The 288,358-nt window shown below is 45.0% G+C and overlaps 3 protein-coding genes, 1 long non-coding RNA gene and 1 other non-coding gene across 9 annotated transcripts; 2 read left to right on the forward strand and 3 right to left on the reverse strand.

Annotated features, from left to right (window-relative positions):
- The first annotated feature begins 9,228 nt into the window (after window positions 1-9,228).
- MEAK7 (MTOR associated protein, eak-7 homolog) lies at window positions 9,229-35,040 on the forward strand. Of its 2 annotated transcripts, none has more exons than XM_001509541.5 (8): window positions 9,229-9,246; window positions 14,346-14,536; window positions 16,954-17,184; window positions 20,801-20,945; window positions 22,217-22,645; window positions 29,545-29,663; window positions 31,306-31,485; window positions 34,442-35,040. In XM_001509541.5, exons 2-8 carry the CDS (start codon window positions 14,369-14,371, stop codon window positions 34,562-34,564), a joined length of 1,395 nt encoding a protein of 464 aa, XP_001509591.2. In that variant the 5' UTR covers window positions 9,229-9,246; window positions 14,346-14,368; the 3' UTR covers window positions 34,565-35,040. The 2 variants fall into 2 exon arrangements, with proteins under 2 accessions (XP_001509591.2, XP_016083734.2); XM_016228248.3 differs by lacking the exon at window positions 9,229-9,246 and adding an exon at window positions 11,439-11,461.
- Window positions 35,041-40,333: 5,293 nt separating this feature from the next.
- ATP2C2 (ATPase secretory pathway Ca2+ transporting 2) lies at window positions 40,334-126,735 on the reverse strand. 4 transcript variants are annotated; one of them, XM_029075149.2, is made up of 27 exons: window positions 126,609-126,735; window positions 82,717-82,827; window positions 81,794-81,910; window positions 76,999-77,088; window positions 75,395-75,430; window positions 75,237-75,298; window positions 69,676-69,784; window positions 64,613-64,762; window positions 64,459-64,527; window positions 63,919-63,994; window positions 62,948-63,014; window positions 59,297-59,421; window positions 58,584-58,681; window positions 56,866-56,967; window positions 56,495-56,584; window positions 53,667-53,768; window positions 52,788-52,944; window positions 49,866-50,036; window positions 47,511-47,608; window positions 47,368-47,418; window positions 46,990-47,156; window positions 46,784-46,852; window positions 46,572-46,688; window positions 43,856-44,003; window positions 43,247-43,345; window positions 42,850-42,918; window positions 40,334-40,837 (listed from the first exon to the last, which is right to left on the reverse strand). In XM_029075149.2, the coding sequence occupies exons 1-26, from the start codon at window positions 126,705-126,707 to the stop codon at window positions 42,850-42,852; spliced, it is 2,649 nt and encodes an 882-aa protein (XP_028930982.1). In that variant the 5' UTR covers window positions 126,708-126,735; the 3' UTR covers window positions 40,334-40,837. The 4 variants fall into 4 exon arrangements, 2 of the variants coding, with proteins under 2 accessions (XP_028930982.1, XP_007669837.1); XM_007671647.2 differs by having other exon boundaries at window positions 42,850-42,991; XR_005660545.1 differs by lacking the exon at window positions 43,856-44,003 and having other exon boundaries at window positions 40,742-40,837; window positions 42,850-42,991.
- Window positions 126,736-143,565: 16,830 nt separating this feature from the next.
- On the reverse strand, window positions 143,566-175,727 carry WFDC1 (WAP four-disulfide core domain 1). Its single transcript, XM_029074519.1, has 5 exons — window positions 175,579-175,727; window positions 159,429-159,624; window positions 156,645-156,728; window positions 154,857-154,997; window positions 143,566-144,243 (listed from the first exon to the last, which is right to left on the reverse strand). The coding sequence occupies exons 1-5, from the start codon at window positions 175,711-175,713 to the stop codon at window positions 144,221-144,223; spliced, it is 579 nt and encodes a 192-aa protein (XP_028930352.1). The 5' UTR covers window positions 175,714-175,727; the 3' UTR covers window positions 143,566-144,220.
- On the forward strand, window positions 174,650-176,335 carry LOC114814975. The gene is made up of 2 exons (XR_003762765.1): window positions 174,650-174,963; window positions 175,597-176,335. It is a non-coding gene; the product is annotated as an uncharacterized LOC114814975 (long non-coding RNA).
- An 11,789-nt stretch (window positions 176,336-188,124) lies between these two features.
- On the reverse strand, window positions 188,125-188,262 carry LOC114815302. The gene has a single exon (XR_003763066.1). It is a non-coding gene; the product is annotated as a small nucleolar RNA SNORA7 (small nucleolar RNA).
- Window positions 188,263-288,358: the final 100,096 nt, after the last annotated feature.

Here is a 288,358-nt window from a genome sequence, read left to right on the forward strand (position 1 = left end):
CTATCACCCAATTTCTGTGAATCATTTAGCTGTGAGTTATCCAATTACCAAAGAGTATTGTTTTCATATTCACTGTGAGATGGGGGAGAGGGGGCTCCAATTGCGTTTTAGCGGGCCATAAAAAAGCAGTGAGCTTAAATCTCTTTAGTCTGGAAGACATAAAAGTGACTATCTGTGGGGCTGCAGGAACCAACATTATCAAGCTCACAAATAGTCAAGTTCTCCATCATCTATTTGAAGCCCATTATAGCTACACTGTCCCAACTGTTTCTCGATCCCACAAACCCACCACAGGAACTTCACAGAATAAAATGAAACATTTGGGCAATTGTTTACTTAACTGGATCAAATATAGCCTGCCTAACTGAGGAATTCAAGCCCCGAAGTGGATTTAAAAAAAAAACTTGAATATTCTAATTTGGCTGTCTACATGGACACATGAATTAATCACTATACTTAGACCTATAGAGACACAGTCTGAGACTAATCTGTTCTTTAAAATAAGAGGATTCGAGTCTTATACCAATTGAATAAAGTAGGATATTTTGAAGTACTGTATTTGTGGCCCAGCATAGAAAACGGAATTTGTATTTATAGAACTATTATTACCGAATTCTACCTCATTGCTGCATTATTCCTGAGACTGGTAACTGCAAGTCCAAAAGGGCACCACTCTCCCCACTTTTAATGCCCTACCATAATTATGTCTCCTCCAAGCGACCTCCCCTGATTAGCCCCTCATTTCCTCTATTTCTCCTCCCATCTGTTACTATAATAATAATTGTGCTATTTGTTAAGTGCTTACTGAGTGCCAGGCACTGGGGTGGATTCAAACAAATCGGGTTGGACACAGTCCCTGCCCCTCGTGGGGCTCACAGTCTCAATCCCCATTTTACAGATGAGGTAACTGAGGCCCAGAGAAGTAAAGCGATTTGCCCAAGGTCACACAGCAGACAAGTGGGTCATTTAGGTATGCGCTGGGATGCCTTAATATAGTCACCCTACCCTCAGCACTTTTTTCCCTTCCTTATACTCTGCTATTTCCCTTATCCATAATCTATTTTTACATCTGTTTCCCTCTCTAGTATGTAAAGCTCCTTGAGAGAAGAATCAGGTCTATCAGTTCCATTGTATTGTACGCTCTCAAGAGTTTAGTACAGTGTTCTGCCCAAAGGGAACACTCAATAAGTACCATTGATTGACTGTAATCTGTCTCTAAAATGAGTAGTCGGCTTTATTATGATGACTTTGATATTTGTTTAGCACCCAAGCACTGTTCTAAGCACTGGAGTAGATACAAGTTAATCAGTTTGGACACAGTCCCTGTCCGACATGAGGGCACAATTTAAGTAGGAGGGAGTCTGCCTTGTTTCTGTTTGTCTCTCTCTTTTTATGCCCTTTATAAATAGGAAAGTAGGTTGGGTTGAAATAAATTTTTTTGATAATTTGATCAGATCTGCAGTTTAAATGGAGGCTTCCAGTCCCATTCTTTGTTCTTTGCGGTCATGTGAACGCATCAAATGATGAGCATTATTTTCAGAAATCCTCAGTCTCAGTTTGTTTTGGCTATCGAAGACTCAGTAGCCATGTTTGAAGTGGAATCCAGATTTCTGATTTCCAACCTATTATTCTTTTTATTGCCAACTGGCTCAGTCTTGATTTAAATCTCAGTAAGAGATTTAAAAACAACAAAAAAAATTGGTTTGGCAGCATATTTACACTTTTCTAACCCATGCTGAGATGGGAGTACACACCTATAGTCTGAAGAAGGTCATTAATTAGGGCTACAGGAGACTCTGATTTCAAACTTTGTTCCTTTTCCCATTGCAAGAACTTCTGGACTTGCACTGAAAATGACGGAATAGGAGAGGGAGTGAGAGAGAGAAAGCAAGAGGGAAAGAAAAGAAAGAGAAAATGTATGTATGTAGGCACGTACTCTCTGGTTACCCTTCTGTGATGCTCTTTCATATTTATCGCCAAAAAAATTTAGATGCCTCCCTTTAGGCCTCTGTTAATTGTTCAGGCTGAATTATGCCACTCTGGCTCTTACTCTTTGTTGAAAGATTGTTCTTGATTTAAAATTACGCACCCTTTAGCGCTTAATAGCTTTCAGGATTTTCTATGATTTGTTAATAATAATAGCATTTGTTAAGTACTTCCTATGTGTCAAGCACTGTACTAAGAGCTGGGGATAATCAGGTCTGACAGAGTTACTAGAAAAATCTAATTTCAGTGATATTCATTTCAGTTTTATTCACTTAAATGGAGAAATCAATTTTTTTCTGGTACTAGATTAGTGCTAATCAACCTTCCTTCCTACTTAGTGTTAAAAAAAGGGTGACAGATGTTTTTCATAAAGGAAAATGATCTATGAGGTCATTATTTTGTGTGAAGTGTCAAGGCAGATGACAAATTCCTTCTTTAATCCCCAATTCTTGGGTTTGGGCCAAAGCGGACTTCAGAGGAAATCCTTTACCTGGGTTTTATGGCAGAAGCTCAGAATTGCAAGTTAATATTTAATTTAGAATAGGGTGGAAACAAAGCAGGGGGTCTATCTGTTCCAGTGAAAAGGTACTAGAAGTCTTTGGATAACCAAGAAAAACCAACTCAAAGAAAATGATTTCTAGAGCTTCTGATCATACTATAAATTGTGACAAGAGTTCTGGTGAAATGTCACTCAGTGAGCAGTCTGACAAGGTGATTGAGTCTTTTTTTTTTATGGTATCTTTAAAGTGCTTACTATGTGCCAGGTACTGTACTAAGCCCAGAGTATCTACTAAATTGATAAAATATAATCAGGTTAGAATGTCCCATATGGAGCTCACAGCCTTAATCACTATTTTCCACTGAGGTAACTGAGACACAGAGAAGCTAAGTGACTTGCCTAAGGTCACACTGCAGTCATATGGCAGAGCTGGGAATAGAACCCAGGTCCTTCTGATTCCCAAGCCCAAGCTCTTTTTTTCCACTAGGCCATGCTGCTTCTCAGGAAAGTGCAAGGCAGTAGAGTTCATAATCATCAGTGGTATTTATTGAGCACTAATTGTGTGCAGAGCACTGTACTAAGCACTTGAAAGAATATAATGCAGCATTGTTGGTTGACTCTTTTTCCCTGCCCACAAGGACCTTGCAAACTCAAAGGGGAGACAGACATTAAAATACAGCTAAGGGAAATGGAGGAATATAAGGCTATGTACTTATCTCCCCCCCTTCTAGACTGTAAACCCAGGGTAGGCAGGGATTGTCTCTCTTTATTGGTAAATTGTACTTTCCAAGCGCTTAGTTCAGTGCTGTGCACACAGTAAGCGCTCAATAAATACGACTGAATGAATGAATGAATGAATGAATGAATGAATGAAAGCAGATTGTAAACTCATTTCTAGACTGTAAGTCCATCCCTAGATTGTAAGCTCATTATGGGCAGGGAATTGGTCTTTATTGTTATATTGTACTTTCCCAAGTGCTTAGTATCCCAGCTCTGCCACTTGTCAGTTTTGTGTCTGTGGGCAAGTCACTTAACTTCTCTGGGCCTCAGTTACCTCATCTGTAAAATGGGGATTAAAACTGTGAGCCCCAAGTGGGACAACCTGATCAGCCTGTATCTCCCCGAGCGCTTAGAACAGTGCTCTGCACATAGTAAGCGCTTAACAAATACCAACATTATTAGAGAAGCAGCGTGGCTCGGTGGAAAGAGCCCGGGCTTGGGAGTCAGAGGTCATGAGTTCGAATCCCGGCTCTGCCACTTGTCAGCTGTGTGACTGTGGGCAAGTCACTTCACTTCTCTGTGCCTCAGTTACCTCATCTGTAAAATGGGGATTAACCGTGAGCCTCACGTGGGACAACCTGACTACCCTGTATCTACCCCAGCACTTAGAACAGTGCTCTGCACATAGTCAGCGCTTAACAAATACCAACATTATTATTATTATTATTAGTTTTTTGCATACAGTAAGCACTCCATAAATATGACTGAATGAGTGATTGAATAAGTGCTGGGAGCTGGGATGGGATGAATACCAAGTGCTTAAGGGCTACAGATCCAGGTGCACAGATAATGCAAAAGGGAGAGTGAATAGGGGAAATGGGGAGTTATCCAGAGAAGGCTTCCTGGGCTTTAAAAGTGGGGAGAGTCGTGGTTTGTCTGATAAGAAGGGTGAGTTCCAGGCCAGAGGGAAGACGTGGGCAAAGGATCAGTGGTGAAAGATGAGATCGGGGTAGAGTAGGTTGTCTTAGAAGAGTGAACTTTGAAGCAACCCTGAAACAACTGCACTTCAGTTGACTCATTTCTCCTTACCCCAAATCGATCAATGATACTTAGTGCTCACTGTGCTCAGGGCACTGAACAAACTCTTTGGAAGAGTACACGACAACTGAGTAGATAGATATGTTCCCTGCTCACAGTTTAGAGGGGGAGATGAACCTTAATACAAATAAATCACTTACAGATATCTACATACTAAAGGCGTATGAAAAATGAACAACTAGAATGTGTAAATGGATAAAAGATGATGGAGTATCCCAACAGGAATGACACAATCCTGCGACTTCAGAACAAGAACCTGCACAGACAAATCGATCCTAGTGCTAGTGGTTTGCAACCAGCAAGTAGGTAGGCAGGGCTGCAGCATAATTCATTTATTCATTCAATCATATTTATTGAGTGCTTACTGTGGTACTACATGCTTGGGAGAGTACAATACGACAATAACAGATACATTCCCTGCCCACAACGAGCTTACAGTCTAGAGGTGGGGAGACAGACCCTAATATAAATAAATAAATTTCAGATTTGTACATAAGAGTTGTGGGGCTGGAACGGGGGGAAGAACAAAGGGAGCAAGTCAGGGTGATGCAGAAGGGAGTGAAAGAAGAGGAAAGAAGAACTTAGTCAGGGAAATGGAAAGTTCACGATCGATCTACACCCACATTAGCCCGATGCAGGCAGAAGTGAGACCGGAGCCCAGGTCTTCTGTTTCTCAGACGAACAGGCCTAATTTGATATAGTAGCGCTGGGTGCTAAAAATAGTTTTTGGAATGACACAGAGGTGATGAAACTAGTTGGGAAATGCCCCCTGGATGAAGTGGCTTGTCAGGAGAGCTTTGAAAAAGGAAAATACTAGTTCCAGGCAGGGGAAGAGGAGAAGAAATAGTAGATAGAAGTGAAAAGAACAAGCCGAGTGGGACCAGTTCAGAATAGATCGGTAAGAAAGAGCTGATGGAGGGCGATTCTGAGGTTTTTAATGTTTTTTGTTAAACTACATCTTGGTACCTCAGAATGATTCAATACGTATCTCAGAATGGCTTAATCAATGAAAGTGTCCACATTAGGTGGTAGAATCAGGTTATGCCGCATTCTAAACCTGGCATTCTCATTATCCTACTGTAGCATGCCACAGAGGATAATGTTATTTCAAGAAAGCCAAGATTAAAAAGTACCCATTTGATATAGAGAACCGTTTGGGAAATATTGCTAGAATGTAGTTCTCAAACTAATTCTGGGAAGAAACATATGTCAGCAAAACTAGATAAGGCAGTCAGCAGCTCCTCAGAGGAGAAAATAGTCTGCGTGCACCCATGATGACTTTGAAACTAGTCAACTCCAGCAGTCACAGACTTACAAATAATTAGCTACTTCACCTTCCTGCTTCAGAAAGCAAATACAGTGGTTTTTTTTACAGTATTTGTTAAACATATACTGTGTGCCAGGCCCTGTACTAAGCCCCAGGGTAAATATAAGCTAATCAAGTTGAACACAGTCCATGTCCTATATGGGTTCACATTTCAATCTTCATTTTACACATGAGGTCACCGAAGCACAGAGAATTTAAGTGACTTGCCCAAGGTCACACAGCAGCCTTATTCATTCAGTAGTGTTTACTGAGCACTTACTATATGCAGAGCACTGTACTAAGCGTTTGGAATGTACAATTCGGTAACGGATAGAGGCAATCCCTGCCCACTGATGGGCTTACAGTGTAATCGGGGGAGACAGACTTAGCAGCAGAGCCGGGATTAGAACCCAGGTCCTCTAACTCCCAGGCCACTGCTCTTTCCACTAAAACATGCTGCTTCCCAGTTCCCAGTTAAAGTGATTCAAATTCTAGGTACACCTTTAAATTCAGATGTCCTGCCCATAGTCTTTGCTTTCTGAATTTCCTAAAGTGTGAGAAGTTCGAAATATATCTTGGCCGAAGAAGCAAAATAAATGATGTTGTTATGATTCCGCTTGGAAATCTGAAAAGGGAAGGGGAAAAGCCTTCCCAAACTCTAGATTTGGATAATTCAGGCATACCATGCTGCTCAAGCAGATGCTTTCATTTATTTTTGGAAGAATATTGATCTCTCACTTCACCATGGACTGTGACCCAGTATCTACCTGGGCCTGACACCAGGCTAGATAGCCAAAATAGACAAAGGAAGGCACTTTTCCATCCCCAGACAGCAAGCCGGAGGTTGGCGTCATGCCAGATTTATCCTGCCTGACAAACAGGAATCTGGGATGGTGGAGGCCTCCGCTTCTCTGCAATGGCCCCGCACTGCTGCTTGCTGGCTCTATGCTACTTCGGCATCTTGCCGCCGGTGTCGGGAGCATGAGGGGCAGGTTGCAGCTGCGGTCCCAATTACACGTGCATGCAGCCACCACTGCATCTTATCACCTTCTCAAGTTTGGCAGTGGTATTATTGTATGGATGCATATTAAAACGTGTTTTGCCTGCCATTTTGTCCCACTTAGCCCCGTGGGATGCCTTTGGTTGGTTGGGTTCTGTCCTCCAAAAATAACCTGAAAGTGTCAGAGTGAAGATCGGCAATTCCGATCACAGGGTTCGATTACCCCAGGTGGTGATATAAGATAGAAAGACTCGGAGACGGGAGTCGGGATAGTGCAGAAAGGAGGAAAGTGGCTACACGTCCGTTCATCCCGGTGGGATACGAGTGGCGTGAAGCCCCGAGCCTCCCTCAGAGCATTGCCTTTATTGAAGCATACAGCCAATTAGCGAGGAAGGGAGGAATGAGGGAGTTGGCTATCAGTTCCTGGGTACAGTTTTTATTTTCCAGAGATAAGCAGATGTGCAGTCGACAACTAGCAGCTGCAGTCAGGGGTTAACGACATGAAGTGATCTCGCATTCTTGACACGGGAGTCAAAAGAATGCTGTGGTTATCTTTCTTGTCTGGGGGTCGACAATTTTACAAACTGGAGGGGATCATAAAACAAACTGGAGGGGATCATAAAATGGAGGGAAGTCCTGGACTCGCTAAAATGGAGTCACTCTTGTCCTCTCAGTTCTGCTGCATAGGCCTGGCTGCCAGCAGGTCGGTTCTTGTGGACAACAGTTCCGTTATTGAAAGTAAGCATTTAAGGTCTTTTGTTCTTTATTTTTAAATTATTACTCGCTATAGAGGAGGAGGGTGTTGGCGCATTAGACTGAAAGCCTCCGGCTGATGGGGACTGGGAGTTGGTCCTACCGTATCCCGCGTCTGTTGTAATGTTATACTGTCCTCTCCCCAGCACTTAGAACAGTGCTCTGCACACAGTTAGTGCTCAATAAATACGGCCGACTGACTTGTTCCCCACAGAAGCTGTGGTCTCCGGGCACCCTGGGGGTCAAAGTTCAGAGGCCAAACGCGCTCGACCCCCATATCACCCCCGCCGGTGACCTCCAAGTCAGTTTTTCTATCAAAAACGAAGATTGGCCGATGGCAAACTCGTAAAATCGGAGCCCAGGGTCTCCAGAGGGGAAGGAGAGGAAGGTCCGAGCTTGAGAAGCAGCGTGGCTCAGTGGAAAGGGCCCGGGCTTGGGAGTCAGAGGTCACGGGTTCTAATTCCGGCTCCGCCACCTGTCAGCTGTGTGACTTGGGGCAAGTCACTTCACCTCTCTGGGTCTCAGTTACCCGATCTGTAAAATGGAGATGAATAATAATAATAAAGAATGTTGGTATTTGTTAAGCGCTTACTATGTGCAGAGCACTGTTCTCAGCACTGGGGTAGATACAGGGTAATCAGGTTGTCCCACGTGAGGCTCACAGTTTTAATCCCCATTTTACAGATGAGGGAACTGAGGCCCAGAAAAGTGAAGTGATTTGCCCACAGTCATACAGCTGACAAGTGGCGGAGCCGGGATTCATTCATTCATTCAATAGCATTTATTGAGCGCTTTCAATGTGCAGAGCGCTGTACTAAGCGCTTGGAATGGACAATTTGGCAACAGATAGAGACAATCCCTGCCCATTGATGGGCTCACAGTCTAATCGAACCATGCCCTCTGACTCCCAAGCCCGGGCTCTTTCCGCTGAGCCTCGCTGCTTCTCCTAAGACTGTGAGCCCCACGTGGGACCACCTGATGACCTTGTATCCCCCCCAGTGCTTAGAACAGTGCTTTGCACATAGGAAGTGCTTCACAAATGCCATCATCATTATTCTTACTCTGGCGCTTAGAACAGTGGACCACCTGATGACCTTGCATGCTCCCCAGTGCTTAGAACAGTGCTTTGCACATAGGAAGAGCTTCACAAAGGCCACTATCATTATTATTACCCCAGCGCTTAGCACAGTGGACCACCTGATGTCCTTGCATGCTCCCCAGTGCTTAGAACAGTGCTTTGCTCATAGGAAGCGCTTCACAAAGGCCATCATCATTATTACCCCAGCGCTTAGCACAGTGGACCACCTGATGTCCTTGCATGCTCCCCAGTGCTTAGAACAGTGCTTTGCACATAGGAAGCGCTTCACAAAGGCCATCATCATTATTATTTACCCCAGCGCTTAGCACAGTGGACCACCTGATGACCTTGCATGCTCCCCAGTGCTTAGAACAGTGCTTTGCACATAGGAAGCGCTTCACAAATGCTATTATTATTATTGCTCCAGCGCTTAGCACAGTGCTCGGTACATAGTAAACTTTTAACAAATATTATTATTATGATTATAATGATTATGATCATTATTATTATTATTATTTCAGAAGCGGATAGAGCCCAGCTCCGGGTAGGAGACAGAGCCTCCGACCCGGCTCCTCCTCCCCCTGCCCAGCTCGGGCCTCGCCCCGCCCCTCCGAGCGCCGATTGGCTGACGCCTCGTTAGGCCCCGCCCCTCCCGTTTTCCTTGCTTCCGATTGGTCGGGGCGGCCGCCCATCAGCGGCGTCTCCCGGCAACGGGAGGCCGGCGGAGGGGGAAAGGGTGGAACCGGCACCGCGGGGGTCGGGGCGGCCGAGGGGGTCGGGGACCGGGGACCGGGGAAGCCGAGGAGGTAGGGGCTGCTGCAGGGCGGGGCTGCTGCAGGGCGGGCGGTCGGTCCCCGGGGCCATGCTAATGAACCTTATGATTATTCATGAGCCGACCCCCCCCCCCCTCCGGGGGTGGGGGCTCAGCGCCGGGATTGTTTCCCCCCCCCCGGCCCTTATGGCCGTCTCTGGACCTTATTTATTTATATCAACGTCTGCCTCCCCCTCTAATAATCATCATAATAATGCCGGTATTTGTTAAGCGCTTACTCTGTGCCCTTTCCCTCCTCCCCTCCCCTCTCCCTCCCTCTGCTCTACCCCCTTACCCTCCCCACGGCACTTGTCTATATTTCTGTATGTTATTTGGAACGTATTTACATTAACGTCTGCCTCCCCCTCTAATAATCATAATAATAATGACGATGGTATTTGTTAAGCGCTCACTCTGTGCCCTTTCCCTCCTCCCCTCCCCACTCCCTCCCTCTGCTCTACCCCCTTCCCCTCCCCAAGGCACTTGTCTGTATTTCTAGAGGTTATTTATTTCTCTATCTGATTAGTGATCCGTATATATCTATGATTCTATTTATCTATTTTGATCCTCCTCTTCTAGTAATAGTAATAATAATGCTGGTATTTGTTAAGCCCTTACTAGGCGCTCTTTCCCTCCTCCCCTCCCCACTCCCTCCCTCTGCTCTACCCCCTTCCCCTCCACATGGCACTTGCCTGTATTTCTATAGGTTATTTATTTCTCTATTTTATTAGTGATCCGTATATATCTATGATTCTATTTATCTATTTTGATCCTCCTCTTCTAATAATTGTAATAATAATGCTGGTATTTGTTAAGTGCTTACTAGGTGCCCTTTCCCTCCTCCCCTCCCCCTCCCTCCCTCTGCCCTACCCCCTTCCCCTCCCCACAGCACTTGCTTATATTTCTATATGCTATTTACTTCTCTATTTTATTAATGATGTGTATAATCTATGATCCTATTTATCTATTTTGATCCTCCCCCTCTAATAATAACAGCAATAATAATGCTGGTATTTGTTAAGCGCTTACTAGGTGCCCTTTTCCTCCTCCCTTCCCCATTGCCCCTACTCCCTCTCTCTGCTCTACCCCCTTCCCTGACCCACAGCACTTGTTTATATTTCTATATGTTATTGGTTACTCTATATAGGCATCATTAATAAAAAAGAGAAATAAATAACAAAGATATATATAGGCATCATTAATAAAATATATCTATGATTCTCTTTATCTATTTTGATCCTCCCCCTCTAATAATGATAATGATGGTGGTATTTGTTAAGCGCTTACTATGTGCCCTTTCCCTCCACCCCTCCCCATTCCCTCCACCCCTCCCCATTCCCCCCACTCCCTCCCTCTGCTCTACCCCCTTCCCCTCCCCACAGCACTTGTCTGTATTTCTATATGTTATTTATTTCTCTATTTTATTAATGATGCATGCATATCTATGATTCTGTTTATCTATTTTGATGGTATTGATGCCTGACTACTTGTTTTGCTGTCTGTCTGCTTACCGTGATGGTTTCAAAAGTGTGAAGCAGTCTGGCCTAGCAGAAAGAGCACAGACAGGCCCGAGTGTCAGAGGATCTCGGTTCTAATCCTGACACCCCCATTTACCGGTTGGGTGACCATGGGCAAGTCACAGCTTCTCTGGTCCTCAGTTTCCTCCTCTTGTAATATGGGGATGAAATACCTGTTCTCCCTCTCTCTCTGACTGTGAACCTCATGTGGGACTGGGATTGGGTTTGATCTGATGTACTTTCCAAGCGCTTAGTACAATGCTCTGCACACTGTAAGTGCTCAATAAATCCGATCATATGAATGAATCTGATTATCTTGTATCTACCCCAACACTCGACACAGAGTAAGCACTCCACAAGAATCATTATTAATAATAACTGCAGAAACTTCTATGGAATGAAATCCATACAGATATTTTTTATGGTATTTGTTAAGCATTTAATTCTTGCCAGGCACTGAACTAAGCATTGAGGTAGATGCAAACTAATCAGGTTGGACCGTGTCTCACATGGGGCTCACAATCTTAATCTTCATTTTACAGATAAGGTAACTGAAACCCAGAGAAGTTAAGTGACTCGCCCAAGGTCACACAACAGACAAGTGGTGGAGGCAGGATTAGAACCCGGGTCCTTCTGACTCCTAGGCCCTTGCTGTCTCTACTAGGCCACCTTGCTTCTCGCTTTGCCCCAGCCGTAAGTACCAGAGGACGGATTCTGACTTCATCTTTCTGTACTTTTGCTGTTCCGTAGCTCTGTTGTACTTTCCAGATTGCTTAGTACGGTGGCCTGCCCACAGTAGTCATGCACTAAATAATATTGGTTAATTGCTTAGATAACTTTTCCGTGCCTTAGTTTATCTTTAAAATGGGAATTCAGTACTTGTTCTCCCTCCTATTTAGACTGTGGACACCCTGTGGGACAGGGACTATGTCCGACCTTGTATCTACCTCAGCACTTAGAGCGGTGCTTGGCACATAATGAGCAGTGAATCCAACAACTAGTACACCAGCAAACTGCTGCTTCTTATCCTCTCCATTGACGTGTCAGGACAGCCATCTTGTTCTCCTGTCTTCTGTCAGAGGTTTCACTATGCTCCATGAAGTTCAAAGAAGTTCCAGGAATGAATGAAAAATAGTGTGTTAATATAAGCAGTTGTCCTGATTTGGAGTGTTATTATCTGAGAATTCCTGGCGTATTCTGATAAATTCATTTGCATGCTAATAAGAAAGGGATTCCTGGAATGATGGAATGTTATGTTGCAATTTCATTTTTCGTTTTTGGTAACAATTGCATGAGTTTCTAAATGTCACTTGCCCAATGTTAATATGAAAAAACCTTAGTCAGTTTTCTTGACTAGTCTTCTAATTCTGTTTTAATAATCAACTCTCTCAGCCTAAGTGCTTGCTCTTGGGCAGTATGCTGTGTCCACTACCCTATTAAAAAATTAGCTCCTTAGGGCTAGAATCATGTCTCTTTTTTAATACTAGCACACGCTATAGTCCTACAGATAACATGGCACGGAACGAGGCCACCAGTTCTGTCGTACTGTACTCTTCCAAACACTTAGCACAGTGCTCTGCACATAGTAAAAGCTCAATAAATACCATTGATTGATGTTCTTGACGGGAATGGAAGTGCACTAGATCAGGTTTCTGCAAACTTCCATCCAGTAACCATAACCCTCCACAGTTGCTAATTCAATTGGGAAATTGCGGAACAGCCGTGCTTGGCCAAATTCACAAACTTGAGTGTCGAGCACAGTAGAAGTCACTGGTCTTTCTGGTTTTTTGACATTCTTTGCACACTACTGTATATTAAGAGTAGTGTGGCTTACTGGAAAGAGCCCAGTTCTGGGAATCAGGAGGCCTGCTTTCTAATCCCCAGCTCTGCCACTTGCCTGCTGTGCAACCTTAAACAAGTCCCTCAACTTTCCTGTATCTCAGTTTCCTCATCTGTTTGAAAAAAAGAAATCTGTTCTCCCTCCCCCTTAGTTTGTTAGCCCCAGGTGGGACAGGGACCATGTTTGATCTGATTGTACTGTATTTATCCCAGAAAGTACTAGTATTTGGCAATTGGCATTATTTCTATAATATTGCTATCATTATTACTATTATTGTCCTCAAAATACTTCCACTTCACCCCCATCTCTCAGGTTCTCGGTCTTGCAGCCTCAGGACTAAGGCTTACTTTTTGTTTCCGAGGGGAAATTTCATCCCCAAGTTTCCCTAATGCTTCACAAAATAGGCCTTAAGTAATCATTTTGTTTTTTGTTTGTTGGCATTATTTGAGTAGAAAATCAGGCCTTTTAAGAGCTATTCCTTATTTTCCATTAAGCGTGTAAACATTTAGATGGTTGCTTACTGACCTTTTTTTTCATAGTCCCATCAGAGAAACTGCCCTCTCTGCCATGATTAGGTAAAATACTGATATATTCATATAGACAGTTATTTATGTTCAAGAAAATTCTGTCATTAAATCTTATTGATTTTTTTCCATTAAAAAACAAACAGCCCCCCAAAACTCAAACCTAGGATGGGGATTTTTATTGGTAATAATAATGTTGGTTTTGTTAAGCGCTTACTATGTGCCGAGCACTGTTCTAAGCGCTGGGGTTGATACAGGGTAATCAGGTTGTCCCACGTGAGGCTTACAGTCTGAATCCCCATTTTACAGATGAGGTAACTGAGGCACAGAGAAGTGAAGTGACTTGCCCACAGTCACACAGCTGACAAGTAGCAGATGCAGAATTCGAGCCCGTGACCTCTGACTCCCAAGCCCGGGCTCTTTCCACTGAGCCACGCTGCTCCTCTATATTCTTGGTAGAATATATAATCCATTTTCCAACCAACTGTGAGCCCTGTGTGGGACAGGGATTGGGTCCAATCTGCAAATGCAGCATCTATCCAACCACTTAACATAGTGCTTAGAGTAAAATAAACCTTAACAAATATTATTAATAATATTAATATTTTAATTTATTTTCATTATCACTCTCTTTTCAGTGTATTTATACAATGCACTAATGCATCCTTAAGGTATATACAGTCCTCTAGATTATAAACTTAGAGAAGCAGTGTGGCTCACTGGAAAGAACCCGGGCCTGGGAGTCAGAGGTCGTGGGTACTAATCCTGGCTCCACCACTTGCCAGCTGTGTGACTCTGGGCAAGTCACTTAACTTCTCTGTGCCTCAGTTACCTCATCTGTAAAATGGGGATTAAAACCGAGCCCCACGTGGGACAACTTGATCACCTTGTATCACCCAGTGCTTAGAAGAGTGCTTTGCACATAGTAAGCGCTTAACAAATACCACCATTTTATTTTTATTTGAACTTGTTATGGGCAGGGAAAGTGTCAGCTAATTCTCTTGTATTCTACTCTCCCTAGGGCTTAATACAGTACTGGGCACATAGTAAGCACTCAGCAAATACCACTGATTATATGTTGTGTTACTTTGATTTTTCTTTGTGTTCACAAAGGTTGGGCTTGTGAATGCTGGTTGTTGTATTCTACAATATTTCTCTTTTACTTCGTTTCTAACTTTGTGTCATTTCCTTTTTTTTTTCATTTTCCTCCCAGAATTCCTTCATCCTTTGGAAAAGATGGGGAATGTTGAAAGCAGCTCGTATAAGAACTATCGTTCACGGTTTCTTCCTGAAGAGCAAACCGAGATTGATGGAATGTTTGATGCAATATCAGGTTTGGATGGATCATCTGGTATAAAGGATGGAAAGACTCCCCAAAAATCTATATCCCTGGAAATGCTGGAGGCAAGAATAATGATCACATCTTAGTATTTATGAATTAATGTTGCCATTTTAATATCAAGAACAATTTATTTTTCTTTACTTATGGGGGATTCTCTCACTGGTGAAAAGGAAACTATCTCACTCGTATTTGAAACTGGGGTAGAGATAAGAACAAAAGTAGAAATAATTTCTTCATGAGCATTTAGAGCAGAGCTGCACTGTGGCGTATGCTGTTTCTGTGGTAAATTGTCACGTGAGCAACCCAGTGGAGTTTATCAATTTTCATCCACTTCAGAATCGCTCATCTTTTGATTTGTATCTCTTGATAAACTACTTTCGTCTATCGTTAAGACAAAGCTAGGTGACTTGCCACAGCAAATTTATAATTTATTCTTTCAATAATAATAATTATGGTATTAGTAAAGCACTTACTATGTGCCAGGCACTGTAGTAAGCGCTGGGGTGGATACAACCAAATCAGGTTGAGCACAATCCCCGTCCCTCGTGAGGCTCACAGCCTCAATCCCAATTTTCCAGATCAGGGAACTGAGGCCCAGAGAAGTGAAGTGACTTGTGCAAGATCACACAGCAGTCAAGGGGTGGAGCTGGGATTAGAACTCATGACCTTCTGACTCCCAGGCCGGTGCTCTATCCACTACACCGAGCAGCGTGGTTCAGTGGAAAGAGTGCGGGCCTGGGAGTCAGAGGCCACGGGTTCTAATCCCAGCTCCGCCACTAGTCAGCTATGTGACCTTGGGCAAGTCGCTTAACTTCTCTGTGCCTCAGTTACCTCATCTGTCAAATGGGGATTAAAACTGTGAGCCCCACATGGGACAACCTGATCACCTTGTATCCCCCAGCGCTTAGAACAGTGCTTTGCACATAGCGCTTAACAAATACCACAATTTATTTTTTAAAAAAATTTTTATTAAAGTTTTTGTCTCTTGACAAAACCAACTGTGTGACAGTCGGTGACAAATTGGAATGGAGGCAAAGGACAAAATTTAAATACTTGTGTTAATTTCAAAGTACAAAGATCAGTTAGAAGGCCATAACAAAGACTGACACAATTTGGTTTAAGAACTGAATATTTACCAGCTGGTCTTTTCATTATTATTTTCCCACTCCCTTAGCCTCACGGCCCTTAACGTACATATCCAAAATTTATTTATATTAATGCCCATCTCCCCTTCTGGACTGTGAGCATGTTATGGGCAGGGAATGTGTGTACTCGTAATGTGCTCTCCCAAGCACTTAATACAGTGCTCTGCACACAGTAAACACTCAAATACTACCGATTGTTCTTATATTTTAGCACTTATATGTCAAGCACAGTTGTAAGCACTGGGGTAGATACTAGTTAATCAAGTCAGACACAGTCCCCGCCCTACATGGGGCTCGCAGTCAAAGTAGGAGGTAGAATAGGCTAATTGAATCTTCATTTTAAAGCTGAGGAAACTGAGGCACAGGGAAGTTATGTGACTTGCCCTAAGTCATACAGCGGACACCTGGCAGAGCCAGAATTAGAACCCAGGTCCTTTGACTCCTAGTCCTGTGCTCTTCCACTATTTGCATTGCTTCTTGGAAGCCGGAGACTATTTTAGGTACCTAACCTTACCTTTCCTGTGGAGCAGCATCAATGCGACACAGTCTGCTGCTAAAGCTTTTGCTATTTCATCTGTCACTTCCCATTGTCTCCCAACATTATGCATTGTCTGGAGAACATTTTGGTAGTTATTGCTCTTTACTAGAAGCTGGAAGTGCATTCCCAAATTCACCCTTTCTTCAACGGGTACTTATCACCAACCACGTGTTGGATTTCCTTAATTCCTAATTCATCCTAAGGGAATGAAACTTCACTTGGAAAGAGTAGAGCACAGTTAGAAGGTATAATAATAGAATTTCCTTCCCTAAGTAGGCTGAAGAAGGTAAAATGCACTTTTTTGAATTCAGTGAACATGTAAAACTTACCTTTTTTTTTTTAACCGAGGGAGCACTTATGTGCAAATCTGTAATTTATTTCTTTGTCTTAATGTCTGTGTCTGTCTCCCCCTCTAGACTGTAAGCTTGCTGTCGGCAGGGAAGATGTCTATTTATTTTTAAATTGAACTCTCCCAAGCGCTTAGTAAGCTCTAAATAAATATGATTGACTGACAGACTTTTTTTTTTGCATGTTTTTGGGATGTTTCAGTAGGAATTTAGATAATATAAAGAGCACTTACTGTGTGCATAGCACAGTGTATTAAGTGCTTGGGAGAGAACAGTACAGTGGAGTTGACATACATGATCCCTTTCCTCAAGGAGTTTAGAATTTAGCATTTCATAATGTATGAAATACCTCGAGGCAAAGTACAGCTATTTGTCTGTGTCTGTGCAGAGCTTCTTTTAAAGTTGTGCCCTAATAAGTTTCCATTTTACCCTCCTCCCTCTAATAATAGGCTTATGTAGGTGAAGCCTTACCCAAGCTAATGATTGCGAGACTCTACAATGGCATGAGGAATGTTGATTTAATGGGAAAATCATCTGGACCGAGTGAACATATTATTAAGGAACAGAGTGTCGTTTTCATGTCAGACCTTTTAAAAGGAAATGCAGAAGAGAAGAGTGTCATGATCATGAAAATGTTATCCGCAGTTGAAGGACCTGTGAAAGGAAAGCACGTTCAAGAGGTAAAGAAATGGTGAAGCAAAATTCAGAGAAATCTATGGTTGTATGTTTAAATGATTAAAGCAGAACCCCAAATCCTGCTACTATTTTTGATTCTTCAGGGTTTCGCAAAACAGGGATTGAAGTTCCCTCGGAATTCCTCAGAGCCAGAAAATGCTGTTGGGGATGAGGGAGGATGAACTGGGAAGTGGGGTTGAAGGGTGAGGTAGGATATCTTGGGTTCGAATCCCGCTCTGCCACCTGTCAGCTGTGTGACTGTGGGCAAGTCACTTTACTTCTCTGTGCCTCAGTTCCCTCATCTGTAAAACGGAGATGAAGACTGAGCCTCATGTGGGACAACCTGATTATCCTGTATCTAACCCAGCGCTTAGAACAGTGCTCTGCATATAGTAAGCGTTTAACAAATACCAACATTATGATATCTGTAATATATCTAGGAAAAAGGCAGTGGTAGAAAATGGGGATAGCAGACAAGAGGAAGTACTGAAATAATAATATCAACAATGGCTCTTGACTGAAAAATTCTCAAATTTTAGTCCCCCTACTGCTGAGTCTTCCTTTTCCCGCTAAATTCCACTTATAGCGCTGTTACTTCCTTTCCTCTTCATATTATGGCAGATACTCATCTTCCTGAATCCACCCCTTGCTCTTCATCCAAACTGCTCTTTCGCTGATCCAACCACTCTTCCACCTTGATTTCTGTACTGGCTTCCTCGCTGACTTCCCTGCCTCCTGTCTCTCCCTCTCCAGCTCATACTTCACTCTGCTGCCTAGATCACTTTTCTGAAAAAAACATTCAGTCCCCATCTCCCCGCTCCTCAAAAATCTCCAATAATTGCTCCACCATTTCTACATCAAACAGAAACTCCTTACCATCACCTCTAAGACACTAGTCATCTTACCTCCTCCTGCCTTACCTTGTTAATCTACTACAATTTAATCCACACACTTTGCTTCTTTAACTTCAGTTTTCTCAGTCACACTGCCGACACTGTGCCCACATTTTCTCTCTGGTTTGGGATTCCCTCCCCTTCGTGTCTGACAAACCACCACTCTCTCCATGCTACTAAAATCATATCCCCTCCAAGAGGCCTTTCCTGACTAACCCCTGATTTCCCCATCCTGTATGCCTTCCCCTATGAGTTACCTGTGCTATTGGGTGTGTACCCCTAAGCACATTGATAATAATAATGGTATTTAAGCATTACTATATGCTAGGCACCGTTCTAAGCGCGGGGGGGGGGGGGGGGGGGGGTAAAAGCAAATAGGATTGGACACAGCCTCTGTCCCACGTGGGGCTCCCAGTCTCAATTCCCATCTTTCAGATGAGGTAACTGAGGCACAGAGAAGTGAAGTGACTTGCCCAAGGTCACACAGCAGACAGGTGGCGGAGCTGGGATTAGAATCCATGACCTTCCGACTCCCAGGCCCATGCTCTGTCCACCACACCACGCTGCTTCTCCGATACGCACCCCACCTACAACGCTTATGTAGAGATCTTTATACTCTGCCATTTCCACTATTTTATTTTCAATTTTGTCTCCTCAAGACTGTAAGCTCCTTGCAGGGATTGTGTCTACCAGCTCTGTTAAATTGTACACTCCCAAGTGCTTAGTACAAATGCTCTGCACAGAGTTGGCACTCAATAAATACCGTTGAGGTTTATGAAACCAAGCTCCTGCTTTCTATATTCAGCTCAATTTTTTTTCTCTCCATTCCCTTTCCTTCCAATTGTCCAATTATTTTTGGCTATTTTATCGAATCTGGATTAGTCTTCAGGCTGCTAAATTTTAAAATCCCTCTTTTGCCTCTGTATCTCTTGTAAAATCCCATCCGGCCAATGAAGTTTATCCACAGTAATATTTTACTCGGTGAGTTGCATTTGTCCTTGACTTTATCTTGTAAAATCCTTAGGCGTGAAGTACACTTGAGGTTTGTTTTTTCTTTCTCCCTTTCGAAGTGTGTTTGTCTAACAGTTTACTCTTTGAGGAGACAATAATGGTTGCTCATCCTGTCTTTGAGGCTTGGGGATGATGTTGTTCCCTTGTTAGTTTTAGTTGGACTCGCTCCCATCCACAGTGACTGCCAGCTCTACCACCAGGTGTTTACAGATTCATCTTTTAAACTGAGCGAGCGTGGTCACCTTGACCCGTAATGATTTTGGAAGGAATTTCATGTAAGCTACTGGGACCTCTTGCTTGTAGGAATCCCTATCAGGGAATGACCCATTCCCAAACCAGAATGGAAGATGGAGGATATCTGTCCTTTGTCTTCCTCTAGCTTAATGGTGCCTGATGTGGAAATGGCTCCTTAGACTGGGGCCCGATGTGAAACTTGGATTGTGACCGAGCTCTTATCTCGTATCTACCCCAGCAGCGTGGCTCAGTGGAAAGAGCCTGGGCTTCGGAGTCAGAGGTCATGGGTTCGACTCCCGGCTCTGCCACTTGTCAGCTGTGTGACTGTGGGCGAGTCACTTGACTTCTCTGTGCCTCAGTTACCTCATCTGTAAAATGAGGATTATCTGTGAGCCTCACGTGGGACAACCTGATTACCCTGTATCTACCCCAGCGCTTAGAACGGTGCTCTGCACATAGTAAGCGCTTAAATACCAACGTTATTATTATTACACTGCTTTGAACATAGAAAGCACTTAACAAACACCACAATTCTGACTCTAATCATTATCTCCCCCTCTCCTGTTGATCCAGATGGGATAGATCAGCTTCTGCTGTAGGTTCTGGTAGACCTGAGGTGTGACTGCTTCCAGGAAGAGCTCCTGAAGTGAAACCCTTAGCCTTTGATCTAGATATGGTGACTGGGCCGAGAAGCAGTGTGGTCCAGTGGAAAGAGCACGGGCCTGGGAGTCAGAGGACCTGAGTTTCGGTCTGCCACTAGTCTGCTCTGCGACCTTGGGCAAGTCGCTTAATTTCTCTATGCCTCATTTACCCCATCTGGAAAATGGGGATTAATTCAATAGTATTTATTGAGCACTTTCTATGTGAAGAGCAGTGTACTAAGCGCTGGAAATGTACAATTGGGCAACAGATAGAGACCATCCGTGCCTATTGACGGGCTTACAGTCTAATCGGGAGAGACGGACAGACAAAAACAACAGCAATAAGTAGATTCAAGGGGATGTACACCCCATTAACAAAATAAATAGGTTAATAAAAATATATACAAATAAGCACAATGCTGAGGGGAGGGGAAGGGAGAGGGGGAGGAGCAGAGGGAAAGGGAAAGAAGATGAAGATTGTGAGCCGTATGTGGGACAGAGATTGTGTCCAGCCCGATTATCTTGTATCTACCCCAGTGCTTAGTACAGTGCCTGGCACACAGTAAGTGCTTAAACCATTAAAAAAAAAATCCACTGTAAGTGTGTGCTATTCAGGAACAGTTCTTCAGTAACACTTCAGTATTTGAACTGCATCTCAAGCTTATTTTTTAACCCCTTTGAAGCACTGATTTCCAAGTCCACATTTAATCAGTGCCACCCTCCACCCCAGTTGACACTAGCAGGATTTGGCAATCCCCCTTCCCATTCGCTAGATTGAAATAAAACATTTACCTTCAGCCTGCAGCTAAAGTGGTTTTAATGGTGAAATTATCACTTTAAAGTTTACAGAGGACCTGATTACGTCTGTAGTACATGTGCTGAACTACAGAAATGAGCTGAAAGGTTGGAGTCTGGAAACGATGCGAGATTCCGCTTCAGGAGTAAAGACTTTGGCCGCCCAGCTGTTCTCAGAACTGAAGTTTCAAGGTGAGTGACCTGGGCCACTTGAGTGTTTCAGGACAGAACTACCTTAAACAGAAGGACAGACAGCAGAAAACAGTGTGGATCAGAATTGGATGGGAAGCAGCATGGTCTAGTGCATAAAGCTTGGGCCTGGGAGCCAGAGGACCTAATCCCAGCCCTACCACTTGGGCGAGTCTCTTAACTTCTCTGGGCCTCAGTTTCCTCAACTGAAAAATGGGGATTGAATTTTTGTTCTCCTTCCTACTTAGACTGGGGGCCCCTGGGGCGGGGATTGTATCCAGTCTGATTAACTTGTATCTACCCCAGCGCTTAGAACAGTGCCTGACATATAAGCGCTTAACAAATGCCTTAAAAAAATTCAGATGAAGCCAAATCTTTTCCTCTGCTTATAATAATAATTTGGTATTTGGTAAGCGCTTACTGTGTGCCAAGCACTCATCTAAGCGCTGGGTAGATACAGGGTAATTAGGTTGCTCCTTCGTGGGGCTCACAGTCTTCATCCTCATTTTACAGATGAGGTCACTGAGGCACAGAGAAGTTGTGACTTGCCCACAGTCACACAGCTGATAAGTGGCAGAGGCGGGATTAGAACACACGACCTCTGCCTCCCAAACCTGGGCTCTTTCCATTGAGCCACGCTGCTTCTCAATAATAATGTTGGTATTCGTTAAGCGCTTAGTCTGTGCAGAGCACTGTTCTAAGTGCTGGGGTAGATACAGGGTAATCGGGTTGTCCCACGTGAGGCTCACGGTCTTCACCCCCATTTTCCAGATGAGGTCACTGAGGCACAGAGAAGTGAAGCGACTTGCCCACAGTCACACAGCTGACAAGTGGCAGAGCTGGGACTCGAACCCGTGACCTCTGACGCCCAAGCCCGGGCTCTTTCCACTGAGCCACGTGCTTATGCATATGGAGAGTCAACTATCCCTGAAGGACTAGCTGGGTGGTGATGAACACTGTGAATTTTATTAGAGGAATAGACTCTGTATGGGTTGTACAGAAAATGTTTTCTTGCACGTATGCTGTACGTTCTCCGTGAATGACAGTGCCACTGCTGGGGCTGGGATGTCGAGGGCATGATGCGTTAACCAAGGTGGAAATGTCCTGCGCCGCAGCAACCGATATTTTCTGGGCTCGGTGCCCTCCCACTGCCCCCCTCCTTCTGCAGTTCAGTAGTGGCTCAGAGCACCCCTTAGGGGAAGTATCAAGGAGGCTTTTGAGTTTTGAAGCAGACTCCCGGGAAGTTAACCTCTCTGCGTTGTGCCTCATTTCAGATGGAGAAAAGCCCGAGGGGCCCGCGATGCTTGATGCCAGTTGTGACAGAAAGGTCCTTGAAGACTGGGTATTCCGCGTTCCTCAGATAGGTCTCTTTCTCAGTGTGGTCATCAGACATGGATTTCATATTTTACATCCTCACCCAGAGGTTGTCAACTTAATTCCGAAGTGCAAAGGTGGTCAAGGAAAGGGCTTTGTCAGTGTCCTCGACCTTCCGTCCATTACATACGTCAATTCTCACCTCCCCACGGAAGTGCAGCATAAGTGGAAGCTGCTGTTTTCTTCTCAGGTGCATGGAGAAAGCTTTTCGCAGCTTTGTGGACACATTACACACAGAGGTCCCTGTGTGATGGTTTTAAAGGACTCCGGTGGTTACATATTTGGAGGTTTTGCGTCTGTCTCCTGGGAAGTTAAGCCCCAATTTCAAGGTAAGAGTTCCTTTAGATTGGAAAATTAAAATTTGAAGTTCAGTGTGATAGATCTGTCGCTCTTGTTGGCGAGAAACAGCGTGGTCTAGTGGAAAGAGCATGGGCCTGGGAGTCAGAGGACCTGGATTCTGATCCTGGCTCGGCCACTTGTCTGCTGAGTGACCTTGGGCAAGTCACTTTGCTTCTCTTTGCCTCAGTTACCAAATTTGTAAAGTAGAGATTAAAGCTGTGAGCCCCATGTGGGACATGGACTGTGTGTTTAAAACTCATGAAGTAATTTTCATTATTAGCTCCCAAATATGCTTTTCCGAGCTTCTGGCTTCACAGTAGCCCTTGGTGCTCAAGTAATCATAATAATAATAAAAATAATGTTGGTATTTAAGCGCTTACTATGTGCAGAGCACTGTTCTAAGTGCTGGGGGAGATACAGGGTAATTGGGATGTCCCACGTGAGGATCACAGTCGTAATCTCCATTTTACAGACGAGGTAACTGAGGCACAGAGAAGTTAAGTGACTTGCCCAGTCACACAGCTGACAAGTGGCAGACCTGGGATTCGAACCCATGACCTCTGACTCCCAAGCCTGGGCTCTTTCCACTGAGCCATGAGTAGATGGTAATATTCTGAGGATTTTACTAGTTGAAAGGTTTACAACTTTAATCATTTTGCTATAACATAAACTAGATGAAATTTTAAGAACTATCCAGTGCTCAGTGGAAAGGGCACGGGCTGTGGAGTCAGAGGTCATGGGTTCTAATCCCGGCTCTGCCTCTTGTCAGCTGTGTGACTGTGGGCAAGCCACTTAACTCTCTGTGCCCCAGTTACCTCATCTGTAAAGTGGGGATTAAGACTGTGAGCCCCACGTGGGACAAACTGATCACCTTGTATCTCCCCCCAGCACTTAGAACAGTGCTTTGCACATCGTAAGCGCTCAACAAATGCCATCATTATTATTATAACCATTTCAGAAACTGCATTGGAAAAATATCTTAAGTTTTGGTGTAAGTGTAACTTGAATTTGGTGTGTATGCAGTATTTACTGAGTTTTCTTTAATCCCCTTAGGTATTCTCACTCTTCACTTCTCAACTTTCGAATTTATGTTGCACAAAAAATATAATTTTTTCGAATCCCAGGGGAATCATTTAAATGAAAAGGAAATCTCTCTCTCTCTCTTGTTTATTGCCTCGCCACCTTCCCCTGAAACAACACAGGCATCTTATTCTCCAGAATCTTAACTCCATAAATCATGTCCCTTAACACATCCACCCAACCCTCTACCTTCCCAAATAATGCAAATCAATCATATTTACTGAGCACTTTCTCAACCTCTAATAAAAATGGTACTTTAATACCGTTTTAAAATGTCCTCAAGTCAAAAATTTTTCTTTATACTGACTTTATATAACTATATAAATCGGTCGAAAATTAGGAATTTTCTTAGAATGACTTCTAATTTCTCATGCTTTCAGGACGGCAGTCAGACAATTACTGTCAAATTCTAAGAATGAAAATGCTCCTTGTGGGCAGGGATTGTGTCTGCCAACCCTTTTAGATTGTATTCATTCAATAGTATTTATTGAGCGCTTACTATGTGCAGAGCACTGTACTAAGCGCTTGGGATGAACAAGTCGGCAACAGATAGAGACAGTCCCTGCCGTTTGACGGGCTTACGGTCTAATCGGGGGAGACGGACAGACAAGAACAATGGCACTAAACAGCGTCAAGGGGAAGAACATCTCGTAAAAACAATGGCAACTAAATAGAATCAAGGCGATGTACAATTCATTAACAAAATAAATAGGGTAACGAAAATATATACAGTCGAGCGGACGAGTACAGTGCTGTGGGGATGGGAAGGGAGAGGTGGAGGAGCAGAGGGAAAAGGGGAAAATGAGGCTTTAGCTGCGGAGAGGTAAAGGGGGGATGGCAGAGGGAGTAGAGGGGGAAGAGGAGCTCAGTCTGGGAAGGCCTCTTGGAGGAGGTGATTTTTAAGTAAGGTTTTGAAGAGGGAAAGAGAATCAGTTTGGCGGAGGTGAGGAGGGAGGGCGTTCCGGGACCGCGGGAGGACGTGACCCAGGGGTCGACGGCGGGATGGGCGAGACCGAGGGACGGCGAGGAGGTGGGCGGCAGAGGAGCGGAGCGGGCGGGGTGGGCGGTAGAAAGAGAGAAGGGAGGAGAGGTAGGAAGGGGCGAGGTGACGGAGAGCCTCGAAGCCTAGAGTGAGGAGTTTTTGTTTGGAGCGGAGATCGATAGGCAACCACTGGAGTTGTTTAAGAAGGGGAGTGACATGCCCAGATCGTTTCTGCGGGAAGATGAGCCGGGCAGCGGAGTGAAGAATAGACCGGAGCGGGGCGAGAGAGGAGGAAGGGAGGTCAGAGAGAAGGCTGACACAGTAGTCTAGCCGGGATATAACGAGAGCCCGTAATAGTAAGGTAGCCGTTTGGGTGGAGAGGAAAGGGCGGATCTTGGCGATATCGTAGAGGTGAAACCGGCAGGTCTCGGTAACGGATAGGATGCGTGGGGTGAACGAGAGGGACGAGTCAAGGATGACACCGAGATTGCGGGCCTGCGGGACGGGAAGGATGGTCGTGCCATCCACGGTGATAGAGAAGTCTGGGACTAAACACTGAGTACAGTGCTCTGCACCCAGTAAGAACTCAATGAATGCATTCCAAGCGCTTAGTACGAGAAGCACTGTATGAGGAGCAGCGAGGCTGAGTGACGAGAGCCCGGGCTTGGGAGTCAGAGGTCATGGGTTCGAATGCCGGCTCTGCCACTTAATAATAATAATGTTGGTATTTGTTAAGCGCTTACTATGTGCCGAGCACTGTTCTAAGCGCTGGGGTAGACATAGGGGAATCAGATTGTCCCACGTGGGGCTCACAGTCTTAATCCCCATTTTACAGATGAGGGAACTGAGGCACAGAGAAGTTCAGTGACTTGCCCACAGTCACACAGCCGACAAGTGGCAGAGCTGGGATTCGAACTCATGAGCCCTGACTCCAAAGCCCATGCTCTTTCCACTGAGCCACGCTGCCACTTGTCAGCTGGGCGACTGTGGGCAAGTCACTTCACTTCCCTGGGCCTCAGCGACCTCCTCTGTAAAATGGGGATTACCTGTGAGCCTCATGTGGGACAACCTGATGACCCTGTATCTAGCCCAGCGCTTAGAACAGTGCTCTGCACATAGTAAGCGCTTAACAAATACCAACATTATTATTGTTATGATTAGTCAGCGCTCCATAAATACTATTGAAAGAATGAGTGAAATACAATAGAAAAAAATGGTGTAACTGGTCAAATTCCTTAAGGCTTTATTGTTGATATATTAATTTTCTTTACATTTGTCTCAGCAGTCCAATAGATGGCACTGATGCACCACCGCATTGCCCTGACTTAATTGAAAAACCCGCTACTTGAGCATCCTCCTTTGCTTGATTTTCAAATATTCCTGGGCATTTGTGCTGATCCCCAAACTTCATTTTAAAAATCAACATTTTGCCAGCGATTTCCTGTATATTTTAATTCCTCCGGGAGGACTGAAGTTTCTAAGAACTGAATGTTTTTGCCCTTCAAAGGATTCGCAGAACTTCTGATAAGAAAAAAACACACCACGCAGATGTCTTAGGATTTTGTCAGATAATCTAGAGAAGCAGCTTGGCCTAGAGGAGAGAGCTCAGGCCTAGGAGTCTGAAGGACCTGAGTTCTAATCCCACACCGCCTCCTGTCTGTTGGGTGACCTTGACTTCTCGGTGCCTCAGTTACCTCATCGGTCAAATGGGGATTAAGACTGTGAGCCCCATGGGGGACAGGGACTGTGTCCAACTTTCATTCAAGCGCTTAACCTTGTGCAGAGCACTGTACTAAGCGCTTGGGAAAGTACCATACGGCAATAAAGAGAGGCAATCCCTGCTCACAAGGAGCTCACGGTCTAGAGAGATTATCCTCTTATCTCCACCTTGTATTATCCTGTATCTACCCGGGCACTTAGAACAGTGCTTGACACAAAGTAATTGCTTAACAAATACCGTCGTTATTCTTAGTTGATGTACAAGCCAAATGTCTAAGCATTTCCACGGGATCTGCAAGTTTACTCTGAGTGAGGGGTCGTGGGAGTGATTTCAACCTCTTTTTGGGCATGTTTTCATTGAACCTGCAGTAGGTAATTGGGGTGGGGGCACAAACAGTTTGGAAATTCTCCTATTCGCGAGGATGCTTGTACATTGCCTGAAAGCAGATTCTAAATTACGTGGCAATGTGCAAAATTGAAGTTACATCAGGGGCAATCCAGGACTAAACTGTAAATATTTTTGTAAAGCTCCAGTGGGAAACTTGCAGGGTGCCCTTGGACAAAAGCAATGTTTAAAGCTATGCAAATTAAAACCCAACTTATGTGGGTAGGGCTGGGGGAAATGTGCAGAGACCAGTGGGGTTGTGGCTCTGGGCTTCTCGCCGCGCAGGGCTGCGGGTGGCCAGGAAAACTGTGGCAGCATGAAAGTCTCCCAGCCCAGAATAGAACTGCCATCCGTCCTGACCAGAATGAGTCCGCTTGGATTAGGGTCTCCCTGACTGGCCCTATTCCCTACCCCCAGAGCAGTGTCTCATGTGTCATTCACATCTGGGTTGGAATGAAGTCTTGAGCAGCGTGGGAGCAAAGAAGACCGGGGCTCAGTTTATGGTGCAGTGAGCGCACTGGCAATAAAGGAGCCGAGGGCGCGTGCTAGGTTGTAGTAGGAAATCAGTGAGGTAAGGCAGGAGAGGGAGAGCTAATTGAGTGCTTTAAATCCAATGGTAAGGAGTTTGGTGGATGGGCAGCCAGTGGAGGGTCCTGAGGAGAGAGGAAATGTGGACTGGATGGATTTTAGGAAACCGATCGGGGCAGCAGAGTGAAGAGACGACTGGAATGGGAAGAAACAGGAGGCAGGGAGGTCAATGAGAAGGCTGATGCAGTAGTCAAGGTGGGATTTGAAAAGCAGCATTACATAATAGCTAGAGCACAGGCCTCCGAGTCAGAAGGTCATGGGTTCTAATCCTGGCTCCAAGACCTGTCTGCTATGTGGCCTTGGGCAAGTGACTTAACTTTTCTGTGCCTGTTACCTCATCTGCAAATGGGGTTAGAGACTGTGAACCCACGTGGTTTGTATCCACCCCAGCGCTTAGTACACCCAGTGCCTGGTACAGTGCCTGGCACAAAGTAAGTGCTTAACAAATACCATAATTATTTTGTCATAAACGGGTAGGCATGGAAGTAGTTTGGGTAGAGAGGGAAGGGTGAGTTTTAGCAATGTTGTGAAGGTAGGAACGACCAGGTTTGGTGACAGATTGAATATATGCGCTGATTAAGAGAGACGAGTCAAGAATAATGCCAAGATTATGGGCTTGTGAGATGAGAGTGGTGTTGTCTACACTGATGGGAAAGACAAGGGGAGGACAGGGTTTGAGTGGGGAGATGAGGAGTTCTGTTTTAAACATGTTAAATTTGAGGTGTTGGTGAGACATCCAGATAGAGATGTCTTGAAGGAAGGAGAGAGTTCAGGTCTGGAGAGGTAAATTGGGTAGTTGAAATTGTCAGAGCAAATTAAATCTTCAAGGGAGTGAGTGTAGTTGGAGAATAGAAAGGGACACAGAACTGAGACTAAAAGAGACTCCCACAGTTAGCGGGTGGGAGGCAGAGGAGCCTTACCAAAGAGACAGAGGAGTGGCCAGTGAAATACAAGAACCAGGAGAGGACAGTGTCAGTGAAGCTAAGGTCAAATAGGTCTCTAGGAGAAGGGGGTGGTCCACAGTGTCGAAGGCATCTGAGAGGTTGAGGATTTGGGGTAATATAATAATTGTGACTGTAAGCGTTTACTCTGTATCGAGCATTATACTATTGTACTAAGTGCTGGGGTAGATAAAAAAAAATAATCTGGTCCTACCTGGGGCTCCCAGACTGTATAAAAGGGAAAACAGAATGGAATAGAGACCAGTTGGATTTGGTAAGAAAGAAAGGGCAGTTTCCATGGAGAGAAGAGCACAGAGGCCAAATTGGAGGGGATCAAGGAAAGAATTGGAAGAGAGGAATGAACGCAGTGAGTGTAGACAACTCACTCAAGGAGTTTGGGGAGGAGTGGGAGGAGGGAGCTGAGATGATAACCAGAGAGAACCTTGGGGTCAAACAAGGGTCTTTTAAGGATACGGGATCCGTGAGCGTGTTTGAAGGCCGAGGGGAACGGTAGAAGATAATGAATATGTAAGATGGGATGAGTTAGTGAGGCTGAATGTGCGGAATTTCTGCTGAGGGACATTGCAAGCCAGTGGAGGGTTTCGAGGATTGGAGAGGTGTGCGTCAAATGGCGCTACACAAAGGTAGGTATTTTGTGCACAATAGATTGGAGAGAGGAGAGGCCGGAGGCCAGTGAGGAGCCCGATGCAGTAGACTAGCCGTGATATGACTAGAGCTTAGGGGCACAGCTGTGCAGGTGGAAGGCAAGGAGTGGATCCAGGAGCAATTACAGAAGATGTAGTTTTGCTTTCGGTTTGACTTGCTTGTTTCCTACATTTAATGTTGCACTTTTTTTTAAATGGTATTTAAGCGCATACTATGTGCCAGGCACTGTTCTAAGTGCTGGAGTAGATGCCAGCTCATCAATTTGGACACAGTCCATGTCCCACATGAGGCTCACAGTCTTAATCACCATTTTACACGTGAAGTAACAGGAACAGAGAAGTCAAGTGACGTTCCCAAGGTCACACAAAAGACAAGTGGAGGATCTGAGTTTAGAACCCAGCTCTTTCTGACTCCCGGGGCCGTGCTTTATCCGCTAAGCCACGCTGCTTCTTCTTTTACTTCCTCGGTCTCCACTCAACGCTGAATGAGGAAAGTGACCTATGTGTCGATCTCTTGGAATGTTTCCAGGTGACAGCAAATGCTTCTTGTTTTCCATCTACCCCCGGATTGAGGTGTATCCGTGCACGGGCTACAATGAGCATTTCATGTATTTGAATCATGGACAGCAGACCATGCCCAACGGCCTGGTAAGTCTTGGAGAATTTTTCATACCTCACCTTTCCAGTAGTTCAGCATCGAGGCACTTACAGGCGACGTTTGAGTCAGTCAGATGCTTCACTATTTGTCATCCTTTCCTCTCTAAATCAAAGGAAAGTTGTGAGGGCTGACTGTGTGGATACACATTTCTGAATCAGCCCTTTGTCAGCTCTTTTGCTTCTGGGAAATGGATGAATTGATAGCTAGACAAGTTCTTTTCTGTACAAGTTTATGCATAATTGCCTTTGACGGTTTGATTCCTTCCCACTCCAGGCAAAATCCTGGTGAAATGTACGGCTTGCACAGTACCTTGAATTTCAGATCATGTGGGATCCACAAGGGACCAGTCTTCTAGAATCAACTGAGCAGCGTGGCTCAGTGGAAAGAGCCTGGGCTTCGGAGTCAGAGGTCATGGGTTCGATTTCCGGCTCTGCCACTTGTCAGCTGTGTGACTGTGGGCAAGTCACTTAACTTCTCTGTGCCTCGGTTACCTCATCTGTAAAATGGGGATTAACTGTGAGCCTCACGTGGGACAACCTGATTACCCTGTATCTCCCCCAGCGCTTAGAACAGTGCTCTGCACATAGTAAGCGCTTAACAAATACCAACATTATTATTATTATTATTATATTGAGAACTTTTTTTCCTTCAACGTCTTTAGGATCGGCAGCCGGCCCGATCTAGTCTTATTGCTGCAGAGATTATTCAGATCATTTAGGGAACAATCTGTGGAGTTGCTCTCTTACTTTCTCCTTCCCTTGCAGAGGGGATGGAACACTCTGCCATATTTTCAAAGCTCCCAAAGTGTTCACTGACCCTTACAAAATTTCACCGAGTGTCGTGTCAGTGTTGTTACTGGAAGAAAAACAGTATCGGTGCTGGGGGTCGTATTTGTGATTTCTTTTTTTAAAAAACCTGCCCGGGTAATGGCCACTCCAAGTCAGTGCTATGCAAGTGCTTGTTGCTCCCAGTACCAGAGGTCACTGGAAACGGAGTCAGGAGATCTGAGTTTCAATTCTGGTTCTGCTCAGTCAGTTGCTCTGTGACTGTTAGTAACTCCCACAGTGTCACTGTACCACCATTTCTTCTCGATGGAGAACCAGTCCATAATTTTGTGTGTGTGGCATTTGTTAGTCACTAACTATGTGCCAGGCACTGAGCTAAGCACAGGAATAGAGACAAGCCAACCAGGTTGGACAAAGTCCATTTCCCACATGGGGCTCATAGTCTTAATCCCCATTTTACGGATGAGGTAACCGAGGCACAGAGAAGCGAAGTGAATTGCCTGAGGTCACACGACAGTCAAGGGGCAGAGCTAGGATTAGAACCATAGTCCATCTGACTCCCCGGCCCGTGCTCTTTCCACTCGGCCATGTTGCTTCTCAATCGATTTTAGCACTTCGAAGCTGTTTAGAATGAAAGACCCACGAAAAGTAGGATCAGGGTAGACTGAGCTCGTTGTGGGCAGGCCATGTCACTGTTTATTGTTGTATTTACCTTCCCAAGTGCTTAGTCCAGTGTACACAGGAAGCGCTCAATAAATACGGTTGAGTGAATGAATGTGCATTACTGCCGGGGAGTTAACACTGATTTATAAACCATTAAAATCTCCTATGCTTGTTGACTCTGTAGGGGATGGGAGGCCAGCACGATTACTTTGGGCTCTGGATTGACAGTGACTTTGGAAAAGGACACAGCAGAGCCAAACCTCGATGTACCACCTATAACAGCCCTCAGCTGTCTGCCAATGAAAACTTCAAGATAGATGCCCTGGAAGTGTGGGCAGTTGGCGATCTGCCTGAAAGTGAGGTGGTGAGTAAATCATCCTTCCTGCTGCAGTTGGGTGAATGAAAGCGTGTTTGGGGTGGATTGTTCGGGCCCCCCCGCTTCTCTACTTTGCTCATTGTTTGCAACCTCACACCCCGGCGTTTGCTCTGGGGAAATGAAGTTCAGGCCTGTTAGGTTTCGTGTTACTGAATTAAAAGTGGGGACGGGAGGACAAGTAATGGGCACTTATTGAGCACGTTCTGTGTGCAGAGCATTGTACTAAACGCTTGGGAGAGTACAATACAACAGAGTAGGAGCTTACAGCCTAGAGTAGGAGAAAGACGTTAAAATAAATGACAGATGTAGCATAAGTGCTCTAGGGGTAGGGTCAAAATCAAGGTGCTTAAAGGCCTGGCCTGGGACTCGCTTCCTCTCTATATACAATAGACCACCACTCTCTCCCCCTTCAAAGCCTTATTAAAATCACATCTCCTCCAGGAGGCCTTCCTCAGTTAAGCCCTCTACTCCCTTTCCCTTCTGTTTCATCTATGCACTTTGATCTGTAATAATAATAATTGTGGTACTTGTTAAGCGCACACTATGTGCCAAATATTCTTGAAAGCGCTGGGCTAGATACAAGTTGATCAGGTTGGACACATTCTCTATCCCACTCGGGGCTCACACTCTTAATCCCCATTTTACCGACGGGATAACAGGCAAAGAGAAGTTAAGGGATTTGCCCAAGGTCACGCAGCAGACAAGTGGAAGAGTCAGGATTAGAGCCCAGGTCTTCTGACTCATTCATTCATTCAGTAGTATTTATTGAGCACTTACTATGTGCAGAGCACTGTACTAAGTCCTTGGAATGGACAAATTGGTAACAGATACAGTCCCTGCCCTTTGACGGGCTTACAGTCTAATCGGGGGAGATAGACAAAAACAATAGCAATAAATAGGATCAAGGGGATGGATGAACATCTCATTAAAACAATAGCAAATAAATAGAATCAAGGTGATGTACATCTTATTAACAAAATAAATAGGGTATTAAAATATATACAGTTAGGCGGACGAGTACAGTGCTGAGGGGAGGGGAAGGGAGAGAGGGAGGAGCAGAGGGAAAGGGAGGAAAAGAGGGCTTAGCTGAGGAGAGGTGAAGCGGGGGTAGAGAGGGAGCAGAGGGAAAGGGGAGCTCAGTCTGGGAAGGCCTAGCCCCATGCTCTTTCCCCTGAGCCATGGCTCTGCACCCCATCCTTCTAACTCTACCCACATCCCCTAAAGCCAGGTCTCCTTTTCCCACTGTTGGGAATGGTGGAGAACTAGCCAGTGACCTGTGGAATGGCATCACCTCAAACTCAACCTCATTTCCAGGTGGCAGATCTTATCAGGCCGTCTTTATTAAACACTGGGCTTGCCCAGATAAGGACCATCTTAAATAATGAAAAGTGTCTAAGTGATATGGTCCTTCCTGGCCAACTCCTGAAGGCTATATGACTTCCCGCAAACCCCATGGAATTTGACTTTTAGTAAGGTTGAAATTTTCAAGATTTGAGTGGTGTTTGCTCCTCTGTCTTAAGCAACCTCAGACCTTGCTGCTTCTACGAGTGGCAGATTTCACTTGGAATTGTAGGGTGTTCTGCTCCTTTTTGTTGGGCAAAAGGGGGAAGTATCTTTCCTTCCTCTTCTGCTTTCTCCTTTCCTCTTGAGTATGGCAGTGTCCCAGGGGCAAGACCTCTTGGGGGATGAGTGGGGAGAAGGGTGTCACCACAGCTCCAAGGGTTCGCCCCCACCCAGTCCCACAATCACCCGACGCGGCCCCGGTTACAAACCCCACATTTTCTACTTGAAAATGCCTCTTTCTTAAATGATCCCACCTGACTTTTTAAAACCCAGTCCACCCTTCCTTTTCACCTCCCTGTTAATTTAATTGCTCTGTCTCTCTGGGTTTTGAAGTTCCCCACATCTCCGTCCTCTCCCTGGTCCCCAACAGCAACAAAGTCTCTGGCAAAGAGGTGACCTCCAGGATTACTGGACTGATATATTTTCCTGGCTTCTTCCTCCTTCCCCATCCCTTCCCCCGACCCCAGCCCTCAGAAGCAGGGACCCTACTTCCTCTTGGCCCTGGTTCTTTCTCACACCCGCCTTTCTCATCTTCGGGACCCAGCTGAAGTCTAGGTCAGGAAGCCTCTCCCTCCTCACAGCTGTCTGTGGGTGGGGGGAAGGGGAAGAGAGAGGAACGAGGGGGAGAACAGCCAGCTGGTAGCTAAAAAGGAGAGCCCAGCCCAGGTGCTGAGTGCAAGACAGAGTCCTAGGCTGTAAGATAAAATAAATAAATGATGGTATTTGTTAAGCGTGTATTATATGCCAAGAACCGTTCTAAGTGTTGTGGTAGATACAAGGCAATCAGGTTGTCCCAGGTGGGGCTCATAGTCATAATCCCCATATTACAGATGAGGTAACTGAGACACAGAGAAGTTAAGTGACTTACCCCAAAGCCACACAGCTGACAAATGGCCGAGTTGGGATTAGAACCCAAGACCTCTGACTCCCAATCCCGTGCTCTTTCCATTGAGCCATGCTGCTTCTCATTCATTCGTTCATACAGTTATATTTATTGAGCGCTTACCTTGTGCGGAGCACTGTACTGTTAGCTCACTGTGTGTTGTTACATTGTACTCTCCCTAGCGCTTAGTACAGAGCTTTGCACACAGTAAGCGCTCAGTAAATATAACTGAATGAATATGGGCAGGGAACAGCTCTATTATATTGTGCTCTCTCAAGCGCTTAGTACAATATTCTACATATAGTAAGCACTCAATAAATATAATTGATTGGATGTACATTACTCTGAAACCAAAGACCAAGGAGTCCTGAGGCAACCGCCGACTTTTCTTACTCCAAGATCCATGGGGTTTTAGCCTCAGTTTTCATTAAAGCAGAACTAACAGGAATTGTTTTTTCCTCATTCTTGACTGTTACATATTCTTTGATTTTGCTCCAGAACAAAGGTAAGAAGAGCATCCTGGACGCAGACCCCGAGGCCCAGGCCTTGTTAGAGATGACCGGAAAGAGTCGCCAGAGCGAAGGGCTGCGGGAAGTAGCTGAAGACGATGACGAGAAATAAGGGTCTCTGTGTCGCACTGAGAATCCTGGAAGCTGGCAGAGATGTTTCCCGGATGAAGTATTTTCCTGAACGTCCTTCTCCTCCCTTCTCTTTATACTTTTCGTAAGCAAATGAAAAGCTATTACTAATGCAGAGTTTTGCTCTAGAAGGTGATAGGCTGCATTTTATCGCCATCCTGCCCAAAGCCAGGCCGAAAGCTGCAGAGTGCCACAGATGAAGTTATTGCTGGTCACCAGAATAGAGTAATAAAAATATTTTCACTCAACTGTACGTTCACAATTAGGTCGGATAAGTTCGATGTTGCCAAATGAGCCTCAGATAGCTCATCTGGAAATAACCTGGTACTTCCCAAAATCCAGTGTTTAAAGTAAAAGTACTCTGACTATGCAATGCGATGTCTATCTATTGTATTGCACTCTCCCAAGTGCTTAGTACAGTGTTCTAAACTCAGTAAGTGCTCAATAAATGTCATTGATTGATTTATCTAGTGTAGCTATTAGACTTCTCTGTAGACTGTAAGCTTATTGAAGGCAGGGAATGAGTCTACCGACTCTATTATATGGTACCCTCCCAAGCGCTTAGTCCAGGGCTCCGCATACAGTAAGCGCTCAGTAAGTACGATTGAACTTTCCTCCAAAGATACTAAATCAGCTGCAACATTGAACGTCGTAGGGCTACACAAGAGAAGTGATTGTCGCCTGCCAGCTTTGGGATGAGCTGGCTTCGAGATGGCGACTAGCTAGGGCCCCGGACCTTCCTCTTCCTCTCTGAAATGCACCTCCTTCCCCGCTGCCTCCCTGGGACCAACTCCTGGGGGGAGTTGGGCATCATCCTCTTCCTGTGGCCCTCTGATGCCGTTTCAGGCTCACGTCTCACAGGAGCGGGACTGGGCTGCCAGCAGTCGCCGCTTTTGGTCTTGGTGGCCATCTTGGAGACAGCAAAAACAACAAGGGGAAGAGCGGGTAAGTCTGCTGCTCTCCATCTACATTTCTCAACTCCTCAGGGCTGTGTGCCCTCTGTCCCTCCCCTCCCTTGGTCCTTGCCGGCCTCTCCCCGTTTCCTTCTGGCTTCCCTTTTCCCTTTCTCTTTGTCTCTGTTCTTTCTTCTTTCGGCTCCTCTCCCCCATCCCTCTGTACCTTCAGCAGTCCCTGTGCTTCATTCCTGCTCCTCCTCCTCTCACTCCAGGAGCCGCGTCATCCCCGAGCAAGTCACAGCCATTCAAAGCACAGGTGTTTTGGTAGAATAGACAATCCGGTACTGTCTCTGACAGGGGGGTCGCACTAAGTGATTGCTTGCCTACTTCAATTTTACAGCTGGGAGACAAGCTATTTCAAGGGAGATTATGTTTCTGGAATAATTTGTAGTGAATGAGGTATCGATCAATCAATTGCAGCCATTACCTGCCCAAAGTAAAATAGATGGTTAGCGGCATTTTTTAAAGTTGCTATTAGGAATGCATGTCACAGTTAAATTAGTAGGATTAATGCAATAGGAGAAATTCAGGATTAATAGCCCATAGTTTTTAGAAATTTTTGGATTCTAGAACCCCTGGATGCGTTTGCGATCAGTGCCTATATATAGCTATGCAATCTTCTGTAAAGATATACACTGACGATCCCGGTTTCTCTCATTGTGGAAAACACTACGTGGATGGATTGAATGTATTTCCTAGGTGGCTCTCTTAAAAGGGCAGATGCACAGCAGACTGAATTTTCTCCAGGGCAATTCTAAGGATTCTGTCGTTTCCTGGAAACAACTTGGGGCTGAGGATGGACAGCGGATTACAGGTAGACTGACCCAGTACCCACTTCCCGCTCAGCCGTTTAGAACCGCATCTTCCGCTGGCGTAGCCTGAGTGCTTTCACCTAGAAATACAATCACCTCTGAAGTAGGTTTGCGCAGGCTGCTCCAGCTGTTGACTTCAGGTATTCAAGTGAATTCACTCCTCTTTAGGTGCGGCGGAAACGTCAATTCTAACTTGCCTCTTCTGCAGGGTCCTTAGGATGTGCAACCAGAAGGCCACCCGTTGGCATGTCTGTACTGTATTCTTCAAATAGGGCTTTTTTGGTGATAGAAGGCTAAAGAAACATATTTAGAAAGCACAAGAACCTGAGGTGTGATTATAAAGGAAGACCCAGAGCCCCTAGCCTTGGTCCGTAAGAAAGAATAGGATGGAAGTGGCCCTTCTGGCAAACAGTATAGGTGGACTAGGCTGCATCCTGCACAATGTAAAGACAGACGTTACAGGGTTGAGAGGCGCTGCTTGAGTCGGACCTCGGGAGAGGCTGAAGTTATGGGGCTTGCCCTTCTCTGACCTAAGCTGTCCAACTTGGACATACTTCTGGGGTGCTTAGAGGGCCACACGTTCGCCCTGGGAGTCGTCGAAACTTGTAGTCCACTGGGTTGATGATAATTTCTGCAGTTATTTCTCTGCAACTGTATGCCCAAGGTCGCGGTTGTCTACGTCGCCCGGCCCTGTGTTACTGCTAATTGTTTACAGTACAATTATTAGGGGTTTAATAATTTAATAATAGTAATTATTAGGGGCTTAAAACCTGATTGTTCCAATGCAAGTAGTGAGAGGAGATTTAGATTTTCCTCTTGCATTTACCCTGGAGAATACATCTGAATTAGGCAAGGGACTAGAGTGTCTTGAGCTTTTATAAGGCCCAAACTCTGTGGGTATTTTGTGCTAAATGGCTACTCGCCTTGTATGGAATTGGAGCTAAAATTGTGAATTTAAGGAAAGAAATTGCCTGGAGGAGATTTGTTTCTGGAGAGCGTTACGGTCATTCTTAAAGGGAATGCTGGGGAATCTTAAGCCAAATTGTTACTTTATAAAGCCAAAGGACCCGGGGCCTGAGGCTTCAATCTATGTTTTGCTGTTAAATAATGCCTTTTATATTCAGTATGATTGTCTAATACTTTTGGTTATGGGATTTAATCATGTAGTGAAAGGGTAAATATATCCTGTAGCTCTTACTTTTTAACCCTGTCTTTAAATAAAACAAACTACACTTTTTCCTCACATTATGCAAAATGCTTCTCTCATTTTTTCCTCATGGTTCAGAATGTAGAGTTAACCTCTCCGTTTCCAAAATGGAGACTCTTCCCAAGGATTCAGGTATGACTAGTAAACTGGCCGGTCTACTCCGTTAAATCCCACATCAGTGCTGGCTTTGGGAACCTCTCAATGGCCTCTCAACTATCAGCATTGTGAAAGTGGAGAAACAACCTGTCATAAGAATGACAGGTGTACAGTTTTTCCTTGCAGGAGAAGCTGCGTCAGATGGGGCAATTCAAACGTTTGCATCATGACCCTGAGGAAAGAAGCTCTTTTGAATGGCTGGTGAGTTTTTTTTTTCCTCATCACCGTTCACGCAGCTGTCCGTTATGAAGACGACGCTACTGTTGACAGAATCCTATCCCTGGGTGTGAATGTGGCTGAGATGCGTGAATGACACAGCCTGCCCTGTTGGGTGTATTGCTGTGCTGCATTGTGGATTTATCGCATTCAGGGCCTGCCACTTGGTGCTCCAGTAGTGAGGTTTTAGAGTCTACAACGTTTTACTCCGTTCCTTCCCCTACAAATCCACCAGACTAAAACTCTCCTCTTCATCAAAGCCGTTCTGAAATCACATCGCTTATTAGTGTGGTATTTGCTAAGTACTGTGGAAGATACCAGATAATCAGATTGGACACAGTCACTGTCCCATATGGGACTCACAGTCTAAATGGGTGGGAGAACAGGTATTAAGTCCACATTTGGCAAATGGCAAGTGAGAATTAGAACTCAGGTCTTCCCTGATGCCTTTCCCAACTCATTTCTTTCCCCATTTTAGATCTCCCCAATTATCACCAGCATTAATGTATTCAACCAACCACACCACTTCTGTACCTACTGACTTGGCTATTCTGCTATTAAAGCATGCATTTATCTATCAAGCCATTTCTTCCTCCTCCTCCTCCTATCTAAAGGATTTCAGTGTATCTCCTCCACTGAAATACAGGATTCCATCTACTAATTCTTATACTCTTCTGAGTGCTTACTATAGTGTTATGGACCCAGGAAGTTCTTAATCTGGTATTTATTGAGGACTTGCTGTATACAGAGCACCATACTAAGTACTTGGGAGAGTGTAATACAAAAGAGTTGGTAGACATGTTCTCTGCCTTGAAGGAGCTTAAGGTAGAGGAAGACTAATATTAGTGAATGAATACTATTGACTAGATGCCAATCAGTATATTTGCAAGCCTAAAAACGATAAAATAATTTTACAAGTAGGGGAAGAAAAAAGTTCCACCTCTCACTTCTAAGAACACTTTCGGGAATCAAATAGGGAAAATGAAGGTCTCATTGCAACTGTAAAAGCCTACTTTTTGAGTGTTCTGACCACCTTTTTCAGCACAACTGATTTTAACCTAGAACACAGCTTTCGAATTGCTCGGGCTTCTAACTGTATTCGCAAGGTAGCCATCTCTAAGTTGAAGCCTTACTTACCCTAAACTCCATAATCAAGTTCCCACAAGAATTAGAAGATATTAAAATGGACCTAAAGTGTTGTTGAGCAACGGGAAGCTGTTCTAACTTTTTTTTTAATGGTACTTAAGTGCTTACTATGTACCAGGCACTGTACTAAGTGCTAATCGAGTTGGACACAATCCATGTCCCACATGGGACTCTGTCTTAATCCCCATTTTACAGACGAGGTAACTGAGGAACAAAAACGTTAAGTAAGGTGCCCAAGGTCACACAGTAGACAAGTGGCAGAACTGGGATTAGAAAACGGGTCCTGCTGACTCCAAAGCCCTTGCTGTATCCACTAGGCCATGATGCTGCTTTTCCCAAATAATCACAGCCCCACGTTGGAGATAATAATAATAATAATAATGTTGGTATTTGTTAAGCGCTTACTATGTGCCGAGCACTGTTCTAAGCACTGGGGTAGACATAGGGGAATCAGGTTGTCCCACGTGGGGCTCACAGTCTTCATCCCCATTTTACAGATGAGGGAACTGAGGCCCAGAGAAGTTAAGTGACTTGCCCACAGTCACACAGCCGACAAGTGGCAGAGATACTAAGCCTTGAATATCGCTTTTTAGATGGCACAAGCAAAAATGACATACGGGAATTTGTAAGAACAAATTCAACTCTAAGGAAAAAAACTTTTGAACAACAACAAAAATAATCATCCTACGTGGCAGACGGTGCCGTTTTAATTTTCTATTCTATTAGTCCATTTCCCCTTGTTAATAACCTTTCAGCCAGCCTGCAGTGAGAGCACGGACATTATCCTAGCTGCACTTTTGGCTAATGCAAAGGCCATGACGTACTGCAATCCAGTCCTTCATTCAACTAAAAGACACGCTTAAGTCTGGCGGAAGCCTTTTAATGCGGAAAGACCGAAAGCTCAGTTCCTGTGCGACTCCATGGTAGGTAGTAGCAAAGGAAGTTTAACAGCCTCTCTCCTAACCTTAGAAGATGAGTATGTTTATGAGAGTTTCTCAGGAGTTTCTAGTTAAGGTTCAGGCTCTCACAATGGGCTCATTTAAGAAGTACGGGCCTAGAGGATTAGTGGAGTGTTTGTCCTCTTTGTCTACCTAGTGTTTAGAAGGAGCTCAGTTTCCCAGCCAGGACCAGAGCTTGTCCTCTTCCAAAATTAAAAAAACAAAACAAATGCAGCCCTCCCTTTTCTTAGATCAGCCCTCCGCTGAGGCCTCGAGGAAATTCCCGAGAGTAAAGGCAAAAAGAATAAAAGCGAGATGGCCTCATTTTCACTCTTAGTTTAAAATATCTTAATAAATTTTATTAATAAAAATCATGGCAATTTAATAAATAGACTGAGTTTTCTGTACAGGTGCATCTGTTTCCCAGAAGGATAGCCCTTTAACGAGTAGTGGAGAGAGACCGAAGCATTGGGAGTGTACAACAGATGACTGGATGAAGTCAGAATTGTTTGCTGAAAGTTGACCTGGCTGTGGAAGAATCTGAGAGAAAAATAATCAAGTGTTGAGAGTGAATGGGCTGTTTACGTAGACAAGTGTTTCCTAAAAATCTTTCTGTTGAAGAAAGGGGCACATTTGAAGAATTAGGCAACAGTCACAGTGTCAGTAGAAAATATATATTATGAAAATGTATATTGGTTTGAGCCTATTATACGTCTTCATGATGAATCTTTATTTTCTTTGTTCGGCAGCAATACTTTTCACAGAGTTTGATGAGTTCTGACAGGACAAACACTGACGAGGATAGTCCAGTTAAAAACAATAGATCTGTCGGGAAGGGAAAAGAGGGAAAATACAAGTCAAGTCGTTTGCTGGGTTTTTTTTTCCTTCAACAGTCTTTACCTACCATTCTGCACAACTCCTGCCACCTGAAGTCCAACCCTGACAACAACTTTCAAGAAATCTCCATTTAATGGGGATGTTTAACTTCCAGCTTAAAGCTTAACTCTCTTACTCTACCCTTCCGTCTGATACTGTTATAGAAAACAAATCAGGGCGATCATTTGTGTAGACGGGGAACATGTCTGTTATATTGTTACGTTGTACTCTCCAAAGCGCTTACTACAGTGGTCTGCACAATGTAGATGCTCAAATACTATTGATTAAGTGATTGAACCCTCACTCTTCATTTTATTTACAGTCCTGCAAACAGATTTTGGAGATTACGTTTTTGAGCATGCTTCAAATTCAGCTGTGAGCAGGGAGGAACTGTGCAAGGAGATGGAAAACCTTATGTGAGTTTGGTCAAGCCCCTTCCCATTTGCCTTCCACGGTCACCTCCTTTGAAAGCTGTAACTTGTACTATCCTAGCGTTTAAAACGCTACTTGGCCCATAGTAAGCTCTCAACAACTCCCATAATTATTCTTCCCAATCAGTAATTCGCTTTTTTAAACGGTACTTGCTAAGTAATCATGATGGGCCAGGCATTACGCTAAGCACTGGGATAGATACAAAACAATCAGGTTGGAATTAGTCCCTGGCCTCCATGGGACTCAGTCCAAATCAGAGGGAGGAAGATTTAATCCTTATTTTACAGGTGACATAACTGAGGCATAGAGAAGTTATGTTAGAGAAGTTATGTGACAAGCTCAAAGTCCTAACAGCAGACAAATGACAGAGCTGGGATTAAGAGCCAGGTCCTCGGAGTCCCAGGGCCCGTGCTTCTTCCACTGAGCCACACTGTTCTCTGAGCTTAGACTCTTTCCTAATGAGGGACCCTCCAACTTACTCCCAGCAGCCCTCGTAATAATGATAGTCATAATAATATTAATGACACTGGTATTTAAGTGCTAAGCGCAGTACTAAGAACTGGGGGAGATACGGGATAATCAGGTCCCACATAGGGGAGGCTAAGAAGGTGGGAGAACAGGAATTGAACTCCATTTGGCAGCTGAGGGAACTGAGGCACAGAAAAGGCAAGTGGCAAAGAATGGATTAGAACCCAGATCCTTTGACTCCCAAGCCCCTGCTTTTTCCACTAGGCCATGCTGCTTCTGCTCATAGAGCATTCTGGTTACCGCACAACTATGCCCCTTGGGCAAAGCTCCCTTGGGAACTAGTCTAATCCCTACCTGTGTCACACTGTATCTACGTAGAAGTATTTCTTGGAAACTCATTAAGTGCAGAGTACTAGACTAGGTGCTTGGGAAAATACAATAAAAAGTCAAAAAAGAGACAGTCCCTGCTTCGTAACAGCCCCTCCTCCCCTCTGGGTGGTGGGGAAGTCAGGGTGAAGAAATGTTAAAAGCTTCTTCCCATCTCTAGAATCATGTACGTGGAACAGATGATGAGACAAAACAATTAATCTTAGTCTCTTCCAGCACACTCAATTCCCGCATTAGGGTGTAACGTCTTTGTGGGCATGGTAATTTCCAATGTGCTTAGTACAACATGTTGTTCCCTCCATCCCCAGAGGTGTTGAATAAATAGCCATTATTGTTGTTATAATTAATAATGCCACAAGAGTGGAATGATGCGTCTCTAGCCTGGGACTGTTTCAAAGCACTAGGTACGGCAAGATGGGCATTTCACCGGGTAAGTGAAAATGCTAGGACATAAAGGGTGGGACTCTGTAAAAAGTCCATTCATCATCAGCAATGGTATTTATTGAGCACTTACTGGGTGCAGAGCACTGTATTAAGCGCTTGGGAGAGTACAATACAAGAGAGTTGGTAGACAGGTTCCCTGTCCACAGTGAGTTTACGGCCTAGCTGGGGAGGGAGTCCAAAGTGTGATGAAGTTATTAAACTCTTCCTGGATTTTGGCCGGTGTAACTTACCTAATGCTCCCAAATTTTCAGTCTGAAAGATCTTCTGTAAAGGTGGAATGTAGATAACAGCCATCTGCCCTAAAATAGACCCAAGCGCTGAGTACAGGAACATGCGATTCCTGAAAAACCCAATCTCAAATATCAGCTTGGTCTGAAAGAGATCAGAAAGCGACATTTTCCATTTGTGTCGTAGGCATGAGTGAGCATTTTTAATAGCCATCCGCCATCACCCTAATCAATTCAGTCGTGGTTAAATGTATGACTGTAACTAGGCCTATGGCTTTTCCTTGTCCTCTGGGGAGTCCGTATTTACTCATTCATCAACTATTCAACTTATAATAAATGTAGACGCTATTTTTATTTCTAAACTTATTAGTTGGCTGTTGGCACGGCCAGTGAGCCTCACCTGAGAACGGCATGTCAAGGCATTGAAGAGGTCAAAAAACACAAAGCAAGTGAATGTCATTGTGGTCGTTCTGGGTGTGATCTCCTTGCCCTCAGGAATCTGAATACACACAGGCAAAATAGAATTACATAAAAGGAGAAAAATTAATGAGTCTTAAAAAAATTCACTTCCTAAACAGCCCAGTGTCATATCCCTCTGTTTTAATGAAGGCAATCAATTTTTATGAAAACCATCCAAACTTTTAATCTCACTTTTATGGCATTTCTCAAACTGTATTGCAATTCAAATCCCGACTACCCTCACTGTTAGAGGAACAACAGAATTTGAAAGCATTTTTAACTAAAATTAAACCTGGGAACACTGTAGTAGCTTTTTCTACAGACTCATCGTACTCTAGCCTAGGGCAGATAGTTGTCCCGATAAAATTAATAATGGGATAATTATTAAGCAAAACCAGCTTCAAAACAATTTACGGGCAGTTAAACACAGCATTCAGGAGCCAAAGTGTTTAATCCTGTGGCAAAACTGAACAATAATATCAGAAGCCTCTAAATGGAATCGGCATTTTTCTAGGTGCCAGTGAAAAACGTGGGAGAAAGTTTTTCTCACCTCTTTCCAAAAGATAAAAAGAGTGCCACTGATGATGATGATAGCAGATAGTAAAATTTTCAAGATCAGTGCTTTGCTGAGAATGGTATCTTTAACACTCCTGGGAGGCTGCTTAATGGCATCTTTATCAACTGGTTCCACTCCCAAACTATTCAAAACAAAAGTGCAATGGATTGAGCTTAAAAATAAAAAAAGAACTTGGAAATTTTTTCTTTTAAAAAATGTTTTTCTACCATTCATTAGGTAGATGGGCTTTATGGGAGAGCAGAATAATCTTTTCATTAAGGCAACCACCTTGGGTTTTCAGTTCCAGGAGGTGAGGGGAAAATGTACAATGTAATTATTTAAAATTTTTTTTAATTGCTAAGAACAGACCAAAGGGTAATACCAAGATCACTTAAGACTGTTTAAGCTGTTCAATCCAGGCTCTATTTAAAAAAAAATCATAATTGTTTAGCGCTAACTACGTTCCAGGGACCATTCTAAGCGCTGGGGTAGGTACACAGTAATCAGCTTGGACACAGTCCATGTCCCACATGGGGCTCGCAGTCTTAAGCCCCATTTCATAGATCTTCTGCAGATTTAAAGACAGCGAGTGATGCCAATTCTGCATCAAAATTTAGCCCAAATCAGGATTTGGGAAATGATAGTGTCCAGTTGCCTTTATGACTGAATGTTCTGGACCTTTCCCAAACTGAATATTTTACTTCTGGAGCAGTTCAGCCAACACCACCTACATTTAATTCTTAACAGCTCGTTACGGGCAGGGAACGAGTCTGCTAATTCTGCTGTATTGTACTCTCCCAACCGCTCACAGAGCTCTGCACGTATTAAGTGCTCAGTAAATACCATTAACTAACTGATTAACATCGAGTGGTTATGACTGATTCACAGAACTTGAGATCCTAAAACACAGTCAGACCAGCACTGAGACAGTGTTCATCCATCACGCCTTTGTTGGGCAAGGATGGTGAGGAGAATCAACACCAGAAATGCATTAAAGACACCATGGAACAAAAGTGCAAACAATATGACCCAGAGATGATCAGTTTCAATCACTTTTGCAAGCCCCGTTGCCCCAGTTTTATGTTGGTTTTGCATTAAAACCTAGGCCTCCTGGAAGAAAAGGTTTTAAGTATCTCCTTCAAAAGAGCTGGCCTTCTACAAAGATACTAACAACTGCTCCCATCAAATGAGTAAAATTTTACTTTCCCTTTGAAGTGAATCTTTTTAAAAAGGGCACATTCCAGTAACTTCAAAGTAATCTTTTGGGAAAGGGGGAATCTTTTTGAGATTTCATGCCTAAAGTCTTCCTCGCCCTAGCGTCCAAAAGAACCAGGAAACGTGCTTGCTCCTTGTGGGCAGGGATCGTGTCTACCAACCCTACAGTACCGAACTCTCCCAAGTGCTTAGTGCAGCATTTTGCACACAGTAAGTGCTCAATAAATACCGCCGATTGACTGTGTGCTGGGCCTAAAGACCGGCAGGAGTAGTATGCCCTGCTGTGGAAGGGGCCCGAGTCTGGGTGTTCTGTCCTGGGTTGGGTTTCCAGGGTGGCACAGATTCAGGCTTGATGGGCTGTCAAAGTGGAGCCCTCAACTCTAAAAACAGAAGAGGCTTCTGGGAGGTAAAATGGTGAGCACCCAAGGGAAATTGGAAATTGTTGGTAGCCTGTGGGCAAGTTACTTAACTTCTCTATGCCTCAGTTACCTCATTTGTAAAATGGGGACTGAGACTGTAAACCCCATGAGGGACAGGGATGACTATGTCCAGCTTGATTTCCTTGTATCTACCCCAGCGCTTAGTTCAGTTCCTGGCCACACAGTTAGCACTTAAATAGTCATTCATTCAATAGTACTTATTGAGTGCTTACTATGTGCAGAGCACTGTACTAAGCGCTTGGAATGTACAAATCGGTATCAGATAGAGACAGTCCCTGCCCTTTGACGGGTTTACAGTCTAATCGGGGGAGACGGACAGACAAGAACAATAGCAGTAAATAGAATCAAGGGGAAGAACATCTCATTAAAACAATAGCAAATAAATAGAATCAAGGTGATGTACATCTCATTAACAAAATAAATAGGGTAATGAAGATATAGACAGTTGAGCGGATGAGTACAGTGCTGAGGGGAGGGGAAGGGAGAGGGGGAGGAGCAGAGGGAAAGGGGGGAGAAGAGGGTTTAGCTGCAGAGAGGGGAAGAGGTGGGGGGGGGGGGGTAGAGGGAGCAGAGGGAAAAGGGGAAATATCATTTAAATAAATACTTTTTAAAAAGATGGGGGCTTGGCCTGTGACCTTTGACAAGTACCAGCACTCCCAACTTCAGCTTATTCTGGGACAGCTGGTCTCTTGGAGCCCAAGAGCACCTAGGTGAGCAGTGACAGAGATCCTGGCTGGGGTTTGCAAAGACCAGCTGAGAGGAAATAAAGATGTGGACGGTTAATCCTGAGACAGGACTAAAAGGCCAAGTATCTCTCAAGGCTAAATTTGAGGAAACAGAGCAGAATCCCTCAGTGAGGATCTGGAATGCAACCATAGAGGGTGACAAAGATCCATCAGAAAAAATGGGATACTAGCACTGGGGAAAGCTGAAATCCTTTGGAAAATAAAGAGATTTTTGGTAAAAAAAACCCAAACAAACTCCACTGTCCTGGACATCCACACCGCTCAGATAATGTCCCTTAGGTAAATACTCCGATTCATCGACTTAATTACCTTTGAGCTGGGGGTCCATCCATAATAATGTTGATCCACAGAATTTGCATAGCGTTGAGTGGATTTGGCAAATTGAATACTGTGGAGAGAGTAATTAAGCTCAAAGCCGAAATACTCCTGTAAAGTAAAAACAGGCACAGGGCACTGTGAATCTCAGATTTCCAGAGTGGATCTGGTTAATGAGAAACTTCCTCTGAGGAGTCGCTACTTACGTGCTAAGCTGAAACCGGACAAAGTTTTTTATGTTGTAAAAAATTCCCTTGCCTTCCTCAACCGCGTTCCTGGAAGACAACCGGACATAGTTTTTAAACTAATGAGTACTTGTGGAATCTTCCACCACCCAGCATTAAGCCAAATAAACGTTAAGAAGTACTCGGGACATTACTCCTGCCCAGCACGTATCTGAAATGTAGCTTACATTATAGTGGAGAAATCATCATCCACCAATATCATATTGGCAGCTTCTTTGCTGACATCAGTCCCCGTCTGTCCCATGGCAATCCCAATATCGGCAGATTTCAGGGCCACTGCGTCATTCACACCATCCCCTGTCATTCCTACAATAGCGCCAGACTCCTGCAAAGCCTGCGGAAAAACCCAGAATGTTCGTGTCGACGGCATCGTGATCGTTTATGATGAAAATGACCCGTTGAGAAAAATACATTCTTCCATTCTCATTTTGGAAAATCGAATTCCAATAATTACTTGAAATGCAAATATGATGCAATCAACACTTGACTTTTTCCACTTTTGGCAATTTGAATGGCTTAAATGCAGTTTCAGGGACCGGACATACCTTGATTATTTTGAGTTTGTGCTTTGGACTTGTTCTGAAGAATACTGACACCTGTAAGGTAAAAGCGGATCTAAATCAGATTACGGTATGAGCTGAAGACAGACCTACACGGTCTTCAAACGGCTCATCTTCCAACGGCTTACCTTTCTAACTTTGGCAGACAGCTCTGGCTTAGCCGTGTTTTCCACCTCTTCTCCCGACATAGCCTTTAGCTTTCCGTTGCCCAGACCGATGTTCCTGCCTTCAAATGAGAGCTGGGGTCAGTGCTTCCTGCTGCACAGCTTCCAGTACTGGTACAGGTAGTAAAAATTGAGAGGGAGGAGGAGAATGCAGAAGGAAGGCTCCAGAAATAGATGAGCCTCGTTTGGTTGCCCCTTTCACCATCAAGTTACTTAGCCTGTGAGCCCCATGCGGGGCAGCGACTGTGTCCGATCTAATTAACTCATGCCTACTCCAGCACTTAGAATAGTGTTCGACACACAGTAAGTGCTTAACATAGAGAAGCAGCGTGGCTCAGTGGAAAGAGCACGGGCTTTGGAATCAGAGGTCATGGGTTCGAATCCCGGCTCTGCCACTCATCAGCTGTGTGACTGTGGGCAAGTCACTTAACTTCTCTGTGCCTCAGTTCCCTCATCTGTAAAATGGGGATGAAGACTGTGAGCCCCACGTGGGACAACCTGATTCCCTTGTGTCTACCCCAGCGCTTAGAACAGTGCTCTGCACATAGTAAGCGCTTAACAAATACCAACATTATTACATATACCATAAAAAGAAGAAAAAGTTTGCCAGTGGGTTGTAGCTCCAATCTCCATGACCCCACCCGTTGGAGAATTGCTGGAAGGAGTCTCCTCATTTCAGCTCCTAAGGATTTCTAGTGGCCTTCATCATTTCCCCCACACTTCTTCAAGAAGAAGGACTTTCCCTTTCCAATGTCTGGCATTAGGGCCACTGAGTGGGTGAGGAGCCAAAAAAGACTGAGAATCCTCAAGGGAACAGAAATAAAATTTCTTCTGGAATTTCAACTGAGAATACACTTCCCAGTCTGGGTGAGTCTATGTAAATGACCTCCAAAGCACTCTCAGATTCACTGGAGCCCTCAGGTACATTTCATATACTTTATACCCTTTGCCGTCCCTTGGCGTTAACAGCAGAGGAGAGTGAAGCAGCGTGGCACAGGGGAAAGAGCCTGAGCTTTGGAGTCAGAGGTCATGGGTTCGACTCCCAGCTCTGCCACTTGTCAGCTGTGTGACTGTGGGCAAGTCACAACTTCTCTGGGCCTCAGTGACCTCATCTGTAATATGGGGATTAACTGTGAGCCTCACATGGGACAACCTGATTACCCTGTATCTACCCCAGCACTTAGAACAGTGCTCTGCACATTGTAAGCGCTTAACAAATACCAACGTTATTATTATTATTACCAGGGAAGGCAAAGCACACGGGATTCCTAGTACAGTTCTAATCAACTCTAAGAACTTGGGTGAGGACTTCAGTTTCCTGATGGTCAAAGGAAAAGAACTTTACCTTATCTCCTTGTTGAGGCCATTGTGGGGACTGACGAGACAATGATCCTGACTTTCTGGCTAAAGAGAGTTCACTGTTTGCTTCTGGAGCTAAAATAACTGGTTGGGAGAAGGACAATCCTTATTGGAAGAGATAAGATCAAGCCCTGGGTTTCCCCAAAGCTGTGAGCTCTTTGGTAAATGCAATCCTCATTCCATCTTCAAACACCACATGCATACAAAATGCACCCTGGATCTGAGTCTCTGAATCGGTCGATCATATTTATAGAGCAGAGCACTGTACTAACTGCTTGGGAGAATACAATATAACAATGAACAGACACATTTCCTGCCCACATCGAGTTTCCAGTCTAGAGACTATTCTGTACTCTGAGGACCCAGAGTAAAATTTCTCTGCGTGTCCAGGCCCTCAAATAAGTTAAATTGGCCCTGTCAGCGCTAGAGGAGACCTGATGAGGACAAACAGCCAGAGAGTAGTGCCCTGTAGGGTGAGATTTCTATCGGGTAAGGACGACTTCCTGCCTGGTACATAGAATCAGGTTTGCCTTTGGGGTCAGCATAAGAGTGGGGGGGCTGGTGTGTGGAGATAGGGAATGGCCAATCCTGAGAGAACAGACTGTAAGCTCTTTGAGGTCAGGGATTATGTTGGCTAATTACTGTACTCTTCTAAGCTTTAGGTGCAGACAGACCACTCTACTCCACAGGTGCTCAAGAAAAATGATCGTTGCCAGCCAGCTCGGCTCGGTGGTTCACGGGTTGACGAGGCAGACTCAAAAGTGCGGATTAGAGATACCCAACTCCCAAAGAGTTCAGTGTTTCTGCGTAACCCAGTGGAGCACTCAGTAGAGACTTGCTGAGGCAACGTGTCTAACAATGCAATTTCTCCTGAAAAATCGAGTCAGCAAAACCTGGCTTCTTGTTCTCCCTGAAACCTTCCCCATTTCCATCCCCTCCCTCTCCCTTCTTGTTTGTTACCTATAGCCAGAGCAGTTTCCAAGGCATCTCCCGTTATCATTTTCACAGATACGCCGGACTCGGAGAGAATCTGAACCGCTTCTTTCACTCCAGCCCTTGGGGGATCAATTATACCAACGAGGCCTAAAAATGTAAGTCTGCCCAGCTCTGGACCTGAAGCAAGAGCTAAAACTAATAAGAGACAGAGATGTAGTTCATATGAGTTTCACAACCAAACTATAAAACATTCCACAAAACAGATTCTAATTTCCCTGTGGGTGGGTGGGGTTCTGAACCTCGAATTTGCTACGTGCACGGAAGATAAATATTTGTCACTCCATTATTGAATGGGCCAATTGAATGTCACTCCCAATGACTTGGGAGATTTAGCCAAAGAGATGCACCTGAAAAGAATGACAGCCAATCAATCTTCAATCGATTAATCGTATGTAGCGATCACCTACTGTGTGCAGAACACTGTACTAAGCGATTGGGAGGGTAAAATATAACAGTATGAGAGAGTTGGCGGACACTTTCCCTGCTGGCAATGAGCTTACAGTCTAAAGGGAAAATCCACATGGTGTTTATTCTTCAAGGCAAGACTGACTTAATACCTTAGTTTACGAAAGGTGCCGAGAGACTCGTGCCTTGGTCGCACAGTGGGGTGGGTGGCTGGAACGCGCAGTTGGGCAGGCGGGAGGTCTGTCCCCTCGCCCCCTGCTAACTCACTTCCCTGCTCTCCTCCTCCAACCCAGCTCGCACACTTGGCTCCTTTGATACCAACCTTCTCACTGTGCCTCCAATTTACCCTGGCCCACGTCCTAACTCTGGCCTAGAATGCCCTCCCTCCTCAAATCTGACAGGCAATTTCCCTCCTCCCCCTCAAAGCCTTAAGTGCTTGGCACATAGTAAGCCCTTAACAAGTACCATAATTATTATTATTATTCCTGAAGGCCCATCTCCTCCAAGACGCCTTCCCAGACTAAGCCCCACTTTTCCTCATCTCCCACTCCTTTCTGCATCACCCTGACTTGCTTTCTTTTCTCTCCCCGCCGTCCCACAGCACTTATGTATATACCTGTCATTTTATTTATTTATATTAATGTGCCCATCTTCCCCACCTCTAGACTGTGAGCTCGTTGTGGGCAGGGATTGTCTCTTTATTGCTGTATTGTACTTTCCCAAGCGCTTAGTACAGTGCTCTGCACACAGTAAGTGCTTGATAAATATGATTGAAAGAATGAATGAACAAACTCAACGCTGGTGGCCTTCCTCACTCTGCCAGTAGCTCAAATTCATCACATTCTTCTTCCGGTACTGAATTCAGCTTAGTTGGTGTTAAACTCCTGCTTTCCACTCCAGAACATGGGATTTATTAGAGCTAGTGAAATCTGTTAAATGTTTTCTGTTTTTAACAGGAGCAGCATGGCCCAGTGGAAAGAGCATGGGTTTGGGAGTCAGAGGACTTGGCTTCTAATTTTGGCTATGCAGTTGCCTACTATGTGTCCTGGGGCAAGTACCTTAAATTCTCTGTCCCTCAGTTTCCTCATCTGTAAAATGGGATTAAATCCTACTTCCTCTTACTTAGACTGTGAGGCCTTTGAGGAAAAGGGGCTGTGTCCAACTGATCATCTTGTATCTACCCCAGCATTTAGTACAGTGCTTGGCACATAGTAAGGGCTTAACAACTATCATTAATATTATTATGTTTTACAGCAAATGTATGACAAGAGGTGAAAATTTGTAAATTGGTGCTCTTTCCACAAATATATTAATATAGTATTCTAAAATTCTTAGTTGGTTAAATATGGGTACTTATCGGATAATATTTTTCTTTACCCTTTGGCAGAAAAAAATAGGGCTTATGAATAAGAGTGGTTTTCTTTTTAAAGGAATTCAACTTTTTTTTCTTTAGAGGTGGTTTCTTGGCCACAAGGGGAATTTACAGAAGCAATCAACCATGCCTTAAAAGGTGGGGAAAAGAAAGGCCTCAGTCTCCTGTATTTTACAAACTCTTTTGCATTTCATGACAGTACCAGAATAATTCACAATAACAATGAACAATTGTGACAGTGTTACTCAAATGGGACAAATTCCTTTGCTCGTCATTGGAAAAGTCAGCCTGCTTAAAACCTGATCTTCAAATGCAACCATAGGTTGACAGTTTGTGGTTTCTTCCACTGCAAAAATGCATGTAGTTTTCATAGAACAAATGTGTGGGAAGAGTGGAACTTTGAAAATTAGCATTCTTTTGGAAAGAATGATTTCCTTATAGTTCAATCTTTTAAGCTTGTTGAAGGCAAATACAGTGTTCTGCACACAATAGGTGCTCAATTAATACTACCGACTTACTGATGGATTGATTTATGCTAAAGAATAGTGAAAACAGTTGACAGTTGTGCAGTTGGATTCTTATTTAGCTACTGGAGAGATTGATTGAATGGTATTTCTTCTTATCCACCTCTTTTATGTTGTTTTTCTGTTTCATCCTTTAAGTGTCTGTTGCCAACCCTCCGTCTTATTCTGAGATTGACAAGCAGCATGACCTAGTGGATAGAGCACAGGCCTGGGAGTCAGAAGGCCTTGATCACTTATCTGCTGTGCTGCCTTGGGTAAGTCAATTCACTTCTATGTGCCTCGGTTACCACATCTGTAAAATGGGGATTAAGACTGTGAGCCCTAAGTGGGACAGCGATTGTGACCAACCCGATTAACTCGTATCTCCCCAAGCACTTAGTACAGTGTCTGACACATAGTAAGCACTTAACAAATACTATACAGAAGCAGCAGAAGCAGAAGAGCCCCTTGAGGGCTCATCTTTGTCCTTTTCCTTAGTGCTGACAAGTGGTTTGCACACAGTAGGCATTTAATAAAAACTACTGCTACTGCGAAAGAGTCAATTATAGACTTAAAATATGATTAGAGTGAAAACCAGTGACTCACCTCGCAAACCCAGGGCTCCCATTCTCTTTTCTTCCTGCAGGCAGAAGGATTTCTGCTGTGGAGTGAGAGGCAGAGGTATTCCACCATTATTGTACATAGTACAGTAACGAATCACTTCCTCAAAAGCACCCTTCATGAAGTAAACTTCTTCCTGCTCCTGAATCAAATGAAAAACCAGGTCACTAAACATCACAGTACCTTAGAGTAACGCTTCATAGCCACTTGACCCATTTCTACCTCTCTCCCATCCTCTTGAACTGCTCCCTTTTTCCTCCTCCTTCTGCGGCAAACCTCTCAACTTGATCCATGAAGGCAAGAGTCTCATCATCAGGACAGCCCGTGGGATAGACAGCCCTCATCTCACAAGAGCCCCAAAAGCTCCTTGGGGTGCAGTAGAACCTTCTCAAGAGCAGTGAAGGGAAAAACACCTTCCTTCTGACTCCTCTCATCCCTCTCTACTTGAAGCCTGTATCAAATGGAAAAGTGCTGCCCTCTTTGCAACCTCCCCCAGGTGCTTTAGAAATCCGTCGGAAGGGAAGCGGGGTGGCATGCTGATGGAATAATTACCATTGCTGCTCTTCCCCCTTCCACATACCAAAATGACAGAGCTCTGACTTTGTGACATCACTCTGCTGAGAGGGCCCAAGTACAAAAGCAGCTATGTAGAGCAGTTTATACACAGTGAACTTAATTTGAACCCCACCTGTACCTTTTGTTCTTACTGCCTCAAACTGTCTCTCAAATGGAAGATTTGGGTTCACTGGGCTGGGATTTACAATGTGGAAGGAGAACAGAGACAATTTAACTCCAAGGAGCTCATTGGAAAATAGCATTTTCTGCAAAGGGGCTACTTTCTAAGGATGTGACCGCAAACTTTACCTCGTTTTTCAAAGTGCACTTTACTGCCATCCACTTCTGTTCTGAGCTGAATGGGATTTCCTTTTTCCTTAGGTACATATCTTTTATATCACTTAATTCCATCTAAAATAATGAAACAAGTTGGGTTGTGAGGGTGGAAGTGGACTGTCAAAAATGAATACATGCAAAAACTCAGCAAATGAAGATATAATCCAGTACCATCTGACATGGATGAGAAGTCAAAGATGCAAAAAATAATTAAAGGCCATTTTCCATCAAGTGAATTAACATATAAATTACTTAGTGTCCAACTAGAAAGGGTGATTAGACAATTGAATCAGAAAGTGGTAGACCCAAAAGCTGTTATTTTTCACTGCTATCATCAATTACTGTGGGCAGAGCACTGAACTAAGCACTTGGGAGAATACAGTGTAACAGATTGGTAGGCATGTTTCCTGCCCACAATGAGCTTACAAGTCTATCATTCCCAAGATTTCATAGTCTTGTCCTTATCCAGGAACTTCTGGCTTTATAGCTTTATGTGAATAACAGCATGCAAAATGTAGCTTTATTTTCAAATATAATGAAGTTTGCTTTTATTTTTTTTTCCCCTTTAGGGGCATAGAAAAAAAGAGGCAGAAAATAGATACCAAGAGGGAAATAGTTTGAGCTTCAGGCTAGAAGTCTGACCAGTGTTAACAGTGAAATGAGTTCATTATTTTGGGAAGCACTTTAGAACACAGCAGCCTCAGCGACTTTCCCAAAGGAAGAATGAGAAATTGGTCATAGATTCTCTTTTGAAATCTTGAGCTTGAAAAAAAGCCTCCGAAAGAATACTTTTCCACCTATTGAAACTGAAAAAAGTGAAAATCGTATCACGGAAACATACTCTAGGGTGGAACTTGAGGTGCTTAAGAAAACTTGTTTCCAAAATGGTCACGTCTGTGTGGAGCAATGTGGTTTTGTGGGAAGAGGATTCAACTGGGGGAGGTCAGCTGACCTGGGAACTAATTGGGTATTTGTTAAGCGCTTACTATGTGCAGAGCACTGTTCTAAGCACTGGGGTAAATACAGGGTAATCAGGTTGTCCCACGTGAGGCTCACAGTTAATCCCAATTTTACAGATGAAGTAACTAAGGCACAGAGAAGTTAAGTGACTTGCCCACAGTCACACAGCTGACAAGTGACAGAGCCGGGAGTCGAACCCATGACCTCTGACTCCGAAGCCCAGGCTCCTTCCACTGAGCCACACTGCTTCCCTTTGCTCTACCCCCCTCTCCCCACCCCACAGCACTTACGTAAATATGTATATATCTACAATTCAATTTATATTGATGCCTGTTTACTTGTTTTGATGTCTGTCTCCCCTCTTCTAGACTGCAAGTCCGGTAAGGGCAGGAACTGTCTCTCTTTATTGCTGAATGGTACTTTAATAATAATAATAATAATAATAATGTTGGTATTTGTTAAGCGCTTACTATGTGCCGAGCACTGTTCTAAGCGCTGGACTTCCAAGTGCTTAGACAGTGCTCTACACATAGTAAGCATTCAACAAATATGATTGAATGAATGAGTGAAAGGTATCTCTTAGAAGAGTTCATTGGTCAGAAAGAAATCATTTTGAATTATTTCAACCCTGCTAAGCAGTCCTCAGATCTTGGAGACCTAGGATTCTCACTCTAATAATTTGTATGATCTTGGGCAAAGCACTTGATCTTTCTGGGCCTTCAACTGAGGCTTTGAGCACCTTGAAAGGTCCTTAATAAGTGTAAACTAGTAGTCAGCATTTTGGGGAAGTGACGATGAGGTTCCACCTTAAAATTTCTGGGGGTTTGGGCTTCTTGCTCTTCTCTTTTTGAAAGCTCTGCTCGAGACCATGGTTAATTCTTGAATTTCCCTATTCCTCTGAGCTCTTAACAAATACAGAGAAAAGTATGAATGAATGAAATAAAAATAGAGTGAAAGAAAACTGTCTCATGAAGTGGGTTACATTATTTTAACATGAACGCCCTCTAATGAACATGGTTAAAAAGTCCCAGTCAAGACTCGCTCAAACGATTTCCTCTTGGTATCTATTTTCTGCCTCTTTTTTCTATGCCCCTCAAGGGGAAAAAAATATTAGCAAGCTTCATTGTATTTGAAAATGAGCTACATTTTGCATGCTGTTATTCGCATATACAGGAAGAAACTTAGTGCAACCTCAGTTTTCCTGAACATATGGTGGATTTCTACAGAGATCCCTAAACAGGCCAGATAAAAGACAGCTGAGAGAAAAAGGACTCAAAGACCTCGTTCTCCAGGTCACTGCTTCTTACTTACACTATCAGTTCTCCTTCAGCAACTTAATAGCTGCAGGATGAAGGCAAAGAGGGTGAGTTTAATCCCGAGGGGACTTATTAGAAGGGTAACTAAACAAAGCTGTTTCTGCAATTGGGTAATGAAGGCTTGAGAGCTGATGTGAACATGAGGTGAACAGAGAAACACACAAAGACCATTACAAAATGGCGAAGGGAATGAACAGGATATCTCCAAGTCAATCTGCTTCAGAGGCCATTACAAAGTACAGGTGAAACTTAAAAGTAATAAGCATGACCTTTAGAGAGACTCTCGTTATAGAGAGGAAAACAAAGACACGGTTGTAATAACTTGGACAAGTGATTACTTTTGGATCTACAGAGCGTTCATTATAACCACTAGCTTACATTATATTGATTTTACCTGAATTGTGTTAGTCTGACATCATTTTATATCATATTTTACAGGTTCCTCTTTTTGTGCAGAGGGACTAAATTGTGCTAAATTAGCTCAATCATGAACAAAAGTTAACAAAAAACCCCATGATTTCCTACCTTCATTGCCAGGGCTATTAAGGCTCCTTCGGTTGGTTGACCCATCACTGTATTTTTTCTGATTATAGCATTGTTCGCCACACAGCCAGCCTAAATGCGAGAAATAACTGTATGAATTTCAGTCACCTATTCCAAAGACTAAGTTTCAGTCAAACTTTCCAGAAGGCAGCATTTTCAATAAATATATCAAGGAATAAAAGCTACTCAGAAATTTCTCTCATTTCAGATTTTTGTAAATTGCTCGGGTTAGTTTGCTGACCTGAAATTGGGGTAAATTTCCCTATTGTATAGCCAAGCTTCTATGTATCATCACAGAGAAAGAGAATATCTATTAAATGCAATATAAAGCTTATTACAAACGTTATGCTTACCTCCACTAATTTTCCCACTGAGATACTGGAAAATTCCTTAATGACTTCATTTGAGGGCAACAGACACACACTTCCCTTTCCATTGTATCCAACCCCACTGACCTGGGATGGAAAAAAACAAATTACTCTTAGCAATGGCACAGAGATTTGAGAATCAATGCTTTCTATCAAATATATTCAGCTTAAAGTGGCACTATTAGAGTTGAGATCTGATCATAAGGAATGTTTCAAGCAGTAATGCCTATTCCATTCTGGATGCTATATGCAATCATTTAGATCCAGCATCCGCCCCAAGGAATATAGGATTTCTAGGCAAAGAGCAAAAACTGGAAGGATCAGTGCTTGTGTGTTTTCTAGTCTCTGAGACGAGCACTCTTAACGTCAGGCCTTATATTGGCCAGGCTCTCCCAGAATCCTTTTTAGCTAGCTGCTTTTAGCAAGTCAGGTTTATTTCTACGAATATATATTAAGCGCTAATTAAATGCCAATCAGTGAAGTGGACCTAAGTCCCACATAGGGCTCACCATCTAAGAGAAAAGAAAAACAGGTATTTTATTCTTTTTTACACACGATAAAACTGAAGCATAGAGAAGTCCTAGATTACACGGTAGGCAAGCGATAGAGCTGGGACTAGCACCCAGGTCTCCTGATTTCCAGTCAACTCTTTCCACTAGGCCAAGGCATGGAACTTAATAGTATAAATACTAATAACTATTATTACAATTAAGTGTGGCACGGAACTTGATTAATCACAAAGTATTATTATTAAGCCCAAAGATTGAGAGGAAAATCAGATAGGGCCCAGTTCCACATGGGGTTCAGGATGTAAGAAGTAGAGAGAGCAGTTATCTTGTTGCCATTCAATAGATGGAGAACCGGAGATTCAGCCCAGCAGTAGCAGAGATGGGATTAAATCCCAAGTCTCCTGTCTCCCAGGCCTCTGCTCTTTCCACTGACCATTCTGTCTCTTATTAAGCCTTCAGACTTTATCATAAAACCCTGTTTATTTCCTCTCATGAATGTGCACACTGACGATGTTCACATGATGTGAAATATACCAGTTGTAGAGGCTAGATATAATTTCTGCTGCCGAACACTTGTAGGTCAAGGTAAACATTAAGGTGGCCGGGGTGGAGTGTGTGTGTGTTTGCGTGTGTAAGCGAGAGAGAGAGAGAATTTATTTGGCCTGAAATAATACAAGCAGATGTATTGTAAGCTCCTTGAGGGCAGGGATCGAGGAGCAGTGTGGCCAAGTGGAAAGAGCACATGTCTGAAAATCAGAAGACCCAGGTTCTAACTCCAAACTCTGCCACATGCCTGATGCGTGACCTCGGGCAAATTACTCAACTTCTCTGGGCCCATTTCCTCATCTGTTGAATTGGGATTCAATACCTCTTCTCCCTCCCCTTTAGACTGTAAGCCCCATGAGGGACTGTGTCCGATCTGATTAACTTGTATCTACCCCAGTGCAAAGAAAAGCATTCGACACATGTAGTAATAAAAATAATAATGATAATAATAATACCTACTCTATTGTACTCTTCCAAGTATTTAGAACAGTGTTCTGCACAGAGTAAGCACTCAGTAAATACAATTAACTGATTGACTGCACAACCCCCAGAAGGAAGTAGTAATTTGATTTCTGGTACACAGATTAGTGAAAGAGGTTTTGATCAGGCACATTAATGTTTGGATCTTAGAGTTACTGGCAGACTCACCTCTGCACGGAGACCATCGGAAGTTACAAGCTGAGTAACTGTCATTTCATTGGCTGTCAGAGTACCTGTCTTATCTGAGCAGATAACATTGCAGCACCCTAAAAAAATTGATCAGAAGTCAGAGAAAAATTAATTCAGCAATTACATTTGAGGCCAAATGAGCCATCAGATGTTTCTCTAACGTTGACAGGTTAAAAAAAGGATAAGAAGACACAGCTCTATCTACAATTGGATACATTTTCTGATGTAAAATGGTAAATCATATTTAAAATATGTTTGGGTGTGTTGGGAGCCCAGTAGTCAGATGCCCTTTACTACCAAGTGTAAAATACCGTTAACTTAGCCAATATCATTGACTCAGCATTGATTAGTACAGTGCTCTAAACGCTTCGTACAGTGCTCTGCCCAAAGTAAGAGTTCAATAAATGCAACTGCCTGCAAGAAGGGGATGCTCGATGTAGGCAGGGAATGTGTCTGTTTACTTTTATATTGTACTCTCACAGATGCTTAGTACAGTGCTCTGCACACGGTAAGTTCTCAAATACGATTGAATGAATGAATGAAAAATGATCTTGGAAGAACAAGGGATTCTTCTTCATGAACTGTTCCAAAGTGGCTGTCTGAATCTGACATCACATTGGGGCCATTGTGAAGGCAATAAACTGGATATGCAGGGGATTGGATTTCTAACTCAAGTTCTGCCACTAACTTACCTAAAGTCTCAACTATCGGCAGCTTCTTCACGATCACTCGTTTTTTTGCCATCCTCAAAACTCCCAGCACCAGAGTAACGGTCACAACAATGGGGAGTCCCTCTGGTATTGCCGCCACTGCCAAGCTGGATATGGGGATTAAGATATGATAGACTTTTAATGATGAGGCATATAGTTATAATATAGTTCTGACCAGGAGCTCCATCTTCCTATTTCCCACCACCTAATTCCATCCTCTTCCTAAAAAGAAAATAAAACAACAACCTCAATCTGCATCTCTTAAACCTTCTCGAATTGTGTGAATTTTGTATTTTATGAGGAGTAAAATGCTACTTGACAGTAGTATTTTTACAGCTTGTAGATTTGCCCTTCAGTTCAAAGATGAGATGCTTACAGTGAGACTGCATTCCTGGGAGTGAGAGTTATTCTGAGAATCCCTTACATACCTTGTCCATTAAAATGCAGTTGGGCACCTTTTCTGGCCCCTTGTGATTTGGGGTGAACATCCCTCAGGCACCAATGGTTGAGAAGGGAAATGTCACCAGTTTCTAATAAGTTAACACATTCTGATTCTTAGTGTTAAACTGCTCAGACAAAGCTATTCAGGCATCTAATTTAGCTTAGGATATTATCCTTGTGGCAAAAGTAACCAGAGATTTCAAGATCCCATTTACGAGAAAAGAAAACCAGACAGAAATGCCACAGTTTAGGAAATTAGCATCTCACCATGGATAATTTGCCTCAAATGGGGCAGATTTAAACTGTAAAAAAAATAAAATGAGAAAGAAAAAACTGGCTAAATATTGTTGCTGAATATTTTGCCCCAGCCATTACATTGACACACACACAATCACGGGTTGAAATTGCAGGTAGAGTTTTTGATTAACTGTAAGGAAGAACTTAGTTCTCGGTGATCGTAATTGCTTGGATGTGGAATCTCCTCTTAGAACATCTTTTAAAATGAGATACTTGGCTGCCTGTGATGTTTTGATCACCTGACGGGGAGAGGGACGATTTATTTGGTTAGGGGCATATCAAGAGCACGATGAGAGGGTCTGGGGGCACCTCCCTCCCCAACTTACTTAGAGATGTCCATAAGAGCAGAGGAGAGTGTGCGTCTAGCCTCCTTGCCCAGTATGATGGCGAAGTCCCAAGCTGAGGTACCCCTCTTGGGTTTTGTCATCCATGCCTGGGGGTGCTCTTGAATTGGAGGGGAGGATTGAAAATGGGAGCACTCCAAAATGGTCCACACCTTAGGAGTCACAAAACCCTATCCTTGAACCGCTAATTAGATGATCGCTCCTAATCCCTTCCAACTCTTCACCTTGATTCCATACAAAGTTAGCACATGGAGTGCTACATAGGGATCTTTTACAGAGTGGAAAACTTAATATCATCTAAATGAGTGCTTTGTTGGATTTGATCAAGGGGTGGTAGAGGAATTTCTAAGTGATGCCTTCTTGAGTTTATAGCCACGGCAGATAAGACCGACAACGTTAATGTTTGTAGAGGGATGTCAAATTGTTTTAGCTCAGGTGGTGGTTCGCTTGAAATTTTATACTTGTCCAGTGGCCTATTCATCATCTCCAAAGTTAAAGAAGATAATGCATTAGGACAAATCAGATTTTATGAAATAATTCACTTTTGTTCGCTTGAGTGCCCCCGAGTGTGTAGACAATTATTGAAGTTGGTCTTCTGCAGCAAGTTAAGCTCTGTGGGATTGTAAAGGATACCAAACACAAATCACCGATATGTTCTTCACGATACCGGCAACCCACACAACCCCATGTTCCTTTAGACTCTAAGCTAACTGTGGGCATGGAACGTGTCTAAACTCTGTTATACTGAACTCTCCCAAGTACTTAGCACATAACCGTGCACACAGTAAGCACTCAATAAATACCTTTGATTGATTGATACCTAAGCCCGCACCCTCTTCAAAATAACGAATTATGCTTCATCTAAACTTTTAGTGACTGAAATTTTTAAGATCGAAGAAACGTGCCCATGTCTAAAATTGTAAAAAAAAAAATGAGTAACTTGATTAATAAAATAAAATTGGTCCTCCTCTATCACTGAGGCTTGCCCTACTGTGCCTCAACAAAACCATGCCATTATATTAAAAAACCCTGCAGGGAATTATCGCCCATGGTACTGAGACTTTATCTTCATAATTTTGAGGAGCTGGTATTTAAGTAAATTAAGGTTTTTTTATGTCTGTTAACAGCTAATGTATATTGTTACTGAACTTTTTAATATTCTTTGAACAGTAAGGACTTTCGATCTAAAATATCCTTTTAGAAGTCAGAGAATTTTTTAAAAACACCAATATATTAATTCCACTTAATAGGATATAAGCAACCTTACAAATAAGCACAGAAAGCTCAGTCCAAAAATCAGTCCAAAAAGTATCTTTGTAGGCACAGATAAGGTCTGGGGTCTTTAATCGGCTCATATAAGAAATAGCCTGTTTCTCTTGTTTGGAGAACCAATCATGTGATCTCAAACCAGAAGCAATGTGTCCTAGTGCATAGACCGAGGGCCTGGGAGCCTGAAGGACCTGGCTTCTAATCCTGGCTCTGCTACTTGTCTGTTATGTGGCCTTGGGTGAGTTACTTCACTTCCGTAATAACGTTGGTATTTGTTAAGCGCTTACTATGTGCAGAGCACTGTTCTAAGCGCTGGGGGAGATACAGGGTAATCAGGTTGTCCCACGTGAGGCTCACAGTTAATCCCCATTTTACAGATGAGGTAACTGAGGCACAGAGAAGTTAAGTGATTTGCCCACAGTCACACAGCTGACAAGTGGCAGAGCCGGGAATCGAACCCATGACCTCTGACTCCGAAGCCCAGGCTCTTTCCACTGAGCCACGCTGCTTCTCATGCCTCAGTTACCTCATCTGTAAAATGGGAATTAAGACTGAGCCCCATGTGGGATACGAACTGTGTCCAATGTGATTAGCTTATCTACCCCAGTACTTAGTATAGTGCCTGGCACATAGTAAACACTTAACAAATACCATTAAAATCAAATTACTGTCCTCATCTGCCAATAGATAACCTTCCAGCTCTTCTACAACTGGCCTTCTACTTTGCTAATTCTTTGGTGTTACCAGCTTCTAGAATCTCCCTCAGTGTTCTTCTCATGGATTGACCCCTTCAGCCCAGAATTGGAAAACCCGCAAGACGACAGCCAGTGAGAGCAACCAAACTCAAAACCCCAAAATGGGAGGGGGGCCAAGAGGCTGCACTGAAAAAAGATTACTCTTTAAAGCATGGGTGGGGCTAGGTTTATCTCTGTACCATTCACTCATTCATTCATCCATCCATTCAATCATATTTATTGAGCACTTACTGTGTGCAGAACACTGTACTAAGTACTTGAGAGAGCACAATACAACAAGAAACAGACAGCACTCCATGAGTTTCCAAGCAATTCCTCTCCTTAGATACAACTTGGTTCCAGACTTCATCAGTCAGTGGTATTTATTGAGCACTTATTATGTGCAGAACACTATACTAAGCACTTGGGAGAGTACAGCACCTTAGAATTAGCACGTAAGTTCCCTGCCCATAACAAACTTATAGTGATGCCAATAAATTGACATAAACAAATGATAAAATAATCCACGGGCATGATTATGGTCTTACCTAACTCCAATGGTGAACATACTAAGAAGTTGCTTGCCTTGCAGCCAGGCAATCAGCATTATTAAACCTGGAGAAGAAACAAATGGAAAGAAATGTATGTTTTTCCAGTTCTGTGAAAGGTTTTCCAAACTCACTTCCTTAAAGCAACACAGTGGTATAGGCTGCAAAAAGAAACAAAAGTTAGAAATAGGTATTTTAGAAAATGCAGGCCATTTCCAGGTGATTCCTGCAGTTGCCTTCATCGTAAATGGTACTGATTGAGCGCTTACCGTAAAGCACTGTACCGAGTGCTTGGGAAAGTAAAATACAACAGAGTTGATAGAAACGTTTCCTGCCCACAACAAGTTTACAGTCTAGAGGGGAAGGCTGACATTAATATAATAATAATAATAATGGTGGTATTTGTTAAGTGCTTACTACGTGCAAAGCACTGTTCTAAGCGCTGGGGGGATATAAGGTGAACAGGTTGTCCCAAGTGGGGCTCACAGTTTTTAATCCCCATTTTACAGATGAGGTAACTGAGGCACGGAGAAGTTAAGTGACTTGCCCAAAGTCACACAGCTGGCAGGCGGGATCGGCATTCGAACCCATGACCTCTGGCTCCCAAGCCAGGGCTCTTTCCACTGAGCCACGCTGCTTCTCTATAAAGTATATAATTTACAGATATGTATATAAGCGCTAGGGGATTGATGGTTGGGCGGAAGTCAAATGTCCAAAGGTCACAGATCCAAGTATGCAGACGACACAGAAGGGAGAGGGAGCTGGGCAAATGTTGCATTGAAGAAATCACAAATTTTCTAATATTCCCATTATAACAGTGACAGGATCTGCTGTCGCTGCTGTCACCATTCTCAGAACAGCCATTCTTCTCATGATATTTTGAAATATCCCCAAGGGAACTCGTACGCCTGGCTGAAAAACCTCTGTGGGTAAAACATTCAAGTCGCGAAGGGGATTAGAAACTCACTCACCAATTATGCCAAAGGAAAAAAGAGTCAGTTGCTTTCCCAGCTTATCCATACTTTTTTGTAAAGGAGTTTTTGGAGTCTGAAATTAAAAGGAAAAGAAAACGAGTTGTATTTCAAAATCAGCCAAAGAATGATAACGACTGTGGCATTGCCAAGTGCTTACTATGTGCCAAGCAAAGTGCTAAATGCAGGAAGAGATAAATCAGCCACAGTCCCTGTCTCACATATAGTTTACACTCTAAGGGAAGAGAGAGAAAAGGTGTTTTATCCCCATTTCTGGATGAGGAAACTGAGGCTCAGAAAAGTTAAGTAATATGCCCATGGTCACACAGCATATGGGTGGTGCATCCAGGATTAGAACTGAGATCCCTGACTACCAGTACCATGTCTTTTCCACTAGGCCATAAAAAGCTTCTAGAAATAGCTGTGGGTTTTAGTTAGGCCTTTTCCAAAGAAAAAGTAAAAAAAAAAAATAAAAATGTAAAAGCAAAACCCACCACTTTGATTCAGACACGTTCCTGGAATGAAATCGCTCTTCCTTACCTCTTCTGCTTGCATCATTTTAAACACCTCTCCAAACTGTGACTTTTCCCCAGTTCCAATAACCACTCCCTGGATGATGAAAAAAGCAAGAACCATGACATGTTTACATAAATAAATATACAAAACATTTTCGGGGAAATTTTGCAGAATTTACCTTTCCTTTTCCATATTGAACCAGCGTTCCCATGAAAACAACATTGCTGAGGGTGGCCAGGTCTCCCCCTGCTAACAAAGGCCCATCCGTCTTCACACAAGGCTCGGCTTCTCCTGTAAAGCTGGACTCATCCACCAAGAGATCCGTCACCTAATTAAAGCCAAAGCATAATTCATTATAACATCCGGACTCTGGCCTTTTAAGTAAAAATCATACAAACCAAGAAAATGTGGAAATGAGCAGCTAGTCGCACATTTAGTGTATCGATAGGTTATATTTTTTGAGCAATTATTACAGAGCACTTTACCAAACAGGAGAGTAGGATAGATTCAGTTGGCATGATTCCTGCCCTCGAGGGGCTTACAATCTAGCAAGGAAGACATATATTAAATTAATTACAAGTAGGGGAAGCGATAGAGCTTCAGGGTAGGTATATAGGTACTACAGGGGTTTGAGGAGGGTACCCAAGTGCTTAGGTGATGATGAAGTGGCAATAGGGTGGGAAATAGGACAAGATGATGAGAGATTAGTCAGGAAAGGGGGAGATGAATTTTTAGAAGGGTTTTGAGAAGGGGAGAAAAGTGGCTTAATGGATAGGAAGCTGGAGGGAGTTCTAGATTTTACGCTCTTTGTGGGCAGGGAACTGGTCAACCAACTCTTGGGTATTGTATTCTTCCAAATGATTAGTACAGTGTTCTGCCCACAGTGAGCACTCAATAAATACAAGTGATTGATTGAATTGATTCTAAGCTGGGGGGAGGACAAGAGCAAGAAGTCAGTGGCCAGAGATGAGAACCAGGCACAATGAGTAGGTTGACTTGAGAGAAATAATCCATCAATCCGAGTTACTGAACACTTATTGTTTGCAGAGCACTGTATTAAGCACTTGGGAGAGTATAATATGAGTTGGTAGACATGTTTCCTGCCCACAACAAGCTTATAGTCTAAAGCCCAGCATGGGAGCTGGGGTGCAATGGGAGAGGAGCGAGGATTGGTGGGGAAGAGAGCTGACTAACTTGAAGCCAATGGTCAGGATTTTCTGCTTGATGCAGTGTGAAATGGAAGACTATAAGTACGTACACTTGTATATATCCAAGAAATAACACATCAGGTAAGAAATTGAAACCAAAGACACAGACAGCCTGGGAAAGGCTACTATAATCTATCCCCCAATTAATTTAACCTTGAAAGCTTTTTTTTCCAATTCTTTTACCTGAAATATTTCCTGCCTTAGAAAACTGATTACCCATATATATTAGGTTTCTATTCTTGGATATTGCATCGTTTAAGCTCATAAAAACTACATACCTCTATAAAAACAATCTGAGTTGTCAGAGAGGGAAAGGAATTCTAAATTTTCCTTCAAGGAGAGCAGCAATCTGGGGCTTCGAATTTGTAGATTTAAGGCCCTTATTTAATTCAGAGAACGGTTAATTTATAGAAAAGGAAGAAAGATCCTGAAGGGATTCCACTGTTCCTATGTGTCTAAGGACTGAAGTTATGCTACTTGGAAAACTTTAGTAACATTGCCAAGTCAACTAGATACAAGTTTGTACATTGCTTTTCTCTTTTTTTTTTTAATGAAATTTAAGCACTTGTAATGTTTTCAACACTGTTCTAAGCACTGGGATAGATACAAGTTTATCAGACTGGACACAGTTTCTGTCTCACAGAGGTCTCACAATCAAAGTAGGAGGGAATAGGCTTTAATCCTTATTATACAGTTGAGGAAACTGAGGCACGAGAAGTTAAATGACTTGCCCAAGGCCACACGGCAAGCAATAGGCAGAGCTGGGATCAGAACCCAGGTCTTCTGACTCCTTAGCACATGCTTTTTCCACTAGGCCATGCTGCTCCTAGTTGAACTAAAAGTTCACATTTCCAAGAAAACTGGGAAAATTATCAGTTCAAGAGAAATCTAAACATCTTCTGCTACAGAAAAAGGAAATGAAGAACTTCACAGCAGTTGAAGATAGAGTCTACTTCAGGAGAAGTCAGTTTCATTAATGAATACTGGGTCATTGATCTGTCTTCCTTTATATGATTAATACCTATGATGAGCTTCATTTGTTTCTTTGTGCTATAAATGATATAATCCTCTTATTTCCTTCTGACTTACCCAATTCAAATTATTCATAGTTTATGACCTATGTGTCTAATCACAATGCGACTACTCCTCTTCTTTTAAATATATTCAGTAATGGTCTTTTTGAGGCTTGGCATTTTCAGGGCTTACAATGCTACAGATGTGATCTACTTTATCTTGGGAATTCTGCTTTAACCCCTTTCAGCCTTCAACCAGCTGGTTCTTTATATCTGTATTTGCCTAATTTTAAAACTTTTAAACTTAAGCTTTTAAAGTTTAAATTTTTAAACTTTTAAACACATTTAAAACTTAAGGGGCAGATGTTGATATGGGGTCGGAACAATGGTAAATGTCCAGGGTAGGCGGTTTGAATACCCCTAGCATAGCAGAGTGTATATTTGGCATATTGCAAGTACAGTGACTTGCACACAGTAAGGGCTCAATAAATACGATTGAATGAATGAATGAAAAACCCATCTACTTCATAAAATTATTTATAAAGAAATTTGGTTTAAGATGAAACAAGTTCCACAGTGATAAAAATGGCCCTTAAACCTGTTACACGTATGGTGTAATGAGAGTGCAAAACAATACTGTGATCTATGTGAGGTCTTTTCTTTATTCCTAGTATAGGACATTACTAACCTTAATAAAGCGACCAAACACCTCTTCAAAGCTGATTAGATAAATGTCTCTAATTCTCCCATTTCCTCACTTATAAAATAGGGCTTTAATGTCGTCACAAGGACCCAAGGCCAAGACCCTGAATGAGCAAGGTTTGAAATGGAATTCCTGATTCCAGGGTCTGTGTTCTCACTGCACATTAGTGGTGTAACTGGATGAAGTAATGGCGAACTGATACACATTCAGTCCAATTTACCCATGAGGGCAATGAAGCAAATGCAAATAAATAAACTGTAGGTCCGCCTTTTCCAAACATCAAGTTCTTAAACTGCATATACAAAGACAGGAGTTTATCACTTGCGAAACAACAAAGTTGTATGTAGAACAAGCTTGAGCTGTGAAAAGGCAAGGGCAACACACAACAAGCTCTGATTAAGGCCATTTGGAAAATGCGTTCAAAAGGTCATTTTCCCCTCAAGTCCAATACAAAGAAGCTTAAGTTTGTTTTGTCACACCCAGGCTCTCAAATACAGTTATTTCACCTTCAAGACAAAGCGTTACTTGGAGTTCTGACAAATCCAATTCAATTCACCTTTATTTTAGAAATGGCAAGGGAGAAGAAAGAGCGCTGACCCAGTCTTACTGGTTGTACCAGGACAATCCATACTAATAAGGTCTCTGTCCTTTGTTTTAGCACAGAAGATAACGTTTTGTTACCCAATATTCTGCAAAAGAAAGCTACTGTTTTCGGGACTTTTATTTAGCATGTTGCTTCCTGCTTAAGATGAATCAGGGTCCAAAGAGATTCTGGAAGCATAAAGGAGCAAAAGGCCATTTATAATATGCCTGCATTTTTAATAGTTTAACGATTAGTGGAAGTCCAATCCAATTGCAAATTCCCCCATATCACATTGCCCCATTAACTATCGTAAGCCACCTTTCTAGTGAAATGGGTCGATCATGGTTAGAAGCAGCTTGGCTCAGTGGAAAGAACACGAGCTTGGGAGTCAGAGGTCATGGGTTCGACTCCCGGCTCTGCCACTTGTCAGCTGTGTGACTGTGGGCAAGTCACTTCACTTCTCTGGGCCTCACTTAACTCATCTGTAAAATGGGGATGAAGACTGTGAGCCTCAAGTGGGACAACCTGATTACCCTGTATCTACCCCAGCGTTTAAAACAGTGCTCTTCACATAGTAAGTGCTTAACAAATACCAACATTAATTAATGAATTAAAGAAGCAGTTTGGACTAGTGAATAGAGCCCTGGCCTGGGAGTCAGAAGGACCTGGATTCTAATCCCGGGTCCACCACTTGTTTTTTCTGTGACCTTGGGCGAGTCACTTCATTTCTCTGTGCCTCAGTTACCTCAGCTGTAAAATAGCGTTCAAGTGTGAGCCCATGTGGGACAGGCACTGTGTTCAACTTGAATCGCTTGTATCCATCGCAGTGCTTAGTACAGTCCCCGGCATAACGTAAGCCCTTAACAAATACCACAGTTATTATTATTGCAATTTTGCAAATTATTTTCAAAAATCATTAAGGAAACAAAAATTCTATTCATATGTGCTCCACCCCTGTTCCACCCCTCTTCCTCCTAGCAATCTGCATCTCTTCTTACAGTTCTCCATATCAGTCTGCCAAGGGTCCCATCCAACTTCCCAGAATATATTTACTTTGGCTGCCCTCCCTCCCTCCCTCTCTCTCCCCGCCCCACCCTCACCCCCAAACCTCCACTAAATCCAAACAAAAAGGAATAGAAAGCAGAGCTGGAGGATATTCAATTTTTTATGAGCTTTGCTACTAATTTTTACAACACAAGCCCATATGTCCATGTTTGTCTTTGGGTACATGGGCTAGTTATTAGTTTTAATGGCTAATGTATTGTTTCTGTTACACAACAGGTTGGGTAAAATGTGCAAGAAAATTTTCCTCATCACCCCCACCTCCAAACTTGGGTTGGCATTCCATTTACCATATGCAATGAAAGCTGCAAAATGGCCTAATGTGATAATAATGATAACGATGGTACTTGTTAAGCACTTACTGTGCACCAAGCACTGTTCTAAGCACTGGGGTAGTTACATGTTAATCAGGTTGGATACAATCCCTGTCCCACATCGGCCTCACACTCTTAATCCCCATTTTACAGATGAGGTGACTGGGGCCCAGAGAAGTTAAGTGATCGGTTCAAGGTCACCCAATAGACATGTGGCAGAACCGGGATTAGAACCCAGATCCTTCTGACTCCCAGGCCCGTGCTCTATCCACTAAGTCATGCCGCATGACGACCCGTCTCTGTAAGTAAACACCATACACATTTCTAAGATTAATGATTACAGGCTGGCTTAGCTTACCTCAGTAAGTCGGATGTCAGCAGGGACCCGGTCTCCAATGGAGAGACACACAATATCTCCCGGGACTAACTCTCGCGCAAACAGATGCTGGAGTTTTCCTTCTCTTACGCTGAATTTCGGTTTGATAAAAAGCAAGAACGTACTTGATTAATGCAATGTCTTCTAACTTTATAATAACTGTGCACAAAGCTATCTACCTGAAATCGCCCAACTGCAGATAACTACACTACAGATACCTTAACCTGAAAACACTGTAACATGGGCGTTCCTTTTAGTTCAAGGAATCAAAAGAATTCTTGTTTATTTTCACAGTGACAGCAGATAGGTTACCAGGTAAATCTGCTGCAGATCAGATTGAGGGTCAAAATGTGAAATCAAATCTTCTGTCAAGGTAATGACAAACCCATAAACCTTAAACTTGCAGAGAACCCGAGATCCAGAGGCGACATTAGAGGTCATCCGATCCAGTCCCGTTTCAGGCAGGTGAGTGTCCAAACCACCCAGGACAGACTGCTGTTCGCTCGTTCCTTAGAGTTTTCCAGGGATGGACTCTCTACGAGCTTCCTTTGTAGTCTGCTTCATGGCTTTCATCGCCCTATCAGAAAAGTATCTATGCCCCCTCAAAATGTCTCTTGATTTTATTTTTAAGCCTTCTTGTTTGGTTTTTCATGTATTCATAAACAGTTATTAAATCATCCCTTTGCCTTCTCTTCTCCAGGATAAATAGCACCAATTTCTTTAGCCTGTTCTTACAGGACCTATTTTCCATCCCCTCTGGTCATTTTGTCACATTCAGCTTTTAATTGGCTATGCTCAGGTCTTTTTCAGCTACACTTGTCCCTAACCACGCCTTAATCATCCTGTGTTTGGGTAGTCTGCTTTCCGTTTCTAAGACTACTATTTTGTGCTTTGACCTAGTGAATTTCAAGCTGATTTTTACCATTTTTCCAATTTATTAGTCACTTTGGATTTAAGCCCTGCCACCCAAAATATTAATAGTATTTCATCCATTCAATAGTATTTATTGAGTGCTTACTACGTACAGAGCACCGTACTAAGCGCTTGGAATGTACAAATCGGTAACAGATAGAGACAGTTCCTGCCCTTTGACGGTCTTACAGTCTAATCGGGGGAGACGGACAGACAAGAACAATGGCAATAAATAGAATCAAGGGGACCAGGCACTATACTAAGCACTGGGGTGGATGCAAGCAATTTGGGTTGGATGCAAGCAATTTGGGTTGGACACAGTCCCTGTCCCACATAGTGCTCAGTCTCAATCCTCATTTTACAGACGAGGTAAGTGAGGTACAGAGAAGTGAAGTGACTTGCCCAAGGTCTCACAGCAGACAAGTGGAGGAGTCAGAATTAGAATCCATGACCTTCTGACTCCCAAGCCCATCTCTATCCACTAGTCAATCCACTAGTTGATTAGATTGTAAGCCCGTCAATGGGCAGGGACTGTATCTGTTGACGATCTGTACATTCCAAGGGCTTCGTACAGTGCGCACAATAAATACTATTGAATGAATGAATATCCACTACGCCGGGCTGCTTCTCTGCCCGATTTACTATTACCAGGAACGGTGATGAAACTAATCTTTGTTCCTTATCCCAGTGCAAGGCACAGTATTAAGTGCTGAGAAAGCATACACGAGTGACAATCAGATATGATCCCTGGCCCTCCAGGTACTCACAATCTAAGTATAAAGGAGGAACAGAGACTGGAGACAGACATATTCAATAAAACCATTAAGTTCACAAAAATAATACAAATGATATGGACAGAGATGCATACAGAAATAAAGTCAATAAGGCCACTGAATTAAACCAGGCCTCTGAACTGATCCAACTCCACTGGGCCAGACCTCCTCAGGGGACATCAATTCATCAAAAATGATTACTCTTCTGATGCGATCCATGAAGTCAACTCGGCACAGACCTCACAGAAACATGGTCAGGACCCTACTCTCCTACTTTATGGAGGAGAATGTCAGGAAGGATAGAATCAACAGCCTCAGTGAAGTCTAGATTTCATTTATTGCTTTCTTCATGCCCTTATGTCTGGTCACAATCATGAAGGAAATTCCATTGGTCTGGAAGGCTCTTCTCTTCACAAAGCAATGAAGATGGCTTCCTCCTACTGTCTGTTCTCTTAGCTAGTTTCAAACTGATTGTTCAATAGCCTTCAACTAGGCAGCCTTATTGGTATCAATGTCACACTCCCCTAGTTTCTTCCTTTTTGCTATTTTCTAAAAGGTCTTCCCTTTTTTTCTATTTTAATTAAAGATAAGCACCACATTGACCATTTCCAATCGTCGAGGATTTTTTTGGCCTCCTAGAAATATGAAAAATTAAGGCAATTTTAAATTTTGATAGTCAACTAATGGAATAACTGAGTTTCCAGAGGGCTCTCCTTTTTAGCGAACCAAAATAAGTTAAGTTCATGCAGCAAGGAGTAGCTTGCCCAAGATACTTCCTAGCAAGGAGCATGGAGATCCACTATGCGCCTGAATCTTTGGAACCAGTTTTCTCCCCCTACAATGATAGAGTCCAGAATCAGAGAAGACAATGGAGCTTTATTTTGCAAGCGTTTCTGAAAAGGATCTAGCCTTTATCTGGAAAAATACGTAAGTGAAAAAACAAGACTCTCATTTGAGATCCTTACCCACCTTTGTGTCCATAATAATGTTGATGTTTGTTAAGCGCTTACTATGTGCAGAGCACTGTTCTAAGCGCTGGGGTAGATACAGGGTAATCAGGTTGTCCCACGTGAGGCTCACAGTTAATCCCCATTTTACAGATGAGGTAACTGAGGCCCAGAGAAGTGAAGTGACTTGCCCACGGTCACACAGCTGACAAGTGGCAGAGCCGGGAGTCGAACCCATGACCTCTGACTCCGAAGCCCAGGCTCTTTCCACTGAGCCACACTGCTTCCATTGAAAATGGGTCCCACTCCAAAGGTGCCAAATTTTCTGTTTGTGTGCGGGGGCAACAAGAGGTTGAGGATTTTATGAGGTGGGGGAGAGAGAGAGAGAGAGCACAGTGGCAACTCCTCACTATTGGCTTCAAAGCTCTCCATCACCTTGTCCCTTCTTACCTCACCTCCCTGCTCTCCTTCTACCTCCCAGCCCGCACACTCCGTTCCTCTGGTGCCGCTAACCTTCTCAATTATGCCTCGTTCTCACCTGTCCTGCTATCGACCCCCGGCCCATGTTCTACTTCTGGCTTGGAACGCCCTCCCTTCTCAAATCCACCAATCACTCTTCCCCCCTTCAAGGCTCTACTGAAGGCTCACCTCCTCCAAGAGGCCTTCCCAAACTAAGCCCCCTTTTCCTCAGCTTCCCTCCCCTCTGCGTCGCCTCGACTCACTCCCTTCGCTCTACCCCCCTCTCCCCACCCCACAGCACTTACATAAATATGTAAATATCTACAATTCAATTTATTTATATTGATGCCTGTTTACTTGTTTTGATGTCTGTCCCGCCCCCCCCCCCCCCCCTTCTAGACTGCAAGTCCGGTAAGGGCAGGGACTGTCTCTATTGCTGAATGGTACTTTCCAAGTGCTTAGACAGTGCCCTGCACATAGTAAGCGCTCAACAAATACGACTGAATGAATGAATGAGTGAAAGGTAACTCTTAGAAGAGTTCACAGGTCAGAAGGAAATTATTGTGAATTATTTCAACCCTGCTCAGAAGTCCTCAGATCTGGGAGACCTAGGATAAGGGAGTCTGCAAGTCCTGCCCTCAAAGCTGTTTGAGCTGGTCTTGTCACCCCACCCAGCTGGAGACCCATGGACCAATTGCCCCCTTCATTCCCAGGGAGCCAGCACCTATGAGACTCCTCAAAGTCGATTACACATTTTCATGATCCTTTTATAATTGGGTTTGACATGGTGAAAATATTGATATTTTAAGAGGTGAAGTCCCACTTTTTATAAAAGTATCCAGAACAGACATATTCCTTTTCAGGTTTAATGATCAATTAATTGCATTTACTGTACTAAGCGCTTGGGAGAGTACAATATAACAGAGTTGGTAGATATGTTCTCTACCCACAGTGAGTTTACAGTCTGGATGCAGGGAATCTTCTCAACTCAACAGGCCAGAAATGTGTTCAACCCATTCTATGAACCATACACATCTTCCTACTCCTATGAGGTGTTTTTTTTTAAAAATGAAAAAAAAATATTTCTATTTCTGTCTTGATCTTTAATCTAGTGGGGTCCAGTTGGGAGTTAAGAGGATGTGGGAGATGAGGGCAGGTGGAAGGGAGAATAAACCAAAGAGTTAGCACAGAATTGTTCAAAGACCAAATGAAAACATTTTATTGACCCTCTACCTAACCCAACCAGGGCCCAGCCCATTAACAGCCTAACTCATGGGTCACCGCCTTCCATTGTAAGTCCTGGTTCAGATTCACAGTATGGATGAAATGCCCTGATGGCAATTCCAGTCACTGTGCAAAGTTTGTGTTTGCATTCTACTTCTGAAGAAGGAAGCATACCCAGAAGGATTTATGCATGTTGAATTTGGGCCAGATTTCAGGGTTTAACTTCAGTAGATCGAATTCACTTTTCAGTCCCTTCAAAGCTATTAAATTCAATTTAAGAACATGGCTGGTAAAGACTGGAACATTCCCAAGTGAATTTCAGGGCAATAAGGTAAAAAGGGCACATTGCTGAATAAGAAGATTAAGAGTTAGAGTCTTTTCCCCTTCCTGGAAAAATGCCAATGAGGCTTAATTCAACAATAATTAAAATTCAACAATAATCTCCTTGATAATTAAAATTCTGACCTCTTTCCTTCTACATCAAGGGCTTAAAATCCTGGATTTACTCCAAAATTATAAATGAGATAAAGCACATTCTCCAAGTAACTAACTACCCTCCACATAATGCAAACTAAGGTAAACCTACAAAGATGAACTCCCAACTACCTTTGAGGTTTGTGTATGTTAGCTGTTGTTATCTTCACCCAACAGGTGAAGAAAAGGAATACCTAGTGTTTAGGATGGATCAAAGAGCAAGTGTTTGCTCTCCGCCTAGAAATAAGAAGTGTTTGCTCTCCGCCTAGAAATAGGAACTCCAGGATCTTACTTTGTTGCTTACTCCTATAAATTTCACTTTCTCAGTCAAATGAGAGGTCTTGATTATAGCGATGCTTAGAATCAGATCTACATATTCTCTTTAACCACATATAGTAAGTAGTGTGCTCCAGTTTCCCACAGCAAAGCCTCCAAACACATCTTCCTAACAAACCCCAGTGAGGTTCTTATAGTAAATTTGGTCTTCACTGATCACCTATAAACCCATGCAATGCCCACTGTAGAGAAGCTAACTGAATAATGGAAATCTCTATAAAAATCGACTGGATTTTTCAAAACACCTCTGATTGGGGACCATCCCAGAGATCAGACTAAAGCGACCTGAATTCCCCTCAGTCCTATGAATCTTTCACTGTGCTCTATTACACTGCCAATGCCTGACTTAGTTCTTTAACTCACTGGTCCGTTAAGCCTCCTTCTGGCTCAAGAGGATGTGGGGGTTGATTTAACTTACCAGTTACACTCTGGAGGAACAAGCTTGCTGAGTTCTTCCAGGGACTTTTCAGATCGGTACTCCTGATGAAAAGCACGTTAGAAACCAAGTTCCACAAAAACAAGGACAATTACACACTTGCTTGGCAACCAGTTAAAGTGGGGTGCTGGAAGACATACCTGAATGAAGGCCACTGTGACCACAATCAACACAGCCTGAAAAAACAAAATATGGGGAAGAGAATAATAGTGATTAAAGTACAGTGACATTTGTTTTAAGGGGAAAGACCTGAAACCTGACCTCCAAAAATTTCCTGGATTATGCTTCTGGGACATTTGGACAACTAAAGTCAACCAGGGAAGACCAGTGGGGAAACATCAGGTCAGGAACGAAAACATTTACTTCTCCTCCTCCGTTCTATAATTTGATGTGAAATGTATTCATGAATAATGGAGGGAAAACACCTAATTTTCAGAGTGATTAGCCTTTCCAATTTCAGAATAGGTAACGTTAGAACCGCCAACTCCCACACACCCCCACAGTCCTTCCAATAGTAAGCGGTTCATGTTCCCATTAGACTGTAAACTCCTTATTAATAATGATAATAATAATGATGTTGGTATTTAAGTGCTTACTATGTGCAGAGCACTGTTCTAGGCGCTGGGGTGTACAGGGTAATCAGGTGGTCCCACATGAGTCTCACAGTCTTAATCCCCATTTTACAGATGAGGTAACTGAGGCACAGAAAAGTGAAGTGACTTGCCCACAATCACACAGCTGACAAGTGACAGAGCCGGGATTCGAACCCATGACCTCTGACTCCCAAGCCCGTGCTTTTTCCACTGAGCCACGCTGCTTCTGTTCCTTGTGGGCAGGGAACTTACCTACTGACTCTGCTATATTGGATTCTCCCAAGCACCTAATACAGTGCTCTGCACATAATAAGCATTCAATAAATACAACTGACAATTATGTTGCCTATATATACAGAGGGAAAAGTACTTTAGAGTGTGCTCAGAAAGCATCAAGGTAAATCCAAATCATATATATGATGATAATTATAGCTTCTTATTAAAAAACTGCAATATTGCTCACCATCTCCCACGTGAAAGATCTCCCACCCCATGTATGAGATGAAATTTCAACAGTCAATATACATAACATACAGAGTCAGTTTCTATAGCCTAATATTTTTAGGAGAAGAAATCATCCTATGGGTTTCTAGTTGGAAGGAACCAAGACACAGCCAAGTTAATTCAGGGCAAAACTGGGACGATCTTTTTCTTTCGGAAACATAGGCTTTCTGCTACCTGCATTTTATTTTAGTGTCCTTCTCCCTTGCAAGATTTAAAGTGGGGATCAGTTACACTGTCAGTATTGCTTATACGGTGTTCTGCACGCCGCAAGTGCCCAATAAATACTATTGATTGATCTTAAAAACATCTCAGCAGAGGTGTGGCACAAGAAACAATCATTTTAATTCATGGGGCAAAATAAAAAGTTCCAGTGGGGAGATGCAGACAGTTTATCAGCTCTTGACAGCATCGCTTTGTGGTTGGAGGGCCGTGGGGGTGTTTAAGGAGTGAAACCACTACAGAAGCAGGTATTTTCACGTTTTAAGCCTCCCTCTCTACTTCTCCTCCTCCTTCCCTCCCCCATTCAGCCCAGAGCTGTAATATTCCTGCTTGTCCAGGCCTGTTGATTTCTCCTCCCTCTCAACCTTATGCCACAGTGTCCTCTCCGAGTGCCCTGCCCCAGAGCTGACAAAGTAGTAGATACTTACCATGGTGATACTGACAGCATCTTCATACTCCTTAGTGACAACGCTGACTAAAGCAGATCCCAACAGCAGCAGGATGAGTGGATTCTTAAACTAAAACCAACAAAAGACTTTTCAGCGATTTTCCACCAAACTTTTGCCTAGTTTTTTCTTTATGGAAAAAACAGCTAAATGGCACATTTTTCCAATATTAGTATTCCTGAAAACATGAGAAAAGTGGAAATAGTCAAATATACTTGACTATAAGAGGAAACACATAAATACATAAATATATATTTTCAAATAATTTTAAATATAATATAAGAGGGAGCATAGCCAAATTTGGGACTGTCTATGCAAATATGAATGCAAAAGTTTGGGGCAGACTTTCTAAAAGATTATATTGTACATTCAAGCATTTGTGATCTTATATTTAAACATTTCAATTTACTTTTACTTCATATATTTTATTTTATGGTATTACATATAAACGTTCAGTAGATGTTCTGTCCTCCAATATATATGTATGTATACATATATATATATGTCATATTTGTTAAGCGCTATGTTCCAAGTACTGCACTAAGCACTGGAATTACAGAAGATAATCAGGTGGGACGCAGTCCCTGATCCACATGGGGCTCATAGATTTCATTTTTAAATCCTTCAGGTGTCGATTACTGTTACTCTATACCCTCTGTTTTGCTTCGTAAAACCTAATTTTAGCTACTGCATAATACTATCTCTTCAAGGATTGTTTCACATTACTTTGAGAATACTTGCACTGTGCTGCCTACGGCAGAATTTGTGGCCCTCTAAAATCTTCTCTCAAGAATAATTTTAGTTCATGCTATACAACTGTACAAAGCAAACAATACTCAGGAAGGAGAACCGGTATCGAATCCCCATTTTTTAGATGAGAAAACTGCGGCCCAGAGAAGTTAAGTGACTTGCCCAACGTCACCGATCGGGCAAATGCCAGAAACGGGTTAGAACACAGGTCGTCTTGACTCCTAGGTTTGTGTTCTTTCCACGAGGCCAAAACATACCAAATACTAGATGTGCTGTTTATAAAGAAAAGGGGGACGAAAATTAAGGACAAATATTGTATCCCATGCTTATCACAACAGGATAGACTTATCTCAGATTAGAAAACAGTAATGCTTGGAATTGTTTCTTCAAGGTTTAATAATAATAATAATGTTGGTATTTGTTAAGCGCTTACTATGTGCCGAGCACTGTTCTAAGCGCTGGGGTAGACACAGGGGAATCAGGTTGTCCCACGTGGGGCTCACAGTCTTAATCCCCATTTTACAGATGAGGGAACTGAGGCACAGAGAAGTTAAGTGACTTGCCCAAAGTCACACAGCTGACAAGTGGTAGAGCCGGGGTTCGAACCCATGACCTCTGACTCCAAAGCCCGTGCTCTTTCCAGTGAGCCACGCTGCTTCTCTCAGGTTTCTCAGATGACTTCATTCATTCATTCAGTCATATTTATTGAGCACTTCCTGTGTGCAGACCTATGTACTAAGCGCTTGGAAAATACAATTCAGCAACAGAGACAATCCCTACCCAACAATGGGCTCACAGTCTAGAAGGGGGGAGACAGACAACAAAACAAGTACGAGTAAAGAGGCATTAATAGCGTCAATATAAATAAGTAGAATTTTAGATAAATACGCATCATTAATAAAATAAGTACCATAATAAATATGTACTTATATACACAAGGGCTGTGGGGCGGGGAGGGGGTAGAGCAGAGCGAGGGAGTCGGGACGATGGGGAGGGGAGGAGGAGCAGAGGAAACGGGGGGCTTAGTCTGGGAAGGCCTCCTGGAGAAGGTGAGCTTTCAGTAGGGTTTTGAAGGGGGGAAGTGAGCTAGTTTGGCGGATATAAGGAGGAAGGGCATTCCAGGCCAGAGGTAGGACGTGGGCCAGGGGTCGACGGCGGGACAGGTGAGAACGAGGCACAGCGAGGAGGTTAGCGGCAGAGGAGTAGAGTGTGCGGCTGGGCTGTGGAAGGAGAGAAGGGAGGTGAGGTAGGAGAGGGCGAGGTGATGGAGAGCTTTGATGCCAACAGTGAGGAGCTTTGGCTTGATATAAAGGTTGATAGGCAGCCACTGGAAATTTTTGAGGAGGAGGGTGACATGCCCAGAACATTTCTGTAGAAGGCTCTTGCATTGCAATGATTTGATAATATACTCTGTTGACTACACAGAATTTTAGATGTTTACGTAGATGTAACATTCCTTGTAAAATTTTCAGAAATTAATATGATTATGAAATAGTATAACCACAGATATTTTTGCATCAGCTCACTGACCTTGAATTTTTTTTAAACACATTTCCCACAATCCTTTCTTTCTATAATTTAGATAAAGTATCTCTGCAAATATTCTCAATTTTCTGCTCCAGTCAACAGATTTCTTTTTAAATCCCTCGGTTGTTGATTAATGTCCCTCTGTACCTCTGTTTTGCTGCATAATACTTAATTTAAAATTATTGCATAATACTTACTATCTCTTCAAGGATTGTTTTACATTATCTTGAGAATACTGGTATTGTACTGCCCGTGGGAGAATCTGTGGCCCCATAAAAGATAATCTTCTTTCAAGAAGAATTGTAATTGGTGTGCGAAATACACAATACTCAACTGACAATTAACTTTTCATAGATTTTATGATCAGTATTTGAACTCATCACCCTGTAAATCCACATGCCCTATAATTTTGCCTTTGGGAGGCCCTTTCATCAACCAGCATGGCCTAGTGGGAAAGAGTACAAGCCTGGGAGTTAGAGAATGTGAGTTCTTATCCTAGCTCCACCACTTGTCTGTTGTGTACCTTGGGTAAGTCATTCCACTTCTCTGGGCTTCAGGTTCCTCATCTGTAAAATGGGGATTCAATATCTGTTCTCCTTCCTACTTAGTCTGGGAGTCCCATGTGGGACAGGGACTGTGTTTGATCTGCGTGGCTCAGTGGAAAGAGCACGGGTTTTGGAGTCAGGGCTCATGAGTTCGAATCCCAGCTCTGCCACTTGTCGGCTGTGTGACTGTGGGCAAGTCACTTAACTTCTCTGGGCCTCAGTTCCCTCATCTGTAAAATGGGGATTAAGACTGTGAGCCCCACGTGGGACAACCTGATTCCCCTATGTCTACCCCAGCGCTTAGAACAGTGCTTGGCACATAGTAAGCGCTTAACAAATACCAACATTATTATTATTATTATCTGACTACCTTATATCTATCTCTGGGCTTAATACAGTGCTTGGCACATATTAAGTGCTTAACAAAAATAAATACTTTATGGATATTATTAAACCCTAGATTGTAAGCTCCTTCAGGACAGGGATGGTGTCTATACGCTCTATTGTATTGTGCTCTCCAAAGCACAGTGCCCTGCAAACAGTAAGTGCAAAATAAATGTCACTGATTAACTGAACTAATCACTTGCATTACAGTGGTAAAGCAAATAGTTCCTGCCCATGATGAGCTTATGATCTAGGCGGGGAGATAGATGTACAAATTGTTTAAAAATAGTGGGAGCAGGAAGAAGAACAGTGATAAAATATATAATCGAGTAAATATGCCAAGATGGATGATCAGACTAAATCACACTAATTGAATATCCAATGGAAGATGTACAATGCTGAGGATAGGTGCATGTTAGATTAATTCCCAACACCCTAAATTTAACTAACTGGGGAAGACTTCCTGGATGAAGGGGGATTTTAGGAGGGCTTTAAAGATGGCGTGAATTTTGGGTGAGGGGCAGTGAAGGAATTCCAAGTTTCAGGAAAAGTGTGAGCTAAGGATTGGAGGGCAGAGAGACAAGGGCAAGTACAGTAAGAAAGTGGGCTTGGGAGGAGTGAAGAGTGTGATCTAGAGAGACAGCTGACGACAGCTGATGTGAAAGATGGAGCAAGCTGGGGGGAAGACTTAAAGTCAATGATCAGGAGTTTCTCATTAATGTGGGGGGAGACAGAGATTTTTGGAGGAGCGGAGAGACTTCTGAGTGATATTTTAGGAAATGATTTGATTTGATGGATCAAATACTCCTAAAGCACTGTTGGAAACTTGACAAATCTTTCACATCACCAGGGAACTACTTGTTTACCATGTTGCCTCTTTGGTGTACTAAATAGTACTCTAATGGCCTGAAAGTTACCAGAGGGACTGAGCACTCTGGCTAAATAACTGAGGTTCCCTCACATTTTTTTTCCAACAGCTTATAAGATGTAGCTCAATAAGCTTTTCTAAGTTATCTTTTACAGGAATGGAATTATGCATACAGATCTGCCCAAACTCTATTCATCTGAAAACCTTTCATTGAGCTATAATACTACCTTGAATTTGCACCATTCTTTTTTTTTCCCCCAAGGTGATCACATTTACTAAATCTGTCCCTATCTCACAGATAAAGCCAATCCTACCCACAGCTTACAGTTTCAGCTAAACTTTTCTTTCCCAGCTGAATAGATGGAGTAGGAAGCTCCTAATAAAAATGAATTTAGCCAAAGAGTGCCAATTAGCTTCGGTGCCCACATCATGATTCTCATTTTGGGAAGGGATAGCTTATTTGCTGCCTGTTTTCTACAGTTAATGCAAATTTTTCCTTTAGACTTTTAACAATGCTGTTTATCTGCATGCAATTACATGATGCAAGAAATGGTCAAGGGGAGGCAGACATTAAGATAAATTATAAATAGGGGAAATAATTACAGATAGGGTTCAGTTCTGGGTCTTACTTGGTCAAGGTATTTCTTCCATACTTTATAAATAGGGGAAATAATTACAGATAGGGTTCAGTTCTGGGTCTTACTTGGTCAAGGTATTTCTTCCATACCGGTTCAGTGTTATCAACTACAAATTCATTCCAGCCATGAACCAGCCTTCTTTGGGTCACTGAAAATTCAGACAATCCACTTTGTAAGTCAACCTGGAAGGAGAATGCACATCCCCATGATATTGCTAAAGAGAACATGACTCCGGTAACAATGAAAGGGGTCTATTCTACACATGAATACAATGAAATCAAATTAAGGCATTAGCTCATTTTCATTGTTTTAAAAAAGTAGGTCTGTCCAAGGGGGTTGAAATACCAATGATATTAAAGACAAAAGCTTATGCTTGCCTTATGGAATTGAGGACTATTTACTTCAGAATCAAGTGAGAACAATTTTAGAGGCTTATACCCACACACATTATCTACATAGCTGAGACTTTTTTAGTCAATATATTTTAGAGATAATATCCAAATAACTCAGGCCCAAGTGTGGTTCTTACGTCTCAACTATCCAGATAATTTAGATGTGTAGATCTGTGTGTAGTGGTATCTAGCAAAGATGTGTAAGTTTATAAGCCCAACAGAAGACAAAATTAATGTTATGATGAGGGAAACATTCCTCTTCTTCCTCCCCATGACTACCACCTAGTAGAGAAATTAATTTTCCCCCAACTATTAAATGCGAAGAAAATCCACAAAATAGTTATCTTGCTCTCTCACTTCTTGTGAAGTCTGTGCATCTCTGAGCATCAAGAATATGCATAGGTAGGAACATGCTAGGAGAACGGTTTCAAGATAAATTAATCCATACCACTCAATTCAAAATAAATACCACCGTATTATTGTGTAATCTCGAATTATCTTTTGAGAACTTTTCTTCAACAGTTTTGACTACGGTATGCAGCATTTTTCAATATGAAAGTCTCAAAATCACTATCGTATGCTAAGTGAATTCTTACATGTAAATCTTTTGCCAAGTCTTCTTTGTGGCATTTGCAAGCTTCTTTGGGTGGCAAAGCTACTACTGCCTTCTCTCTCTCAATAGCTTTCAACTCGCATTGTTCTTCAGCCTGTGAACACATAAGCACTGATTAATAACTTATATTTGTACTGCAGTAATCAAGTTAATTCCCACAGATGGGTTTGGTGTTTCTTCTGTCCAGATTTCCTGTTATTATTAGCAGTAGTAGTAATGCTAATAATAAAGATAATAATTAAGATAGCTGTTAAATGCTTACTATGTCCCAAGCTTTGTAGTAAGCACTAGAGTGGATTCCAGATAATTAGGACAGACGCATTCCCCATCCCACAGAGGCTCACAGTGTAGTGGGGAGAGAGAACGTACATTGTGCATGAGAAGCAGCATGGCTCAGTGGAAAAAGCCTGGGTTTGGGAGTCAGAGGTCATGGGTTCTAATCCCGACTCTGCCACTGGTCAGATGTGTGACTTTGGGCCAGTTACTTCACTTCTCTGGGCCTCAATGACCTCATCTGGAAAACGGGGATTGAGACTGTGAGCCCACGTGGGACAGGGACTGTGTCCAACCCATGCCTGGCAGAGAGCTAAGGGCTTAACAAATATCATAATAATTATTTATTACTATTGTATTACCCCCCCCACTTTACAAATGAGGAAGCTGAGGCTCAAAACAGTTAAAATGAATTGGCCATGGTCACAGAGCCAGGATTAGAACCGATTTCCTCTGAATCCCAGGCCCCTGCTCTTGCCATTAGGCTGAGATTCCCACCACCCCTTCCCACTCCTCCACCCCCCCCCCCACCTCCCCCACTCCCTCCCCTCCCCCAGCAGTTGAGATCCAGTCCACTTGATAAAGCTATTCTATTGTCCGGCTTCTTGGGATTGGTGGTCTTCTCCAAGACTTGGGGTCAAGACTAGGTCAGCATAGATGTCCATTGGCTCCCCCAATTTCCCACCCTCAGAAAAGGAAAAACAATGTACCTTATTCCAAAGGTAACTGGGCCATTGTCTAAATGTTCTGTAAGAATGTCCAAGGACAAGCAGGAGTCCTTTGAAAGGATCTATTTTTTTTTTTTTACCTCCTATATTTTTCTAGTTTCCTGGTCTCTGATCTTATAAGTGACATATGGAATGAGACTCCGATATCAGAGTTCCAGGATATAAAAAAACCCAACAACTGTATTTGTCACCTATTCTCGCCCTTCAGCATTTAATATATTCCCCTTGCCTCCCTTTCCCCCACCTCAACTCCCCAAGTCCACAAGGCAGGTCATTTAGATTGGTAAACCTGCTATATTAACTAAAAAAAAAATCCAGACATGACTTACACAATCAGCTTTACATCACATTCTAAAGAGTAATGGGGGAAAAACAGTTTGCCTCTAGCTAGGAAGCAGGTGTAAATGGGGGAAAGGAGGGCATGGGCACAGCAATTCTGGCAACTGGGGGCTGCCACTCTCTGGGAGGGGTACGTTCTTTGCCCACCCAAGGACCGGCTCTGCTCATCATCCAAAATCCCTTCCCCCAAAAGAACTCTCTGCATTTGTCGAATGGAAAATGACTAAAACGGTGACTCCGGAGTGGAGTGCTGAGACATAAGTTGGCTGACCAAAACCACTAGGTTTAAGTTACAGTGCACATTATCTGAATCTACCCTGTGCTGAAATATTGTAGTTTTAAGGCATTATGAGAACCGAGTCAACGGGTCTTCCACCGACTCACCGAACCTTTAGAACTCCTTCTTGCTCCTCCTCCTTCAAAAACCCAGACAGCTGGGCTCCCCCCTTCTCAGTTCTGAAGGAGAAACCGGTCTCCCAAATGTCTAAAATGTTCTACTAATCCTTAACAAAATAGCCTATTAGGAGAGGTCATAAGGGCAGCATGGTCTCCAGCTCACTTGCCATCTGCACTCCCAGCAGCCCCATCTCCGGGAGGGCAGAGGGAGGACAAAACAGCAGAAATCTTGAATAACTGTGGTTTCTGTTAAGCACCTACTGGGTGCCGAGCGTCATACTAAACACTGGGGTAGACGGGATAATCAGGTTGGACACAGTCCCTTTCCCATATGGGACTCACAGTTTAAGTAGGAAGGAGAACAGGTTTGAAACCCCATTTTACAGATGAGGAAACAGGAACTGAGGAAACTCTGCTCTGCTCACTACACTACCTTATTCTTCCTGCTGTCTTTCATGTGGTTTTTGTTCTTTTGTCACTTCACCTTTCCTTCTGTACTCACCCACCCTGCTCCCCAGATTTATTCTTAGACTGAGTTCCTTGGGGGCTGGACCCCCTAGGTCTCACCCTTGAATTTTGTCCCAGAATTTAGTACGGTTCTTTGCAAACAAGAGACCCTTAGTAAATACTATTAAAAATAATTATGGTATTTGTTAAGCACTTAATACGTGCCAGGGACTGTACTAAGCGCTAGAGTGGATACGAGCTAGTCGGGTTGGACATAGTCCCTGTCCCGCAGAGGGCTTACCGTCTTAATCCCCATTTCACAGACGAGGTAACTGAGGCACAGAGAAGTCAAGTGACTTGCCAAAGGCCACCCAGCAGACAAGTGGAGGAGCCACTATTAGAACACATTACCTTCTGACTCCTGGACCCGTGCTGTATCCACTATGCCGTACTGCTACTGTTACTATTACTTTGGGAAAAGAAGGAATCGGGAACCAGGAAACGGAGTTTGTGATCCCAGCTCGGCCACTACCCTGCTGTTTTACCTTGGGGAGGTCATTTGGCTGCTCTGTGCCTCAGTTTCCTCATCTCTAAAATGGGGATATTTATTCCTCTGATTAGACTGAGAGCACTGTGTGGGGCCAGAAGTGTGTCCAGTTTGATTAGTTTGCCTCTGCTCCAGGACTTTGACCCATAAACATAGTATTGAAGTGCTTCCAATGTGCCATGCACTGTACTAAGCACTGAGGTAGATATAATACAATCAGGCTGGATACAATCCTTGTCTGACATCGAGAACGGGCATTTTACCCCCATTTTACATAAGATGTAACAGGCAGAAAGAAGTCAACTGATTTTTCCAGTCACAAAGGCAAGCGGCAGAGTCAGAATTAGAACCCAGGACTTCTGACTCCCAGGCCCGTGCTCTTTCCACTCCGCCACCCTGCTCTTCTAAATGCTTAATTGTGAGCTCCCTGTGGGCAGGGGTCATATCTATCAACTCTGATGTATTGTACTTTCCCAAGCACTTAGGACAGTGCTCTGCACCCAGTAAGCGCTAAATAAATACCACTGACTGACTGATGGCTACATTAAAAAGACAGTCTGTCACTTAAAGCAACAAAATCCCTCAAAAACCTGCAGAGAAAACTTTCATGTACTGAGTTGAGTCTAAGGACTCTGAAAAGAAAACCCATTTTCAGCTTGAGGTGGTTTTTTTTTATGGTATTTGTTAAGCCCTTATTATGTGCCAGGCACGGTACTAAATGCTGGGGTAGCTACAAGCTAATCAGATTGGACAAAGTCCATGTCCCACGTTGTGGCTCACAGTTTTAATTCCCAATCTACAGATGAGGTCACTAAGGCATACAGGAGTTAAGCCTAAGGCCACACAGCAGACACGTGATAGAGCTGGGATTGCAACCAAGGTCCTTAATAATAAAAATAAGAGTAATAATAATACTTGTTAAGCTTTTACTTTGTGCCAGGCACTGTACTAAGCACCGGGGTAGATACAAGTAAATCAGTTAGACATAGTCCCTGTTCCACAAGGGACTCACAGCTTTAATCCCCACTTTACCGATGTGGTGACTGAGGCCCAGAGAAATTAAGTGACTAGCCCAAAGTCACACAGCAGACAAGTGGCGGAGCCAAGATTAGAACCTGGGTCTTTCTGATGCAGATGCAGAAGGGAGAGAGAGTAGGGGAAATAAGGGCTTAGTTGGAGAAGGCTCTTGGAGGAGATTCGATTTTAATATGGCTTTGAGGGTGGGGAGAGTCTTTCAGATATGAAGGGGGACGGAGTTCCAGGCCAGAGGCAGGATGCGGGCGAGGGGTGGGCAGTGAGATAGATGAGATCGAGGTAAAGTTGGGTTTAGAGGACATTCTCGGTCTCCTTTGCTGGAGCCTCTTCCCCCTCCCATCCTTTAACTGTTGGAGTTCCTCAAGGGTCAGTTCTCGGCCCTCTTCTGTTCTCCATTTACACTCACTCCCTCGGTGAACTCATTCGCTCTCACGGCTTCGACTACCATCTCCACGCAGATGACACGCAGATCTACATCTCCGCCCCTGTCCTCTCCCCCTCCCTTCGGGCTCGCATCTCCTCCCGCCTCCGGGACGTCTCCACCTGGATGTCGGCCCGCCACCTAAAACTCAACATGAGCGAGACTGAGCTCCTCATCTTCCCTCCTGAACCCGGTCCTCTCCCAGACTTCTCTATCACCGTCGATGGCACGACCGTCCTTCCCGCCTCTTGGGCCCGCGATCTCGGTGTCATCCTTGACTCGTCTCTCTGGTTCACCCCACGCATCCTATCTGTTACCGAGACCTGCCGGTTTCACCTCTACAGTATCGCCAAGATCCGCCCTTTCCTCTCCACCCAAACGGCTACCTTACCGTTACGGGCTCTCGTTATATCCCGGCTAGACTACCGTGTCAGCCTTCTCTCTGACCTCCCTTCCTCCTCTCTCGCCCCGCTCCGGTCTATTCTTCATTCCGCCGCCCGGCTCATCTTCCCGTAGAAACGATCTGGGCATGTCACTCCCCTTCTTAAACAACTCCAGTGGTTGCCTATCAACCTCCGCTCCAAACAAAAACTCCTCACTCTAGGTTTCGAGGGTCTCCGTCACCTTGCCCCTTCCTACCTCTCCTCCCTTCTCTCTTTCCACCGCCCACCCCGCACGCTCCGCTCCTCCGCCACCCACCTCCTCGCCGTCCCTCGGTCTCGCCCATCCCGCCGTCGACCCCCGGGCCACGTCCTCCCGCGGTCCCGGAACGCCCTCCCTCCTCACCTCCGCCAAACTGATTCTCTTCCCCTCTTCAAAACCCTACTTCAAACTCACCTCCTCCGAGAGGCCTTCCCAGACTGAGCTCCCTTCTCCCTCTACTCCCTCTACCACCCCCCCTTCACCTCTCCGCAGCTAAACCCTCTTTTCCCCCTTTCCCTCCGCTCCTCCCCCTCTCCCTTCCCCTCCCCACAGCACTGTACTCGTCCGCTCAACTGTACATATTTCCATTACCCTATCTATTTTGTTAATGAATTGTACATCGCCTCGATTCTATTTAGTCGCCATCGTTTTTACGAGATGTTCTTCCCCTCGACTCTATTTATCGCCATCGTTCTCGTCTGTCCGTCTCCCCCGATTAGACCGTGAGCCCGTCAAATGGCAGGGACTGTCTCTATCTGTTGCCGACCTGTTCATCCCAAGCGCTTAGTCCAGTGCTCTGCACATAGTAAGCGCTCAATAAATACTATTGAATGAATGAATGAACAAAGTGACAAGTGTAGTAAGAAATCAGAGAGGCAAGGTAGGAGGGAGCAAGGTGATTGAGTGCTTTAAAGCTGAGTTTTGGTTTGATGTGGAGGTGGATGGGCAACCACTGGAAATAGGGGGAAACATGGACTGGACAGTTTGGTACAAAAATGATCCAGGTAGCAGAGTGAAGTATGGACGGGAGAGGGGAGAGACAGGAGGCAGGGAGATCAGCTAGGAGGCTGATAAGCAGCGTGGCTCAATGGAAAGAGCACGGGCTTTGGAGTCAGAGGTCATGAGCTCGAATCCCAGCTCTGCCACTTGTCGGCTGTGTGACTGTGGGCAAGTCACTTAACTTCTCTGGGCCTCAGTTACCGCATCTGTAAAATGGGGATTAAGACTGTGAGCCCCATGTGGGACAACCTGATTCCCCTGTGTCTCCCCCAGCGCTTAGAACAGTGCTCTGCACATAGTAAGCGCTTAACAAATACCAACATTATTATTATAAAGTAGTCAAGGTGGGAGAGGATAACTGACTGGATCACGATAGTAGCAGCTTGGAAGCTTTTACCATTAGCAGACTGCATTCTGGAAATACTAATTGCAAATAAAGTGGAGCCCCATTTTGAAGGATTTCAACTTTTCTGGCTCTTTTTTTTTTTTTACTTATTTCCCTTCATTTCATTAACTCCTTATGATCATTCAATCGTATTTATGGAGCGCTTACTGTGGGCAGAGCACTGTGCTAAGTGCACAGTGCTCTGCCCACAGTAAGCACTCAATAAATGATGTGTTAATGATCACGCCCTCACCCACTCCCAATTCATTAGATTGTTAGCCCCTGAAGGACCAGGGACCATGTCTAATTTTCAACTGTGCTCTGCACTGAATAGGTGCTCAGTATAATTCTGTTGTTACTCTCGCTACTACTGAGAACCATATTATTATTGGCAGAACTCTGAGTGAGAGAAGGGAAAGACTTATTGATCCCATCTGTGGCTACCAGTGCATGTTGAAACACCACTGATTTTTTTTTTTAATTTATAAAAACTTCCTTTTTGCATATGCTAGATCAATTCACCAATACCCCAAATGCAAACTTTACTTTCATTAGACATGAACTATAAGAATTTTGATCTATTCGTGTTTGCAGCTGCTGCCTTTCGTGTTTCACAAAAGATATCAACACGAAAGGCCCAACTTAAATTTCTTCAACCAAAAGACTCTCAAGAGCAGCAGCTGCATCCAGGTATACTTGGCAGTGAAGCCCACTGGCTAAATTAAGTTTTCCAAGTAGAGTGACTTGCTCAAGGCATTACACAGAATCACAAATGGCTGTATTCATGCTAACAAACTGCACTTACGGAGATTGCTTTACTTGGATGCCTGTTAAAACCTAATGGGTTTAGAACTGTATCTCTATTATTATATCAAATGGTGACTCTACGCCAAGGGTAGTCAGAATGGCCAAGAATCTTGCTGCCCGAAGTCACACACTCCACTTCTGGCTCCGGGGCTTTGGAGGACGGACGGGTCTTGGCAACGGTACCGTTGCCAGTTCTGCCTCGGTGATCTCACCCAGAAGGTGGCTTTGGCAGTCCAGCCCTCTTCCTTTTCCCCCTCCCACAACTTATCAATCGATCATTGGTATTCCGTCTCCCCCGATTAGACCGTAAGCCCGTCAAACGGCAGGGACTGTCTCTATCTGTTGCCGACTTGTTCATTCCAAGCGCTTAGTACGGTGCTCTGCACATAGTAAGCGCTCAATAAATAATATTGAATGAATGAATGAATATCGAGCACTTACTGTGTGCAAAGCACCGTACTAAGCACTTGGGGGAAAACGATACAACAGAGTTGGTAGACATGTTCCCTGCCCACTCCAAGCTTACACATGCACGCTGTGAGCGGGCATTATCTCTCTTTATTGCTTTATTGTACTCTCCAAGTGCGTAGTACAGTCCTCGGCACACAGTAAGCGCTCAATAAATACCACTGAATGAATGGATATGCAACCCAGGGATGGATATCACTTTGTGCTGACTTGCCTGTGCATCTGCAAGAACCACCACCGACATTACATTCGATCACTGCAGGCAAGCCAATCCCTTCCCCGCTCTCCCCTGTTCCCAGGGGCTTCCTTGTCTCACACGGACACTCTGAACCCACCCTCCCCATAATGATAATATTTGTTTAGAGCTTACTACGTGCCAAGCACCGTACTATCCGCTGGGGTAGACACTAGCTAATCAGGTTGGACACAGTCCCTGTCCCACATGGGGCTCACGGTCTTAATCCATATTTTGCAGATGAGGTAACTGAGGCACAGAGAAGTGAAGTGATTTACCCAAGGTCCCACAGCAGACAGGTGGTGGAGCCGGGATTAGAACCCACGTCCTCTGACCCCCAAGCCGGTGCTCTCGCCACTAGGCCATGCTGCTTCTTTATCTCTCGTCTCCTCCCACAGTGCTCCGGTAGTTTGCTTTGAACACAGAAGCAGCGTGGCTCAGTGGAAAGAGCCCGGGCTTCAGAGTCAGAGGTCATGGGTTGTCAGCTGTGTGACTGTGGGCAAGTCATTTAACTTCTCTGTGCCTCAGTTACCTCATCTGGAAAAAGGGGATGAAGACTGTGAGCCTCACGTGGGACAATCTGATTACCCTATATCTACCCCAGCGCTTAGAACAGTGCTCTGCACATAGTAAGTGCTTAACAAATGCCAACATCATCACTATTATTATTAACACTAACAACGCCAGCAGTCGCTGCCACAAACTCCGAGCCTGGCACAGGGTTGGCACCCTCTCCTTTCCCGCTGGTGGCCTCATCCAGGGAGAAGAGGACGGACTGGGTAGGATGACAGCCACGGCTTCAGCTGAGAGGGCCACTTCTTCCGCTGTAGTAATAATAATGATGTTGGTATTTGTTAAGCGCTTACTATGTGCAGAGCACTGTTCTAAGCGCTGGGGTAGACACAGGGGAATCAGGTTGTTCCACGTGGGGCTCACAGTCTTAATCCCCATTTTACAGATGAGGTAACTTGAGGCACAGAGAAGTTGAGTGACTCGCCCACAGTCACACAGCTGACAAGAGGCAGAGCCGGGATTCGGACCCATGACCTCTGACTCCAAAGCCCGTGCTCTTTCCACTGAGCCCCGCTGCCATGCCCTGCCCCCCTCCCCTTTCTGTCCCAGCCCCCAGCCGGGGTCAGAGAGCTAAGGAACCCAGGGGCGGGATGGTACTGATCGTCGCTGCATTGCCAGGTGCTGCGACAATTTTGTTCTTTGAACGTAAACGTATTGGAGCTCGGTGACAGCGGAAGAAGCTAGGTACAAGATACGGGGAGTAGGAGGAGGGAAATTGCTAGAAACAGATGGGGGAGAAGGGACAGAGGGACTAGGATTTTGAACCAAGGGGATTTACGATGTAATTTTTATCTCCCTGTAGGATTTAGCCATTATGTCGGGGCTGGTCCGGAATCTGGTGAATGGCATGTAAGTCTAGGGGAAAACAAACCCAGTGATAGAGCTTGGGAGATTACAATGGTGTTGATCGACACAATTCCGGCTCTCACCGAGTTCACGTTCTAAGCGAGGTCTGTGGATACCTGAGATGAGCATGAGTCAAGGAGGGGGCCGGGATGAGACGGGAGACAACGAAAACATGGGATGGGTGGCAGGCCGGTGGTGCTGAGAAACCAGGAGTCCTACCTAACCGGCTAATGCTGCACAACTTTGCTGTCGAACTAGAAGAGTTCTAGAAGGCAGGAAAACACAGGGCTACTTGGAAACTACCTGGGGCTCAATAGATTACCTCATGCTTCCAAAGTGGAAGCCGTTTCAGAAGGGTAAGAGTGGGAAGTAGCTCTTCTGCTAGATTATTCATTCACTCGATCGGATTTATTGAGCACTTACTGTGTCCCGAGCACTGTACTCCGAGCACTTGGGAGAGTAGGTCACTGAGGGACAGGATCATATTTACCAATTTTATCGTATTCTCAGGGCTCAGGACAGTGCTCTGCACAGAATACATGCTCAGTCCATGCGATGGATTGGGAATTGGGCTCATTTGGAGAAAGGGTCTCTGAGATGGACAGTGGGAAGTAAAGAACGTAGATAAGGATCGTATTCGGTTGATATACATTGATGCCATCCTCTCCCTTAGCACAGGGTCCGGAGTGACTGCCTCCCACCGTATATATTTACAAAGATTCTGAGTGTTCCCCCACTAGTGAAATAGATAATGCAAAAAATAAGCAGTTGAGCATGCAGAAAGGGGGTTGTGAGGGTGGGGAGGCAATTCAACATCCACAACCACGATGTTTGTGAACATCCACGGACACTCTACTCCAATCAATTGGCCAAAAATGGCTGCAGGGAGTCCTTTCCTGGCTCCTGTCCTTTCCGAATAACAGCAATACTCCCAGTGACAATACCCAAAAATCCCCTAGACGGCACGGAGAAGGCAAGGAAGAAATGTTCACCTTGGTTGCAAGTCCTGCCGTGACACCCAAAAGAGATAAATTAAAAAACCTAATTGGAGATTCAACTAGTTCCACATGTATGTTTGTACATTTGCCACCAGTCAGGCTTGGGGGAAGGTGGGGAGGAGAGACAGTGAAATCCAAACTACTATGGGTTTCCCAAAGTACAAATGTCTCATTCAAAGCCGTGCTCTCTCTCTTCCCGGGGATGCTGAGCTTCCTGGTTTGGTAGAGAGGGAACCAGAAGACACAATCAACCGGAGACCATGTCCAGAGCCCAGGGGGAAGAGGAAGCCTCTGGCTACCAAGTGGTAAAATGAACTAGATTAGTTTCACTCTTACAGTTCTCCTGGAAAAGAACTGGACATTCCTAATTCACTTCCTGAGAAAGCGGAGCCCCAGGCACTTCTGTGGCTGAGTAAAGCTTCTTTCAAGCAGATTCCAAGAGAAGCAGCATGGTCCAGTGGATAGAACATGGGCCTGGAAGTTGGGAGTCAGAAGGACCTGGGTTCGAATTCTGCCTCTGCCACTCATCTGCTGTGTTACCTTGGGATAGTCACTTTAACTTCTCCGTGCCTCAGTTATCTCATCTGGGGATTAAGACTGTGAGCGGCGTGGCTCAGTGGAAAGAGCCTGGGCTTCGGAGTCAGAGGTCATGGGTTCGACTCCCGTCTCTGCCACTTCTCAGTTGTGTGACTGTGGGCAAGTCGCTTCACTTCTCTGTGCCTCAGTTACCGCAGCTGTAAAATGGGGTTAACTGTGAGCCTCACGTGGGACAACCTGATGACCCTGTATCTACCCCAGCGCTTAGAACAGTGCTCTGCACAGAGAGAAGCAGCGTGGCTCAGTGGAAAGAGCACGGGCTTGGGAGTCAGAGGTCACGGGTTCTAATCCCGGCTCCGCCACCTGTCAGCTGTGCGACTTTGGGCAAGTCACTTAACTTCTCTGGGCCTCAGTTACCTCATCTGTAAAATGGGGATGAAGACTGTGAGCCCCATGAGGGACAACCTGATCACTTTGTATCCCCCCAGCGCCTAGAACAGTGCTTTGCACATAGTAAGCGCTTAACAAATACCAACATTATTATTATTATTATTATTATCTGGGAAATGGACTGTGCCCAACCTGATTTGCTTGTATCCACTCCAGTACTTCGTACACTGCCTGGCACATAGTAAGCACTTAACAAATGGCACAATTATCATCATTATCTTGAAAGAAAGTGTGAAAACATTACACTCCTCTTATGATCTCCCTTCTTTCCCCTCAGAGGTAAACACAAGAATACAGGCCGGGCTCTGCGTTTTCTTTCAAGAAATGAAACGATGCAATTATGAAATTACATAATTAGATCATAGAGTCACTTAAAATGGGAAGCAGCATGGCCTACTGGAAAGAGCATGGGCCTGGGAGTCAGAGGACCTGGGTTCTCATGCCGGCTCTGTCACTTGCCCACTGTGGGACCTTGGACAAGTCACTTGACTGTGCTATGCCTCAGTTCCTTCACCTGTAAAATGAGGATTAAACATCTGTTCTCCCTCCTAGACTGTAAGCCCCATGTAAGAAGGACAGGGACTGTGTCCAACATAGTTATCTTGTTTCTGCCCCAGTGCTTGTACAGTGCTTGGCACAGAGCAAGCAGCCAACAAATACCGTGATTCTTATTATGAAAATAGTTTAAATTCACACTGGGATCAGTCCTCTGCCAAGTTTATAGGTTCCACTAACCTTACAAGTCACAACGGTTCCCTGGATATATTAGCTTCCTCTTCTCCCTCCCCCAGAACCGTATTAGGCTGAAAAAGCATGGACACCTCAAAAAATGTTAGAGTTCAATCCGGCAATTTACTTTTGTTCTTTACTAGCAACATCTACTCTGACTTACATGAAATTTTAAATCACTGGTGAAAGCTAGATTTGAGGCAAGGACTCTCCTCAAGCAAGAAAGTTGATTATCCCTCCCTTCCACTAGATCGTAAGCTCCTTGAAGGCAGGCATCATGTCTACCAACTCCATTGTATTTACTCTCCCAAGTGTTTAGTACAGTGCTCTGCATGCAGGAAGCACTTAGTAATTACCATTGATTGATTCCAGCTCTAGAGGATGACAAGGCACCCACTGACTCTCCACCAACAAGAAAACTATCCTTGAGGTTTCCTCCTGGATTCGATCCATCAATTATATTTATTGAGTGTTTACTGTGTGCTGGGCACTATATTAATAATAATAATAATGTGGGTATTCATTCAGCGCTTACTATGTGCAGAGCACTGTTCTGAGCGCTGGGATAGACAGAGGGTAATGAGATTGCCCCACGTGAGGCTCACAGTCTTAATCCCCATTTCACAGATGAGGGAACTGAGGCACAGAGAAGTGAAGTGACTTGCCCACAGTCACACAGCTGACAAGTGGGCAGAGCTGGGATTCGAACCCATGACCTCTGACTCCCAAGCCCATGCTCTTTCCACTGAGCCACGCTGCTTCTCGTTTTCGGAAGAGTACGAAACAATAGAGTTGGTTGACACAAGCCCGGCCCACAAGGCGAAGGGGGAGACAGACTTTAAAATAAATTACAGAGAGGGGAAATGACAGAGTAAAAGTGTATGTACATAAGTGCTGAGGGTGGGGTGAATACCAACTGCTTATGGGGTATATTTTCAAGTGCACCGGCAACGCGGAGGGGAGAATGAACAGGGGAAAGGAGGGCTTAGTCAGGGAAGACCTTTCGGAAGAAATGTGATTTGAAGAGAGCTATGAAGCTGGAGAAAAACTGCCTTATGAACCGAGCCCAGGCTAAGGACAAGATGAGAGTCAATCCAGTGTCTGTATTTTCTTCAGATTCTCTGGACCGCAAGCTCGTCAAGGGCAGGGAAAGTGTCTACCATCTCTGTTGTATGGTACACTCTCTCTCTCGTGCACTTAGCACAGTGCTCTACACACAGTAAGCCCTCAATAAATACGTGCGTTTTTTAAAAAAACGGTATTTGTTAAGCACTTATTATTTGCCAGGCGCTGTACTAAGCACTGGAGTAGATACACGGAAATCAGATCGGACACAGTCCGTGTCCCACATGGGGCTCACAGTCTTAATCCCCATTTGGCAGATGAGGTAACTGAGCCACAGAGAAGTTAAGTGACTTGCCCGAGGTTACACAGCAAAGGGCGGTCCTTCTTACTCCTAGGCCCATGTCCCATCCACTGGGCCACACTGCTCTACCACACAGATTGATGAGTGCCCAGAGCCACTTACAAGGCAGCCAAGAAACACTGTTCTGTAACCCTACGATAACTGTGTGGCCTCTCCTCACCACTGTATGAAGAATCAAACCTGTTGTGACAGGTTGCTAGCTTGCTAATATATATATACCTTCATGACAAATGCTTTCGGAAGGCTCAAAACACAAACCCGAGTATAATCTGCAATATTGGTTTTCCTGTGTTGGGGAATAGAAGGGAAGGGGAGAGGTGAGTAGTTTTTATTATGTAATCACACCTGGAATTACACAGGACTTTTCTTTCAAATAGATCAAAGAATGAATTGCTTTGTAGCATCCAAGAGTTTCTCCTAGAGCTGCCAAGGTTAATTAGGAGAAACTTCTATGGCTAAAGCTGCAAAACAAACTTTTTTTTCCTGCCTCTACTGGAGACCTGCAGCAGCCCCTTAGGCATCACGGCAGCTACTATGACTATAAAAATAGTAAGGACATTTATTAAGCAATTACAATGTATTATGCCTGGGGTAGAAACAAGATAAATCAGATTAGAAACGTTTCACGTGGAGATCACTGACTGGGGCAGAGCAGGTATCTTAAACCCATTTTACAGTTGAGGGAACTGAGGCCCAGGGAGGTTAAGTAACTTACCCAATATTACACAATAGGCCAGCAGCAAAGTTCATTTCACTCTGCCCTGCATATCAGAACCGTGTTTTTACATAACCTCTTCCTTCATAGATCATTGAGCATTTTTCTCCAGTGGTAAATAGTATCTTTCCTTTAATTTACTGATGGAGGAAATGAGGCCCAAAGAGATAAAATGAATCAATATTAAGGTCCTAGGGTCCAGGATCCTGTCTAATAGCTCAGAGGAGTACACTAGAAGCAAAATCTAAAATCCCCATCCTATAATGTACGGAGACAGGCAGACACTTCATTTAAAAATAGAAGGAGCAGGAAGAAGACCAAAAAGATAGGGCAATTCTGAAAGAAAACGAGGGAGTTCATACTTGCGCTCTAAACTGACAACTCTGGAAGATGTAGTGCTAAGTATGATCCCGAGTTTGTGATGGCAACCTCATCTACTATAAAGACCCTGAATAAATGCCTGGAGATTTACCTACTTTAGCTACATCTGGTTACCTCACCGCCAATTTGTTCCCAACCTGTAACTCTCCTCAGAGGACTCATGCCTGGGTTAGATGAGGGTGAGGCTGAATTTCATTTCCCACGTTATCGAATGCAGCGAAAACCTGTAACAAGTCCCAGCCCCAGAAACTGCACAAAGGTCTTTCTTTAACGTCAGACACCGACTAACCCTCTGTCAGGCCGTTGCCATTCCCTCCGAGCCCAATATAGGAAGGGCAGTGCTGGTGGGGTGTGAAGAAAAGATAGCTTGTGCAACTGGTTGTGTTTGCTGAATGTGGAGAGATGAGAGGGGAAGGGGGAGGAGAGAAGGGGAAAAGAGAGGGGGGAGACAGAGAGGACGGGGAGAGACAGAGTGAGAAGGGGAGACAGGAAGAGACGGGGGGAGACAAGCGGGGGGGGGGGCGGGGCGGGGAGACATACAGACAGGGCAGGCAGGCCGCAATGTAATCAAGAAATGAGATCCACAGATTCGTCCCAGTGTTTATTACAGCTTTAGGGCTTAATCAATCAATAGACTTTGTGTGACTACAGCATGCCGTGCCCCATCCTTGGGACGGTACGATAAAAAATCAAGAGACACGATCTATGCCCTCCCATTAAGTGTTATTGCTTGATTGATGGAGATGGTGCAAGAGATTGATCGCAAGTTGATCTTTCCCTTTTTCCCAGGTATCGACCTGAAAAGAGTTCTTCTGTTGAATCACAGGCATCTGGGGAACTAGGCATGGTGTACGCCAGCCTCGCAAAGGGAGTGTTGGTGCAGCTGCTGCTGCTCCCACCACGGCACCACGGCACCACGGTCATGCTTCTGGAAGCCCTCGCCGCCATCACTGCAAACCCAGGCTCCCTGTGGGATCCCGCCTGCAGTGGCATAGAAGGGACGGTCAAGTTGGCAGCCCGGGCCTCGGGCATAGAAATCCTGCTGCCATCCTGAGAGGGGGCATCTCTGCCCCTGGTCGGGGTCAACTTGCCAGCCGCAATGGTTTAGCGTCCCAGTCTCAGGGAATTACCAGTGGTTCATCATCATCAATGGTACTCTACTAAGTACTTGGGAGCGTACAATACGAGTTGGTAGATGCATTCCCTGCCCACAGTGAGCTTACAGTCTATCAGGCTGAAGTGGGCTGAGTGGAACGTAGGGTGACCAGTCATCTAGTTTACCCTGGGCAGCCTGGTTTTCAGCTGGTCAGTCCCCTTTCCAATATGGTTATGAGGCCCAATGTACTTTTCCTCTTAGTATCTTCCTTTTCAGCACCTAAGCTTCCCTCCACCTTGGCTCCTGACGCTGAGTTCCTCAGCCTGGAAGTGGCCCCCGTGTGCTCACCGGGATCTGGAAGCCCCTGAAATACGTAGGAGTGAGCAGGACTCCCTTGGAGAAATGTTCAGAGGCCTCAGGCATACATCCTCAAAACGATGCATGTGACATCGTGATGCTACGCTGTGTGTCCGAAGGAACACGTACAACGCCACGTTTCTGGAATAGGGAATTTAAACCTGCCTCTGGATTTTGTGACCATGGAAACACACTGCCCAAAGATGAACACTTAGATTGGGCGATAAATCTTTTGGCTTTTTTGCTGACTGCTAAACTCGGAGGTGAAATGAGGGCATCAAACTCCAAGCTGAAGGGCGCCGTCAGTACCACCTCCGAACCACAAACATCATCTAATCGCAGGCCGGGATCACCATCATGAGGTCCTGGAAGGAAGTCAGCTTATTAGCGCTGACGCAACGCAGATAGCGAAACGGTTCCGCGAGGTAGGATGTGTGAGAAGAATGGGTGACAGCAGGACACCTTAGCAACTGCTGCATGGGGAGTTCAAAGTGGGCACTCAATTGAAGATTCTAAGCTAGACTATAAGGTCCTTGAGGGCAGAGATTATGTCTACTCACTCTATTGGACTCTCCCGAGCACTCAGTACAGTGCTAGGCACACCTGGTAAGTGCTCAGTAAATCAATCAATCATATTAATAATAATGCTGGGATTTGTTAAGCGCTTACTACATGCGGAGCGCTGTTCTAAGCGCTGGGGGAGATACAGGGTCATCAGGTTGTCCCACGTGGGGCTCACAGTCTTCATCCCCATTTTACAGTTGAGGGGACTGAGGCACAGAGAAGTGAAGTGACTTGCCCAAGGTCACACAGCTGACAAGTGGCAGAGCCGGGATTCGAACCCATGACCTCTGACTCCCAAGCCCGGGCTCTTTCCACTGAGCCACGCTCGAACACTTACTGTGGGGAGAGTCCAATGTGACAATATAACAGAGTTGTTAGGCACATTCCCTGCACACAACCATCTTACCGTCTAGAGATCTAAATGCCCCACCCCCCAGAGGACCATTCTATAGAATGGAAAACTGGGTCTAGCATGATAAACTTTTATCTACTCGAGCGCTTAGAACAGTCCTTGCCACATAGTAAGTGCTCAACAAATAAGATAAACATAAAACCAAAACCTGGAGGTGGTGGTGGAGAGAGCGGGGAGCAGTTCTGGATAAGGAAGTGGGCATCACTGTCTGTGTGGCTTGTGGCCTAGTGGAAAAGGCCACCTGGGAATCAGGACATCTGCCCCTAGCCTGTTGGATGACCTTGGATAGCTCATTTAACCTCTCTGTGTCTCAGTTTTCTCATCTATAAAATGGGGATAAGCTCTTTGCTCTCGTTTGCGTATCCTGTGCGGGAAAAGCACAGAGTCGGGTCTGATGACCTTGTCACTATCCCATCGCTCAGCACAGTGCTTGGCACCTAGCAAGCAACAAATGCTACCATTATATCTAGGTTCCTTGTTAGAGCAGAAGGCTTCAAATAAGATGCAGCCAGCGTGTGACTGCCTCAGAAGAGTTGGGCACATGAGGAGGCTCAAGCTTGACCGAACACACAGAGGGTGTAACGATGATAATAAAAATAATATAGAGTATTTTAAGTGCTAACTATGTGCCCAGCACGGTCCTGAACACTGAGCTAGGTGCATGGTAATCAGGTTGGACACAATCCATGTACCACATGAGGCTCACAGGCTAAGTAGGAGGGAGACTAGGTATTGAAATCCCATTTTACAGATGAGGAAACTGAGGCCCAGGGAAGTTAAGTGACCTGTCCAAGGTTACCCTGCAGGCAAGTGGAGGATTCAGGATTAGAAACTCTTCTGCCCCCTTTCCCTCTGCTCCTCCCCCCTCCCTTCCCATCCCCTCAGCACTGTACTCGTCCGCTCAACTGTATATATCTTCATCACCCTATTTATTTTGTTAACGAGATGTACATCACCTTGATTCTATTTATTTGCTATTGTTTTAATGAGATGTTCATCCCCTTGATTCTACTTATTGCCATTGTTCTGGTCTGTCTCCCCCGATTAGACCGTAAGCCCGTCAAAGGGCAGGGACTGTCTCGATCTGTTACCCATTTGTACATTCCAAGAGCTTAGTACACATGAGCTCTGCACATAGTAAGCGCTCAACAAATACTATGGAATGGATGAATGAACTTAAGGCCTCTGACTCCCAAGTCTGTGCAGTGTCGACTAGGTCATGCTGCTTCTCCTGTGCAGAGGCTGCCAGGTGCCAAAAGACCAGCCTGAGTCTGCAGTTGCGGTAGCTCATCACACATCCAGTTTGCAAGTGCGGTGGCCGGGAAAGCCCTCACCACTGCTCCTTTGAGGCACGGGCTCCCACTCCAAGCAGACCTCGCAGAGACGCAATCCCACTCCTTCCACTCTCCACATTCCGCCTGCCCTTCTGATAATCTCGGTCACGAAAAGAAATCTTCCATAAACCCTTCAGGGCTCTGCATTCTCGATCTTTGTGAAGGAATCTGGCAAACCCGAATTTTTAGGGCAGAGGTGGTGTGGCAGGGAAGGAAAAACAAACAGTAACAAACAGAAGATGGGGAAAGATGGTTTTGTCCAAACAGGCCATAAAAATACCCAGGGGTCAGAGTGCACAACGAGCTAGTGAGGGAGCTGTAGGGGCCTGAACCAGCCTCCCAGAACTCCTTGTGGGAATATCAGGAATGGGTCTGAGTTCTGCCAAGTGCTTATTCAGTGCTCTGCAACACGCTAAGTGCTCAATAAATATCAAAAGATTGATTCAGCCCTACAACTGGAGAAGGACAACCCCAGTCCAAAGAGGATTCCAAGAGGCACAACGGGCAATCTCCCCGACCCCTCATTCCCTACGGGGCACGGCAGGATGGATGCTGATTGATCAGAAATCCCTGTCATCTGTGCGAGTTTCTGCTAACACACCTTGCTGCATTAATAAACACAGTTCACAGAAATCAAATCTTCTATCCAGCTGCCCGCACGAACCACTTTCATATGCCTCTTATATTAGCAATCTGTTAGAGGTCAAATCCCAGATAAGAGACAAAGTATCGAATTCCAATACTACAGTTTGCCACAGTCATCACTCCTTGCTGCAGTTTATTTTAAAAGTTGCTGAACTTAAGGAGAGGGAGTTGTGCTGCAGTGCCCTGTGTCTCTAATATTAGGGTTCCAACTAAAGAAGAAATATTGAAGACCTCTAGGAATTAACAACGGAGGTAAAAGATTTCCTAAGGCTCAGCATGTACCGGGTGCTCAACAAATAGTGTTGATTAGATTTGTGGATTTTTGCTTAGATAAAAAAGAAATTAGAGTTTGACCTCTCAAATTTAAATTCCGATTAAAAGACCATAAAGTACATTTTGTGACCGGGTCAGTAACAGTGTTTAAGTCCGTCGCTGTTTCATTTGTGTCTACGGAATCTACTTCAAATTTTTCAAGAAAAATGTTAGATGGGATAGCCTCACTTCCAAGGACCATAATTGCCAGTGGCTGACTAATAACAATTATTGTGGCATTTGTTTAGGGCTTATTCTGTGCCAAGCACTGTTCTAAGCACTAGGGTAGATTCAATACAATCAGGCCAGACACAGTCCTTGTTCCACACGAGGATCTCAGCCTAAAGGGGAACGAGAACTGGTACTGAATCCCTATTTTACAGGTGAGGAAACTGATGTACACGGAAGTTAAGTGATTTGTCCAAGGTCACACAGGAGGCAAGGAGGCAGGTAGAGGTGAGATAAAGACATTACAGATCACTTTTAAACAGTAAGAAATTACAAACCAGATTTGTTTGAAGTGATAAAGGGGTCACAGAATGAAAGCCTATCGGTTTGTAGGGGGAAAAAGAAATCAGGGGCACCTTGTTCTGCAAATATTACTCAAACACAGGTCTGGAGCTTCCTATATATTGGACCACGGCTTTTCCTTTCCATCTTTATTTGCTCCCCGCTCCCCCGTCGACTATTGTTTACTTTAGAAAAACAGATCTTTCACTAATGTGTCAAGAGTTCTGAATGATCAATGGTTCTTTTCATAAGCAAGCATCTCCAACCAGGAAAGGGCTGTGCATAACGCCTTTCTCCATTATTCGCCAAGCCTGATGACAGCTGAAGTATTTAAACAATCAACCTTTTTTGGTTCCCCAAGTGAAATGCAAAAAGAAAAGTATGTCACTGGCCAGAATATTAATTGGCTAGAGGAGATAAGCAATGGGTCACCATCTTGGAGCTTGGACGGTTTGGTAATAACTCATCCCTCTGCACACCCTAGGAGTGTGGCCTGGTGGAAAGACCACGGGCGTGGGAGCCAGGGGACCTGGGTTCTGATCCCGCCTCTGCCATACTGTGTGACCTTGGGCAAGTCACTTCACTTCTCTGTGCCTCAGTTACCTCATCTGTAAAATGAGGATTGAGACTGTGAGTCCCATGTGGGACAGGGACTCTGTCCGACCTGATTACCTTGTATCTACCCCCAAGCTTAGAACAGTGGTTGGTACAGAGTAAGCCCTTAAATATCACAATTATCATTATTATTGTTAATCGCCAGATAGGCCAGTAGCGGGCTGGGGGTGAGGGGAACGCGCCCAAGGCCCCCAGCCCCTGTTGGCAGCAGCTGACGAGGGGGTAGACTCTCTGGTCAATCAGGAGACATACACGACCTTATGTGACCTCAGCCTGCAGTTCATCCACAATGAACTGCAACCAAAAGTATTAGCAGCTAAATGGCAAGCAAGATTTCATAAGGACTATGGGATAAAATGTAGATTCTACAAATCTCCAAACTACTGGTTTGGCCCATGTATCTTTCCATTGACACTACAATGCCTCCTAATTTCCTCAAAGAATCTGCAGCTTCTTAGTTGGAGCACCCTCTTTGGCACAGGAACCTTATCTAATTCTCACCCATGTATTATCATTATGATATTTGTTGAGCACTTTCCATGTGCCAAGCACTGTTCTGAGCACTGGGATAGATAGAGAAGCAGCGTGGCTCAGTGGAAAGAGCTCAGTCTTGGGAGTCAAAGGTCATGGGTTCGAATCCCGCCTCTACTTGTCAGCTGTGTGATTGTGGGCAAGTCACTTAACTTCTCTGTGCCTCAGTTACCTCATCTGTAAAATGGGGATTCAGACTGTGAGCCTCACGAGGGACAACCTGATGATCCTCTATCTACCCCAGCGCTTAGAACAGTGCTCTGCACATAGTAAGCACTTAACAAATACCAACATTATCTTCCTGCAGAAACGATCTGGGCATGTCACTCCCCTTCTTAAACAACTCCAGTGGTTGCCTATCGACCTCCGCTCCAAACAAAAACTCCTCACTCTAGGCTTCGAGGCTCTCCGTCACCTTGCCCCTTCCTACCTCTCCTCCCTTCTCTCTTTCCACCGCCCACCCCGCACGCTCCGCTCCTCCGCCGCCCACCTCCTCGCCGTCCCCCGGTCTCGCCCATCCCGCCGTCGACCCCCGGGCCGCGTCCTCCCGCGGTCCCGGAACGCCCTCCCTCCTCACCTCCGCCAAACTCATTCTCTTCCCCTCTTCGAAACCCTACTTCAAACTCACCTCCTCCGAGAGGCCTTCCCAGACTGAGCTCCCCTTTTCTCTCTACTCCCTCTACCACCCCCCCCTTCCCCTCTCCGCAGCTTAACCCTCTTTTCCCCCCATTTCCCTCTGCTCCTCCTCCTCTCCCTTCCCATCCCCTCAGTACTGTACTCGTCTGCTCAACTGTATATATTTACTACCCTATCTATTTTGTTAATGAAATGTACATCGCCTCGATTCTATTTAGTCGCCATCGGTTTTTACGAGATGTTCTTCCCCTCGACTCTATTTATCGCCATCGTTCTCGTCTGTCCGTCTCCCCCGATTAGACCGTGAGCCCGTCAAACGGCAGGGACTGTCTCTATCTGTTGCCGACTTGTTCATTCCAAGTGCTTAGTCCAGTGCTCTGCACATAGTAAGCGCTCAATAAATACTATTGAATGAATGAATTATTATTATTGTTACCCTGTATCTACCCCAGCGCTTACAACAGTGCTCTGCACATAGTAAGCGCTTAACAGATACCAACATTATTATTATTATTACAATGTAACAGAGTTGGTAGACATGTTGCCTGCCCACAAGGAGCTTAGTCTCGACTGTTTAATTCCTTTTGGCTGGGTTTCATTTCAAGTAGTACTTTTGTTCTGTTTTCTGTGGTTAGTCTTCTGCCAATTTAATCGTCTACCACATTCCTTTGGCCTTCTATCTGAAAAACTGCATTACCCAAACTCACTAGCAATATAGCTATTACTCTCCCCACCCCAACCTACTGCCAAGGACAAATTCATCAGCCCTACTGCTGAGACGCTAGAATCTGAATCTGAAGTTGTTCACTTGGAAAGATCTGATTACCTGAAGCTGACCTTAAGGTAATTGGCCATTTGATATTTCCGGTACTCTTAACCCAAATCGCCTTCCGTCCGTAAATTTTGTCGCAGTCCCGTTTCTGTTCCTGATGGATAAGCAGCACCATCGAAAGACCAGACAATTCCATTCCACTGACCGAGACCCAAATATTTCTTGATGAACCCAGGGAAGGCCAGAGCTACCCCAGGCTATTGAATTAAGAAATCAAATTTCCTAAGAGATTGAACGGCACAGACTATTGTGGGCAAGTACTGAATAAAATTATCTCGTGGAATTATAGTTTATTGTTAATTTGTAACTTCAGATTTGATAATCCCAAATATATTGGGAGGCAGCATGGCCTAGTGAAAAGAGCATGGACCTGGGAGCCAGAAGGCCTAGGTTCTAATCACAGCTCTGATATTTTCCTGCTGTGTGAGCTTGAGCAAGCCACCTAACTTCTCTGTACCTCAGTTTCCTCATCTTTAATAGGAGGATTGAATACCTGTTCTCCCTCCTCAGACTATGAACCTTATGTGGGGCCAAGGACAGTGTCTGACCTGATTATCTTGTTTCTACTCGAGGACATAGTACAGTACAGAGCACACAGGAAGTGCTTAACCAATACCACAGTTTGTCTTGTAGAAGACAAAAAAAAATATATTGAAATCCTAAAAGGTTGTAAAGAGAAATTGTAATCTGAGGATCCTGGTGGCCTTTTTATCCAGGAGAAGTTCAGGATTAAGGTGGTATCGCAAGGTCTCAGAATGGCATACCTGCGCTGTGCACGAACCTGGATGGAGGAGACTGTGAAGAAGCCAAGAGCTGAATGGATTGATGACGGAAGAGACCACAAAAACACTGCTAGACCGCGCCGTGAGCAGGCCTGTGGATCTCTTGGCAAGTCGCAAAGCTGAATGCCAAGCAAAATCAGCCTAGTGCAAATAGGGTTTGGTTCTTGCCACGACCAGGCTCCATGTATCTTTCCTGCTGCTGAATTCAGAGTCCCAAGAAGGGAGCGGAGACACGGGAGGGAGGCATAAGTCTTGGTGCCGATAGCAACCCAAATCAATTTCTCTTGTTCTCTGTGGCTCTGCAGCTGTCAACTGCAAAACACTTGAACACAGAAGAGATCAAGAAGCAGCAAAACCTGCAGACCATAAGGCCTGAAAGGACCCTACATATATGCAGAACTAATGGTGAGAAATGACTCTGACACTGGCTAAGCTAAGCCAAAGCCCAAACCACAGAAGCATAGTCTCCGGGCGAGTCTGTCGGGAGGAATTTGGGGTGACTTTCGCTGTGAATTCTCAGAGGGCACCAGAGGGGTGTGGAAAGCTGCTTTCAGAGTTAGTTCCTTAATCCGCCATTTAAAACTGAAATAGACACTAACAAGGCTGTGTCTCAGAGGCTGGCTAATTCCTCAACTTGCAGTTCACGCTACCCCACAAAGAGCAAGTTCAAGGTTGTTCATGCCATCAGCACAGGACGGGAGGAATCAGGTCAGAATCCAACAGAGCAGTCAAAACCTGGGGACTTTGGTGGACCCACAAGGTTGAATTTGAGTTCCCAATGCGGTGTGGATGTGAGAAGAGACAACACAACACTGAGATGCATTAGTGGGTTGTCAGCTGTTGACTGTGGGCAAGTCACTTCACTTCTCTGTGCCTCAGTTACCTCATCCGTAAAATGGGGATTAACTGTGAGCCTCACGTGGGACAACCTGATTACCCTGGATCTACCCCAGTGCTTAGAACAGTGCTCTGCACATAGTAAGCGCTTAACAAATACCAACATTATTATTATGATCTGTACCACCTGGGAAATAATCCCTGCAGGGATGGTCCTCATTTCTCAGCCTCCTTTTCAGTCCGAGCACTTTAAGAGGGATGGGGAGAAATTGGAGAGAGTCCAGAAGAGAACAACAGAAATGACTCAAGAGATGAAAAGAAATCCTTGAAGGACAGGCTAAAGTGTGAAGTTTAGCTTTGATTAGAAACAGCTAAAGGATGACAAGGGCTGTAAGCTTATAGTAGTAAGAATAGCATTTCAATAGTATTTATTGAGTGCTTTCTATGTGCAGAGCTCTGTACTAAGCGCTTGGAATGAACAAGTCGGCAACAGATAGAGACAGTCCCTGCCGTTTGACGGGCTTACGGTCTGATCGGGGGAGACGGGCAGACGAGAACGATGGCGATAAATAGAGTCGAGGGGAAGAACATCTCGTGAAAACGATGGCAACTAAATAGAATCGAGGCGATGTACATTTCGTTAACAAAATAGATAGGGTAATGTAAATATATACAGTTGAGCGGACGAGTACAGTGCCGAGGGGATGGGAAGGGAGAGGGGGAGGAGCAGAGGGAGATGGGGGGAAAAGAGGGTTAAGCTGAGGAGAGGTGAAGGGGGGGCGGTGGAGGGAGTAGAGGGAGAAGGGGAGCTCGGTCTGGGAAGGCCTCTTGGAGGAGGTGAGCTTTAAGTAGGGATTTGAAGAGGGGAAGAGAATTAGATTGACGGAGGTGAGGAGGGAGGGCGTTCCGGGACCGCGGGAGGACGTGGCCCGGGGGCCGACGGCGGGATAGGCGAGACGGAGGGACGGTGAGGAGGTGGGCGGCAGAGGAGCGGAGCGTGCGGGGTGGGCAGTGGAAAGACAGAAGGGAGGAGAGGTAGGAAGGGACAAGGTGATGTACAGCCTTGAAGCCTAGAGTGAGCTTAATAGCATTTATTAAGCACTTACTGTGTGCAGAACACTGTCATAAATTCTGAGAGAATGCACAAGTGAGAATTAGGGATGGTCCCTTTCCCTTGTGAGGGGCACACATATAAAGTGTCTTTTTTTGGGGTGGAATTTGTAAAGCTCTTACTATGTGCCAAGCACTGTTCTAAGCAGTAGGATAGATAGAAGGTGTAAATCAGGTTGGACACAGTCCCTGTCCCTCATGGAGCTCACAGTCTCGATAGGAGGGAGAAGGATTTAATCCCCATTTTACAGATGAGGCTCAGAGAAGTTAAGCAACTTGCCTAAGGTCACACAGCAGACAAGTGCAAGAGCTGGGATTAGAACTCAGGTCTTCTGACTCCCAGGTCCATGCTCTTTCCGGTAGGCTGCACCGCTTCTCAAGTATGAAGTAGAGGCGGCTGTCCAAGTTTTCTCTTTTTCCACGAGGACCAAGAGGAAACCGGCTTAAATTCCAGCGAGTGGGGTAGACTCTAGGGACTGCTGAGGAGGACCAGATAGTGGAATGGGCCACCAGAGAAAGCTAAGACATCTCCATTCCTAGAATCTGTAAATACACAGACAAGCCCTCTGTGCCGGATGAATTAGGCATTCGCCTACCTGGGTGGCAAATGGGACGATACACCCACTGAGGTCACTTTCAGTTCTAAAACTCTTTGACATCTTGCTGTTGCACATAAGACAGTAATAATAATGACTGTGGCATGCGTTAAGCACTTTTTATGTGCCAAGCCCTAGGGTAGGTACAATATGATCAGATCGGAAAGTCTCACGGGGTTCACAGTCAGAAGGGAAGGAGAATGGGCATTTAATCCCCATTTTACAGATGAGGAAGCTGAGGTGCACAGAGAAGTGAGGCAACTTGATTGAACTTCATGATGTTTTTTATGACCACTTCTACAACCGCAGACAAGCACTCTGAATATGATCCTCTCTGCTAAGGTTCTTGGGGGTCACCTGCCCAGCCCAGTTAACGAGCACACTCTCACTCTCCATTTGATTGTCCAGGTCACTGAAGGCATGAAACATTGGATCACACAGCGGACAGTGACGGAGCCAAGATGAAAACCCAAGTCTCTTGACTCCCAGGGCCGTGCTTTTTCCACTAGGCCACATGTCTTTTAGGATGCAATACTGGTGGGGGTGTGGGAGAGGGGACTGTGAGCCCATTGTGGGCAGGGATTGTCTCTCTTTGTTGCTGAAATGTACTTTCCAAGAGCTTAGTACAGTGCTCTGCACACAGTAAGCGCTCAATAAATACGACTGAATGAATGAATGAATGAAGGGAGGGAAGAGATATGAACTGGAAGCCCCAAGGAGAAGTTAGAATATTCAAACTTTTGATTTTTTCATGTAATCTAGTAAACAAGAGGAAAACAAAGGAACCATTACACAATTTGTTCAAGGGAGGTAACCAGAAAGTGGTGACCAACTGCTCAACATCAGCTTTTGGGGGGCATTAATGTCATTCCCTAGAATGTCAGATCTGGGCCCAGTGTTTCACGCCTTCATCAGAGACCTGGACAATCAAATGGAAAATGTGGTCATGAACTGGGCGGGACAGTTGACTCTAAGAACCTTAGCAGAAGGGATCACATTCAAAGCGACCGTCTGAAGTTGGAGAAATGGTCATAAAAAACACCATGAAGTTCAAAATGGACAAAAGCAAGGTCATATACTTGATGAAGAATATAAATGCAATTTATAAAAGGACTGACTCTGGGCAGGAAGCTACTTGGCCAACACTTAAAATTCTGGGCAGGTTGGGACAGTTTTTCACCCAGGAAGAAGCCAGGAGCTCAAAGACTGCTCCCGGGAACTCATGATGAGTTTCTTCTTGGTATTTATGACTTGTGGAATCTTAAATTAATTTTCCCACTGGTCTAAGTGCAGCATGATGATTCTGTGTGTCTTCCTTAGTTGGACAGCAAGTCCCCTGGGGAGCCAGAGACAGGGAATTGAGTTTTATATATTCACCCCTGTGCTTTGTACAGGGTAATTGGATTGAATGTGCCAAGCGCTAGGGTAGACATAAAACAATCAGATCAGATGCAGTTCCTCTTCCACATGGGGCTCACAGTCAAAGGGAGAGGACAGGAGGAAACAAGATATTTAATCCACATTTTACAGATGAGGAAACTGAGGCACAGAAAAGTGATTTTTCGGAGGTCACCCAGCAGACAGGTGGCAGGGCTGGAATTAGAATCCGGTCCTCTTGACTCCCAGTTTTATGCTCTTTCTATTAGGTCCATGATAGTAAATCAAGTACAGTCCCAGCACTCTTGAATCAATAGTATGTATGAGCACCCAAGTTGTATATAGAGCACAATGTTGAGCACTTGGTAAAGTACAATAGAGTTATTAGACACAATCCCTGCCCTCAAGGAGTTTACAATCTAGTGGAGAAAAACACTAAAATAAATTACACAGATGAAGTAATAATATACACCGACATCTACGTAAGTGATATAGGCATCAATAATTAAAAATAAGCATCACTGAAAAATATCTAGGGCCACACACATATATATATATATATAATAAGACCTTTGTAGAATGGTTGAAAGAACATATGTACTTATGTTCATATTTATGTATTTATCTAATTTATGTATTTATTTATATTAAATGTCTCTCTCCCCCTCTAGAGAGTAAGCTCATTGTGGCCTGGGAATGTATCTGCTTATTGTTGTATTGTACTCTCCCAGGTGCTTAGTACAGTGCTCTGCACACAGTAAGCGCTCAATAAATACGATTAAATGAAAGCACTGGGGTTATGGTCTGGAGTGGAGAAGGCCTTGAGACAAGGGCATAATGGTGTTTAAAGTACAAGAGGAGTTAAGTACCCTAGAAAACGGCGGCCAGTTCTTCTCCAGCTGTACGGAGGATGGACCAAGAGTAAAATGGGCTAAAATGCACCAGGAGGAATTATAGCCAGATGGCAGCATCTCCTGACTCTGAAACTCGTTCAGCGGGCTAGGAGAGAGCCCATCTCATCAGCAAGTTCTCAACAAGTTTTAATATGATAAAATCACTTCTTTCATGTTGGAGTAAGGATGAGGTTAAGGAAAGGTAGGGATGAAGCTAGAGTCTGATGACAATGGAACCTTAGATAACTGATCTATCAATGCCTGACCTATTGGCATATGATTTTTGATCATGTGTTATAAAGGCTTGGAATCTTGCCTTAAGGTAGAGTAATAAAACAGTGCTCTGCACATAGTAAGCGCTCAATAAATACTATTGAATAAATACTATTGAATGAACCTAGGTGACCTTTTTAAAGGTCCAACTAAGCTCTCTAATGTTATGGTGATTTTCCATGCCTTCTGTTGTCAGTGTGTACTTTGCCTTTATTTACTTTGTTTTAACTGAGATGAATATGTGTTCCATTTGTTTTTAAGTACTATCCTCCCTTAAAGCCAAAGGTTAATGATCCTTAAAAAAAAAAAATCAAATAAAATTGAGAATCAAATAATCCTATCATCTAGTTCCCAGACCCTGTACTGGGTATTATTTTGAGCAAGAACTATACAGCATGCTGAGTCGTGAAATCCTCACTCAAAAGTCTGTCACTTTTTTTTTACAGTACGCTTGTGTGTTATAACATCCAACTGCAGCCTTCCAGCATGAACACAAGCACAAAAAAGCTATTCAATGCAACTTTTAGTGTGCTTCCTTCCTCTGCCTGACAAAGAACAGTGCCCAATAGAAAAGCAGAACGTACCCTAAAAATCAAATAGATGTGCCTCCATATTCCTCAATTCGGGAGGGCAGATGAATACTCAACTCTACATTGACATCATTTTTGCCCCTTTAATCCTGCATAATAATAATAATGTTGGTATTTGTTAAGCGCTTACTATGTGCAGAGCACCGTTCTAAGCGCTGGGGTAGACACAGGGTCATCAGGTTGTCCCACATGGGGCTCACAGTCTTCATCCCCATTTTACAGATGAGGTAACTGAGACACAGAGAAGTGAAGTGACTTGCCCACAGTCACACAGCTGACAAGTGGCAGAGCTGGAATTCGAACTCATGACCTCTGACTCCAAAGCCCGGGTTCTTTCCACTGAGCCACGCTGCATACAGATCTCACTTCTAAATTATTGTTCTATCCAACTCCAAGAATGAACTTTCTGTTAAAATGGGAGAATCAGGCCCATTAAAACTCTTCTTGCATTACAGGGATGAAGGCAATCTATTTGTGTTTGCTTCAATGACTAGTAATAGATTGCCAGCATTTGCATTATTACTATCCTCCTTAAAACAAATTGAGTCTCTCTCTATTGGTTTGACAAAATAATGACACTAGATACTATAATTTACATTGAAACCGCATTATCAACCATGCATTTCCACTGACTTAGTTTAAAATTCCCATCCACAAAAGGGCTCTGAGAAAATATGTTCCGAGCATGTAAGATGGTGTCAACTGACAAAGATGCTCTTTTGGCTACTCATGGCAAGCAGTGGGGCCTAGTGGAAAGAGTACGGCCTGGGAGTCAGGATATCTGGGTTCTACTTCCATCTCTGCCACTTGCCTCCTCTGTGATTTTGGGCAAGTCACTTACCTTCTTGGAGCCTCATTTTCTTGCTTCACCTGCAAAATGGGTATCAAATACCTGTTCTCCCTCCCACTTAGAATGTGAGCCCCACGTGGGACAGGGACTGTGTCTGACCTATCTTGTATCTACCCGGGTGCTTAGTTCATAGTTAAGTGCTTAACCAATTCCATAATTATCCATATTTGAGAAAAATATATAAAGTCAGCCATTTGAGAATCAACACTTTCAAAGTTCTCCCAAGGCTCTCAAAAATGAGCAGGACACACAAACCACCTGCAGTGTTCCAGGTGAGGAGGTGCTGAGTTATGCAGCTGTAAAATTATGAGTCTTGGATAATAGGTCTTTCCGGGTGACCCCAACATTTTGTCGGACTTTCTAAACTGCATGCTACCGCAGTGATTTGAAGCATGCGTTTGGAAAGCTGGCAGGGATAGTGCTGTCCGCATCGAAAAAAAAAACTCCTCACCTTTGGCTTTAAAGCACTCAGTCACCTTGCCCCCTCCTTCCTCACCTTGCTACTCTCCTACTACAATCCAGCCCGTAAAGTACATTTTGTTCTTCTAATGCCAACCTTCTCACTGTATCTCAGTGTCTTCCTTCTATCTCACCACTGAGCCTTCACACACATCTTACTTCTGGCCTGGAACACCCTCCCTCCTCAAATCTCTACCCCCCATTCAAAGCCTTATTGAAGCCCATCTCCTCCAAGAGGCCTTCCTTAAGCCGTCTTTTCCCCTTCTCCCACTCCCTTCTGTGTCACTCTGACTTATTCCCTTTATTCATCCCCCGCCCCAGCCCACTGCACTTTATGTACCTATCTGTAATTTATCCATGTTAATGTCTGTCTCCCCTTCTGGACTGTAAGCTTGCTTGTGGGCAGGGAATGTATCTGTTTATTGTCATATTATACTCTCCCAAGCGCTCAGTACAGTGCTCTGCACACAGTATTTGCTCAATAAATATGATTGAATGAATGAACATGGAAAAAACACTCCAGTTCAACCTGACTATAGCACCATGCACCACTACTCACTGGGGGTATAACACTCAGTTTCTTGAGCAGTTTCCACCCGCATCATCCTGGCTCCATTCTAAACATCAGACGACACGATGAAATCCCGCTTAGCAAGATGCTGGAACATAATCAGCCTTCCAGCATTGAACGCAGACTGTAACACAACACCACTGGACTGCACGACTACAGAGAATAGCAGGCAAAAGGACAATAACTAAGTTGCTGAATGAAAAACTGGAGTCAATTGTATTTCTTGAGCGCTTACTCTGTGCAGAGCACCTTAAAGTGAGAAACTGCACAGGAGGTGAGCGGAAGAACCATTTAAAGATACCAGTCAGCCGCTCCCCTAAAAACTGCATGGAAAAAGATCACGTGGATGGTGAACAGATAGGTCTGGGACGTAAAAACTTCAGTCGACCTAGTGTCCCAAAGCAGAGTCAAAAATCAAGCCAGGATTTGCACTGAACAGAGTCACAAAACAAAATATAATTATTTTCATGTATGGAGTTGTACATAGGTTTTCTCTGTCGTACCCTGTCAATAACTTCGGAAACGACACCAGAAAACTATTAAACAGTACATGCATCTCTATAGGATTGCCTGGGACAAAGGTATTAAAAAGAAACAAACCATTACAGTTTCCCCACCAATATATCTTGTTCTTAAAAGACTTAAAACACAACAGAAACAAGGCCATCCTGTCTCAACAATCGGACTCCAAAAATGCACAAATTTCCTGTGGTAGTTTTAAATTTCCATCATTTATCGGTATTGACAAAAGACCTAATTTATCTCCTTGCTTAGAATGATTCCCTGGCATAAGGAGATAGGCAGTACCTCGCTTTTAATGCTTACCATCACTCGATCAAACAATAGTATTTATTGAGCACTTATTATGCACAGAGCACCAGGAGAATACAACAGAATTAGCAGACACATTCCCTATCCATTAGGATCTTACAGGCTAATGGGGGACAACGGACATTAATACCAATAATTTATAATACTTAAGTTAAAGATAAGTGCTGGGGGGGTTTGGGGTGGGGTGAATATCAAATGTCCAAAGGTCACAGATCCAGGAGCATTCACAACACTAGGGAAGTTCACGTTGTTAAAGAACCCCTTGCCTGAAAGAATTAATGCTCCACCTAAAGTGCCCAGCTTACTTCCAGAACTGCGAAGTTTTTGGGGTTTTTTTTTTTGTCAGTTAATTTTATGGTATTTGTTAGGCACTTACTATGTGCCAAGCACTATCTTAAGTGCTGGGGTAGAAACAAGTTTATCGTATTGGTCAGAGCCCCTGTCCCACATGGGGCTCACGGTCTAGATTGGAGAGAGTAGGATATAAGTAGGATTTGGAGTAGAAGCAGCATGACTCAGCGGGAAGAGCCCGGGCTTGGGAGTCCAGAGGTCATGGGTTCAAATTTCGGCTCAGCCACTCGTCAGCTGTGTGACTTTGGGCAAGTCACAACTTCTCTGGGCCTCAATTACCCCACTGGCAAAATGGGGACTAAGACTGTGAGCCCCTTGTGGGACAACCTGATCACCTTATATCCTCCCCAGCGCTTAGAACAGTGCTTTGCACACAGTAAGTGCTTAACGAATGCCATCATCATTATATAATCTCCCTTTTAATAATAATAATAATAATAATGATGTTGGTATTTGTTAAGCGCTTACTATGTGCAGAGCACTGTTCTAAGTGCCGGGGTAGATACAGGGTAATCAGATTGTCCCACATGAGGCTCACAGTCTTAATTCCCATTTTACAGATGAGGTAACTGAGGCACAGACAAGTTAAGTGACTTGCCCACAATTACACAGCTGACAAGTGGCAGAGACGGGATTCAAACCCATGACCGCTGACTCCCAAGCCCGGGGTCCTCCCACTAAGCCACGCTGCTTCTCTAGATGAGGTAGATGAGGTGCCTCTTTTAGATGAGGTAACTGAGGCACCGAAAAGTTGAGTGACTTGCCCAAGGTCACGCAGCAATCAGCTGACAGAGCTGGGATTAGAACCCGGGTCCTCTGACTCCCAAGCTTGTGCTCTTTCCACCAGACCATTCTGCTTTTCATTTGGGATCATTATTTCGGATCTGCTAAGATTGGACAAGTGCGATTTCTTTGGAATAGCGTCTATTAGGGCCTTTCATTCCTGACCACAAATCCTTCTTTGGGCCATTCTTGACCCTGACTAGAGGCTGGCGGAAAGGAGTTACTCAATCCACCCACCTGGGTTTCCAGGGCAGCCCCTTCTCTCTCAGACCCAAGCCGGCCTCTTGTCTCCACTTCAAATTAGGCATGGAATAGTCAAGAGTTTGAGACTTCCTGCTCTGTGTGGTCTGAAATGGGAATCTAGGGTGGTGCTGTTCAACCAGTAAACTAGAACAAGTGGTTCTCAAAAGCACATCAGGTGCTCAAGTCTTTTAGGTAAACCTCTAGAATGGTGGCTTTGCTAAAGGAGGAAGAGGTAATTATGCTTTTCTTATTTGTTTTAGATAATGGGTTAGGCCTCTGTTGCAAAAGAGTTGTAGACTGTTTTTATATTTGAATATTTCATTTAGGTGTTGCTTCAATTATCCCTTCTGGGCTCTCAGCTGTATCCAGGTGCTAGGGCAAGGACCCACAATCCATTCAAAGAGGAAATGGCATGGGGAAGATGATGATGATGACTGCCTCCACTTTAATCCTCACTGCTGCTCCTGCCTCCTCCCTCACAGTGCTGTATTTCACCACTCTGGCTTGGGTGGCCATCAATCAATGGCATTTTGAGCGCTTACTGGGTGCTGAGCACTGTACTAAGCGCTTGGGAGAGCAGAGTACGATACAGTTGGTAGACACAATCCCTGCCCTCATGGGGCTTAGAGCCTAACAGGGAGTTTCAGTCAATCGATCAGTGGTGTTTATCGAGCTCTTATTGTGTACAGGGTAATGATAATAATAATGTTGGTATTTGATAAGAGCTTACTATGTGCCGAGCACTGTTCTAAGCGCTGGGGTAGATACAGGGTAATCAGATTGTCCCCCGTGAGGCTCTCAGTCTTAATCCCCATTTTACAGATGAGGTAACTGAGGCACAGAGAAGTGAAGTGACTTGCCCACAATCACACAGCTGACAAGTGGCAGAGCCGGGAGTCGAACCCATGACCTCTGACTCCGAAGCCCAGGCTCCTTCCACTGAGCCACGCTGGGTACTGTCTGGGGCGCTCAGGAGAATACAGTACAACAGAGTTGTAGTGGAAACATTCCCTGCCCTCCAGGAGCTTATAGTCTAGAGGACAAGTCTAGTCAGTGTGGCTCGGTGGAAAGAGCCCGGGCTTGGGAGTCAGAGGTCATGGGTTCGAATCCCGGTTCTGCCCCTTGTCAGCTGTGTGATTGAGGGCAAGTCACTTCACTTCTCTGTGCCTCAGTGACCTCATCTGTAAAATGGGGATTAACCGGGAGCCTCACGTGGGACAACCTGATTCCCCTGTATCTACCCCAGCGCTTAGAACAGTGCTCTGCACATAGTAAGCGCTTAACAAATACCAACATTATTATTAGTCTGTACAGGTTTAACAAGGTGAGCCTGGTGGTGATAGAGGTGAAGGATTCAGCAACAACTAACCCTCCTCTCCCTGTTCCTGCTCTCCCTCCACCTTCCCCCTCCCAGTCCTGGGTTGACTAAGGCTTCCAATGGATGGTGGGAGGATGGAGAGATTGGGCCAACTGGGGTGGCCAAGCACTTAATATATATTGTGCTCTACATACAGGAGGCACTCAAATGCCATTGTTGATGATGGGGTTTTCACAGGATGTAAATTGCAGGGCAGGCTTGATGATGATGATTATTATTATTATTAATAATTGGGGTATTTGTTAAGTGTTTACTATGTGCCAGGAACTGTACTAAGCACTGGGTAGATACAAGGTAACTGGGTTGGACACGGTCCGTGTCCCACATAGGTTCACAGTCTTAATCCCCATTTTACAGATGAAGGAACTGAGACCTAGAAAACGGAAGTGACCTGCCTAAGTTCACAGAGCAGAGAAGTGAAGGAACCGGCATTAGAATCTAGGTCCTTCTGACTCTCAGGCCCGTGGTCTAACCATTACGCCTCGCTGCCTCTCTGATTATCCTGCACCTTCTGGAATTGGGGGAGCTCTTCTAGGATACGATCAAGATCCATTGCCGTATGAGGGTTTACTCCTCCCCACAGAAAGAGTTGAACTGCACAGAGCGGCGTGCAATTATTGAGTTACATCGCAGGCTTGCTATGGGACCCAAAGCAAGTTAGTTTACTCCATTTTCTATTTTCTATTTTGGGACACTGAAGTATTAAGAGTTAGGGGATCGATATACTAAAGGAAACTGAGGGAAGCATGAAATAGAACACTTTAGTTCTTTGAGGTCTCCTGAAAGAAAAGGAAGAAAGGAAAGTGTTGTGAGAAGGGAACAAGTCTACCAATTGGTTAATACCAGTGCTCTGCACAGGGGAAGTGCTCAATAAATACAACCCACTGATATAAATTCAAGTATTATTATGAGCTGCTTTGTTTTCACAAACCAACAATCCCTGTTTATTCTAATTTTAAAGGTTTTTTATGGTATTTGTTCAGCGCTCACTATGTGTCAAGCACTCTTTTAAGCTCTGGGCTAGATACAAGTTAATCAGTGTAGATATAGTCCCTGGCTCGCATGGGACCCACAGTCTAAGTAGGAGGGAGCACAGGTACTGAATCCTCATTCTGCCTTTGAGGAAACCGAGGCAAAGAGAAGTTAAGCAAACTGCCCAAGGTCACACAGAGTGCAAGTTATGGAGACTGGCTTCCACACCCGTTCTTTACCCAGTAGGCCAAGCTGTTTCTCCTTCCTAAGACACACAAAAAACAGATGTCAACAACTAAAAACGAGAACTTGCAGAACCACCCTTTGATTCTCTCTTTGATTTCAGAATCATGTTTAGATAGTATGAAATTTAAGAAGAGATACACCCTAAAGTTTAACCCCTTACCTCATTACTAAGTAAGGAATTGTTGACCCAAAAGACTGATCCCTCAATTTCTGCTCTAAAAATCTACAAGCTCTCTTCTTGGTGCTCTGCTGGCACCTCTGAGGACTATTCTACCTGCAAATAAGGAAATAGGTCAAAAGATATACGTACTTCTGTTTGAAACCCGAGGAGAGAGATACACTTACCAGAAGGGAAGGAGGCTTAAGTTTCGTACTCTAATACGGCCTCAAAATTATTCAGAGAAAATGTAATCAAATTAATTACCCCATTAGAGATTGCATGCTTATTGTAAATATTTAGTTTCCTATAAAATTAGAGAAATTGGGATGAAAAGTTAAGACTCTTAGAGAATATATTTCTAAAGATTAGTATGAAGGCCAAGAAGGTCAAATGTTACCCTACTCCTCCAAGTAACTCGTGACTCTGTCTGAGACAATATCCGAGTTGGACAAACTACCAGTCTAACACAGTAATAGTTATTTAATGGTCTTAAAAAAATCTGAAAGGTAAAATTGTTTTAAATTTACGTAACTGCTAATTCATACATTTTGAAATACAATTTTCTTTTAAGTGTTGATACTTCAACAATAAAAACTAAAACATTAAATATTTTCCAAATTCACAAATATTTCTCCAGAGATAAAACCAAAGATGGATACAAAAATCACAGTCTATGCAAGGAAGACTTTCCATGTGCCCTTTGAGGCTGACAGCCAGGCGATGCGCCAAGGCTTCGCTTTCTTGGATTTAAAAAACTACCCAGACTGACTGGTCTAATGTGTGGGATTCAAAGGACTTCTGCCTGGAGTTAATTCAGCTAGCCTGCACTTGACTGGTAAGTAATTTTAAAGATATTTTAGTCTGCTTTTAACAGGAACAGCAAAAGCACTGGAACTGCAGCAGGAGAAAAACCTTTTAATAATAATGTGGTATTTGTTAAGTGCTTACTATGTGCAGAGCACTGTTCTAAGTGCTGGGGGGACACAAGGTGATCAGGTTATCCTGCGGGGGGGCTCACCGTTTTTAATCCCCATTTTCCAGATGAGGTAACTGAGGCACCGAGAAGAGAAGTGACTTGCCCAAAGTCACAAAGTGGCAAACGGCAGAGCCGGGATTCAGACCCATGACCTCTGACTCCCAAGCCCAGGCTCTTAGCACTGAGCCACACTGCATTGAGTAGGTAGGTTTTTTTTAAAGTAGTGGAATCCTCAACTCAGCACGGTCCTCAGGTCATAGCGAAGCAGCCTGGTCTAGTTAGTGGAAAGAATATCAGCCTGGGAATCCGAAGACCTGGGTTCTAATCCCAACTCCGCCACTTGTCCGCTGTGTGTCCCGCAATTCACTTAATTTCTCGATGCCTCAGTTTCCTAATCTGTAAAATGGGATTCAACACCTCTCTCCCTCCTAAATTGTGTGTCCCACCTCCCCGGGTGGGACAGGGACTGTGTCCAACCTATCTTGCTATCTTCTATTCACCCCAGCGCTTAGTACAGTCCTTAGAGCATAACAAATGCCATTATTAGACCTTGACCTGTTTCTATTTCTAAGTGAGAAAATAAATCACACCTCGTCTATGCGGTCACCTGGCCCACGTCCGCGACCTGCCTCTGACCTGGAACTCTTTCCCCATTACCCGACAGATGATCACTCTCCCCGCCTTCGAAGCCTTATTAAAATCACATCTCCCTCAAGAGTCTTTCTCTGACTACGCCCTCACTTCCCCTACCCCTTCTCCCTTCTGTGCCACCCTCGCGCTTGGATTTGTACCGTTTATTCACCCCACCGTCCCTCAGCCCCCCAGCATTTATGTACGGATGGTGATTTATTTTATTGTCCATCTCTTCCTATAGACTGTGGGCAGGGAACACGCCTACCAAATCTGTTATAGCTGCTTGGTATCCTCCCAAGCACTTAGTACAGTATGCTGCACACAGTAAGCTCTCAAATACTTGGCATTGATGGACTGGCATTTTTTGAGTGTTTGTTGTGTGCAGAGCACTGTAATAATAATAATGTTGGTACTTGTTAAGCGCTTACTATGTGCAGAGCACTGTTCTAAGCGTTGGGGTAGACACGGGGGGGGGGTAGACACAGGGGAATCAGGTTGTCCCACGTGGGGCTCACAGTTAATCCCCATTTTACAGATGAGGGAACTGAGGCACAGAGAAGTTAAGTGACTGGCCCACAGTCACACAGCTGACAAGGGGCAGAGCTGGGATTCGAACTCATGACCTCTGACTCCAAAGCCCGTGCTCTTTCCACTGAGCCGTGCTGCTTCTCCTAAGGATGTTGGTATTTGTTAAGCGCTTACTACGTGCCGATCACTGTTCTAAGCGCTGGGGTAGATACCAGGGGAATGAGGTTGTCCCACGTGCGGTTCACAGTCTTCACCCCCATTTTACAGATGAGGGAACTGAGGCACAGAGAAGTGAAGTGACTGGCCCACAGTCACACAGCTGACGAGGGGCAGAGTTGGCATTCGAACCCATGACCTCTGACTCCTAGGCCCATGCTCTTTCCCCTGAGCCACGCTGCTTCTCTACAGTAAACGCCTGGGAGACGGCAGTCAAGTTGGTAGAGCAGGTGGGAATGCTAATGCTTCCCCCTCGTACCTCACAGCGTGCAGCGAGTCTGCAAATCATTTTTGACTTCTCCCAAGAACATCAAAGGCTTCTTATTCCAGTCAACTTCAATTATTTGATTTAATGAGGAAAAGTGCTGGTCTAGTTTGCTCAGCTCCAGAGAAAGTCAGCCATGCAACGTCTTAATATTTAAGCTTCCACCTAATCTGCTGGTTAAGCTGTTCCACGTATGAAACCGTGGAAATCAGTGTTTGCAGAATTATTTCTGAAACTGCTGTAGAGACCGGCACATTGGCTGCCAAATAAATACATCGCCAATAATTAAAGGACTCATCTTTTTGTGTTAAAACCCACACTGGCATATGGGATGGATATGAGATTCAAGAATCAACCCCTGAACTTGTGGTTCAACCAGGTTCTTTCAAATTCTATGCCCCACGCTCTACCCAGTAAGCCAGACTGCTTCTTCTACTGGCATAAAATGAGGCTAACACTGGGCAAAAGGCAGACAAGGCAGGAGGACAAAATAATAATAAAAACTATAATAATGATAATTGTGGTATTTGTTAAGCACTTACTATGTGCCAAGCACTGTATTAAGTGCTGGGGTGGATACAGGTAAATTGGGTTGGACGTAGTCCCCGTCTCGCAAGGGGCTCACAATCTTAATCCCCATCTTCCAGATGAGGTAACCGAGGCACAGAGAAGTGAAGTGACTTGCCCGAGGCCACACTGCAGGCAAGTGGGGGAACTGGAATTAGAACCCATGACCTTCTGACTCCTAAGGCCATGCTCTATCCATTTTGCCAACAGACCTAGGGGGATCAGCAAATAGATAACCAAGAAGAACCAACATTGGAAGGGACCAGACGTTTTCATCTTGGGTTCTATTCACCGGCAAAAGATACAGCTGCCAAGACACCATCGGAGGTTTCTATTACCCTACGTGGAGAGCTGCCCCTTCTTCGCTATCCAAAACTGCGGTGCCTCAGAGACCTTCCCAGGGACGACTCTTGCATCTCTAGACCGTAGGCTTGTTGTGGGCCAGGAACGTGTCTATCAACTCTCTTGTCTCTTGCAGGCGCTTAGTATTTTGCTCAGTAAATACTATGGACTGAGAGAAATCTCTGCTACCAAAAATACAGCAAAAGGGTTCTCCGCGCCGAACTCTTCTGCACAGCATAAGGGGAAAGGGTGAGACTCTCTCGGTGCCACGTGCCAAATGCCAATTTATTGAGAGGGGAGTCACGGGAAGATAAAAAGTTCTGTAGCTGTCTGATAACGCTTCCACAAATTAACAGGAAGCTCCTTATACACCACTCTTCTCTTCACCGCCCCCCCCCTTCCACTTAACTAGTGAAACCGCAAACCTTTGATCCCAGCAGCTTATTTTATTTCAATTTTCTATCTATTTTACCAAAGCTCACTGACTTTCTTTTAAAATCCAGTTCTTCAAGCACGGGATTAAGCGTAATACCTTCTTTTTACTTCTTTTCCTGTCGTACACCAAGAACAAAACCAGAAACATTTGACTGCCCTTCTCAGTTTTCCCAATGACTGGTTGAAATACGGCATGATCCACGCCTGGGTCTCGGGCACGCATTGATGTCTATCGATCGGACCGAACACCTTAATACTGAAGAGTGTTATTTATTATTAAATCTATGTGGATTCTTTGGCTTCCTCAAATGCTTTTTAGAAAGTTTATGGGACTAGCCTATGTGGGGCAGTCTTAAAATACATAAAAGTTTTGCAATTCTGCAGTTCACGAATTGGGCACTTTCTAATTTAGTAGACACAACAAGCAGGATAAAAGGACATTAATACTATCTCTAAGTGTCATACAATACGTTCCCACAACCGTTCCCTCAAAATGGTTAGGATTACAAGGCAAAGTCTGCACAATAGCCACATCATCCCAGCAATTCCCCAGCTATTAATAAAAATGTAATTTTATGAGCTAGAGCAAAGAACAACGTAGTATAGAAAAATGATGCAATAGAGTGAAGAATAATGAACCACATTAAGGATCTAGGGTGCTATTTCTTTTCCCTGCACATATTCCAATTCAGAAATGTTTAAAGAGCACGTTAATGAAACATCCTTACTTAGTGTTGCCTGCACTTACCACTTGAAAAACTGGCAAAAACTTTAAGATCTATAGAGCAAAAACGGCTCTGTATATTAACATTCTTTAAGCGGGCGAATGTTTATGCTAAGATATTCATATCGGATTACCCTGTATCTCGCCCAGCGCTTAGAACAGTGCTCTGCACGTAGTAAGCGCTTAACAAATACCAACATTATTATGATTTTCCCAATCAATAGTGTGGTCTAGTGGAAAGAGTACGGACCTGGGAGTCAGAGGACCTGGGTTCTACTCCCCGCTGCACCACGTAGGTGCCGGGTGACCCTGGGGAAGTCATTTACCTTTTCTGTGTCTCAATTCCCTAATCCCTAAAATGAGGATTCATATCTGTGAGCCCCACGGCACCTACCCTAGCACTTAGTATAGTGCTTGGCACATAGTAAACACTTAAATACTAAAATTATTATCATTAATAGTAATAGCTGTAGTTGCATTGTACTCTCCCAAGAGCTTACTATAGTGCTCTGCGCACAGTGACCACGCAATAAATACCACTGATTGATATATAAGCGAGTTCCTTAAGGTTTTCAAAGTCGTTCATTAAGCAAAATAAGAACGATGGCAGGGCACCTGTTTGGACGCCCACAAGGAAGGATTATTAATTTTGACTCGAAACAACTCTGCACAATTAATAATAATAATAATGTTGGTATTTGTTAAGCGCTTACTATGTGCAGAGCACTGTTCTAAGCGCTGGGGTAAACACAGGGGAATCAGGTCGTCCCACGTGGGGCTCACAGTCTTCATCCCCATTTTACAGATGAGGGAACTGAGGCCCAGAGAAGTTAAGTGACTTGCCCACAGTCACACAGCCGACACGTGGCAGAGCCGGGATTCGAACTCATGAGCCCTGACTCCAAAGCCCACGCTCTTTCCACTGCGCCACGCTGCTTCTGCGCACCGCACATGGGAACCGCCCCAAAGGGGCAGGGGTGGGGGTGGGAAGGGGGTGGAATGGCTTCATCCAGCTCTTTCCGGATTGGATTCCTTGTCTCATCCCAGGTTTCCAACAAAATCTCGCGACTTCCGAGCAGGACCTTGAGAAGCACAGCGTGGCTCGGTGGAAAGAGCCCGGGGATGGGAGTCAGAGGCCACCGGTTCGAATCCCAGCTCTGCCCCTTGTCAGCTGTGTGACTGTGGGCAAGTCACTTCACTTCTCGGTGCCTCAGTTCCCTCATCTGTAAAACGGGGATTAACCGTGAGCCTCACGTGGGACGACCTGATGATCCTGTATCTCCCCCAGCGCTTAGAAAAGTGCTCTGCACCTCGCAAGCGCTTAACAAATACCAACATTATTATTATTATTATTAGTTGATAGAGCACAGACCTGGGAGACGGAAAGACAGGGGATCTAATCCTGCCTCCACCACTTGTCTGCTGTGTGACCTTGGGCAAGTCACTTAATTTCTCTGGGTCTCAGTTACCTCATCTAGAAAATGGGAATTAAGACCGGGAACCCCAGGCGGGACATGGGCTGTGTCCATCCCGGTGATCTTGTATCTACTCAGTTCAGTTCGGTGCCTGGCACATGGGAAGCGCTTGAAAAATACCACAGAAAACAAAACGAGGAAGGGACCGAGAGGACGCCAGTAAGCTTTTGGCAATCTGCCTGTCACTTCCCGGGCCCATCCTGCTTGGCTCTCCCTCCTTTCCCGGCCCCCTTTTGGCCCCACGCTCCAAAGGAAGCGTCGGCACCGCTGAGTGTTGGAAAAGCTCCGGAGAAGTCGCCTTCCAGGATAAGAATTCTACAGAGTGGAGGCAGCTGTGGCTCCATGGAGAGAGCTCAGTCTTGGGAGTCCGAGGACGTGGGTTCTAATCCCCACCCTACCGTTTGTCAGCCGTGTGACTTTGGGCAAGTCACTTCACTGGGCCTCAGTCACCTCATCCTGAAAATGGGGATTAAGACTTTGAGCCCCACCTGGGACGACCCGATTACCTGATATCTCCCCCACGGCTTAGAACATCCCGACTCTGCCCCCTGTCAGCTGTGTGACTGTGGGCAAGTCACTTCACTTCTCCGCGCCTCAGTTCCCTCATCTGTAAAATGGGGGTGAAGACCGAGCCTCACGTGGGACAACCTCATTCGCCTGTATCTCCCCCAGCGCTTAGAACGGTGCTCTGCACGTAGTGAGCGCTTAGCAAATACCGACATTATTATTAACAGTGATTGGGACGTCGTAAGCGTTTAACAAACGCTTTCATTATTATGATTATTAGAGGTCTCCCGGCTCTCTGTAGCTCCATGCTTTCTCGAAACAAGGCTGAGAAAAGGCGGGGGACCGGTCTAAGGGTGGCCCGGGGGGTAGCATGGAGACGATTTTGATGACGACGAATGGCATTTGTTAAGCGCTCACTATGTCCCAAGCACTGTTCTAAGCGCTGGGGGGGGATACAGGGGATCAGACTGTCCCATGTGGGGCTCCCAGCCTTCATCCCCATTTTACAGATGAGGTGACCGAGGCCCGAGAAGTGAAGTGACTCGCCCAGAGTCACATATGTGACAAGCGGCAGAGCCGGGATACAAAGATCACCTGTTGCTGAGCTTTCCGCCCTCCCCGATACCGACGCGTCTGTGCCTGAACGATGCCGGGGAGGGATGGGGCTGGGGCTGCCGCTCCGGAGAAGCGGCGTGGCTTCGGGGAGAGAGCCCGGGCTGGGGAGTCAGAGGTCATGGGTTCTGATCCCGCCTCCGCCGCTTGTCAGCTGGATGACTCTGGGCAAGTCACTTCACTTCTCTGTGCCTCACTTCCCTCCTCTGGAAAATGGGGACGAAGACTGAGAGCCAGCCCCACGTGGGCCAACCTGCTTTCCCTGTAATAACAACGAGGGTGTTTAAGCGCTTACTATGGGCCAAGCGCTGTTCTGAATACAAGGTCATCAGGTTGTCCCTCGGGGGGCTCACGCTTTTAATCCCCATTTTGCAGACGAGGTCACTGAGGCACAGAGAAGTTGAGCGACTTGCCCAAAGTCACGCAGCGGACGGGTGGTGGAGCCGGGATTCGAACCCGTGTCCTCTGCCTCCCAAACCCGGGCTCTTTCCACTGAGCCGCGCTGCTTCTTGTAACCCCCCCCCCCCCCCAGCGCTCAGACCACGTAGTAAACGCTTAACAAATACCATCCTTAGGATCGGCGCTCAGAACAGTGCTTGGCACCTAGTCAGCGCTTAACAAATATCCCGCCTCCGCCCCTTGTCGGCTCTGTGACTGGGGGCAAGTACCTGTTGCCGACCTGTTCGTTCCAAGCGCTTGGTACGGGGCTCCGCACAGAGTAAGCGCTCAATAAATACTACTGAATGAACTTCACTCCTCCGTGCCTCAGTTCCCTCATCTGTAAAAGGGGCAATCAAGACTGTGAGCCTCACGGGGGACAACCTCATTCCCCTGGGTCTACCCCGGCGCTTAGAACGCTGCTCGGCACATAGTGAGCGCTTAACAGATGCCAACATTATTATTATCGCTATTACAATCTGCCGATCCCCTACCCACCCCAGCGCTTAGAACAGTGCTCTGCACAGAGTAAGCGCTCGACACCACGATCATCATCGTCTGGAAAATGGGGATTAAAGCCGTGAGCTCCACGTGGGACAACCTGATGATTCCCCCTCTCCACCCCAGCGCTTAGAACAGTGCTGGGCACCTAGGAAGCGCTCAACAGACACCATCGTTATCACTATCATCTGGAAGATGGGCATTCGGGCCGTGGGCCCCACGGGGGACAAGCTGAAGAGCGTGCAGCGACGCCAGCGCTCGGCGCAGCGCTCGGCACCGAGGGAGCGCTTTCACGGCCAGGAGCGGGCTGGTGCGGAGTAGTCGGCCGGGCGGCGGGCGGGCGAGGGCTTACCCGGCCTCGCGGCTCCCCGGTGTCGAGCGGCTGGTAGCGGGGCGGCAGGCGGCAGAGGGGCAGCTTGGCCAGGAGGTCGGGGAAGCGCCGGCCCACCATGGCTGCGGGTCGGAGGGACGGACGGACGGACGGAGGGAGCGAGGGAGGGAGGGAGGGAGGGACGGAGGACGGGCGGGCGGAGGCTCCCGCGGCTCCGGGCTGCGCGGGGACCCGGCGAGCGAGCGAGCGGCGAGGGGCGGGGCGAGGCCGGAGAAGGGAGGGGACGCCCGCCTCTCATTGGCTCACGCTACCCGGGCCCCGCCCCCTCGGCCGGGACACGCCCCCCCGGCCGGCTCCGCGCCCGCCTCTCATTGGCCCCCGCTCCCTGGGCCCCGCCCGGGACACGCCCCCTTCCCCGGGACACGCCCCCGGTGGCTCCGCGCCCGCCTCTCATTGGCCCCCGCTCCCTGGGCCCCGCCCGGGACACGCCCCCTTCCCCGGGACACGCCCCCGCCCGCCTCTCCTGGGCCCTCGTTCCCCGGACCCCGCGCTGGACACGCCCCCCTCCCCAGGACACGCCCCCGGTGGTTCCACGGCCGCCTCCCATTGGCCCTCGATACCCGGACCCCGCCCGGACCCCGCCCCCTTGCCCAGGCCACGCCTCCAGGCCCCGCTCCGCGCCCTCCTCTCATTGGCCCTCGTTCCCTGGACCCCGCCCTGGGCACACCCCCCTTCCCCAGGCCACGCCCCCTGGCCGTCCTCACGCCCGCCTCTCATTGGCTCCCGCTACCTGGGCCCCGCCCCCTCGGCCTGGCCCCTGCCCACCTCCGGGCGACCCGAGCGCGTGCACCTCTTCGCACCTCTTCTCCCGGCCGCCGCGCGCCCCCGCCGCCAGGGGGCGTCCCCTTCTGTGTGGGGCTCTTATTTAATCAAACGTCCAGGAGATGTTCCTCCCCTCGATTCTATTTATCGCTATTTTTCTCGTCCGTCCGTCTCCCCCGATTAGACCGTGAGCCCGTCAAAGGGCAGGGACCGTCTCTCTCTGTTGCCCATTTGTCCATTCCAAGCGCTTAGTCCAGTGCTGCGCACATAGTAAGCGCTCAATAAATACTATGGAATGAATGAATGAATGCCACGTACTGTTCTAAGTGCCGAGGGAGATACTAGGTAGTCCCACGTGGGGCTCACGGTCTTCATCCCCATTTTCCAGAGGAGGTAACTGAGGCCCAGAGAGGTGAAGTGACTTGCCCGAGGTCGCTCAGCAGACAACCGGCAGAACCTTGGGATTTCTGACTCCCGGGCCCGTCCTCTAGCCGCTAGGCCACGCTGCTTCTTGCGAGGCTGAGCCGGAACGGGGCCCGATAATAATGTTGGTATTTGTTAAGCGCTTACTACGTGCAGAGCACTGTTCTAAGCGCTGGGGGAGATACAGGGGAATGAGGCTGTCCCACGTGAGGCTCACAGTCTTCATCCCCATTTTCCAGATGAGGGAACTGAAGCACAGAGAAGTGAAGTGACTTGCCCACAGACACACAGCTGACAAGTGGCAGAGCCGGGATTCATTCATTCATTCGATAGTATTTATCGAGCGCTTACTATGTGCAGAGCACCGGACTAAGCGCTCGGAATGAACGAGTCGGCAACAGATAGAGACGGTCCCCGCCGTCCGACGGGCTCACGGTCTCATCGGGGGAGACGGGCGGACGAGAACGATGGCGATAGATAGAGTCGAGGGGAAGAACGTCTCATAAAAACCGATGGCGACTAAATAGAATCGAGGCGATGTACATTTCGTTAACAAAATAGATAGGGTAATGGAAATACATACAGTCGAGCGGACGAGTACAGGGCCGAGGGGATGGGAAGGGAGAGGGGGAGGAGCAGAGGGAGATGGGGGGAAAACAGGGTTAAGCTGCGGAGAGGTGAAGGGGGGGTGGTAGAGGGAGTAGAGGGAGAAGAAGAGCTCAGTCTGGGAAGGCCTCTTGGAGGAGGTGAGTTTTAAGTAGCGTTTTGAAGAGGGGAAGAGAATCAGTTTGGCGGAGGTGAGGAGGGAGGGCGTTCCGGGACCGCGGGAGGACGCGGCCCGGGGGTCGACGGCGGGACGGGCGAGACGGAGGGACGGCGAGGAGGTGGGCGGCGGAGGAGCGGAGCGTGCGGGGTGGGCGGTGGAAAGAGAGAAGGGAGGAGAGGTAGGAAGGGGCGAGGTGACGGAGAGCCTCGAAGCCTAGAGTGAGGAGTTTTTGTTTGGAGCGGAGGTCGATAGGCAACCCCTGGAGGTGTTTAAGAAGGGGAGTGACAGGCCCAGAGCGTTTCTGCGGGAAGATGAGCCGGGCAGCGGAGGGAAGAATAGATTCGAACCCATGACCTCCGACTCCAAAGCCCGGGCTCTTTCCACTGAGCCACGTTGCTTCTCTGCAATCCGAACCGGAGCTGCGGCCTGGGGCTGTTGGGTGGAAGGCGCCGGCCTGGTCTGGCCCCTGCCAGCCGCAACCAGGTGGCCGTGGGCCTGCGGCCCCGCTCCAGGAAGAGTCGCCCCGCGTGCCGCGGAGAGTGCCTTCCGCAGGGAACGTGTCTACTCCACTCGAATTATCTTTTTCTCCCCGGCATTTAGTACAATGAAGCGCTCGATAAATGCGTTTGGTCGACTCTGCGGCGGAGAGGGACGGGGAGGGACGCTTCCCCTCTGGAGCGGGCCCGGGAGAGCCAAGCACTGTCCCCACTGGTCCCACCGTGCCCCTCCTGAGCCGTGTGCCATGTCACTTCGGGTCACAGTCGTCGGGGCGCAACCGCCAGGCTGAGTCCCCGAGGACCATTTACACAATTTAAGTCCAATTGGAAATGGTGGCCGGGACCTCCGGGCCCGCAGAGCACTGAGACCCCAGGAAGAAAATACAGTCCAGCATTAATAATGATAATAATGTTGGTATTTGCTAAGCGCTTACGACGTGCAGAGCACTGTTCTAAGCGCTGCAGGGGAATGAGGTCGTCCCACGTGAGGCTCACAGTCTTCATCCCCATTTTACAGATGAGGGAACCGAGGCACAGAGAAGTGAAGTGACTTGCCCACAGTCACGCAGCTGACAAGGGGCAGAGTCGGGATGCGAACCCGTGACCTCCGACTCCCAAGCCCGGACTCTTGCCGCTGAGCCACGCTGCTTCTCTAGCATCAGTAACGGGCACACATTTCGTACCACCAAATCTAGCAGTGGAGATGAAAAATTCATTCCCCAAAACAAGCAGATCACTCATTTTCATTTAGCTGGAAAAGTTGCCGATTTATTTCAGAGTAGCCCGAAGCATATGGATAAATACAATAAGAAGACAACCTGATTTCTGCTCTCTTCGTCCCAGAGGTTTGATTCTTCAAAAGGCAAGAAACACTTGTAATCAAATATATTCTTGGAATTATTCGATAGTAAGTCATAATGTATAACACACACACACACACTCTTTCTCTCTTTCACCCATTCATTCACTCACTTCGGGGAACTCTTTAACTACAAGGTAACTTTACAGTGAGTGCTCTACCCGCCCGGATCTTTTATGTTTTGTGAGGTGCTTGGCAAGCTGAAGCTCTTAAATTAATAATACATTTAATTATAGAAAGGGGAGAGGACATGTTTTAAGGACATAGTAAAACAAAGCCTCATCTGCGTCCCAGCTGAGAACGGGGAGTCATTCGCAGAGGGCAGACGAGAATGGTGCCCTGCCATCAAGAAGGGAAGCTTCTTGAGTAAAAGCTCCATCCAGTAAAGGTGAAAACGGTGACAGGCGTAAATATCAAGCACGCCAATGCGGCTGGGAACGGCTTTTTCTTGCACGCACGGTTGGAAATGGACTCGCGATTAGCTCTTCAGTCACTCAACACACTCCATAGGTGAATTTCTCTACCCTTCGAATAAAGATAACTAGACATCGATATGTTTATCTATCTATGTTTGACTTAATGTACGTTTTAGAACGTTTGCCTCTCCTCTGAAGCATTCGGCCCACAAGGGAGCCGGTGTAACCACACTTTGGCACAGCTTCCCCTGCCTCCGGGAGCTTGTTTTAGGCTACTTTTGGCCACTTAAGTCACTTAACTTCTCTGTGCCTCAGTTACCTCATCTGTAAAATGGGGATTAAGACTGTGAGCCCCACGTGGGACAACACGATTCCCCTGTGTCTACCCCAGCGCTTAGAACAGTGCTCTGCACATAGTAAGCGCTTAACAAACACCAACATTATCACTTCTTGCTGCTGCTTGCCTTCGTTCCCAGTGGGAAAATGAAGACTATTGTTTATGAACTTGATTTGAAATTTGAAAATGTGGAAGAAAAACTGTTATTGTCTTTTCCTAGCATGTGCAAGGGCTCCGTTTGCTTTAGACAACACCTAAAATCAATTGAATTCTCTCCAGGCAACACAGAGCTAGGTCGCTAGTAGTTGACAGACGTAAGAACAACAATTAGGTCAAGCGATTTGGGAATGAGAGAAAAGAGCATATTCATATTCATAATAATGGTATTGGTGGTATTTGTTAAGCGCTTACTATGTGCAAAGCATGGTTCTAAGCGCTGGGGGGATACAAGGCGATCAGGTTGTCCCACGTGGGGCTCACAGTTTTAATCCCCATTTTTTACAGATGAGGTAACTGAGGCACAGAGAAGTGACTTGCCCAAAGTCACACAGCTGGCAAGCGGCGGACCTAGGATTCGAACTCATGACCTCTGACTCCCAAGCCCGGGCCCTTGCCACTGAGCCACGCTGCTTCACTTGATATTCATCAAGTGCTTGGATCAGTGGTTAAAAAGAAAACAGATTTAAAAGGTCACCCCTTTCACAAGGAATTCCTCGATGAATTTCTCCATCATCCCAGGTAGTCACTTCAGTACTCTGATGCACTTTGATTTCGTTGTTGCTGACATACTCTCCTGTTTGTTTGCATCCCTTTTCGCATCCTTTAAACAGTTGCATAGCTCTCGAATTTTATCTTTGTATCTTCCCCGTAAAACTGTAAGCGCCCTGAGAGTAGAGAAGCAGTGTGGCCTAGTGGACGGAGCTCGGGCCTGCGAATCACAGGACCTGGGTTCCAATCCCAGCTCCACCCCTTGTCTGCCGCGTGATCTTGGGTGACCTTGCCTGTCTACTTGTTTTGTTTCGTTGTCTCTCTCGCCCTTTCTAGACTGTGAGCCCATTGTCGGGTAGGGATTGCCTCTATTTGTGCCGAATTGTACTTTCCAAGCACTTAGTACAGTGCTCTGCACACGGTAAGCGCTCAGTAAATACGATTGAATGAATGAATCCCGGGCAAGTCACTTCCCTTCTCTGTGCCTCAGTCACCTCATCTGTAAAAGGGGAATTGAGACTGTGAGCCCCGTGTGGGGCAGGGACCGTGTCCAACCTGATTAACTTGTATCTACTTCAGTGTGGTTAGTACAGTGCCTGGCATATAGTACAGCACTAACAAATGCTATTAAAAATCATATTTAATACTCCTGTGTGATGCCTTAGCTCCTGGAATTCTGTAGAGCGAAGGTGCTCGATTAATATCCGTCGCTACAGATTCTGTTAACACGGCTATTAATGATGTTGGTATTTGTTAAGCGCTTACTACGTGCAGAGCACTGTTCTAAGCCCTGGGGAATCGGGTTGTCCCACGTGGGGCTTCCGGTCTTAATCCCCATTTTACAGATGAGGTAACTGAGGCGCAGAGAAGTGAAGTGACTTGCCCAGAGTCACACAGCTGACAAGTGGCAGAGCTGGGATTCGAACTCATGACCACTGACTCCAAAGCCCGGGCTCTTTCCACTGAACCACGCTGCTATTAGTGTTACGGGGGAGAAGACGTAGCCAAAAGCCCTGCTACACTGTAAGCTTGTTCATTCGTTCAATAGCATTTATTGAGCTCTTACTATGTGCAGAGCACTGTACTAAGCGCTTGGAATGGACAAATGGGTAACAGACAGGGACAGTCCCTGCCCTTTGACGGGCTCACGGTCTAATCGGGGGAGACGGACGGACGAGAACGATGGCAATAAATAGAATCGAGGGGATGAACATCTCATTAAAACAGTAGCAAATAAATAGAATCAAGGCGATGTACATTTCATTAAGGGAATGTGTTTACTGCTGCACTGTACTCCCAAACCCTCGGTAAAGTGCTCTGCACACGGTCAGCGCTCAATAAACACGATTGACTGACCGACTTTGGATTCATGAACTGCCCAATTCCTAGTGTCTCTCCAAAAGGAAACACGAGCGGTGGGGCCTCCCCCGCCGCCCGTCTCCCAGTCGCCTCACATTAGGAGCAGTGCGGTCTAGTGGATAGAGCACGGGCCTGGGAGTCACGAGGACCCGGTTCTAGTCCCAGGGCCGCCACGTGTCTGCTCCGTGACCCGGAGCGAGTGGCTTCACTTCTCCGGGTCTCAGTTACCTCATCGGTAAAATGGGGATTAATGCCGCGAGCCCCACGTGGGGACGGGGCCTGGGTCCAACCTGATTAGCTTGGAACTATCCCCGGCGCTTAGAAGAACGCTGGACACAGTGGATGCTTAAGAAATAACGTCGTTCTCATCCACCTTTCCGGTCCTGGAGGAGGGTGAGGAACGTTGGCTGGGCCAGGAGCGGCAGGCTTGCACGGGGCTTCGCGGTCAGAGCTGCGTGCGGGAGACGCGGCCGGGGGAGCCGAGCGGGATGGTATCTATTAAGCACTTCCTAGGTGCCAGGCGTGGTCCTGAGCACTGGGGAAGATACAAGCCAATCAGGCTGGACACAGGCCGTGGCCCACGCGGAGTTCACAGCATTAATTCCCATTCTAATAATAATGTTGGTATTTGTTAAGCTTTGACTATGTGCAGAGCACTGTTCTAAGCGCTGGGGTAGACACGGGGTAATGATAATAATAATGTTGGTATTTGTTAAGCGCTCACTATGTGCCGCGCACTGTTCTAAGCGCTGGGGTAGACACAGGGGAATCAGGTTGTCCCACGCGGGGCTCACAGTCTTCATCCCCGTTTTACAGATGAGGGAACTGAGGCACCGAGAAGTTAAGTGACTCGCCCGAAGTCACACAGCTGCCAAGTGGCAGAGCCGGGAGCCGAACCCATGACCTCTGACGCCAGAGCCCGTGCTCTTTCCACTGAGCCACGCCGCTTCTCTCACAGTTAATCCCCATTTTACAGAGGAGGTGACTGAGGCACAGAGAAGTTAAGTGACTCGCCCACAGTCACACAGCTGCCAAGTGGCAGCGCCGGGAGTCGAACCCATGACCTCTGACTCTGAAGCCCAGGCTCTTTCCCCTGAGCCACGCTGCTTCCCCTAAGGCAAAGAGAAGTTAAGTGACTTGCCCAAGGGCTCCGGTTCTTCCTTACTTTCCTCTCCCCTCCAGACTGGGAGCTCGACGTGGACGGGGAATGCGTCTACCAACTCTGTCGTATTGTTGAATTCTACTCTCTCGAGCGCCTAATAGAATGCACTGCAAATAGTAAGCGTTGAATAAATATCACCGATTGAAGAATGAAGATTGAAGAATGAGGCAAAATATTTTCTTCAGACGTTTCCCTAATCGCTAGACTTCAAATAATAATAATGATGTTGGTATTTGTTAAGCACCAACTGCGTGACTCGGTGGCAAGAGCCTGGGCTTGGGAATCAGAGGTGATGGGTTCGAATGCCGGCTCTGCCACTGTGACTGTGGGCAAGTCACTTCACTTTTCCGGGCCTCAGTTCCCTCCTCTGTAAAACGGGGATGAAGACTGTGAGCCTCACGTGGGCAACCTGATTACCCTGTGTCTACCCCAGCGCTTAGAACAGTGCTCTGCACATAGTAAGCGCTTAACAGACACCAACATTACTGTCCTAATCGCTCGGGTAGATACAGAGTAATCAGGTTGTCCCACATGAGGCTCACGCTCTTCATCCCCATTTTACAGATGAGGGAACTGAGGCACAGAGAAGTGACTTGCCCACAGTCACACAGCTGACAAGCGGCGGAGCCGGGATCCGAACCCACGACCTCTGTCTCTCAAGCCTGTGCTCTTTCCCACTGATCCACATCTGTTGTCACTACCGAGGGCTAAAGTGCACGGTCCAATTCCAATATATCCATCCCATCTGGAAATACCTGCTGGTTGTTTACATCATTACAGTGACACCCACATTTCTTTGTCCCCAGTTATCTGGTCCTCTCTATATCAGAAAGTTGCCTTATTGAATCAGGCATAAATTATCTACATCAATGCACGCTGTTGGGAGGCTCCGGGAGAATGTTGCAGGACCCGAAATGGTTACTAAAAACTTCACCCACGGGTTACAAGGCCGTTGTCTGGAGGCATCCCTGCGTACTCTCAGTTTCGCAGCCTGTCCGATATTCCAACCTGATTTCCTAGTTTTGGGGGCTTTAGAGTTACGGGTCGGTTACAAAACCCCCCTGTGCTGATTATTTTATGGCTTAACAAGGAATAGAAGGAGAAACCGGTGGGGGGGGGGAGGCTGGTGTGTGTGTAAACTGTTGTTTGTAAAAGAGAGACAGAGGGTAAGCGGAGGAGGGAAGAAGGGAGAGTTTAGGTACGCCTCACCTTTATTAATAATAATAATGAGTATTTGTTAAGCACCTACTATGTGCCAAGCACTGTTCCAAGCTCCCGTGTAGAGTCAAGTTAATCAGGTTGTCCCCCGTGGGGCTCACAGTCTTCATTCGATAGTAGTCATTGAGCGCTTACTATGTGCAGAGCACCGTACTAAGCGCTTGGCGCGTACAAATTGGTACAGTCTTGATCCCCAGTTGAAGATAAGCAACTGAGGCACAGAGAAATGAAGTGACTTCCCCAAGGTCACACAGCAGACAAGCGGCAGAGCCAGGTTTAGAACGCTATCCCTCTCAGTGGGCCAGGACCGGGGTGGGTGGCAACAGGAATGAGGGGCAGCGGAAATGGAAGCAATGATCCAAATAGAGCGTAGAGCCCCTTTAAAGGTCTTTCTGCCTTAAAGAGGCGTCTCTCCTGCCGTGTTTTCACTGCCACAGAGGACGGCAGCTTCCTACAGTGGGGTGGGGCAAGAAGATGAGGGAAGAGCAAGTTCACCCACATAGGGGAAACGAGAGGGGAGTGGGGGCGTGTTGTGATTTCCCCCTGGAGGGTGTAACCTTTGCAATTACACCCACCCAGAACACCTATGGTGACTAACAGTTCCAGGAAGAAAACAGACTAGCCCTGTCTCGCCCACATCCAGGGACAGGTTCAAATCCCACCGGCCCCTGGAGGAGCAACCTGTGGGAATGACAGATCTTCACCATTGACATAACCTAACAAGGTGACGGAGAACAGCCTTAAAATGAAATTACTCAAGGAACCCGGGCAGCGAATCTTCCAAAATAGGTCTAGTCCAGTTAATAGACAGGTGCGCAGCACTCCCTCCTCAACATGCCCGCCCAACCTGTTCCAGGAGAGCTTGTCAGCCTGTGTGAAATTTCAAAGAAAACTCAGCTAACAGGAAGACGTCCGCTCTCGTGTGGGCGGGTCATGTCTGGGAGGTTCCTTGTGTGTCTTGTGCCACAGGGTGCCAAAGCATGGTGGGTTAATTCATTCATTCAATAGTATTTAATGAGCGCTTACTATGTGCAGAGCACCGTACTGAGCGCTTGGAATGGACAATTCGGGAACAGATAGAGGCAATCCCTGCCCATCGACGGGCTTTCGGTCTTATCGGGGAAATGAGACCGCTGTCTCTCACTCAGTGTCTCTATAACCCAACTGGGACCCTTGCTGCCTCTGCTCTCTTGAAATGCCGAGGCTGATTTTACCGCAAGAGATATGATGATTTATATCCCTTCCACGGACAGTGCTAAATAGCAGAGATGATGCTAAATAGCAAAGATGACTCTTATGCCCTGCAGCTGTGCTCAACGTCAGGGAGCGAAAAGGGACTTCTGAATCTGCTATAACATAGGAGGTGTCGGCAACTGGGAAGGTGCGCGTGTGAGATTGCGTGTTTGGTGGCAAAAGGGGAAGAGGTGATGATTGAATGCATGTATCAAAATATATGTTTGAGTAAGGACCTTTATGTGTGTGGGTATTATATGCAAAATATATGTATCCCCCCTCTAGACTGTAGGCTCGTCGTGGGCAGGCAATGTAAGTGTCTGTAGTCTCCCGGTAGGAACTGCCAAGGAGCTCCTAGGTGGTAGCTATTCACCCATGGCTTTTGAGGCTTTGGATCTTCCCTATTCCCATAGCAGTCAAGAAGGTTCACATCAATTCACGAGGGCAGTTTCAGCCTTGAGAGTGAGCTATGCACTCCTGGGAGTTGTCTGAACTCTTTCGGGCCACTAGGTACCAATAAGCAAACTTAAGCAGTCTTTTTCTAGACGGTTCCCTCCCGAGCTAACGGCAAGCAACGGGTTTTTCAAGAGGCTTAACTTACACCCGGGCTGAAGCCAGGCACGGGGAGAATCTAATTTGGAAATGTTAGGAAGCAAATTCACATCTTCAAGTGAGTGAGTTGTACTAGAAAAGATCCCAGGAAACCCTCAGCAGCAAGCCCAGTTACTCCCAATTCAACACTGTAGGGACAACCCCCCTCCCCCGTTAATGGAAAATTCCCACAGAAGTATACCACTCGCATGCCTACAACCATTTCTTCCAACATAGCATTGTGTTCTATAAAAAGAGACCCATATTGTTGGCAAGCCTTTCCTAATTCCCCAACAGCATTCTGTCCATTACATGCAGTGGAAAAAAAAAAAAACATATCATGAGAGAATTGACCGTCTATTCAGCCTTCGTTCACATTAATCAGCCTCAAGTAGGGAGATTACACATTGCGAGAAAAGGAAAATGATATGCAGACCGGAAAATAATCAATATACTCATAAGTGGATTGATTATATCCACCCCAAGAGCATATTGATTTTACTCCTTTAGTTCCTAGAGGCTTCTTTCGTGCAGTCTCCTAGTTCAATATTCGACCCGTTTGATACGGACTCTAATAGTGCAGCAAAACTCTTTTTCAAAATTTACACATATGTTTGCACTACCTTTGTCATTGGTTTGCTCTGTGACCTTAGGCAAGATGCTTAACCTCTCCGGTCTCCATTTCCGTGTGGGACAGTGACACAGGGAAGCAGCGCGGCCTAAGGGATAGAGTACGGGCCTGGGAGTCGGAAGGGCCTGGGTTCTAATCCCGGCCCTGCCACTTATCTCCTGCGTGACCTTGGGCAAGTCACTTCTCTGGGCCCCAGTTACCTCATCTGCAAAATGGGGACGAAGATCGCGTGCCTCATGTGGCACATGGATCGTGTCCAACATTATTACCTTCTATCTACTCCAGTGCTTAGAACGGTGCCTGGCACATAGTAAGCACTTAACGTATACCGTAAAAAAAGCACTTTGGAAAAAAAAAAGAAAGGTGCTATACAAATTTGAGGCATTGTTTTCACATATGTACATACAGACATGTTTACTCATAATTACGGTACTAAGCATTCATCAGGTTCCAAACATATATCATATAGATATACACATATATTTGAAATGATGGCATTTTTTAAGCGCTTACTACGTGTCAAGTGCTGTTCTAAGTGCTGGGATAGATACCAGCTAATCAGGTTGGATACCATCACCGTACCACAGATGGGCCTAGTCAGCCCTGTTGTGCTGAGCTCAGTCGCAAAACTGGTGCGAGGGGGCAGAGCTGCCTACCTCCCCAGTGCCGCTTGCTGGCAAACACGCAGCCTTTCTTAGTTTATGCCATTTAGATTTCTCATACCTGGAGCGAAAATTATGGGTGATACATTTTTGTCTACTCTTCGCTCGGTGACGCCTCCCTAGAGAGGCACCACTGACTCCGCGAGTCCCACGGCAACCCTTCAGTTGGCAGAGTGCTCCAAATCAAATCTTCAAACTTTATCCACCCTTGTATCCACCCCAGCACTTGGTACAGTGCCTAGCTCATAGTAAGTGCTTAACAAATGCCATAATTATTATCCAGGGATGATCCATGTCTGCAGCCTTTTCCTTCTAAGGATCCTCCCCAGTAAAACTGTAAGCTCCCTGGGAGCAGGGAGCGAGAATTTTGCCTCACTGGCTTCTCTCAAATGCTTAGGAACAAGCTTCGCTCCCCATGGGTGCTCAGTAAATACTACCGATAGAAGGACTGTTACACGGGAGTTTCCGGGGAAGGCAATTCATCAGGCTACCTGTAGAAACCACCCCCTCATCAAGAAAGTACACAAGCGTGCTTTCTTGGCCGAAAGGCTCTCTCGGGCACATGCTTCGTCCCCTCCTCCCCGTGATTTCAATCAGCATCATTTCCGGAAAGCCCCTGGGAACACCCAGAAGGATTCTGGAGGTGAACCGGATCCCTTACGCTATTCTGAGGGGCCGTGCCCTTCGCCTCTGATGCATCCTGGAGTCCCTCGGCACCCTGAATTTGGCTCAGTTGAGTAGTACAGGACAAACTGCACTGTTGGTGGTGCCAAGGTGTGTCGAGGTGGGTTTGGAGAAGAGCTTCTCTCCTCACTTCCTCCTCTCTACCTCAGGATCGCTCAGTTCCTTCTGTGTGGGCCTCATCTTTGGGGGAGGGTTTGAGAGGGGGGAAAAGCAATCGCAGTAGTCAGCTGGGTCGAGCCCCAGATGACGAATAAAAGTAGGATCAGTACAGTGCTAAGCGCTTAGTACAGTGCTCTGCACACAGTAAGCGCTCGATAAATACAATTGAATAAAGGAACGAATGAAGGGCCTTTCACAATCATTCTGCAACCCAGCACACCTGCAGAGCAGAGTGGAAGTGTTCATCCAGGCTGGCTGGGAGTTGCCCCGATTGTGAAATCATTGACTGAAAGGTGCCTTGTGCAGGGCAAAGTTTGATCATTTACCTTCCCATTAATAAGCTAACAGGAAATCCAGGCCGCCTTCATTGTCCGGCTCTTTCTTTCCCCTGCATTGAATACGGTGGAGGGGAGAGGCCGGGAGTGGCAATCAGGACTAGTCCTGTAGTACACTGAAGTGCAATCCTCAAAGGGGGAGTAATAATAATAATAATGACATTGGTATTTATTAGTGCTCACTATGTACCAAGCATTGTACTAAGCTCTGGGGTAAGAGCTCACCTCCTTCAAGAGGCCTTCCCAGACTGAGCTTCCCCTTTTCCCTCTGCTCCCTCTCTGCTCCCCCCCCATCCTCTGCTCCCTCCCCCTTTCCCTCTTCACCTCCCCTCAGCTAAACCCCCTTTCCCTCTGCTCCTCCCCCTCTTCCTTCCCCTCAGCACTGTGCTCATTTGGATATATTTTTATTAACCTATTTATTTTGTTAATGAGGTGTCCATCCCGTTGATTCCATTTATCGTGATTATGTTGTCTTGTTTTTGTCCGTCTCCCCGGATTAGACTGTAAGCCCGTCATTGGGCAGGGATTGTCTCTATCTGTTGCCGAATTGTACATTCCAAGCGCTTAATGCAGTGCTCTGCACATAGTAAGCGCTCTGTAAATACTACCGAATGAATGAATGAATGAATGAATACAAGCAGATAGGGTTGGACACAGTCTCTGTTCCACATAGGCCTCACAGTCTCAATCCACATTTTACAGATGAGGTAACTGAGGCCCAGAAAAGTGAAGTGACTTGCCCAAGGTCACACAGCAGACAAGTGGCAGAGCCTGGATTAGAACCCGTGATCTTCTAACTCCCAGGCCCCGTGTCCTATCCATTACACCACGCTACTTCTCAAAAAAGCACTGAAGCAACAGTGTCCTCTTTAGAGGGCATGCACTGGTCAAGGAAAGGCTCTGAACCTCAGTTAGTTTTTAATAAATAAAGAAAAATCTAATTAAAAATCTCTCTGCACCTTCACTGAGCTGATATCAGTACATTCTTTGTTGGGTTTTTTTTTCCTTATAGAGCTGCCAATATTGTACTTTCATTTTTCCAAAAGTTTTCCAAGAGACCTCTTTTTTTAAGAAGAACATTTACTATGCACATGTTTCAGATCAGTGGACTTGGGGAGCCAGAGGGCTTAACGGGCAGCTGAACCACCCTTTCCATTCTTCAGAAGTAAAAATACTGCGAGTCAAAGAAAGATCCAGGCCAGAATGAACTACCCCATCTCTATCTCTTTCTCAACCCTCAGAATACAAACGGAACTAAATTTGTTTCTCGTGTTTATGACGCGTGTCATATTTATCAAATCTGTAACATCAAGGGTTCTGTAATACTTAAATCACTTTTTAAAAAAATAACATGCAACTTTTGTATACCTACCCAAAGCAGATTTGGGGGAGGAGAGGAAGCTATCTGAGCAGATCAACAGCCAAAAAATTCATAAAGGAAGGCAGGAATTTGCACACTAGATTCTAGATAGGTGAGTCTAAATCTAATATAAAGCAAATGTAGTTTTTCATTTCCTTTTATTCTTCCATTGTCCTGAAGCTAATTTAAATATGCATCCTCACAAACTTAATGTTTAAAAGTAATTAAGTGATACATTCTGCAAATTCTCATTTTATTGAATACAAATAACAAAGCCTGTAAATTTCCTAAGGGCAAGTAAAACTTGAAATACAGACCTCTGTAACATGAAACCTTTTGAAGCACCTATGTATTTAAGAAAGCGCTGTTTTATTTTAACATTTTCCAGAGTTTTCACTGTCATTACAGTTTCTTCCATCTAAAAATAAAACTGAAAGTCACCGTCACGTTCAGTCAGCATCATACATTTCAATATTAGTTAGCAGTACATCATCTGTAGATTTTTTTGTTATTTTTCTTGCACCGTGACTGGAAGTTTTAAGAAAATGATTAACAAAGCAGAATTGGAAAGCATAACTTCTTGCTCAGTACAATCACCATAAATGAACACCATAAAATGTACTGAACTGAAGAATCAGAAAAAGAAACATTAACTCTTTAGTAGAAATTTCAATTTCACTTTGTGTTCCAATAAAACTTTGACTGCATAGAATGGGAGGAGGGGAAAACTGGCATTATCAAAGTCAGAATTCCACCGAAAATGATGTCCATTGATCAGTATAGCAACTGAAAGTGCAATGTAACTTTCCAGAGAGACAGGGCAATATTCCTCCGCCTTCAGGAAAGTTTGTACTTTCCTGTCGATTCAATCATCTACCTCCAAGCGAAGGAAAATGGAATTAAGAGAAAAATAAAAGATGGCAGAGTAATAAAAGACACTACAAATACCCCCAAGTATACCCTCATTTGATATTTTTCAATTGCACAATTTTAGAAATTTTGTATGGCTAATTCAAACCATGGACATATCATCATCATCACCATCACCACCGGTGGTATTTATTGAGCAGATACTGTGTGTGCAGAGTGGTGTACTAAGTGCTTGGAAGAGTGTAATACTACACAGTTGCAACACCACGACATACTCCCTACCCACAATAAGCTTACAGTCTAGAGGGATAGATGAGGAAATATGCGTTCGCTCTTCATAAAATATATCAGATTTAATATAAGTGAATGCATAAAGGGATAATTTTAAAAAAGGCAATCTTAGGACCTAAGAATTCCAAATCCAACCCACTACCTCTTTTCAGCTTCCGATTTTTGCCCAAATGGGAAAGTATAAATTCTGGTTGCTGGACAATATATATCATCTTTTGAATCTGCAGGTAGAGGAAAAATGGTTATTTATACGTCAGGCTCTAATTTAGCAAGGTAAATTCACTTCGACTGATCTGAAAAAAAATTGCAAATATTCTACCTTTAATACTGCGTATGGAACCTTGAAAACTTACCGTGAACTTCTGAGAATCCTAACTTTCTTTGCAATAGAAAGAAACTCAAGGTAAAATTAGAAAAAGTGATATAGGATATTATCCTTCAACCAGATATTTATCACACCAAAATGTGAACCAATAAAATGTCAGAACAATTTTGAGAAGCAGAGTGGAAAAAACATGGGCCTGGGAGTCAAATGCCCTGGGCTGTAACTCCGGCTCTGCCACTGCTTGCTCTGTGACCTTTGCCAAGTGAATTAAGTCCTCTGTGCCTCAGTTTCCTCATCTGTAAAACAGATAGTAAATATCTGTCCTCTCTCTTGTGAGCCCCACACGGGTCAAGGATTGTCCCCAACCTGCTTATCCTGTATCTACCCCGTGCTAGTCTAGTACTTGGCACATAAGAAACACTCAACAAAAACTTCAATTATTATAATTAACACTGCAGAAAATGTCCACTGGCATGGAATAATTTAATAGAAAATTGCAGAAAGGAAAATGATGATGCTGACTGGCTGTTAGAAGCTCTTGCTCGTGTCAGAAATTTCTAACCAACCAACAGCTATCCAGGGGCAACACCTGAGGGGTGGCAGAAAAGTTAGAGAGAGAGAAATGGCCCAGAGGAATTTAGGAGTGTCAGAGGGGTGGGATGGGAGAAGAGCAAGGGTGGTTGGGGACTCAGAGAGGATGAGCAGCTAAAGGTGCGGGTGAGTGTTCACCTAAAGTGATAACCCAACTCTCACCTGCACCTGTAGCTGCTTCTCCTCTTTTTTCCAACCTTGCCAAGCCCCTCTCCTCACCCTCAACCCCCACACTCTAATCATTTGATCAATCAACCAATCAATTGTATTTATTGAGTGCTTACTGTGTACAGAGCACTGTACTAAGTGCTCGGGAGAGTACAATAGAGTTTGTAGACATGTTCCCTGCCTACAAGGAGCTTGCAGTCTAGAGGTTGGGACTTTTAGACTAGTGTACGTAATGATCTAGAACAAAGGCACATAAGTCACGTGGAGCCTTTTTGCTTTACAAATACCCCATTGTTTTGTGGGGGTTTTTATATGGTATTTAAGTGTTTACTCTGTGGCAGACACTGTTCTAAGGGCTGGGGTAGATATGAGGTAGTCAGGTTGGATATAGTCCATGGCCCACATGGGACTCACAGACTCACAGTCTTAATCCCCATTTTACAGATGATGTAACTGAAGGACAGAGAAGTGAAGTGACTTGCCCAGCGTCATCAAACAGACAAGTGGCAGAGTTAGGATTAGAACCCAGGTCCTTCGAACACCCGTGGTCCATGCTTTATCCACTAGGCCCTGCAGCTTCTCGGTTTGGACACCTTTTCCTTAAGAATGTAAAACCAATAGACGTTACGGATTGTGCACTAAGTATGAAGTCAATGTTTAATGTATATTCTAGACTGTAAGCTCACTGGGGGCAGGGAACATGTCTACCAACTCTGTTATATTTTATTTTGCCAAAGGCTTAATATAGTGCTCTGAACTCGATGCCATTGATAAATGCCACTGATGGTTTCCTAGACAAGGTACCAGGCTTGATTTTTGACACCGTTTTTAGAGAACGCACCATGGGAAGACTTGCTTGTAAACATTCAGGTACCTACTACGAAGCTGTAGTTACACTGGACACACGATGGCACCAGAGGTAGAGATCGCGCTTTGGTGTTCGAGATGCGTTTTATCTGTAGGGATCCAAGGAAAAAGCAGAGATTTCTCTCCGGAATCAAGACACTCTTCGGCAGAAACAGTAGGAAGGTTTGACAGCTGGGTCTAGTGCAGTTCTTACCCAGACTTTACCCGTCCAGGATTAGAAAGCTGCTGAAGGCATTTCAGGGGAGGTTGACGCTTTTCAAAAACTGACAACGAAGGAGGCATGGCTTTCTTTGAAAGCTTCATCGCAGCTGAGCCCAGCTGGCTGAAAAATCAAGCAGAGGGGAAATTAAAATGCTGTCGTGCTTTACAGGGCATGCTTTTATGTAACCTTTTAATCTTATTAAGCTTTCTTTCACAAGTACAGTAAAAATTCCAATTTAGATGAAACTCTGTAATTCCTGTTCGACAATCTGCTCTTTGGTGTCCTGGGGTGGCAATGAGCTCTGGAGGAAAAGAGGGGTTTTGGGGACTTTTCTATCCAAAGTCTGAAGCTTCTTTCTGGGTCCCTCCCCCACCCGCCCCCCGCCAGCCGACTCTGAATTTACAGGGACAGTTCTGAGGGGGAAATCCCCAAGAAGAAACATTAAATTCAGGGAAAAAAGTAGACATGCTCTCTTTCTCTTCACTCTTTCCACTTCCCTTTCCCTCACCTTGAGTTCATCACCATCCTAATCATTATTAATGGCGTCTGTAGCAGGCTTGTTGAGTACCAGGCACTGAATTAAGTGCTTAGGAGAGCCCTTCGTGAAGCAGCATGGCCTAGGCGATAAAGGACGGCCCTGGGAGTCAGAAGGTCCTGGGTTCTAATTCCAGATCTGCCATTTGTCTGCTCTGTGACCTTGTGCAAGTCACTTTATTTCTCCGTCCTCAGTTACCTCATCGGTGAAATGGGGATTAAGACTGAGCCCAGTGTGAGGCAGAGACTGGTTTCAACCCAATTACCTTGTTTCTACCCCAGCACTTAGCATAGTGACTGGCACATAGTAAGTACTTAACAAATACCACAGTTATTATCAATAGAATGGTGTAGCCTCAATCTTACAATCTACTGGGGGTGACAGACAAAAAATGTTTTACCGAGAGGAAAAAGGATAAAGGAAGAACAGGTATTAGCAGGAAGTGGCACACACATCAGGAGGGGAACAGTCAAAAAAAATGAATTGAATGTATAGATACATATACAAATGTATGTGTGTGTAGCTGGGGGCTGAAGACACAATCAAAGTACACAAACGCCAGGGACGGGGTCTGGTTTCATGCAGCCGGGTGTTTGGGAATTAAATGGGGAAGGGTTCCTGGAGTAGGTGGGATTAGAGGAGGGCTTTAATGATGGGGAGAGCTGTGCGGTGGTGGAGTTGGTGGGGGAGAAAGCGCCAGGTGCAGGAAACAGCAGGAACTAGGAGTTGACAGGTGGGTCTGAGTTAACCACTTTCCAGTAGCATCGGGAATGCAATCTACAGCCCGCTGGGTGGTGATCTGTCACAGGGCTGACTCTGGGGGCACTGAGAAATGAACGAAATGGTTGATAGGTTTTATGTTAAGCCTGCCATTAAAAGCCTGCCCCGGACTCATTATGAAAATTTAGGGGCTAAATACAAAATACAACCCACAAGAGGCCACGGGAACTCACATCTGAAGAGGTTTTAAATTTGATTCCGTTGACTTGTTTCATTTAGAACAGCCAGCCTTCTCCTGTGTTCATTTGGGTACTAGGCAACGGCAAACTCAGCGGGAGGGAGGCAGCGTGGCTTAGTGGAAAGAGCATCGGGCAGGAAGTCAGGAAGCCCAAGTTCTAGCCGCAGCTCTTGCTATTGGCCCCAGCTGGGTGATTTGGGCAAGTCGCTTAAGCTCTCAGTTCCCCCTTCTGCAAAATGGGGATAAAATAGATGGCTGACCCAGGGAAGATGCTCCCCTGTCTAAGAAGCCTCAGAGATCTGACTCAGAGCATGAGAGGGAATGCGGTAGGATCAGCCTGATCATTCCTCTGACTGTCCTGACTTTTGACTGGCCGGTTCATTCATTCATTCAATCAGATTTATTGAGCGCTTACTGTATGCAGAGCACTGTACTAAGCGCTTGGAATGTACAATTCCGCCACAGAGACAATCCCTGCCCAACAACGGAGAGGGTTTCAAATGCAGATTAAGAGAAGAGGCCTCAGCTCTCTGTGCCATCCATCTTTGAGTTGCCTCTAGGCTGAAGTCACTTGCCTGCAGCTTCAATCTCAACTCTGGAGATTTTATGCAGAGTGGAGTCTTTCGGGGTGAATACCCCAAACTCGGTTCCCCCCATACAAGCCTACTCCAACTTCAATCCCTGCCCATCCAGGAGCACCCCCTTCAAGAGATTCCACTGTTCTGAGATTCTACAATTATGAAAAAAATATTTCAGTGAATATAGTTGTTTCACATTTTCAATTTCTAAATCTGGGGCATAATCTGGAGCATCTCACAGTATAATGGTGGTATGTGTTAAGGGCTTACTACGTGCAAAGCACTGTTCTAAGCGCTGGGGGGATACAAGGTGATCAGTTTGTCCCACGTGGGGCTCACAGTCTTCATCCCCATTTTACAGATGAAGGTAATGAAGAGAAGCAGCGTGGCTCAGTGGAACGAGCACGGGTTTGGGAGTCAGAGGTTCGAATTCCCACTCTGCCACTTGTCAGCTGTGTGACTGTGGGCAAGTCACTTCACTTCTCTGTGCCTCAGTTCCCTCATCTGTAAAATGGGGATTAAGACTGTGAGCCTCACGCGGGACAACCTGATTACCCTATAATCTACCCCAGCGCTTAAAACAGTGCTCTGCACATAGTAAGCGCTTAACAAATACCAACATTAATTAATGGTATGATAATTGGGGTAAGCGAAAGGAAGGAGAACTTTCCCTGAGAACACTCCCTTGTTAAAGGAAAGGCTTCACTTAGCCACTCTCCTCCAGTGACATTACTGGTCATGCGCATTCACCTAAATCCATCAGACTGTCCCATGAGTCATTCTTGTCATCAGAAGTTAATTCCTTATAAAAGTGAACTAATTTAGTAAGTACACAGAGTCTGACGGGCTGAAATCTGACTTTCACCTTTGAAGGACACCGTGTTTAAACTGACCAGGATCCAGGGGTTCAAATAATGGTTGGCAAATAACCAGCATTTGGTTAAAGTATTTTTGGGTATGGGTCTGGAAATTAGAGGACCTGAGTTCTAGCCCCACCTCTGCCACTGGCCTGCTGAGGAAATCTCAGGCAAGTCACTCAACAGCTTTGTGCCTCACTGCCTTCATCTGTAAAATGGGGATCAATAATATGTGGCTTTCCCTACCTCACAGGGATGTTGGGAGGATAAAATGAGATGAGTAATATGAAAAGAGCTTTGGACAATAGGAGTATTATCAAGTGGCATCTGGCTACCTAGGATGGAGGTGAAGGAAAGAGGGGAGGGTGGGGGATATTAGAAATTGCAGACAGGGTTTGAATCCAGAGGAATCTGGAAAACCAGAACTACTCTAGGCATTTAGTTCTTGGTAATCGACCATTTATATCTCGGGAAATATCACATTCACCTCATAACCTCAAAAGGGAATGGAGAAGGGCTAACAGGAAAACCATCAAATCATCTTTTGGGCAAAAATTTAGACTTTTCATGTTCCTATAAAGGCTCATTTATCTAAATGTATACATTATTATACTAAAATTTATACATTAATAAAATAATAATGATGGTATTTGTTAAGAGCTTACCATGTGCCAAGCACTGTTCTAAGCACTGAGCACTGTTCTAAGCGAATCTCCCAGGGTCCGGTAAACTAAATTATCTAGACTTTTCCAAGACTTCGGTGCCTGCTTGCCCAGTGCATTTGGACTTCTATATTTGGCAGTTCTGTTCATAAGTAAGAATCTAATATAAAAAGGCACACAATTTCTAGTACTTTATTTAAAGTCTTAATTGGACCATGAGTCCCACTGTGGGGCAGAGATCGGGTCTGACCTGTGCAACTTGTACCTATCTCAGCAACCAGAACAGTGCTTGGCACATACTAAGTTCTTAACAAATACTATCATTATTATTATCATTATCATTATTATTTGAATAAGATCAGCATACCTATGAAAAGGTTATGTTTCATTGGAAGACTGAATCCTACTGATTCATGATTTTCGGGGTTTCCTTACCTCTGATTTTCTCTGGAATCTCCAGAACAAAACACTGTCATTGGTTTTTGTTCGGATTTCGGTAAATTTGGTATTAAGCTCCGGGTTCAGATTGTAATAGAAAGTTCTCAAGTTTTGTTTTTGTTCCCCGAAGTCTATATATGTGAGACAGTGTAAGTGGTCGCCTCTCCAACAGACATATCTAGAAGCCAATTCCCACTGGGGAGCAAGGGAAAAATTTATTTGATAAAGTTTGAAGAACACAGGCAGAACCAAGAAGCAGTATGGTCTAATGGATAGAGCACGGGCCTGCAAGTCAGAAGGACCTGGGTTCTAATTCCAGATATGCCACTTGTCCATTGTGTGCCCTTGGACAAGTCACTTCACTTCTCTATGCCTCGATTACCTCATCTGTAAATGGAGATTGATTTTGTGAGCCCCACATGGGACATGGACTGTATCCAACTGATTAGCCTTGAATCGACTCCCATGCTTGGTACAGTGCCTAGTGCATAGTAAGAGCTTAATAAATATCATAAAAACAAACAAAAAGCCAAGACCATGTTGCTGGTTGGAATCCTGATCTACTCCATTTCTCCAGAGTCACTGCATTTCCCTTCCTGATCCCCATATCAATCAATCGATGGTTTTTATGGGGTACTTACTACTGCACAGTACTGTACTAAGCTCTTGGGATAATTCAGTACAATAGAACTGGAACACAATCCCTGCCCTTAAGGAGTTTGCCATCTAACGGAGGAGCTTACAAACATGGATGTTACTTCCGAGGCACGGGTTTCGGGTTTTTCCGAGGCAGAGGGAGGTAACAGTCTACTCATTGTCCTTTGATCTTGCCACCGATTTTTCCCACATCCTCCCTCAGGCCTCTCCCCTTTCATAACTGACAGAACACCACTCTCCCTACCTTCAAAACCCTCCTAAAACACATCTCCTTCAAGAGGCCTTCTCTGACTAACCTCTCATTTCCGCATCTCACCTCCCCTCTGTGTAGTCTCTGAATCCCTTAAACACTTTGACATTCACTCCAGCTCCACAGCACTTCCCCCGTCTGTAATTTATTTTAATGTGTGACTCTTCCTGTAGACTGCTGTACTGTATTCACCCAACCACTTAATACAGTGCTCTGCACACAATAAGCGCTCAATAAATGCCACTGATGATGATGACAACAGATAATACTTCCATGTAGAGTAGTCCATAACTATAGCCTAAATTCCCAGCTAGTGGTGTTGGAGAAAATGACAGTGTGGAAAGGAATTTAATGAGAAATTGCAACTTAAATCCTTGTCCACAGCCTTCTGCAACTGTATAATGGAATTGTGAAAAAAGAAACAACAATAACTGCGATTATCTTCCTCTTCCCAATGGCTAGAAAGCTTAAATGAGGCTTTAATCCCTGTCAGTTTCAAACAATCCATTTCACTCAGCGTAGAAATGCTGCTTCCTTTCTCACATTCAAAGTGCAAGGCTTTACAAAGGAAAGAAGTGCTTCTCTTAAATGCTCCTTGTAAAATTTATGTCTTAGGTTGCGTTCATCTGGAAAATAACAGGAATGTTTCTCAAAAATTACAATTAGGACAGTGCTTTCCTTGTTATTTGGCAAAAATCATTATAAATTGGATTAAAAGTATATCAGGAGAGTTGAGGCCAATTTGAGCAGCGATGACAACCTCTGAATTTAAACTGGCTTCTGGACTAATTAATATTATCAGACATGTCAACAATGAAATTATGCTAACGTGATAATTAAAAGTTAAGCCATTGTCACTGGGTGTTTTATTTTGGAACATTTTGTGAACTCATGAGACAGGTAATTGAGGTACACTCAGTCATCCTAGAGTTCAAAGGCTATATTTTTGCGAAAGCCATTTTAAGGAAACCTTGTACTACCATCCTTTACGCCAAATACCTAATGAGGAAAGCCAGATTGGATGAAAACAAACGGGAAGTAAAGATTGAAGGAAAGAATATAAACAACCTTTGTTAAGCTGAAGATACAACCCCACTAGCAGAAAGTGAAGACGACTTGAAAGGCTTGTTAGTAAAAGTTAAGGAACAGAGCAAAAGGATGGGCCTATATTTGAATGTAAAGAAAACAAAAATCATGACAAATGGAAGTTTTAACACACTGGTAGTGGACGGAGAGAAGATTGAAATAGTTGACAGTTTTTATCTCCTGGGATTGATAATCAATAATAAAGGAACTAGTAGCCAAGAAATAAGCCAAAGATTAATGTTAGGAAGATTTGCTATGAAGAGCCCGGAAAAAGTCATGGAATGTCCTGATGTAATAATTGCCACAAAAATACACATTGTCAGCTCTATGGTGTTTCCAGCTGCAGTGTATGGACCCGAAAGCTGGACGGCGAAAAGACAGGATAGAAAAACATCGATCCTTTTGAAATATGGTGTTGGAGAAGGCTTTTGTGAATACCATGGACTGCCCAAAAAACAAACAAATGGATTTCAGAGCCAATTAAACCAAAGTGGTTTTTGGAAGGCCAAATGACTCGACTTAGATCAGCATAGTTTGGACACGTAATCAGGAGGCCTAATTCTCTGGAGAAGACACTAATGCTAGGAAAAGTTCAGGGAAAACATGGAAGAGGCAGACTGGCAGCTAGATGGATAGAGACCATAACAACGATAACGGAAGAACCATTAGAAAGGTTGCAGATGATGGCAGAGGACAGAACGTTCTCAAGAAAGTATATCCATAGAGTCGCTATGAGTCAGAAACAACTCGACGGCACTTAATAATAATAATGTACTACCACATAAATGCACACATAGCTTCTTTGACGTGGCACCCCAAGTCCAGATGGGGTTAATCCAGATGGAGTTACTCCAGATGGAGTTACTCTATCAGAAGGACATTCCCTATCTCCCAAATGGCGTTCTAGCCAAAAGACATATTGAAAACATGGAGACAACAGAACTGTGCATACTGTAGTTTACTGCTTTCAGATGATTGCCAATTCCATACATCAAAGACGTTTATCATAAGTAAATCACCTCTTTCCTATTGTGTATGACATTTGCTAAGCACTTACTGTGTGCCAAGAACTGGGGTAGATACGAGATAGTCAAGTTGGACACAGTCCCTGTCCCACATGGGTCTCATAGTCTTAATCCCCATTTTACAGATAAGGTAACTGAGGCACAGAAAAGTGAAGTGACTTGCCCAAGGTCACACAGTAGACAAGTGGAGGGGCCAAGATTAGAACCCAGGTCCTCTGGGTCCCATGTGCTCTTTCTGCTAAGCCACACGACTTCACTCTATTTGTCAATTTAACTCTCATTGTTAGAAGTACAAAACCCAGAATTTTCATTTAAATTCCTTTAGTTTCTTTTCTTTTCTCCCCATCTTCTCAAAAACTTCCATTGGTTGCTTGTCCCTCTGTGCATCAAGCAGAAACATCTCACCAGTTGATTCAAGTCCCTCATTCAGCTCTCTCCTTCCTAGTTATTAGCATCTTTTAATTTTTTTTAAAATGATATTTCTTAAGCACTTTTTATGTGCCTGGCACTGTACTAAGCACTGGGGTAGATACACACTAACCAGGTTGGACACAGTCCCTGTCCCACATGGGACTCACAGTATTAATCCCCCTTCTACAGATGGGATAATTGAGACACAAAGAAACGACGTGACTTGCCTGAGGTCACACAGCAGACAAGTGGCAGAGCCGAGATTAAAACCCAGGTCCTCTTGACTCCCAGGCCGGTGGTCTATCCACTAGGCCGCACAGCTTCTCTAACCCACCACAACTCAGTCAGCACACTTTGCTCCTCTAATGCCAACCGATCCACTGGGCCTCGATCTCGACTCTCGTTATCGACCCCCTTCTTCACACCCTCCCTCTCAACTGGAACTCCCTCTTTAAAATCAACAACCCCCCTCCACCCCAACCCCTCCCCATCTTCAAAGCCCTGCTTAAATCACATCTCTTCTAGGAGGCCTTTCCTGACTAATGTAGACTTGAAATCCTCTGAGGAATGTGCTTGTTAATTCTGTTGTAGCGTAATCTCCAAAATGCTTACTACGGTACCCTGCACATAGTAAGGACGCAATAAATACCATTTATTGAGTGATCACTAATCTATGACCTCCCTGCCCTGTTTTCCCACATACCGTGTCATCTCTGTACTTGAGTCCTCACCCCTAAGCAGTCAGATACTCACTCCATCCCTCCTACTCCAGCAGCACTTGTGTAAATATCTTTTGTACTTGGTTGCTTCTCCTACCTGTAAATTATTAGAGTGTCTGTCTCCCCCTTTATATCGTAAGCTTGTTCAGGGCAGGCATCGTGTCTACCAACTCTTCCGTACTCTCTTCCAAACACTTAGGACAGTGCTGTGCCTAGCATAAGTAGTGTGGCCTGGTGGAGAGAGCCCGGACTTGGGAATTAGAAGGATCTGCGTTCTAAACCTGACTCTGCCACTTGCTTGCTATGGGACCTTGGGCAAGTCATTTAATTTCCTCTGAGCCTAGGTTTCTTCAACTGTAAAGTGCACTTGAGTTGTTTCTGTAGTAGTGGTGATGCTTTGCCTCGAATCAACCACACTTCCTTGCCCATTTCCCCTGTGCCCACTTGCATTGTGAGATGACTGGTAAGAAGAGTTTGTATAACTAGGAGCACAGAATAGAATCTCTCTGAGAGTTCAACAGCAGCAGATGCCACTGTGGCCCTTACCCTTTTGGTAATCCAATATTACTACTATTAACAAATACCACAATTATGATTAAGCACTTAACAATAATAGTAATAATGTTGGTATTTGTTAAGCGCTTACTATGTGCAGAGCACTGTTCTAAGTGCTGGGGTAGATACAGGGTCATCAGGTTGTCCCACGTGAGGCTCACAGTTAATCCCCATTTTACAGATGAGGTCACTGAGGCCCAGAGAAGTGAAGTGCCTTGCCCACAGTCACACAGCTGACGAGTGGCAGAGCCGGGAGTCGAACCCATGACCTCTGACTCCGAAGCCCAGGCTCTTTCCACTGAGCCACGCTACTTACTATGTGTCAAACACTGTTCTAAGCCCTGAGGAATGTACAAGGTAATCAAGTCAGACTCAGTCCCTGTCTCACACAGGATTTGCAATCGAAGTAGGAGTTGAACTGGTATTGAATCTCCATTTTGCAGATGAGGTAACTGAGGCACAGAGAAGTTAAGCGACTTGCCAAGGTCACATAGCAGACAAGTGGCAGAGATGGGATTAGAACATGGGTCTTCTGACTCTCAGGTCCATGCTCCTTCTCTGCTGTTGAGTGTGATACTCAGACGTCTTCGTAAGGGTGGGGAGGGGTCTTTTCCACTTTGTTGAAACCAGGGGAAAAGCAAAACACACAGAATTTGAAACCAAACAAAGAAAACAGCAACTAAAACACTCGGAATTGTCCTCCACACAACTACACAGATGAAGGCTGGGAGTTGCCTGCTGACATAGTTCACTCCTTGTACTCCCCCCGCCTCCTCCTCCCCCGCTGGGCCCAATGCTTAAAAAGTCCACGCATCTCTTCTTTTAGATTTTTAGGAGACAAAAATCATGTTTCAAACTTCTGACAGTGGTTGGTGAGGCAGAGCCAGACATTTTGGTAGCATCACGATGAAGTCGAGGTGCTTGGTCACCTTAAGTTGGACGTTCCCCCTGAAGAAACTTTCATGGGTCATGCATTCAGAATTTTAGGTTGTAGGTGCCTGTTTGTAATTTTCTAGTTCCCTCTCTAGCATTTCCCTCAGATTTGCTGGTTTCTTGCAAAGAAGTCTTCGAAGTATTGAACCCCTAATGCGGGCAGAGCAACAAACTCAGCACTTAGTAGACATGATCCCTACTCTCAAGAGATTTAAAATCTAGTGGGAAGCAAAGATGCTAAAATAAACTACAGATAGGAGGAAGAAATAGAGTATAAAGAGATATACTTAAGGGTTGTGCAGGGAAGGGAGGGAGGTGTGTCAGTACCTAAATGCAGAAGTGCTGGAGTAGAAAGAGGAAGGAAATGAGGTAAGGAGACGTGGCTCAGTGGAAAGAGCACGGGCTTTGGAGTCAGAGGTCATGAGTTCGAATCCCAGCTCTACCCCTTGTCAGCTGTGTGACTGTGGGCAAGTCACTTCACTTCTCTGTGCCTCAGTTACCTCATCTGTAAAATGAGGATTAAGACTGTGAGCCCCACGAGGGACAATCTGATTCCCCTGTGTCTACCCCAGTGCTTAGAACAGTGCTCTGCACATAGTAAGTGCTTAACAAATACCAACATTATTATTATTATTATTACAAATTAATCGGGGGAAGGCCTTCTGGAACTGTGATCTCTTATGAGGGATACAATACATAAAGAAGACTTCCTGTCATCTCAGGTAGACGGATGGTAAGGGAAGGCAGAGGAATTGACCTATGCGTGAATACCCTGACATAATAATAATATTAATACTAATCTTAAAAATCACCACCATAATAATTATGGTATAAGATTAGAATTTTCTAAGTGCCAAACACTGTACTAAGAAGTGGGACAGATACAAGATAATCAGGTTGGACACAGGGGGCTTACAGTCTAAGATGATAAAAGGGAGTGAGACCATAAAAGGGGGTAAGATCAGAGGAAGGGGGGTGGGAGCAGCTCAGGGGTCTCTAAAATAGGCATGCAGAAAGGGAAGGAGAGCAGGTGAGGCCAAGGGCAACACTGTTTTCATGCAGAACCCACCAGAGTTTCCCCGTTGCTTGATGCATTGACCTCTGTTGGGGATTCCTTCAGCTGCGTTGCCTGGATTTATGATGTGACATTCATAACCCGTGGGGCAGTGGAGGGGCTCATCTCCATCCTCTGTGGTGCTGCAGGCCTCCGCTGGAAAACACACAAATACACGTGCTCAAAGTTATCGAGGTTAATTGGAGAAAAATCAATGAATACACTTCCCCACCCACCCTTGTTTGAGGTTTCAGTGACATCTGCTAGTTTCAGGAATCTTTCTTTATGCTTCCATTTGACACCTACAGGCAGTCCTTCATTCTCTCAGTGATTACTACTTCAGGAAAATTCTCAATTAAACTGAGGCAGAGAACATGCCATTTTGTTACGCTGTACTTCCCAAGCACTTAGTACAGTCTCCAGCACCAAGTAGACTCTAGTTAAATGCTCTCATTACTGTTAGTTAGGGAAATCTCAGTGAATCAGAGCCTGCTGCATCTCCAGCATCACGATCAGCTGGGGAACATGTTATCTTCATTCTCATCAGCTGAGCCTCAGCTCGCATTTTTTTTTTTTTTTTTTGCCATAAGGACTTCTATTCCAGCCAGTGTATGTAAATCCAAAATCACAGAGCACAGCTTGGTTGAGAGAACTTAGCTCAAAAGGAGGTGTAAGACCTCGCAGTAAATACGGGGAAGGCAGGTCTTTAGAAACCTCAATCCATTTGAGAAGTGGTGTGGCCTTGTGGAAAGAGCCCAGGACTGGGAGTCAGAGGACCCGGGTTCTAATCCTAGCTAAGCCATTGCCTGATGTGTGACCTTTCCCAAGTCACTTGGGCAGTACCTTCTGAGTGCCTCAGTTTCCTCCACTACCAAATGGGGATTTGATAGCTGTTCTCCCTCCTACCTAGACTCATGTGGGTCAGGGAGTGTATGTGGCCTGACTTTAATTCATTCAACTGTATTTACTGAGCACTTACTTTGTGCAGGGCACTGTATTAAGTGCTTGAGAAGTACAATACAGCAACAAATAGAGACAATTCCTGCCCACAGTGGGCTCACAGACTACTCCACTGCTTCAAACAGTGCTTGACATAGAGTAAGTGCCTAACAAATACCATAAAAAAATCACTCTGTAGAAACTTCCACCTTCTCTTCTCCCCTTTTATCCTTCTCCATTCACTCTCACCGGCAGGACTACATATCAAGCCAGCATTTCAAGAAAGAGTAAGGTACTAGGTCCCAAGTTGAATGTGCTTAGATCTAAAGAGGCCTAGGGTTGCTAGTTAGGGGACCAGGCCCCAGGTCCTGAGAGATTTTGCTGAGATATAAATGCTAATTGCCATTGCAAAGTAAATGGAGGCACAGGAGTGGTTCATTCAGTTGTATTTTTGAGCACCTACTGTATGCAGAGCACTATTAAGCTCTTGAAAAGTACAATCGGCAGCCCCAAAGGGTGCTCTAGTCCATCCTTGGCCGGTCATTTTTTTTATGCACCAGAACATGGCCCTGATAACCTGGGTTTTAATCCTGGCTCTGTCACTTGCCTGCAGTGTGACCTTGGGTGAATCATTTAACTTCTCTGTGTCTCAGTCTCCTCATCTGTAAAGATGGGGGTTAAATACCTGTTCTGTCTCCTATTTAGACTGAGTCCAATGAGGGACAGGGTGTCACCCCTGATTATTTTGTATCTATCCCATTTTGCAACAGCACTAGCTTGGAGCATAGTAAGCACTTAACAAATACTGCCATTATTATGAGACTGATGAGATATACAAAGAAAAGAGTCCATTACATATCTTACCTTGTAAAACCTCTTCTGGTCCATCAAGTAGCCAACCATTTCCTCCAAGCCAACGGGGTTTGGGCTGCACCAACCAGTCTAAGACTAATAAACACATTATCAAACTTGAGTAACTTAGAAAAACTTCATCATAATAATAATAACAATTCATAATTATGATACTTGTTAAGCACTTACTATGTACCAGGCACTATACTAATCTCTGGGATGGATACAAGCAAATCAGGTTGGACACTGTCTCTGTCCCATATGGCGCTCAAAGTCTTAATCCCCATTTTACAGATGAGATAACTGAGGCACAGAGAATTTAAGTGACTTAGAATTTAAGTGACTTGCCCAAGGTCACGCAGCAGACAAGTGGCAGAGCCGAGATTAGAACCCATGTCCTTCTGACTCCCAGGTCCGTGCTCAATCCACTAGGCCACACTTGTTGGGTAGCAAAAATGCTTCAGATCAGCACAGAGAATAAACTGGTCGGGGAGAGATATAGGGAAAGGCATGGCGGCGATGGAGTGGGGAGGTCTTTATGATTTTGGAGGGAAAGCTGAGAAAAAACCAAGTATTTGGGGAGGAGGGTACAGAAAGGCCTGTTTCAACAGGATTGTCTGCATAGCTCCACAAAACTCCCTCCTCTGGAAATGTTTGAATCTGCTTCCCCTATAGGATGGTTTGGAGGAAGCTAGTGAGGGTTGCAGTAGATGCAGCAGCAAAGAATATCTTGTCCTGCTCTAAGTGTTTGTGGTCTTCCAATTAAAAGAAAAAACAAACTGATTTTTGACCCTGTCTCTCATTCACAAAATTTCCCCAAGTTTCTGAATGTCTGTAGTAGGTGCCTCAGAACACACTCCCTCATAGGCTAATCTGAGCTAATCAGTCAATCAATCAATGGTATTTACTGAGTGCAAAGCACTGTACTAAGCCCTAGGGAGAGTACTATGTAAAAAAGGGGTTGGGCCCATTCCTGTCCACCAGGAGCTTTACAATCATGGGCTTTAAGATCAGAGCCCTGTAAAAAAAATCATTCTCACACATCTTCCCACTCCCCAAATACCTCCAATTGTTGCCATCCCTCTCCACGTCAAGCAGCGTGGCCGAGTGGAAAGAACATGGGCCTGGGAGTCCAAAGACCTGGGTTCTAATAGTGACTCCTCCACTTGCCTGCTGTGTGGCCTCGGGCAACCTAACATCTCTGTGCCTCTGTTACCTCATCTGTAAAATGGGGATTAAGAATGTGAGCCTCCTGTGGGACAGGAACTGTGTCCAACCTTATATCTACTCCAGTGCTTAGTACAGTGACTGGCACATGGTAAGCACTTGATAAATACTATTTCGTGTTTTAAAAAAAGCAGAAACTACTCACTAATGGATTCAAGGTGCCTCAATTTGTCCTCTTCTCGCAACTTATCCTGTCTCACTTGTTTTCCATCATGACCCAGCCTGTAAACTTTACTCCTCTAACGTCACTCACTATCTCTCGCTCTCACCTCACCCACTCCTGCCCCTTTGCTCATGCCGTCCCGCCTACCTGGAACTTCCTCTGCCTGTATAACTGACAGACCAGCACTCTCCCCACCTTTGAATAACAATAATACTTAATACTAATAATTATGGTATTTGTTAGTGCTTAGTCTGTGCCTATACTGTACTAAATGCTGGGGCAGATACAAGATAATCAGGTCCCACTTGGGGTTCACAGTCTAAGTAAGGGGAGAAGAGGTATTGAATCACCATTTTACAGAGGAGGGAAGCGAGGTACAGAGAAATTAAGTAACCTGACCAAGGTAACACAGCAGGTAAGTGGTGGAGCCGGGACTGGAACTCAGGTCCTCTGACTCCCAGGATGGTGCTCTTTCCACTAGATCACGTTGCTTACTGAATCATACCCCCTCCAGAAAGTCTTCCTTGACTAAGCTCTCACCCCCACTCTATTTTCCCTCCTTACTACCTCACCCCACTTCTCAGGATCGCACCTGGAGAGTTTCCAATACTCTACCAGGCTCGCCTACGGGAAGGAGAGTCAAACGGAGGCGTGGCCATTCCATTCCAAGCTTGGGCAGTGGCTAGTGAGCAGAAAGCAATCTGCTACAAATCAAAACTCACCTGTGCTGGGCAGCAGTGGCCTGGGAGGGAGTCAAGGGCGGAGACTCAAGTTTATGATGCGGAAGAAAGCAGTGGTAAACCACTTCCGTATTTTTACCAAGAAAACTCTCTGGATATACTGCCAGAATGATTGCAGAAGGAGGTGGGGCATTCGGGGAAAGTTGTGTCGACGGAATCGCTGTGGGTTGGAGACGACTCAATAGCAGAAGACAAGATGACCTCACCCGTGCACATAGTCCCAACCCCTAAGCACTTGGTTTCTCACCCTGCCTTGGCCCCACGGAACTTCTATGTTTGTCTTTATACTTGGTTGCTTTCCTTACCTGTAATTTATTGTAATGTCAGACTCCCCTCTTACTGTAGCCTCCTTTAGGGCAGGGATCCTGTCGTCCAGCTGTGCTGTACTCTCCCAGACGTGTAGGACAGTGCTCTCAACACAGTAAGTGCTGAATTAAATGCCACAGAGATGGACCGATTAAGGCTACAGAGTGTTTTTCAGCTCACCGACAATAGGCGTGTCAGTGGAACATCACCGATCATCTTATTAGTGCAATATTAAAGGTCAGTTGTAGGCAGGATGGACCGTGGAGACGGGCAATAGGAGGGAAAGGAAAGAGGGGGACTTGTTCCTTTGGTGGATGTTGTCATTCGGAACGGCGCCACGCTTTCTCCCAAGTCACCTACCGGGTGGAGGCTGCACTGACTCCAGGCAGGCATAGATGCACCCGTTGTAGCAACATCGTCTGTGCCTCTCACACTCCGAATCCGACTGGCAACCGGGCACCTCGCAGGCTTGGTCGGGCAACGTTTCAGGGGGAGGGGGGCAGCGGTCATTCTTCTGAGAGTGGGCACTGTGGGGGTGGAGCGGGTACTCATAGTCCTTGGTGAAAGAGAAAAGGAGAGCGGAATGACCTCACAACTGGATCGATCAACTCTGCGATGCCAAAGGCAGGTTAAACGGAAAACGGACGGCGACACGGAGTGACCGCTCGGACACCTTTAGTCTGGTAATGCTGCGATCCCAAAGCCCGACGTTAATTTAGAATGAAGAGGGTGTGTTTTTTTGCCTGAGACAATTATACTCCTACTTCAACGTTTTACAATCACAATGCTTCTTTTCATTATGAATATAAACCTTCTTGAATCTCTTTGACCTCGCTACAGAATGGATTTATCATCAGTCAACATCAGTGGTATTTACTGAGCGCTTATTATGTGAAAAGCTTGGGCGAGAACATTTCAGTAGAGTCCGTAGACACATTCCCTGTCCAGAACAAACTTACTGTCTATAGGGGGAGACAGACTTTAACATAAATAAGTAAATTATAATAATTTACCCAGTTAACTAAAAGTCCCATTTCCCTTTCTCTCCTTTTTATGGTCTTCTCTGTCACTCCTGGCTCTCTCCTTACCTTGAGGAGAGCACTGCTTTCTCCTCTTCTTACCTTTCATTTTGACTAGGAGCATATAAATCTAAGAACTGGGAATGGGGTTCAGCTTGCTACCTTAAGACACAGCTCACTGGAACCTCAAACAGAATAAACTTAGGCTAAGACTGCAGGCCCAGATCCCAGATGTACTTCCATATTTCGGTCTTACTCTGAGGTGTACACCATTCCCGCAGAGCAGGCTTTCAAGATTATGATTAATAGCAAGTGCAATTCAGTCGAAGAACTTTCCACGATCTACTGGGAGTCACTTCCTAGCCAGTCAGCCTCTATCGTAGTAGTCCCCAGGCATGCAGGAACATACCGACTGGATCTTATTTTACCCGGTATGCAAGGGAGATCAAAATTCCACAGGCCTCCAAATTGGCTACAAAATTTAATGAAGCTATAAAGCTTTTCACCTAGAATTCCTTTGCAAATGTGGCCTGGACGGGCAGACGGAAAAACATTAGCTCATCTCCCAGCAGGGTGTTTGAAGGAAAATGGTCCAGCTAACTAGAGGTAGATAAGAAAAGTTTAGGATTGAGCAGAGGCTGGTAAACAATCTAGCCCCGCACTGGATCCCAGGGCAGTGTCAAGCTGGTGCCTGGTGGGTGTTTTTTATAAGCAATGCCACTTCTGGCTGGCACATATGCTTTAGGGAAGATGGATCTCCCCATTCCAGAAGGCCCCGAATGACTTCCTTGTAGGTAGTCCGCTTCCGGAACCAGCCTGGTTTCATGGGAGGAGAGAGGGAGTGTCTCGCTCAACACTGACTTGGGTCTTTGTCTCCTTCCAGCTTCTACTTCCTTTACAAAGGGAAAGTGAGAGGCGATCTAGGGATTGAGGAATAAAGTTGGGGAAGCAAAAACTTTTTTTTAAAAGATTATTATAAGGAGGAAAATCTGAGGATTCTGGAGATGTGTCCGTGGAGGGGTGTTAAGGGAAATTATGTGGATGACTCTGCTGGGTGAAGGGGAAATTGCCCGATTAATTTATACCTACCCCAGTGCTTAAAACAGTACTTGGCACATAGTAAGCACTTAACAAGTACCCTAATTATTACTAATAATAATGATGATGATTTTCTCCACGTAAATATCCCCCTGGAGGAGGGTGGCAGATACCTTGGATTTAACAGCAAAAGTAACTGAGGATGCAGCATGGCCTGGAAAAACATTAGCTGGTCTCCCAACAAGGTGCTTGAAGGAAAATTGTCCAGCTAACTAGTGGTAGATAGGGAAAGGGTGCTCTCTCTCTCGTGGTACTAGGAGCCGGGAGTCTTGGGTTCAAATCCTGGACCCGCCACCTGCCTGTTATATGACCTTGGGCAAATCTTCTCTAGGCCTCAGTTTCCCCATCAGCAAAATGGAGATATAATTTCTGCTCTCACTCCCCTTTAGACTGCGAGTCTTGTGTGGGGCAGGGGCCGTGCCCAACCCGATTATCTTGGATCTACTCCAGAACCAGCACAGTGATTGGTGGATAGTAAGCACATTAATAAATATTAGTATTATTCGTATCAACAAACTGCCCAGTGTCAAGTAAAACATTAAAGCCAATTCACCTCAATAATTCAGGGAGAGAATAAAAAATTCGTCTAAAATATTCAGATCATTGAGATAGAGGTATAAGTTTTAAGAGGTAGCCTAGTGGAAAGAGCACGGGCCTGGGAGTCAGACAATCTGGGTTCTAACTCTGCTAATTGTTTGCTGTGTGACCTTGGGCAAGTCACTTAACTTCTCTGTGCCTCATTTTCCCCTCTTTTAAAATAGGGATTGAGCTCATTCTCCCTCCTACTTAGAAGCTGAGGCCCAAGTGGTACCTGAATATTTGATATAATAATAATAATGGTGGTATTTGTTAAAGCGCTTACTACGTGCAAAGCACTGTTCTAAGCGCTGGGGGGATACAAGGTGATCAGGTTGTCCCACGTGGGGCTCACAGTCTTCATCCCCATTTTACAGATGAGGTAACTGAGGCACAGAGAAGTTAAGTGATTTGCCCAAAGTCACCCAGCTGGCAAGTGGCGGAGCGGGAATTCGAACCCATGACCTCTGACTCCCAAGCCGGGCTCTTTCCACTGAGCCACGCTGCTTCTCCCTCTAAGTGCTTGGACTGGTGCTTGACACCTAGTAAATGTTTAAAAAATATTATTATTATTGTCATCACTGCTTTAATTCTTCACTCTCCAGGACCACTGCATGTCTAGGAGAAACGAGGATTTCAGTGGAAACATTTGCACACGTTTTTCTGTGTGATTCCCAGGTTTCCTACAGATGGCCTCAGCTCACAACTAATGGGCCACCAAAGGACCCAAATGACAAGTGACTTCAGAACTAGCTGCGTTTATTACCGCTGTTGTGAATGATTAGATGGTAATTAGTCATTTTAAAAATGTAATTAGGACAAACAGTGCAGTTCCCTGAGCTGCTAGCTCACTTCCTCCAGTCTGAACGTAGCCGAACCCGTCATGGTGGAGCACAATGCTGCCAGTTATTTTTAATGCTTATCTGACGGTCACCTCCACCTTCTCGGGATAGGATTAGAGAGAACACTGCAGAGTGCACACCGCTAGAAGGGTAAATTAATTTTTCTGCCTAGCTCCTTTTTATCAAGCTTAAACATTTGTGAAACTTCAAGGAAATTGCTATGAGAAGCGAGACACTTTTGAGCCAGATGAATGAGCCTCCTAGTCATGTTCTCAAAGATAAATTGCTTAAGAATTAAGGGACTAAGTGAGCCATAAAAACAAAAATAGGTATGATGGCAAAATTATAATGTCTGATTCAGCCATTCTGTGAGGAAAGTTGGAGCCAGAAAAGAGTTGTCTTAACTCAAACGTCTAGTTATTCTTTCTCCCTCTGAAATCGATGAATCTGGATAAACCAATTATTTCTTTAGGATTTCATATCGTAGGACTAGGAACATTTTTAATATCTGTTTTGTAATGTTCTAATGAACTGATCTTATGCAGTTCATTCATTCATTTGTATTTATTGAGCACTTACTGTGTATAAAGCACTGTACTAAGTGCTTGGAAAGTATAATCCAGCAATAGAGAGACACAATCCCTGCCCACAGTGGGTTTACAGTCTAGTAAGTTACACTAATAGATTTTCTTTCACACACCTTGCATTTCCAAGAAGGAAGCTACTGTATCTGCTTGATCCCATCCAAAAAGTCCTAGGTTATAGAGAAGCAGCGTGGCTCGGCGGAAAGAGCACGGGCTTTGGAGTCAGAGGTCATGGGTTCGAATCCCGGCTCGGCCACTTGTCGGCTGTGTGACTTCGGGCAAGTCACTTAACTTCTCGGTGCCTCAGTTACCTCATCTGTAAAATGGGGATGAAGACTGTGAGCCCCACGTGGGACAACCTGATTCCCCTGTGTCTACCCCAGCGCTTAGAACAGTGCTCGGCACATAGTAAGCGCTTAACAAATACCAACATTATTATTATTATTATTAGGTTCATACCAGTAAACGTGATCTACGGAGTGGACATAGGAGTCAACTTTTGCTCTAGAGTGAAACAATATGCTCTAGATATGCCACTGAGAACCTTGTGTTCCTTGACAGAAAGAAAGGTCAACCAACAATGGAGGAAGCAGTCAAACACACCCAGACCTCAGCTCCTGACAAATAATCAACTTAAAGCATCACACGGCCTTGCAGTGTATTCAATCTAGGTACTCAAATACAATCCAGTCTTACGAATTAATTTCACAGCCCAGAATCATAGTTGGGTTCATATTAAATTTGATTTCTGTGACTCTTTCTGGCAAAAAATAATCACAGAACCAAGCAACCATACTGTTACCCCGCCTTTGTTTATTTTGCTTTTTCAATAATCAAGGTCCCTTTCTCATTTATCGTAAGATTACAGAGATTTTCATGTCTTGCTATAAATGCAGGCTCATCTCTCCAGCTATTTTGAATAACTAATTTCCAGGGCCAAGGAATCCTTACATTTCTTCACCTTTTAGGTGTGGAGATGAAGCCTAATTGATACTTCTTTTGGCCAGAGCCCTGTGTGAGAGGGCGAAATCTCTCATCTTGGAGCTTTTTCTTGCCACCTTGGGTTTTCCATTTCTTACATCCTCTAATTTAATGGCCCACTCATTGCCTACAGGGTCATCCAATTAGTCTTAATTGTCTCATTACATAGTCATAATTGTCCCCCTTGTGCCCTCCTCTCCCAGGGAGGTGGCCTCTTACTACGAAGCTGAATGAATATAACAGCTTTTGTTTTTCAGTAAAGTTATGGAGCATTAGAAAAAGACTCCATGACTTTTATTAACTCACAAGGCATAGAAATGTCTCTAATGAACTCTTGTTTACCTTCAAATGGCTCTCTCTATACTCAGTTGAAATTTGTATCTCTGGCATGTAAAAATCCATGATCAACTGAGGATCATTTGAGATTGAACAAATTCCTTACCAAAAGGAACAAAAAATCCTGCAGTTTCCTCAATCCTTATACCTGCAGGATTTGAGTTATGTGTTGCAAGACTATTTCAAAGCCCCTATAAGAGATTTATATCTTAGCTTTGACCATGACTTGGATTATCCAGCTTTACAGACTCTATTGGCTCTATTAAGATGTTTTATTCTTGTGGATTTTTTTTTAATTTTTTGCCTTCAGAAAAGTTACTGCTTTTCTCAATAGCCTCACAAACCCTTTTTATGGGTGATATCCTCAGGAAGTCGTTAAGGGGAGGAAAAGCCAAAAGTTCAACTAAGGAAGTTCCAGTTTTGTGTGTTTAAGGGGCAGACCGTGTCTAATTAGTGTAGGCTTAGAATAACTAAAGCAAAATTATTCTTTTCTACCATGAATCTCTCTATATTCTCCCTTTTCAAATATGACATCTTAATTCTGGTTACGAATGTTGACACAACGTAGTTAATTCAAAAATGCTACCAATGAGGTTTATTTTTCTTTATTGTGAAAGAGAGCCATTTTACTTTTCGAAACCATTCGTTCTTTCTCTGGAATTTGGACGTCATAGAAATCTAAATATATTTCTCCCTGGAACAAACATTCTATATATTTTAAACCTCCAGAGATTTCATTTTCATGATTTTAGATGTTCCAAACATTTCTGTCATGTGAAAATAATTTTGATCGTTTCGTTGAAGGGTCGCTTGGCTAATTTAAAGCCAAGCTCGCTTGTCATTTGAAGAATTTTCAAGGAAAAAAATGTACTTTCTTAATACAACAATTCAGAAAATAAATTAGAGTTTCCGTGAAGTAGTCATGCATTTATTTCCCATGTGTGATAAATCTCATCCTCCCTCTTAGACTGTGAGCCTATATGGGACAGGAGCTGTGTATTAAAGTAGATGCAAGATAATCAGGTTGGATACAGTCCATGTCCCACATGGGGCTCGCCATTTTATTCCCCATTCTACAGATATGGTAACTGAGACACTAAGAAGTTAAGTGACTTGTCCAAGGTCACAAAGCAGACAAGTGGCAGATCCAGGATTAGAACCCAGGTTCTCTGACTCTCAGGGCCGTGGTCTATCCACTAGGCCATGCTGTTTCTCTTCTCCAGAGGCTACTATAATGCTTGGTACATAGTAAGCACTTAGTAGATACTATCTGAGACGGGTGTTGGGTAGGGATTGTCTCTATTTGTTGCCTAATTGTACTTTCCAAGCGTTTAGTACTGAGGTCTGCACACGGTAAGCGCTCAATAAATACAATTGAAAGAATTATTATTTCTGGTTAGAGATCATACATGTTAGTAATTTTTTTCTTCTTGCGATAAAATTTTACCAGCCCAGCAAACGCAAGTATGAATTCAAAAATCTAAGTTCTCATGAACCTGACACTGCTTAGCTCAGATTAAAAATCGCCTTCGGTTTGAAGAGTTTTGGATTTAGGAACAGTGACCTCATTCCCAACTCGCTGTTTGTATAGGGCAGGGAGATCCTAGGGTCACTTGGCTCTTGAATCCCATTTTGGAAGAATGGTCAACTAAGCACTTGGGAGAGCATAATACAATAGAAATGATAGGTAGGCTCACTGTCCCCAAGGAGCTTAGAGTCTAGATCTGCTAGTTTCATAGACAGAAATGTATCATCAATGGTCTATTAATCACCTTAAGGGATATTGGAAAAAAGACGTGTTAGCAATTAGATTTATTGAACATTTACTATAGTCCAAGAACTGGGTAATTAGATAACCGACACACTGACCACAACATGGCCTAGGGGAAGGAGCATAGGCCTGGGAGTCAGAAGACATGGATTCTAATTCTGACTCCACCACTCACCTGCTGTGTGATCACAGGATGAATGACTTCTTCTCTGTACTTCAGTAAAATGGGGATTGAATAAATTTCTGTTCTCCATCCTCCTTAGACTATCAGCACCAAATAGGAGAGGAACCTAGGTCCTAAACGGATTACCTTGGATCCACTCCAGTGCTTAGTATAGTTCTGGCACTTAGTAGGCACTTAAATATTACAATTACAGCTCAAAACCTCAGATAAGCGACTAAATATGCAAATCAGGGATTTAGCTGTTTAAAGTTGTTCAGATACAAATCAGTCCTTGGGTCAAAACGTTAAAAGAGAGTAGAAATCTCTGCAATGACCATACAGTAGAAATAACACCCAGAGGTAACCATAGTGGGCTTTTTTTTTTTTTCGCTGTAGACAGAGTAGACAGAGAGGTGTTCAAACAGTTTGGTATGGTGAACTGGCTATGAATAACTCATAAGAACCAGCAACCTCTGAAGGTGTTGGTTGTAAATTGGTTCCATAACCAGAAAGCCAATGAAACAGTATGGCGTATTGCATAGAGCACAGGCCTGGGAGTCAGAAGATCATGGATTCTAATCCCGGCTCTGCCACTTGTCTGCTGTGTGACCTTGGGCGGGTCACTTCACCTCTCTGGGCCTCAGTTCCCTCATCTGCAAAATGGGGATTAAGACTGTGAGCCCTGTGCGTGACAGGAACTGTGTCCAACCCAATTTGCTTGTAAGCACCCAGCGCTTAATAAGCACCTGGTACATAGTAGGTGCTTAAAAAATACCATAATTATTTTATTTATTATTATTTACTTCAGCAGGAATAAAACAGACCCATCATCCCAACCCTGGTAATAAGGTGACTCTGCAATTCTACCTCCCTTCTGTCCCTGTCCCTGTGTTGCCAGGAGTCTCCCCTTCATGAACCCCACACTTGCTGTCTCCCCACCACACATATACACACATCCTTCTTCCCCCTCCCCTGCCCCCTTTCCCCCCTCACCATTAACATTACACTGTTCCCTCTATGGAGCAGTTCTTTGAAACTTTTGGCCCGTCTTATAGCTGGGTCGGTCTTTCCCCACTTGGAGCCCCCAGGGACAACCAGAACTATGGTAACCAGGCCGGGCAGACCGGGGCAATGGGAGACCACCTGGGAGAGGAGCACCCTCCCCTTCCCCCCAGACTTCCTGAAGAAAATTAAGTAATTTCTCTGCCCCGGTGTATCCCTTGGAGTCAATCAATTTAACAGTGCTATTTACCGAGCACTTACTGTGTGCAGAGCACTGATATAAGCACTTGGGAGAGCACAATGATAATAATAACAATGTTGGTATTTGTTAAGCGCTTACTATGTGCAGAGCACTGTTCTAAGCGCTGGGGTAGACACAGGGCAATCAGGTTGTCCCATGTGAGGCTCACAGTCTTAATCCCCATTTTACAGATGAGGGAAATGAACCACAGGGAAGTGAAGTGACTCGCCCACAGTCACACAGCTGCCAAGTGGCAGAGCCGGGATTCGAACCCATGACCTCTGACTCCCAAGCCCGGGCTCTTTCCACTGAGCCACGCTGACTCCAAGGAATACACCAAGGGCAGAGAAATTACTCAATTTTCTTCAGGAAGGATGGGGGGAAGGGGAGGGTGCTCCTCTCCCAGGTGGTCCCCCGTTGCCCCGTCTGCCGGGCCTGGTTGCCACAGCTCTGGTGGTCCCTGGGGGCTCCAAGTGGGGAAAGACCGAGCAGGTATAGATGGTCCCTCCCCACAAGGAGTTTGCAGACTAGAGGATGTTTCAGAGGGAAGTTCTGGTCCTAGATAAAGATAAAACTAGATTGATATCACTGGGGAATAAGGGAAAGATCAAGAGAGCAATTGTACGCTTCACCCTTGGGGTTCATCTAGCTTGCTTCCCCAGAAGAGACCCATTCAGTATTCATCCTTAGGGGAAAGACCCAAAGTTAATTCTCCCCGACGCCAAAGTAAGGGGTGGGAAGTGAGAGGTGACTCTCCATCCCATAGGAAGCAGGGTAGAGTGCCGCGACCTGCTTTAGAAGCTTCCGGGACTTTATCACTTTCCAGAGACGTTGGCAGACTTGAGTTTGCTCCTCAACTAGGAAGCAGTGTGGCCTAGTGGAATGAGCATGGGTCTGGGAGTCAGAGGACCTGGATTCTAATCCCAGTTCTGCCACATGCCTGCTCTGTGATCCCGGGCTGTGTGACCTTGGACCACTCACTTAACTCTTCTGTGCCTGTTACCTCATCTGTAAAGTGGGTATTTGGACTGTGAGCCCCATGTGGGACAGGGACTGTGTCTAACCTGATTATCTTTGTTTCTACCCCAGTGTGTAGTACAGTGCCTGGTGCATAGTGAATGTTTAGAGAAGCAGCGTGGCTCAGTGGAAAGAGCACGGGTTTAGGAGTCAGAGATCACGGGTTCTAATCCCGGCTCTGCCTCCTGTCAGCTGTGTGACCGGGCAAGTCGCTCAACTTCTCGGTGCCTCAGTTACCTCATCTGGCAAATGGGGATTAAGACTGTGAGCCTCACGTGGGACAACCCGATTTCCCTGTATCTACCCCGGCGCTTAGAACGGTGCTCGGCACATAGTAAGCGCTTGACAAATACCAACGTCATTATTATTAACAAACAAATGCCATTAAGAAAGGAAAAAGACCCGATTAGACTGTGAGCCCGTCACTGGGCACGGGATCGTCTCTGTCGGTTGCCGAATCGTCCATTCCAAGAGCTTAATACAGTGCTCTGCACATAGTAAGCGCTCAATAAATACTATTGAATGAATGAACTAGTAGTGCCATTTTCTGTTTGCGTTGGCCCCAGCCACGAACACTCGGTGGTCCCCTCAGTAGTCACCTGGGACAGCAGTTCAGGGCTGAAGGCTGAAGGCCGCCAGCTCTCGGCTCCTCTCCCTCTCGGTCCCGGTGACGGCGGCGCACAGAGACATTCTGGGAAAATGCTCACTCTGCCTTCTTTTTCAGCGTCCCCTGCCCTTTCCCCTTTTCCACTGAACAAACTCTTCAAGCTTGGAAGTGCCAACGTGTCAGGGAAGGGTCAGCAGAAGGAAAATGTTATGGGCCAGACCTGATGCTCCACCCAAGATCACCTGGAAGCTATAGCAGTTGAAGAGTAAAACAGCCCACTTATTCGGGACTATGAGTCAAACACTCCATAATTTTACCCGATTCCTTTTTACTTCCCACTGAACTGATGGGTGGAATTTAAATAATAAATTTGCTCCAACACAGATATGCCATTTTTTCCTGCTCCGCAGGAATTTTCCGAAACTTAAAACTGCCTTCAGCATGCCCCGGTCTTGCAAGATTTCCTGTGGGTTTTTTTTTTAATCTCATTATGGCCTTAAATGATGCTTCTGCTACCCAACGCGTTCTGCCGTTTAAGATCGTCTACGTTCAGTAAATGGAGACAAATCTCTCCAGAACCAATACAAATGACTTGATTGCAAATTTGCAGCATTTAAGCTTCTCTTCATAAAGCTAAGAGTCAGGTATTTAATTCCAATTGAAATTACCCAGGACCTCAGCACTGCATTTTATTGTAATGCCTATCAGTTATTATGAGAGTTCTGGCTGCATGAATCACTTTTATATTGGAATGGACCAAACGATGAGGAATAATAGGGAAATGGCCTTGGAGAGTTTTGCATCGCCAGGCACTGTACTAAGATACGAGATAATCGGGTTGGACACAGTCCCTGCCCCACATAAATCTCACAGTCTTTATCCCCATTTTACAGATGAAGTATCTGACACACAGAGAAGTGAAGTGACTTGCCCGAGGTCACACAGCAAGGAAGAGACAGATGGAGGACTAGAACCCAGGTCCTCTGACTCCTAGGCCTGTGTTCTTTTCACTAGTCCCTGATGCCAGGAAACCTCTTTGCTCTTACTCTTCTTCAACACTCCCCTGCCTGGTCCCCCAGGAGCGGGTATAATAATAATAATGTTGGTATTTGTTAAGCGCTTACTATGTGCACAACACTGTTCTAAGCGCTGGAGTAGATACAGGGTAATCAGATTGTCCCACGCGAGGCTCACAGTCTTAATCCCCCTTTGACAGATGAGGGAACTGAGGCACAGAGAAGTGAAGCGACTTGCCCACAGTCACACAGCTCACAAGGGGCAGAGCTGGGGTTCGAACCCATGACCTCTGACTCCCAAGCCCGGGCTCTTTCCACTGAGCCACGCTGCTTCCCAGTGTTGCGTTGGTCTGTTGTGCTGGGTCTGGCCTCCCCATTTTCTCTGCAGAATTTGGAAATCACCGCCTCCACCCTGCGAACAAATAAACTGCCTGTGGGTTTCTGACTCAGTTTGAGCCAGAAGACCCCACCTCTTGCCAAACTTTTGAAGATTTCAGGAAAGAGGAAAACACACACAATTGGCTGTGTGCCTCACTAGAAGGTTATTTGAAAATTACTAACATGTAGTTTCCTGCTTTATGATGGTTCTCTCTCAAGAACATGGTGTAGTAGGAGTAGGACAGTTAGAAAGTTCAAACTAAATCCTCTTCGCGGATCCTAAAGGCGACAGAAGACAGACAGCAGGTTTCTCCCAGTTCCTTATGATGGCGGTTTTCATTTAGCTAAAACGCTCAGAGGGCTGAGTACTAATAAAGCAGGAACGTCTGGAAAACTTAGGCAATTAGCTAGCACTGAAACAAAACCAAGAATGTCCGCATTCGCTAGGGATACATTTCCCACTGGACGAAATTCTTCGGGGATTTTTAAAGGCACATGGTACTTTTTAAAACTTCCTGCCGTTGATAGATGCCATTTGGCCGTCCATCAAGCGGAGGGTTGGGATGGGATGTTGCCCATGGGTTTTCTAGCGACTGAGCAGCGGAAGTTCTCTACGGAAGGAGTCTACTAGGGAAAGAGCGCGGCTCAGTGGCAAGAGCCCGGGCTTGGGAGTCAGAGATCATGGGTTCGAACCCCGGCTCTGCCACTTGTCAGCTGTGTGACTGTGGGCGAGTCGCTTCACTTCTCTGCGCCTCAGTTCCCTCGTCTGTAAAATGGGGATTAAGACTGTGAGCCTCACGTGGGACAACCTGCTGACCCCGTATCTACCCCAGCGCTTAGGACGGTGCTCTGCTCATCGTAAGCGCTCAACAAATACCAACATCATTATTATTATTTACTCTTTTATAATTATTCAGAGGGAGGGAGTCGCAGATTATCATTCATTCATTCATTCAATAGTATTTAGGGAGCGCTTACGATGTGCAGAGCACTGTACTGAGCGCTTGGAATGGACAAACGGGTAACAGAGAGAGACAGTCCCTGCCCTTTGACGGGCTTACGGTCTAATGGGGGAGACGGACAGACGCGAACGATGGCAATGAATAGAATCAAGTCTGCAGTTCAGCAATCCCTGGCATCTCTTACAAAGAGTTTCCAAAAGTCACTCAGCTTGCCCCGCCCACATTTAACACTCTTCTGCACACCTTCCTCCCTCCACTGTTCCCCTGCATCACCAGGCCAAGAGAATGGAAATGCTGTGTCTCCCAGACTGTGAATCAGACGGCCCGAGGCATGTGGTAATAATGCCAAGGACTGACCTCATGTTCCTGCGGAATGGGCTGTGCAGACAGGACCACTGATCTGAGAGCCATGAACCACTTCCCCAGCCCCTGAGCTCCCTTCCTGAACCAGATAACCCACCCAGCTGCTTGACTGTCAGAACCTTTAAGGGTTTTTTTTTTTATGGCATTTGTTAAGCGCTTACTACGCCCCCCCCGAGCACTGTTCTAAGCGCTGGGGGAAATACAAGGTAATCAGGTTGTCCCATGTGGGGCTCACAGTCTTCATCCCCATTTTACAGATGAGGTAACTGAGGCACAGAGAAGTGACTTGCCCACAGTCACACAGCTGACACATGGCAGAGCCGGCATTCGAACCCCTGACCTCTGACTCCCAAGCCCGGGCTCTTCCCACTGAGCCATGCTGCTTTATGAGAAGTAGTGTGGCCTAGAGGGAAGAGCATGGGCCTGGGAGTCAGAGTACGGGGTTCTAATTCAGCCTCTGCCATGTGCCTGCTGTGTGACCTGGGGCAGATCGCTTCTCGGTGTCTCGGTTTCCTCATCTGTAAAATGTGGACAAATCACTTAACTTCTCGGTGCCTCAGTTTCCTCACCTGTAAATTGTGGATACTATCCTACTTCCTCCTACCTCGGCAGTGAGCCCCACGTGGAACCGGGACTGTGTCCACTCTGTTAATCTTGGATCTACCCCAGTGCTTAGTACAGTGAGAAGCAGCGTGGCTTAGTGGAAAGAGCACGGGCTTGGGAGTCAGAGGTCATGAGTGCTAATCCTGACTCTGCCAGTTATCAGCTGTGTGACTTTGGGTAAGTCACTTAACTTCTCTGGGCCTCAGTGACCTCAACTGCAAAATGGGGATCATGTCTGGGACTCTCATGTAGGACAACCTTGTGTCTATCCCAGTGTTTAGAACAGTGCTTGGCACATAGTAAGCGCTTCACAAATACCATCATCATCATCATCATCATCATCATGTGTAAGATATATAGTAATTGCTTTACAAATACCATAATTATTATTAATCATTACTATTTACTTAATAAGTCCTGAGCACTGTGCTAAAGGCTGGCATATCAGAAATAATATCTGTCCTTCACAGGGCTCAAAGTCTAAGAGGGAGAGAAAGAAGGTATCAAATCTCCATTTTACAGATGAGGAGACTGAGGCACAAAGCAGCAGCGTGGCCTAGTGGAAAGATCCCGGGCTTGGGAGTCAGAGGTCGAGGGTTCTAATCCCGGCTCCGCCACTTGTCTGCTGTGTGACCTTGGGCAAGTCACTTCACTTCTCTGTGCCTCAGTGACCTCATCTGTAAAAATGGGGATTCAAAAATGTGAGCCTCACGTGGGACAACCTGATTACCCTGTATCTCCCCCAGCGCTTAGAACGGTGCTCAGCACATAGTAAGCGCTTAACAAATACCGTAATTATTATTATTATTAACCTGGTCACGGTCACTCTGCCCAGACCAGTGCCATGCTTTTCAGCCTTCCAGAAATCGAGCGTTCTCAGCCTGCTGTTAAGGTGGCCCTAGGCAGATACGGTCTTAGAGTTCCACCTCTCACACAGGTTACCGCAAAACACAATCCAACAGGGCTTTAAAAGAAAGGCACAGCGAATTCCTTTGCAACATCCTATCTGCTTTTCTTACTTCCTGCCTGATTTCTCTTCGGTCCTGGGCAGATGAGTCAGGAGCTATTTTCAGTTGACCTAACCCACCCTACCTCACAGATTGTCAAGTATGACGCGGAGATCTCTTTCATTTCTGCAGGAAAGGAAAGACTGGACTTCCTAATCCTCCCTCCACCTCAGCCAAATTTCACTTTACCACCACCTCTGGGGAGCCGCTACGAACCACCCGGTTTCCAGTCAGTCGGTAGCATTTAGCAGGTGCCTACTGTGTGCAGAGCGTTGTGCTAGGGCTCGGGACAGTCGACAGAATTAGCGTCAGTGGTATGTATTGAATGCACACCGTTAGGCAGCACACTGTATTACGCTCTTGGCAGAGTACAATACAACAGAGCTGCTAGACGCATTTCCCGTCCGCAAGGAGCTTACCATCTAGAGAGGGAGAAAGAGGTTAAAATAAATTTTAGGTAGGCTTTTTGAAAATGAGGCATCACCTCTACATTATAAGAATTCCCTGGGGAAACGATATGAGTTCGGTAGGAGAGATAAAACAATAATAACAATAATAATGATAGCGTTGGTATTTGTTAAATGCTTACTATGTGCAGGGCACTGTTCTAAGCGCTGGGGTAGATACAGGGTGCAGGAACACCTGGGGTATGTGTGTGTTTGGTGGGGAAAGTCCAACTGTGGGAGAAATCACGCTGGTCTGGAGACCAAGATTTGGCTTATCCAAATAGCAAGACAATAATAATAATAACAACGTTGGTATTTGTTAAGCGCTTACTATGTGCAGAGCACTGTTCTAAGCGCTGGGGGAGATACAAGGTAATCAGGTTGTCCCACGTGAGGCTCACAGTTAATCCCCATTTTCCAGATGAGGTAACTGAGGCACAGAGAAGTTAAGTGACTTGCCCACAGTCGCACGGCTGACAAGTGGCAGAGCCGGGATTCGAACCCACGACCTCCGACTCCAAAGCCCGGGCTCTTTCCACCGAGCCGCGCTGCTTCTCTAGGCTACGCCAGAAGTGTGAACCCATTTAGACCAGAGGTGGGAGCAGTTTTCCTTAACTTTTCATTTCTATCCCGCTGTCCGTGTGCTCGTTTGACCAAAAAGCAGAGAATGGATTTCCATCACCAAAGTGCCCCCTCCTCCAAAGGCGCGAGCAGTTTCACCCTATAATACGGTACAGACGGGGGCAAGGGCGTTCTGAGCCTTCACTGAAGCAAGACTGCAGATCCACAAGGCCAGGATTTCACTAACTCTGCCTGAGATGCCGTGGGACGGAAGCCACAGGAGACGGACACTTACCGGGGTGGCCCGACAGACTCTCCGGAGGTGAGAGCGGTGGGTGTCGGGACCGGCCAACGATGAGCCGCGGCTAGCCGTGGCCGACAGCCGACTCCTGTGATCCTAACAGATGTCGGTCAGGAGGCGGATGGGAAAAGCTCCAGGTTTGGGGAACGTTATTCTCCGTTCTAGTTCCCATCTACCCCGGGCTAGCTTTCATTCGGTTGTACTTAATCGTGTTTATTGAGCGCTGACTGGTGCAGAGCACTGAACTTTCTTATTTCCTCGTTCAGAATGTGTTTCCGCGATACCATATACCACACATTCTCTCGCTGGCCTATTTTCTTGACTATTATCCCCTCCTTTTTTCTCCTCAGCAGTCATTTAAAGGCAGTAATCACTCTGGGGCATGGGGCGACCTTTTCCATCGTTGCCCCAGATGGGTGGCGAAGCCTTAACCCGGTTATTCAGCTAAAAAGGGCCCAGATAGAGGGGACGTAATACAATTCACGGGTATCACAAACGCTCAGAAGCCGTTAGAAGTGGGGAATACAACTCACGTGAGCGTTTATTGCAAGAACGCGATTTCGACAGGACACCCCTTAGGCAGACAGGCCCCGAACAGCGCTCCCCCACCTATCCTCTCCTCACCCAGCTACTTACGTCGTACTTCTCTTTCAGTTTCAGATGCAGTGCACGTTTCCAGAGATTCCTTGCCAAGCCTGTTTCCAAGAGTAACAGTAAGATGCACAGGGCTCCGAGAAACAGCCTTCTGCCGAAAAGGTGTTCCTTTCCCATTCTGGTGTCGCTGAGATCCGATTTCTCAGGGAGCCAAATAAGATGAAGAGCCCAGTTCTGTCAGAATGCGGATGACTGAAGCCAGAGCTGAGGGAGAGAAGGACTCGGTGAAGCCAACGGCTTCCCCGTGTAGCCTCAGCCCTTAGCGTGGGTTGTCGATCTAAAGCTGGGAGCCGCTGAACTTTCTTGGTGAAACTCAGATCGGGGCCTCAGATCTGGAGTCCACAGGCGGGCGCACGCACCTCCTTCAGTCATAGATGGGAAGATTATTTTTAGACCTTTGTTCACCACATCTGGCACTCGGAGAGCTACATTCAAAGCCAAGGCATCGGATCAGATGACAGCTGCAGGGGAATGGGAAAAAAAAAAAAAGATCTTGGAGATGTGGGCTGGGCAGTTTTTAAATAAGCGGTTTCCCAGGACTTTCCCACTTAACAAGCGCTTCTCCCGGGCACCGGCCTCTCCCCCCAGTAGGCATATTGCTCTGGGGGTCTGCACCCTACTGGGACACAAATACACAAAGTGGGGATGTAATTAGTGCACCAAGGGGATTCATTTCCTGAGCCTGTTAAAATAAACATGATAATGTAGCTGTTGCTAATAAAGTCAAGTACGTTCAGTTTTCCAAGTCCTTTTTTAACTGCAGGACAAGCTCAGGAGAGAAGAAATCTGGGTAATTCTGTTGCATGAGAGATGAACCAAAAACTTGTGCCCGTCGGTAAAAGTTTCATTTAAAGGATGACCTCGATGACGTTGCACTCTTCTGATGAAAGGCTGATGCATTGAACATGAAGGACGGTTTTCTTCTGTAAAGCAGGTTAAGGAAAATAAGCACTAACAAATAAGTGAAAGAGCACAGCCTGGAAGTCAGAGGATCTGAGTTCTAATCTCGGCTCTGCCGCTTGTCTGCTGTGTGGCCTAAGGCGAATCACTTAACTTCTCTCTGTCTCAGTTTCCTCATCTGTGCAATGGGAATTTTATACTTGCTCTCGCTTCTTTTTAGACTGGGAGCCTTGGACTGTGTCTGACTTGTCTGTCTTGTATCTACTCCAGAACTTTGAACAGCATTTGGCGTATAGTAAGCGCTTAACAAATACCCCTATCATTATCATGATTATTTTGTGTATCTCGATGGAAGAATTTTTTTTCAAATATCACAATTTCTTTGCCCAGAACATAGGATCTCCATTATTGTGACTTTGAAAAGTTGAATGTTATTTAGGGTGAACCAGATATTTTAATATGTATTTTACCCCACCTAGATCCCGACCAAAGGGGAGCTAAATGTATTCAGCCACTGGCCCTTTGACTTTTCTCCCCTGTGAAACTTGCTCCAATTGATGGATGAACCTTATGGACAGGGATCACTCACCAGGCCCCCCCAACACCCACCCCTCCTGGAATTCAGGTCCTTGTTCAACGATTTCAGAGATTCCAAGTCCCCAGAGTTGCCCCGGGCCTGATGAAGAGGGACCCCAACCCTGCAGAGGGAGTCCAGAACTGGCTTAATAATGATTATAATAATAATCAGCATGACCTAGTGGAAAGAGCATGGGCTTGGGAGTCAGAAGATGTGCTGTGTGACCTTGGGCAAATCATTTAACTTCGCTGTGCCTCAGTTACCTTATCTGTAAAATGGAGATTAAAGGTGAGAGTCCCACGTGGAACAACCTGATTACCCTGTACCTACCCCAGCGCATATAACAGTGCTTGGCATATAGCAAGCACTTAACAAATACCATTATCATTATAATTACTGATAATAGTATCGTGTTAAGTATTTACCATGTGTCAAACACTGGAAGAACTACACTGGGAGAGATCAGGCGTAATAACTTTTTCCCAAGGTGATTTAGTTGGACAATGGTGTTCTAGCTGCACTATAATGCACAGCAGTGATTAGCACCTCAGTCTGGGAAAATCCTTTCCTCAAAGAGAACCTGACATGGAGCAGTTGACAAAATTAGCATTACAAGGTCCTCATTGGTGTTCACAGGCAGAACAAAGTTTTCTTTCTGGTCTCCAATGAAATAGCTTCCATGCTGCTTTGATGCTCTATTATGTACCTTGTCACTGTGAAGCCCTCTTCTCATCTGGACATTTTTTTCTAGTGGCTAAATATTTTCAAGTAAATCTGGGGCTGCAATCCAAGTCGTGGTCAAATGTAATCTAAAAACTGCACAGCTGTTCAGAAGATAACAGTGGTAAAGACACCTTAAACATTCACCAAGATATTCCACAGTTTCACACTGCAAAACAGTTGCATATTCCACACCAATTAAGAGTTATACTGGGCTTAAATCGGTATCCTTAAACACTCTGATCCTCATCCCACTCCCACAGCTCCTATATACATATTCTTATGTTCTGCGGCTTCTCCAAACATAGCGTAGTGGATAGAGCATAATCCCGGGAGTCAGAAGGTCATGGGTTCTAATCCCGGATCAGCCATTTGTCTGCTACGTGGCTTTGGGCAAGTCACTTCACTTCTCTTTGCCTCAGTTACCTCATCTGTAAAATGGGGATTAAGACTGGGAGCCCCATGCAGGATAGGGACGGCAACTCAATTTGCTTGTATCCACCCCAGTACTTAGTACAGTGCCAGGCACCTAGTAAGCGCTTAACAAATACCACAATTATTATTATTAATATTGGTCTCCCCAGCTAAATCTTGGTTCCTTGAGGGCGGGGATAATGTCCACCTACTCTATTATACTCTCCCAATCAATTTATCAACGGTATATAGAGAGTGCTTAATGTGGGCAGAACATTATACTAAGCCCTGGAGAAAGCATAACACAAAGGAATTGGTAGAAACGTTTTCTTCCCACAGTGGGCACCGAGTACAGTGCTGTTTTCAGATTGGGTGCTCAAAAAAATGCCATTTATTGATTGATTGAAAGTCTCCTCCAGGCTTCAAACAGTCTTTCAGAATTGGATCAGCGTGTGACTGCTCATTTATTATTTAGCACTTACCACTGAAGGGATGTGCCGAGCGCTATGTGGGGCAAAGTTAGCCATCTCGCCTTCCCAAATGTCTGTTTCCACCAATAGACTGTAAGCTCCACGAAGGCAGGAATCATGTCTTCAAACTCTATTCTACTCTCCAGGTCCTTAGTGTGGTGCTCTGTACAGAGTCTTTTCTTATGCCGTAGGGTCGTTTCTGACCCATAGCGACGTCAAGGACATATCTCTCCCAGAACCCCGCTCTCCATCTGCAATCGTTCTGGTTGTGTATCCATAGAGTTTTCTGGGTAAAAATACGGAAGTGGTTTACCATTTCCACCTTCTGCTCAGTAAACTCGAGTCTCCGCCCTGGACTGTCTCCCCTGCTGCTGCTGCCCAGCATGGATGAGTTTTGACTTGCAGCAGATGTCCACTCACTAGCCATTGCCCAAGCTAGGAATCAAATGGCTAGGCCTCCGCCTGAGTCTCTCTCCCATAGCTGAGGCTGGTAGAGTACTGGAAACTGTCCAGGTGTGACCCTGAGAGGGGCTGTACAGAGTAGGTGTTCAGTAAATGCTACTGATTGTCTATCCCTTTGAGAAAAGTCATCATCGTAAGTCAGGATTTACCTCTCAGGATTCAGGCAGAGTAGCACAGAGTGTATTTTGGGGATGTAACTCCCCCCCACCACGCCCCCAACCCTGCCGGGGCAGTAGACATTTCGCTGTCCTTTAAGACCTCCTCCAGAAGCTTCCGACTGAAGAAGGCGCCTTTGTCCAGCAAAGAATATGGGAGGGACTGGAAGGAAGGTCCTGCCCTCTCTGCAGGTGGGAGGGAGCTGGGAGCAGGCAAATCAAGTTCACAGGAATCAAAAAGCAGCGTGCCTAGTGGAAAGAGCACTGGGAATCAGAGGTTCTGGGCTCTAAACCCAGCCTGGCTACTTGTCTGCTGTATGATCTTGGGCAAGTCACTTGACTTCTATGTGCCTCATTTGTAAAATGAGGATTCAGTACCTGCTCTCCCTCTCACTTAGGCAGTGAGGTGGGAAAGGACTAGATCCAACCTGTTTGATTTGGATCTATACCAGTCCTTAGAATAGTGGTTGATACATGGTAAACGCTTAACGTACTCAGAAAAAAAGCCAAAACAAAACTGTGGGCTTTGATCAGAGTTGGAAAGGAATCTGAATGAAGAATCAACAAGTAATTAATGTTCCTTGTAATTAATGTTCCTTGGTGGGGACTATGTGATTCAATTCATTTTGTATCCCAAATTTGGAAATAAAGTGGGACTGTGGAAACTGACTTGGTTCAGCTTGCAGTGTTTACAGCCAATATTTCTTGGATGATTGGGTTTGAGGGCCTCTGGGAATCTTGTCGATCAACTCTATTCAACTCTCCCCAGTGCTTAGTACAGCTTTTTCTCTTATAGCCATAGTACACTTCTAATTTCTGGTTTTGTTTTGGATATTTGTCCTTGTCTTTTATCTCATTTTAGTTTTGAGTTGTTTTCGTGCTTCTGTCTCTGGTCCCCTCTACCTCATTATTTTCTTCAGTTATGAGTCCCTTGAGGGTCATGGGCTGTGTCTAATTGAACCAGTGTATTATTTCCCAGCATTTATTACAGTAATATGCACAGAGTAAGTTCTTAATATGATTACTATTCTACATTACTACTACAAGCTACTATCACTACTTCTCTAGACTGTAAGCTCGTTGTAGGCAGGAAACGGTTCTGTTTATTGTTATATTGGACTCTCCCGCGTGCTCAGTACAGTGCTCTGCATGCTAGTATAGACACACAGTAAGCACTCAATCAAAATGATTGACTGACTGTTACCATTACTATCTACACCTCTGTCACTGGGGGAGATGGAAACTTTTCATCCCTCCGTAACAAGAGTCCCCTTCATCCCCACAGATTTTGCACCTCAGTTTCAAGGTTTACTAAGACAGAAAAGAGACCCTGGCTAATTTTTCACTTCATAATGCTTCTAATACAGGCTGGAGTCCATTTCTTCTAATCAGTTAAAAGTGCTTCAATACATAATTGATCTCAAAACAACCCTGTAAATATGACTTGTTTTGGAAACAATGAAACTGAGGCATGAAGATTTTATCCCTGGTTCCCCGGCAATCAATAGTGAAGCTACAATTCAAAATCATCCCCTCCCAACTAATCATCACCTCCCAACTCTTCTCTCTGCTCTGCACATGATTCCCTTTTGTGTTTGAAGATGCTGCTAGCGGCAATCTTTTTTTGAACTCTAAAGTGTGGTTGGAAAGAATGGTGCCTGATTAACGATAATTTCTCCCACCCCACATATGATTTTTGACTGCATTTTGGCTAGTGGCTGCAGACAACCTTTGTGGAGCCTGGGGCTGTTTATCCTCCTACTCTTCAGATTCAGTTTCTTCCCTGCGCTTTCCCGCCGACAGACTCTTTTAATTGCTGCACTCCAGGCAGCACTAACTCAGTTTTCAACTGGCCCCGGCTCTATCACTTCATTTAAAGTTGCCAGGTTGTGAGCTTCAGGGTATCCTTAAAATACTTCTCCTGCCCATCCTATTTTTGGTTGCCTCATTTGATTACACTCTCAAGCAGCTGCTTCAATTGTTTTGCCTTAACCGCATAACCTTAGCCTAACAGCATGGTCTTGCAGCAAGATTTTATTAGAAGCAGTGTGGCTTAGTGGAAAGAGCACAGCTCTGGGAGTCAGAAGACCTGGGTTCTGATCCCAACTCCACCACTTGTTTGCCTTGGGATCATAAGTAAGTCACTTAACTTTGTCCCTCAGTTACCTCTCTCTCAGATTTAGACTGGGAGACACTCCCTATGTGGGATAGGGACTGTGCCAACCTGTGATTTTGTATCTATCCCTGTGCTTAGTATAGTGTTTGATACATAGGAAGCGCTTTACAAATACCCTCAAAAAGTGACAGTGACTTTGTTTACGGTGATCCTGTCCTGACATTTAATGTTAAGAGCCCAATGGGACAGAAGAAACTGCTCAAAAAACCAGGTGGAATATTTGTATCCAGGCTATCCACAGACATATAGATGGTTGGACTCAATCCTTCTCTCTGACCTCCCTTCCTCCTCTCTCGCCCCGCTCCGGTCTATTCTTCACTCCGCTGCCCGGCTCATCTTCCTGCAGAAACGATCTGGGCATGTCACTCCCCTTCTTAAACAGCTCCAGTGGTTGCCTATCGACCTCCGCTCCAAACAAAAACTCCTCACTCTAGGCTTCGAGGCTCTCCGTCACCTTGCCCCTTCCTACCTCTCCTCCCTTCTCTCTTTCTACCGCCCACCCCGCACGCTCCGCTCCTCCGCCGCCCACCTCCTCACCGTCCCTCGGTCTCGCCCGTCCCGCCGTCGACCCCCGGGTCACGTCCTCCCGCGGTCCCGGAACGCCCTCCCTCCTCACCTCCGCCAAACTGATTCTCTTTCCCTCTTCAAAACCCTACTTAAAAATCACCTCCTCCAAGAGGCGTTCCCAGACTGAGCTCCTCTTCTCCCTCCACTCCCTCTGCCATCCCCCCTTTACCTCTCCGCAGCTAAACCCTCATTTTCCCCTTTTCCCTCTGCTCCTCCACCTCTCCCTTCCCATCCCCACAGCACCGTACTCGTCCGCTCGACTGTATATATTTTCGTTACCCTATTTATTTTGTTAATGAATTGTACATCGCCTCGATTCTATTTAGTTGCCATTGTTTTTACGAGATGTTCTTCCCCTTGACGCTGTTTATTGCCATTGTTCTTGTCTGTCCGTCTCCCCCGATTAGACCGTAAGCCCGTCAAACGGCAGGGACCGTCTCTATCTGTTGCCGACTTGTTCATCCCAAGCGCTTAGTACAGTGCTCTGCACATAGTAAGCGCTCAATAAATACTATTGAATGAATGAATCAATCAATTAGAAACCTAGACATTGGTCATCATCATCAATAGTACTGATTGAGGGTTAACTATGTGCAGAACACTGTACTAAGCACTTGGAAGAGTACAATGCAAGAGTTGGCAGACATGCCACATTGACCCCCATGTTTGCTGTGGGACGGTGGGCAAGTCACTTAACTTCTCTGTCTCAGTCAACTCAACTGTAAAATTGGGATTAAATCTTCCTCTCTCCGATTTAGACTGCGAGCCCTCTGTGGGACAGGGACTATGTCCAACCTGGTGGACTGTGCCTAACCCGGTTTCTAGAGGATCTGCTTTCAGTCATCACTGAGCAATGAGCTGCCAAGGAAGCGGAATCTAGCGAAAGGGCAGAACAGCTTCGGTTGTGGATCTGATTTCCCACGGACAGTTATGCAACCTGTGTTTTCTTTCACTATTCCAAGTTATCTTATAAATACATGACTCTGCCTTTTTCCAAGTCTTTACCTATGTTCTCGCAAATTATCAGAGGTCTAAGAGGCAAAAAGCTAGGAGAAATGGCCCTCTGTTGAATTCCTGTGGATTATTATCGGGCTCATTTCAACATTCAGCCTTTCGTCTCCCTCTTGCCCTCTATGATTTGGCTAACATTAAATGGGAAATGATTAGTAAACATTGCTCTTCTGCTGCTCTGGCCTTCAGCTATTCTAGGCCTAAACATCCAAACTTTCTTTGCCCTTCCCTACATATTTACTTCTTTGCCCCGCTTGATTAGTGAGATAAAGTTCCTCTCACACCCATCTTAAGCTGTTTCCATTTTTTTCCAAAACTAATTTCCTCCTTTTGCAGGTGGCATAATAAAATCAGTCCCAAGTTGGTAATACTTCATTTTATTAGGAATAAGCTTGGAACATGTAAGAATTTCAAAGGGGTTGATAATAAGTTACAAGACTGAGCACTTTGAAGTAGAAAGTGCATTTTATTACAGTTAATTCATTTCCTTCCTTCCCTGACTCCATTTCTAATACTCTAATCGGCATTAATTTATCAGAGAGTCATCATAAATCCCTCAAGTTTCATTTTCTAATACTCTCACATGGTGGCCTCTGAGCTAATAAATGAAAAGATTGAAGACAGTAAAATTTACTTAGCTACTCATTGAAATTGACTTTAGAAAGTGTTTTTAAATGGCATTTGTTAAGCGCTTACTATGCTCCAGGCACTGTACTAAGGACTGGTGTAGATACAAGCCAATCAGGATGGACATAGTCCATGTCCCACATGGGGTTAATGCCCATTTTACAGATGAGGTAACTGAGACACAAAGAAGTTAAGTGATTTGCCCAAGTTCCCACAGCAGACGTGGGGCAGAGCTGAGATTAGAACCCAGGCCCGGCTCTATCCACTGGGTCATGCTGCTTCTCTGCTTCTTTTTTTGGCACAGTAGAGTCTATCAGTCGGTCAGTTGTAGTTTTTGAGCACTTACCGTGTGCAGAGCACTGTACTAAATGCTTGGGAGAGTACACTATAAGTGAGTTAGTAGACACATTCCCTGCCAATAGGGAATTTAGTAGGGGAGACAGGTATTAATATAAAGAAATAAATTATGAATAGGCACAAAAGTGCTATGGGGCTGAGGGAGGAGTGACTAGAGACTGCAAATCTACGTGCAAGACGGTTGCAGAAGGGAGCGGGAGAAAAGGAAATAAGGGCCTAGGTGGGGTAGACCTCTTGAAGGAGGCGTGTCTTCAATAATGCTCCGAAAGTGGGGAGAGTAGTTGTCTGTAGGATAGGAAGAGGGAAGGTGTTCCAGGTTAATAAGCAATGCGTACCTATTCCCTAAAATTATATATTGTGCCTAAGTGAACAGTGCCCAGCGCTCAGTACAGTGCTCTGCATTTAGAATGCTCTTAATATTCAATAGTATTTATTGAGCGCTCACTATGTGCAGAGCACTGTACTAAGCGCTTGGAACGAACAAGTCGGCAACAGATAGAGACAGTCCCTGCCGATTGACGGGCTTACAATAGTATTGCTACTACTCAAATGTTGCTGAGTAAACGACTCTTCCCTGAAAATAACCTACAGGTTGGGTTACGGGGAGAAAGCATAAAGCACCCACAGCTCAGCGGCCATCACCCGACCTTGTATGGGCAGGATCTGAACTGCTTCTCTTTCTCTCTGACCTGCTGATTCCAGGATTCCAAGAAGGATTCTACGGGCCAGGGGCTGTGGAGTGGACTGCCAAAGGAGAAGCAGCAGCTGGGGACGCATCACATGCCGTCTTGGAGCCGGGCAGGATAACATAAATCTTTACCAGTGTTCCCCACTGATTGGCGTGACCCTCGTGAAGCCTAGTCATAAAAACGTTTGGGAAGGTCTTTTGGCAAGGCAATGTCTCCTTTGCTATTAGGGAATTAGAATTTCCCAAAGACTGCCTTGCCATCAACCGGTGAGGTAAAATTAGGATAAATGTGGTGGGAGGCTTTTGATTTCTCGTCGGTGAAGGTTCTTCTCTTTACGGTATTCGTTAAGTGGCCCGGGAGTCAGAAGGCCATAGCTTCTAATACCAGCTCTGACGCTTGTCTGCTGTGTGACCTTGGGCAAATCACTTCACTTTTCTGTGCCTCCGTTACTTCATCTGTAAAATGGGGACTAAGACTGGGAGCCCAGTGTGGAACCGGGACTGTGTCCAACCTGATTTGCTTTTATTCCCCCACCTCCCAGCCCCTGCGGCACTTAGTACAGTGCTTGGCACATAAGAAGCACTTAATAAAAACCACTATTACTATGATTATTAATAGTAACAATTTATTTTTATTAATGCCTGTCTCCCCCTAGTCTATAAGTTCATTATGGCGGGGAATTTGTCTGTTTATTGCTATATTGTACTCTCCCAAGCACATAGTTCAGTGCTCTGCACACAGTAAGTGCTCAATAAATACAACTGACATCCTGACTGACAGACCATTCCTCAAGAGATGGATCCACTGCCACTGGGAGTGAACCTCGCAACCTTCCCAACAAATCTCGGGAAGTCACAGTCACTCTGGCCTGGACACTGGATCCACAGTCCTGAGCTCGGGCCACAGGGGGGAGTTGGTGGAAATCCAGGGTTCAAGCCAACTTTGGCCACCTCGAATTCATCCTTACCTGAGATAACTCTGCCTTCTTTTCCCTCATCATCTCCCATGTCCATTGGCCAACCCAACTACCTCCTTTAACTACCTCCTGAAACTCTGGCTGTCCCAAATTCCCCCGCTCTTACTCCTGATGACCTCATCAACCATTTTGTTGACAAAATAAAAACTATCAGGCAGTCTAGACTAGCCGACCCTCTAGACTATAAGCTCATCGTGGGCAGGGAACGTATATTCCAGCTTTAATGGATTGTACTCTCCTAAGAGCTTAGTACGGTGCTCTGAATGCAGTAGGTGCTCAATAAATACAACTGACTGATTGACTAGGCATGCCAACCTTGCACTTGGATTTGCACTGTTTTTTCCTCTCATGTTCAACCCCCAGCACTTATGTACATATCCATAACATATTTATTTATCTTAATGTCTGTCTCCCCCTCTAGCCTGTAAACTCACTGTGGGCCAGGATCATATCTACCAACTTTGTTGTATTGTACTTTCCCAAACTCTTAATACAGTGCACTACAAATGGTAAGTTCTCAGTAAATATCATTCATTGATTGATGAACTCCCCAAGTTTTCCCCTTAGCTCCCTCCAACCTCCACATCCACCCACATCAACTCTCTCTCTCATCTTTCGCAAGATCATGGTCCCCTGTTTTTGAAATTTGCCCCCTATGACTCCATTTCTCTTTCAATTATCACACCATCTCCCTCCTTTAATTCCTGTCTAAACTTCTTGAATGGTCACATACACCAACTGCTTTTACTTCCTCACCTCCAACTCCCTTCTTAACCTTCTACAATCTGGTTTTGGTTCCATTTACTCCACTGAGTTCTCTCTCTTCAAGGTCACCAATGACCTCCTCACACAATTGAATGGATTCAGTCCTAAATTTCCTTTACCTCTCTGCTGCCTTGGACAAACCTGACCACCTCCTTCTCCTGGAAAAAAACTACTTAACCTTGATTTTCTGAGAGTCTTCAATTGACAGTGGCTCTTGGGACAATTCTTCTAAGTCCCTTCTGCTAGCTCATCTTCCACCTCCCCCCCCCGCCCACGATATGGATGAGTGTCTCTCAAGGCTCTGTCTGGTTTCCATTATCTTTTCAATTTCCACTCTCTCAGCAAGCTCATCTTCTTTTAATTACTGCCTCAACCTTGTCTCTCAAATCTACCTAATGTGCCTTTCCCTCACTGAAGGGTCATATTTTCTCCCAACTCTAGGGCATCTTTACCCATACGTTCCACTGGTCCCTCAAGCTTAAAATGTCCCAAACTGAATTCCTCATGTTCTGTTCCCAACCTTCTCCTCCAGCTAACTTTCCTGTCACAGTTCACAACATCACCATCCTCCCCATCTCTGAAGCCTATAACTTTGGCATGATCCTTCTCACCTCCCTCCCGCTTAATACCCTTATTCAGTCTATCACTAAATCCTGTCAGTTTTTCCTCCACAATAGCTCCACAATCTGCCCCTTCCTCTCCAACCAAATGGCCACCATGCCGGTCCAAGCACTTGTCATATCCTGGTTTGACTACTACAGGGATAAAGCACTTTTCTCTTCACCCTCTTGATTTTTTCCTCTCAGTGGAGCTTCTGCTGGATGGAGCAATCATTCCTCAGCTCATGTTTGCATCTGGGTTGCCTCACTGTTAAGAAGCAGCACCTGTGAGTACAGAGACCTGGGAGGGGAATGCAAAATGATTGGTTGGGTTAGGGGGCAGGGGTCCTCTCTGAAGCGTAGTCAAGGTTCAAGGGTTCAAATAGACTTCTCTTTTATGCTACTAGGTTATGCTTCATGCCCATGTGGTGACACCCAATCATGTCATGTGGGACAACGGTCAAACACAGCAAAAACCTAATGGAATCCTATGGAACGCTGCATGTGCATGCAGTGTAATATGAGGAAGTCACATAGAAAGGGACAGGTAAATCTTCCCTGCTGCAGGGCAGTTAAGTGTCTGAAGCCAACCTTGGACAGACACAAAGGAAAATCTGCCTCAAGAGTCACAGAGAAGTCCCTGGGCAACTTGTGGCAGAATTGGGAATTTAAGCTGATTTTTCTCACTCCCTTTTGTGGTTTTTAAGGTATTATTCAAATAATGATTTCATTGCCATATCTTGATTTTGATGGGTTAGAATTGATTCTTGATCATCTAAATAAGTTCTGCAGAATTAAAAGAGTATCTGAGAAAAGGAAGTATTATGTAGAACAATTGTTGTTGTCTTATGCTGTCAAGTCGAGTCCGACCCATAGTGTCGCCATAGACACATCTCTTCCAGAATGACCCCCTTCTATCTGCAATCATTCAGATCAGTGGAGTTTCATAGAGTTTTCTTGGGAAAAATACAGAAGTGATTTACCATTGCCTCTTTCCATGCAGTGAATGAGTCTCTGCCCTCGACTCTCTCCCATGCTACTGCTGCCAAGCACGGGAGTTTTGACTTGTAGCAGATTGCTTTCCACTCACTAGCCACTGCCCAAGCTAGGAATGGAATGGGTATGCCTCCCCTTGACTCTCCCTCCTGTAGTCATGACTGGTAGAGTACTAGAAACTCTCCAGGTGCAACCCTAAGAGAGGGTAGAACAATTAGCCACCTGTATATTGGTGTTTTGGCAAAGAGAATCTAGAATATTTGGGGCTTTCAATGGTATACAATGCTACTTGCTTCTTTTTTTAAGGTATTTGTTAAATGCTTACTATGTGTCCAACATTATTCTAAGCACTGGGCATGCTATATTGAGACTCAAAGTTAACGATAAAATCTTAGAAATGCTAGACTGTCATTTATGGAAATAGACAACATAAAAGTAGAGCAAACAGACTTCCTCATCCATTCTCCTCCATTTCACATGGACAGTCTTTCAACTTGCAAATTCATATGGAGATGTAGTTTTTTCACTTTTGAAAAGTGAAAAACTTTTAGATTAAAATACTTTTTGTTACCAGATTACTATTATTACTTCTCTTCCCAGTCATTCATCTACTAACTTTGCAAAACCTATCAAGAACATATATGTTTAAGGAGAGAAAGATGAAAAAATATGGAAACTAAATTTTAGGACCCAAGAATATTTGGGGATCGTGAATTACTTTGCCCAGTACCCAAGTCTAGTTGGTCCACTAGCACAGTGGGACAGCCTCACTCCTTTTCAATCAGTCAATCGATGATCTTTACTGAAGGCTCACTGTGTGTAGAATGCTCTACTAAGCATTACAATACAACAGAGTTGGTGGGAGTGATCCCTGCCCACAAGGAGTTTAGAGTCTACAGTAAACATAAATTTGGGATTCTGCCTTCACGCTCCATTTAGGTGAGGTGTGTGATCTGACAGGAAAATCCGCAGACCAGAATTGAAAAAAACTAAAGAAACTCAAACCTAAGCAGGTTATTCTAATTAGGCATCTGGCATGAGGCATAATCAAGCCCAGTAAAGGTCAAATATAAGTGGTACCATATGTTTAGAAAACATTGCTCATGGAAATTTTTTTTTCCTCAATTACATTTTTATGTTGCACAAAGCTACACGTTTAACATATGAACTGTCTTGGAAAAACACCCCTTAAAATCTGGTTAGGAAAAAAATAGAGCACACAAACCCAGAACACAAAATAATCATCTCACTCTCTTAAAGGGTAGAAGGTCCTCTAAATAAGCTACTGCAGAGTGGTGTGATTCGTTCAGAGACTGACCCCACGTGATGGCTGTTTGAATGGACTGGAACTTGGAATGGGGCACTAGGGGTGAGGGAAAGAGGAGAGGACAGGAGTGGGGAAAGGGGAGAAGAAGAAAGGTGAGTCGAGGAGATAGGAGAACCACGCTTAAGAACCTGATGACAAAAGTATATCTGGGAGGGAGAATCAATCAATTTATTTGAGTGCTTAAAGGTAAGGATCCAAATGCATAGGTGACACAGAAGGGAGAGAGAGTAGGAGAAATGAGGGGTTAGTTGGGGAAATCTTCTTGGAGGAGTTGTAATTTTAGTAAAGCTTTAAAAGTGGGGACAGTAGAGGTCTGTCATATATGGGGGGTGGGGGGAGGAGAGAGAGAAAGAGACAGAATGAGAGAGAGAAAGAGACAGGAAGAAATCAACAGTGAGTCAACTAAACGTAGGGTACATTGTAGGAGAAGAGGAAAAGATAGGGAGGAAAAGACAAAGTGGGAGCAGGGTAAAATCAGAGGCTCCTGGCCACACACCGGATATTTTGACTCCTATCAATCATAAAGGGAGAGACTAAACCCAAGAAAGACTTAGACTTTCAGAGAGCTCCTGAAGAAGTTATTCTTCTAAGTATAATGAGATGGTCAGGGCAAAGTATAGGTTCTATTTCTAGGTTTTGGTTTGGCCCCTTCTCCTCTTGGTCCTCAGGCTTTCTGGAAACTCAGTGGGATTTGTGGAACTTGCTTCTAGTGTACTAAATGTTGTATTAGCAAAAGGGAAGAATGTAAGACTTAAAGACCATTTTGAATTTCCTTCCCTACTCCATACCAGTAATAATGGTATTCGTTAAGCACTTACTATGTGCCAAGCACTGTTCTAAGCGTTGGGGTAGATACAAGGTAATCAGGTTGTCGCATGGGGGGGGGGCTCACAGTCTTCATCCCCATTTTACAGATGAGGGGACTAAGGCACAGAGAAGTGAAGACACTCGCCCCAAGTCACACATCTGATAAGTTGCAGAGTCCGGGATAAGAACCCACGAGATCTGCCTCCCAAGTCCGGGCTCTTGCCGCTAAGAAGAACAACGAGCCTCCACTGCCCGTCCGTCAACCAATCATACTGAATGCTTACCGTGTACGGGGCACTCTACTAAGTGCTTGGAGAGTATAATATAGCAGAGTAGGTAGAAATGTTCCCTGCCCAAAGTGAGCCCTCTTCCATCTGCACTTTGTGTGTCCCTGGCCAGACACGAGTATGTAGACGAGAAGCCGGGCGGAGGTCCTGGGGGTTTCAAGTTAGAAGGCTCTTTGGTCCCAGCTGTCCTCTGACTGAGCTCTATCTGGCTACTGTGGCTGATTGCAGTGCCAGAGTGCTTTGGGATGAGGAGTCAGGGAGAGACATTTCCCCCCTGCCAGTGCATGACTCGCCCCGCCTCCGGTCAGGACGACATGCCTTCATGTGAACTTCCTGTTCTCACCGAGGCTCTTGGAGAAAAACGATAAGCGAAAAACGCCCTTTCCCTCTCGCCCAACCCCCTGGCCCCGCTGTAATCAGACCAAATTACCTATTCCAAATTAACACTGCTCCGGTCAGGCTGGTATGCCTTTATCCCAGAGCTTAGAAAAATGCTTGACACATAGTAAGCGCTTAACCAAAACCATAATAACTTTCTGTGAACTCCCTGTTCTCAACTAGGCTCAAAGAGGAAAACTGTAAATGAAAAATGCCCATTCTCTCTTGCCCATTCTGCTGGTCCAACCATAATCAGAAGAAAATACCTCCTCCAGAACACACTGTCATAAGGGTGACCACCTGGCATAAAATTCTTGACTCCGACATGGTAAAATGGATGGGAAGGCATCCATGCTCTTTCTCTGGAACTGAGGAACAGCTGGCTGGGGTCACTGGTCGACATACATTCCCCTAAAAGGAAACGTAAAAAGCTAAAATAAACAGACTTGGCTTTTTACACTGAACTTCTTGATCCCTTGGTATAACAATTCTCAGGAGATCTAGTAAAGAAGTTCTTTCCTCTGAATTTCTGAAGCGCAAAGTTTACGGATTAAACTCTTTTTTACAACTATGAATTATGATGTGCAAGGGAACCTTATTCAACCAGAAGGAATTTAAAAGAAAATCTATTAGAACTCCGATATTGGCATTTTATCATAGGGAAATCTGGGGGCTTTAAATGTATTTGTTGTTTAAGCTTGATCATAAAACATAATCCATTTTGTATGATTTCTGCATTTGTGATTTCATCATCAATGGTGTTTATTGAGCATTTTCTGTTTGCAGAACACTGAACTAAGCTCTCGGGAGATTACACCACAACAGAGTTGGCAGACCCAGTCCCTGCCCATATTGAGTTTACAGTCTAGAGGGGGAGACATACATTCATACAAATAATTTGTAAAATATAATTTAAATATAATTTAAATCTGAATTCTCTGCATCCCATATAGTCCTATTATATAATGCACATTAGAACCAAATTAAGTTTTACTGAACTGGCAGTTAAGTGCCACAGAGGTTGCTGGATTCCAGAGCTCCCACCACTGTAGTTTGTGAATTGCCTTTTTTTTCCTTATGACATTTGTTAAGCTTTTACTATGAGCCAGGCATTGTACTAAGCCTGGGGGAGTTTGCTCAGCTTGGACACAGTCCCCGTCCCACATAGGCCTCACGGTCTTAATCCCCATTTTACAGATGAAGTAACTGAGGCACAGAAAAGTTAAGTGACTTTCCCAAGGTCACCCGGAAGACAAGTAGCAGAGCTGGGATTAGAACCTAGGTCTTTCTGACGCCCAGGCCTGTGCTCCATCCACTCGGCTATGCTGCTTCTCTCTTGAGATCCCAAGTCAAATGATTAGAGAGATGTATAAAATATGACCCTACTGATTATGGATAGAGAACTTCCTAAGAGGACTTTCGACCTGACTGACTGCATGTCAACACAAGTCTAAGAAACTCTCCTTTTTAATGGTATTTAGAGAAGCGGCGTGGCTCAGTGGAAAGAGCAGGGGTTGAGTCAGAGATCATGGGTTCTAATCCCGGCTCCGCCTCCTGTCAGCTGTGTGACTTTGGGCAAGTCACTGAACTTCTCTGGGCCTAGTTCCCTCACCTGTAAAATGGGAATTAAGACTGTGAGCCTCATGTGGGACAACCTCATGGCCCTGTATCTACCCCAGCGCTTAGAACAGTGCTCTGCACATAGTAAGCACTTAAAAAATACAAACATTATTACTATTATTAAGCGCTTACTATGTGCCAAGCACTGTACTAAGTGATGGAGTAGATATGAGATAATCAGGTTGTCCCACATGGGGTGGGGGTCACAATCTAAGCAGTTAGTATAGTGCTCTGCACTGAGGTGGTAGGGTTTAATCCCCATTTTCTACAAAAGAGGAAATAAAGGCACAGAGAAATTGAATGACTTGTCCAAGGTCATGCAGCAGGCAGGTAGCAGATCTGATGTAGAACCAGGCTTTCTTATTCCCAGGCCTGTGATCTTTCCAAAAGGCCATGCTGCTTTTCTCTCCCCCTCCAGAAGTATGTGATGGGACTTGGGTTCATTTTGGGGTTCAACTACAGCGCAAGGGAGGCCCCCAGTCCGGACACAATTAAAGAGCGGCATGGCCTAATGGAGAGAGAACAAGCCTAGGAGTCAGAAGGATCTGGGTTCTAATGCCTGCTCCGCCTCTTGTCTGTTGTGTGATCTTGGCAAAATTACTTAACTTCTCTGTGCCTCAGTTGCATCATTTGTAAAATGGGGATTAAGACTGTGAGCCCCATGTGGGTCATAGACTGTACCCAACCTGATTACCCTGTATCTATCGCAGCGCTTAGTACAGTGCCTGGCACACAGTAAGCGCTTAACAAATACCATTTAAAAAAAATAGGATGACATAATAGAAAATATAAATATGTTTGTAATTGCTTCGGGCTTGTGAGATCTTGGGATTTAGATGGTGCAGAAGGGCTGAATTGGATGTTGAAAGTTATAAGGTGGGGAGATTAGAAATTAATGAGGGAAGGCCTCCAAGGGGAGATATGATTTCTGAAAGGCTTTAAAGATGGGGAGAACTCTGATCTGATTCTGATGAAAGAGGAGGGAGTTCCAGACAGAGGGGATGGCAAGAGCAAGAGGTTGGCGGAGGGAGAGATGAGAATGAGGTGCAGCAAATAGGTTGGCTTAATAGGAATGAACAATGTGAGCTGGGGTGTAGTTGGAGAAGAGAGGGGATAAGAAGGAGAGAGAGTTGACTAAACACTGGGGTGTTTGGGCAGCGTGTCACTTATGATCTGAATCCTGCCTGTTCTCTCTCCAGCCTCTTTTAGCCAGATTCTCAATTTACGAGGCTTCAAGCACATTTCCAACGCCCAAGCCGAGTTATAGAATGAACATCTCCTGAAGAGGAACCTCGATGAAGATGATGGTCCATACAGAATATTAACTTCCTTGGCTGCACAAATAACCTTCTTTTTGGCTCAGAGTGGTTGAGGTCAGGTAATGGAAACAAATGTACGAATGCTTCTTCCCATCATCTGTTTCTCAGAGTGATGCCCTTGCTTGTTTTCCCAGAATGCAAAAGGTTGAATTCTAGCTGACTTTCTTATGACAAGAGTTCAGTGGCCTTTGAGTCATGCAGTGAGCCCATCAGAATTTCTTGCCATTTTGGTATGGATAAAGGAAGGGAGCATTCAGTATTTGTTTTTAAAATTTCCCCAGTGCACCAAATATCTTGGGTTGTGATTGGCACTACCCTTGAGTTTCATCTGAAAGCCCCTTCTCCCCTTTCCAGCCCTTCCCTTGGGCAACTGGGACAGGCTTGGCTAGACTCGAGCTGGGGGGTGGGGAGGAGCAGGGCAATGGTACAGCTGGTTGTCCTGGAAATTACAGCCGTTGACATGAAGGGGCTATGGCTTTGGGGCATGGTGTGATGTAATGACATATAGATAATGCACCATGCGCAGGATGACGTAATTTTGTTTGGTTCTTCTGCACTAAATGATTGTTGATTCCTGCTATATTCTGTCCCACAGGACATTCTGGCCTTGTTGAATTGGCTTTCTACTTTTTTTTGTCTATCCTTGAATCACCAATGTCCCGCATAGAATAAAACAGAAATCCAGGCCAGCATCTTGCTTCATCTTGCTTGACCTTTGAGTGTGTATAGAGTTTCCCTAGCACAGTCTAGATCGTTCCTTTTTTAATGGGACTAATAATAATAATGATAAGTGTGGTTTTTGTTAAGCATCTATGTGCCCGTACTAAGCGCAAGCAAATCGCGTTGGACACAGTCCCTGTCCTACGTGGGGCATTTTACAGATGAGGTAACTTAGGCCCAGAGAAGTGAAGTGACACCCAAAGTCCCATAGCAGACAAATGGTGGAGCAAGGATTAGAACCCAGGTCCTTCTGTCTCCCACCCCCGTGCTCTATCCACTAGGCTGTGCTGGGACTGGGCCATTCAGGAGTCGGTTTAATAAAGACACTAACTACTCCCGTTAAGCAATGAAATTTAGAACTAATTTTTTTTTCCAGCACAGATGTTGTCCACTGGACTCTTGCCCATTATAGGCATCATCAGAGTCAGCACCGAACACGTCAATACTCAAAGTCTATCAAACTACATGAGGTTCACTTTGATTAGTAAAATCTGAAACATATTTTCCTTCCATTTCTTCTCATTCCTGTTAACTGTGCAAGATAAAAGAATGAGATCTGGAGAAAAAGCTAAAGAACTTCCGGTGTCAAAATAATAATTATGATATTTTTTAAGAACTTCGTGTCAAGTCCTGTACTAAGCGCCGGGGTAGATAGTTTATTAGGTTGGACGTAATCCTTGTCCCACAGGGAGCTCCCAATCTAGGGAGGTGGGAGAACATACACTGAATCCTCTTTTTATAGATGAGGAAACTGAGGTTCAGAGAAGTTAAGTGACTTGCTCAGAGTCACATAGCAGGCAAGTGGCAGAACTGTGCTCTTTCCATTAGGCCATGCCATTTCATGAAAACAAAAGTATCTAGCTCAACCTCTTTTAGGCAACTAGAATTAAAAAAGTATAATATTCATTAAGGCCTCACTAGTTGCTAAACCCTGGGGTAGATACAAGCTTATCAAACATAGTCCCTGCACCACACAGGGCACACAGTTTATCATCCCAATTTATAGACAAGGAAACTGAGGTAGTGAGAGGTTAATCGACTTGCCCAAGGTCACGCAGCAGGCAAGTGGTAGAGTTGGGACTAGAACTGAAGTCTCCTGACTGCCAGTTCAATACTCCTCCCACTTGGTTGTGATGCCTCCCTGAAAATGTCAATAGTTCAGAAGTTCAGAACTAGTCAGGAGCAACAGAGACAGCTGTAACTCAGCATAAATGTGCCAGGCACTGAACTAAGCACTGGAGTAGAAGAAAATACTATTGGTTAAGCACTTACGGTGCCAAACACTGTAGCAAGAGCTGAGGTGAATACAGGATAATCAGGTCAGACACAGATCCTGTCCCACATGGGGCTCACAGTCTAAATTGGAGGGAGGAGGATTTAATCTCCATTTTACAGATGAAGTAACTGGGGCACAGAGAAGTGAAGTGACTTGTCCAAGGTCACGTAACAGGGAAGTGACAGAGCTGGGATTAGAACCCAGATCTCTTGGCTCCCAACTCCATGCTCTTTCCATTAGGCCTCACCGCTTGCCTCGTCAAGCAAATGTTTTTTGTTACCTTTAACGTCTGATGCAGATGATATCTCTTCTTCCTGTCTTCAACTTTCCTGACCTTTTCTTCTCACAGCTCTGCACGATCTATATCCCGGAGAGGTCTGTTTTTCTTTCAAACTATAAACATTCAGAGGGCAGACTTAATCCCGCATTCTAGACCAGAATGAAAGCCAGCTTCTAAAATCAACCTGGGACAGGAAATGTGTGAATCTGAGATGTCTGAGACCATTCCTTCAGCCAGATTCCCCACTTCCCCTCTGGGTTAAAGGAACTCACACTAAGCAAGACAATTAGTGTTTTTATTCATTTTGGAACTCACTCAGAGATTATCCACTTTTATGCTGTGGAGGGTCTTGCCAGAGGCAAATTCTTTTTGGAGCCTCAATGCCAAATGAGGTATTTTAAACTCTCGTAATCTGTGTGCCATCTCTAAATTTACTTGCACATTCTGTCATGAGACTATTTTCGGTGTTCCAGGATAAAATGATGTGCAAAATAAATCTTACTTTAATCCCTCCCAGGATCACACCTGGAAAGTTTCCAGTACTCTTGGCAGTCTCGGCTACGGGAGGGAGAGTCAAGCCGAGGCATACCCATTCCTTTCCTAGTTTGGGTAGTGGCTCACAAGTGGAAGGCAATCTGCTACAAGTCAAAACTCACCTATGCTGGGCAGCAGAGGCATGGGAGAGAGTCAAGGGTGGAATCTCAAGCTTACTGAGCAGAAGGCAATGGTAAACCACTTCCATATTTTTACCAAGAAAACTCTAGGGATCCACTACCAGAATGACTGCAGACGGAGGTGGGACATTCTGGGAGAGACGTGTCCATGGAGTCTCTACGGGTCAGAGATGGCTTGACAGCATAAGACAAGACATGCCTTGCTTTAACTTTTAATTTACGGTGCTTCAAAAGGCATGATGTGAGAGAGCACCTTCAGAGAGTACCTACCCAAGGAATGTATTTCACTTCAGCTTATTGGGTTTCTTACGCCCTGTCATTATTATTGTTGTTGTTAATAGAGAAGCAGCGTGATCTCAGTGGAAAGAGCATGGGCTTTGGAGTCAGAAGTCATGAGTTCGAATCCCAGCTCTGCCACTTGTCAGCTGTGTGACCGTGGGCAAGTCACTTAACTTTTCTGTGCCTCAGTTACCTCATCTGTAAAATGGGGATTAAGACTGTGAGCCCCACGTGGGACATCCTGATTCCCCTGTGTCTACCCCAGTGCTTAGAACAGTGCTCGGCACATAGTAAGCGCTTCACATATACCAACATTATTATTATTATTAAATGCTTACTAAGTGTCAAGCATTATTCTAAGCACTGGAGTCGATACAAGTTGATCGGGTCAGACACAGTCCCTGTCCAACTGGGCTAAGTAAGAGGCAGGACAGGTATTGAAACCCCATTTTACAGATGAGGAAACTGAGGTTTAGAGAAGCTTAAGTGACTTGCCCAAGATCACACAACAGGCGAGTCGCAGAGTGGAGATTACAACCCAGATCCTCTGACTCCCAGACCTGTACTCTTTCCATTAGGCCATGCTGCTCCAATTATTGAATAACACTTTACTCTCACTCAAGATCAACAAGTTGGAGATTTTAAGAAATAAACCTAATGGAGTCTAATTCTAATCCTAATTCTTCTGGGGATAAATGGTCCTTCCTGGGAAGCAGCATGGCCAGGTGAAAGAGGATGGGCTTGGAAGTCAGAAGACCTGGCTTCTAATCCTGGCTCTTCCACTTGCTTGCTGTGCTTGCTGAGGGACCTTGGGCAAGTTACCTAATTTCTCTGTGCTTCAGTTTCCTCATCTATAAAATAGGGATTAAATTCCAGTTCTCCCTCCCACTTAGACTGTGAGCTTCCTGTTGGAAAGGGGCTTTGTCTGACCGCCTCTTCTTATATCTACTCCAATGCTTAATAGAGTGCTTGGGAAAAAAAACCCACGATTATTATTCATTAAAGTCACTGTAATTCTCTCCCTGTCAAGGTGGTTATAAATAGCTCTTAGACTGTTCTCTTTGGATCCGTGGAGTTAAGCTATCCTACATTCTTCCACCAATCCTGAATTCTCTCCTCCCACTAAGACTATACTGTCTGGATGCTGGTGCCAGAATGTCTCCTGGGGCTGCAAATAAAGATCCACCCAATTCCGTCAGGGTTTCCTTTTTTCCTTCTTGTGGACATCTGGAGGTGCAGTAGCCGAGCTACGGCTGCTGTTCTTCTGGCATTTCTGTCCTGTCCTCTTTGGGAATTCCCCGTGGAGAGGTGTAAGGCAATGGGCAAACATCCTGTACACACATATATCAATCAATCAATCGTATCGATTGAGCCCTCACTGTGTGCAGGGCACTGTACTCAGTGCTTGGGCGAATACAAGAGAAGAGTTGATAGACATGCTCCCTGTCCACAGTGAGCTTTCGGTCTAGAGGGGGAGAACATATGGAGTTTTAGAACACTCTCATAATAAATAAATACAATTTATTAAAAGCTTACTATGCGCAGATCACTCAGAACTGAACCACTGTGATTCGTGGACGGAGGAAAACTTGAGTTTTTAGAAGGTTGCGATATACTTTTACAGAGTGGGCAAGAAGTGAATAATAATAATAATGTTGGTATTTGTTAAGCGCTTACTATGTGCAGAGCACTGTTCTAAGCGCTGGGGTAGACACAGGGGAATCAGGTTGTCCCACGTGGGGCTCACAGTCTTCATCCCCATTTTACAGATGAGGGAACTGAGGCACAGAGAAGTTAAGTGACTTGCCCACAGTCACACAGCTGACAAGCGGCAGAGCTGGGATTCGAACTCACGAGCCCTGACTCCAAAGCCCGTGCTCTTTCCGCTGCGCCACGAAAATCACACTGACTTCATGCTTGGAAATCCAGCAGTAGTTCTTCCACACAACCCCCGGCTCACATACTGCAGAAATGGAGAGGGAGGAATAGGAAGAGTTGGGAGCAGACCACAGCCCAATTTGCTTGCATCCATCCCAGCGCTTAGTAAAGTGTCTGACATATAGTAAGCGCTTAACAAATAGCACAATTATTATTATTACAGAGCTCTAAAAGGCAGGCAAGGAAGGGATATAGGTGAAGTGTCAATCAAGCAGACTCCAGAGTCCACCCGAAAGCAAGTCCCACGCCAAAATGAATCAATTTGATATAAACGGGTACCGGTCGCCTGAAGATTCCCTGCTCTTGGTAGAGAATGGGGGTGAGGAAAGGCTGGACAAAAAAAGTCCCCCATTAAGAAACAGGAGGTGGTGAATTTTTTTTTTCTATTTTTTCCTTGGACAGGTTCTTCTAGACAGCAGGGTTTCAGACATGTCACCGAACATTTTTGACAGCACCTCACACCTCCCAAAAGCAAACTGAGATTAGGAGGCTTTGCTTAGTTTTGTGAATTGAGCTGCATTTAGAGTTTTAACTTGGCCACAGGGCCAGAACCACCAAGCACAAGTTGACTGAACCTGCATCTGCAAATTCACCTCTTTGAAGTCACATGCTTCCTCTGTTGCGATCTGGGAAGATTCAAAAGGAGGAAAATAGAACCTGTTGCATAGTGTTCAAAGGTGGCCCAGCTGACAGTCTAGGGGTTGGCCGTCTAGACTGTAAGTGTGTGTTGGGCAGGAAATGTGCCTGCTAATTCTCTTTATTGCACTTTCCCAAGCACATGGTACAGTGCTCTGAACATAGTAAGTGCTCAATAAATACCGCTGATTGACCGACTGATAGTGATGTTTCAGTAGAGTTTGACGTAAGAGCAATGAGTCACTGATCAGCCTTTCCTTATCAAACTCCTTGTGGGCAGGGAACACATCTACCCTCTCTATTATACTGTACTTTCCCAGGCACTTAGTGAGTACTCTGAACACCGTAAGAGCGCAATAAATACCACTGACTGACTGATCGACGGATTGATGTTGCACACGAAGGTCGTCTTTGGCTCCAATGCTCCTTTTCCTATCTACGGTACCTAGAGTGATTATTTTGTTTCTCCCTCTTGGTGTACTGATCTTCCCAAAAATCTTAGCTCCAGGACAGTTACCCCAGACTAACCTGTCTTCTGTGGCTATCACCTAACTGCCCACTGCAACATTACCTCATTTGAGGGTTTGTTCTATCGTGCCTCTAAATTATTTCTTCTGTTTGCTTTCTTGAATGATGACCCCATTTCATTCGCCATCCATTCTCCTCCCACCGCCTGCCTGACGCGACTGTGATGTGATGAGTGTTGCTTCAGTGCTGGTCGTGGGCAGGGGAGGTAGAGGAGTCACCCCAAATCTGATCACAGAGAGGGGTTGAAAGTTTCTTTTTATCCAGGACGGCGGGGAAACTGAGCATGCAATGTTTGGGATGAATTACCCTTGGAGACTGGAAGCCTGAATACTTGACCCAAAATATAAACATAAAGCCACTGTGTTAGTTTTTCAAATTGCCATAAATGTAAAGACCACACAAACTGTTGTAGATTCTCATGGAATACCATGTGGGGAGGTTCTTAGAGAAATTGGGTCCAGGCCAATAGGCATATGACTGTGTGGATCAGCTGTCCCCAAAACCCTTTAAGGTTGTTGGTTTTAGGGAAGGGCAATGGACGCGTATAGGTTAAGACAACAATCTAATCACAGAATTACTCAGCACCTGGAGACTAGGCACCTTCCTGGGCACAGAGGATAATCATAATAATAATGTTGGTATTTGTTAAGCGCTTACTACGTGCAGAGCACTGTTCTAAGCGCTGGGGGAGATACAGGGTCATCAGGTTGTCCCACGTGAGGCTCACAGTTAATCCCCATTTTACAGATGAGGTAACTGAGGCACAGAGAAGTGAAGTGACTTGCCCACAGTCAGCTGAAAAGTGGCAGAGCTGGGAGTCGAACTCATGACCTCTGACTCCGAAGCCCAGGCTCTTTCCACTGAGCCACGCTGCTTCTCCTAGGAGAAGCATCTCTCTCCTAGGAGAGATGGACCATTCCTACTTGATCCTTCCTCTCCTAGCATCCCTGCATTTCTCATTCCAGCTAAGGGCAGACGTGGCCGGAGGGGAAATGTCACGGCTGTGGAGGCAGTCACGGCAATCACAGTGGCCCGCTCCTCTCTGCTTCTCCTTGGGCCCAGCTGTGGCTGCTTGCTGACGCAGTAGTCGTGAAGAGTCCGGCGTTTGGTGAAGCGGGTGCAACCGTCTCCCTCAACAACGTGGCACTAACAGAATAAGGGCATAGCAGGGTCAGCTGCTGTGGAGGCACACAGAAATAGGCTGCAACTATGTTCTTTTCCACACTCACACAATGCGTGGCTTTTGCCTACATTCTATCCCCGTGCTTAGTACAGTGTGTTGCACACAGCTAGCTCTTAATAAATACTATTATACTATTACTACACTGGGGTGAACTAGTAGACATAGCTCTGTGCAAACCTCACCACTATTGGAAAACCGTCTTAAATGCAAGTCTTCTGTGACAAAGGGATTCCTCGTGGCTGAAAACACCGCTAATTTCAGTACACAACCAACACAGCAGCACAACCAGGGCCTGGCTTTGTTTGGGCAGCAGGGACAGAGGGTCCTGCTTTGGCCTTTTCAGTGTAACGAGCAGGAGGAGGGAGGCGATCACCGTCAGTGGTGTTTTTTTTGAGTATGAAGAATAAATGCAGACCTCCCCGTGGAAGAATCCCACCATAATCATGCGGCTGGAAGCATTTTAACATGCGCCTCAGCTCATCCACCTGCCTTCACGCTAGACAGCACCTAAAACATCACAGAAAGCTAGGTCTCTCTAGTTTTCAGGAAAATCTCTACACCTCCATCAGCAACGCATGCCAATTTGCAATTGTGGAAGCACAGCTTTTTTTTTAAAGTCACGAGATATTTTTGAAGTCAGATCTTCTCTTCCCATGATGCTCAATTCTTCCTCACTGACAGTGCACCAAAACAATATTACTGAAGTTTGGAAAAGAGTTATTTTTCTAGGTAGTCATCACTATCATCATCACCTCTTCCGTCTTCACGTACGACAGACCACCTTCAGAGCCCTTTTAAAATCACATCTCCTCCAAGAGCCTTCCCCGACTAAACCGTCATTTCCTTTATGCCCTCTTCATTCTATGTTACCTCTGCACTTGGCTCTATACACTTTAAGCACTTGATATACCCCACAGCATTCATTCATTCATTTAATCATATTTATTGAGCAGTTACTGTGTGCAGAGCACTGTATTAAGCGCTTGGGTGAGTCCAATCCAATGATAGACACATTTCCTGCCCACAACATACCCCTAATTTATTTTAATGTCTGTCTCCCCTCCTAAACTGTAAGGCCCTGGTGGGGAGGGAACGTGTTTATCAACTCTGTTTATATTTTACTCTCCCAAGAGCTTAGTACAGTGTTCTGCACACACTGCATACTCAATAAATACCACCGATCGATAATTTGGGCAATTCCTCTTTTCAGAGTACTCTATACAAAAGGAGAAAATGACAAGGTTCCTTTCTTACCTCAAGGAGTTTGCAGTCCAATGGGGGAATCAGGCAGACACAGATTGCAAGCACATAAAGGGAACAAGAGTAAGAGTTTACATATGAATAAAAAGAAAAATGGACTTTTTAATTAAAGCAATGAAAGAAGCAGAAGTAGCAAACAAATACAATAAAGCAAGGCTTGCACAAACTCATATCTGATCTCCTCCCAGGCTGCTCTGGCACATATACCAGGTGTTCTCTGATCCCAACCTGGCATAGTGGACAGAGCATGGGTTTGGGAGTCATAAGGTCATGGGTTCTAATCCCAGCTCCACCACTTCTCTGTTGTTTGACCTTGGGCATGTGACTTCACTTCTCTGTGCCTCAGTTCCTTCATCTGTAAAATGGGGATTGAGACTGTGAGTCCCCCCTGGGACAGGGGCTGTGTCCAACCCGATTTGCTGGTATCCACCCCAGCGCTTAGTACAGTGCCTGGCACATAGTAAGCGCTCAACACATGCCACAATTATTATTATTATTATTTAATGTGCCACCACCAAAAATCTAGGTTTCTGAAGAGGTACTGGGGGGTCTATAAACCAGGCCTCAAATCTCCAACTGGGGCCTATGCTGAATGAACCAGATAAAGTGGATTAGCCCTGGTTTTCAGCCTCTTCCCTGGAAGGCCATGTGACATTTTAGAACGGGAAGGGTGTTGAACCCCTATGGAATGAGCAGAGGATGGAGCAAACTGCTTTTTTAAAACTTCGGCATGTCAGGAAATCCTGTTCTTAAAATAATAATAATAATAATGATTGTGGCATCTGTTCCCACCGAATCACGGGGAGGTGACGGAGTTCACAGTGATCCCCCATCACAACCCTCTCTGAGGAATACGGTGGCCACCGCTGCCCACTGCAGATATCAGACAACTGAACATGACGTCACCTGCAATACGCCAGACCTGCGGAGTAAGGAAATGAGGTGATGAGCGCCATTCGGCAGTACTCCGTCCAAAGCTAAAACATGTTGCCGGGGTGACCGCTGACCCACCCAATATTCCAGAGCCTCTGTGTTCTCCTCCAGGTTCCCGTAAGCATGGGGGTCGTCTCTGAGCCTCAGGACTCAGCAGCAGGAGTAGAAAGCAGTAGAAAGAAATGCTGTCCCTGAAGGAGCCCAGACCCAGATCAATCCCAGACAGGGGGATCTGGACCGTCTCTGCTAAGCACTTGGTACAGTGCCCTACACACAGTAAGCACTCAATTAATACCATTGTTATTGATGATGGTAAAAAGATGGAAAACTGGCCACCCTACCGAGTGAGATATCCCTACCTCTTCAATGGCGAGTACCACGCCCTCCTCAAAGTAGATGATGTTGATGATGGTGGGCAAACGAGGCCAGACTGAATCCGTTCCTGAGAAACACAGCATTTTATGAAGCTCGGACCCTCTGCTCAGAAACTCTTTTCTTCTCTCTGAGAAATACAACTTTATTGTATTTCTTTGCCACTTCTGCTTCTTTCGTTGCTTTAATTAAAAAGTCCATTTTTCTTTTTTTTAATATGTAAACTCTTACTCTTGTTCCCATTATGTGCTTGCAATCTGTGTCTGCCTGATTCCCCCATTGGACTGCAAACTCCTTGAGGTAAGAAAGGAACCTTGTCATTTTCTCCTTTTGTATAGAGTACTCTGAAAAGAGGAAGTGCCCAAACGATCGATCGGTGGTATTTATTGAGTATGCAGTGTGTGCAGAACACTGTACTAAGCTCTTGGGAGAGTAAAATATAAACAGAGTTGATAAACACGTTCCCTCCCTACCAGGCCCTTACAGTTTAGGAAGGGAGACAGACATTAAAATAAATTAGGGGTATGTTGTGGGCAGGAAATGTGTCTATCATTGCATTGGACTCACCCAAGCTTTATGTTCTTTTCCAACATTTTCTAACATCTACAGAACAGGTTACAGATGGGGACTGCTTATTTCCCATCCCTGGGATGTCTTTGAAAATTAACGAGTGCCTGCCTCTTCTTTCGGTTTAAACGTAGTACTGATTGAAGGCAGGGGCATGGATCGGTTGATCTCACGTACTTTCTTTCATCCCTACGGACTCTATACCACACCATCTCGGTGAGGTAAGCAGGGGAGACGTAGTATTACTGTCACTGTATGGAGGCAAAAGCTGAGATACCAAACATTTGTGTACCAAACATTTGTGTCTCATCTGTTGCTAGGTGGATTAGCAAAAGAGCCACGGAGGGAACTCCGTTTCTCTGTCCAGCACGGTAGCCCCTTCTAGCCCTTCTCTGCCATCTAAACCAGGCCCCGGAATTCAAAATAATTTATTAGAACATTTTTTTTTTGGCTCTTTTAGATGTGGCCCTGGAAGTCCAACATCTCTAAGTAAGCATGAATTGAGCGCTTACTGTGCGTAGAGCACTGTACTAAATCTCATCAATCAACTCAGTGATGAGACTTTCATTATAAAAATCTAATTTTTATATTTATCGTGATCGCCAAATCCCGGTGCTGGAAGGATCTTGAAGACATTACGGCCAGTTGTGTGCCAGGCCGGCTAAGAGACAGACGAGGAGTAATTAGTTCAAGCTGCAGCCAAGACAATTGGAAGATGTTTCTGAGGGAAGAGCAGCTGAAATCTTTACTTGGGAAAGAACCGTTTATGGAGGGTGGGCTCTCCCTTGTTGGGAGGCAAAGCTCAGCTCTGCACATAGAAAGCGCTCAATAAATACGACTGAATGAATGTCTGAAAGGACCAACTTTGGCAGACTGGATGGAGGTGATGGATGGACGATTGGGCAGAGGAGAGCTGGACTGCCCTACTCCTCAATAATTCCCCCTGCTTCTAGGTAAGATACTGGCTCCCCTGTACGAAACAGATGGCCGGCTGTTCTTGCCTTAAAGGGCTTCGTTCTCCCCTTGGACCATGGAAGATTGAATACAACCTCACGTCCTCATCCCCACTTCCCTGGGCATTCTTCCTCACAACCTAGATAGAAGGTCAAACAACCCTGCTGCCACGAGTAGCATAATACTAATAATGATGACAGTAATAGCAATAATAATAATGGAATTTGTTAAGCACTCGCTATGTGCCGAGTACTGTACTAACTTTGGGGTAGATACACGATAATGAGGTCAGGCATGGTTCCTGTCCCACAAGGAGCTCGCAAGCTAAGTAGGAAGGAGAACGGGTATTGAATTCTCATTTAACTGACGAGGAAACGGAGAAACAGAGAAGATAAGTGACTTACCCAAGGTGACACAGCAGGCAAGAGAAGGAAATGGGATTAGAACCCAGGTCCTCTGACTTCCAGATCTGTGTTCTTCCCACTAATAATAATAATAATAATGTTGGTATTTGTTAAGCGCTCACTATGTGCAGAGCACTGTTCTAAGCGCTGGGGGAGACACGGGGGAATCAGGTTGTCCCACGTGGGGCTCACAGTCTTAATCCCCATTTTACAGATGAGGTAACTGAGGCCCAGAGAAGTTAAGTGACTTGCCCACAGTCACACAGTTGACAAGTGGCAGAGCTGGGATTCAAACTCATGACCTCTGACTCCAAAGCCCATGCTCTTTAGAAGGCTATCTGCAAACAGATCATTTTTCTACAGAATCATTCAGGGCACGTTTCCTCATTCCTCAAAAAACTCCAGTGGTTGCCCATCCACCTCCGCATTAAATAGAAACTCCTCACCATTGGCTTGAAGGACTCAATCACCTTGCCTCCTCCTATCTCACCTCGATACTCTCCTACTACAACTGAGCCCGCACACTTCGCTCCCCTAATGCAAATCTTCCTATCTCATCTGTCTTGCCACGCATCCCTCGCCTACCTCCTGCCTCTGGCCTGGAATGCCCTCCCTCCTCAAATCCGACAATTACTTTCCCCCGGCTTTCAGAGCTTTATCGAAGGCACATCTCCTCCGAGAGGCCTTCCCTGACTAAGCCTGTCTTTCCTCTTCTCCCACTCCCTTCTGCATCGTCCTGACTTGCTCGCTATATTCATTCCCCCTCCCGGCCCCACAGCACTTATGTACATATCTGTAGTTTTTTAATCTGTATTAATGTCTGTCTCCCCTCTAGACTGTAAACTCACTGTGAGCAGGGAATATGTCTGTTCATTGTTATATTGTACTCTCCCAAGTACTTAGTACTTTGCTCTGCACACAGTAAATACTTAATAAATACAACTGAATGAATGAATGAATGAGGTATGCATCATTCAATTAAAGAGCTCCTTAGCTCAGATTGCCTGCAAATCATTTTGGGGCATTAAGAGGAAACAAGTACATTTTGAAACTTAATTCCTTGAAAATGTAAAATCATCCAGGATCTTTGAACTCTGCAGGACTCACTGAATAATTTGAAAACAAATCTGAAAGCAACATTATTCATTCATCTTCATGCATCAAAAAAGACAAGGTTATGACACCAAAACTCAACAAAAGGAAGCACTGCTCGAGAAATATAAATCATATTCTTTTGCTAAGATACAAATTAGGAAGAAATATGACGATATGAAATAGCCTAACAAGAGGAGTTAAAAAAATATGCCAGAACACCTTATTATTCACTGAGTGGGTTATAGCGTTCAGATTTTAAAACTGTCTTTTAAAACTTAAGAAGTATTTCAGGTTTTGCTTTTTTTTAGTGGCAAGAACGTTTTCTGACACTATTGGATACGGGTTTTACAGTTCATCGATGTTCTGATACATTAATGACCTCTGGGTGGTTTCTGAGACTAGAGAGCTGCCCTCCTGCAGCTTAGGCTCCGGAGCTCCTCTTTAGTGTCATTTTCTAAAGATTAGCAAGAACTGCCTCCATTTGAAAGCCCCTGGGAATCTGGCCAACCCTTTAATCCTCTCTGGAGTCTCAGTGAATGCTGATCTTGCTGCCCCCAGGGGATCTGACTTTCTCGGGGATGCCAAGATTCTCCAAAGACAAACCACCAAACCCCAAGGAAACCTCTCAATCAATCAGTCATATTTATTGAGAGTTTAATGTGTGCAAAGCACTGCGCTTAGTACAGTGCTTTGCACACATTAAACTCTCAACAGAGTTAGCAGACACGTTCCCTACCTTCAACAAGCTCACAGTCTAGAGGGGGAGACACACATTCACATAAATAAATACATCAAGGATATGTACATCAGTGTGGAGCTGGGGGAGGGGCGTTGCTCAGCGGAAAGAGCCCGGGTTTAGGAGTCAGAGGTCGTGGGTCGTGGGTCAGGAGGAAAACTATATGTAGCAAGAATCTGGAACCCTGTGTTCTGTGGAAGATCTCGGAGTATCATTCATGCATGGGTACCCTGATGCTCAGTGGAAAAAGCCCGGGCGTGGGAGTCAGAGGCCATGGGTTCGAATCCTGTCTCTGCCACTTGTCAGCTGTGTGACTGTGGGCAAGTCACTTAACTTCTCCGTGCCTCAGTTACCTCCTCTGTAAAATGGGGATTAAGACTGTGAGCCTCACATGGGACAACCTGATTACCCTGTAAATACCCCAGCGCTTAGGACAGTGCTCTGCACATAGTTAAGCGCTTAACAAACACCAACATTATTATTATTATAGCGGAGACAACAGCCCACTCCAGGTCATAGAGATCTGACGGCATGATTCCCGTGACCCACCGGGCATCTTCCAGAAAATTAATGTCTATGGTTTCCTGGGTCAGGGAGGGTGGTGGTAAAGTGGAAACTGAAAATAATTGACAGAAGGTCACCAATCAGTGGTAGAGCTTGAGGCTTAACTTGACTCAGTCTGGGAAACCTGGCTCTGAAAAAGAAAGGATTGACAGATTGATAACCTTTTCTCGATTCTGTCGGGAGCAGTGTATAGATCTTTGTTGGTGGTGCCATATGCCAGGGCCTACCAATAGCCCTCAGGCCCTCTCCAGCAGGGACTGAGAGCTGTTTCAGTCTCCCTAGACTATAAACTCATTATGGGCAGGGAATGTGTCTGTTATATTGTTACCTTGTACTCTCCCAAGTGCTTAGTACAGTGCTCTGCATGTAGTAAGCATTTAGTAAATATGATTGACTGACTGTCCAACCTTTTTCTAGGAAATGCCCAACCTCTGAGTGTGTGGGGGGGGGCGGGAAGGGGGCGAGCAGATGGGTAGGGAGCCCAGCGTTGTCCACTTCTCCTACCCTTTGTCCCAGGACTCAGGCTACATATTCCTCGGCTCCTTCACTGTAGGCCCCGAGGGACCTTATATCCCAGTCAGTACCCCGAAACTAAGCCCCAGGCAGGGGCCCCAACCCCCAAAGTCCCAAACTCATGTTCTAGGATCCAGACACCACACTATGCTTTCTCCGGGTCATTGTCCTGGTAGTGTCGGTGAATTGGCTGAATCCAGTTTTCTGACTTCTGCCACCCCCAACAGAATGCTATTGCATCTTGGCACCGAGGAGAATACGGAAATCTTGGGTGGGAAAAGAGAGGAGGAAGGAATAGTCCAGGGAGGCTCATTTTCCCTCTGGAGTTAGGAAGCAGAAAACCCCTTTTGAGCTCAGAACAGGGGAGAATCTATTACAGTTCCTGGAAGAAGTCTTGGAAACTTAGACTGAAAACCAATAAGTACTCCCTTAGTTTTGTGACAGCTTTCAAATAGCCCAAGGATTTACAGTCATTTTTTGGGCACAAAGCAAGAGCTGGAATAGCAGCAAAGGACCAATAAATAACATAGAACAATCTCACTCTTGGTACGCCTTGAAGGTCTTGTTTGAGAATATCAAAAGTTCAGCAAATGCATGGGTCGGGATGGAAGCTCAGAAAGACTTCAAAGTTCAGAAAGGCTTCAAAAGACACCTTAGAGTCAAATAAATAGAATACTCTTCCAAGAAGGATAGAGATAATGAAAGAAAACATGGAGAAAAGTTCAGGGACCTGGGTTCTAGTTCCGACTCTGCCACGGGTCTGCTGCGTATGTGTGACGTTGGGTAAGTCACTTAACTTACCCAACATTGTGAAGCAGCGTGGCTCAGTGGAAAGAGCACGGGTTTTGGAGTCAGAGGTCATGGGTTCGAATCCCGGCTCGACCACTGGTCAGCTGTGTGACCTTGGGCAAGTCGCTTAACTTCTCGGTGCCTCGGTTTCCTCATCTGTAAAATGGGGATTAAGACTGAGAGCCCCACGTGGGACAACCTAATAATGTTGGTATTTGTTAGGCGCTTACTATGTGCCGAGCACTGTTCTAAGCGCTGGGGTAGACATAGGGGAATCAGGTTGTCCCATGTGGGGCTCACAGTCTTAATCCCCATTTTACAGATGAGGGAACTGAGGCACAGAAAAGTTAAGTGACTTGCCCACAGTCACACAGCCGACAAGTGGCAGAGCTGGGATTCGAACTCGTGAGCCCTGATTCTCCTGTGTCTACCCCAGCGCTTAGAACAGTGCTCAGCACATAGTAAGCGCTTAACAAATACCAACATTATTATTAACTTCTCTGTGCCTCAGCTGCCTCATCTGTAAAATGGGGATAAGGGTGTGACCCCCCCAAGTGGGACCGGGACTGTGTCCAGCCTGATTAACTTGAATCTACCCCAGTGCTTAGAACAGGGCTTAGAACAAAGTGCTGAACGAGTATCATGATTATTATTGTTATTATTGTCTTTTCTTGGAGACGTACATCAATCAATCGATCACTCATACTTATTGAGTGTTTGGGTGTACAGCACTGTACTAAGTGCTTGGGAGAGTACAATAAAACAATACAACAGACTAAAGTAGGTAGGCCTATCACTTGTTTTTATAAATTGTCTTTGGTCGGCTCAATTCTTCCCTTCAAGCCTGATCCCAGGACTCTAGGTAGGAGAAGAGCCACCACCTATCTGATAAACCCTCAGATTATCTGTTCCTTCTAGATTTATATCTAGTTCCACTGAGGTAATCCACGACCCACCACCTGAAGCCACATACTCTGCTTAGGGATTTCTAGAAAATGGCTCCTTAAACATTCACAGTCTGGGGAAGACAGACTCTGCCAGAGGCGATGAGTAGAAAGATGGGGGTTTCAAGATGAAGGTGGCAAATGCCGCTGGAGAACACCAGCTGAACAATAGAGCCCAATCCTTCACCCCTCACCCTCCCCACTTTGGGGCTCATCACCTGGAGTTGTGCTCAAGCACTGTGTTGGATTCTAGACTCGAATATGGCGAGGAAAATCGTTTCTCTTTAGGAAGACCCACCGAGGTTTACCTCATATGCCCCTAATAATAATAATTACGCTACTTGTTAAATGCTTACTTTGTGCCAACCACTGTAATAATAATAATAATAATGTTGGTATTTGTTAAGCCCTTACTATGTGCAGAGCGCTGTTCTAAGCGCTGGGGTAGACACAGGAGAATCAGGTTGTCCCACGTGGGGCTCTCAGTCTTAATCTCCATTTTACAGATGAGGTAACCGAGGCCCAGAGAAGTTAAGTGACTTGCCCACAGTTACACAGCTGACAAGTGGCAGAGCCGGGATTCGAACCCATGACCTCGGACTCCAAAGCCCGTGCTCTTTCCACTGAGCCACGCTGCTTCTTCACTGAATGCTGGGGTAGATAATCAGACTGGGCACAATCTCTGACCCACATGGGATCTACAGACTAAGTAGGAGGGAGCAGAGGTACCCCCGTTCTACAGATGAGGAAGCTGAGGCACCGAGAAGTTAAGGGACTTGTCCAAGGTCACGCAGCGGACAAGTGGTGGAGCTGGGATTAGAACTCAAGTCCTCTGACCTCCAGGCCTGTGCTCTTTCCACTAAGCCACACTGCTTCCTTCCATGGTTTTCTGAAAAACGCGCTGCCTTCCGCAATCCATACAGCATCATTATGCCAGATGGTGTGCTAAAGCAGCGTTCCAAGTGACAACACTATGTTTTGCCGTATATCAACCCCAGGTACAGCGGCCTGATCACTTGGTGACTTCCCCCACACTGCTCCCTGCCCCCTCACTGCCTCCCTATCCCTCTGGTGCTGTATCCAGACTGTCCCCCACTTCCTCGGTCACTGCAAAAACACTGCCTCCTGCCCCGGAACCCACACGGGCCCCCCGGCCCTTCTGTCTCTGTGCCCAAACTTCCCTTCCTCGTTTGCCCAAACTGCCCTTTGCCCCTCTGTCTGCGCCCACATTGTCTTCATGTCCCCTCTGTCATTATGCCCTCAAAGCCCCCCACCCCCCGTCACTGTCCCTTCACTGCCTCCCACCTCCTCTGTCATTGGGCCTTCACTGGCGCCTTCTTCCTCTGGCACTTCACGTGTCTCGTTGCCCCCCGCGCTCTGGGGAGTCACTGCCCTCTCTGACATCGCTCCTGCCCTGCCGCCATGACTATGTCTCCTCTCCTCCTGACTACGCACCAGTCCTCACCCCCTCATCATTCCCCATTAGGTCACTTGGGCCCTGCCATCCTCCGGCGGGTGCCTCGACACATACCGTCTGAAGCCTGACCTGAGTTTACCTCAAGCCCATCAGGCCCTGCTGTTGGGCTTCTTCACCTCACTGGGCTCTTGGGCTGTTGGTCACGGTGCTTGATTTGTCTTGATCAAGCAGCTTAAAAAAAGAATCTTTCAGCATATTCCTTCCCACAGAAAGCTGGAGAGAGGAAACCGACTGGCCCAGTTCCCGGATCGCTTCGTATCCTTCACATCTCTTTCTTGAAGAAGTTGTCCCCCTGAAATAGATAGCATGGGATATGAGGATAGAACGATAACAATGATGGTATTTAAGTGCTTACTATGTGCCAAGCGCTGGGGGAGATAAAAGATAATCAGGTTGTCCCACGCGGGGCTCACAACAAGCGCTTAGTATGGTGCTCTCACAATAAAATACAATTAAATGAATGAATCCCATTTTGTAACTAAAACACAGAGAATTAAGTGACTTGCCCAAAGTCACACAGCTGGCAAATGGAAGAACTGGGATTAGAACCCTTGACCTCTGACTCCCAAGCCCGTTGTCACTTAGCCGCGCTGCTGTCACGCTAACCCATCTCAGGGTTTTTTTCTAAAAAGACTGAAGGGGATAGCCTCAAGTGCCGACTTCTTCAGAGTCGGGGAGGGTTTACGATTGCAAGTTGGCGGAGGCGGGGGATGGGAGGGACAGTTTTGTTTTAATTTAAGCAACGGCATATAATAATAATAATGTTGGTATTTGTTATGCGCTTACTCTGTGCAGAGCACTGTTCTAAACGCTGGGGGAGATTCAGGGTAATCAGGTTGTCCCACGTGAGGCTCACAGTCTTCATCCCCATTTTCAGATGAGGGAACTGGGGCCCAGAGAAGTTAAGTGGCTTGCCCACAGTCACGCAGCTGACAAGTGGCAGAGCCGGGATTCGAACCCATGACCTCCGACTCCCAAACCCGGGCTCTTTCCACTGAGCCACGCTGCTTCTCAATTTATTATCAATTTATTCACTCGATTTATTCACTCAATTTATTGAGTGCTTGATATGCGTGGCATTGAATTTTGCAGTCTTCATGGTCAGAACTGGCCTGGCCTGATACCAAGCCTTCCCTTCTTCCTCCTTTCAACTCAGAGGAGGTCATCTGAAGGAGGTGCAGGAATCAGGGACGCAGGGCGGTGAAACTTGGAGCTGCAGCTACATACAGTCCTTTCAGTCAACAGAGAAAAAGAACAGTTGGATTCATTTAGCAGAGCTGCTAATTTCCTAACATTCTCGACCCCCGTCATTCATTATGTCACAGAAAGCAACATTTCCCTTAGCAAAGAAAAAGCCCTGTGGTAAATCAGAACTCAAAATGCCCCTAATGGCAAGAAGTGATTACCCTTAATTTCGTTTTTCCTTTCACCAAGCAGTACAGAATTCCAACTCTGTTACTGCACAAATGTCATGAAGGGGAGACATCCATAAATCTCCTGAAAACGGTTGTAAAACTCCGGGTATAAAGAATTATGAATTTCCTTCCTGGCCAGGAGAGATTCTACTTCTAAACTCGCTGCCATGTTTTCATTTCACAAGTTTCTCCATCCCCAAGAATTTCTCTCCCCTCATGGTTTCCAGGAGGAATAGATGCATTTTCACAGTTTTATGGGGTGAGGGGCACATTAAAACACCAAAGCCAACTAAAGAGAACGCGGTAGATAAACAGATGCTTTTGAAAGTCAAGCATTTGCTATTGTTTTGATGAGATGTTCTCTTGATTCTCTTTATTGCCATCGTTCTTGTCTGTCCGTCTCCCCCGATTAGACCGTAAGCCCGTCAAAGGGCAGGGACTGTCTCTATCTGTTACCGATTTGTACAATCCAAGCGCTTAGTACAGCGCTCTGCACAGAGTAAGCGCTCAATAAATACTATTGCATGAATGAATGAATTAGTGTTTTGCTCACGAACGGTGAAGCGGCATGGCCTAATGGAAAGAGCATGGAAGTTAGAGGACGTGGGTTCTAATCCCGGCTCTGCCATGGGTCTGCTGGGTGACCTTGGCAAGTCACTTCACTTCTCTGTGCCTCAGTTACCTCATCTGTAAAACGGAGATTAAAACTGTGAGGCCCATGTGGGTCAGGTACCGTGTCTGCCCTGATTATCTTACATCTACCCCAGAGCTTAGTACAGTGCATGGCACATAGTAAGTTCTTACAAGATACCACGATGGTTATTATTATTACATGGACCGTGTTCAACCCGATCATCTTGTATCTACCACAGACCTTAGTACATTGTTTGCACTTTGTAAGAGCTTAACAAATAGCATAAAAAAGCTACATGACACTGAGAAGCAGTCATATGTAGCAAATATGCCGCGGCTGAGAGTAACAACAAAATGAGACTGACTTCCTAGAAGGAGGCAATGGGCCATTTCTGCTTAACTGACAACGGCTGAACCACTTCAGTGATACTTCTGTTTCATTTCCATGAACGCTTCCATTTATTCCCCAAGGCAACCGCGGGAACATCTGCTTTGGCAGACGCTTTCGACTTCCTAGAATCACTGTTTTAAATCCCAGCAGAGTCAGTCCCCCCCCTCTGCTCTTCCACGGAAGACAAAAATAAAAGTCCCAAGCTACTCACTGTGAAGGCAGAACTAGAGGAGGAAAACCAAGTGATCAAACCTCGTCTGCTGTCAGTGCACTTTAAAAACGGCATTTTACTCATACACTCTTGGTCAAAATTCTGAGACTTAGCTTCATTAGGGAAATGGAAAACTGGTAAAACATTCATTTTCAGTGTTTTAAGTGCTCTGAATTCAACATCCCTCATGACAGTCACACTGAAAGGAACAGCTATTTTAAAGGACTTTCACTGGGAAACTGAGAGGCTCCATATTTATTCACATAATTGCTTTCTCTGCAAAATAATGTCCCCTCCCATACTGATTTTTGAGGTAGAACTGAAAAAGCATTTTCGTAGGCAGAAATAGTAGTGGGCAGTGCGTTGGAAAGAGGAGAAGGATCAGAGAAAGTTAAAGTTGGAGTTACAGGCTGGAGACAGGGAATTCCTTCTTTGAACCAAACACATGTGGCCCTTTCAGTCAACAGTCAACAGATCCGCCTTTTCCTCTCCATCCAAACTGCTTCCTTGCTGGAAAAATCTCTCATAATATTCTGACTGGATTATTGCATCAGCCTCCTCTCTGATCTCCCAACCTCCTGGCTCTCCCCGCTTCAGTCAATACTTCACTCTGCTGCCCGGATTGTTTTTCTATAGAAATGCTCTGGGCATGTCACTCGTCTCCTCAAAAACTTCCAGTGGTTGCCTATCGACCTTCGCATGAAGCAAAAACTCCTCACTCATGGCTTTAAGGCTCTCCATCACCTTGCCCATCCTACCTCACCTCCCTTCTCTCCTTCTACAGCCCACCCAGGTACACTCCGCTCCTCTGCCGCCCACCTCCACACCGTACCCCGTTCTCGCCTATCCCGCCGTCGACCCCTGGCCCACGTCCTCCTGCTGTCCCGGAATGCCCTCCCTCCTCACCTCCGCCAAACTCTCTTCCCCTCTTCAAAGCCCTACTGAGAGCTCACCTCCTTCAGGAGGTCTTCTCAGATTGAGTCCTCCCTTTTCCTCTGCCCCTCCTCCCCTTCCCATTGCCCCTACTCAATCCCTCTGCTCTACCCCCTTCCCCTCCCCACAGCACTTGTCTATATTTGTATATATTATTACTCTACTTTTTAACGTTGCGTATGTATCTATGATTCCATTTATCTACTTTGATGGTTTTGATGCCTGACTACTTGTTTTGTTTTGCTGCTTGTCTCCCCCTTTTAAACCGTGAGCCCGTTGTTGGGCAGGGATTGTCTCTATCTGTTGTCGAACTGTACATTCCAAGTGCTCAGTACAGCTCTGCACACAGTAAGCTCTCAATAAATACTACTGAATCAATGCGGCCAAGGGAAGGGTGAAGAGTCACGGTTTGCTATAGAAGAGACACAATCTCAAGTGCCCTCTTAGCTTTGTCTTCATTCTCCCCTCCTTTCCTCCTTTTGTTTCTCTGCTCCTCTTTTTGTTACACCAAATTCTCCATGTATTAACCCCTCCCTAATTTGCATTGAAAAAATTTACAAAAATGTGGAGCGCTTATGCAAGTACATACGGTAGTAAGTATTTTCACTCCACGCTGCCTTCCTGATTTGACATAGCAAATCCGTTTTTTCAAAATCTAGTCAACCATGAAGTGGTTAAATTGGATCTAGTAAGGATTCTTGTTCTCTGGCCAACTGTTCAGCCTTCCTCCCACTCAGCACTGTGACTCAAGAATAGCGGAGAAAGGTGGAGTCAGATACTGCCTGAGCCCAAACCCCTTGTCGGTAGCCAGATGTTCCACCAATCACTCATATCCTTTCAGATCACGACGGGGTCATTCTGCAGCAGCATCTAAATAAATGAAATGATCGAAAATTATTATTCACGTCGAAAGGACCCCAACAGGTTGGAAGGGTGACCGTATATCATGGAGAGTCAAACTGATTCGGGTGAGGAATCTAGGGTATTGGAAGCATAACCTATAACTTTTCAAGAAAATATTGTGCGAGATGGATCGGCCACTAAACATTAACAAAATGTCATAGATATGTGAGTTGCTACACAAAATAATAATAATAATGTTGGTATTTGTTAAGCGCTTACTCTGTGCAGAGCACTGTTTTAAGCGCTGGGGGAGATACAGGGTAATCAGGTTGTCCCACGTGAGGCTCACAGTCTTCATCCCCATTTTACAGATGAGGGATCTGAGGCACAGGGAAGTTAAGTGACTTGCTCACAGTCACACAGCTGACAAGTGGCAGAGCCGGGATACGAACCCATGATCTCTGACTCTCAAGCCCGGGCTCTTTCCACTGAGCCATGTGGCTGGAAGCCAGGGTACAAAGGAACTTGTTGGGGTATCTCCAAGAATTTACTGTTCTTATTTAGAATAGTCATCCATTAGAATTTACTGAGGGCTTACTCTGCGCAAAGCACTGCGCTAAGTGCTTGAGAGGCTACAGCAGTTAGAACATGATCCCTACCCGCCGAGAGCTTAGTAGCAATGTTAGTAATAACGCAAGTCATTGTATCAGCACTTCAGAAAATAGAACTTATCAATAAATCAGAGGTATTCATTGAGCCCTTACTGTGTGCAGAACACTCTAATAAGCATTCGGGAGAGTACACTGTCACAGAGTTGGTAGACATGTTCTTTGCCCCCCAACGAGCTTACAGTTTAGAGAAGAATCTAGTATAGAAGCAGAGGACACATTTCCTGTCCGCACGGAGCTTACACTTTGGAAGACTTATTTTCCACATAGCCCCATACATCTCTCATTCACCCCACAAGATCTCTCATTCACCCCACACATCCAATCCGTCACCAAGACCTGCCGATCTCACCTTTATAATATCGCCAAGATCCACCCTTTCCTCTCCACCCAAACAGCTACCTTACTGCTACAGGGTCTCATAAAATCCCGGCTGGATTATTGTGTCAGCTTTCTCTCTGATCTCCCTCCTGTCTCTCCTCCCTCCAGTCTATTCTTCATTCCACTGCCCGGCTCATCTTCCTGCAGAAACTCTCTGGGCATGTCACTCCCCTTCTTAAAAACCTCCAGTGGTTGCCTATCGACCTCCGCACGAAACAAAAACTTCTCACTCTAGGCTTCGAGGCTCTCCATCACCTTGACCGCTCCTACCTCTCCTCCCTTCTCTCTTTCTACTGCCCACCCCGTAAGCTCCGCTCCTCTGCCGCCCACCTCCTCACCGTTCCCCGTTCTTGCCTATCCCACCGTCAGCCCCTGGCCCATGTCCTCCCGCTGTCCTGGAATGCCCTCCCTCCTCACCTCCGCCAAACTAATTCTCTTCCCCTCTTCAAAGCCCTACTGAGAGCTCACCTCCTCCACGAGGCCTTCCCAGACTAACCTTCTCTTTTTCCCTCTGCTCCCTCTGCTGCCCCTCTACCCCCCCTTCACCTCTCCTCAGCTAAGCCCCCTTTTCCCCCGCTTTCCCTCTGCTCCTCCCCCCTCCCTTCCCCTCCCCTCAGCACTGTGCCCATCTGCTCATTCGTATATATTTTATTACCCTATTAATTTTGTTAATGAGATGTACATCCCTTTGATTCTATTTATTGCTATTGTTTTAATGAGATGTACATCCCCTTGATTCTATTTACCGCTATTGTTTTTGTCCCCCGATTAGACTGTAAGCCCATCAATGGGCAGGGATTGTCTCTATCTGTTGACGAATTGTCCATTCCAAGCACTCAGTACAGTGCTCTGCACAGAGTAAGCACTCAATAAATACTATTGAAAAACTATTGAATCTCTCTTGCGTATGAAGTTGTCTTCAAAATCAAAAGTCATCCTCATTGTGGGGAAAAGATATGCTGCAGTGGAAAGGGTTAACCACGGTACCAGGATGGACTCGTGGTTGGAAAATAGAGAAAAGAGTCAAGAGGAGAGAGAAATACCTCTCTCGTACGGTCTCTTCACTTGGATCTTACTACAGTCTCTCCGGATTTCCACTGGGTTGGGAAGACAGGCGTTTGCCTCCGGGAAGACTGTTAGCTTGTTGTGGGCAGGGAACGAGTCTACCAACTCTGTTCTAGTGTGACATTGTATTCCCCCAAGTGCTTAGTACAGTGCTCCGCACCCATTAAGTGCTCAATAGATACGACTGACTGATGACTGCTTCCTTGTTATTTTCCTTCCTGCTGCTGGTCCTTGGCGATGAGGACCCAGGGGCAAGATTATGAGCAGGTGTGAGGTAGACAACACCACCCTTTTCCTCCTTCTTCCTGTGGGTGATACTCCCTGGGTACTCTTTGTGCTGGAAAAGGGCACAGGTCTGGAAGTTATGAGTAGACCTGGTCCCAGTTTTGCTTTTGACCTCCTGAGTGACCTCAGGCAACTCACAGTTTCCTCACCTGTAAAAAGCGGATGCTAATAGTAATAATGATAATGATGATGGCATTTGTGTTAAGCGCTTACTATGTGCAAAGCACTGTTTTAAGCGCTGGGGAGGCTACAAGTTGATCAGGTTGTCCCACATGGGGCTCACAGTCTTAATCTCCATCCCCATTTTGCAGATGAGGTAACTGAGAAACAGAGCAGTTAAGTGATTTGCCCAAAGTCACACGGCTGACAAGCGGCGGAGTTGGGATTTGAACCCAATAATCCCTACCTCTCCCTGCTTCGTGAGGATGCTGTGAGGATAAAATGAGATAACTGATGTGAATCACTCTGAAGGGCGACTCTACCCCACTTTGTCCTTGGGTCTTCCCTGGACAAACCTTGCAATAGTATTTACTAATTGCATACTGTGTGCAGACCTCTGCAATAAGCACTCATGTTGTAGAATAACTGTCCCAATTCACTCCCTGATAAGATCACCTTTGCTTTTTTTATGGTATTTGTTAAGTGCTTACAGTGCCAGGCACTGTACTAAATGCTGGGGTAGATACAAACTGATCAGGTCGGACACATTCCTTGTCTCACATGGGACTCAGTCTGAAAACCCATTTCACAGATGCGGTAACTGAGGCACAGAGCAGTTAAGTGATCAGCCCAAGGTCACATAACAGACAAATGGCAGAGCCAGAATTAGAATCCAGGTCTTTCTGACTCCCAGACCCGGGCTCTTTCCACTGGGCAACACTGCTTCCCCATACAGTCCTGTCCTCTGGAAGTGAAAGAAGGAGAAGAGGAAGAAGTGAGGAGGACCAGGAGAACAGGAACAAAAACAAGGTCCTAATCCTGGCAAGCTTCTCAGCTTTCTCCTTCCTCTTCACTAAGTTTTCACACAACAATTTCCTTTAATGAAATGAAATGAACGGAAAGGCAGCCCAACCACAGGAGAGAAGGCTATTCCAAGAAACCTTTCCCAGATTCCCAGTCATTGGTAGAGGTCAGCAGATTGAGTGTCACTGCTAAAACCAGTCCCACTCGCTTGCCCCTCTCTGCCATCACTTGCCGCGTCGGCCTTTGAGGTACTTTGGGGATTCTGATCAAAGTCGACAGGCAGGTTTATACTCATTGTTCAGCTACATTCACACTCCATCGATTAAGATCTGTCAGACTCTCTTTCTTTGGAAATTACCGTTCAATGCTTCCTTCCACTTGTTTGCATCAGTCTCCCCTGGATTTCACCATTTCCTTTCTCTTAAGACGCTTTTTATGCTTACGGGGCCTTGAGACATCTGGGAACCCGAGGCAAACATCCCCCGGTTAAACAAAAGTAATTTGAAACATAATGATTTCCTTACTATTATGAGAAAACTGGAAGTTGCCCACCCCTATGACGTGGCTTAACTCTTTGAGGGTTTTTAGCAAGGGTCGAAAGAAGAAGATATTTGCTGAAGACCTCTTTCAAGTATTTCATGCACAAAGCTGACATACGTACTATAGTTGACTCGCACGGCATCGGGTGTTAAAAAAGGAATCAAATCCAATAGAGCTGCTCTTAGAAGAGAAAGGACCTCGAAAGTGACATCTGGCAAGAGTTGGAGGAAATATAATTTAGGGAGAAAATCATTTCGGTGCCAACTTTCTAGAATTTCTATGAACAATGAGGAAATTGTACACAATACTTGGGTGAGGGCTAGCCAAAATACCTCCACTGTACAGTACTAGAAAATAATAGTTTTTTTCTTGGGCATGTCACTTAACTTCTCTGTGCCTCAGTTACCTCATCTGAAAAAGGGGGATTGAGACTGAGTCCCTGGTGAGACAAGGAATGTGTCCAAATTGATTAGCTTGTATCTCCCCAGTTTTTAATACAGTGCCTGGCACTCAGTAAGTGCTTAACAAATACTATTAAGAAAAAAAAGAACAATGGCAACTATATTTGTTAAGTGCTTATTATGGGCCAAGCACTAGCCTAAACTCTGGGGCAGGGACAGGATAAACAGGTTAGACACAATGCCTAGCTCACAGTTTAAAGGGGGAGGGAGAAAAGTCACTTCACTTCTCTAGGCCTCAGTTCCCTCATCTGTAAAATGGGGATTAAGACTGTGAGTCTCATGTGGGACAACCTGATGACCCTGTATCTACCCCAGCGCTTAGAATGGTGCTCTGTGCATAGTAAGCGCTTAACAAATACCAACATTATTATTAGAAGGTATTTTATCCCCATTTTATGTATGAAAAAGATGAGCCACAGGGAAGTTAAGTGGCTTTCCTAAGGTCATAGAACAGGCAAATGGCAGAGCTAGGGTTAGAACCTAGCTCCCCTGACGCTCAGGCCAGTGCTCTTCCCCTAGGCTATGTTCCCTCTCGGACCGTGCTGCTTCTCAAAAGGTAGCATTTAAATCATTCACTGGGCATCCTAAATCTGGAATGATATCTTCATCATAGCACCCAGGATTCAGTTGCTAAGGAGAACGGCCCAGAGAGATTTTCTGCTTTCTCTTTTTCGAAACCTCACCATCTGTTGACATGTTGATACTAATTTCCAGGTCTTTAAACACTGAATGTTAAAACCTTCCTTGGGTTCTTTGACACTTTTGCAGGTTAGATTATTTAAGAAGTCTTTGGATTGTGAATTTAATGATCTCTTTTAGATCTTGGGCTCGATTAAGCGGTGCATAAATGTCTAGTACCATAGAGTTAGCTGAAAATAATTTCTGGTGGGTGGATGTACATTCCAAGCACTTAGTACAGTGCTCTGCACATAGTAAGCGCTCAATAAATACTACTGAATGAATGAATGAATCAAGGAAATACCCAGAGTATTTTGCTGAAATGAATAGGAGAAATATGGTTCACTACCATCTATTTCAACTATTCATCTATTTATGTATTTCTATTTAACTGAGAAGCAGCATGGCCTAGTTAGAGCATGGCCTAGTGGACAGATCACAGGCCTGGGAGTCAGAAGGACATGAGTTCTACTCTCTGCTCTGCCACTTTCCTGTTCTGTGACCTTGGGCAAGTCACTTAATTTATCTGTTCCTCAGTTACCTCATCTGTAAACGGGTGATAAGACTGTGAGCCCCATGTGGAAGATGGACTATATCTAATGTAATTATATTGTATCTATACCAGCGCTGGGTACAGGGTCCGACACGTAATAAGCGCTTAACAAATACCAACCCTCCCCCCTCCAAAAAACTGATAGCCTGGGCAACTGAATCCACAACATCATTATGTAAGCTTTGATTCTCCACCCCTTCCTGGGAAGAGGTGGGAGTAAGGGTGGCCATTTGTCCAGTTTTATACCACGAAGTCCAGTTTTCAGCTAATCTATCCTCTACAAGAGGCTCTTATATCTGGCTTATTTACTTCCAGCTCCCAGCACCCCTTCCTGCAGCTCCTGCCTCTGATATCTCCGGCTCAAATGCTGCATCTGAGTTCACGTGGGCATGAGGAGGGGAATGCCAGAGCTCTGGGGCAATTCAGGTGGCAGAGAAATGCTCTAATTTTGGGCCCATTCTGGCCAAACCAGGCAGACTACTGCATATCGTGGTAAACTGGATGATGTCATGTCATCACAAGGTCTGGATTTTTCGATCGCTGGTGTCCACTCTGAGTGACAGCCAGTCTGCAGCCTCTTGAGCCAGGTAGCCAGTGTGGATAGGGGTCAAGGGATACGGGTGAGATGGAAACCCTTCCCTCTTTGCTCAAAAGGAAAATAGAACCAGTGTGGCCTAGTGGGAAAAACACAGGCCTGGGAGGCAGAGGATCTGGGTTTTAATCCTGGTTATACCAAATGTTTGCTGGGTGACCTCGGGCAAGTCATTTAACTTCTCTGAGTCTCAGTTCTCCTCATCTTCCTCCTGCTTAGAATGTGAGCCCCATGTGGGACAGAGACTGTGTCCAACCTAATTTGCTTGTATCTATTCCAGCACTTAGAACTGTGTTTGACACACAGTAGTGCTTAACAAATACTATATATATATAGGAGAAGGAGGGACTCGGAGGAGTGGAGAATAGAGCTTGACAGAACAGCCTATTAATGGTGACTCTAATCCTTCCATCTAATGCAGAAACCTGGCTTGTGCCAACTTTAGACAAATTTCCCAGGGCTTAATTGGTCGAAACGCAGTGTAGGAGCTCTATGAGAGATCTGAAGATCTCCCCTGCCGTCCTCATAATCCCAACACTTCCTTTTCCCCACAGCAAAGGAGGGGAGTGAAGGAAGGTGGGGCTCGGAGAAGAAACGAGGGCTCAGGAGAAGAACCAAGGTTCTCCCGTCTCCACCTTCCTAGCCCAGCCCCTGTGGTGACAGTGAGCCTTCTTCTATCTCCCCGGAGCTTTCTTCAAGATCTTCCCCTTCCTCCCACACCACCTACTCTCCCTCGGGGCACAATGATTACTGGGCTAGGAAAGATGGAGTGGAGTGACTTCTCTAGAAAATTCGCTCAAGTGGAAATCTGAACTACAATCACTTCAAGAAGAGGGGATTGATTTTTGCCTTCCTGACACGGAACCGTTTAAACTCCTCAGACTTCTCAGTTCAGTGGAAGAACGAGCACACTTACAAGAGGTCTCTATAGGGTAGTCATATCCCTGGTATTGAGGCCAAATCAAGCATTTCATTCTGCCTATTTTTTAAGGTCAGGTTACACCTGGATTTAACCATCTCTCTACCTAAGGAAAGAAATATCTTCTAGATTTGGAGCAGAAAGAAATCAAACAATATATTGAGGCTGTTTGGACATTCTCAACTGTCCTATGTGCCTGTCTCCACTCTATCGAGTTGAGAGATGCTTGAATGCAAGGAACCAGGTCTTAATTGATTTGCTTGTATTTGCCCAGTGCTTAATCAGTCAGCCAATCAACAGTATTTATTGAGTGCTTACTATGTACAGAGCATTTTTCTAAATTCTTGGGAGAGTACAGTACAACAGAAATAGCAGACTATGCTTAGCATGGTGCTTTACACCCTTTCGATACTACTCCTCTGCTAATCATCATCATCATCATAAAAAAAAATTTCTAGACTTGAAACCGAAAACAGATCTCGGTTTGCTAGGAATTGCAAAGACTAACCAGAAAAACCTCTGAAAAGATAAAAAGGAAAATTCTCTTTACCACTGGATAAAAATTATCTCAAAGACCTCAACTTTCTTGATTACAGGCGTAAGAGAATAGAGTCAGGCTGCTCTTCTCTGGTTCAAACCCATTCCAAGATGGAAGACATATGTTAATTCTCTCCTCTAGGATTATGCCTGGGCTCTCTTCCACAGGGTTTTTTCTTTTACTGTGTTAGATGGTCCCTTCCTGTTGAGAGATGAATGGATTGCCTCACTTTCCTCCTTGAGCAAGGACGGGGTGGGGAGAGATGGGGGAGGGAGAAGGAGAGGATGAGTGGATTTCTACAACCTGACAGATAAACCACGGGGGTTCCTTGGGGAATATGGCATGAGCTGATCAAGAGGAGAAAGGAACAGAGTGTGGGAGATTCTGCTTCCTCATTTCTCTTCCCTCTAATCCCTGCTTCTTTCCCTCCCCCCACCCCCGCCGAGTGCTCTCCTTCCCTGGAGCCAGCTCTTATTTGCAACTAGATTATCCAAGAGTAGAAAAGCCTTCTCTTAGATCCTGCCAGGACCTCAGCTGTTCCAGAGGCTCAAGAATTCTCCAGGGGTAGCTAGGCAAAGTGTGATGACCCTCAGTGTCTCCAGAAGAGTTGGAGGGAACTACCCACCCACTCACTGCTCAGCAAGCCACGTGCACAAGCGCATTCTCTCTCTCTCTCTCTCTCCTCCCCTCCCCCCAATACCTCTTTCCCCTCTACACCGCCCTCCACTCCCCCAAGGGTGCAGGGGCTTGTTTCAGTCAAAAACTAAGACTCTACGGGGGAATATCTTCTAAACTTCATTCAATCGTATTTATTGAGCACTTACTGTGTGCAAAGTACTACACTAAGCACTTAACTTCAACAAGGTAATGATTTGCTTGTGCTTGTGATCAATGGCCCCTTGCTCCAAGTAATTCCTAGGAGCTGAACTCAGGGGCCCTTCCAAATACCGGCTAAGCAATCAATCCATCACTAGTGTTTATTGAGCACTGACTCCGTCTTAAACACTTGGGAGAATAAAATAATGTTAGCAGTACTAATATTTACTTTTAAATATTAAAAAACTCTCCCTTGACTTCACGATTCCCTTCAGTGATTGCCCCATCTCTCCCCTACCATTCCTCTCCAAACTCCTTGAACGAGTTGTCTCCACCCACTGCATCCACTTCCTCTCCTCCAATTCTCTCCTTGACTCCCTCCAACCTGACTTCTCTCCCCTTTACTCCATGGAAACTACCCTCTATAAAATCATTAGTATTATCCTTCTTGCCAAAACCAACTGTCTCTACTCCATCCTAATCCTTCTCAACCTCTTGGCTGCCTTTGACATTGTGGACCACCTCCTTCTCGATCAATTAATCGTATTTATTGAGCGCTTACTATAGCAAAGGACTAAGTGCTTGAGAGGGTACAATTTGACAGCTTGACGGTCACGTTCTTCATTTATTCATTCAATCGTATTTACGGAGCACTTACTGTGTGCAGAGCACAGTACTAAGCATCAGTCGTATTCACGGAGCACTTACTGTGTGCAGAGTACTGTACTAAGAGCTTGGAATGTACATTTCGGCAACAGATAGAGACAATCCTTGCCCAACAACGGGTTCACAGTTTAAAAGGGGGAGACAGGCAGCAAAACAAAACAAGTAGTCAGGCATCAATATCATCAAAATAGATAAATGGAATCATAGAGATATATATATATACATCATTCAAAAATAGAGTAATAAATAATATATATAAATATACACAAGTGCTGTGGGGAGGGGAGGAGGCAGAGGGAGGGAGTAGGGGCAATGGGGAGGGGAGGAGGAGCAGAGGGAAAGGGAGGGCTCAGCCTGGGAAGGCCTCCTGAAGGAGGAGAGCTCTCTGAAAGGCTTTGAAGAGGGGAAGAGAGTTAGTTTGGTGGATGTGAGGAGGGAGGGCATTCCAGATCAGTGGTAGGATGTGGGCCAGGGGTCGACGGCGGGAAGGCGAGAACGAGGCACAGCGAGGAGGTTAGCGGCAGAAGAGCGGAGTGTGCGGGCTGGGCTGTAGGAGGAGAGAAGGGAGGTGAGATAGGAGGGGGCAAGGTGATGGAGAACTTTGAAGCCAAGAGTGAGGAGTTTTTGCTTCATGCAAAGGTTGATAGGCAACCACTGGAGGTTTTTGAGGAGGAGAGTGACATGCCCGGAGCGTTTCTGAAGAAGGATAATCCCGGCAGCGGAGTGAAGTATAGATTGAAGCGGGGAGAGCCAGGAGGATGGGAAATCAGAGAGGAGGCTGATGCAATAATCCAGTCAGAATATTATGAGAGATTTTTCCAGCAAGGAAGCAGTTTGGATGGAGAGAAAAGGGCGGACGTTGGCGGTGTTGTGAAGTTGAGACTAGTAGCTTTTGGTGACGGATTGGATGTGTGGGGTGAATGAGAGAGCTGAGTCAAAGATGATACCCAGGCTGGGGGCTTGTGAGACAGGAAGGATGGTAGCGCCGTCCACAGTGACAGGGAAGTCAGGGAGAGGACAGGGTTTGGGAGGGAAGATAAGGAGCTCAGTCTTGGTTCTCTGCCCGTATCGTGCTTTCAGTCTAAAGGGAGATACAAACACTTGTATAAATAAATTATGGATATGTACATAAATACTGTGGACTGAGGGAGAGTGTGAATAAAGGGTGTAAATCCAAGTTCAAGAGCAAATCAGAACAGAGTGGGAGAAGAGGAAATGAGGACAAGCACTTATCATATTTTGCCTTGACTCCTGCACCTGCCTCTTCGCTGACCTCCCCACTCCAGTCGTTACTTCACTCTGTTGCCCAGATCATTTTCCTAAAATAAGTTCGGTCCACATTTCCCTTCTCCTTAAGAACCTCCGGTGGTTGCCCACCCACCTCTGCATTCATTCATTCGTTCATTCAATCGTATTGATTGATCACTTACTGTGTGCAGAGCACTGTACTAGGTGCTTGGGAGAGTACAATAAAATAATAGACACATTCCCTGCCCACAAGGAGCAGGCATCTAGAGGTGGGGAGACAGATATCAATATAAATAAATGAATTACAGATATGTGCATAAGTGCCATGGGGATGGGAGGGGCGAAGAACAAAAGATGCAAGTCAGGAGTGGAAGAAAAGGAAAGGGGGGGTTTAGTCTGGGTAGGCCTCTTGGAGGAGATGTCCCTTCAGTATGCCTGTGAAGGCGGGGGGAGAGAAATTGTCAGATTTGAGGAGGGAGGGTATTTCAGGTCAGAGGCAGGACGTGGGCTAGAGGTCGGTGGCGAGATAGGGGAGATGGAGGCACGGTGAGAGGACCTAAGTGGGTGGGCTGGGTTGTAATAGAAGAGTAGCGAGGTGAGGTAGGAGAGGGCAAGGTGATGGAACTCCGTACCATCAGTTTTAAAGCACTCAATCAACTCTTGAGTGATCTTATTTTGTTGTAAATCTTGTTAGCTTGTCTTTTCCCACTACATTCCAGCCTACACACTTTGTTCCTCTAACATCAAGCTACTCGCCGCACCTCAGTCTTATCTTTCTCACTGCTGGCCCCTTGCCCACATCCTCCTTCTGTCCCGGAACTCCTTCCCTCTTCCTACCTGGCAGCCCACTTCTCTCCAGCCTTAAAGCCTTTACTAAAATCACATCTCCTCCACGAGGCCTTCTCCAACTAAGTCCTCTTTTCCCTTGCTTGCTTTCCCTTGTGTATCACCAATGGGCTTGGATCTGTACCATTTACCAGAGAAGCAGCGTGGCTCAGTGGAAAGAGCGCGGGCTTGGGAATCAGAGGTCATGGGTTCTAATCCCGGCTCTGCCACCTGTCAGCTGTGTGACTTGGGGCAAATCACTTCACTTCTCGTGCCTCAGTGACCTCATCTGTAAAATAGGGATTAAGACTGTGAGCCTCACGTGGGACAACTTGATTACCTTGTATCTACCCCAGCGCTTAGCACAGTGCTCAGCACATAGTATGCGCTTAACAAATACCAACATTATTATTATTACTACCATTTAAACACTTAATAGTCACCCTAGCGTCAGGCCCATAGCTCTTATGTACAAATCCATAATTTATTTTAATGTCTGTCCCTCCATCTAGAGTGTAAGCTCCTTGTGGGCAGGGAAAGGGTCTGCCAACTTAGAAATGTGCTCTGCATACAATTAGAGCTTAATAAATATCTTTGATCGATTGATTGACATTTATTTATTGAGCACTTATTATGGGCAGAGCAATGTACCAAGCACTGGGAAAGAATACACAGGTGGAAATTGGATACAGTTCCTGAACCTGGAGGCTCACAAGGAGTTTACAATCTAGTGGGGGAGACAGACACTAAGATAAATTACGGGTAGGAGAAGCAGAATAATTTAAAGGAATGTACAGGAGTGCTACAAGGAGATGGGAGGAGGTCCTTTCTTTTGAGGAATAAGTGTTTAGATACCTAGGTGACTCGCTAATTGGGGGGAAAATAGGGTGGGGAGATGAGACAATAGTCAGGGAAGGCTTCCTGAAGAAGATGCAATTTTTGAAGGGCTTTGGGGTTGAGGAGAGTAGTGGTCTGTGAAGAGGAGGGAAGTTCCAAGCAGGAGGGAGGACATGAGCAAGAGGTCGATGGGTGCGAGGGAAGCAGTATGACGGGGTGGAGAGAGCATGGGCCTGGGAGTCAGAAAGACTTGGGTTCTAATCCTGGCTCTGTCACTTGCCTGCTAGGTGACCACTGGCAAGTCATTTCACTTCTCTGTGTCTCAGTAACCTCATCTGTAAAATGGGGATTATTATTATTAATAATAATAATTATTATTATTATAGTGTTTGTTAAGTGCCAAGCACTGTTCTAAGCACTGGGGTGGATACAAGGAAATCAGGTCGTCTCACGTGGGGCTCACAGTCTCAATCTCCATTTTCCAGATGAGGTAACTGAGGCACAGAGAAGTGAAGTGACTTGCCCAAGGTCACACAGCCGACAAGTGGCAGAGCTGGAATTAAACCCATGTCCTCTGACTCCCGAGCCCGCGCTCTTGCCGCTAATGAGCCCCACGTGGGACATGGATTGGGTCCAATCTGATTATTTTAGATCTACCCCAGTGTCTCTATCTGTTACCGATTTGTACATTTCAAGTGCTTAGTACAGTGCTCTGCACATAGTAAGCGCTCAATAAATACTATTGAATGAATGAATGAATGAATGAATGAATGAACTAGAACCACCCCTGGCACTTATCAAATACCATAAAAAAAACCAAAAATCAAAAACTGAGAACAAGGCACCATGAGTAATGGCCATAACAATGCAAATGATAGGTTCTGTGTTCTACAACCATTCCCTTCCTACTTTCTGTTTAATACGGCACTCCGGGAAAATTAGGGATGCTCTATACAAATGTCAAATATATCACTCATTTTAAGTCTCATCTGCTTCATTTTGGACCCTTTCCCCTTTTACGCACAGCAACCTTAGTTAATCAAGTCCTCCGACTACCCCTCTACTTTGGAAACTTTCATAAAACGCATGAAGTGCCATAACTCTGAAATGTAAGCACGTTAGAGGAATTTACAGTCTCTCTCAGAAGCACATTATTTCAAGTTTCACTTGGCTGCCTTGGTGCTCAGAGAGGGGCTGCCAATTTCATACTCAACTGAACCAGTCTGTAATGATCCATAATTAGCCGACAATTCTGCAAAACCCCTGGTACAAAGTACATATAAATCAACCAATTGCACAGACCGGGGCGAACATACGCACGTCCCTAACGTCGTCAGCTTCCCAGCCACTCTGCGTGACTAGAAGAGCCCTTCTGGAAAGTTTGGCTGGGCCCAACTTTGTCATTTGGGTGTCAGACACTTTGCAGACTCGCACTAAATACAAACAGACATGGGCACAATTGCTCCTCTTTAGCGACCTGCCAAGATCAGTCTTAGAAGCAAATTGTTCCCGAGACCAGTTGAAAACATCTGACAGCCCTTGTTCTTCATGTGCAACCCGTATCCCACTTCAAATCTCTTAAGGCCTGGTTGGAGAACATCTGCATATTCGAGTTTGAAAGCAAGACCATGGGTGGGCCTAGAAAAATGAATTAAAAGGCTCTTTACCATATTTCTCATTACACAGTTCTCACAGGCAATGGTGGGCCTTGTTAAGGCATTAGTTCTTTGAATTCCCACTTGCTCCAGGACTGGCTACTCTCCTCTCCTCATCAGGATATATATATATATATAAGTATATATTTTTAACAATATTTGTTGAGTGATTACTATGTGCCAGACACTGTACTAAGCACTGGGGTAGATACAAGTGAATCACTTTGGGCACAGTCCCTGTCCCATTTGCCGCTCACAGTTTTAATCCCCATTTTCAGGTGAAGTAACTGACGCACAGAGAAGTTAGTGACTTACCCCAATCACACAGCTGACAACCAGGATTAGTACTCAGCTTCTCTGACTTCCAAGCCCTTATCCTATCCACTAGAACACACTGCTTCAACCGATCTTCACTGTCTTAATCAATCAATAGTATTTATTGAGTGCTTATTGTGCGCAGAGCTCCGTGGAGCAAATTTTCCACCACTTTTTACAGGTTTCAGGTGGTGACTTGGAATGGAACAATGCAAAAGGGTGCATTGGTTCATCCAGGAGAAGGAAAGATTTCTGGGATCGTTTGAGGGACAAAAGCTCTCATGAAGAAGTAATCTTGCACGTAGGATCTTGTTCACTGATGCTAGCTCCTGGGATCCCGGTGCTGATCAAATGGTTTTCTTCCGTAATCACTGTCATTTTTCCCTCCTCCTCAGTGTCATCATCATTATCATCACTGAGAACCCACAGAGTGGGCAGCCGTGGCGTGGGAGAGAGTCGAGGGGGGAGACTCAATCTTACTGTGCAGAAGGAGACAGTGGTAAACCACTTCTGTATGTTTCCCAAGAAAACTCTATGCATACGCTGCCTGAACAATTGTAGATGGAGGTGGGAAGTTCTGGGAGAGATGTGACCTTGGGGTGGCTACGGGGGGAGATGACTCGACAGCACAAACCAAGACTCTGTGGGAGATTAAAATCTAATGGGGAAGACAAGTCAACCTGATTGATTAAACAAGTATATTAAAGATTGATAATAATAATGATAATGATGGCATTTGTTAAACTCTGACTACATGCAAAGCACTGTTCTAAGCGTTGGGGAGGATACAAGGTGAGCAGGTTGTCCCATTTGGGGCTCACAGTCTTAATCCCCATTTTCCAGTTGAGGGAACTGAGGCACAGAGAAGTTAAGTGACTTGCCCGAAGTCGCACAGCTGGCAAGCGGCGGAGCTGGGATTTGAACCCATGACCTCTGTGTCCCAAGCCCGGGCTCTTTCCACTGACCCAAGCTGCTTCTCTATCAACACTAGTTAGGCAGATGAATCCATGATAAATGACAAAAAGGTGAATAAGAGTCCTGAGGTGTCTGAGCAGATAGAGAAACAGCATGATGTAGTGGATAGAGCGTGGGCCTGGGAATCAGAACGTCCTGGGTTCTAATCCTGCCTCTACCACTTGTCTGCTAGGTGGCCTTGGGCAAGTCACTTTACTTCTCTGTACCTCAGTTACTTCATTTGTAAAATGGGGAATGAGACTGTAAGCCCCACATGGAACAGGGACTGTGTCCAACCCCATTTGCTTGTATCCACCCCAGCACTTAGTACAGTGCCTGGCACAGAGTAAGCACTTAAAATATATCACAGTTATTATTACTTTACGGGTTGACCAGAAACATGAGAGAATTAATCAGGACTTGCCTCCTTGAGGTGGTTCAATCCTTTTTTTCCTCTCACAGGTTCTGCTTCTCCTCCCTTTTCTTTCCCTGTTGCCTTCTATTCCCCTTGGATAGAGCACAGGCCTGCAAGTCAGAAGGTCATGGGTTCTAATCCCGGGTGTGCCACGTGACTGTTGTGTGGCCTTGGGAAAATCACTTCACTTCTCTGTGCCTCAGTCACCTCATCTGTAAAATGGGGATTGAGACTGCGAGCCCCGTGTGGGACAGGGACTGTGTCCAAGCCGATTTGCTTGTATCTTAGTTCAGTGGGTGGCGCCTAAGAAATAGCACAATTATTATTATTCTCTTGCTCGATGGTTGAGCTACCTGGGAGGTTCTTTCTCCTGCAGACACCCCTGGGGGGCAAATAGCCCTTTGGCGCTAGCCTCGGTAGCACACACCTTATCTCGGCTGCTCATCTCCCAAGTGCTTAGTCCCGAGAAGCAGCGTGGCTCAGTGGAAAGAGCCCGGGCTTGGGAGTCAGAGGTTCTGGGTTCGTATCCCTGCTCTGCCACTTGTTAGCTGTGTGACTTTGGGCGAGTCACTTAACTTCTCTGGGCCTCAGTGACCTCATCTGTAAAATGGGGATTAACTGTGAGCCTCACGAGGGGCAACCTGATTACCCTCTATCTACCCCAGCGCTTAGAACAGTGCTCTGCACAGAGTAAGCGCTTAACAAGTGCCAAAATTATTATTATTAGTAGTAGTAGTACAATGTTCTGCACTCAACATTCATTAAATACCACTGATTGATTGAGGAGGTCTCTGTGGACAGGGATTGTGCCTACCAACTCTGTTGCACTGTGCTCTCCCAAGCACTCAGTACAGTGCTTTGCACAAAATAAGCACTCAATAAATACTATTGATTGATGGATTGATGGATTGAGATACAAGGCAGCAGGGATTTCAGGTTCCTGATGCTTTCATCCCTGCCAACAGACATCTAAAATGAGTTCATCATCTTCCTCCCGGGTCCCTTAACTCATTTCAATTTCCCCTTCTCCGTAAAAGGCATAGGGCAAATCAAAAGGCAAATCTTCCCAGTTCCTTTAGATGATGATTGTGGTATTTGTTAAGAACTTACTAAGTGCCAAACATTGTACTAAGTGCTGGGGGAGTTACAAGATCGTCAGGTCCCACACGAGACTCACAGTCTAAGTAGGAGGTAGGACAGGTATTGAATCCCCAAGCTGCATATGAGGCAACTGAGGTGCAGAGGAATTAAGTGACTTGACCAAGGTCACACAGCAGGCTCATGACAGGGGCAGAATTAGAACCCAGATCCTCTGACTCCCAGGTCCCTACTCTTTCTACCAGGAGACACTGCTTCTCTTTTACTGTAAGCTCCCTGTGGGCAGGGAACGTCTCCCCAAATTGTTACACTGTACTCTCCCAACCTCTTAGGACAGTGCTCTGCACACGTAAGAGTTCAATAAATACGTTTGATCCAACTTGCCTTTGGTCTCTGGGCATCTCGTACTTCCTCTGCGATGTCATATATGGGAGGATCTAGGCCCCAGCTCTAAATGACGAGGATTGGCTGTCCGACTAGCTCCTTCTGACGATTTACTATTCCGAGATCTTGTTTCTTTGCAGCTGAATGGGATATCGAGACAATCAATTCCTGGCAGGGGATAAGAGACAAAAAGACATTGCTTGGGAGGTATGAATAGTCAATCCAAGCTGCGTTTGGAAATGATTGTATCTCTGCAGACAGAAACAGCCAGGCGCGAAGTTTCAGTTAGTTATCAGTAGTTGGAAAGTTTGTAAGAAAATTGCAATTTCTTTCAATATTCTTTTCTTTGGAAGGCTACGGAGATTTTTCTCGCTTTAATGAAGGTCCGACACACAGCATTTTGAACTTTAGATTTAAAAAACCCCCAAATAGAATGGAGTTATAATGACATAAGGAGTGTTTTTATTGTTGGGATTTGCATTTTAAAGTAATCACGTTAATTAGTTAAACGTTTCCCTCACAGGAAATGAAAATAATATGAAAACTGAAGGGCTAAAATAGTCCGTTTACTTTTTCTTGGCGTGGTGCAGTCTCATTCAGAGCGCTATCTGGAATAGTCTCAGGCGTGTGAGAACGTTCTCGCAAGAAGAATCAATCAGCCGTGAGAGAAGAGGTCAAAACTATTCACTAGTCCAGAATGAACCGCCAATTTGGTCAATACCAGACCCATTTCTTCTCGCCGCTGGGCGCCCGTGGGTGGGTTTACGACAGTCCGTGGGAACCAGGTTGAGTGAGGGCTTTCACAGAAGCATGACAATGTGTAAAGGGTTCGGAAATGTTGTCAGGGAATCTGAAGTTCTGACGCAGGCACGGTGGCATTTCCTCAACTTCCTGGTCCTGCAGACCGATCCTTGGCCGAGTCCCGTGTTCTCCGGTGAATTTTCTGGCCGGGGCAAAATCGTTGCCGGAAAGGGGTCCAACAATCTGGATAATTTTGCCTGGGTGGAAGCACTCTGGGTGCCACAGGATTTGCCCTCTGCTATGCCCTTCCCCGATGGGCAGGAGTTGTGCTAATGGCCATCCAGCAGAGCTGCCAGGAGCACCCACTGTGGCTAACAGAGGTCTTGCTAGCAACAACCTGACAATATCCTGCACCCTCTTTGCCACACCGTCCAGGTCAGGAAGGGGAAAACTCTGTTTTCCCTCCTCCCTGTCATCAGCCTCCTCCCTCATACCCAGTTTCATAATTGTAGTGTTTGTTAAGTGGTTAGTGAGGTGCCAAGCACTGTACTAAGTCCTGGGGTAGATACAAGATACATCTTACACAGCCCCTGTCCTACACTGCAGCTCACAGTCTAAGGGCGAGGGAGCCCGGATACTTAATCCCCATTTTATGGAGGAGGAAACCTGGCCACTTCAATAATGATAATGTTGGTATTTGTAAAGCGCTTACTCCGTGCAGAGCACTGTTCTAAGTGCTGGGGTAGATACAGGGTAATCAGATTGACCCACGTGAGGCTCACAGTTAATCCCCATTTTACAGATGAGGTAACTGAGGCACAGAGAATTTAAGTGACTTGCCCAAAGTCACCCAGCTGACAAGTGGCAGAGCAGGGATTCGAACCCATGACCTCTGACTCCCAAGCCCGGGCTCTTTCCACTGAGCCACGCTACTTCTCTTTATAGTGTAGAAAATGATAAAAGGAGTGGGCCCAGTTATCCCCACCCGTAGAAGGGGAAAGCTGGGATCGTAATAGCTGAAAATTTCCAACCACCTGCTCCACTGTCCCAGTAAAGAACCCTCTGTTTCATAATAATAACGATAATGTTGGTATTTGTTAAGCGCTTACTGTGTGCAGAGCACTGTTCTAAGCGCTGCGGTAGATAGAGGGTAATCAGGTTGTCCCACGTGAGGCTCACAATCTTCATCCCCATTTTACAGATGAGGGAACTGAGGCACAGAGGAGTGAAGTGACTTGACTGTAGGCAAGTTGACAAGTGGCAGAGCTGGAAATCGAACCCATGACCTCTGACTCCCCAGCCCGTGCTCTTTCCACCGAGCCACGCTGTCTAGCCCAGCGAAATGACTACGAATCCAGAGCTTCCTCCGAGCCCCGGTTTCCAAACGAACATTCAACCGGCAGGCAGTTTAGGGCTCCGCACAAAGAGGTAGCTAGAATTTCAGATGACTGGTAGCTTCCTAGAGGTCCGTAGGTAATAGACGGGTGTAATACAAGGGGAAAACCCCCACAATTTGGGAGAAAGTATCCATTTCCTTAATTGATGGGGAGGGGGGGAGACGCCTAACCAGAGTAGAAGGTTGAGCTTTAGACCCTTCGATGCCGCTTTTGCAGTCATTTAGAGGGAAAAGCGTGGCGCCGTGTGAGAGTCAATTATAGTTTGGATTAGTGCGTAGCCCCCTCTGCTGGAATCAGACTTGAAAGATGTGTTAGACAAGAGGGAAGATTAAGAGGAAAACACTTCTCTGTTCACTCAGAAAATAATATCACCGTGAAACTAAAGAAACAAGCGGCATTCAATATGGGGAGATATGGAATAGGGCCAGAGTTGGCTCTCGACCGTGAAGGAGGTGAGTGTGGTGAGCTACCAATCACTTGGGACTCCCCGTAACGATAACGATATTAGTGGTATTTGTGGAGTGCTATGAGAGCACCTGCTAAGGACCGGGGTAGAGATTCTTTCAGTCGGGTTTATTGAGCGCTGACTGTGTGCGGAGCACGGTACTACTAATGATAATGTTGGTATTCGTTAAGCGCTTACTCTGTGCACAGCACTGTTCTAAGCGCTGGGGGAGATACAGGGTCGTCAGGTCGTCCCACGTGAGGCTCGCGGTTAATCCCCATTTTACAGAGGCGGTAACTGAGGCACAGAGAAGTGAAGTGACTCGCCCACAGTCACACAGCTGACGAGTGGCAGAGCCGGGAGTCGAACCCATGACCTCTGACTCCCAAGCCCGGGCTCTTTCCACTAAGCCACGCTGCTTCTCTAAGCGCTTGCAGAGTACAGTTCAGCCATAAAGTGAGACAATCCCTGCCCACGACGGGCTTATGAGACGCAGACCCTGACCAACATGGGATCGCAGTCTAAGAGGGAGAACAGGTATTGAATCCCCATTTTACAGATGAGGAAACTGAAGCCCGGAGAAGTCAAATGACTTGCTCAAGGTCACACAGCGGACCGGTGGCAGAGCCAGGAATAGACTCCCAGTCCTGTGCTCTTTCCATTAAGTCACACTCATTCTCAGAAGAAAGCTGAAGCCCTAGAGTTTTGAGTGATGGGCAAAAGTGGGGGAATTCTCCCCACCTTCAAAACCCTCCTTAAATCACATCTCCTCCAAGAAGCCTTCCCCAAGTCTTCGTTCCTCCAATGCACCCTCTCCTCTGTGTCTTGCTCCAGGACTGGTTACTCCCCTCTCCTCATCAGGATTTTTTCTTAATGGTATTTGTTAAGCGCTTACTATGCGCCAGACACTGTACTCAGCCCCGGGGTATATATAAGTGAATCATTTTGGCCACAGTCCCTGGCCAACATGGGGCTCACAATTCCAGACGAGGTAACCGAGGCACAGAGAAATTAAGTGACTTGCCCAAGGTCCCAGAGCAGACAGGTGGTGGAGCCGGGATTAGAACTCGGATCCTCTGGCGACCAGGCCCACGCTCTAACTACTGATAATGATGATGGTATTTGGTAAGCGCTTACTATGTGCCAAGCACTGTTCTTGGAACTAGGATATACTGTTTCTCCCTGTGTGTCCCTGGGTAGACTCCATCCCCGTTATCCCTACCACAACGGGGAGGTTCGGGGATTGGGGCTAGTGGCTGGGATTCCACCACCTGCTTCACTCCCTGTCCCTACAATCCAAACACATCCCTGGACAGATTCTATCCCCGGGGTGAGCTCCGGGGAAGAGGTCTTCTAGCCCCCTGGTCCACTCCCCACCCCCACAGTCCACACGAATTCCTGGCGGGGGGAATCCACATACTACAGACTCCAACCCTGTGCACCCGCCATGGAGATCAACTCAGGAGCATGGGACTTGGGAGAGATATGAATGACTATTACAAGGAGGGCCACCTCTTCTTAATGCTGGAAAATTGGAGAGTATAATATGAATAATAATTTGGGAAGTGCATACTGTGTCGAGCACTTTTCTCAATGCTGGGGTGGACTGAATCCTTGATTCTATTTATTGCTATTGTTCTCGTCCGTCCGTCTCCCCCGATTAGACCGTAAGCCCGTCGAAGGGAAGGGACTGTCTCTATCTGTCACCGATTTGTACATTCCAAGCACTGAGTACAGTGCTCTGCACATAGTAAGCGCTCAGTAAATAGTATTGAATGAACGAATGAATAATAATGTTGGTATTGGTTAAGCGCTTACTATATGCAGAGTATTGTTCTAAGCGCTGGGGTAGATGCAGGGTAATCAGATTGTCCCACGTGAGGCTCACAGTTAGTCCTCATTTTACAGACGAGGTAACTGAGGCACTGAGAAGTGAAGTGACTTGCCCACAGTCACACAGCTGACGAGTGGCCGAGCCGGAATTCGAATCCACGACCACTGACTCCCAAGCCCGGGCTCTTACCGCTGAGCCACGCTGCTTCTCGAAGACTGAAGTCTCTAGATGGTAAGTTCATTGTGGGCGAGGGATGTGACTACCAATTCAGATGTATCCTACTCTCCCAAAGGCTTAGTAATGCGCTCTGCAAACCATAAGCATTCAGTAAGTGCCACTGATTGGAATAGATACAAGTCAATCAGGACCTACACAGTTCTTATCCCACTTGGGGCTCCAACTCTAACTTGGAGAGAGAACAAGTATTGGACCCGTTTGAATTCCCCAGACCACTTGGCTCCCTTCAAGCCTTTCTCCTGGACACGCAACATAACCTTGATTTTTCTGGCACTATTTTCTTCTGATTCTCCCCCTCTTCTCTAGCCGAGAGGCAGCGTGGCCCAGTGGAAAGAGAAGGGGCCTTTGAATCCGAGGATGTGGGTTCTAATCCTGACTCTGCCTTTTGCCCACTAAGTGCTATATATATTTTTCTTACCTGTAAAATGGGTATTCAATACCTGTTCTCCTTCCTACTTAGATTTTAAGTCCCGCTGTGGGACAGGGACTGTGCCTGTCCTGATTTCCTTTTATCTATCCCAGAGCTCGGTACAGAGCCAAGGCACATAGTAAACATTTAAATCCCACAACCGTTATTCATTCAGTCGTATTTATTAAGTGCTTACTGTGAGCAGAGCACTGTACTAAGCACTTGGAAAAGTACAACAACGCTATGATTACTTCTCATCTCCTCCAGGAGGTTCGTCCCTGATGAATTTCTCATCTCTCCACCCTCTAACCCCCTAACCTCCACCTGAGCACTTGGGAAATCACACCTCCCCGTAACACTGATGTGCAGTTTTATATTCTATTACAATTAATACGACGAGTCTTGAAAACTCCAGCCACTTTTCAAACCAATAGCAAGTCAGAAGAGAAACACTTAGGTCCTAACTGTGATTTGTATTGTCAGTGCTATTAAGTACAACACGCCCGTAACGGTACTCTCCCAGTTCACGCCCAGTCACAACCGACAGACAGGCTTTCGACAGGCCCAGAGTGAAAACAGATCCATACCCTTAAATTCTGGTTCAACGCTTCGTTGCTGACTCGGGTTCTAGGATAAGTAAGCCCAGTCTGCAGAGAGGGATTCGGTTTTAATGACGGCATTTGTTAAGCGCTTACTCTGTGCAAAGAAACACCGCTCTAAGTGCTGGAGAGGATACAAGGTGATCAGGTTGTCCCACACTGGGCTCACGGTCTTCATCCCCTTTTTACGGATGAAGTAACTGAGGCACAGAGAAGTGAAGTGACTTGCCCCAAGTCACACAGCTGACAAGCGGCTGAGCCGGGATTTGAACCCATGACCTCTGACTCCCAAGCCCGGGCTCTTTCCACTGAGCCACACTTACCCTTTCTGACAATTACTCTCCTCCCTTCAAAGCCTTATTGAAGGCCCATCTCCTCCAAGAGGTCTTCCCTGACTAAGCCTTCCTTTCCTCTTCTCCCACTCCTTTCTGCATCACCCCGACTTGCTCCCTTTATTCATCTTCCCCACACCCCAGCCCCACAGCGCTTATGTACGTATCTGTATTCATTCATTCAATCATATTTACTGAGCAATTACTGTGTACAGAGCACTGTGCTGAGCACTTGGAAAGTACAATTCAGTAACACATAGAGACAATCCCTGCCCAGCATCGGGCTCCCAGCCTGTAATTTATTTATATTAATGTCTGCCTTGTCCTCTAGACTATAAGCATAGCTCAGTGGAAAGAGCCCGGGCTTGGGAGTCAGAGGTCATGGGTTCTAATCCCAGCTCCGCCGCTTGTCAGCTGTGTGACTTTGGGCAAGTCACTTCACTTCTCTGGGCCTCAGTTCCCTCATCTGTAAAATGGGGATGAACACTGTGAGCCTCACGGGGGACAACCTGATGACCCTGTATCTCCCCCAGCGCTTAGAACAGTGCTCTGTACATAGTAAGCGCTTAACAAATACCAACATTAATTAATTAAGCTCACTGTGGGCAGGGAATGTGTCTGTTTATTGTTATATTATACTCTCCCAAGCTTTTAGTACAGTGCTCTGCACACTGTAAGGGTTCAATCAATACAACTCAGTGAATGAATGAGTGAATACGGAAGCTTGGATCAGGCCTGGGTTAAAATGGGAAATAAGCGAGGTAGCCTCCCGTCGAAAAGAGCGGCACTGCGGGTTGACGACGGTGAGGGTCCGAGCCTTCCCCTGTGTCAGCAGACACCATGGGGGGGGGGATTCACAAGGCTCCGAAGAGCGGGGTGGGGATGGAAGTCCAGGACATCCTCCAAGAGACACAAGGGATAGTGGAAGTCGCTGAGGGTCTCGGGCAGACTCGGGCCGACTTCCATCTGACGTCACGACACCGGGTGCTGGACTAACGCACGCATCACGTGGTTCACGGAGTGATTTCTTTTCTCACCTCAGGACAACCAATTGTTAGAAGCTGACTCTACCCTAGATAATGCCATTTTTCCATGACAGTGGAAAAAAAATCCATTAATTCTCTCTCCTGGCCTGTGTTTTGAAGAGGTGATCGTATCCCTTGGATTCCTTACGCCTGGTGGGCAGGAAAGATGTGTTTTGCTTTTGTTGCATTTTTCCAAGCAGTTAGAAATAGTACTGAGAACTGAGTAGGTGCTAAATAAATTCCACCAGTTGTTTGAGTGAAAAACAGAAGCTGAAAGGGAACATAATAATAATAATAATGGTATTTGTTAAGCGTTTACTATAAGCAAGCACTCTTTTAAGCGGAGGGGTAGGTACAAGGTAATCGGGTTGGACATAGTCCCTCTTCCACTTGGGGCTCACAGTCTTAATCCCCATTTTACAGATGAGGTAACTGAGGTACAGATAATAAGAATAAAGATAATAACTGTTATGTATTCGTTAAACACTCACTTAACTTCTCTGTGCCTCAGTTACCTCATCTGTAAAATGGGGATGAAGACTGTAAGCCTCACGTGGGACAATCTGATTACCCTCTATCTACCCCAGTGCTTAGAACAGTGCTCTGCACATAGTAAGTGCTTAACAAATACCAATATTATTATTATTACTATGTGCCGAGCACTATTCTAAGCACTGGGGTAGATACAAAGTAGTCAGTTTGTCCCATGTGGGGCTCACGGTCTTAATCCCCATTTTACAGATGGGCCACAGAGAAGTGAAGTGACTTGACCAAGGTCACACAGCAGAGATGTGGCAGAGCTGGGATTAGAACCCACCTCCTCTGATTCCCAGGCCCGTGGCCTTGCCACTAGGCCATGCTGCTTCTCTACTGCATATTAGTTTATACAGACACGGTTGAAGTCTCTAAAATAATGAAGGATGTGGGCAGGGAGAACACAGAATCATTGCTTACCAAATCCCATCATACCAGATTGAAGGAACAACCATTTCGGTTTGGGGGGGGGTCATAAATTCAAAACGAATAAACAGGAAAAACTTCTCATAGAGTGGGTGGTGAGAGACCTGAATTCGCCACCACAGGGAGTTGTGCAGGCAGAAAATATCAAAAGGTTCAAAAGAGACAAAGAAATTCATGAACAAGCTATCCACGGAAGGCTCCCAAAGGAAGATAACGAGGGGAAAGTTATGGGTGTAAGATGGTCGAAACAAAATCACAAGGATGGATGGCAAAGAAAGCAACACAGAGTGGGCTAATGGAAAGAGCCCGGGCCTTTAGAGTCTGAGGACCTGGGTTCTAATCCTGGCTCTGCTAGTAGCCTGTTGTGTGACTTTGGGAAAGTCACTTAACTTCCCTGGGCCTAAAGTTTCCTCATCTGTAAAGGGGGATTAAACCCTACACCCTCCTACTTAGATTGTGAGCCCCATATGGGACAGGGACTGTGTTCAAACTGATTATCTTGGATCTACCACAGTGATTAGCACAAAGTATGCACTTAGATACCTGTGGTTAAATACTATATTGTAAATTATTTATTCATTTCGATTTCTGTCTCCTCTCTAAACTGTAAACTGGTGATGGGCGGGGAACGTGTCTGCTAATTCCGTTGTATTGTACCTTCCCAAGCACTTAGTACAGGGCTCTGCGCATAGCAAGCACTCAATAAATACCATTGATTGACTGACTGAGAGACCCATTTTCTTTACCTTAAGTACTTTCCCCAGTTCTGGTAACTTGTTTTTTTGGCACCCACAAGGATATTCTGCTCTCTCAGATTTGGTTCTTGCATTTCTAGAGTGGAATAAACATCCCATTTAGAAGGTGGAGAAAAGAAAAATCAACTGGGGAATATTTCCCGGAGGAGGAGAGATTTCAGAAGGACTTGGAGACGGTAAGAGCTGAGATCTGCGGAACTGGAAAAGGGAGGGAATCTCAGGAGAGGAGGAGGAGGAGGAAAAGTCAAGAACAAGGCAATGTGAGTGTTGGGGGGAACAATGAGGGTGAGTTGGGGTGTGGTGGGAGAAGAGAGTGAATAAGTAAGAGCAAAGGTATTGATAAAGGGTCTCAAAGCCAATAGTTGGATGCAGAAAATAATGGGTAACCATTAAAGGATTTTTGAGGAGAGGAGAGGCTTGTGCAGAATGACATTTATAGAAAGATGAGCCAAGCAGGAGAATCAGATGTGGACTGAAGATGGTAGAGAGGCAGTGGAGCAGGGAGACCAGGAAGAAGGATACCGTAATCCAACTGGGATATGACAAGTGCCTGGGAGCAAGAGCGATGGCGAAGATGGAGAAGGTGGCTGTTTAGAGAAGCAGCATGGTCTAGTGGATAGAGCATGGACTCGGGAGTCAGAAGGAGCTGGGTTCTAATCTCGGCTCTGCTGCACTTCTGCTGGGTGACCTTGGGAAAGTCCCCTCGCTTCTCCGTTCCTCAGCGACCTCATCTGTAAAATGGGAATTAAGGCTATGAGTCCTATATGAGACATGGGCTGTATCCAACCTGATTAGCTTTTATCTACCCCAGTGCTTAGTACAGTGCCTGGCACATAGTAAGTTCTTAATAAACACCCTTAAAAAAAGGAAGTGGCAGATCCTGGAGATGTTGTGGAATAAAAGCAGCGTGGCTCAGTGGAAAGCGCATGGGCTTTGGAGTCAGAGGTCATGAGTTCGAATCCCAGCTCTGCCGCTTGTCAGCTGTGTGACTGTGGGCGAGTCACTTAACTTCTCTGTGCCTCAGTTACTTCATCTGTAAAATGGGGATTAAGACTGTGAGCCCCACGTGGGACAACCTGATTCCCCTGTGTCTACCCCAGCGCTTAGAACAGCGCTCTGCACACAGTAAGCGCTCAACAAATACCGACATTATTATTAAAAGCCCAAAAGGATTTAGCACCAGATTGAATATAGAGAGAAAAATCAAGGATCGAATGATCCACTAATCAATTGATCACATCACTGAGCCCTAACTGTGTGCAGGGCACTGCACTAACTGCTTGGTAGAATAGAAGAATAATAATGATAATTATGTATTTGGTAAGTGCTCACTATGTGCCAAGCACTGTTCTAACCACTGGATGAACATGCTAAGAATGTAAGCTTCAAAGATGGGGAGACCGGTGGCCATCTTCTCCCCTAGATTGGTAGCTACTTGAGGTCAGCGATCCTCTCTACTAACTCTACCGCACTCTCTCATACAGATAGTATCGTGTTCTGCATTAAGCACTCAAATACTAATGGCTGATTGAGCAGGGGCATTTAAGGACATATTCTGGCTTGAATCTGTACCCTTAAAACACTCGGTAATCACCTCAGTCCCACAGTACTTATCAATCAATGAGCTCTTACTGCGCGTAGAGCTCTTATTTCGTCTTGTCTTATGCCGTCGAGTCGTCTCTGACCCATAGCGACACCACGGACACATCTCTCCCAGAACGCCCCACTTCCGCCTGCGATCGTTCTGGTAGGGGATCCGTAGAGTTTTCTTGGTAAAAATATGGAAGTGGTTTAGCATCGCTCCTTCCGCGCAGTCAGTTTGAGTCTCCGCCCTCGACTCTCTCCCATGCTGCTGCTGCTCAGCACAGGGGAGTTTTGACTTGTAGCAGATGGCCTTCCGCTCGCTGGCCACTGCCCAAGCTAGGAATGGACTGGATAGGCCTCTGCTTGACTCTCCCTCCAGTAGTCGAGACGGGTAGAATACTGGAAACTCTCCAGGTGCGACCCTGAGAGGGGAGAGCACTTATTTACCTATCCTTAATTTATTTATATTAACGCCTGTTTTCCCGTCTCGACCGTAAGTTTCTTGTGAGCAGGAAATGTGTCTACCAACTCTGTTATACTGTACTCTCCCAAGTAATCAGTACGGTGCTCTGCACACAGTAAGCACTCAACAAATACCGTCGTTTGCGTAAAGTCTCCATTCATTCTGTAGTGATGAGTGGAAATCGATTCTTCCTTTGACTCCTATTGCCGTTTGGAACCACTGAGGACTCCTACTTGATGAGAACTGAAAGAAAGGGAGTATAAAAAGGATGAGAAAATCACCGTTTGGATTAAGCTAGCCAGAGAATGACTCCTAAATTAAATACAAAAGGCTGCCCTGAGTGTTTAAGAACTCTGCTGCAGCTCTTAAAGAGATAAGGAAATGAATACCTACCCCCAGAGGGGAGACTAGGTCTGATTAAAGGATCAGTGAGGCCCTTATTATGGTGGGGAGGTGGGGGAGGGTAGGCAGGAACCCCACAGTGTCCTTGATCCAGAGGAGATTTGGCCTATCTTTATGCTCAGGTGTCGAGCCAGTAATCCACAGCATAAATCCTGAATTCCAACCTGGTCTGAGGGTTCCTTTGGGGGCCTGACTGGAGTCTGTGGTGTCCAAAGGACCAGGGCTCCTCAGGACTCGGCCTTACCTTCCACCCCAGCCCTTCTGTCCACTGAATTTTTCACCCAGGTACCGTGGTGGTGGAGTCCTCAAGGATCATGTCTCCGCAGCTGTGGGAAGCAGCGTGGCCAAGTGGACAGAGCATGGGCCTGGGAGTCAGAAGGATCTGGGTTCTAATTCTGTCTCCATCACTTGTCTGCTGTATGACCTTGGGCAAGTCACTCGCTTCCTCTTTCCCTCACAAATGGGGATTAAGACTGTGAGCCCCATGTGGAACGGGGACTGTATCTATCCTGATTTACTTTTACCAACTCCAGCACTTAGTACAGTGCCTGGTACATAATAAGCACTTAACAGATTCCACAATTATTATTATTATTAGTTGGACAAAGTCTGGGATCTCACGGTGTGATGAGGGGCTGGGGTCTTCTCTAAACTCCTCTCTCTAGACTGTAAGATCTTTGTGGGCAGGGACTGTGTCCACCAACTCGTACTCACTCAAGAGCTAAGTACAATGCTCTACATAGAGCAAGGACTCCATAAATACCTTTGATTGATGGACCGGTTTTTTCTCAGCTCGAGTGAGATCTGGGAAGCCACTGGAGTATCTGCAGCACGGTTGAGGGGGAACGGGGAGGTAAAACTCTGGAGCTGCAGCGGCGTCATCATAATAATAATAATGGTGGAATTTATTAAGCGCTTACTATGTGCAAAGCACTGTTCTAAGGGCTGGGGGGGGATACAAGGCGATCACATTGTCCCACGTGGGGCTCACAGTTTTTAATCCCCATTTTACAGATGATGGAACTGAGGCACAGAGAAGTTAAGTGACTTGCCTAAAGTCACACAGCTGGCAAGTGGCGGAGAGGGGATTCAAACCCACGACCTCTGACTCCCAAGCCCGGGCTCTTTCCACTGAGCCACGCTGCTTCATAGAACTTGTGGGGTCCTTGGAGGGGGGCTGGAGTTGGGTGGGGATCAGGAGAGTGGGGGACGGCTCCCGGATGGGGGTTAAGGGAGTTGTTGGTGCCCACCCCAGTGAGCACCAGAGATGAGATAATGAAGAAGGAAGTGCTTCTTCTTTTGCTCCTTTTACTTCCTTTTTTCTCTATCTTCTCCCCTTCCCTCTCCCCCTCTTCTCCTCCCTTTCTTTCTGCTTCTTCCTCCTCTGTCCCCTTAAAGCCCCACCCCATGACTCGATTTTTCCCCTAAGTCGACCCACATGCTCAAAATAAAAATCTGGCACTCCCGATTCTAAGAAAATGAAATTATTAGAAATTTCAGATGCAGACATTTCTGACTCTTAAGTGACAGCCAGCCTCCAAGAATGTTCCACTCATGAGAGGGTTCAGACACCGAATACAAAAATGATATTTTATTGGTATTTCACGTTATGCACTATCCTCTTCTGCCTTTCAAATACAGGTATACCCTAGTTACAACCACCTCATGACACAAAAATCCCAGAGATAGAACCAGTACTGTTTGATGCATTTGCCAAACCAGCAGCTGGGTGTCTGGCTGCAGGGAACTACCAGGGCATTTCCTGGGACAGTCCCATAAACCAGAAAATCGCCTAGACCCTCCTCCATTTCTATGCATAACTAAAGCTTTCTTCTCAGCACAGGATGTCAGCCCTGACGGCCTTCTTCCACTTCCCTCTAGGCTTTAAGCTCCTCCTCTAGAATAAAAACTCCTTTAGGCAGGGAAGATGTCTACTAATTCTGTTATATTGAACTCTCCCAAGTGCTTAGTACAGTGCTCTGCACACAGTGTACCCTCAATAAATACGATTGACTCCATTCCCTCCATGGTTTGACCCCCTGTGCTGCACCAGATGCAGTTATAACTACCGGAGCCTTGTTTTACTGGCACAAAGAGCATTATGAGCTCAGCTCTCCGGATCCATTTCTGTCTGAGCCTCAGAGGGCATAAAGTATCCTCACGGGCCTGACAACAGCTGGTAGGGCTGCCAGGGAAAAGGGCTCAACAGGCTGTTCCATCACTCTAATCCCGTGAATCGGGTCCAATAATCGGCTTAGCTATTCGGCACAAGATCCATTTTTAATGATCACCTCTCCTGACTCCAGATGTGAGGCTATTGGCTAATACTGACTTTGCTTTGAGGTTTTATAATCCAGACTGAGGAGAGATCTTGGCACTGAACCTTACGTAACCTCACTGACTTTTCCTTTTCTTTTGAGGACACACACGGTCAAGGCAGCATTATGTGCAGGGCTCATGCTTAAATGTGAAACTTTTGTGAATGGTGCCCTTTGTTGTTCTAACTCCCCTTTCCCCTAAGCTAAAAATGACATTTAATATTAGGATTTACAGATCCTTCCTCTAAATTTCTTTTTCCTTCAATCCATCATAGGTCATTTCCTCCGAAACTGCAATTGAAACAACTTCATTTTCTGTCAAAAGGGCAATGATCCCAATTGTCCCACTGGTGGTCAGACAGGGAAGAGTAAGGAATCAATCAGTCAGTGCTATTTATGGAGCACTTACTGTGTGCATAGCATTATACGAAGCACTGGGGAGAGTACAATACAGTTGCTAGCCATCATCCCTGCATTTAAGGAGCTTACAGTCTAATGGGGTAGGTGTCGATGGGCCGAGAGGAAGCCCTCCTCGTGCTTGCCTCCGGTGAAGAGGTCTCCCTCCCTTGCTTAAGGTCTAGTACCCAAGGTTATCAATCTATTAATCAATCATTTGCTTTACTGAGAACTTACTGTGTGCAGAGCACTGTACTAAGCATTTGGGAAAGTGAAATTCAGTTGAGTTGGTAATGACAACGATGGTATTTATTAATAATAATAATGTTGGTATTTGTTAAGCGCTTACTATGTGCAGAGCACTGTTCTAAGTGCTGGGGGAGATACAGAGTCATCAGGTTGTCCCACGCGAGGCTCACAGTTAATCCCCATTTTACAGATGAGGTAACTGAGGCACAGAGAAGTGAAGTGACTTGCCCACAGTCACACAGCTGACAAGTGGCAGAGCTGGGATTCGAACTCATGACCTCTGACTCCCAAGCCCAGGCTCTTTCCACTAAGCCACGCTGCTTCTCTATTAAGTACTTACTGTGTGTCCAACACTGCTCTATGCACTGGGGTAGATATAAGATCATCAGGATGGACGCAGTCCTTGTCCCACATGGGGCTCACAGTCTTAATCCCCATTTTACAGATGAGGTAACTGAGGAACAGAGAAATTAAGTGACTTGCCTGAGGTCACACAGCAAACAAATGGTGGAGCTAAGATTAGAACCCAGGTCCTTCTGACTCCCAGGACCGAGCTCTATCCACGAGGCCATGCCGCTTCCCTAGTAGACACAATCCCTGCCCACAGGGAGTTTACAGTCTACAGGGGGAGACAGACATTCAAATAAATTTCCAAAAGGACAAATAGTAGAATATTAGTAGAGGGTCTATTTCAGTCTCCCTTCCTTTTAGGGTTAACTAGACCACAAAGCTCTAAAGAGGTGGTGTGCCTGCAGCGTACACAGCTGGGTATTGTCAGTAGTCATAACACTCCCAGTTCAACTGTTTCTATTTTTAGAAAAGCTTAGTTGGATTCAGTGCTTTCGTTGCCAGAGCACTCCATATTATTTATCTCCATTCATCTCAATTTAGAGTAATGGAGGAAATCTGGAAAACTGGTGCTTTTGAGGCACCCGAGGGGAGGATGTGAGGGCTCTTCTTCTACCGCCTCTGGGGTACACATATACCCCGGTGTAGGGAGTTGAAAAGATCTCAAAAGAAATCCTTTGCCCCTGCCCAAGACAACTGTATTTTCCTGTTCTGCAGACAGACTGCAGAAGTGAATCTCCTAAGAAATGGGTAACGATGGGGTCAGAGCCTGCCTCACTGGCCTGGATCCAAGGGTCTCTGCTGGGCTGGACAACTGTCTGAGAGGAGAATTCATTCATTTAATCATATCTACTGAGCGCTTACCGTGTGCAGAACCCTCTAAGTGCTTGACACGTTCCCTGCCCACAGCAAACTTACTGTCTAGAGGGGGAAGGCAGCTTCATTCGCTCCCTCTGTTCAGTCTTTGCTGCCTGTGCAAAGACCCGGCTAAAGCTGTTGGTATCACTAATAGAATCCACTGACAATGCGAGGAAACAGCAATTTGTCTCCAGTAGCCCATAGGCCAAATTTTCAATCAAATCTGGAAGAGGAAAAAATATAACAAGGTTCCTGAACAACCAATGTCCTTGGAAAAGCTTCATTTCTTTTCTTTTCTGTTTCTTCCTCTCTTTCGACTCCTGCTGTTATATTCACCATTGTTCTGGCAATAAAGCCAACAGTGCTGATCGGCCAAAAGAGTGTCATCGGTTTTGGTGAAATGAATATACATGGATGCCTACTTGAGTCACTTCATTTTTAAAAGTAATCATCAATTGGATCACTTTATATCCAAATCGGCCTGCCTTTTAATAATAATAATGATAATAATAATGATAATAATAATTTTGGTATTTGTCAAGCGCTTACTATGTGCAGAGCACTGTTCTAAGCGCTGGGGTAGATACAGGGTAATCAGGTTGTCCCACGTGAGGCTCACAGTTAATCCCCATTTTACAGTCGAGGTAACTGAGGCACAGAGAAGTGAAGTGACTTGCCCACAGTCACACAGCTGACACGGGGCAGAGCCGGGATTCGAACCCGTGACCTCTACTCCCAAGCCCAGGCTCTTTCCACTGAGGACCCCTGAAGAAATGTCTAGAGAAAAGACAGAAGACTCAGGAGATTGCCAAACTTCTTCCTGTAATTCCACCATCCTCCGTTACCCACAAGCCCGTAACCTTGACGAATCCTCAATTCATTCAAGCCACACTTCTTGTTGGTCACCAAATCCTGTCAGATTTAACTGGACAGTATCAATCGATCATATTTATTGAGGGCTTACTGTATGCTGAGTAATATCTCTAGAATCCATCCCTTCCTCTCCATTTAAACTTTTATACTGTTGGCCTGAGCCCTCATCATATCCCGCCGAGATGTACTGTATCCTCGCTGGTCTCCTTGCCTCCAGTCTCTCCTCACTCCAGTCCTCATTTCACTCGGTTGCCCTGATCAATTTACTAAAAAATCATTCTACACACGTCTCCCACTCCTCAAAAACTTCCAATTGTTGCCCTTCCATCTCTCTATCTCCACATCAAACAGAAACTCCTTATCATTGACAATATGTCCCTCAATCAGCTCTACTCTTCTTACTTTGCCTTGCTCATCTCCTACTACAACTCAGCTCACACCCTGAGCTACTTTAACACCATCCTACTTACTGTACTTTGATTTTGTTTCTCTAACTGTGGCCATCCTTGCTCTCATCTTCCTTCTGGCCTGAAACCCCCTCCCCCTTTATATCCAACAGACGGCCCCTCTTCGTATCCTCTAGGCTGTGAGCTTCTTGTGGGCAGGGAATGTGCCTACCAACTCTGTTATATTGTACTCTCCCAAGCCCTTAGTACAGTACTCTACGCAAGGAAAGTGCTCAATAAATATGACTGATTGCTATTCACTGATATACTAAGATCACACCTCCTCCAAGAAGCCTTCCCTGATTAAATTCTCATTTTCCCATTCTGTTTCCTCTGCTTTTTTGTTGAATATGCACTTGGGGTCTGAATCCCTTAAGTACTTGGTTATTCACCCCACTCCTTCTCTCATCACACTTATGAACATTCCCTTTTACACTGCTACTTTCCTAACTGTAATTTAATTTACTGTATCTTTCCCACTAAATTGTAAGCTCCTTGAGGGCAGGAATCATGACTACCAACTCTGTTGCACTGCACCCTACCAAATGATTAATACAGCGCTCTGCACACAGTAAGCATTCAATAAATACCATTGATCGATTGCCCGGGTTTGGTTTCTACATTTGAAGCCGTGTCGCCTGGTGGATAGAGCATGGGCCTGGGCGTCAAAAGGACTTGGGTTCTAATCTGCCACTTGTCTGCTGTGTGACCCTGGGCAAGTCACTCAATTTCTCTGTGACTCAGTAACCTCACCTGTAAAATGAAGATTAAGACCATGGGCCCCATGCGGGACATAAACTGGGACCAACATCATTAGCTTGTAAGCACCGAGAGTTTAGTACAATGCCGGCACATATTAAGTACTTAACAAATACCATAAAAAAATTTGAAGAATGTAGAGAAGTTGGAAACGAAAATGATTTAAAGCCTACAAAATAATAACTGTGGCGACTGCTAAACACTTACTATGTGGTAATATACAATGCTATGGGATAGATACAATCAATGGTATTAATTAGGTACTTAGGGCCTGCTGAGATGCAGGAGTGAAATAATAAACTTGACAAAATGTCTTGTGGGATACAGGAGCAGTCCTTCCCAGTGACAGGGTCCTGCTGGCCTTGATGGAATCAATCTAGAGTGCTTACTGTGCACAGAGCACTATACTAAGTGCTTGGGAACTCATTTGTTCCCATGCTTGCAACACCCACTTCCATGCAGATGATTCCCAAATCCATATCTTCAGCCCTGACCTCTCACCCTCCCGGCAGTCTTGCATTCCCTCACGCTTTCGAGGCATCTCTACTTGGATGTCCCACCTATGCCTCAAACTTACATGTCCAAAAGAGAACTCCTTATTTTCCCTCCCATACCCTATCCTTCCCTTGATTTTCCCAGCACTGTAGAAAATCCTTCCTGTTTCACAAGCCTATAACCTTAAAGTTATCCTCGACTCATCTCTTTCATTCAACCCACATATTCAATCTGTCGCTAAATCCCATCAGTTCAACCTTCAAAACATGGCTAAAATTCACCCTTTCCTCTCTATCCAAACTATTACCATGTCAATCCAAGCATTTATCCTATCCCTCCTTAATTACTGTAACATTCTCCTTGCTGACCTCCCTACCGCCTCTCTCTCCCCACAAGTACATATTTCACTCCGCTTCCCGGATTATTTTTCATTCAGTCTACATTTCCCCACTCCTCAAGAACCTTCGGTGGTTTCCCCATCCCCATCTACATCAGAAAGAAACTCCTCACTATTGGTTTTAAAGCACTCGATCCGCTGGCTCCCTCCTACCGCACCTTGCTACTTTCCTACTACAACCCAGACTGCTTACTTCACTCCTCTAATGGCAACCTACTCACTGTTCTTCAACCTCGTCTATCTCACCACCCACCTCTCACCCATGCCCTGCCTCTGGCCTGGAATGTCCTCCCTCCTCATATCTGACAGACACTTTCCCTACCTTCAAAGCCTTACTGAAGGCACATCTCCAAGAGGCCTTCCCTAACTAAGCCCTCATTTCCTCTTCTCCCACTCCTTTCTGAGCTGCCTGGGCACTTGAATTTGCTCCCTTTATTCGTTCTTCCTTCAGCCCCACAGTACTTATATACACATGAATAATTTCTATATATTAATGTCTAGACTAAGCTCACTATGGGAAGGAATGTGCCTACCAACTCGGTTGCACTGTTATATTGTAATTCTCCCAAGTGCATAAGACAGTGCTCTGCACACAATAAGCGCTCAGTAAATTTAACTGGGAAAGTAGAGTAAAACAAAGTTGGCAGACTTGATCCCTTCCCACCAAGAGCTTACCTCAAGTCCCTTACAGTTCCAAGATTCTCTGTCTCCATGCAGTGGGAATTTGGTTATGATGATGCCTTGTGAGTTATTTTTGAGTCCCTATAGAAGTCAAGGAACAGAATTCCCTTATCCTTCAACAGCGAGGTGAAAAAAAAAAACACCCCGTCACAAAAAGTCCTCCGTAAAAGTCATCAGTCGTGGCTGGAATCCAAACACTTCAGGCTAGGGGAAGAGCTTTTATAAAGTTTTATTTATTTTTAAAGAGCCACCCTGCCTCTATCAAATAGATGTTCGGTTATCTTCATTTCTGTCTCCAGGTCCAATAATACTCAGGAATGTGTTTTCCCATCATGAGCTGAGGTTTGACAGTTCTGGGGCCTCTATGGACAATACTATTCTTTGGCAGTCTCTGGGCTGGATCATTAGTATATAGTAAAAAAATATAGTAAAAAAATTAGCACCAGCTCCTATAGCATAGTATGGGTTCAGCTTTTTGAAACTGCTGAGATGCAATGGATATCAATTAGGCCCTTTCTTCAAAATGTCCATCGCTATGTTCCTTTTAAGATAAAGACCAATTTTAAAAAAATAACAGGTGAAACTCCATAACCTTGAGGCTCAATAATGGGGGAAAAGGGAAGAAAGAAACCAGCTCTATATCCAATCTTCCCCAGAGCACAGGTGGCAGATCTAAATAGCATTTTCAAGCTCTGACCTAAATGATAATTTCAGTCTTATCTCTGAAGTCTCCTTAATATGGGAACCATTTAAAGAAAGGAAAGGGAGTCCTTCCATTTTCTTATTGAACACTTCTCCCTTTTTTTTTCCAATTGTTTCCCCTTGTCTAGCATTCCCATTGTGATTGCTTCCAAGGAGGTGGAGATAAATCACCATCTGTTGAAGGCAACATCCAAGTTTCCCTCCCAAGGGCTTAGGTTTTTTCATTGTATCACCCTTCCTATCTCAAAATGGCCATAAACGTAGCCCACTGGATTTCTGATAAACTGAGTCACCTATTCTTTGTCCCTAAAAATCCCTTGAAAATCTGCTCTGCATGCTGGGCTGCAGAAGATAAGATTGTTTTATTTCCCCAAAGCAATTTAGATAATGATTTATTGTCATTCACTACATTTTCTCTCCGGATAAAAATAGACCCTGATGGATAATGACAGAATCTATTTTTTCATACCGCCCACAAAATTCATTCTCTAGTTTTAATTTGAAACTCAAAGCAGGAGAAATCACCCTCATTTTGTTTTGAGACTTTTGACCTATTACCCCACACTAGACAGCTGATTTATTTCCCAGTAAAGTCAATGATTTAAGAGTGCTTCGGTAATCATTTATGGCCCCAACAAAATTCAATTTTAATTAAATACTATTTGAGTAGAACGTTCCAAAGATCAATAAATGTCCCAAAAGGTAAACTGTGAGGATCCATTACTCAGTGCAGCACTAGACTGGAAGCTCACTGTGGGCAGGGAAGGAATGTGGCTAACAACCCTGTTACATTGTACTCTCCCAAGAGCTTATAGTACAGTACTCCGTACACAGTAAGCACTCAATAAATACCACTGATTGGTTGATTGATAGACAAGTCAAGTAAAATCTCTTAAGCCAAGAACTTCCCTTCCAACCGGAGTCTTCGCCGCAGTAAGAGTAAAGTGTCAAGGGAGAGAGAATGTAGAAAAGATACCACCTTTCTCTTTGAAGAAAAACAGTCCTTAAAAATAACGAGATGTACGCTAAGATTAATACCAACAGTCCCTTATGGAGTTAACCAGAGTTACTAATGAAGGTTACAATTTCCTTCATTTCCCATGTTCTGTGCAAATACATTTTAGTATGTATGAATATATCTGTCTTTGATGAGTCTTCTTTGGAGAGCAGCAGTATTTCACAAATGCGCTACATGTGAGGATATGGAAAGTTGGAAGAGATAGGGAGGGCAGAGCTACAGGGTCTCCTAGGGATCCATTCTGGATCGGCAATCTGGTCACCTAGGTGAAATGGGGTAAAATAAGGAAAAGTGGATGGGATGGGAGTAGGGGGAAAGCCAAGCATTCTACTCAGTCCTGGGGTAGATACAAGATATTCAGGTAGGACACAGTCCCGGTCCCCCATAGGACTCACAGCCTCGAAAGGAAAGAGGAAAGGTAGTGAATCCCCATTTTTACAGAAGAGGAAACTGAGAAATGACTTGCCCAAGGTCATACAGAAGGTATGTGGCAGCGCCGGGATTTAGAATCAGAGAGAGAGGCATAGAGAAGAATTTCAAATCTCCAGATTTTTTCATCCCTCCCTCAGCTCCACGGCACTTATGTACATATCCATAAATTATGTGTATTATTGTCTGTCTCTCCCTCTAGTCTGTAAGCTCATTGTAGGTGTGGAACATGTCTACCAACTCTGTTATATTCAACTCTTCCAAGCGCCTTGTGCAGTCCTCTGAACTCAGTAAGTGCTCAGTGAATATGATTTAATCCAACCAGTTTTATCATCCTCCTACTACTTCCAGTTTCCAAAGTTTTACCCTCTAATAATAAGTGTGGTATTCGTTAAGTGCTTACTATGTGCCAAGCACTGTACCAAGTGTTGGGGCAAATACGAGAAAATCAGGTTGGGCACAGTCCCCATCCCACATGGGGTTCACAGTCTCAATCTCCATTTTGCAGATGAGGTAACTGAGGATCAGAGAAGTAAAGTGACTTGTCCAAGGTCATGAAGCAGACACGTGGCAGTCTTCTGTTGCCCAGGCCCGTGCTCTATCCACTTCGCCTTACTGAAACTCATCCCCAGATAAAATTGCCCTTGACACTTTTCTCTTTAAATCACTCATCCCTCTATCTAGTCTTAATTCCTATCCTCCCAATCTAGCCCTCCATTATTTCCTAGGGTCACTGCTGCTGGTTATCCAACCCTGGACCTTGGTATAGTCCAGAGATCTCCATTTTGGGAAATGGAATTCTTGGTCATCTACAAGCCAGCATTAGATCAGAGTCAGAAAAGGCTCTCTTTTACTTAGCTGGTGCTTAGTCGTGAGAGTCAGAAACGGAACGGACCTGCATTTCAGGCTCTCCAAACAGCCACACAGCTGTGCAGTGTATCTGCCCTTGATTTTTTTTTAAAATGATACCTGTTAAGTGCTTATTATGTGCCGAACACTGTATTTAGCACTGGGCTAGGTTGGCCTCCGTTCCTGTCCCAAATGGGGCTCACAGTCAGAGTGTGAGGGAGAATAGGCATTGAATCTCCATTTTGCAGGTGAGGGAAGTGAGGCACGGAGAGGTTAAGTGATCTGTTCAAGGTCACACATCAGACAAGTGACAGAGTCAGAATTAGAACCCAGGCCCTCCAACGCCCAGGCCTGTGCTCTTTCCAATAGGCCACACTGCTTCACTTGATATTTGGAGGAAATTGATTATGGTGGCAGAAGTTCTGCCAGGAAGAAAGCAAATAGGGGAAATAAAAGATTTACCTGAAAGCAAGTGGAATCTTGGCCAAGAAAACAAATCAAATCCAGTAGCACTTATTTGGTTCTTAAGACACACATCTCTTCAGAGAATGGCAGCAATGTTCATCTATCCTCCAGCGATACAAAGAGTCTGTCACGGCTGATTTTTAGAAATGGCATTTTATCCTAAACTTAAAAGAAAATATTGGCTATAGCCATTCAGTAACAGCAGAGTATACATTATGAAAATGAACTGTTAAGTTACATTTTGCTGTCTGGCAGATCATCAGATTCCCCATCTGCTGGGTTGGCAAAGGAGCTGGACATTTCACTAAGCGATAGGAAACAAGAGATGAGACTGGGTCAGTGTGTATCCTCAACCCCATGGTTACCCGCTAATGATGCGTTTCTCAAATCACCCGTTATAAGGAGAAAGAGGGTTATGCTGGTGTTTGGCCTCTGACCAGGATACCTGGAGGCTGGAATGTACATACGGTAATGCATTTATTTACTTACATTGATGTCTGTCTCCCCCTCTAGACTGTAAACTCACTGTCGGCGGGGAATGTGTCAGTTTACTGCTATACTGTACTCCCCCAAGTACTAGTACAGTGCTTTGCACATAGTAAGCCTCACTAAATATGATTAAATGAACGAATAAGGGTCTCTGTAGTTTGGAGGGCGTCCGCGGGATTCCAGCCCCATTTCGACCTTTGGCCAGGTGAGGGGTTTGGAAGCAGATCGACAATTTTAGCCCGGGAGAGGAGTTTCAGTAGCCTTGTCCTCTTTTCTCACCCCACCCGCATCTTTGACAGCTGTTTAATGTTCATATATCTCCTCTTGCTATAAGTCTTAGGTCATAGATCACAACATCCATTCTTATTTGACAACAAGGGAACAGTGGAGACTTGAGGGCTTTAGGATTGGAACGGACAGGTGTCTATGGACACACACACAAAAGCTGCCCTAAATAATTCTAGAATATGAAGTTCCATCCTAAATAAGTCCACGTGTTCATAAGGCGGGAGAGGAGGCCCATTAGTGGCTAATGGGGAAATTGCCTGAAACCATCAGTTTGAGGGAATGATAGGGGTTGGGAAGAAAAGTAAAGAACCTGATATTAAGACTCACATTTTAGATTTACAGATACAGAACCAAGTTCAGAATGATACCTCAGTATTCAGTACTAAGTGGCAACTGAGAGCAGAACACTGTACTTGATGTTTGACAGCATAAGTGATAAAGGCACATCTCTACTCTCATGGTCATGGGTTCGAATCCCAGCTCTGCCACTTCTCAGCTGTGTGACTGTGGGCAAGTCACTTCACTTCTCTGGGCCTCAGTTACCTCATCTGTAAAATGGGGATTAACTGTGAGCCTCACGTGGGACAACCTGATGACCCTGTATCTCCCCCAGCGCTTAGAACAGTGCTCTGCACATAGTAAGCGCTTATCAAATACCAACATTATTATTACTCTCAAAGAGTTTACAAACTAATGGGCTAAACATATGCCCACTATAGATTGCAAGCTCGGTGTAGGGGAACAGTATCTACTAGCTCTGTTATACTATACTTACTGGTATTTGTTAAGCGCTTACCATGTGCAAAGCACTGTTCTAAGTGTTGGGGGATACAAGGTGATCAGGTTGTCCCACGTGGGGCTCACAGTTTTAATCTCCATTTTACAGATGAGGTAACTGAGGCACACAGAAGCTAAGTGACTTGCCCAAAGTCACACAGCTGGCAAGCGGCAGAGCAGGGATTAGAGCCCACGACCCCTGACTCCCAAGCCCGGGCTCTTTCCAGTGAGCCACGTTGCTTCTCTGAGCACTCTTCCAAGTGCTCAGCACAGTGCTCTGCACACAGTGAACAATCAGTGAATACCATTGATTGATTGGGTCACCTCAGCTGTGAACAGAAAAGGCCTTGCAAGAGATCTCTCATGATTTATCTTGGGCAACACCTTTCAAATTCACCCTCTCCTGCAGTGCTCCCAGCACAATGGAATATCCAGATTGTTTGAGAAACATTAATGCAACCATTTCTTAAATATCTGTTTCCTTCCACCCTCTTTAAACTAGTTACCATATTTTTTTTAAATCTAGGTTAAACGTTCGCCTTGATGTTTACACATTTCAATTACTTATATATTGTTGCTGGAGCTCCTTGAGATACAGACATCACTCAGGTCAGTTCCCTATAGTAATCTTTCCTCATAAATCCACCCCTCCTGTTCCATTTAGCCCACTGCTTTGTTTCTCTTCTCCAACTTCTCTCCTGGTTATCTCCTTCCTTCAGGGATAAAATAGGAGGCGGATGAACCAGCAGAGTTCAACCTCAGGTCTGGGGGACCGGTCTAAATCCCTGTTATCTAAAACCCTGTTTTTCCTAGATAAGGGAAATCTCTCTAAAACATGGCCCCCCTGGCCCTTCTTGAAGTCTAAACTGGTGGTTGTGACAAGGGGCAGATGAAAATCAGGACCAAAAATGTACTCTAGAACATTAGATTGCAGATGTGTCGAATACTAGGGAGACATGAATCCTTCAAAAAGTCAAAAGGTAGCTATTTTTATTGGGCTGCATTTAAGGAGAAGTGGTGAACAGACCCTCATAAATTCTGCTCAGAGGCGGGTGCCGCTGGTCGGCACACAGTAGCTGTCCTTGATTCCTAAAAACTCTGCAGTTGAAATTATGTAGGGCTTTTACGTCCTGATAGATCTAGAGGAAGGATAAGCAAACACAGCATAAGCTAGTTTAAGTGCAAGTGTAAGGACTTTCTGTTTATTATGGATTTGGTTCACATTCATAGAGGCAAATATCACAGGAGAGAATAATAAAGGCTTTAGTCTGCTCAGTGTAAACAATATTATTTATTGACACAGACACAAGGTGGTCAATGTCACACATTTCTTAGGTATTTGTTTTTCCTTTTTCTTTTTTTTTTTTTGAAGCTCATCAATTTTGTGATCTGCAGTTCCTCCTTTTCCCCCAAATGGTAGAGTCAAAATTTCAAAGAAAATTTTGTGTCACATTTTTTCCACCTAAGAGAACTTGATGGTACTTTAGACGATATGAACAGCCATTTTTCTGTTAAAACTTCCCATTTTTCCCCTTCACTTATTGAACCAAATCCAAAATAATTTCCTGGCTTCTTTGTTTTCTTCTTGAAAAATCACCGTCCACTTACAAATACAACTGCATGCTTGGGTTCCACTGAGAATACTTTCCATCCACAAATTAATTTGTATTTGCATTTTATTTTGGTTTCTTTTTTTGTTAGAATGCTCTCCTTTCATCAGCATGTCTATTGGAGGAAGTTAAAAAACATTTCACCATGACCTTCCAGAAGCCAGTAAGGTAAGCTATTTTTCACCCCAATGAAATATTAATTTAGAAATAAAGTGCATTTAAAAAGGACATTTTAAGATGATGAAAGAAACTTGCAACTCTTTCCCCTCAACTTTACTTATGCTTTAAAGCATCTCGGAAGGTCAAGGTAGTAACAATTCTCGGACAGTCATTCCCTCTGCAAAAGTGAAGAGAAACAACATGGCTTAATGAAATGATCCTGGGCCTGGGAATCAGAGGACCTGGGTTCTAATCCTGGCTCCGCCACTTACCTCTGACTATAGGCAAGCCACTTAACTTCTCTGTGCCTCAGTTTCCTCGCTTGCAAAATGGGGATTCAATAACTGTTCTTCTTCTTACTTAGACTATGAGTTCATGAAGGGCAGGGACAATGTTTAACCTGATTAATTAGCTGGGCCTAGTGGCTTAGAGGAAAGAGTACAGGCCCGGGAATCAGAAGACCTGGGTTCTAATCCCAACTCCACCACTTTCCTACTGGGTGACCTTGGGAAACTCACTTAACTTCCCTGTGCCTCAGTTCCCTCATCTGCAAAATGGGGACTCAATACTTGTTCACCCTCCTACTTAGACCGTGAGACCCCTGTGACACCTGATTATGTTGTATCTACTCCAGGCCTTAGTCCAGCATTTGGCACATTGTAAGTGCTTAACAAATACCTCTGTCATTGTCACTCTTACTACAGTGCTTTGCACATGGTAATTCTTTCACAAATATTATTATTACTACTATGATCAGGTATAATGAGATCACTTGTGAATAGACAGGCTTTGTTTTTAGCTAAAACACTAACATTTATTTTGAAAATAAAAGTGCATTTTTAACTTTTTCCTTTGCAGAATCATTTTCCTGGAACTGGCACGGATAGTTGGATAAGATGTCCAACCTGCTTACTTAAGACAAACCCTAGAAACTAGAGACCGCCCCACCCTACAGCTGCATGCTTAAGTCCATTTCTCTACTGGTTCAGCACTCTTCTATATCACACACCTGGTTGGTGTCAGTGTGTCTGCAGCATCTCCCAATCTCCCTGCAGCATCTCCCAATCTCATTCCTGATTTTTCAGGTCTGTTTGGAATAGCTCACCTGATCAGGCATATGCCCTTCAGCATAGAAGGCAACTCTATAAACCAGGGAGCTAATGGGACATTTTCCTGCCGTAAATCTCAAGCTTTTGTTATATTGGCTTCCTATTGTGTTACTTACGTGAATTTGGATATTTCTAAAGAACTTACCTTCCTCCTTGATACTAATAGTCGAGGTGTTAGGCATTTACTCTGGGTCAAGCACTGTACTAAGTGCTGGGTAATACAGATAATCAGGTCAGACACCGTCCCTGCCCCACATGGGACTCACCATCTAAAGTGGAGGGGGAACGGGGATCTAATCCCCATCTTTCCAGTACTTAACTCTTCTGTTCCACCTCCTTATTTATAGCCCGCGAATTCCTAATTGTTATTTCAAAAAAAGTTTCAGGTTCTTCCAACTCTTCTGCAAAGTCAATCACTTCAGCTTCTAAATTCCCACTAATGTTTTAAGATTGCTTTTTGTATGCGGAAGCCCCAGATAGAAGAGAGGGCATTCTCCATATGTCCAGAGCAGATGGTTTAGCAGTCCTGCAAGGCAAGTGAATGAATAAGAGGAGAAGCCTCCATGCAAAGCTAGTTTAATTCATATAAGGAGTTGGAAGGGAACTAATTAACTTTCAGAGGTGGCAGCTGCTGTTTTGCAACAGAAATGAAGGAAACCTAGAGTCTCTCTGAAGAAAATGTGAAATGGCTTCCAACTAAATTGAAAGGATTGACTCCCTAGAGAGGTAGAAGAACTGCATGCTCCCACTATAAGAAAAGTAGACAAAATAAAATGCATGCTTTCCTTAAACTCAGTCTGGTTTAAGGTGCCCTAAAATTAGTGAACCTAGTGCAGGAAGCCCTGAATTCCACTCATAGCCTCCAAATTCCTTTGCAGATAAGTTAATTTTAAAAAACAACAACAACCAGTAACTTACGATACAATCCGAGGAGAGTCCTGTGCATCATTAGGTTCCCTGCGGTGGTGTGAATTCTCATAGGGAATTATTTTTATTTTTCTTAATGATAATAATGCATGGCACTTGTGAAGTGCTTACTATGCACTATATTAAGACCTGGGGTGAGACAAGATAGGTCAAACAGTTAAAATTGTAAAGGGGCTATGAACTAAAACGTTTTTGGGAGGCAGGGGACATGGAACAGATTTCCAATAAGGACATGGTTAAAAACACTCCAGAAGAGGAAATACATGGGATTTATCTTCATTTTTAAGCCTTCTTAGGGACTACTTATAGATACTGTCCTCCGATTGAAGTTGATTAGTTGATAGTCTGGATATTAAATTTTCATGTCCACCAATTTTAAATTTGTTTGAAGCAACCGGAAGGGGACTTGGAGGAATTAAAATAACTGGCAGAGATCATAAAACAGCCATTTGATGACACTAAAAGGAAATTTTCCAATTGAGATGGATAAATTCAGTTGAGATTACCAACTGAGCTGGCCACCTGAAATATCAATTATTAGCACTTTTGGGTTTCAGGGGTGTAGGCAAGCCCCTCCAAATATGAACTACACCGCACTCTCTGAATGCTTCAACCAAACTTAGTCAAGTTAGGCTTTAAAAAATGAATGGAGCCCCTGCTTTGCTATTTTGAGCAACAGAACCGTGTCCGCTAACATTCTAGCTAGTAAAGAGTGCTCCGTTTCCCTGGAATCAAGCAGCAAGTACTTAGATTTCTGAGGAGTTTGGAGAATTGTAAGAGTTTAATCCAGTCAGAGAGGATCCAAAGCTAACAGAGGGCCCTATTTTCCTGGACTCTTGGATGATCTGTTGTTTAGTAGACACTGGCCTTTTTCATTTAATAAGGCAAGATCTACTAAGGGATGTATAGGTTTGTCACCTTTATGAGGATGGATCCCTTTAGGGATCCTGACCTGGCTTCATCCTCTCTCAAGGTCTTAATATAACAAACTTCCCAAAAAGATAGACACCTGGATGGGATTCATTCAATTGTATTTATTGAGTGCTTACTGTGTGCAGAGCACTGTACTAAGCGCTTGGATGTACAATTCGGCATGAAACCAAGGAGGGGAGGAAATGTGATATGCTTCGAGTAAATGGCAGCTTGACGAGACAAAATGGAGTCCAGGTCTATAGGTCCACGATATTTTATCCCTTGGTAGTCTACCATTCGTAGAGACATTAGTCACCCGAGTTACTCTTATGCAAGGTGATTAGGAGACAATCAAGCAGACAGAGAGACAGAATGGCTCAGAGGGAATGGTCTAAAGAGAAGGGGTGAATGCAAGGCCCAGACCACTGGGCTTCCACACCAGTCAGGAGATGGAAAGTTGGAATGAAGCATCTAAATTTGGGTCTTTATTCTCCTGGACCTAAATGATGGTGATGGTATTCACTTAGCGTTACTCTGGGCCAAGACCTGGGTAGAGAGAAGATAATTAGATCAGGCCCAGGCCCCGGCCCCACCCTCCATGGGCCGCACCCATAAGAGGGGAAGCAGCATGGCCTAGTGGATTGAGCACGGGCCTGGGAGTCAGAGGGACTTGGGTTCTAATCCTAGTCCCACCACATGGGAAGCAGCGTGGCTCAGTGAAAAGAGCCTGGGCTTCGGAGTCAGAGGTCATGGTTTCGACTCCCGGCTCTGCCACTTGTCAGCTGTGTGACTGTGGGCAAGTCACTTCACTTCTCCGTGCCTCAGTTACCTCATCTGTAAAATGGGGATTAACTGTGAGCCTCACGTGGGACAGCCTGATTACCCTGTATCTACCCCAGCGTTTAGAACAGTGCTCTGCAAATAGTAAGCGCTTAACAAATACCAACATTATTATTATGTCTGCTGTGTGACTTTCGGCTTCACTTCTCTGTGCCTCAGTTACTTCATCTGTAAAATGAGGATTAAGTCTGTGAGTCCTATATCAGACAGGGGCTGTGTCCACGCTAATTAGCGTGTATCTATTCCAGCGTTTAGTATAGTGCCCGGCACCTAGTAAGCACATAACAAATTCCACAACAAAGGGAAGGGTGGGTGGTCAGTCTGTCTCCCCCAGCTAGATTATCAGCTCTTTAAGAGCAAGGATCATTTCTACTAAACTCTCCCAAATACTTAGTACAGTGCTCTGGCACACAGTTGAATAGTACTGAGTGATTTTTTTCCCCTCCAACCTTTCCAATGGGGTGGTGAAAATGGTTTTGTTACATTTATTGAACCGAAAAGATGGTGTCAGTGTTAAGGACAAGATTCCAAATCTATAAAACCACCAAGTGTTTGCATAATAACAGGGTTTTTTCCCCCCAGTTTACTTATTCATGTTTTTAAAATGTTGTCTAGAGTTTCACGGTTAACATATCCTAAACTATTGCTGATTTTATATGTATATTAGTTCCCAGTTCAAGAAGCAGGTAAAATAGAGAGAGCCTCCTGAAAAATATCACCACAAACCTTTCTTTGCAAGAGAGCTCTAATTCGCTGTGAGTCATTCACATCCGTACACATCCGTATTGATAATGTGATTTGAGATACAATGGAATAATTTAATGTCCCCTTTTAAAAAAAAAATTGACCGTGATACATTTCCTCTTATGAAACAAACATCTCCAATTTTCTTCCTATTATTTAAACTTTCTTTTAAGAGTCGATCATTTTCTGCCAGCTGTTATATAAATCAAGGTGACTTTGCAAAGCTACTTTTCAAGTGGATGACATAAAGGTGGTCACTTTAATGCCATCAGGTTCTGCCCCGTTCTAAGTTTCTGAAGGAAATTTCTCTGGGGAGAAACTATTGGCAATATGTGTTGGTTTGCTTCATAGGGTGCCTGGCATTTTGTTTGGAATAGGTCAGACTATTATGTGTCTATATTACTTCAAAGTGGAGGGAAGATTGTGAAAAGGGACGAAAACTGTCACGAGCCAGTAAGCAACTGCAGGGTGAGACACAATCACTTTAGAAAGGCCAAATGGAAGCTGAATGATATGGGGTGCCATGACTAAGGACATTTCCATTAGCGCCATCCAAGAACTGGATAAATTTACTCTGGATGATAACTTGCCTTGGAGATCATTTGTAAGTACAAGGCATTACATTTAAACTGGAAAATTACTGTTTTTAGTCAAGCTGGGCTTTTTTTTTTTTCAAGTCAAGAAACTCCGTGTTCCTCGTCCCAATATTATGTAACATATTATAAATACCAGAGTTCACGCACCCACTAGTGTTCTCTCCTGAATACTTACTTAATGGCCCCATAGATCATAAACTGGCCTTTTGCTTCACGGCCACCATGAAAATGTCCCAGGTAGTTGTAGAGATGATCAATGTGCAGAGGTCAGATGAGAGAGAGAGCGAGAGAGGGGATGGCTGGCCAAAAGGGGAAAACAAAGCCAGCGAAAGGGAATTCAGTGGCAAGGATGAAAAGGAGCCATGCTAGTCACTACCAGAGTGCCGAGTATGGTATGTCTCCCAGAGTAATAATTATCATTATTACTTTGATTATAGAATTGGTTGAATGCTTACTATGTGCCAAGCACAGAGCTAAGCGCTGGGGTAGATACAGTACAACCAGATCAGAGATATAGAGAAGCAGCGTGGCTTAATGGAAAAAGCGCGGGCTTGGGAGTCAGAGAACGTGGGTTCTAATCCTACCTCTGCCACTTGTCAGCAGTGTGATCTGGGGCAAGTCACTTAGCTTCTCTGTACCTCAGTTACCTCATCTGTAAAATAGGGATTAAGACTGTGAACCCCATGTGGGACAACTTGATTACCCTGTATCTACCGCAGCACTTAGAACAGTGCTGGGCAAATAGGAAGTGCTTAAAAAATACCATAATTATTATTATCAGACACAGTCCCTGGCCCACATGGGGCTCACTGTCAAAAGGGGAAGGGAAGACGTGTATTTCATCCCTATTTTACAGATGAGAACATTGAGGCACCGAGAGGATGAGTGACTTATCCAAGGTCACCCAGCAGGTAATTGGTGGAACCGGAATCAGAATCCAGATCTCTGGACTACCGGTTCTGTGTTCTTTCCACTAGGCCATGCTGCTTCTCCAGTAGAAAAGATTACATAAAGTGAATAAAGGATATATTAGTGACATAAAAAGTTCCAGCTAGGCAGTCTTCAGAGTTTCGACAGGTAGGGAAGATGGAACAGCACAGCTTAAAGAATGAAAAACTTAAAATGTTGCCCAAGAGGATGACAAGGTCAAGTCTCAGAGAAGAGGCTGTGCTCAAATGTTGCTGGCTCTGGCATGTAGACTGCCATATATTAACTTTACATCCACTTATTCTTATTACATCTTTGGAGAGGCGAGGGCAATCTGGACAGGATTCTTACAGCATTGATGCTTTTCAAAACCCAAACCCTGAATATGTGCTGTTCTCTGGTGGTGGCAGAGGAGCCGGTATAAATTAAGGTATCCAGAAAAGAGCAGAAAAATGAAGGTAAACAATGTCGCTTGATAGATTTGGCCTTTAAACTGGAGAGACTCATGGGTCTCTTTTGATCATAAAATAGCCATTTGAATTCACTGTTGGTATAATGTACATAGGAAATGATTTGAGCATATGAAAATGGCATCTTAGAGTAAATAGAAATAGGCTAGAAACTTTCACGGAGGTTATTACAGTTTTTTTCTAATTAACTTCCTTCTTAATTAAGGATTATAACTTTTAAAAAGAAAACAATGAAAAGGATAGGTATTTAACCTCGAAACTTTTCTCTGGCTTGGCACCCTCCACTTTCTAGACGATTTTCATTTCAGTTTTCTCCACTTCTTGGTTTTATGATCACCTCGAAATTCACCCCTTCGGCTGTAGACCTAATGAGATTTAGAAGTCAAGGCTCCCAACTGGTAAGGGAGGGAAATTTTTAGAGAGCAGAAATTTCACCTTTAAATATCGCCGCCCTCTCCCTGCTTCCCTCATTATTCACAACGCACAGTGGTGTCTCACCGTGAAGTCCGAACAGCTCTGGGCAGTTCCTTGTCACCCAGTGGAAATCACTTCTTGTCACTGGAAAGTAACCCAGCCCCCTCATCCTGGGGACATCCCCCTGATTCTCCCCAGGATTCCTCCTCACCCAGCTCTTTGTCTAGTATATTTAAATTATTTTATGTTTGCAGATCTGCAGTGAAGTGGAGGGCAGGAGGAGAAGGGATAGAGTACGGGGGTGGGGAGGCCTGCTGCAAACTTCTGGTCCCGGTGATCTCTTCCCCTACCGGGCCTTGGGCTTGACAGGCCTAGAAAGCAGGAGTCAGAATTGGAGGAAGGGGCCAGGGTGCTGGTAGCGAAAGTGTTTTAAAAATAGACAAAATGAAAATATGACAAAAGGGGTCAACGAGGTGAAGAAGCACACAGCTCCCAGGAAGGACTAGAAGGAAAAAGGGGAGAAGGCAAGAAAGCCACAGGCAGGAGGTACTTTGAGAGAAAAGTACCATTCCAGACATCAAGGATATTCAGGAGGCTGTAGTCCTCTGGATATAGAGCCTCAGGGACCTTGTTTTCTCTCTTTCGGGACTTCCTGTATCTGAGCCAGGATCCAAAGATTCACCTGGAAAACTCAGGTCCAAAGAGGATGGGACCTCAAATCACTTCAGTCCCGAAACCTGTGAACTCTACTAATTGCAAATTGAGATCTGGGAAACCCTAGTTTCCCCTTCTTGGACCATCCCCAACTAAATCCTGATCTGCCTAACTGGATTATCCTCTATCTACCCCAGGTTTAGTTCAGTGTTTGGCACAGAGTAGGAGCTTAACAGATACTACAAATCATTAGTATTATTATTATATCCCCATTATTGATCCCGGGTGAGTAGAGGATCTCCCGAATAGGCAACTTCTAAGTACAGTAGGAACTCACTGTTAACCATCAGATCTGTCCACCCCACTCAGTGTCACGAGAAGCAGCGTGGCTCGGTGGAAAGAACACGGGCTTGGGAGTGAGAGGTCATGGGTTCGAATCCTAGCTCTGCCACTTGTCGGCTGTGTGACTGTGGGCAAGTCACTTAACTTCCTTGTGCCTCAGTTCCCCCATCTGTAAAATGGGGATTAAGACTGTGAGCCTCACGTGGGACAACCTGATTACCCTGTATCTACTCCAGCGCTTAGAACAGTGCTCTGCACATAGTAAGCGCTTAACAAATACCAACATTATTATTATTTGGTACTCAGTGATGATGCTTATTATGGGCTACTCCATTGAAGGCTGCTGCCATGCTAATTTGACAAGATACATTTTTGACTCTCGCGCACTTCTTCAATCTTCTCTTCCTTTTATTTCCCCATTCCCAGTCAGATTTTAGCAGCAGAAAAAAAAAATACTGAATCAACCAGCTGGTTTTTCTAGCTGTAAATTATGGAAAGAGAAGTATTGCCATTTGCAACCAGCTGATCACCTTACTACACTGTGCCATATATAGTGTAGTTTCTCATTCATCTTTCTACTTTCCATATTTTCTGTGAGACTCAATTTACCATTGGGTGGTATATTTACTCATTTTGTAGGGTACTTTCCAGGGGACAAGGAAAGTTTTTACATTTGTTATTTTTATGGGTTGGGGTAAAAGTGACCTGATGCTCTGGTCTACGAGAATACTAGCCAAAGGGGTGTATGTGACATCACGTGCAAAATATTATGACATCATGATTCCATTTTGTAAAAATTCACTTGGAGCCAACTGATCTCGGGTGACCCTTGTCCCCAACACCCGCAACCTGCTTGAGGCCTTCCCTGATTAATCTCTCATCTCCCCACTGCCACTTCAGCGTGGAAGAGCCCGGGTTTAGGGAGTCAGAGGTCGTGGGTTCTAATCCCGGCTCCGCCACTTGCCAGCTGTGTGACTCTGGGCAAGTCACGTCACTTCTCTGTGCCTCAGTTACCTCATCTGTAAAATGGGGATTAAAACTATGGGCCCCTCGTGGAACAACCTGACCACCTTGTATCCCCCAGCGCTTAGAACAGTGCTTTGCACATAATAAACGTTTAACAAATACCACCATTTATTTTTATTTATTTTATTCTCAGCACTTCCGTGCTGCCTAAGCACTTATATGTTCACACCCTACCACTGCACTTATGTACATATCTTTATACTCTATTGCTTTCCCCTACTCATAACTTATTTTTTAATGTCCATCTCCCCCACTAGATTGCAAGCTTCTCTAGGACAGGAGTCATGGCTAACAACTCCACTGTATTATCCCAAGTGCTTCAGTACAGTGCTCTGCACAGAGTAAGTACTCAATTCATACTATTAATTGATTGAACGAGGGCACCTCGAGAGGGAGGAACGAAGATGAAGGGAGTCTGGAGGCCTGACATACCTGGTGCCGTAAGACTGTAAGCTCGTTGTGGGCAGGGAATGTGTCCCTTATAGCGTTATACTGTATTCTCCCAAGTACTTAGTACAGTGCTCTGCACACAGTAAGTGCTTAATAAAGATGCCTGATCGATTGAACTATACCATAAAGAGGACTGACCGGTTGGTACTCTCTGGTAAAAGACTGGTGACTGGCCATTGGGAAGCAGTGTGGCTTAGTGGAATATGAACAGGCCTGGGAGTCAGAGGATCTGGGTTCTAATTCTGGCTCCCCCACTTCTCTGCTGTGTGATCTTGGTCAAGTCAGTTAACTTCTCTGTGCCTCAGTAATCTCAACTGTAAAATGGGGATTCAATACCTGTTCTCCCTCCTGCAAAGACTGTGAACCCCGCGTGAGACAGGGACTGTGTCTAGCCTGATTAACTTGCATCTACCCCAGTGCTTAGAACAGTGCTGGACACGGTAAGCACTTAAACACCATAATTAGTATTATTATTAGGACTAGAGATCATCACTGCATAAGACAAAGACAAACTGACATTCACTTTACAGGACACCTTATTTGTACTTCGAAGGTAAACGCGGTGTTAAGTTTTCTGAATAGTATTTCAGAGAAGACCTTTCCCAACAAAGGACACTAACGTCAAAGATGACTGAAAAATATATATTGCTTTTTAAAGTAGAAATGTGATTAAGGTGGCCTGATTTTCAAGGTGGAAAAGAGATATCCTTTGAAAATCTGAAAACCAAAAAAATGCAGTCCCTAATTCAAAGCCCATCGGCCAGCCTTCCTCCCTGTCAGGGTAAAGGAAGGGAATATTATGTGTCCATCTCCCTTATTAGATTGTAAGCAGAGACCATAACTCCTACATCTATTGTATTCTCCCAAGCACTTAATGCTGGGCTCTGCCCAGAGGAGCCATTCGATAAATACTAATGATCAGAACATACAGATGGAGCCTCTTAAAACCTTTCACCCCTTAAAAACAGTCATACAATTCTTTGAAAGCTCCAGTGCCCAGTTGGAGACTTCGGATTTTGTGGCTGCTAATCGAAATAAACGAACCTCTACTCGCCATACCTCGATCTTGTCTACCTCGCCGCCGGCCTCCTGCCCACATCCTGCCTCTGGCCTGGAACCCCCTCCCTCTTCATATCTGACAATTACTCTCCCCGCCTTCAAAGCCATACTAAAGTCACATCTCTTCCTAGAGGCCTTCCCTGACTAAGCCCTCATTTCCTCTTCTCCCACTCAATTCTGCATCACCCTGATTTGCTCCCTAATTCACTGCCCGCCCCCCCCGCCCCCCCAACTCAACCCCACAGCACTTATGTATAGATCCTTAATTGAGTGAGTCCATTTATGTACCTATCTGTAATTTATTGATTTACATTAATATCTGCCTCCCCCTCTAAACCGTAAGCTCATTGTGGACAGGAAACGAATCTGTTTATTGTTATATTGAACTCTCCCAAGTGCTCAGTACGGTGCTCTCCACACAGTAAATAGTAAATACAAGTGCATGAATGAATGAATTGAATGAATGAATCAGTCCTATTAAGTGGTCTGTGGTGTCCTCGCTCAGTAATTTTTACACCTACCAAAAAACATTCAGGAGATGACTGAGGAATTGAGGTAAAATGCTAGTTATATCCTGAAGATTACCTAAATTCTTCTATTAAGAGGAGATGAAATTTTTTTTAAAAAAACTATGCTTTGTGAGAAGGTTCACTTACTAAATAATTTACATCCAGTACATAGCATGAGTCTCCAAACTTTGGCCAATGGAGTTGATTTCTATTTATCCTAATGAGGCTCTTTATAGTACATGCATTTCTCTCCCATGGATGAAGTTTACAGAACTCTATGGTGATTTTAATTAGTGTGATCCTTGAGAGTTACTAACTGTGGCTTGATATTCCCAATTAGGGAAATGTCAACAATTTTTATGAATACCTTTCTTGATTTTAAGTGAGATCATGCACTGAGCTGGTAAAAATAGTAACAACAATAATAATAGTATTTGTTAAGAGCTTTCTATGTGCCAGTCACTCTACTAGGCACTTCAGTAGGTATAAGATAATCAGGTCTCACATGGGGCTCACAGTCTAAGTAGGGGGGGAGAACAAGTATTAAATCCCCGTTTTGCAGATGAGGGAACTGAGGTACAGAGAAGTTAAGTGACTTGCCCAAAGTCACCCAGCAAGCCAGTGGCAGAGCTGGGATTAGAATTCAGGTCATCTCATACCCAGGCCCTTGCTTTTTCCTCAAGGCCACGCTGCTTGGGTTAGGCATTATTGCTACATCTCCCTCCTTTTCCTCCACTCCACTTAGGGGCTGGTCAAGAGTCAGTCGGGGAGAGAACAAAATCATGGAAAGCTCAAGGAGATGACAGACACTGCAGGAATTTATGTTGATATTAGAAAGCGGTCTCTACTGCTCTTTCTAACAACAGAATGCGGCCCCCAGTTTGATTCACGCAGACCTGGGATGATAGCCTCAGCTTCTTCCTTCCTCCATCTCTGTGTTTAAGAATGAGCACTGAATATTTTCTATGGATATCTTCGTGCCAATTTTTCTATTTATGGTATTGGTCAAGAGGTGACTATGTGCCAGGCACTGTACGAAGTGCTGGGGTAGGAACAAGATAATTAGGTGGTACCCAGACCTTGTCTCTCACAGGGCTCACAGTGACAAACCCCATTTTACAGATGAGGTCACTGAGGCACAGAGAAATGGAATAACTTGGCCAAGATCACACAACAGACAACTGGCGGAGCCGGGATTAGAACCCCGGTCCTTCTGAGTCCCAGACCCATACTTTTTCCACTAGGCCATGCCGTTTTTGTTCTTTTTCTTCTCCAAGTCATCCAGTGTCACTACCTAATACCAAAGTGAATCAACTTTAATACAGTTAGGATTGATTTCTTCAGATAGAAGTACCTTTTCAATGCCAGTGAACCTGAAATCGATTCACATCCAACTGTAATCTCCCAAAATCTTAGCCATAAAGCTTCGAGAATTTTTTATATTCGAGAGCAGGCTATATGGATTGGAAGCGGCTGATTTTTAAACAGCTACTGATTTTTCCAACCTTGATCTCTCAAAGACCTTAGGCCTAGAGTCTATCAATCAATCATATTTATTGAGTGCAGAGCACTGTACTAAGCCCTCGGGAGAGTACAGTATAACAGAGTTGTTAGACACCTTCCCTGCCCACAGTGAGCTTACAGTCTAGAAGGAGAGATACTAGTATAAATAAATCATAGACATGTACATAAGTGCGGTGGGGTTCACGGAGGGGTGAATAAAAGGAGGAAACCCAAGGGCCGAGATGACATAGAAAGGAGTGGGAAAAGAGGAAATGAAGGATTAGTCTGCGAAGCTGTCTTGAAGGAGAGGAGCCTTCAATAAGGCTTTGAAGGTCTATGAATGGGAGTCTCCATTAATAAGGCCAAAATATCTTTTCTTACAGAAGAACAAAGGGAATCGAGCTAATGGAAAGAAGATTAAGCAAACAATTCTCTCCATTATCCTTAAATGTAACCCAATCAGCCTAGGGAAAGCTCAATGCATTGGATTAGACTTACTTTTAAGGAGATTTTTTTTTTGTCCTCTTGTGAGGGAGGCTTCTCCACCAAGTCCTCTGAGAATGCTAAAATCAGCATTCTGGCTGCAAAGCAGAGTAGCAAGTTAATACTGACTTTTTTTTCCTCCTCCTGTTTGATTTAGCTAATATGCCTGCCATATTAAATATTTAGATTATAAAATATTTATATACCCTGTACCTGCCAAAACTAGGTTCCTCTCTGCACTCTAACAAAGAATGTAAAGCTGTGACAAGCTGGATTACCATTTCTCCGTCACCCTATTCCATGGGACTATTAGGCCATCCAAATACAGTCAAAAAGTTATCAGAAAGATAAATGGTATAATAAGAAAATGTTTTCATATGAAGAAAAACAAGGGGGGGGGAGCATCGTAGACTAGGAAGTCCTCTCCATACCCCCAAATAATTTTGCCTAGTCATATGCTTCAAAAATGAGTTTATATTTGTGTTGCTTGGACTTGTCACACTTCCACTTGCTCTGAACTGTCCAGACTGAAGGATTACACACAGTCGTTGCTCTCTGAGCTTCTCTTGGGAGAGGAATTGTATCCAGCTGAGTCCCGCCAGGCACTCTGGCTGACTTCTCTGGCAAATCTCTTCACTGAGGGCATATACACCTGTGGCAATTTTACTGTTCCAAAAGAGTATTAACCTTTCATTTGCCACAATAAAAGGAAGTTGTGTTTCCATTTCGGTGTTTCTTGGAAGGCCTGGAATCCTTCTGTCTGATCTCACGTTTCACCAACTCTGTTATATCATACTCTCCCAAATGCTTAGTACAGTGCTCTGCACACAGTATTCAACAAATCATATTCATATTCAATAAACATGATTGCTCGATTAGACTGTAAGCCCATCAAAGGGCAGGGACTGCCTCTATCTGTTACCGATTTGTACATTCCAAGTGCTTAGTACAGTGCTCTGCTCATAGTAAGCGCTCAATAAATACTATTGAATGAACGAATGATCTCTGTACTAACCCCTTTTTCATCCAGTCCCTTTGTTCACCTTCTATCTTCCAGTCCCATCATTTGAGGGCTCCCCTCATTCTTAGGTTGGTCATAAACTTGTAAGCTAGGATTCCTCTTTCTAGGAGAGGGGGTAAGAGAAGAGGGCGAGAGCACAATCTCCCAGCTTCCGTAATGTGTGGCCCACTCCGCTAGCCACAACTCTCGGCTCCTGGGTTCTTAGCGCTCAAATCACTTCAAAATGGCAACAGGAGCATGGATTACTCTGAAATCTCCAGAGTTCAGGAAGAGTCTTTTGACTCTAAGGTATTATCCACTGTGTCTAAAGGTATATTCTGCCCGCTTCCCCTTCTCCCTCCCCACCATCCTCCCCATGAAACTAATAAGATTGGCTTGGGCACAAAAGGCAGGGATTGCTTACAAAAGCACCCATACTTTTGTTCTTATCTGTCCGTCTCCCCCGATGAGACCGTAGGCCCGTCAAACGGCAGGGACTGTCTCTATCTGTGGCCGACTTGTTCATTCCAATCGCTTAGTACAGTGCCCTGCACATAGTAAGCGCTCAATAAATACTATTGAATGAACTTTGGAAAAACACTAAACAGAGGCACTCAGAAGCATAATACCCCAAAACAACTCTCACCATGGAGTTTCCCAAGGAGACCTGAGTCAAAACCCTCTTTCAAATCTTAGTTTAGGCATGGGATTGGTTGCTGTTCAAAATACACTTCTACAGAGACGACGACAGTAACTGTTTTTCTCCACCAAACTATTTTGATTCTTCATTCATTCATTCAATCATATTTATTGAGCACGTACTGTGTACAGAGCACTGTACTAAGCGCTTGGAAAGTACAATTCTGCAACAGAATGGTTGTGGAACTAGAAGAACTGAAAAATGAGCACCATTTATCTTTCACAAGTGGAATTTTGGGCATGTGTTACTCTACGTAATAGATGAGATTTTAGATGCTCTGGGGCTCTGACTGACAAAAAAAAATCTCTTTTGTGGCTTGCGCAAGTCATTTAACCTTTCCTTCTTGGCTTTATCGTGAGTAATAGTCCTTTGCTCTCGGGAGTCTTGGTCACAGTGATTAATTATTTAATATTTTTGAAGTAGTTGGAATTGAAAAATGCTCTACAAAAGACTCAGGATATTTCCTGAGGACTTGGCTTGTCAGAATTGACTTGTCTGGATGAGTGAAAGTCTCCCACTTTAGAATCCTCTTCCCTGTTTCTTGTCCACTTCAAGATCAAAATCAACAACATCTCTCTCAACCAAGAAGAGGTTTAGCTCTGTGGGGGATGACAGGGGATGGACAAGGATGGGTCTCATATATGGAGAGAAAGACTCTCCATCCAAGCTTCACTTTGTTAAATTGGCAGCCTGATTCACGCATGAAATGGCCTTGGACAGTTTTGCTGGCTCGGATAATGGGGTTAAGATGAGGAAGGTGCAGTACAATAGAGTTGGTAGACACAATTCCTGCCCAAAAAGAGCTTACAGTCTCGAGGGGGAGACAGACATAACATGTATCACAGATGGGGAAACGGCATAGTGCAAGGATGTGTACCGCTGTGGGGCTGGGGGGAATATCCAGTGTTTAAGGGGTGCAGATATGAGGGCATAGGTGATTCAGAAGGGAGAGGGAGTGTGGGAGATGATTTAGTTGGGGAAGACCTCTTGGTGGAGATAATTATTATTGTTATTATTATTTGATTAAGGGCTTACTATGAGTCAAGACTGTTCTAAGCCCTGGGGTAGACAAGCTAATCAAGTCAGACACTGACCTTATTCCACATAGGTATCACAGTCTAAATAGGAGGGAGAACTAGTATTTAATCCCCATTTTGCAGATGAGGAATTTGAGGCACAGATAAGTGAAGTTGCCAGAACCAAAATCCTAAGGCAGGCAAGAGGCTGAGGCAGGATTGGAATCCAGGTCCTCTGACTCCCAGGCCTGTCCTCTTTCTCTTAGGTCTCATTGCTCCTCACAGAGGTAGTCTCACCATCAGCAGCAGCAGCTTTGAACCCAACACCTAGTTCAGTGCTCTACTCAAAAACTGCTGCTGCTGCTGCTGCTGCTGCTGCTGCAGAGACGCAGATTCCCCTTTCCCCCGACAGCTTCAGAATGGGATGCCACGACAGCAAGGCTGGAAGAAAGATCTCAAGGGTTCTTCTCAGGCCAGGGCGGATGGGGTCAGGCAAAATGACAAATATCAGACTCTGTGCAAGGCCTGGACCTGTGTCTTTCTGATAAAAGATCTTTTCGAAATAAAATTCCTCTCAAAATTACTGGCACCAGGAAATAAGTCGACCTCCACTTCCTTTTCACCATGTAGGAGATGAAAACCCTCTAGACTCTCATCTCCTTGTGGGGAGGGAACGCGACTACTGACTCGGTTGTGTTTTACTTTCCCAAGTGCTTAGTACAGTGTTCTGCACACAGTGAGCAATCAATAAACACCACTGAATGACTGATGAGAGGTGGCTGTCTCTAATACGTGCTTCTTATGTGACTATGATGGGCAAGCCTTGGTACTGATCTCTATGTAGAATAATTGGATTTTGTTTCCTTTGAGGGAACTCATTTTCTCCTTTAGCTCATTAGAAAAATTGGGCTGTTAGCATTCCATCCATTTATCAAGAGACATGTCAAACAGTACAATCAAATTCTTAGACATCCCATGAATATGGATTAGTAGGTACAGGCCTCGATTTTACAAAAGTTTTGCAAGCAAGTCCCCATGTCAAAAAAACCACATGGAATAACAAAAGCATGAGCTCAGTTCCTTTCTCCTCTTTACAGGTTATTGCATAGTGGCAGGAGGATACTCTGGGGTGGGAATATTCTTTCCTTTCTAACTTGAAGAATTAAGAAGTCAATCAGCAACTTCTCAATGATCCAGCTCTCACAGTTAACCCTGGGTCTGGAGTCTCTGAGAAAAGTATGAGATGTGTAGGACAGTAACAGAACCCAGACCCGGCAGGGAAGCCCCTTTCCTTCCTGGGAAATGCAGTTTCTCCTTTCCTACTCCACATTTCTCTTGCCAACATTCAAGAAGATCTCTAAATATTTTAAAAGCACACAGCTCTTACATAAGACAGACCATAATACTGCAAAGTCTAACAGGAGTTGAGTTCGAGGGAGGGGGTAAGCGAGGGGTCAGTCAGTCCCCTGTGCAACCTCTATTTTCCAACATATTGTATCGAATGACGTCAATGTGAGATGTGTCCCAGTCGAAAAAGCACAGACTCAGGGGTTAGAGGACCTGGATTCAAATCCCTGCTCTGCCACTTGCCTGCTGCGTGGCTGTAAGTCACTTACCTTCCATGTGTCTCAGTTTTCTCATCTGTAAAATGGGGATTAAAAATATCTGTTCCCCTTCCCCTTAGACTGTGAGCCCCATGTGGAATACGAAATGTATCCGACCCGATTAATCTGTGAATACCCCAGGGTTTAGTACAGTGCTGGGTACATAACACTTAGTAAATACTACAATTATTATTCCTATTAGAAAGGTGAAAGTTGAGTTTCACTTAGAACCAATACATGAAGTGCAAATACATTATCTTTAGTCAGTTAATTTTTCATTTAAAATCATCAGGACAAGATTACAATCCAAAGGACTATTAATTGTGACAAATAACTCTTTTCAATTGTAGACTGTGAGCATGCTGTGGGCAGGGATTGTCTCTATTTGTTGCTGAATTGTACTTTCCAAGCACATAGTACAGTGCTCTGCACACAGTAAGTGCTCAATCAGTACAACTAAATGAATGAATGAATATGTTCAAAATAAGGCATTTTTTTCTAATGTTTGTGGTGATTTGGATAATGACACCGTTTTCTTCTCTCTCTATATAACTGATATATATAACTTGATAGCATCAATAGATTTGAGGAAAACAAGTATGCAGCTTGATATAGAGTGTTTTATTCTTTACAAGGTTCAGATTTTAGAACATTTTCACAAATGGATGCTTCGAAGTCCATTTGCAGGTAACATTTAAATGAGGTCATAACAGAAGAGCTCAGTCAAGTTCTTCTCGGCCCTTAGTCTTCCTCCTACTGACCAACTCTTATTTTGGAATAAAATAATAGGTTGCCAGGAATTTGCATCCATGGAATCTTCAAAACAACAACAACAAAAAACCCAACAAATTGCAAGCCGAGGAAATGATACAGGCGGAGTAGTAATAATAGTGGTATTTGTTAAGCACTTACTATGTGCCAAGCACTGTAAAAAGCGCTGGGGCGGATACGATTAGACTAGACCCCGATTAGACCCCGATTAGACCGGAAGCCCATCAAAGGGCAGGGACTGTCTCTATCTGTTACCGATTTGTACATTCCAAGCGCTTAGTACATTGCTCTGCACATAGTAAGCACTCAATAAATACGAATGAATGAATGAATGAATGAATGAATACAAAATAGTCAGGTCCCACGTGGGGCTCACAGTCCAGAGAGGAGGAAAAACAGGTATTTGCAGATGAGGGTAACTGAAGCGCAGAGATGAGAAGTGACTTACCCAAGGTCACACAGCAGAAATGTGGCAGAGATGGGATTAGAATATTTCAAAAATAATAACAATGGTCAATATTATTACAGGAATGAGGGAGTACAGCTGAGACATACTGCAACGTATGCCCAAGGAAACCGTACACAAATCAGTGATAACCTGAAGAAAACTGGCAATTTTTTTTGTAGTCTACCAACCCTGAGAGTCATTGGAGAATTTTATAAATGAACCAAAAGTAGGGCAGCACAATTATAATGAAATTCACTATTTATCTAGTGCCTTGTTTTTCCCAAAGCTCTTAATCACTTACCAACAGTCTCCCCCTTCACTGCCTCCCCCGACAATGTTAAGCAAGGTGGTGTTATTAATCCTCATTCTACATACTGGGGGAGTGAGACACATAAGGTTAAATGGAGCATCCAGGTGGGTACATATGTTCACCTCTGGGTTACTCTGCAAATCCTTGGGTGGAGCCAGGATTCGACCTTGAAATTCCAGAGCACCCATTCCATGCCCAGCCCACACGGGACACCCAAATCTCCTGATGCAGATGTGTCTATCCCTCCACCTTCTCCCCAACCCCATTAGATGTTTTTCATTTGAAAACCTAAATGCAAGAGGGAACTGCATGTGGATCATATATTCCACTGACTCCAGTGAAGCTCTCTCAGAGCCCAGGGACTCATCTGTTCTCTAACGGGTGTGCCTAATTGGTTGTTGTACTGTCAGCACAGTTAAAAATATAGTCTCCTCTTTGTGATGCTGCATTTCACGCCCTCTCATTTACTGTGCTTCATCAGAGCCATTCCTTGTTACAACAAAATAGTTATTACCCAGTGGGGACGAAGTATATGGGAGTCAAAGTGTATGTGTGTGTACGTTGCGTTACCTAGGCACATACATACACACTCACCCACTTACCTGAGTGTGTATATACACACCAAATGTAGCCGATGGGTTATCTTTCACCCGCCCACTTCCCTTCATCTGGAAAGTCTGCCAAAGCTTATGTCTTTATTGGATTTTTTTTTTATGCTGCAACAGCTTGGGTCACTGAGTAACAAGAAATTATTTTTAGAAACCAGGATGGTGAAGTCAAATATAAATACTCAGAAATGAAGTAGTCAGTATGATTGGATTCCACCTTCCTTTTGCTTTTAGGGTCACAGGATGTCCGGAACAGTTTCTTGGGGCTCTCAGTTGGATAGTGGTGGGTGGTTATTTTTGTTGTTACGGTATTTGTTAAATGCTTACTATGTGCCTGGCACTCTACTAAAATAAATCAGGTTGGACGCAGCCCATGTCCCAGATTGGGCTCACAGTCTTAATCCCCATTTTATAGATAAAGTAACTGAGGCACAGAGAAGTAAAGTGACTTGCTCAAGGTCACACAGCAGACAAGTGGCAGACCCAGGATTAGAATCCAAGTCCTTCTGACTCCTAGGCCTGTGCTCTATGCATTTGGCCATGCTGGTTCGAATCAATAAACCCAAATCTTCTAGATTTGGACAAATTTCTAGGGCTGGCAAAAGGCCAACAGATTCGGGCTTTCCCCATTGCATTTTTTTAAATTTGGGGAGTGGGAGTGTTCTACTGTATCAGAAAGTAAAATACTCAGAAAGGTAAGTAGGCTTTTTCATGGTAAGATCCAATTTTGAGATCTCTTTAAACATATAACTTTGTGTATAGAACACACCTTCATTATTTAAGCTCAGATATTAATTATTTAGAAGAGAAGCAACGGGGCCTAATGGAGTCAGAGGACCAGGGTTGCCATCTCTGCTTCATCACTTGTTCACTGGATTTGGGCAAGTGATTTAATTTCTCTATGCCTCAGTTACCTAATCTGTAAAATAGGGATTAAGTCCTCCTCCCTCTGACTTAGACTGTGAGCCCTATCTTGTACTTACCGCAGCGCTTAGAAAAGTGCTTAACAAATGGTAAGCCCTTAACAAATCCCCCTCGAGACTGTGACCTCACTGTGGGCAGGAATGTGTCTATTTGTTATTATACTGTAGTCTCCCAAGCATTTAGTAGAGTGCTTTGCACACAGTAAGTGCTCAATACATACGATTCAATGAATGAACAAATACCATAAAAAAAAAAGAAGACACAGGTGTAATGGACTGTTTGAACTAATGCATTCTGAAGTAATAATGTTGGTATTTGTTAAGCACTTACTACGTGCAGAGCACTGTTCTAAGCACTGGGGTAGATACAGGGTAATCAGGTTGTCCCACTTGAGGCTCACAGTTAATCCCCATTTTACAGATGAGGTAACTAAGACCCAGAGAAGTGAAGTGACTTGCCCACAGTCACACAGCTGCCAGGTGGCAGAGCCGGGAGTCGAACCCATGACCTCTGACTCCCAAACCCAGGCTCTTTCCACTGAGCCAAGCTGCTCTCTAATGTTCATTATTTTCTGTCAGTAGGGTACCATGTTGTACTACACAGTGAAAAAAAGCTCAGAGAAAACCAGCTAAATCATTCTCATTGAGGACTGCACTGGAAGAACATGGCTTCATTTGAATTACTGGGAATAATTATGAGAATGTGATCCCTATTTTACAAAACTTATGTAAGCTCACATGACAGGCAGAAGAGTCCACAGGACATCATTATGGATTTTGTTTCTTTTTGGGACAAAGAAAATTCAGACCTTTCCTATTGTCAATCATACAAAGAGAATTGCGGGGGGGGGGGGGTCTTGAAGATCAACGCAAATAAATTTCTGACATTTAGAGCTACAGAGTATGGGGTAGGCAGTTTTTGGGAAAATGATTTTTTTTCTTTGTTCGTTTGGACTAAACCCAGTGTATTCTGACAAAATATGGGGTCTGTCAAAGGGCAATCTTTGTGTGTGGATGATGTGGGAAGGACCCCCATTTTTTAAATCCTAAAATACTTATTCGAGGCTGGATATTTTCTCTGCATAATTACAAGAAAAAGGTTGGTGACCTTCAAAAATATAAGCCTCGCCATAGGGTACTGAGCTCCAGGTTAGTTACTTGGATGTGCCGTTGGCTTTGATTTGTAACACCGATGCAATAGCCAATCACCATGAATAATTCTTCAGCGGAGCAACTGGACTGACCGCAATCTGTCAAGTCTCCTGGAACTCGGGTCTCTGCCTGTGTCCTTGCCAAATGGAAAATAAGTATCGGGAGCCTGCTTTGGCTAAATTACAGTTCAGGTAGTTCACCTAGAAACAAACCGCCGAAAAAGAAAAATGGCTTAATCGTGTGTGCGTGTGTGCGCGCGTGTGCGCGCGTGTGCACGTGTGTGCAGGGCGCCGTGTCGTTCCCGATAATGCAGTTTTATCCGTGTGCGTGGTATGGCTTCAGAGACCAAAGTGGGTCCACCGATCTTTCACTTACTCTACACGGCTAGAGATCGTCCTTTGCTGTCCTTTTGTATTTGCTCTTTGGAGTGTTTACACTGTTTGGGGGTCTTGTCTTTAATGTCACATCCTCCTGAAACCTCTGTTCTAAAAGAATCCCCCCGTCACACATCGGGGGGTCCAGTTGCTGTTGCTACCTCCTCATGAACCACAGCTATGCTGCATCATCCAATCGATCAACTAATAGTATTTATTGAGCACTTACTCTGTGCAGAGCAGTGAACTGTGAGCTTGGGAGAGCACAAGAGTTAGTAGACAAGATCCCTTGTCTTGTCAGTTGTGCCTCTAGAATGTTTCTTCTTCTTCCTGTCTTCTCTAGAGATGTATACCATTCGTTAGCTGAGAAAAAAAGTAATTTTCCTTCGCCGAAATTTTGGGAAAAATTGAAGAAGATGTACTGCTTATTTTCTTATCAAATCTAAATTTATTTCATAGCTTTCAGGGGAGAAAATGGATTTTATATACTGAGCACATGGGATTATTTCCATTTTCTGAATTTAGAAGGAATAAATGCCTAATTTTTAAAATAATGATTATAAATACGTATGAATAGGGAATAATTGAGTCTTAATTTACTATGAGGAGGAACTAGGGGTGCAGTAATGTTTGATGGGAGGCAGCCTTCCTCTGTCATCTCCCCAGTTGATCCGCCTTAGTTCAATCACTGAATCACCCACGGGAGAAGCACAGTTTCCCAGCTACCGTCCCCGGTTCTAGGGTTCCGGTGTTCCCAAGGAACCCAGCCAGACGAGGATAAGATCAATTCCTAGTTTTGGGCACTAGATTGAGATAAATCCCCCCAAAACTACCTCAAACGTTTGGCAGGACATGGGCTTCAGGATTACTGTTCTGATAATTCTCTTGTACTCTACTCTCCCAAGTGCTTAGTACAGTGCTCTGCACATAGTGAAAGCTCAGTAAATTCCATTGATTGACTGAAGGAAGGGTTTAGAGGTAACCCCTCTAGACCTTAAGCTCATTTTGGGTGGGAAACGTGTCTGTTTTCTTGTTATATTGTACTCTCCAAAGCTCTTAGTACAGTACTCTGCACACGGGGAGTGCTCAGTAAGTACGACTGATCGACTGTTCTCTCAGGAGAAAATGGACCTGGTTTCCATCTGCAATTTCTGCAACATTGTTATATGTGAGTTAGACAATGTTGCCTCTATGCTAAACTACTCAAGGTTCTCTATCTTTTTTTGTGGTATTTGTTAAGCGCTTACTCTGTGCCACATACTGTTCTAAGCACTGGGGTAGATACAAGCTAATCAGGTTGGACAAAGTTCATATAATAATAATAATAATGATGATGTTGGTATTTGTTAAGTGCTTACCATGTGTAGAGCACTGTTCTAAGCACTGAGGTGGATACAGGGTAATCAGGTTGTCCCACGTGAGGCTCACAGTCTTCACCCCCGTTTGACAGATGAGGTCACTGAGGCACAGAGAAGTGAAGTGACTTGCCCAAAGTCACACAGCTGACAAGTGACAAAGCCGGGATTCGAACCCATGACCCCTGTCTCCCAAGCCCGGGCTCTTTCCACTGTGCCACACTGCTTCTTCCACACTGGGGCTCACCATCCTAATCCCCATTTTATAGATGAGGTAACTAAGGCACAGAGAAGTTGAGTGACTTGCCCAAGGTCATACAGCAGAAAATGTGGCCCAGCTAGGACTAGAACCCAGGTCTTTCTGACGCCCACTCAGAGTCCCCTGCTCTACCCACTAGGCGACGCTGCTTCTCAGGGTCCTGGGAGGGTCTCATATTTGGATCCAATATGTTGTTTGGAAAAAGACCCACCTATTTTTACCCATCTTAGGAATTTTCTAGGACCCAAATATAGGGGCCACAAAATACATCCCACCCTCATCTCATCTGAACAAGTCTTCAAGTTGACCCAGTTGGTTTGGGGAAATTTCGACCTCAGAGCCCATTTGCCAGCGGGCTTGACTAAACTCTGTTTTGAAGCACTAAGCCACCTTCCCTGATCATCTGCAGGGAGCCAGACATTCACAAACACATTGAGAATGATGAACGGGAACCAAAAATGAGTGCCCAAATGTTGGCACAGAGCTAGGAAAGAATTTGCACGTCAGGGGTGGTCAACGGTGTTGAAAGCAGCTGTGAGATCGAGGAGGATCAGGATGGTGTAAAGGCCTTGGAGTTGGCAGGGAGGAGATCATTTCTGACCTTTGAGAGGGTGATTTCTGTGAAGTAAAGGGGGCAGAAGCCAGATTGGAGGGGGTCAAGGAAAGAATTAGAGGAGAGGAACTAACTCGCTCAAGTAGTTTGGAGAAGAATAGAAGGAGGGAGACGGGTGATAACCGGAAGGAGCTGATCAAGGCAGGGTGTTTTTTAGGATGGGGAGACATGGACATGTTTGAAAGCAGTGGAGAAGCAGCCAGATTTCAGTTCTGAAGCTCCAGTCTCCTTTCACTTTCTTCATTCAATCATAACAATAATAATAATATTGGTATTTATTAAGCACTCACTATGTGCAGAGCACTGTTCTAAGTGCTGGGGGAGACACAGAGGGATGGGGTTGTCCCACGTGAGGCTCACAGTCTTAATCCCCATTTTACAGATGAGGTCACTAAGGCACAGAGAAATGAAATGACTTGCCCACAGTCACACAGCTGACAAGTGGCAGAGCCGGGATTCAAACCCATGACTTCGGACTCCCAAGCCCGGGCTCTTTCCACTGAGCCATGCTGCTTCAACATAAGTTAATCGGGTTGGACACAGTCCCTGTCCTACAAAGGGCTCATATTTATTGAGCACTTGCGTTGTGCAGAGCACTGTACTAAGCAGCTGGGAGAGTACAATAAAACAATAAACAGCCGCAGCGAACCGCAGCGAGTTTACAGTCTGCTCTCTGTGTCTGTCAAGAGATGGTGCTTGTGTCATTCAAGGGCTAGATACTCCCATGAGATCTTTCCAGAAAAATGGGGCAAGCCAATGAAATTTTAGTGCTCAGTTAATATGATTGATTGATTGATTGATTGATGTGGGACAGAGAATGTGTCCAACCTCGTTATCCTGTATCTACCCCAGCACTCGGTGCAGTGCCTGGCACATAGCAAGTGCTTAACAAGTACCCTTTAAAAAAAGGGGAAAGGGGGTCTTTCATGAGAAATAGGAAAATGAAGAGTTAAAAATGGAAACCTTCATCAGTATAAGAGACAATACAGTCAGCCACCGAGTCAAGAAAAAGAAACGACTGATATTTTTAGAAATGAGGTCTCGGGGCGGCGGGGGGGGAATAAGAAGCAACTGAAACAATATTTGAAAACTTTGTTGGATTGAAAACATTTCATTTGTCATTCTAAAACAGTGGGAAGCAGCATGGCCTATATAAGCAGTGTGGCCTATTAGGTAGAACATGGGCCTGGGAGTCAGAAGGATCCGGGTTCTAATTCTGGCTCTGCCACTCGCCTGCTGTGTGACCTTGGGCATGTGACTTCACTTCTCTGTGCCTCAGTTATCTCATCTGTAAAACGGGGATTAAGACTGTGAGCCCAAGTGAGACACGGACTATGTCCAATCTGACCAGCTCGTATCTACCCCGAACTTTTAGTACGGTACCTGGCACATAATAAGCACTTACCAAATTCCATACAAAAAGAACCCCAACAACCACACAATATGTAATAAGAGGCTCAATAGATTTTCATTTGTGGAATAAAGGAAAGAAAAATCATTTTGAATAAAAGGAAGAGTATTATAATGGAGAATGGCTGTATCTAACTATAACGGTGTTTACTATCTGTCAAGCACTGTACTAAACTACTGGGTAGATACAAGATAATTGGGTCAGACATGATGATGTTGGTATTTGTTAAGCTTTTACTATGTGCAGAGCACTGTTCTAAGCGCTGGGGTAATAATAATGATGTTGGTATTTCTTAAGCGCTTACTATGCGCAGAGCACTGTTCTAAGCGCTGGGGGAGATACAGGGTCATCAGGTTGTCCCACGTGAGGCTCACAGTCTACACCCCCATTTTACAGATGAGGGAACTGAGGCCCAGAGAAGTGAAGTGACTTGCCCGCAGTCACACAGCTGACAAGTGGCGGAGCCGGAATTCGAACCCATGACCTCTGACTCCCAAGCCCGGGCTCTTTCCACCGAGCCACCCACATAGTTCCTGTCCCACTGGGGCTCACAGTCTAAGTAGAAAAGAGAGCAGGTGTCTAATCCCCATTTTACAGTTGAGGAAACGGAGGCATAAAGAAGTTAAATGACTTGCCCCGGGTTACACAGCCGGCAAATTGCAGAGCTGGGATTAGAACCCAGGTCTGCTGGCTCCCCGGCCTATGCTCTTCCAACTAGGACGCATTGCTTCTTTATAACAAGCACGTGGGTCTTGAGGCCATGTTCATTCCTTTATCTCTTTCCCCGCTCCCTTTTCCTTTTCTCGCTCCATACTTTAAATCTCAGCATAAAGCACAGCATGAAGGAGAAAGATCCTCAGGGCCTACCCTGCTCAATTGTGAATTCAGTCCGTCCGTCAGTCGGTGGTATTTATTGAGCAGTGGCTGTGGGCAGAGCACTGTACTAAGTGCTTGGGAGAGTACAGTAGAACAGTATGACAGAGCCATTCCCCACCTACGATGCTCATTCCCTTCCTTCTGTGTGGGGGCCGGGGTCCTGGATGAAGCGGGGGCAGACCATGAACGACAAAGGACCTAGGTCAGCAGTGAGGACCTCTCAAACTCTCGAAGAAGGAAACCAGAAGTTGTGGCCAAGAGCTCCCGGGGGGCTCCCCGGCACGACTCCATTGCTCCGGGGCTCCCAGCCTACCTTGGGGATGGTGCAGATAGGGGAGAGCATGGGGAGGTGGCAGTCAGAGGGTCTGGGGTTTCCATGGTAACAGTACAGGAGCGCTTCCATTTCTTTCAGGGGACTCAGTTCCCGCTCCTCTGACCTCTACCTCGCTCGGCTGTAGGGGTAGCGAAGCGGCTTGTCTTTGTGAAGCAACCTGGGAGTCAGAAGACACGAGTTCTCATCCCAGCTCTCGCCTGCTGGGTGACCTTAGGCAGGTCACTTAATTTCTCTGGGCTCGCCTGTGCCTCAGTTTCTTCATCTGTAAAATAAAGCACTTGCCGTGTGTCAGGCCCCGTTCTAAGAACGGGGATACATATAAGTTCACCGGGTCAAGCACGGTCCCACACGGGGCTCACAGTGTAAGCAGGAGGGAGAACAGATATGTAATTCTTGACTTACGGCTGACGAAACTAACCGTGAGCCCTCTGAGGGATTAGGACTTCATTCAATCTGCTTACATTGAATCTTCCTCAGCACTTAGAACCGTACTTGGCATATAAAAACTGCTTAATAAGTACCACAGTTATTATTATCAGACACTAAATCTTCATAAACATCACAAATCCCAGAGAGGCAATGAGAGTCTTCCTCTTATTTTGGAACCGCTTGACTTGATCCGCAGTATATTCCAATCCGCAGCGTCACGTGTGAAGTTATATTGGACTTTCCCCGAACCTCAGTTCCTTCCCTAAAGGAAGATGCTCGATGAGACTTTGCAAAACTCTAAAGCATAGTCTGTGGGAGAAGAGTCAAAGAAAACAGAAAGGAGAGGTGATGTAAGGAAGTCACCAGTTGGAAAACTGCAATAGAGTGAGCCAGGATAAAGAGAGGGATCATTAAGGGGAAAAATGAGAGAAAAAGAGGGCAAGGACAGGGAGAAACTAAGGTGAGATGTGAGTCAGTAAGATTAGCAGTAATAGTAACTATTAAATACTTGTGTGCAAAGAACTGTACTGAGCAGGAGAAAGAACACAGGTGTGAATTTATACACTTTCCCTGGCCCTTAAATAGCTCACAATCTAAGAAGGGCAGAGAATACAGGGACGTGTGACCTAGTGGATAGAGCCCAGGCCTGGGAATCAGAAGGATCTGGGTTCTAACACCTCTTCAAGCCACTTGCCTGTTGTGTGGCCTTGAGCAAGTCACTAAACCTCTCTGCGTCTCAGTTACCTCATCTGTAGAATGGGGATTAAGACTGCAAATCCCATATAATGATAATGTTGGTATTTGTTAAGCGCTTACTATGTGCAGAGCACTGTTCTAAGCGCTGGGGTAGATGCAGGATAATCAGGTTGTTCCATGTGAGGCTCACAGTCTTCATCCCCATTTTCCAGATGAGGTAACTGAGGCACAGAGAAGTTAAGTGACTTGCCCACAGTCACACAGCTGACAAGTGGCAGAGCTGGGATTCAACGCTTGACCTCTGACTCCCAAGCCCGGGCTCTTTCCACTGAGCCACGGTGCGTGAACTAAGTCCAACCAGTGCTAAGTACAGTGCCTGGAACACAGTAAGTGCTTAAAAAATGCCACAGGAAAACACACACAGCAGAGGCGGTCAAAAGAGTAGGACATTAAAGAATTACAGAAGAGTGAAGGCCGACAGAGGCACAGAGACAAAAATACCCTGAATGTATTATCGGACACCACTTATTAAGTTATAGAATTTTTGATACTGGAGTGGGTCATCTTGTTGAAAACAGCAAATGTGCTTATAGCCTATTTTTACACACCCCGATCACATGTGCTAGCAATATGGACGTGCAACGTCCGGACCAGCTTTCGATCTTGTATCTTCCTCTTGCCCTTCCCTTGGCAGGTCTGATTTTTTAAAAATATATTTTTGTACTGAAGAATTCATTGGACGCAGAACTGTTTGCGTGCAAACATCTTATCCTTGGGGAAAGAAAGATCTCTTTCTTCCAATCCAGCAGATATGGTACTACTTATAACCACCTTCTTTGATGTTGGGTTTTGGCTTTATTTTTCTTCCATAATACTGACCACGTGCTCATCATGTACACACTCCAGCACAACCATTTTCCAAGCATCGCTTAGTCAAAGCATAATTTCCTTTACATGGGTCTGCTCCCTGTTCTTTTAAGTGGAATTCTATTTCGTTCATTCCTGCTCATCCCTATGCCTATTTTCTGATGGTCCATTTATAATTTTGGCTCACATCTCCAGGGAATTTTCATCCCATCTTGGTTTAACAACATCTGGGCCTTTAATTAGAGTGCCTCCAGGGCATCTGAGTCAATCACTATGTTATAAAAGTAAAACATCTATCTTTTCCACTGGAACAGTAAGACCTTTTCACAGTTAATGAGCTGACAGTTATAGGATTAAAACAAATGAGAGAAAGTGCCTTCAGAGTCCTTTCTCTTTCAAGTGGTATATTGAAGTAGATGGAAGTGGAAGTAGGGTGGAGTAAATGGTTTTTAGGGAATATCCTCTGCACTCGGGCGTCGTGTGCCACAAAATATTCATATTTTCATGGTGTGGGGCCTAATCTGGTCCTTTTGTTTGATTTAGATGAATGCAAATGGAACTCAACTCTCTAAATTGTCATGTCATATACAGGAAAGTTTGGTACTGCTGGATGGCCCTAATTCTCCCTAATTATAATCCTTAAACAATGGAGAAAATAT

The sequence above is a fragment of the Ornithorhynchus anatinus genome, chromosome 11 (assembly GCF_004115215.2).
Source record: "Ornithorhynchus anatinus isolate Pmale09 chromosome 11, mOrnAna1.pri.v4, whole genome shotgun sequence".
Lineage (NCBI taxonomy): Eukaryota > Metazoa > Chordata > Mammalia > Monotremata > Ornithorhynchidae > Ornithorhynchus > Ornithorhynchus anatinus.

Excerpts from the sequence above, each read along its gene's own strand:
- MEAK7 (XM_001509541.5), top strand. The coding sequence starts at position 14,369 with ATGGGGAATGTTGAAAGCAGCTCGTATAAGAACTATCGTTCACGGTTT. Across the intron at positions 14,537-16,953 it reads TATCCCTGGAAATGCTGGAG|GCTTATGTAGGTGAAGCCTT; the intron begins GCAAGAATAATG and ends CTCTAATAATAG. Across the intron at positions 29,664-31,305 it reads AGACCATGCCCAACGGCCTG|GGGATGGGAGGCCAGCACGA; the intron begins GTAAGTCTTGGA and ends TTGACTCTGTAG.
- ATP2C2 (XM_007671647.2), bottom strand. The coding sequence starts at position 126,707 with ATGGTGGGCCGGCGCTTCCCCGACCTCCTGGCCAAGCTGCCCCTCTGC. Across the intron at positions 82,828-126,608 it reads CCGGGGAGCCGCGAGGCCGG|GCTGAAGAACAATGCGAGTT; the intron begins GTAAGCCCTCGC and ends ATGTGTTCACAG. Across the intron at positions 75,299-75,394 it reads TCACAGTGGCCTTCATTCAG|GAGTACCGATCTGAAAAGTC; the intron begins GTATGTCTTCCA and ends GCTTTTCATCAG.
- WFDC1 (XM_029074519.1), bottom strand. The coding sequence starts at position 175,713 with ATGGGAAAGGAACACCTTTTCGGCAGAAGGCTGTTTCTCGGAGCCCTG. Across the intron at positions 156,729-159,428 it reads GTCAGTGCAGCCTCCACCCG|TCTTAGACTGGTTGGTGCAG; the intron begins GTAGGTGACTTG and ends TGTGTTTATTAG. Across the intron at positions 154,998-156,644 it reads ACCAGAAGAGGTTTTACAAG|CGGAGGCCTGCAGCACCACA; the intron begins GTAAGATATGTA and ends TGTGTTTTCCAG.